This window comes from Vidua macroura, unplaced genomic scaffold, assembly GCF_024509145.1.
Source record: "Vidua macroura isolate BioBank_ID:100142 unplaced genomic scaffold, ASM2450914v1 whyUn_scaffold_127, whole genome shotgun sequence".
NCBI lineage: Eukaryota > Metazoa > Chordata > Aves > Passeriformes > Viduidae > Vidua > Vidua macroura.
The window spans coordinates 27,642-307,071 of record NW_026530548.1 but is presented as its reverse complement, the minus strand read 5'-3'; the positions used below and the strand labels follow the sequence as shown (position 1 = coordinate 307,071).

Genomic DNA, 279,430 nt, shown 5'->3' with positions numbered 1-279,430 from the left:
TCCAGGGGCCTGTGGCCCTGAAGTGGCCGGACACCTCCAAAAATCCAAACGATCGAAGATGTGTCGCAGACCCAAGCTGCCCCCACCTCAAACCTGTGCTGCCCTGACAGTCCCAAGGGAACCCTACAAACTGACATCAGGAACCTGGGCTGGCCACTTTTCTTTCCCAGGGAAAAGGACCAGTCTTTGTTTCCAGGGGCCTGTGGCCCTGAGTGGCCAGACACCTCCAAAAATCCAAACGATCAAAGATGTGTCGCAGACCCAAGCTGCCCCCACCTCAAACCTGTGCTGCCCTGACAGTCCCAAGGGAACCCTACAAACTGACATCAGGAACCTGGGCTAGCCACTTTTCTTTCCCAGGGAAAAAGGACCAGTCTTTGTCTCCAGGGGCCTGTGGCATTGAGTGGCCCGACACCTCCAAAAATCCAAACGATCGAAGATGTGTCGCAGACCCAAGCTGCCCCCACCTCAAACCTGTGCTGCCCTGACAGTCCCAAGGGAACCCTACAAACTGACATCAGGAACCTGGGCTGGCCACTTTTCTTTCCCAAGGAAAAAGCCTGATATTTGCCTCCAGGGGCCTGTGGCCCTGAAGTGGCCGGACACCTCCAAAAATCCAAACGATCGAAGATGTGTCGCAGACCCAAGCTGCCCCCACCTCAAACCTGTGCTGCCCTGACAGTCCCAAAGGAACCCTACAAACTGACATCAGGAACCTGGGCTGGCCACTTTTCTTTCCCAAGGAAAAAGGCTGATCTTTGCCTCTAGGGGCCTGTGGCCCTGAAGTGGCCGGACACCTCCAAAAATCCAAACGATCGAGGATGTGTCACAGACCCAAGCTGCCCCCACCTCAAACCTGTGCTGCCCTGACAGTCCCAAGGGAACCCTACAAACTGACATCAGGAACCTGGGCTGGCCACTTTTCTTTCCCAGGGAAAAGGACCAGTCTTTGTCTCCAGGGGCCTGTGGCCCTGAAGTGGCCAGACACCTCCAAAAATCCAAACGATCGAAGATGTGTCGCAGACCCAAGCTGCCCCCACCTCAAACCTGTGCTGCCCTGACAGTCCCAAGGGAACCCTACAAACTGACATCAGGAACCTGGGCTGGCCACTTTTCTTTCCCAGGGAAAAGGACCAGTCTTTGTCTCCAGGGGCCTGTGGCCCTGAAGTGGCCGGACACCTCCAAAAATCCAAACGATCGAAGATGTGTCGCAGACCCAAGCTGCCCCCACCTCAAACCTGTGCTGCCCTGACAGTCCCAAGGGAACCCTACAAACTGACATCAGGAACCTGGGCTGGCCACTTTTCTTTCCCAGGGAAAAGGACTGGTCTTTGTCTCCAGGGGCCTGTGGCCCTGAAGTGGCCGCACACCTCCAAAAATCCAAACGATCGAAGATGTGTCGCAGACCCAAGCTGCCCCCACCTCAAACCTGTGCTGCCCTGACAGTCCCAAGGGAACCCTACAAACTGACATCAGGAACCTGGGCTGGCCACTTTTCTTTCCCAAGGAAAAAGGCTGATCTTTGCCTCCAGGGGCTTGTGGCCCTGAGTGGCCAGACACCTCCAAAAATCCAAATGATCGAAGATGTGTCGCAGACTCAAGCTGCCCCTTCCTCAAACCTGTGCTGCCCTGACAGTCCCAAGGGAACCCTACAAACTGACATCAGGAACCTGGGCTGGCCACTTTTCTTTCCCAAGGAAAAAGGCTGATATTTGCCTCCAGGGGCCTGTGGCCCTGAAGTGGCCGGACACATCCAAAAATCCAAACGATCGAAGATGTGTCGCAGACCCAAGCTGCCCCCACCTCAAACCTGTGCTGCCCTAACAGTCCCAAGGGAACCCTACAAACTGACATCAGGAACCTGGGCTGGCCACTTTTCTTTCCCAGGGAAAAGGACCGGTCTTTGTCTCCAGGAGCCTGTGGCCCTGACTGGCCGGACACCTCTAAAAATCCAAACGATCGAGGATGTGTCGCAGACCCAAGCTGCCCCCACCTCAAACCTGTGCTGCCCTGACAGTCCCAAGGGAACCCTACAAACTGACATCAGGAACCTGGGCTGGCCACTTTTCTTTCTCAAGGAAAAAGCCTGATATTTGCCTCCAGGGGCCTGTGGCCCTCAGTGGCCGGACACCTCCAAAAATCCAAACGATCGAAGATGTGTCGCAGACCCAAGCTGCCCCCACCTCAAACCTGTGCTGCCCTGACAGTCCCAAGGGAACCCTACAAACTGACATCAGGAACCTGGGCTGGCCACTTTTCTTTCCCTGGGAAAAGGACCGGTCTGTGTCTCCAGGGGCCTGTGGCCCTGAGTGGCCGGACACCTCTAAAAATCCAAACGATCGAAGATGTGTCGCAGACCCAAGCTGCCCCCACCTCAAACCTCTGCTGCCCTGACAGTCCCAAGGGAACTCTACAAACTGATATCAGGAACCTGGGCTGGCCACTTTTCTTTCCCAAGGAAAAAGGCTGATCTTTGCCTCCAGGGGCCTGTGGCCCTGACTGGCCGGACACCTCCAAAAATTCCGAACGATCGAAGATGTGTCGCCGACCCAAGCTGCCCCCACCTCAAACCTGTGCTGCCCTGACAGTCCCAAAGGAACCCTACAAACTGACATCAGGAACCTGGGCTGGCCACTTTTCTTTCCCAGGGAAAAAGGCTGATCTTTGCCTCCAGGGGCCTGTGGCCCTGAAGTGGCCGGACACCTCCAAAAATCCAAACGATCGAAGATGTGTCGCAGACCCAAGCTGCCCCCACCTCAAACCTGTGCTGCCCTGACAGTCCCAAGGGAACCCTACAAACTGACATCAGGAACCTGGGCTGGCCACTTTTCTTTCCCATGGAAAAAGGACCGTTCTCTGTCTCCAGGGGCCTGTGGCATTGAGTGGCCCGACACCTCCAAAAATCCAAACGATCGAAGATGTGTCACAGACCCAAGCTGCCCCCACCTCAAACCTGTGCTGCCCTGACAGTCCCAAGGGAACCCTACAAACTGACATCGGGAACCTGGGCTGGCCACTTTTCTTTCCCTGGGAAAAGGACCGGTCTGGGTCTCCATGGGCCTGTGGCCCTGAGTGGCCGGACACCTCCAAAAATCCAAACCATCGAAGATGTGTCGCAGACCCAAGCTGCCCCCACGTCAAACCTGTGCTGCCCTGACAGTCCCAAGGGAACCCTACAAACTGACATCAGGAACCTGGGCTGGCCACTTTTCTTGCCCTGGGAAAAGGACCGGTCTGGGTCTCCATGGGCCTGTGGCCCTGAGTGGCTGGACACCTCCAAAAATCCAAACCATCGAAGATGTGTCGCAGACCCAAGCTGCCCCCACCTCAAACCTGTGCTGCCCTGACAGTCCCAAGGGAACCCTACAAACTGACATCAGGAACCTGGGCTGGCCACTTTTCTTTCCCAGGGAAAAAGGCTGATCTTTGCCTCCAGGGGCCTGTGGCCCTGAAGTGGCCGGACACCTCCAAAAATCCAAACGATCAAAGATGTGTCGCAGACCCAAGCTGCCCCCAGCTCAAACCTGTGCTGCCCTGACAGTCCCAAGGGAACCCTACAAACTGACATCAGGAACCTGGGCTGGCCACTTTTCTTTCCCAGGGAAAAAGGCTGATCTTTGCCTCCAGGGGCCTGTGGCCCTGAAGTGGCCGGACACCTCCAAAAATCCAAACGATCGAAGATGTGTCGCAGACCCAAGCTGCCCCCACCTCAAACCTCTGCTGCCCTGACAGTCCCAAGGGAACCCTACAAACTGACATCAGGAACCTGGGCTGGCCACTTTTCTTTCCCAGGGAAAAGGACCAGTCTTTGTTTCCAGGGGCCTGTGGCCCTGAGTGGCCAGACACCTCCAAAAATCCAAACGATCGAAGATGTGTCGCAGACCCAAGCTGCCCCCAGCTCAAACCTGTGCTGCCCTGACAGTCCCAAGGGAACCCTACAAACTGACATCAGGAACCTGGGCTGGCCACTTTTCTTTCCCTGGGAAAAGGACCGGTCTGTGTCTCCAGGGGCCTGTGGCCCTGAGTGGCCGTACACCTCCAAAAATCCAAACGATCGAAGATGTGTCGCAGACCCAAGCTGCCCCCACCTCAAACCTCTGCTGCCCTGACAGTCCCAAGGGAACCCTACAAACTGACATCAGGAACCTGGGCTGGCCACTTTTCTTTCTCAAGGAAAAAGCCTGATATTTGCCTCCAGGGGCCTGTGGCCCTGAGTGGCCGGACACCTCCAAAAATCCAAACGATCGAAGATGTGTCGCAGACCCAAGCTGCCCCCACCTCAAACCTGTGCTGCCCTGACAGTCCCAAGGGAACCCTACAAACTGACATCAGGAACCTGGGCTGGCCACTTTTCTTTCCCAAGGAAAAAGGACCGGTCTTTGTCTCCAGGGGCCTGTGACATTGAGTGGCCCGACACCTCCAAAAATCCAAACGATCGAAGATGTGTCGCAGACCCAAGCTGTCCCCACCTCAAACCTGTGCTGCCCTGACAGTCCCAAGGGAACCCTACAAACTGACATCAGGAACCTGGGCTGGCCACTTTTCTTTCCCAAGGAAAAAGGCTGATCTTTGCCTCCAGGGGCCTGTGGCCCTGAGTGGCCGGACACCTCCAAAAAATCCCAACAAGCCAGGATGTGCCCTCCACTGGCACCTTTCCAAAGCATTGCACTAGAGTCCAGTAATACTCTGCATTTCCAGTGGTTCAGCCTGTCTGACCCTCATCCTGACCCTTAAAATGCACTAAGGAATTCTAAAACAGCCCTTAGGAAGGTGTAACAATGCCCTAAAAGACACCAGACAAGTCCTAAGAAGCCTTCCAAAATCCCCTAAATATTCCTAATAGTCCTGCAAAAACACTCAAGGAAACCTGCTCAGCCTCCAAAGCCTTCCTGGTGCTCTCTAGCCCACAGATGTCATCCCTACCTTTCTCCAGGGGGTCCTGTTGTCCTCTGAGGGTTCTGTCGTTGTCCTGGTGTGAGGGTCACTGCCTTGTCCTAGCGGGAGCGTTCCGGTGTGCTCTCGCTGTTAGGGTTGCTGTGTGGTGCTGCTGCTGGCAGGGCTGAAAAGGGAAAAGGCTCTTGTTAGGGGGGCTGCTTAGGCTGAGGTTAGGGCTGGGGGGAGAGGTGGTGCTCCTGTACCCTAACTTGCCTCCTAAGCTGTACCCTGTAGCCCTGATCTCCACTGCACTGTCCAGCCCTCAAGCCCTCGCCCTTTACCCCTCAACCTCTCCCTCTGCCCCCCAGCCCTCAGGCTCTGTGTGTCACCCTCGAGCCCCCCCTTTGCCCCTCAAGCCCCCTCTCAGCTGCCCCTCAGCTCCTGTGCGTCACCCTTAATCCCTCTCCTTTGCCCCTCAGCCCCCAGCTTCTCTGTGTCATGCTCCAGCTGCCCCTGCCCCCCTCAGCATCTGTCACCCACTGTCCCCTTTCCCCGTGCCTCCCTCAGCTCCCAGCCTCTGTCACCCTCAAGCCCCCACAGTGCCCCTCAGCCTCTATGTGCTGTGCCATGAAAAAACATAAAATTTCCCTAAAAACCCCTCATCTTCAAAATGTTCTAAAAGCCCCACAAAAACATAAAAATAGCCTCAGAATACCCTTAAAATACAAGAAAAATACCCTACTTTTAAAAAAACCCTAAAACACACCTAAATATCCCTAAAAAACCTGTAAGAAATCCCTCAATATTCCTAAAAGAGCTCTAAAAATACCCCAAAATACTTAAAATGCCCTGATAAGACCCTAAAAAAACCTAAAAGTTCCCTCAAAAGACCTAAAAATACCCTAGTCCTAAGAGTCCTCCACATACCCTCAATAGACCTAAAAAAGCTCCAAGAACACCCCAAAAAAACCCCATAAACATTCTAATTAGTAGTAAGAAAGCCATGAAAATACCCTAAAAAAAATCTTTTAAAAGCCCTAAAAAAGCCCTAAAACTATCCTAAATAGTCACAGAAAATTCCTAAAAAGCTCCTGTGAAAAAAACCCTAAAATATCTTTTTAAAGCCCTAAAAAACCCCTAAAAAAGTGCTCAGTCCCCAACCTCTACCAGTCACTCTCTAGCCAGCAAACATCATCCCTACCTTTTCATTAGGGTCACTGCCTGCAGCTGCTGGGAGGGTTCTGGGGCTGTCCCAGCAGTAGGGTTGCTGCCTGCAGCTGCTGTTGAGGAACACTGGTGTTCTAGGGGTGTGTTTAGGGTGAGCTTAGGGTTGGGGTGAGGGCTGCTGCTGTACCCTAACCCTTCCTGGTACCCCGTGCCCTGTCCTTTGTACCCCTAACCCTCAGGGTCAGCTCTCCACCTGTCAAGTCCCCCCCTTTTTGCCCCTCAGCCCGCAATGTCTGTGTGTCACCCCAAGGCCCCCGACACTGTCCTGTGGCCCCCTAACCTCCACCGTGCACTTTCCACCCTTGTAGGGGTGGTTTTAAGGGTGAGGTTAAGGGTGCTGTGAGGGCTGGTTCACCTGTCACCCTCAGGCACCCCCCCACTTTGTCCCTCAGGACAGCCCCTGCCTCTCAGCCTCCTTGTGTCACCCTCAGGTTCCCACCGCAGCCTCTCAGCGTCTCTCTGCCACCCTGGAGCCCCCCTTTTTGACTCCTAAAGACCCCTTCTGCCTCTCAGCTGCCCCCATGTTCTGTGTCACCCTCCAGCCCCCTCCCCTCAGCCCCAGGTGCCTTTGTGACACCGCGCGGCCCACAGACGTCGTCCCTGCCTGTTTTCTTTGGGTGTTGTCCTGCTGCGAGGGCCGCACTATCCCCACGAGTCCGGGCTCCCATGTCCTGCTGCAGGGAGTCACACCTGGGGCATGGGAGGAGTGAGGGATGGGGCAGGGGCGGGATGGGGAGGGGTGAAGGGTGGAGAGAGACTGGGGAAGGGGTGGGCTGGAAGGACAAGTAGGGGTGAGGGGGGGAGACGGGGACAGAGCAGAACAGGGCAGAGGGAAGAGGGACATTTGGAGGGGGCACTCCACATATCCCAGACCAAAGCTGCAGCAAAATACAATTTTAGTGGACAGGGCAAAGCCAAACACCACCTGCAAACTGACACTAGGAACCAGGGCTGGCCACTTTTCTTTCCCAGGAAAAAGGGCATGTCAGGGCCACAGACCCCTGGAGACAAAGATCAGCCTTTTTCCTTGGGAAAGAAAAGTGGCCAGCCCAGGTTCCTGATGTCAGTTTATAGGGTTCCCTTGGGACTGTCGGGGCAGCACAGGTTTGAGGTGGGGGCAGCTTGGGTCTGCGACACATCCTCGATCGTTCGGAATTTTTGGAGGTGTCCGGCCACTGTGGGCCACAGGCCCCTGGAGACAAAGATCAGCTTTTTTCCTTTGGAAAGAAAAGTGGTCAGCCCAGGTTCTTAATGTCAGTTTGTAGGGTTCCCTTGGGACTGTCAGGGCAGCACAGGTTTGAGGTGGGGGCAGCTTGGGTCTGCGACACATCTTCGATCGTTTCGATTTTTGGAGGTGTCCAGCCACTCAGGGCCACAGGACCCTGGAGACAAAGACCGGCCCTTTTCCCTGGGAAAGAAAAGTGGCCAGCCCAGGTTCTTAATGTCAGTTTGTAGGGTTCCCTTGGGACTGTCAGGGCAGCACAGGTGTGAGGTGGGGGCAGCTTGGGTCTGTGACACATCCTCGATCGTTTGGATTTTTGGACGTAGCCGGCCACTGAGGACCACAGGCCCATGGAAACAAAGTTCAGCCTTTTTCCTTGGAAAGAAAAGTGGTCAGCCCTGGTTCCTGATGTCAGTTTGTAGGGGTCCCTTGGGACTGTCAGGGCAGCACAGGTTTGAGGTGGGAGCAGCTTGGGTCTGCGACACATGCTCGATCGTTCGGAATTTTTGGACGTAGCCCGCCACTGAGGGCCACAGGCCCCTGGAGACAAAGATCAGCTTTTTTCCTTTGGAAAGAAAAGTGGTCAGCCCAGGTTCTTAATGTCAGTTTGTAGGGTTCCCTTGGGACTGTCAGGGCAGCACAGGTTTGAGGTGGGGGCAGTTTGGGTCTGCGACACATCCTCGATCGTTTGGATTTTTGGAGGTGTCCAGCCACTCAGGGCCACAGGCCCCTGGAGACAAAGACCGGCCCTTTTCCCTGGGAAAGAAAAGTGGCCAGCCCAGGTTCCTGATGTCAGTTTGTAGGGTTCCCTTGGGACTGTCAGGTCAGCACAGGTTTGAGGTGGGGGCAGCTTAGGTCTGCGACACATCTTCGATCGTTCGGATTTTGGGACGCAGCCGGCCACTGAGGGCCTAACCCTAAACCCTAAACCCAAACCCTAACCCCTAACCCTACAAGATGGTGGCACCCCTGTGGTCACATGATGGGGAGTAAAATTGCAGCACCTGTGTGGTCATGTGACAGGGAGCAAGATGGTGGCGCCCATAGGGTCACGTGATGGGGAGCAAGGTGGCGGTGTCTACATGGTGGGGGTGATGTGGGTAGTGGGTATTGTAATGTGCCAGGTGGAGCACTAATTAGGGGTTGTATAGGTATATATAAAAAAGAAGAAAAACTATATGTCCGGTGCAGCAGTAGAAAGTTTCAGGCTCCTGGGGCGTAAATTCTTTTTTTTTTTTAATAATTATTTAAAGTTTGTTTTTTATTTTACTCCCAGGGAGCCTGAAAGTTTCTACTGCTGCTTTTTGAAAGCTAGAAAGGGAAACAAAGTTAGAAATTAAAAGATGGAAAGAAAGAAAAAGACAGACTTAAGAGAGGACTTAAGAGAGCACTTAAGAGAGGACTTAAGAGAGGACTTAAGAGAGCACTTAAGAGAGCACTTAAGAGAGGACTTAAGAGAGGACTTAAGAGAGCACTTAAGAGAGGACTTAAGAGAGCACTTAAGAGAGGACTTAAGAGAGGACTTAAGAGAGCACTTAAGAGAGGACTTAAGAGAGCACTTAAGAGAGGACTTAAGAGATGACTTAAGAGAGGACTTAAGAGAGGACTTAAGAGAGCACTTAAGAGAGCACTTAAGAGAGGACTTAAGAGACGACTTAAGAGACAAAAAGAAATAGGAAGAGAATGGCAAAGAGTAAAAAAATGAGAAGGGTTACAGTGAAAAAGAAAGAGGGTGAGAGAGAAAAAGAGGACAAAAGAATAGAGAAAAAAAAGAAGCTGGAGAGAAAAAGAAATAAAGAGTAAAAGCATCAACTAGAGAGACAAATAAATAGTTAGAAATAGTGAAACAGAGAAACAGAAGAAAATACATACAGGGAAATAGAGAAGCAGAGAGAGAGAGAGTTAGAAACAGTGAGAAACAGAAACAAAGTTAGGGACGGACAGAAATGACATGACAGAAAGAAAACTAAGAGAAGAAGCAAAGGAAGAAATACAGTGGGGAAAAAAAAAAATTACTAAACCACACCAAAAAAACAGAGGAGCCAAAGGGGGAAGGGGAGGGAGCATGGGGCATCATTATTAGGGTTGATTCAAATTTATTGAATATTTTTTTTTATTTACACTCCAGCAAAACACATGGAAACGATGTATAAAAATGGGAACCCTACAAACTGACATCAGGAACCTGGGCTGGCCACTTTTCTTTCCCAAGGAAAAAGGCTGATCTTTGTCTCCAGGGGCCTGTGGCCCTGACTGGCCGGACACCTCCAAAAATCCAAACGATCGAAGATGTGTCGCAGACCCAAGCTGCCCCCACCTCAAACCTGTGCTGCCCTAACAGTCCCAAGGGAACCCTACAAACTGACATCAGGAACCTGGGCTGGCCACTTTTCTTTCCCAGGGAAAAGGACCAGTCTTTGTCTCCAGGGGCCTGTGGCCCTGACTGGCCGGACACCTCTAAAAATCCAAACGATCGAGGATGTGTCGCAGACCCAAGCTGCCCCCAGCTCAAACCTGTGCTGCCCTGACAGTCCCAAGGGAACCCTACAAACTGACATCAGGAGCCTGGGCTGGCCACTTTTCTTTCCCAGGGAAAAGGACCAGTCTTTGTCTCCAGGGGCCTGTGGCCCTGAAGTGGCCGGACACCTCCAAAAATCCAAACGATCGAAGATGTGTCGCAGACCCAAGCTGCCCCCACCTCAAACCTGTGCTGCCCTGACAGTCCCAAGGGAACCCTACAAACTGACATCAGGAACCTGGGCTGGCCACTTTTCTTTCTCAAGGAAAAAGCCTGATATTTGCCTCCAGGGCCCTGTGGCCCTGAAGTGGCCGGACACCTCCAAAAATCCAAAGGATTGAAGATGTGTCGCAGACCCAAGCTGCCCCCACCTCAAACCTGTGCTGCCCTGACAGTCCCAAGGGAACCCTACAAACTGACATCAGGAACCTGGGCTGGCCACTTTTCTTTCCCAGGGAAAAGGACCGGTCTTTGTCTCCAGGGGCCTGTGGCCCTGAAGTGGCCGGACACCTCCAAAAATCCAAACGATCAAAGATGTGTCGCAGACCCAAGCTGCCCCCACCTCAAACCTGTGCTGCCCTGACAGTCCCAAGGGAACCCTACAAACTGACATCAGGAACCTGGGCTGGCCACTTTTCTTTCCCAGGGATAAGGACCGGTCTTTGTCTCCAGGGGCCTGTGGCCCTGAAGTGGCCGGACACCTCCAAAAATCCAAACGATCGAAGATGTGTCGCAGACTCAAGCTGCCCCCAACTCAAACCTATCCCACCCTGACAGTCCCAAGGGAACCCTACAAACTGACATCAGGAACCTGGGCTGGCCACTTTTCTTTCCCAGGCAAAAGGACCGGTCTGTGTCTCCAGGGGCCTGTGGCCCTGAAGTGGCCGGACACCTCCAAAAATCCAAACGATCGAAGATGTGTCGCAGACCCAAGCTGCCCCCAGCTCAAACCTGTGCTGCCCTGACAGTCCCAAGGGAACCCTACAAACTGACATCAGGAACCTGGGCTGGCCATTTTTCTTTCCCAGGAAAAAGAACCGGTCTGTGTCTCCAGGGGTCTGTGGCCCCGAAGTGGCCGGACACCTCCAAAAATCCAAACGATCAAAGATGTGTCGCAGACCCAAGCTGCCCCCACCTCAAACCTGTGCTGCCCTGACAGTCCCAAGGGAACCCTACAAACTGACATCAGGAACCTGGGCTGGCCACTTTTCTTTCCCAAGGAAAAAGACCAGTCTGTGTCTCCAGGGGCCTGTGGCCCTGAAGTGGCCGGACACCTCCAAAAATCCAAACGATCGAAGATGTGTCGCAGACCCAAGCTGCCCCCACCTCAAACCTGTGCTGCCCTGACAGTCCCAAGGGAACCCTACAAACTGACATCAGGAACCTGGGCTGGCCATTTTTCTTTCCCAGGGATAAGGACCGGTCTTTGTCTCCAGGGGCCTGTGGCCCTGAAGTGGCCGGACACCTCCAAAAATCCAAACGATCGAAGATGTGTCGCAGACCCAAGCTGCCCCCAGCTCAAACCTGTGCTGCCCTGACAGTCCCAAGGGAACCCTACAAACTGACATCAGGAACCTGGGCTGACCACTTTTCTTTCCAAGGAAAAATGCTGATCTTTGCCTCCAGGGCCCTGTGGCCCTGAAGTGGCCGGACACCTCCAAAAATCCAAACGATCGAAGATGTGTCGCAGACCCAAGCTGCCCCCACCTCAAACCTGTGCTGCCCTGACAGTCCCAAGGGAACCCTACAAACTGACATCAGGAACCTGGGCTGGCCACTTTTCTTTCCCAGGGAAAAGGACCGGTCTTTGACTCCAGGGGCCTGTGGCCCTGAAGTGGCCGGACACCTCCAAAAATCCAAACGATCAAAGATGTGTCGCAGACCCAAGCTGCCCCCACCTCAAACCTGTGCTGCCCTGACAGTCCCAAGGGAACCCTACAAACTGACATCAGGAACCTGGGCTGGCCACTTTTCTTTCCCATGGAAAAAGGACCGTTCTCTGTCTCCAGGGGCCTGTGGCATTGAGTGGCCCGACACCTCCAAAAATCCAAACGATCGAAGATGTGTCACAGACCCAAGCTGCCCCCACGTCAAACCTGTGCTGCCCTGACAGTCCCAAGGGAACCCTACAAACTGACATCGGGAACCGGGGCTGGCCACTTTTCTTTCCCTGGAAAAAGGACCGGTCTGGGTCTCCATGGGCCTGTGGCCCTGAGTGGCCGGACACCTCCAAAAATCCAAACGATCGAAGATGTGTCGCAGACCCAAGCTGCCCCCAGCTCAAACCTGTGCTGCCCTGACAGTCCCAAGGGAACCCTACAAACTGACATCAGGAACCTGGGCTGGCCACTTTTCTTTCCCAGGGAAAAAGGCTGATCTTTGCCTCCAGGGGCCTGTGGCCCTGAAGTGGCCGGACACCTCCAAAAATCCAAACGATCGAAGATGTGTCGCAGACCCAAGCTGCCCCCACCTCAAACCTGTGCTGCCCTGACAGTCCCAAGGGAACCCTACAAACTGACATCAGGAACCTGGGCTGGCCACTTTTCTTTCCCAGGGAAAAGGACCAGTCTTTGTTTCCAGGGGCCTGTGGCCCTGAGTGGCCGGACACCTCTAAAAATCCAAACGATCGAAGATGTGTCGCAGACCCAAGCTGCCCCCACCTCAAACCTGTGCTGCCCTGACAGTCCCAAGGGAACCCTACAAACTGACATCAGGAACCTGGGCTAGCCACTTTTCTTTCCCAGGGAAAAAGGACCAGTCTTTGTCTCCATGGGCCTGTGGCATTGAGTGGCCCGACACCTCCAAAAATCCAAACGATCGAAGATGTGTCGCAGACCCAAGCTGCCCCCACCTCAAACCTGTGCTGCCCTGACAGTCCCAAGGGAACCCTACAAACTGACATCAGGAACCTGGGCTGGCCACTTTTCTTTCCCAAGGAAAAAGGCAGATCTTTGCCTCCAGGGGCCTGTGGCCCTGAAGTGGCCGGACACCTCCAAAAATCCAAACGATCGAAGATGTGTCGCAGACCCAAGCTGCCCCCACCTCAAACCTGTGCTGCCCTGACAGTCCCAAGGGAACCCTACAAACTGACATCAGGAACCTGGGCTGGCCACTTTTCTTTCCCAGGGAAAAAGGACCAGTCTTTGTCTCCAGGGGCCTGTGACATTGAGTGGCCCGACACCTCCAAAAATCCAAACGATCAAAGATGTGTCGCAGACCCAAGCTGCCCCCACCTCAAACCTGTGCTGCCCTGACAGTCCCAAGGGAACCCTACAAACTGACATCAGGAACCTGGGCTGGCCACTTTTCTTTCCCAGGGAAAAGGACCAGTCTTTGTCTCCAGGGGCCTGTGGCCCTGAAGTGGCCAGACACCTCCAAAAATCCAAACGATCGAAGATGTGTCGCAGACCCAAGCTGCCCCCAGCTCAAACCTGTGCTGCCCTGACAGTCCCAAGGGAACCCTACAAATTGACATCAGGAACCTGGGCTGGCCACTTTTCTTTCCCAGGGAAAAGGACCAGTCTTTGTCTCCAGGGGCCTGTGGCCCTGAAGTGGCCGGACACCTCCAAAAATCCAAACGATCGAAGATGTGTCGCAGACCCAAGCTGCCCCCACCTCAAACCTGTGCTGCCCTGACAGTCCCAAGGGAACCCTACAAACTGACATCAGGAACCTGGGCTGGCCACTTTTCTTTCCCAGGGAAAAGGACCATTCTTTGTCTCCAGGGGCCTGTGGCCCTGAAGTGGCCGCACACCTCCAAAAATCCAAACGATCGAAGATGTGTCGCAGACCCAAGCTGCCCCCAGCTCAAACCTGTGCTGCCCTGACAGTCCCAAGGGAACCCTACAAACTGACATCAGGAACCTGGGCTGGCCACTTTTCTTTCCCAAGAAAAAAGGCTGATCTTTGCCTCCAGGGGCTTGTGGCCCTGAAGTGGCCAGACACCTCCAGAAATCCAAATGATCGAAGATGTGTCGCAGACTCAAGCTGCCCCTTCCTCAAACCTGTGCTGCCCTGACAGTCCCAAGGGAACCCTACAAACTGACATCAGGAACCTGGGCTGGCCACTTTTCTTTCCCAAGGAAAAAGGCTGATATTTGTCTCCAGGGGCCTGTGGCCCTGACTGGCCGGACACCTCCAAAAATCCAAACCATCGAAGATGTGTCGCAGACCCAAGCTGCCCCCACCTCAAACCTGTGCTGCCCTGACAGTCCCAAAGGAACCCTACAAACTGACATCAGGAACCTGGGCTGGCCACTTTTCTTTCCCAAGGAAAAAGGCTGATCTTTGCCTCCAGGGGCCTGTGGCCCTGAAGTGGCCGGACACATCCAAAAATCCAAACGATCGAAGATGTGTCGCAGACCCAAGCTGCCCCCACCTCAAACCTGTGCTGCCCTAACAGTCCCAAGGGAACCCTACAAACTGACATCAGGAATCTGGGCTGGCCACTTTTCTTTCCCAGGGAAAAGGACCGGTCTTTGTCTCCAGGGGCCTGTAGCCCTGACTGGCCGGACACCTCTAAAAATCCAAACGATCGAGGATGTGTCGCAGACCCAAGCTGCCCCCACCTCAAACCTGTGCTGCCCTGACAGTCCCAAGGGAACCCTACAAACTGACATCAGGAACCTGGGCTGGCCACTTTTCTTTCCCAGGGAAAAGGACCATTCTTTGTCTCCAGGGGCCTGTGGCCCTGAAGTGGCCGGACACCTCCAAAAATCCAAACGATTGAAGATGTGTCGCAGACCCAAGCTGCCCCCACCTCAAACCTCTGCTGCCCTGACAGTCCCAAGGGAACCCTACAAACTGACATCAGGAACCTGGGCTGGCCACTTTTCTTTCTCAAGGAAAAAGCCTGATATTTGCCTCCAGGGGCCTGTGGCCCTGAGTGGCCGGACACCTCCAAAAATCCAAACGATTGAAGATGTGTCGCAGACCCAAGCTGCCCCCACCTCAAACCTGTGCTGCCCTGACAGTCCCAAGGGAACCCTACAAACTGACATCAGGAACCTGGGCTGGCCACTTTTCTTTCCCAGGGAAAAAGGACCAGTCTTTGTCTCCAGGGGCCTGTGACATTGAGTGGCCCGACACCTCCAAAAATCCAAACGATCGAAGATGTGTCGCAGACCCAAGCTGCCCCCACCTCAAACCTGTGCTGCCCTGACAGTCCCAAGGGAACCCTACAAACTGACATCAGGAACCTGGGCTGGCCACTTTTCTTTCCCAAGGAAAAAGGCTGATCTTTGCTTCCAGGGGCCTGTGGCCCTGTAGTGGCCAGACACCTCCAAAAATCCAAACGATCGAAGATGTGTCGCAGACCCAAGCTGCCCCCACCTCAAACCTGTGCTGCCCTGACAGTTCCAAGGGACCCCTACAAATTGACATCAGGAACCTGGGCTGGCCACTTTTCTTTCCCAGGGAAAAGGACTGGCCTTTTTCTCCAGGGGCCTGTGGCCCTGAAGTGGCCGGACACCTCCAAAAATCCAAACGATCGAAGATGTGTCGCAGACCCAAGCTGCCCCCACCTCAAACCTGTGCTGCCCTGACAGTCCCAAGGGAACCCTACAAACTGACATCAGGAACCTGGGCTGGCCACTTTTCTTTCCCAAGGAAAAAGACCGGTCTGTGTCTCCAGGGGCCTGTGGCCCTGAAGTGGCCGGACACCTCCAAAAATCCAAACGATCGAAGATGTGTCGCAGACCCAAGCTGCCCCCACCTCAAACCTGTGCTGCCCTGACAGTCCCAAGGGAACCCTACAAACTGACATCAGGAACCTGGGCTGGCCATTTTTCTTTCCCAGGGATAAGGACCGGTCTTTGTCTCCAGGGGCCTGTGGCCCTGAAGTGGCCGGACACCTCCAAAAATCCAAACGATCGAAGATGTGTCGCAGACCCAAGCTGCCCCCACCTCAAACCTGTGCTGCCCTGACAGTCCCAAGGGAACCCTACAAACTGACATCAGGAACCTGGGCTGGCCACTTTTCTTTCTCAAGGAAAAAGCCTGATATTTGCCTCCAGGGCCCTGTGGCCCTGACTGGCCGGACACCTCCAAAAATCCAAATGATTGAAGATGTGTCGCAGACCCAAGCTGCCCCCACCTCAAACCTGTGCTGCCCTGACAGTCCCAAGGGAACCCTACAAACTGACATCAGGAACCTGGGCTGGCCACTTTTCTTTCCCAGGGAAAAGGACCGGTCTTTGTCTCCAGGGGCCTGTGGCCCTGAAGTGGCCGGACACCTCCAAAAATCCAAACGATCAAAGATGTGTCGCAGACCCAAGCTGCCCCCACCTCAAACCTGTGCTGCCCTGACAGTCCCAAGGGAACCCTACAAACTGACATCAGGAACCTGGGCTGGCCACTTTTCTTTCCCAGGGATAAGGACCGGTCTTTGTCTCCAGGGGCCTGTGGCCCTGAAGTGGCCGGACACCTCCAAAAATCCAAACGATCGAAGATGTGTCGCAGACTCAAGCTGCCCCCAACTCAAACCTATCCCACCCTGACAGTCCCAAGGGAACCCTACAAACTGACATCAGGAACCTGGGCTGGCCACTTTTCTTTCCCAGGCAAAAGGACCGGTCTGTGTCTCCAGGGGCCTGTGGCCCTGAAGTGGCCGGACACCTCCAAAAATCCAAACGATCGAAGATGTGTCGCAGACCCAAGCTGCCCCCAGCTCAAACCTGTGCTGCCCTGACAGTCCCAAGGGAACCCTACAAACTGACATCAGGAACCTGGGCTGGCCATTTTTCTTTCCCAGGAAAAAGAACCGGTCTGTGTCTCCAGGGGTCTGTGGCCCCGAAGTGGCCGGACACCTCCAAAAATCCAAACGATCAAAGATGTGTCGCAGACCCAAGCTGCCCCCACCTCAAACCTGTGCTGCCCTGACAGTCCCAAGGGAACCCTACAAACTGACATCAGGAACCTGGGCTGGCCACTTTTCTTTCCCAAGGAAAAAGACCGGTCTGTGTCTCCAGGGGCCTGTGGCCCTGAAGTGGCCGGACACCTCCAAAAATCCAAACGATCGAAGATGTGTCGCAGACCCAAGCTGCCCCCACCTCAAACCTCTGCTGCCCTGACAGTCCCAAGGGAACCCTACAAACTGACATCAGGAACCTGGGCTGGCCATTTTTCTTTCCCAGGGATAAGGACCGGTCTTTGTCTCCAGGGGCCTGTGGCCCTGAAGTGGCCGGACACCTCCAAAAATCCAAACGATCGAAGATGTGTCGCAGACCCAAGCTGCCCCCACCTCAAACCTGTGCTGCCCTGACAGTCCCAAGGGAACCCTACAAACTGACATCAGGAACCTGGGCTGACCACTTTTCTTTCCAAGGAAAAATGCTGATCTTTGCCTCCAGGGCCCTGTGGCCCTGAAGTGGCCGGACACCTCCAAAAATCCAAACGATCGAAGATGTGTCGCAGACCCAAGCTGCCCCCACCTCAAACCTGTGCTGCCCTGACAGTCCCAAGGGAACCCTACAAACTGACATCAGGAACCTGGGCTGGCCACTTTTCTTTCCCAGGGAAAAGGACCGGTCTTTGACTCCAGGGGCCTGTGGCCCTGAAGTGGCCGGACACCTCCAAAAATCCAAACGATCAAAGATGTGTCGCAGACCCAAGCTGCCCCCACCTCAAACCTGTGCTGCCCTGACAGTCCCAAGGGAACCCTACAAACTGACATCAGGAACCTGGGCTGGCCACTTTTCTTTCCCATGGAAAAAGGACCGTTCTCTGTCTCCAGGGGCCTGTGGCATTGAGTGGCCCGACACCTCCAAAAATCCAAACGATCGAAGATGTGTCACAGACCCAAGCTGCCCCCACGTCAAACCTGTGCTGCCCTGACAGTCCCAAGGGAACCCTACAAACTGACATCGGGAACCGGGGCTGGCCACTTTTCTTTCCCTGGAAAAAGGACCGGTCTGGGTCTCCATGGGCCTGTGGCCCTGAGTGGCCGGACACCTCCAAAAATCCAAACGATCGAAGATGTGTCGCAGACCCAAGCTGCCCCCAGCTCAAACCTGTGCTGCCCTGACAGTCCCAAGGGAACCCTACAAACTGACATCAGGAACCTGGGCTGGCCACTTTTCTTTCCCAGGGAAAAAGGCTGATCTTTGCCTCCAGGGGCCTGTGGCCCTGAAGTGGCCGGACACCTCCAAAAATCCAAACGATCGAAGATGTGTCGCAGACCCAAGCTGCCCCCACCTCAAACCTGTGCTGCCCTGACAGTCCCAAGGGAACCCTACAAACTGACATCAGGAACCTGGGCTGGCCACTTTTCTTTCCCAGGGAAAAGGACCAGTCTTTGTTTCCAGGGGCCTGTGGCCCTGAGTGGCCGGACACCTCTAAAAATCCAAACGATCGAAGATGTGTCGCAGACCCAAGCTGCCCCCACCTCAAACCTGTGCTGCCCTGACAGTCCCAAGGGAACCCTACAAACTGACATCAGGAACCTGGGCTAGCCACTTTTCTTTCCCAGGGAAAAAGGACCAGTCTTTGTCTCCATGGGCCTGTGGCATTGAGTGGCCCGACACCTCCAAAAATCCAAACGATCGAAGATGTGTCGCAGACCCAAGCTGCCCCCACCTCAAACCTGTGCTGCCCTGACAGTCCCAAGGGAACCCTACAAACTGACATCAGGAACCTGGGCTGGCCACTTTTCTTTCCCAAGGAAAAAGCCTGATATTTGCCTCCAGGGGCCTGTGGCCGTGAAGTGGCCGGACACCTCCAAAAATCCAAACGATCGAAGATGTGTCGCAGACCCAAGCTGCCCCCACCTCAAACCTGTGCTGCCCTGACAGTCCCAAAGGAACCCTACAAACTGACATCAGGAACCTGGGCTGGCCACTTTTCTTTCCCAAGGAAAAAGGCTGATCTTTGCCTCTAGGGGCCTGTGGCCCTGAAGTGGCCGGACACCTCCAAAAATCCAAACGATCGAGGATGTGTCACAGACCCAAGCTGCCCCCAGCTCAAACCTGTGCTGCCCTGACAGTCCCAAGGGAACCCTACAAACTGACATCAGGAACCTGGGCTGGCCACTTTTCTTTCCCAGGGAAAAGGACCAGTCTTTGTCTCCAGGGGCCTGTGGCCCTGATGTGGCCAGACACCTCCAAAAATCCAAACGATCGAAGATGTGTCGCAGACCCAAGCTGCCCCCAGCTCAAACCTGTGCTGCCCTGACAGTCCCAAGGGAACCCTACAAATTGACATCAGGAACCTGGGCTGGCCACTTTTCTTTCCCAGGGAAAAGGACCAGTCTTTGTCTCCAGGGGCCTGTGGCCCTGAAGTGGCCGCACACCTCCAAAAATCCAAACGATCGAAGATGTGTCGCAGACCCAAGCTGCCCCCAGCTCAAACCTGTGCTGCCCTGACAGTCCCAAGGGAACCCTACAAACTGACATCAGGAACCTGGGCTGGCCACTTTTCTTTCCCAAGAAAAAAGGCTGATCTTTGCCTCCAGGGGCTTGTGGCCCTGAAGTGGCCAGACACCTCCAGAAATCCAAATGATCGAAGATGTGTCGCAGACTCAAGCTGCCCCTTCCTCAAACCTGTGCTGCCCTGACAGTCCCAAGGGAACCCTACAAACTGACATCAGGAACCTGGGCTGGCCACTTTTCTTTCCCAAGGAAAAAGGCTGATATTTGTCTCCAGGGGCCTGTGGCCCTGACTGGCCGGACACCTCCAAAAATCCAAACCATCGAAGATGTGTCGCAGACCCAAGCTGCCCCCACCTCAAACCTGTGCTGCCCTGACAGTCCCAAAGGAACCCTACAAACTGACATCAGGAACCTGGGCTGGCCACTTTTCTTTCCCAAGGAAAAAGGCTGATCTTTGCCTCCAGGGGCCTGTGGCCCTGAAGTGGCCGGACACATCCAAAAATCCAAACGATCGAAGATGTGTCGCAGACCCAAGCTGCCCCCACCTCAAACCTGTGCTGCCCTAACAGTCCCAAGGGAACCCTACAAACTGACATCAGGAATCTGGGCTGGCCACTTTTCTTTCCCAGGGAAAAGGACCGGTCTTTGTCTCCAGGGGCCTGTAGCCCTGACTGGCCGGACACCTCTAAAAATCCAAACGATCGAGGATGTGTCGCAGACCCAAGCTGCCCCCACCTCAAACCTGTGCTGCCCTGACAGTCCCAAGGGAACCCTACAAACTGACATCAGGAACCTGGGCTGGCCACTTTTCTTTCCCAGGGAAAAGGACCATTCTTTGTCTCCAGGGGCCTGTGGCCCTGAAGTGGCCGGACACCTCCAAAAATCCAAACGATTGAAGATGTGTCGCAGACCCAAGCTGCCCCCACCTCAAACCTCTGCTGCCCTGACAGTCCCAAGGGAACCCTACAAACTGACATCAGGAACCTGGGCTGGCCACTTTTCTTTCTCAAGGAAAAAGCCTGATATTTGCCTCCAGGGGCCTGTGGCCCTGAGTGGCCGGACACCTCCAAAAATCCAAACGATTGAAGATGTGTCGCAGACCCAAGCTGCCCCCACCTCAAACCTGTGCTGCCCTGACAGTCCCAAGGGAACCCTACAAACTGACATCAGGAACCTGGGCTGGCCACTTTTCTTTCCCAGGGAAAAAGGACCAGTCTTTGTCTCCAGGGGCCTGTGACATTGAGTGGCCCGACACCTCCAAAAATCCAAACGATCGAAGATGTGTCGCAGACCCAAGCTGCCCCCACCTCAAACCTGTGCTGCCCTGACAGTCCCAAGGGAACCCTACAAACTGACATCAGGAACCTGGGCTGGCCACTTTTCTTTCCCAAGGAAAAAGGCTGATCTTTGCTTCCAGGGGCCTGTGGCCCTGTAGTGGCCAGACACCTCCAAAAATCCAAACGATCGAAGATGTGTCGCAGACCCAAGCTGCCCCCAGCTCAAACCTGTGCTGCCCTGACAGTTCCAAGGGACCCCTACAAATTGACATCAGGAACCTGGGCTGGCCACTTTTCTTTCCCAGGGAAAAGGACTGGCCTTTTTCTCCAGGGGCCTGTGGCCCTGAAGTGGCCGGACACCTCCAAAAATCCAAACGATCGAAGATGTGTCGCAGACCCAAGCTGCCCCCACCTCAAACCTGTGCTGCCCTGACAGTCCCAAGGGAACCCTACAAACTGACATCAGGAACCTGGGCTGGCCACTTTTCTTTCCCAAGGAAAAAGACCGGTCTGTGTCTCCAGGGGCCTGTGGCCCTGAAGTGGCCGGACACCTCCAAAAATCCAAACGATCGAAGATGTGTCGCAGACCCAAGCTGCCCCCACCTCAAACCTGTGCTGCCCTGACAGTCCCAAGGGAACCCTACAAACTGACATCAGGAACCTGGGCTGGCCATTTTTCTTTCCCAGGGATAAGGACCGGTCTTTGTCTCCAGGGGCCTGTGGCCCTGAAGTGGCCGGACACCTCCAAAAATCCAAACGATCGAAGATGTGTCGCAGACCCAAGCTGCCCCCACCTCAAACCTGTGCTGCCCTGACAGTCCCAAGGGAACCCTACAAACTGACATCAGGAACCTGGGCTGGCCACTTTTCTTTCTCAAGGAAAAAGCCTGATATTTGCCTCCAGGGCCCTGTGGCCCTGAGTGGCCGGACACCTCCAAAAATCCAAAGGATTGAAGATGTGTCGCAGACCCAAGCTGCCCCCACCTCAAACCTGTGCTGCCCTGACAGTCCCAAGGGAACCCTACAAACTGACATCAGGAACCTGGGCTGGCCACTTTTCTTTCCCAGGGAAAAGGACCGGTCTTTGTCTCCAGGGGCCTGTGGCCCTGAAGTGGCCGGACACCTCCAAAAATCCAAACGATCAAAGATGTGTCGCAGACCCAAGCTGCCCCCACCTCAAACCTGTGCTGCCCTGACAGTCCCAAGGGAACCCTACAAACTGACATCAGGAACCTGGGCTGGCCACTTTTCTTTCCCAGGGATAAGGACCGGTCTTTGTCTCCAGGGGCCTGTGGCCCTGAAGTGGCCGGACACCTCCAAAAATCCAAACGATCGAAGATGTGTCGCAGACTCAAGCTGCCCCCAACTCAAACCTATCCCACCCTGACAGTCCCAAGGGAACCCTACAAACTGACATCAGGAACCTGGGCTGGCCACTTTTCTTTCCCAGGCAAAAGGACCGGTCTGTGTCTCCAGGGGCCTGTGGCCCTGAAGTGGCCGGACACCTCCAAAAATCCAAACGATCGAAGATGTGTCGCAGACCCAAGCTGCCCCCAGCTCAAACCTGTGCTGCCCTGACAGTCCCAAGGGAACCCTACAAACTGACATCAGGAACCTGGGCTGGCCATTTTTCTTTCCCAGGAAAAAGAACCGGTCTGTGTCTCCAGGGGTCTGTGGCCCCGAAGTGGCCGGACACCTCCAAAAATCCAAACGATCAAAGATGTGTCGCAGACCCAAGCTGCCCCCACCTCAAACCTGTGCTGCCCTGACAGTCCCAAGGGAACCCTACAAACTGACATCAGGAACCTGGGCTGGCCACTTTTCTTTCCCAAGGAAAAAGACCGGTCTGTGTCTCCAGGGGCCTGTGGCCCTGAAGTGGCCGGACACCTCCAAAAATCCAAACGATCGAAGATGTGTCGCAGACCCAAGCTGCCCCCACCTCAAACCTCTGCTGCCCTGACAGTCCCAAGGGAACCCTACAAACTGACATCAGGAACCTGGGCTGGCCATTTTTCTTTCCCAGGGATAAGGACCGGTCTTTGTCTCCAGGGGCCTGTGGCCCTGAAGTGGCCGGACACCTCCAAAAATCCAAACGATCGAAGATGTGTCGCAGACCCAAGCTGCCCCCACCTCAAACCTGTGCTGCCCTGACAGTCCCAAGGGAACCCTACAAACTGACATCAGGAACCTGGGCTGACCACTTTTCTTTCCAAGGAAAAATGCTGATCTTTGCCTCCAGGGCCCTGTGGCCCTGAAGTGGCCGGACACCTCCAAAAATCCAAACGATCGAAGATGTGTCGCAGACCCAAGCTGCCCCCACCTCAAACCTGTGCTGCCCTGACAGTCCCAAGGGAACCCTACAAACTGACATCAGGAACCTGGGCTGGCCACTTTTCTTTCCCAGGGAAAAGGACCGGTCTTTGACTCCAGGGGCCTGTGGCCCTGAAGTGGCCGGACACCTCCAAAAATCCAAACGATCAAAGATGTGTCGCAGACCCAAGCTGCCCCCACCTCAAACCTGTGCTGCCCTGACAGTCCCAAGGGAACCCTACAAACTGACATCAGGAACCTGGGCTGGCCACTTTTCTTTCCCATGGAAAAAGGACCGTTCTCTGTCTCCAGGGGCCTGTGGCATTGAGTGGCCCGACACCTCCAAAAATCCAAACGATCGAAGATGTGTCACAGACCCAAGCTGCCCCCACGTCAAACCTGTGCTGCCCTGACAGTCCCAAGGGAACCCTACAAACTGACATCGGGAACCGGGGCTGGCCACTTTTCTTTCCCTGGAAAAAGGACCGGTCTGGGTCTCCATGGGCCTGTGGCCCTGAGTGGCCGGACACCTCCAAAAATCCAAACGATCGAAGATGTGTCGCAGACCCAAGCTGCCCCCAGCTCAAACCTGTGCTGCCCTGACAGTCCCAAGGGAACCCTACAAACTGACATCAGGAACCTGGGCTGGCCACTTTTCTTTCCCAGGGAAAAAGGCTGATCTTTGCCTCCAGGGGCCTGTGGCCCTGAAGTGGCCGGACACCTCCAAAAATCCAAACGATCGAAGATGTGTCGCAGACCCAAGCTGCCCCCACCTCAAACCTGTGCTGCCCTGACAGTCCCAAGGGAACCCTACAAACTGACATCAGGAACCTGGGCTGGCCACTTTTCTTTCCCAGGGAAAAGGACCAGTCTTTGTTTCCAGGGGCCTGTGGCCCTGAGTGGCCGGACACCTCTAAAAATCCAAACGATCGAAGATGTGTCGCAGACCCAAGCTGCCCCCACCTCAAACCTGTGCTGCCCTGACAGTCCCAAGGGAACCCTACAAACTGACATCAGGAACCTGGGCTAGCCACTTTTCTTTCCCAGGGAAAAAGGACCAGTCTTTGTCTCCATGGGCCTGTGGCATTGAGTGGCCCGACACCTCCAAAAATCCAAACGATCGAAGATGTGTCGCAGACCCAAGCTGCCCCCACCTCAAACCTGTGCTGCCCTGACAGTCCCAAGGGAACCCTACAAACTGACATCAGGAACCTGGGCTGGCCACTTTTCTTTCCCAAGGAAAAAGCCTGATATTTGCCTCCAGGGGCCTGTGGCCGTGAAGTGGCCGGACACCTCCAAAAATCCAAACGATCGAAGATGTGTCGCAGACCCAAGCTGCCCCCACCTCAAACCTGTGCTGCCCTGACAGTCCCAAAGGAACCCTACAAACTGACATCAGGAACCTGGGCTGGCCACTTTTCTTTCCCAAGGAAAAAGGCTGATCTTTGCCTCTAGGGGCCTGTGGCCCTGAAGTGGCCGGACACCTCCAAAAATCCAAATGATCGAAGATGTGTCGCAGACTCAAGCTGCCCCTTCCTCAAACCTGTGCTGCCCTGACAGTCCCAAGGGAACCCTACAAACTGACATCAGGAACCTGGGCTGGCCACTTTTCTTTCCCAAGGAAAAAGGCTGATATTTGTCTCCAGGGGCCTGTGGCCCTGACTGGCCGGACACCTCCAAAAATCCAAACCATCGAAGATGTGTCGCAGACCCAAGCTGCCCCCACCTCAAACCTGTGCTGCCCTGACAGTCCCAAAGGAACCCTACAAACTGACATCAGGAACCTGGGCTGGCCACTTTTCTTTCCCAAGGAAAAAGGCTGATCTTTGCCTCCAGGGGCCTGTGGCCCTGAAGTGGCCGGACACATCCAAAAAACCAAACGATCGAAGATGTGTCGCAGACCCAAGCTGCCCCCACCTCAAACCTGTGCTGCCCTAACAGTCCCAAGGGAACCCTACAAACTGACATCAGGAACCTGGGCTGGCCACTTTTCTTTCCCAGGGAAAAGGACCGGTCTTTGTCTCCAGGGGCCTGTAGCCCTGACTGGCCGGACACCTCTAAAAATCCAAACGATCGAGGATGTGTCGCAGACCCAAGCTGCCCCCACCTCAAACCTGTGCTGCCCTGACAGTCCCAAGGGAACCCTACAAACTGACATCAGGAACCTGGGCTGGCCACTTTTCTTTCCCAGGGAAAAGGACCAGTCTTTGTCTCCAGGGGCCTGTGGCCCTGAAGTGGCCGGACACCTCCAAAAATCCAAACGATTGAAGATGTGTCGCAGACCCAAGCTGCCCCCACCTCAAACCTCTGCTGCCCTGACAGTCCCAAGGGAACCCTACAAACTGACATCAGGAACCTGGGCTGGCCACTTTTCTTTCCCAGGGAAAAAGGACCAGTCTTTGTCTCCAGGGGCCTGTGACATTGAGTGGCCCGACACCTCCAAAAATCCAAACGATCGAAGATGTGTCGCAGACCCAAGCTGCCCCCACCTCAAACCTGTGCTGCCCTGACAGTCCCAAGGGAACCCTACAAACTGACATCAGGAACCTGGGCTGGCCACTTTTCTTTCCCAAGGAAAAAGGCTGATCTTTGCTTCCAGGGGCCTGTGGCCCTGTAGTGGCCAGACACCTCCAAAAATCCAAACGATCGAAGATGTGTCGCAGACCCAAGCTGCCCCCACCTCAAACCTGTGCTGCCCTGACAGTTCCAAGGGACCCCTACAAATTGACATCAGGAACCTGGGCTGGCCACTTTTCTTTCCCAGGGAAAAGGACTGGCCTTTTTCTCCAGGGGCCTGTGGCCCTGAAGTGGCCGGACACCTCCAAAAATCCAAACGATCGAAGATGTGTCGCAGACCCAAGCTGCCCCCACCTCAAACCTGTGCTGCCCTGACAGTCCCAAGGGAACCCTACAAACTGACATCAGGAACCTGGGCTGGCCACTTTTCTTTCCCAAGGAAAAAGACCGGTCTGTGTCTCCAGGGGCCTGTGGCCCTGAAGTGGCCGGACACCTCCAAAAATCCAAACGATCGAAGATGTGTCGCAGACCCAAGCTGCCCCCACCTCAAACCTGTGCTGCCCTGACAGTCCCAAGGGAACCCTACAAACTGACATCAGGAACCTGGGCTGGCCATTTTTCTTTCCCAGGGATAAGGACCGGTCTTTGTCTCCAGGGGCCTGTGGCCCTGAAGTGGCCGGACACCTCCAAAAATCCAAACGATCGAAGATGTGTCGCAGACCCAAGCTGCCCCCACCTCAAACCTGTGCTGCCCTGACAGTCCCAAGGGAACCCTACAAACTGACATCAGGAACCTGGGCTGACCACTTTTCTTTCCAAGGAAAAATGCTGATCTTTGCCTCCAGGGCCCTGTGGCCCTGAAGTGGCCGGACACCTCCAAAAATCCAAACGATCGAAGATGTGTCGCAGACCCAAGCTGCCCCCACCTCAAACCTGTGCTGCCCTGACAGTCCCAAGGGAACCCTACAAACTGACATCAGGAACCTGGGCTGGCCACTTTTCTTTCCCAGGGAAAAGGATCGGCTTGTGTCTCCAGGGGCCTGTGGCCCTGAAGTGGCCGGACACCTCCAAAAATCCAAACGATCGAAGATGTGTCGCAGACCCAAGCTGCCCCCACCTCAAACCTGTGCTGCCCTGACAGTCCCAAGGGAACCCTACAAACTGACATCAGGAACCTGGGCTGGCCACTTTTCTTTCCCAAGGAAAAAGGCTGATATTTGCCTCCAGGGGCCTGTGGCCCTGAAGTGGCCGGACACCTCCAAAAATCCAAACGATCGAAGATGTGTCGCAGACCCAAGCTGCCCCCACCTCAAACCTGTGCTGCCCTGACAGTCCCAAGGGAACCCTACAAACTGACATCAGGAACCTGGGCTGGCCACTTTTCTTTCCCATGGAAAAAGGACCGTTCTCTGTCTCCAGGGGCCTGTGGCATTGAGTGGCCCGACACCTCCAAAAATCCAAACGATCGAAGATGTGTCACAGACCCAAGCTGCCCCCACGTCAAACCTGTGCTGCCCTGACAGTCCCAAGGGAACCCTACAAACTGACATCGGGAACCGGGGCTGGCCACTTTTCTTTCCCTGGAAAAAGGACCGGTCTGGGTCTCCATGGGCCTGTGGCCCTGAGTGGCCGGACACCTCCAAAAATCCAAACGATCGAAGATGTGTCGCAGACCCAAGCTGCCCCCAGCTCAAACCTGTGCTGCCCTGACAGTCCCAAGGGAACCCTACAAACTGACATCAGGAACCTGGGCTGGCCACTTTTCTTTCCCAGGGAAAAAGTCTGATCTTTGCCTCCAGGGGCCTGTGGCCCTGAAGTGGCCGGACACCTCCAAAAATCCAAACGATCGAAGATGTGTCGCAGACCCAAGCTGCCCCCACCTCAAACCTGTGCTGCCCTGACAGTCCCAAGGGAACCCTACAAACTGACATCAGGAACCTGGGCTGGCCACTTTTCTTTCCCAGGGAAAAGGACCAGTCTTTGTCTCCAGGGGCCTGTGGCCCTGAAGTGGCCAGACACCTCCAAAAATCCAAACGATCGAAGATGTGTCGCAGACCCAAGCTGCCCCCAGCTCAAACCTGTGCTGCCCTGACAGTCCCAAGGGAACCCTACAAATTGACATCAGGAACCTGGGCTGGCCACTTTTCTTTCCCAGGGAAAAGGACCAGTCTTTGTCTCCAGGGGCCTGTGGCCCTGAAGTGGCCGGACACCTCCAAAAATCCAAACGATCGAAGATGTGTCGCAGACCCAAGCTGCCCCCACCTCAAACCTGTGCTGCCCTGACAGTCCCAAGGGAACCCTACAAACTGACATCAGGAACCTGGGCTGGCCACTTTTCTTTCCCAGGGAAAAGGACCAGTCTTTGTCTCCAGGGGCCTGTGGCCCTGAAGTGGCCGCACACCTCCAAAAATCCAAACGATCGAAGATGTGTCGCAGACCCAAGCTGCCCCCAGCTCAAACCTGTGCTGCCCTGACAGTCCCAAGGGAACCCTACAAACTGACATCAGGAACCTGGGCTGGCCACTTTTCTTTCCCAAGAAAAAAGGCTGATCTTTGCCTCCAGGGGCTTGTGGCCCTGAAGTGGCCAGACACCTCCAAAAATCCAAATGATCGAAGATGTGTCGCAGACTCAAGCTGCCCCTTCCTCAAACCTGTGCTGCCCTGACAGTCCCAAGGGAACCCTACAAACTGACATCAGGAACCTGGGCTGGCCACTTTTCTTTCCCAAGGAAAAAGGCTGATATTTGTCTCCAGGGGCCTGTGGCCCTGACTGGCCGGACACCTCCAAAAATCCAAACCATCGAAGATGTGTCGCAGACCCAAGCTGCCCCCACCTCAAACCTGTGCTGCCCTGACAGTCCCAAAGGAACCCTACAAACTGACATCAGGAACCTGGGCTGGCCACTTTTCTTTCCCAAGGAAAAAGGCTGATCTTTGCCTCCAGGGGCCTGTGGCCCTGAAGTGGCCGGACACATCCAAAAATCCAAACGATCGAAGATGTGTCGCAGACCCAAGCTGCCCCCACCTCAAACCTGTGCTGCCCTAACAGTCCCAAGGGAACCCTACAAACTGACATCAGGAACCTGGGCTGGCCACTTTTCTTTCCCAGGGAAAAGGACCGGTCTTTGTCTCCAGGGGCCTGTAGCCCTGACTGGCCGGACACCTCTAAAAATCCAAACGATCGAGGATGTGTCGCAGACCCAAGCTGCCCCCACCTCAAACCTGTGCTGCCCTGACAGTCCCAAGGGAACCCTACAAACTGACATCAGGAACCTGGGCTGGCCACTTTTCTTTCCCAGGGAAAAGGACCAGTCTTTGTCTCCAGGGGCCTGTGGCCCTGAAGTGGCCGGACACCTCCAAAAATCCAAACGATTGAAGATGTGTCGCAGACCCAAGCTGGCCCCACCTCAAACCTCTGCTGCCCTGACAGTCCCAAGGGAACCCTACAAACTGACATCAGGAACCTGGGCTGGCCACTTTTCTTTCCCAAGGAAAAAGGCTGATCTTTGCTTCCAGGGGCCTGTGGCCCTGTAGTGGCCAGACACCTCCAAAAATCCAAACGATCGAAGATGTGTCGCAGACCCAAGCTGCCCCCACCTCAAACCTGTGCTGCCCTGACAGTTCCAAGGGACCCCTACAAATTGACATCAGGAACCTGGGCTGGCCACTTTTCTTTCCCAGGGAAAAGGACTGGCCTTTTTCTCCAGGGGCCTGTGGCCCTGAAGTGGCCGGACACCTCCAAAAATCCAAACGATCGAAGATGTGTCGCAGACCCAAGCTGCCCCCACCTCAAACCTGTGCTGCCCTGACAGTCCCAAGGGAACCCTACAAACTGACATCAGGAACCTGGGCTGGCCACTTTTCTTTCCCAAGGAAAAAGGCTGATATTTGCCTCCAGGGGCCTGTGGCCCTGAAGTGGCCGGACACCTCCAAAAATCCAAACGATCGAAGATGTGTCGCAGACCCAAGCTGCCCCCACCTCAAACCTGTGCTGCCCTGACAGTCCCAAGGGAACCCTACAAACTGACATCAGGAACCTGGGCTGGCCACTTTTCTTTCCCATGGAAAAAGGACCGTTCTCTGTCTCCAGGGGCCTGTGGCATTGAGTGGCCCGACACCTCCAAAAATCCAAACGATCGAAGATGTGTCGCAGACCCAAGCTGCCCCCACCTCAAACCTGTGCTGCCCTGACAGTCCCAAGGGAACCCTACAAACTGACATCAGGAACCTGGGCTGGCCACTTTTCTTTCCCATGGAAAAAGGACCGTTCTCTGTCTCCAGGGGCCTGTGGCATTGAGTGGCCCGACACCTCCAAAAATCCAAACGATCGAAGATGTGTCGCAGACCCAAGCTGCCCCCAGCTCAAACCTGTGCTGCCCTGACAGTCCCAAGGGAACCCTACAAACTGACATCAGGAACCTGGGCTGGCCACTTTTCTTTCCCAGGGAAAAAGGCTGATCTTTGCCTCCAGGGGCCTGTGGCCCTGAAGTGGCCGGACACCTCCAAAAATCCAAACGATCGAAGATGTGTCGCAGACCCAAGCTGCCCCCACCTCAAACCTGTGCTGCCCTGACAGTCCCAAGGGAACCCTACAAACTGACATCAGGAACCTGGGCTGGCCACTTTTCTTTCCCAGGGAAAAGGACCAGTCTTTGTTTCCAGGGGCCTGTGGCCCTGAGTGGCCAGACACCTCCAAAATCCAAACGATCAAAGATGTGTCGCAGACCCAAGCTGCCCCCACCTCAAACCTGTGCTGCCCTGACAGTCCCAAGGGAACCCTACAAACTGACATCAGGAACCTGGGCTAGCCACTTTTCTTTCCCAGGGAAAAAGGACCAGTCTTTGTCTCCAGGGGCCTGTGGCATTGAGTGGCCCGACACCTCCAAAAATCCAAACGATCGAAGATGTGTCGCAGACCCAAGCTGCCCCCACCTCAAACCTGTGCTGCCCTGACAGTCCCAAGGGAACCCTACAAACTGACATCAGGAACCTGGGCTGGCCACTTTTCTTTCCCAAGGAAAAAGCCTGATATTTGCCTCCAGGGGCCTGTGGCCCTGAAGTGGCCGGACACCTCCAAAAATCCAAACGATCGAAGATGTGTCGCAGACCCAAGCTGCCCCCACCTCAAACCTGTGCTGCCCTGACAGTCCCAAAGGAACCCTACAAACTGACATCAGGAACCTGGGCTGGCCACTTTTCTTTCCCAAGGAAAAAGGCTGATCTTTGCCTCTAGGGGCCTGTGGCCCTGAAGTGGCCGGACACCTCCAAAAATCCAAACGATCGAGGATGTGTCACAGACCCAAGCTGCCCCCACCTCAAACCTGTGCTGCCCTGACAGTCCCAAGGGAACCCTACAAACTGACATCAGGAACCTGGGCTGGCCACTTTTCTTTCCCAGGGAAAAGGACCAGTCTTTGTTTCCAGGGGCCTGTGGCCCTGAAGTGGCCAGACACCTCCAAAAATCCAAACGATCGAAGATGTGTCGCAGACCCAAGCTGCCCCCACCTCAAACCTGTGCTGCCCTGACAGTCCCAAGGGAACCCTACAAACTGACATCAGGAACCTGGGCTGGCCACTTTTCTTTCCCAGGGAAAAGGACCAGTCTTTGTCTCCAGGGGCCTGTGGCCCTGAAGTGGCCGGACACCTCCAAAAATCCAAACGATCGAAGATGTGTCGCAGACCCAAGCTGCCCCCACCTCAAACCTGTGCTGCCCTGACAGTCCCAAGGGAACCCTACAAACTGACATCAGGAACCTGGGCTGGCCACTTTTCTTTCCCAGGGAAAAGGACTGGTCTTTGTCTCCAGGGGCCTGTGGCCCTGAAGTGGCCGCACACCTCCAAAAATCCAAACGATCGAAGATGTGTCGCAGACCCAAGCTGCCCCCACCTCAAACCTGTGCTGCCCTGACAGTCCCAAGGGAACCCTACAAACTGACATCAGGAACCTGGGCTGGCCACTTTTCTTTCCCAAGGAAAAAGGCTGATCTTTGCCTCCAGGGGCTTGTGGCCCTGAGTGGCCAGACACCTCCAAAAATCCAAATGATCGAAGATGTGTCGCAGACTCAAGCTGCCCCTTCCTCAAACCTGTGCTGCCCTGACAGTCCCAAGGGAACCCTACAAACTGACATCAGGAACCTGGGCTGGCCACTTTTCTTTCCCAAGGAAAAAGCCTGATATTTGTCTCCAGGGGCCTGTGGCCCTGAGTGGCTGGACACCTCCAAAAATCCAAACGATCGAAGATGTGTCGCAGACCCAAGCTGCCCCCACCTCAAACCTGTGCTGCCCTGACAGTCCCAAAGGAACCCTACAAACTGACATCAGGAACCTGGGCTGGCCACTTTTCTTTCCCAAGGAAAAAGGCTGATATTTGCCTCCAGGGGCCTGTGGCCCTGAAGTGGCCGGACACATCCAAAAATCCAAACGATCGAAGATGTGTCGCAGACCCAAGCTGCCCCCACCTCAAACCTGTGCTGCCCTAACAGTCCCAAGGGAACCCTACAAACTGACATCAGGAACCTGGGCTGGCCACTTTTCTTTCCCAGGGAAAAGGACCGGTCTTTGTCTCCAGGAGCCTGTGGCCCTGACTGGCCGGACACCTCTAAAAATCCAAACGATCGAGGATGTGTCGCAGACCCAAGCTGCCCCCACCTCAAACCTGTGCTGCCCTGACAGTCCCAAGGGAACCCTACAAACTGACATCAGGAACCTGGGCTGGCCACTTTTCTTTCTCAAGGAAAAAGCCTGATATTTGCCTCCAGGGGCCTGTGGCCCTCAGTGGCCGGACACCTCCAAAAATCCAAACGATCGAAGATGTGTCGCAGACCCAAGCTGCCCCCACCTCAAACCTGTGCTGCCCTGACAGTCCCAAGGGAACCCTACAAACTGACATCAGGAACCTGGGCTGGCCACTTTTCTTTCCCTGGGAAAAGGACCGGTCTGTGTCTCCAGGGGCCTGTGGCCCTGAGTGGCCGGACACCTCTAAAAATCCAAACGATCGAAGATGTGTCGCAGACCCAAGCTGCCCCCACCTCAAACCTCTGCTGCCCTGACAGTCCCAAGGGAACTCTACAAACTGATATCAGGAACCTGGGCTGGCCACTTTTCTTTCCCAAGGAAAAAGGCTGATCTTTGCCTCCAGGGGCCTGTGGCCCTGACTGGCCGGACACCTCCAAAAATTCCGAACGATCGAAGATGTGTCGCCGACCCAAGCTGCCCCCACCTCAAACCTGTGCTGCCCTGACAGTCCCAAAGGAACCCTACAAACTGACATCAGGAACCTGGGCTGGCCACTTTTCTTTCCCAGGGAAAAAGGCTGATCTTTGCCTCCAGGGGCCTGTGGCCCTGAAGTGGCCGGACACCTCCAAAAATCCAAACGATCGAAGATGTGTCGCAGACCCAAGCTGCCCCCACCTCAAACCTGTGCTGCCCTGACAGTCCCAAGGGAACCCTACAAACTGACATCAGGAACCTGGGCTGGCCACTTTTCTTTCCCATGGAAAAAGGACCGTTCTCTGTCTCCAGGGGCCTGTGGCATTGAGTGGCCCGACACCTCCAAAAATCCAAACGATCGAAGATGTGTCACAGACCCAAGCTGCCCCCACCTCAAACCTGTGCTGCCCTGACAGTCCCAAGGGAACCCTACAAACTGACATCGGGAACCTGGGCTGGCCACTTTTCTTTCCCTGGGAAAAGGACCGGTCTGGGTCTCCATGGGCCTGTGGCCCTGAGTGGCCGGACACCTCCAAAAATCCAAACCATCGAAGATGTGTCGCAGACCCAAGCTGCCCCCACGTCAAACCTGTGCTGCCCTGACAGTCCCAAGGGAACCCTACAAACTGACATCAGGAACCTGGGCTGGCCACTTTTCTTGCCCTGGGAAAAGGACCGGTCTGGGTCTCCATGGGCCTGTGGCCCTGAGTGGCTGGACACCTCCAAAAATCCAAACCATCGAAGATGTGTCGCAGACCCAAGCTGCCCCCACCTCAAACCTGTGCTGCCCTGACAGTCCCAAGGGAACCCTACAAACTGACATCAGGAACCTGGGCTGGCCACTTTTCTTTCCCAGGGAAAAAGGCTGATCTTTGCCTCCAGGGGCCTGTGGCCCTGAAGTGGCCGGACACCTCCAAAAATCCAAACGATCAAAGATGTGTCGCAGACCCAAGCTGCCCCCAGCTCAAACCTGTGCTGCCCTGACAGTCCCAAGGGAACCCTACAAACTGACATCAGGAACCTGGGCTGGCCACTTTTCTTTCCCAGGGAAAAAGGCTGATCTTTGCCTCTAGGGGCCTGTGGCCCTGAAGTGGCCGGACACCTCCAAAAATCCAAACGATCGAAGATGTGTCGCAGACCCAAGCTGCCCCCACCTCAAACCTCTGCTGCCCTGACAGTCCCAAGGGAACCCTACAAACTGACATCAGGAACCTGGGCTGGCCACTTTTCTTTCCCAGGGAAAAGGACCAGTCTTTGTTTCCAGGGGCCTGTGGCCCTGAGTGGCCAGACACCTCCAAAAATCCAAACGATCGAAGATGTGTCGCAGACCCAAGCTGCCCCCAGCTCAAACCTGTGCTGCCCTGACAGTCCCAAGGGAACCCTACAAACTGACATCAGGAACCTGGGCTGGCCACTTTTCTTTCCCTGGGAAAAGGACCGGTCTGTGTCTCCAGGGGCCTGTGGCCCTGAGTGGCCGTACACCTCCAAAAATCCAAACGATCGAAGATGTGTCGCAGACCCAAGCTGCCCCCACCTCAAACCTCTGCTGCCCTGACAGTCCCAAGGGAACCCTACAAACTGACATCAGGAACCTGGGCTGGCCACTTTTCTTTCTCAAGGAAAAAGCCTGATATTTGCCTCCAGGGGCCTGTGGCCCTGAGTGGCCGGACACCTCCAAAAATCCAAACGATCGAAGATGTGTCGCAGACCCAAGCTGCCCCCACCTCAAACCTGTGCTGCCCTGACAGTCCCAAGGGAACCCTACAAACTGACATCAGGAACCTGGGCTGGCCACTTTTCTTTCCCAAGGAAAAAGGACCGGTCTTTGTCTCCAGGGGCCTGTGACATTGAGTGGCCCGACACCTCCAAAAATCCAAACGATCGAAGATGTGTCGCAGACCCAAGCTGTCCCCACCTCAAACCTGTGCTGCCCTGACAGTCCCAAGGGAACCCTACAAACTGACATCAGGAACCTGGGCTGGCCACTTTTCTTTCCCAAGGAAAAAGGCTGATCTTTGCCTCCAGGGGCCTGTGGCCCTGAGTGGCCGGACACCTCCAAAAAATCCCAACAAGCCAGGATGTGCCCTCCACTGGCACCTTTCCAAAGCATTGCACTAGAGTCCAGTAATACTCTGCATTTCCAGTGGTTCAGCCTGTCTGACCCTCATCCTGACCCTTAAAATGCACTAAGGAATTCTAAAACAGCCCTTAGGAAGGTGTAACAATGCCCTAAAAGACACCAGACAAGTCCTAAGAAGCCTTCCAAAATCCCCTAAATATTCCTAATAGTCCTGCAAAAACACTCAAGGAAACCTGCTCAGCCTCCAAAGCCTTCCTGGTGCTCTCTAGCCCACAGATGTCATCCCTACCTTTCTCCAGGGGGTCCTGTTGTCCTCTGAGGGTTCTGTCGTTGTCCTGGTGTGAGGGTCACTGCCTTGTCCTAGCGGGAGCGTTCCGGTGTGCTCTCGCTGTTAGGGTTGCTGTGTGGTGCTGCTGCTGGCAGGGCTGAAAAGGGAAAAGGCTCTTGTTAGGGGGGCTGCTTAGGCTGAGGTTAGGGCTGGGGGGAGAGGTGGTGCTCCTGTACCCTAACTTGCCTCCTAAGCTGTACCCTGTAGCCCTGATCTCCACTGCACTGTCCAGCCCTCAAGCCCTCGCCCTTTACCCCTCAACCTCTCCCTCTGCCCCCCAGCCCTCAGGCTCTGTGTGTCACCCTCGAGCCCCCCCTTTGCCCCTCAAGCCCCCTCTCAGCTGCCCCTCAGCTCCTGTGCGTCACCCTTAATCCCTCTCCTTTGCCCCTCAGCCCCCAGCTTCTCTGTGTCATGCTCCAGCTGCCCCTGCCCCCCTCAGCATCTGTCACCCACTGTCCCCTTTCCCCGTGCCTCCCTCAGCTCCCAGCCTCTGTCACCCTCAAGCCCCCACAGTGCCCCTCAGCCTCTATGTGCTGTGCCATGAAAAAACATAAAATTTCCCTAAAAACCCCTCATCTTCAAAATGTTCTAAAAGCCCCACAAAAACATAAAAATAGCCTCAGAATACCCTTAAAATACAAGAAAAATACCCTACTTTTAAAAAAACCCTAAAACACACCTAAATATCCCTAAAAAACCTGTAAGAAATCCCTCAATATTCCTAAAAGAGCTCTAAAAATACCCCAAAATACTTAAAATGCCCTGATAAGACCCTAAAAAAACCTAAAAGTTCCCTCAAAAGACCTAAAAATACCCTAGTCCTAAGAGTCCTCCACATACCCTCAATAGACCTAAAAAAGCTCCAAGAACACCCCAAAAAAACCCCATAAACATTCTAATTAGTAGTAAGAAAGCCATGAAAATACCCTAAAAAAAATCTTTTAAAAGCCCTAAAAAAGCCCTAAAACTATCCTAAATAGTCACAGAAAATTCCTAAAAAGCTCCTGTGAAAAAAACCCTAAAATATCTTTTTAAAGCCCTAAAAAACCCCTAAAAAAGTGCTCAGTCCCCAACCTCTACCAGTCACTCTCTAGCCAGCAAACATCATCCCTACCTTTTCATTAGGGTCACTGCCTGCAGCTGCTGGGAGGGTTCTGGGGCTGTCCCAGCAGTAGGGTTGCTGCCTGCAGCTGCTGTTGAGGAACACTGGTGTTCTAGGGGTGTGTTTAGGGTGAGCTTAGGGTTGGGGTGAGGGCTGCTGCTGTACCCTAACCCTTCCTGGTACCCCGTGCCCTGTCCTTTGTACCCCTAACCCTCAGGGTCAGCTCTCCACCTGTCAAGTCCCCCCCTTTTTGCCCCTCAGCCCGCAATGTCTGTGTGTCACCCCAAGGCCCCCGACACTGTCCTGTGGCCCCCTAACCTCCACCGTGCACTTTCCACCCTTGTAGGGGTGGTTTTAAGGGTGAGGTTAAGGGTGCTGTGAGGGCTGGTTCACCTGTCACCCTCAGGCACCCCCCCACTTTGTCCCTCAGGACAGCCCCTGCCTCTCAGCCTCCTTGTGTCACCCTCAGGTTCCCACCGCAGCCTCTCAGCGTCTCTCTGCCACCCTGGAGCCCCCCTTTTTGACTCCTAAAGACCCCTTCTGCCTCTCAGCTGCCCCCATGTTCTGTGTCACCCTCCAGCCCCCTCCCCTCAGCCCCAGGTGCCTTTGTGACACCGCGCGGCCCACAGACGTCGTCCCTGCCTGTTTTCTTTGGGTGTTGTCCTGCTGCGAGGGCCGCACTATCCCCACGAGTCCGGGCTCCCATGTCCTGCTGCAGGGAGTCACACCTGGGGCATGGGAGGAGTGAGGGATGGGGCAGGGGCGGGATGGGGAGGGGTGAAGGGTGGAGAGAGACTGGGGAAGGGGTGGGCTGGAAGGACAAGTAGGGGTGAGGGGGGGAGACGGGGACAGAGCAGAACAGGGCAGAGGGAAGAGGGACATTTGGAGGGGGCACTCCACATATCCCAGACCAAAGCTGCAGCAAAATACAATTTTAGTGGACAGGGCAAAGCCAAACACCACCTGCAAACTGACACTAGGAACCAGGGCTGGCCACTTTTCTTTCCCAGGAAAAAGGGCATGTCAGGGCCACAGACCCCTGGAGACAAAGATCAGCCTTTTTCCTTGGGAAAGAAAAGTGGCCAGCCCAGGTTCCTGATGTCAGTTTATAGGGTTCCCTTGGGACTGTCGGGGCAGCACAGGTTTGAGGTGGGGGCAGCTTGGGTCTGCGACACATCCTCGATCGTTCGGAATTTTTGGAGGTGTCCGGCCACTGTGGGCCACAGGCCCCTGGAGACAAAGATCAGCTTTTTTCCTTTGGAAAGAAAAGTGGTCAGCCCAGGTTCTTAATGTCAGTTTGTAGGGTTCCCTTGGGACTGTCAGGGCAGCACAGGTTTGAGGTGGGGGCAGCTTGGGTCTGCGACACATCTTCGATCGTTTCGATTTTTGGAGGTGTCCAGCCACTCAGGGCCACAGGACCCTGGAGACAAAGACCGGCCCTTTTCCCTGGGAAAGAAAAGTGGCCAGCCCAGGTTCTTAATGTCAGTTTGTAGGGTTCCCTTGGGACTGTCAGGGCAGCACAGGTGTGAGGTGGGGGCAGCTTGGGTCTGTGACACATCCTCGATCGTTTGGATTTTTGGACGTAGCCGGCCACTGAGGACCACAGGCCCATGGAAACAAAGTTCAGCCTTTTTCCTTGGAAAGAAAAGTGGTCAGCCCTGGTTCCTGATGTCAGTTTGTAGGGGTCCCTTGGGACTGTCAGGGCAGCACAGGTTTGAGGTGGGAGCAGCTTGGGTCTGCGACACATGCTCGATCGTTCGGAATTTTTGGACGTAGCCCGCCACTGAGGGCCACAGGCCCCTGGAGACAAAGATCAGCTTTTTTCCTTTGGAAAGAAAAGTGGTCAGCCCAGGTTCTTAATGTCAGTTTGTAGGGTTCCCTTGGGACTGTCAGGGCAGCACAGGTTTGAGGTGGGGGCAGTTTGGGTCTGCGACACATCCTCGATCGTTTGGATTTTTGGAGGTGTCCAGCCACTCAGGGCCACAGGCCCCTGGAGACAAAGACCGGCCCTTTTCCCTGGGAAAGAAAAGTGGCCAGCCCAGGTTCCTGATGTCAGTTTGTAGGGTTCCCTTGGGACTGTCAGGTCAGCACAGGTTTGAGGTGGGGGCAGCTTAGGTCTGCGACACATCTTCGATCGTTCGGATTTTGGGACGCAGCCGGCCACTGAGGGCCTAACCCTAAACCCTAAACCCAAACCCTAACCCCTAACCCTACAAGATGGTGGCACCCCTGTGGTCACATGATGGGGAGTAAAATGGCAGCACCTGTGTGGTCATGTGACAGGGAGCAAGATGGTGGCGCCCATAGGGTCACGTGATGGGGAGCAAGGTGGCGGTGTCTACATGGTGGGGGTGATGTGGGTAGTGGGTATTGTAATGTGCCAGGTGGAGCACTAATTAGGGGTTGTATAGGTATATATAAAAAAGAAGAAAAACTATATGTCCGGTGCAGCAGTAGAAAGTTTCAGGCTCCTGGGGCGTAAATTCTTTTTTTTTTTTAATAATTATTTAAAGTTTGTTTTTTATTTTACTCCCAGGGAGCCTGAAAGTTTCTACTGCTGCTTTTTGAAAGCTAGAAAGGGAAACAAAGTTAGAAATTAAAAGATGGAAAGAAAGAAAAAGACAGACTTAAGAGAGGACTTAAGAGAGCACTTAAGAGAGGACTTAAGAGAGGACTTAAGAGAGCACTTAAGAGAGCACTTAAGAGAGGACTTAAGAGAGGACTTAAGAGAGCACTTAAGAGAGGACTTAAGAGAGCACTTAAGAGAGGACTTAAGAGAGGACTTAAGAGAGCACTTAAGAGAGGACTTAAGAGAGCACTTAAGAGAGCACTTAAGAGAGGACTTAAGAGATGACTTAAGAGAGGACTTAAGAGAGGACTTAAGAGAGCACTTAAGAGAGCACTTAAGAGAGGACTTAAGAGACGACTTAAGAGACAAAAAGAAATAGGAAGAGAATGGCAAAGAGTAAAAAAATGAGAAGGGTTACAGTGAAAAAGAAAGAGGGTGAGAGAGAAAAAGAGGACAAAAGAATAGAGAAAAAAAAGAAGCTGGAGAGAAAAAGAAATAAAGAGTAAAAGCATCAACTAGAGAGACAAATAAATAGTTAGAAATAGTGAAACAGAGAAACAGAAGAAAATACATACAGGGAAATAGAGAAGCAGAGAGAGAGAGAGTTAGAAACAGTGAGAAACAGAAACAAAGTTAGGGACGGACAGAAATGACATGACAGAAAGAAAACTAAGAGAAGAAGCAAAGGAAGAAATACAGTGGGGAAAAAAAAAAATTACTAAACCACACCAAAAAAACAGAGGAGCCAAAGGGGGAAGGGGAGGGAGCATGGGGCATCATTATTAGGGTTGATTCAAATTTATTGAATATTTTTTTTTATTTACACTCCAGCAAAACACATGGAAACGATGTATAAAAATGGGAACCCTACAAACTGACATCAGGAACCTGGGCTGGCCACTTTTCTTTCCCAAGGAAAAAGGCTGATCTTTGTCTCCAGGGGCCTGTGGCCCTGACTGGCCGGACACCTCCAAAAATCCAAACGATCGAAGATGTGTCGCAGACCCAAGCTGCCCCCACCTCAAACCTGTGCTGCCCTAACAGTCCCAAGGGAACCCTACAAACTGACATCAGGAACCTGGGCTGGCCATTTTTCTTTCCCAGGGAAAAGGACCAGTCTTTGTCTCCAGGGGCCTGTGGCCCTGAAGTGGCCGGACACCTCCAAAAATCCAAACGATCGAAGATGTGTCGCAGACCCAAGCTGCCCCCACCTCAAACCTGTGCTGCCCTGACAGTCCCAAGGGAACCCTACAAACTGACATCAGGAACCTGGGCTGGCCACTTTTCTTTCTCAAGGAAAAAGCCTGATATTTGCCTCCAGGGCCCTGTGGCCCTGAAGTGGCCGGACACCTCCAAAAATCCAAAGGATTGAAGATGTGTCGCAGACCCAAGCTGCCCCCACCTCAAACCTGTGCTGCCCTGACAGTCCCAAGGGAACCCTACAAACTGACATCAGGAACCTGGGCTGGCCACTTTTCTTTCCCAGGGAAAAGGACCGGTCTTTGTCTCCAGGGGCCTGTGGCCCTGAAGTGGCCGGACACCTCCAAAAATCCAAACGATCAAAGATGTGTCGCAGACCCAAGCTGCCCCCACCTCAAACCTGTGCTGCCCTGACAGTCCCAAGGGAACCCTACAAACTGACATCAGGAACCTGGGCTGGCCACTTTTCTTTCCCAGGGATAAGGACCGGTCTTTGTCTCCAGGGGCCTGTGGCCCTGAAGTGGCCGGACACCTCCAAAAATCCAAACGATCGAAGATGTGTCGCAGACTCAAGCTGCCCCCAACTCAAACCTATCCCACCCTGACAGTCCCAAGGGAACCCTACAAACTGACATCAGGAACCTGGGCTGGCCACTTTTCTTTCCCAGGCAAAAGGACCGGTCTGTGTCTCCAGGGGCCTGTGGCCCTGAAGTGGCCGGACACCTCCAAAAATCCAAACGATCGAAGATGTGTCGCAGACCCAAGCTGCCCCCAGCTCAAACCTGTGCTGCCCTGACAGTCCCAAGGGAACCCTACAAACTGACATCAGGAACCTGGGCTGGCCATTTTTCTTTCCCAGGAAAAAGAACCGGTCTGTGTCTCCAGGGGTCTGTGGCCCCGAAGTGGCCGGACACCTCCAAAAATCCAAACGATCAAAGATGTGTCGCAGACCCAAGCTGCCCCCACCTCAAACCTGTGCTGCCCTGACAGTCCCAAGGGAACCCTACAAACTGACATCAGGAACCTGGGCTGGCCACTTTTCTTTCCCAAGGAAAAAGACCAGTCTGTGTCTCCAGGGGCCTGTGGCCCTGAAGTGGCCGGACACCTCCAAAAATCCAAACGATCGAAGATGTGTCGCAGACCCAAGCTGCCCCCACCTCAAACCTGTGCTGCCCTGACAGTCCCAAGGGAACCCTACAAACTGACATCAGGAACCTGGGCTGGCCATTTTTCTTTCCCAGGGATAAGGACCGGTCTTTGTCTCCAGGGGCCTGTGGCCCTGAAGTGGCCGGACACCTCCAAAAATCCAAACGATCGAAGATGTGTCGCAGACCCAAGCTGCCCCCAGCTCAAACCTGTGCTGCCCTGACAGTCCCAAGGGAACCCTACAAACTGACATCAGGAACCTGGGCTGACCACTTTTCTTTCCAAGGAAAAATGCTGATCTTTGCCTCCAGGGCCCTGTGGCCCTGAAGTGGCCGGACACCTCCAAAAATCCAAACGATCGAAGATGTGTCGCAGACCCAAGCTGCCCCCACCTCAAACCTGTGCTGCCCTGACAGTCCCAAGGGAACCCTACAAACTGACATCAGGAACCTGGGCTGGCCACTTTTCTTTCCCAGGGAAAAGGACCGGTCTTTGACTCCAGGGGCCTGTGGCCCTGAAGTGGCCGGACACCTCCAAAAATCCAAACGATCAAAGATGTGTCGCAGACCCAAGCTGCCCCCACCTCAAACCTGTGCTGCCCTGACAGTCCCAAGGGAACCCTACAAACTGACATCAGGAACCTGGGCTGGCCACTTTTCTTTCCCATGGAAAAAGGACCGTTCTCTGTCTCCAGGGGCCTGTGGCATTGAGTGGCCCGACACCTCCAAAAATCCAAACGATCGAAGATGTGTCACAGACCCAAGCTGCCCCCACGTCAAACCTGTGCTGCCCTGACAGTCCCAAGGGAACCCTACAAACTGACATCGGGAACCGGGGCTGGCCACTTTTCTTTCCCTGGAAAAAGGACCGGTCTGGGTCTCCATGGGCCTGTGGCCCTGAGTGGCCGGACACCTCCAAAAATCCAAACGATCGAAGATGTGTCGCAGACCCAAGCTGCCCCCAGCTCAAACCTGTGCTGCCCTGACAGTCCCAAGGGAACCCTACAAACTGACATCAGGAACCTGGGCTGGCCACTTTTCTTTCCCAGGGAAAAAGGCTGATCTTTGCCTCCAGGGGCCTGTGGCCCTGAAGTGGCCGGACACCTCCAAAAATCCAAACGATCGAAGATGTGTCGCAGACCCAAGCTGCCCCCACCTCAAACCTGTGCTGCCCTGACAGTCCCAAGGGAACCCTACAAACTGACATCAGGAACCTGGGCTGGCCACTTTTCTTTCCCAGGGAAAAGGACCAGTCTTTGTTTCCAGGGGCCTGTGGCCCTGAGTGGCCGGACACCTCTAAAAATCCAAACGATCGAAGATGTGTCGCAGACCCAAGCTGCCCCCACCTCAAACCTGTGCTGCCCTGACAGTCCCAAGGGAACCCTACAAACTGACATCAGGAACCTGGGCTAGTCACTTTTCTTTCCCAGGGAAAAAGGACCAGTCTTTGTCTCCATGGGCCTGTGGCATTGAGTGGCCCGACACCTCCAAAAATCCAAACGATCGAAGATGTGTCGCAGACCCAAGCTGCCCCCACCTCAAACCTGTGCTGCCCTGACAGTCCCAAGGGAACCCTACAAACTGACATCAGGAACCTGGGCTGGCCACTTTTCTTTCCCAAGGAAAAAGGCAGATCTTTGCCTCCAGGGGCCTGTGGCCCTGAAGTGGCCGGACACCTCCAAAAATCCAAACGATCGAAGATGTGTCGCAGACCCAAGCTGCCCCCACCTCAAACCTGTGCTGCCCTGACAGTCCCAAGGGAACCCTACAAACTGACATCAGGAACCTGGGCTGGCCACTTTTCTTTCCCAGGGAAAAAGGACCAGTCTTTGTCTCCAGGGGCCTGTGACATTGAGTGGCCCGACACCTCCAAAAATCCAAACGATCAAAGATGTGTCGCAGACCCAAGCTGCCCCCACCTCAAACCTGTGCTGCCCTGACAGTCCCAAGGGAACCCTACAAACTGACATCAGGAACCTGGGCTGGCCACTTTTCTTTCCCAGGGAAAAGGACCAGTCTTTGTCTCCAGGGGCCTGTGGCCCTGAAGTGGCCAGACACCTCCAAAAATCCAAACGATCGAAGATGTGTCGCAGACCCAAGCTGCCCCCAGCTCAAACCTGTGCTGCCCTGACAGTCCCAAGGGAACCCTACAAATTGACATCAGGAACCTGGGCTGGCCACTTTTCTTTCCCAGGGAAAAGGACCAGTCTTTGTCTCCAGGGGCCTGTGGCCCTGAAGTGGCCGGACACCTCCAAAAATCCAAACGATCGAAGATGTGTCGCAGACCCAAGCTGCCCCCACCTCAAACCTGTGCTGCCCTGACAGTCCCAAGGGAACCCTACAAACTGACATCAGGAACCTGGGCTGGCCACTTTTCTTTCCCAGGGAAAAGGACCAGTCTTTGTCTCCAGGGGCCTGTGGCCCTGAAGTGGCCGCACACCTCCAAAAATCCAAACGATCGAAGATGTGTCGCAGACCCAAGCTGCCCCCAGCTCAAACCTGTGCTGCCCTGACAGTCCCAAGGGAACCCTACAAACTGACATCAGGAACCTGGGCTGGCCACTTTTCTTTCCCAAGAAAAAAGGCTGATCTTTGCCTCCAGGGGCTTGTGGCCCTGAAGTGGCCAGACACCTCCAGAAATCCAAATGATCGAAGATGTGTCGCAGACTCAAGCTGCCCCTTCCTCAAACCTGTGCTGCCCTGACAGTCCCAAGGGAACCCTACAAACTGACATCAGGAACCTGGGCTGGCCACTTTTCTTTCCCAAGGAAAAAGGCTGATATTTGTCTCCAGGGGCCTGTGGCCCTGACTGGCCGGACACCTCCAAAAATCCAAACCATCGAAGATGTGTCGCAGACCCAAGCTGCCCCCACCTCAAACCTGTGCTGCCCTGACAGTCCCAAAGGAACCCTACAAACTGACATCAGGAACCTGGGCTGGCCACTTTTCTTTCCCAAGGAAAAAGGCTGATCTTTGCCTCCAGGGGCCTGTGGCCCTGAAGTGGCCGGACACATCCAAAAATCCAAACGATCGAAGATGTGTCGCAGACCCAAGCTGCCCCCACCTCAAACCTGTGCTGCCCTAACAGTCCCAAGGGAACCCTACAAACTGACATCAGGAATCTGGGCTGGCCACTTTTCTTTCCCAGGGAAAAGGACCGGTCTTTGTCTCCAGGGGCCTGTAGCCCTGACTGGCCGGACACCTCTAAAAATCCAAACGATCGAGGATGTGTCGCAGACCCAAGCTGCCCCCACCTCAAACCTGTGCTGCCCTGACAGTCCCAAGGGAACCCTACAAACTGACATCAGGAACCTGGGCTGGCCACTTTTCTTTCCCAGGGAAAAGGACCATTCTTTGTCTCCAGGGGCCTGTGGCCCTGAAGTGGCCGGACACCTCCAAAAATCCAAACGATTGAAGATGTGTCGCAGACCCAAGCTGCCCCCACCTCAAACCTCTGCTGCCCTGACAGTCCCAAGGGAACCCTACAAACTGACATCAGGAACCTGGGCTGGCCACTTTTCTTTCTCAAGGAAAAAGCCTGATATTTGCCTCCAGGGGCCTGTGGCCCTGAGTGGCCGGACACCTCCAAAAATCCAAACGATTGAAGATGTGTCGCAGACCCAAGCTGCCCCCACCTCAAACCTGTGCTGCCCTGACAGTCCCAAGGGAACCCTACAAACTGACATCAGGAACCTGGGCTGGCCACTTTTCTTTCCCAGGGAAAAAGGACCAGTCTTTGTCTCCAGGGGCCTGTGACATTGAGTGGCCCGACACCTCCAAAAATCCAAACGATCGAAGATGTGTCGCAGACCCAAGCTGCCCCCACCTCAAACCTGTGCTGCCCTGACAGTCCCAAGGGAACCCTACAAACTGACATCAGGAACCTGGGCTGGCCACTTTTCTTTCCCAAGGAAAAAGGCTGATCTTTGCTTCCAGGGGCCTGTGGCCCTGTAGTGGCCAGACACCTCCAAAAATCCAAACGATCGAAGATGTGTCGCAGACCCAAGCTGCCCCCACCTCAAACCTGTGCTGCCCTGACAGTTCCAAGGGACCCCTACAAATTGACATCAGGAACCTGGGCTGGCCACTTTTCTTTCCCAGGGAAAAGGACTGGCCTTTTTCTCCAGGGGCCTGTGGCCCTGAAGTGGCCGGACACCTCCAAAAATCCAAACGATCGAAGATGTGTCGCAGACCCAAGCTGCCCCCACCTCAAACCTGTGCTGCCCTGACAGTCCCAAGGGAACCCTACAAACTGACATCAGGAACCTGGGCTGGCCACTTTTCTTTCCCAAGGAAAAAGACCGGTCTGTGTCTCCAGGGGCCTGTGGCCCTGAAGTGGCCGGACACCTCCAAAAATCCAAACGATCGAAGATGTGTCGCAGACCCAAGCTGCCCCCACCTCAAACCTGTGCTGCCCTGACAGTCCCAAGGGAACCCTACAAACTGACATCAGGAACCTGGGCTGGCCATTTTTCTTTCCCAGGGATAAGGACCGGTCTTTGTCTCCAGGGGCCTGTGGCCCTGAAGTGGCCGGACACCTCCAAAAATCCAAACGATCGAAGATGTGTCGCAGACCCAAGCTGCCCCCACCTCAAACCTGTGCTGCCCTGACAGTCCCAAGGGAACCCTACAAACTGACATCAGGAACCTGGGCTGGCCACTTTTCTTTCTCAAGGAAAAAGCCTGATATTTGCCTCCAGGGCCCTGTGGCCCTGACTGGCCGGACACCTCCAAAAATCCAAAGGATTGAAGATGTGTCGCAGACCCAAGCTGCCCCCACCTCAAACCTGTGCTGCCCTGACAGTCCCAAGGGAACCCTACAAACTGACATCAGGAACCTGGGCTGGCCACTTTTCTTTCCCAGGGAAAAGGACCGGTCTTTGTCTCCAGGGGCCTGTGGCCCTGAAGTGGCCGGACACCTCCAAAAATCCAAACGATCAAAGATGTGTCGCAGACCCAAGCTGCCCCCACCTCAAACCTGTGCTGCCCTGACAGTCCCAAGGGAACCCTACAAACTGACATCAGGAACCTGGGCTGGCCACTTTTCTTTCCCAGGGATAAGGACCGGTCTTTGTCTCCAGGGGCCTGTGGCCCTGAAGTGGCCGGACACCTCCAAAAATCCAAACGATCGAAGATGTGTCGCAGACTCAAGCTGCCCCCAACTCAAACCTATCCCACCCTGACAGTCCCAAGGGAACCCTACAAACTGACATCAGGAACCTGGGCTGGCCACTTTTCTTTCCCAGGCAAAAGGACCGGTCTGTGTCTCCAGGGGCCTGTGGCCCTGAAGTGGCCGGACACCTCCAAAAATCCAAACGATCGAAGATGTGTCGCAGACCCAAGCTGCCCCCAGCTCAAACCTGTGCTGCCCTGACAGTCCCAAGGGAACCCTACAAACTGACATCAGGAACCTGGGCTGGCCATTTTTCTTTCCCAGGAAAAAGAACCGGTCTGTGTCTCCAGGGGTCTGTGGCCCCGAAGTGGCCGGACACCTCCAAAAATCCAAACGATCAAAGATGTGTCGCAGACCCAAGCTGCCCCCACCTCAAACCTGTGCTGCCCTGACAGTCCCAAGGGAACCCTACAAACTGACATCAGGAACCTGGGCTGGCCACTTTTCTTTCCCAAGGAAAAAGACCGGTCTGTGTCTCCAGGGGCCTGTGGCCCTGAAGTGGCCGGACACCTCCAAAAATCCAAACGATCGAAGATGTGTCGCAGACCCAAGCTGCCCCCACCTCAAACCTGTGCTGCCCTGACAGTCCCAAGGGAACCCTACAAACTGACATCAGGAACCTGGGCTGGCCATTTTTCTTTCCCAGGGATAAGGACCGGTCTTTGTCTCCAGGGGCCTGTGGCCCTGAAGTGGCCGGACACCTCCAAAAATCCAAACGATCGAAGATGTGTCGCAGACCCAAGCTGCCCCCACCTCAAACCTGTGCTGCCCTGACAGTCCCAAGGGAACCCTACAAACTGACATCAGGAACCTGGGCTGACCACTTTTCTTTCCAAGGAAAAATGCTGATCTTTGCCTCCAGGGCCCTGTGGCCCTGAAGTGGCCGGACACCTCCAAAAATCCAAACGATCGAAGATGTGTCGCAGACCCAAGCTGCCCCCACCTCAAACCTGTGCTGCCCTGACAGTCCCAAGGGAACCCTACAAACTGACATCAGGAACCTGGGCTGGCCACTTTTCTTTCCCAGGGAAAAGGACCGGTCTTTGACTCCAGGGGCCTGTGGCCCTGAAGTGGCCGGACACCTCCAAAAATCCAAACGATCAAAGATGTGTCGCAGACCCAAGCTGCCCCCACCTCAAACCTGTGCTGCCCTGACAGTCCCAAGGGAACCCTACAAACTGACATCAGGAACCTGGGCTGGCCACTTTTCTTTCCCATGGAAAAAGGACCGTTCTCTGTCTCCAGGGGCCTGTGGCATTGAGTGGCCCGACACCTCCAAAAATCCAAACGATCGAAGATGTGTCACAGACCCAAGCTGCCCCCACGTCAAACCTGTGCTGCCCTGACAGTCCCAAGGGAACCCTACAAACTGACATCGGGAACCGGGGCTGGCCACTTTTCTTTCCCTGGAAAAAGGACCGGTCTGGGTCTCCATGGGCCTGTGGCCCTGAGTGGCCGGACACCTCCAAAAATCCAAACGATCGAAGATGTGTCGCAGACCCAAGCTGCCCCCAGCTCAAACCTGTGCTGCCCTGACAGTCCCAAGGGAACCCTACAAACTGACATCAGGAACCTGGGCTGGCCACTTTTCTTTCCCAGGGAAAAAGGCTGATCTTTGCCTCCAGGGGCCTGTGGCCCTGAAGTGGCCGGACACCTCCAAAAATCCAAACGATCGAAGATGTGTCGCAGACCCAAGCTGCCCCCACCTCAAACCTGTGCTGCCCTGACAGTCCCAAGGGAACCCTACAAACTGACATCAGGAACCTGGGCTGGCCACTTTTCTTTCCCAGGGAAAAGGACCAGTCTTTGTTTCCAGGGGCCTGTGGCCCTGAGTGGCCGGACACCTCTAAAAATCCAAACGATCGAAGATGTGTCGCAGACCCAAGCTGCCCCCACCTCAAACCTGTGCTGCCCTGACAGTCCCAAGGGAACCCTACAAACTGACATCAGGAACCTGGGCTAGCCACTTTTCTTTCCCAGGGAAAAAGGACCAGTCTTTGTCTCCATGGGCCTGTGGCATTGAGTGGCCCGACACCTCCAAAAATCCAAACGATCGAAGATGTGTCGCAGACCCAAGCTGCCCCCACCTCAAACCTGTGCTGCCCTGACAGTCCCAAGGGAACCCTACAAACTGACATCAGGAACCTGGGCTGGCCACTTTTCTTTCCCAAGGAAAAAGCCTGATATTTGCCTCCAGGGGCCTGTGGCCGTGAAGTGGCCGGACACCTCCAAAAATCCAAACGATCGAAGATGTGTCGCAGACCCAAGCTGCCCCCACCTCAAACCTGTGCTGCCCTGACAGTCCCAAAGGAACCCTACAAACTGACATCAGGAACCTGGGCTGGCCACTTTTCTTTCCCAAGGAAAAAGGCTGATCTTTGCCTCTAGGGGCCTGTGGCCCTGAAGTGGCCGGACACCTCCAAAAATCCAAACGATCGAGGATGTGTCACAGACCCAAGCTGCCCCCAGCTCAAACCTGTGCTGCCCTGACAGTCCCAAGGGAACCCTACAAACTGACATCAGGAACCTGGGCTGGCCACTTTTCTTTCCCAGGGAAAAGGACCAGTCTTTGTCTCCAGGGGCCTGTGGCCCTGAAGTGGCCAGACACCTCCAAAAATCCAAACGATCGAAGATGTGTCGCAGACCCAAGCTGCCCCCACCTCAAACCTGTGCTGCCCTGACAGTCCCAAGGGAACCCTACAAACTGACATCAGGAACCTGGGCTGGCCACTTTTCTTTCCCAGGGAAAAGAACCAGTCTTTGTCTCCAGGGGCCTGTGGCCCTGAAGTGGCCGGACACCTCCAAAAATCCAAACGATCGAAGATGTGTCGCAGACCCAAGCTGCCCCCACCTCAAACCTGTGCTGCCCTGACAGTCCCAAGGGAACCCTACAAACTGACATCAGGAACCTGGGCTGGCCACTTTTCTTTCCCAAGGAAAAAGGCTGATCTTTGCCTCCAGGGGCTTGTGGCCCTGAGTGGCCAGACACCTCCAAAAATCCAAATGATCGAAGATGTGTCGCAGACCCAAGCTGCCCCCACCTCAAACCTGTGCTGCCCTGACAGTCCCAAGGGAACCCTACAAACTGACATCAGGAACCTGGGCTGGCCACTTTTCTTTCCCAAGGAAAAAGGCTGATATTTGTCTCCAGGGGCCTGTGGCCCTGACTGGCTGGACAACTCCAAAAATCCAAACGATCGAAGATGTGTCGCAGACCCAAGCTGCCCCCACCTCAAACCTGTGCTGCCCTGACAGTCCCAAAGGAACCCTACAAACTGACATCAGGAACCTGGGCTGGCCACTTTTCTTTCCCAAGGAAAAAGGCTGATATTTGCCTCCAGGGGCCTGTGGCCCTGAAGTGGCCGGACACCTCCAAAAATCCAAACGATCGAAGATGTGTCGCAGACCCAAGCTGCCCCCACCTCAAACCTGTGCTGCCCTAACAGTCCCAAGGGAACCCTACAAACTGACATCAGGAACCTGGGCTGGCCACTTTTCTTTCCCAGGGAAAAGGACCGGTCTTTGTTTCCAGGGGCCTGTGGCCCTGACTGGCCGGACACCTCTAAAAATCCAAACGATCGAGGATGTGTCGCAGACCCAAGCTGCCCCCACCTCAAACCTGTGCTGCCCTGACAGTCCCAAGGGAACCCTACAAACTGACATCAGGAACCTGGGCTGGCCACTTTTCTTTCCCAGGGAAAAGGACCAGTCTTTGTCTCCAGGGGCCTGTGGCCCTGAAGTGGCCGGACACCTCCAAAAATCCAAACGATCGAAGATGTGTCGCAGACCCAAGCTGCCCCCACCTCAAACCTCTGCTGCCCTGACAGTCCCAAGTGAACCCTACAAACTGACATCAGGAACCTGGGCTGGCCACTTTTCTTTCCCAGGGAAAAAGGACCAGTCTTTGTCTCCAGGGGCCTGTGACATTGAGTGGCCCGACACCTCCAAAAATCCAAACGATCGAAGATGTGTCGCAGACCCAAGCTGCCCCCAGCTCAAACCTGTGCTGCCCTGACAGTCCCAAGGGAACCCTACAAACTGACATCAGGAACCTGGGCTGGCCACTTTTCTTTCCCAAGGAAAAAGGCTGATCTTTGCCTCCAGGGGACTGTGGCCCTGAAGTGGCCGGACACCTCCAAAAACCCAAACAATCGAAGATGTGTCGCAGACCCAAGCTGCCCCCAGCTCAAACCTGTGCTGCCCTGACAGTCCCAAAGGAACCCTACAAACTGACATCAGGAACCTGGGCTGGCCACTTTTCTTTCCCAGGGAAAAAGGCTGATCTTTGCTTCCAGGGGCCTGTGGCCCTGTAGTGGCCGGACAGCTCCAAAAATCCAAACGATCGAAGATGTGTCGCAGACCCAAGCTGCCCCCACCTCAAACCTGTGCTGCCCTGACAGTTCCAAGGGACCCCTACAAATTGACATCAGGAACTAGGGCTGGCCACTTTTCTTTCCCAGGGAAAAGGACTGGTCTTTGTCTCCAGGGGCCTGTGGCCCTGAAGTGGCCGGACACCTCCAAAAATCCAAACGATCGAAGATGTGTCGCAGACCCAAGCTGCCCCCACCTCAAACCTGTGCTGCCCTGACAGTCCCAAGGGAACCCTACAAACTGACATCAGGAACCTGGGCTGGCCACTTTTCTTTCCCAAGGAAAAAGACTGATATTTGCCTCCAGGGGCCTGTGGCCCTGAAGTGGCCGGACACCTCCAAAAATCCAAACGATCGAAGATGTGTTGCAGACCCAAGCTGCCCCCACCTCAAACCTGTGCTGCCCTGACAGTCCCAAGGGAACCCTACAAACTGACATCAGGAACCTGGGCTGCCCACTTTTCTTTCCCATGGAAAAAGGACCGTTCTCTGTCTCCAGGGGCCTGTGGCATTGAGTGGCCCGACACCTCCAAAAATCCAAACGATCGAAGATGTGTCACAGACCCAAGCTGCCCCCACCTCAAACCTGTGCTGCCCTGACAGTCCCAAGGGAACCCTACAAACTGACATCAGGAACCTGGGCTGGCCACTTTTCTTTCCCAGGGAAAAGGACCAGTCTTTGTCTCCAGGGGCCTGTGGCCCTGAAGTGGCCAGACACCTCCAAAAATCCAAACGATCGAAGATGTGTCGCAGACCCAAGCTGCCCCCAGCTCAAACCTGTGCTGCCCTGACAGTCCCAAGGGAACCCTACAAACTGACCTCAGGAACCTGGGCTGGCCACTTTTCTTTCCCAGGGAAAAGGACCAGTCTTTGTTTCCAGGGGCCTGTGGCCCTGAGTGGCCGGACACCTCTAAAAATCCAAACGATCGAAGATGTGTCGCAGACCCAAGCTGCCCCCACCTCAAACCTCTGCTGCCCTGACAGTCCCAAGGGAACCCTACAAACTGACATCAGGAACCTGGGCTGGCCACTTTTCTTTCTCAAGGAAAAAGCCTGATATTTGCCTCCAGGGGCCTGTGGCCCTGAGTGGCCGGACACCTCCAAAAATCCAAACGATCGAAGATGTGTCGCAGACCCAAGCTGCCCCCACCTCAAACCTGTGCTGCCCTGACAGTCCCAAGGGAACCCTACAAACTGACATCAGGAACCTGGGCTGGCCACTTTTCTTTCCCAGGGAAAAAGGACCAGTCTTTGTCTCCAGGGGCTGTGACATTGAGTGGCCCGACACCTCCAAAAATCCAAACGATCAAAGATGTGTCGCAGACCCAAGCTGCCCCCAGCTCAAACCTGTGCTGCCCTGACAGTCCCAAGGGAACCCTACAAACTGACATCAGGAACCTGGGCTGGCCACTTTTCTTTCCCAGGGAAAAAGGCTGATCTTTGCTTCCAGGGGCCTGTGGCCCTGAAGTGGCCGGACACCTCCAAAAATCCAAACGATCGAAGATGTGTCGCAGACCCAAGCTGCCCCCAGCTCAAACCTGTGCTGCCCTGACAGTCCCAAGGGAACCCTACAAACTGACATCAGGAACCTGGGCTGGCCATTTTTCTTTCCCAGGAAAAAGAACCGGTCTGTGTCTCCAGGGGTCTGTGGCCCCGAAGTGGCCGGACACCTCCAAAAATCCAAACGATCAAAGATGTGTCGCAGACCCAAGCTGCCCCCACCTCAAACCTGTGCTGCCCTGACAGTCCCAAGGGAACCCTACAAACTGACATCAGGAACCTGGGCTGGCCACTTTTCTTTCCCAAGGAAAAAGACCAGTCTGTGTCTCCAGGGGCCTGTGGCCCTGAAGTGGCCGGACACCTCCAAAAATCCAAACGATCGAAGATGTGTCGCAGACCCAAGCTGCCCCCACCTCAAACCTGTGCTGCCCTGACAGTCCCAAGGGAACCCTACAAACTGACATCAGGAACCTGGGCTGGCCATTTTTCTTTCCCAGGGATAAGGACCGGTCTTTGTCTCCAGGGGCCTGTGGCCCTGAAGTGGCCGGACACCTCCAAAAATCCAAACGATCGAAGATGTGTCGCAGACCCAAGCTGCCCCCAGCTCAAACCTGTGCTGCCCTGACAGTCCCAAGGGAACCCTACAAACTGACATCAGGAACCTGGGCTGACCACTTTTCTTTCCAAGGAAAAATGCTGATCTTTGCCTCCAGGGCCCTGTGGCCCTGAAGTGGCCGGACACCTCCAAAAATCCAAACGATCGAAGATGTGTCGCAGACCCAAGCTGCCCCCACCTCAAACCTGTGCTGCCCTGACAGTCCCAAGGGAACCCTACAAACTGACATCAGGAACCTGGGCTGGCCACTTTTCTTTCCCAGGGAAAAGGACCGGTCTTTGACTCCAGGGGCCTGTGGCCCTGAAGTGGCCGGACACCTCCAAAAATCCAAACGATCAAAGATGTGTCGCAGACCCAAGCTGCCCCCACCTCAAACCTGTGCTGCCCTGACAGTCCCAAGGGAACCCTACAAACTGACATCAGGAACCTGGGCTGGCCACTTTTCTTTCCCATGGAAAAAGGACCGTTCTCTGTCTCCAGGGGCCTGTGGCATTGAGTGGCCCGACACCTCCAAAAATCCAAACGATCGAAGATGTGTCACAGACCCAAGCTGCCCCCACGTCAAACCTGTGCTGCCCTGACAGTCCCAAGGGAACCCTACAAACTGACATCGGGAACCGGGGCTGGCCACTTTTCTTTCCCTGGAAAAAGGACCGGTCTGGGTCTCCATGGGCCTGTGGCCCTGAGTGGCCGGACACCTCCAAAAATCCAAACGATCGAAGATGTGTCGCAGACCCAAGCTGCCCCCAGCTCAAACCTGTGCTGCCCTGACAGTCCCAAGGGAACCCTACAAACTGACATCAGGAACCTGGGCTGGCCACTTTTCTTTCCCAGGGAAAAAGGCTGATCTTTGCCTCCAGGGGCCTGTGGCCCTGAAGTGGCCGGACACCTCCAAAAATCCAAACGATCGAAGATGTGTCGCAGACCCAAGCTGCCCCCACCTCAAACCTGTGCTGCCCTGACAGTCCCAAGGGAACCCTACAAACTGACATCAGGAACCTGGGCTGGCCACTTTTCTTTCCCAGGGAAAAGGACCAGTCTTTGTTTCCAGGGGCCTGTGGCCCTGAGTGGCCGGACACCTCTAAAAATCCAAACGATCGAAGATGTGTCGCAGACCCAAGCTGCCCCCACCTCAAACCTGTGCTGCCCTGACAGTCCCAAGGGAACCCTACAAACTGACATCAGGAACCTGGGCTGGCCACTTTTCTTTCCCAGGGAAAAAGGACCAGTCTTTGTCTCCATGGGCCTGTGGCATTGAGTGGCCCGACACCTCCAAAAATCCAAACGATCGAAGATGTGTCGCAGACCCAAGCTGCCCCCACCTCAAACCTGTGCTGCCCTGACAGTCCCAAGGGAACCCTACAAACTGACATCAGGAACCTGGGCTGGCCACTTTTCTTTCCCAAGGAAAAAGGCAGATCTTTGCCTCCAGGGGCCTGTGGCCCTGAAGTGGCCGGACACCTCCAAAAATCCAAACGATCGAAGATGTGTCGCAGACCCAAGCTGCCCCCACCTCAAACCTGTGCTGCCCTGACAGTCCCAAGGGAACCCTACAAACTGACATCAGGAACCTGGGCTGGCCACTTTTCTTTCCCAGGGAAAAAGGACCAGTCTTTGTCTCCAGGGGCCTGTGACATTGAGTGGCCCGACACCTCCAAAAATCCAAACGATCAAAGATGTGTCGCAGACCCAAGCTGCCCCCACCTCAAACCTGTGCTGCCCTGACAGTCCCAAGGGAACCCTACAAACTGACATCAGGAACCTGGGCTGGCCACTTTTCTTTCCCAGGGAAAAGGACCAGTCTTTGTCTCCAGGGGCCTGTGGCCCTGAAGTGGCCAGACACCTCCAAAAATCCAAACGATCGAAGATGTGTCGCAGACCCAAGCTGCCCCCAGCTCAAACCTGTGCTGCCCTGACAGTCCCAAGGGAACCCTACAAATTGACATCAGGAACCTGGGCTGGCCACTTTTCTTTCCCAGGGAAAAGGACCAGTCTTTGTCTCCAGGGGCCTGTGGCCCTGAAGTGGCCGGACACCTCCAAAAATCCAAACGATCGAAGATGTGTCGCAGACCCAAGCTGCCCCCACCTCAAACCTGTGCTGCCCTGACAGTCCCAAGGGAACCCTACAAACTGACATCAGGAACCTGGGCTGGCCACTTTTCTTTCCCAGGGAAAAGGACCAGTCTTTGTCTCCAGGGGCCTGTGGCCCTGAAGTGGCCGCACACCTCCAAAAATCCAAACGATCGAAGATGTGTCGCAGACCCAAGCTGCCCCCAGCTCAAACCTGTGCTGCCCTGACAGTCCCAAGGGAACCCTACAAACTGACATCAGGAACCTGGGCTGGCCACTTTTCTTTCCCAAGAAAAAAGGCTGATCTTTGCCTCCAGGGGCTTGTGGCCCTGAAGTGGCCAGACACCTCCAGAAATCCAAATGATCGAAGATGTGTCGCAGACTCAAGCTGCCCCTTCCTCAAACCTGTGCTGCCCTGACAGTCCCAAGGGAACCCTACAAACTGACATCAGGAACCTGGGCTGGCCACTTTTCTTTCCCAAGGAAAAAGGCTGATATTTGTCTCCAGGGGCCTGTGGCCCTGACTGGCCGGACACCTCCAAAAATCCAAACCATCGAAGATGTGTCGCAGACCCAAGCTGCCCCCACCTCAAACCTGTGCTGCCCTGACAGTCCCAAAGGAACCCTACAAACTGACATCAGGAACCTGGGCTGGCCACTTTTCTTTCCCAAGGAAAAAGGCTGATCTTTGCCTCCAGGGGCCTGTGGCCCTGAAGTGGCCGGACACATCCAAAAATCCAAACGATCGAAGATGTGTCGCAGACCCAAGCTGCCCCCACCTCAAACCTGTGCTGCCCTAACAGGCACAAGGGAACCCTACAAACTGACATCAGGAATCTGGGCTGGCCACTTTTCTTTCCCAGGGAAAAGGACCGGTCTTTGTCTCCAGGGGCCTGTAGCCCTGACTGGCCGGACACCTCTAAAAATCCAAACGATCGAGGATGTGTCGCAGACCCAAGCTGCCCCCACCTCAAACCTGTGCTGCCCTGACAGTCCCAAGGGAACCCTACAAACTGACATCAGGAACCTGGGCTGGCCACTTTTCTTTCCCAGGGAAAAGGACCATTCTTTGTCTCCAGGGGCCTGTGGCCCTGAAGTGGCCGGACACCTCCAAAAATCCAAACGATTGAAGATGTGTCGCAGACCCAAGCTGCCCCCACCTCAAACCTCTGCTGCCCTGACAGTCCCAAGGGAACCCTACAAACTGACATCAGGAACCTGGGCTGGCCACTTTTCTTTCTCAAGGAAAAAGCCTGATATTTGCCTCCAGGGGCCTGTGGCCCTGAGTGGCCGGACACCTCCAAAAATCCAAACGATTGAAGATGTGTCGCAGACCCAAGCTGCCCCCACCTCAAACCTGTGCTGCCCTGACAGTCCCAAGGGAACCCTACAAACTGACATCAGGAACCTGGGCTGGCCACTTTTCTTTCCCAGGGAAAAAGGACCAGTCTTTGTCTCCAGGGGCCTGTGACATTGAGTGGCCCGACACCTCCAAAAATCCAAACGATCGAAGATGTGTCGCAGACCCAAGCTGCCCCCACCTCAAACCTGTGCTGCCCTGACAGTCCCAAGGGAACCCTACAAACTGACATCAGGAACCTGGGCTGGCCACTTTTCTTTCCCAAGGAAAAAGGCTGATCTTTGCTTCCAGGGGCCTGTGGCCCTGTAGTGGCCAGACACCTCCAAAAATCCAAACGATCGAAGATGTGTCGCAGACCCAAGCTGCCCCCACCTCAAACCTGTGCTGCCCTGACAGTTCCAAGGGACCCCTACAAATTGACATCAGGAACCTGGGCTGGCCACTTTTCTTTCCCAGGGAAAAGGACTGGCCTTTTTCTCCAGGGGCCTGTGGCCCTGAAGTGGCCGGACACCTCCAAAAATCCAAACGATCGAAGATGTGTCGCAGACCCAAGCTGCCCCCACCTCAAACCTGTGCTGCCCTGACAGTCCCAAGGGAACCCTACAAACTGACATCAGGAACCTGGGCTGGCCACTTTTCTTTCCCAAGGAAAAAGACCGGTCTGTGTCTCCAGGGGCCTGTGGCCCTGAAGTGGCCGGACACCTCCAAAAATCCAAACGATCGAAGATGTGTCGCAGACCCAAGCTGCCCCCACCTCAAACCTGTGCTGCCCTGACAGTCCCAAGGGAACCCTACAAACTGACATCAGGAACCTGGGCTGGCCATTTTTCTTTCCCAGGGATAAGGACCGGTCTTTGTCTCCAGGGGCCTGTGGCCCTGAAGTGGCCGGACACCTCCAAAAATCCAAACGATCGAAGATGTGTCGCAGACCCAAGCTGCCCCCACCTCAAACCTGTGCTGCCCTGACAGTCCCAAGGGAACCCTACAAACTGACATCAGGAACCTGGGCTGGCCACTTTTCTTTCTCAAGGAAAAAGCCTGATATTTGCCTCCAGGGCCCTGTGGCCCTGACTGGCCGGACACCTCCAAAAATCCAAAGGATTGAAGATGTGTCGCAGACCCAAGCTGCCCCCACCTCAAACCTGTGCTGCCCTGACAGTCCCAAGGGAACCCTACAAACTGACATCAGGAACCTGGGCTGGCCACTTTTCTTTCCCAGGGAAAAGGACCGGTCTTTGTCTCCAGGGGCCTGTGGCCCTGAAGTGGCCGGACACCTCCAAAAATCCAAACGATCAAAGATGTGTCGCAGACCCAAGCTGCCCCCACCTCAAACCTGTGCTGCCCTGACAGTCCCAAGGGAACCCTACAAACTGACATCAGGAACCTGGGCTGGCCACTTTTCTTTCCCAGGGATAAGGACCGGTCTTTGTCTCCAGGGGCCTGTGGCCCTGAAGTGGCCGGACACCTCCAAAAATCCAAACGATCGAAGATGTGTCGCAGACTCAAGCTGCCCCCAACTCAAACCTATCCCACCCTGACAGTCCCAAGGGAACCCTACAAACTGACATCAGGAACCTGGGCTGGCCACTTTTCTTTCCCAGGCAAAAGGACCGGTCTGTGTCTCCAGGGGCCTGTGGCCCTGAAGTGGCCGGACACCTCCAAAAATCCAAACGATCGAAGATGTGTCGCAGACCCAAGCTGCCCCCAGCTCAAACCTGTGCTGCCCTGACAGTCCCAAGGGAACCCTACAAACTGACATCAGGAACCTGGGCTGGCCATTTTTCTTTCCCAGGAAAAAGAACCGGTCTGTGTCTCCAGGGGTCTGTGGCCCCGAAGTGGCCGGACACCTCCAAAAATCCAAACGATCAAAGATGTGTCGCAGACCCAAGCTGCCCCCACCTCAAACCTGTGCTGCCCTGACAGTCCCAAGGGAACCCTACAAACTGACATCAGGAACCTGGGCTGGCCACTTTTCTTTCCCAAGGAAAAAGACCGGTCTGTGTCTCCAGGGGCCTGTGGCCCTGAAGTGGCCGGACACCTCCAAAAATCCAAACGATCGAAGATGTGTCGCAGACCCAAGCTGCCCCCACCTCAAACCTCTGCTGCCCTGACAGTCCCAAGGGAACCCTACAAACTGACATCAGGAACCTGGGCTGGCCATTTTTCTTTCCCAGGGATAAGGACCGGTCTTTGTCTCCAGGGGCCTGTGGCCCTGAAGTGGCCGGACACCTCCAAAAATCCAAACGATCGAAGATGTGTCGCAGACCCAAGCTGCCCCCACCTCAAACCTGTGCTGCCCTGACAGTCCCAAGGGAACCCTACAAACTGACATCAGGAACCTGGGCTGACCACTTTTCTTTCCAAGGAAAAATGCTGTTCTTTGCCTCCAGGGCCCTGTGGCCCTGAAGTGGCCGGACACCTCCAAAAATCCAAACGATCGAAGATGTGTCGCAGACCCAAGCTGCCCCCACCTCAAACCTGTGCTGCCCTGACAGTCCCAAGGGAACCCTACAAACTGACATCAGGAACCTGGGCTGGCCACTTTTCTTTCCCAGGGAAAAGGACCGGTCTTTGACTCCAGGGGCCTGTGGCCCTGAAGTGGCCGGACACCTCCAAAAATCCAAACGATCAAAGATGTGTCGCAGACCCAAGCTGCCCCCACGTCAAACCTGTGCTGCCCTGACAGTCCCAAGGGAACCCTACAAACTGACATCGGGAACCGGGGCTGGCCACTTTTCTTTCCCTGGAAAAAGGACCGGTCTGAGTCTCCATGGGCCTGTGGCCCTGAGTGGCCGGACACCTCCAAAAATCCAAACGATCGAAGATGTGTCGCAGACCCAAGCTGCCCCCAGCTCAAACCTGTGCTGCCCTGACAGTCCCAAGGGAACCCTACAAACTGACATCAGGAACCTGGGCTGGCCACTTTTCTTTCCCAGGGAAAAAGGCTGATCTTTGCCTCCAGGGGCCTGTGGCCCTGAAGTGGCCGGACACCTCCAAAAATCCAAACGATCGAAGATGTGTCGCAGACCCAAGCTGCCCCCACCTCAAACCTGTGCTGCCCTGACAGTCCCAAGGGAACCCTACAAACTGACATCAGGAACCTGGGCTGGCCACTTTTCTTTCCCAGGGAAAAGGACCAGTCTTTGTTTCCAGGGGCCTGTGGCCCTGAGTGGCCGGACACCTCTAAAAATCCAAACGATCGAAGATGTGTCGCAGACCCAAGCTGCCCCCACCTCAAACCTGTGCTGCCCTGACAGTCCCAAGGGAACCCTACAAACTGACATCAGGAACCTGGGCTAGCCACTTTTCTTTCCCAGGGAAAAAGGACCAGTCTTTGTCTCCATGGGCCTGTGGCATTGAGTGGCCCGACACCTCCAAAAATCCAAACGATCGAAGATGTGTCGCAGACCCAAGCTGCCCCCACCTCAAACCTGTGCTGCCCTGACAGTCCCAAGGGAACCCTACAAACTGACATCAGGAACCTGGGCTGGCCACTTTTCTTTCCCAAGGAAAAAGCCTGATATTTGCCTCCAGGGGCCTGTGGCCGTGAAGTGGCCGGACACCTCCAAAAATCCAAACGATCGAAGATGTGTCGCAGACCCAAGCTGCCCCCACCTCAAACCTGTGCTGCCCTGACAGTCCCAAAGGAACCCTACAAACTGACATCAGGAACCTGGGCTGGCCACTTTTCTTTCCCAAGGAAAAAGGCTGATCTTTGCCTCTAGGGGCCTGTGGCCCTGAAGTGGCCGGACACCTCCAAAAATCCAAACGATCGAGGATGTGTCACAGACCCAAGCTGCCCCCAGCTCAAACCTGTGCTGCCCTGACAGTCCCAAGGGAACCCTACAAACTGACATCAGGAACCTGGGCTGGCCACTTTTCTTTCCCAGGGAAAAGGACCAGTCTTTGTCTCCAGGGGCCTGTGGCCCTGAAGTGGCCAGACACCTCCAAAAATCCAAACGATCGAAGATGTGTCGCAGACCCAAGCTGCCCCCACCTCAAACCTGTGCTGCCCTGACAGTCCCAAGGGAACCCTACAAACTGACATCAGGAACCTGGGCTGGCCACTTTTCTTTCCCAGGGAAAAGAACCAGTCTTTGTCTCCAGGGGCCTGTGGCCCTGAAGTGGCCGGACACCTCCAAAAATCCAAACGATCGAAGATGTGTCGCAGACCCAAGCTGCCCCCACCTCAAACCTGTGCTGCCCTGACAGTCCCAAGGGAACCCTACAAACTGACATCAGGAACCTGGGCTGGCCACTTTTCTTTCCCAAGGAAAAAGGCTGATCTTTGCCTCCAGGGGCTTGTGGCCCTGAGTGGCCAGACACCTCCAAAAATCCAAATGATCGAAGATGTGTCGCAGACCCAAGCTGCCCCCACCTCAAACCTGTGCTGCCCTGAGAGTCCCAAGGGAACCCTACAAACTGACATCAGGAACCTGGGCTGGCCACTTTTCTTTCCCAAGGAAAAAGGCTGATATTTGTCTCCAGGGGCCTGTGGCCCTGACTGGCTGGACAACTCCAAAAATCCAAACGATCGAAGATGTGTCGCAGACCCAAGCTGCCCCCACCTCAAACCTGTGCTGCCCTGACAGTCCCAAAGGAACCCTACAAACTGACATCAGGAACCTGGGCTGGCCACTTTTCTTTCCCAAGGAAAAAGGCTGATATTTGCCTCCAGGGGCCTGTGGCCCTGAAGTGGCCGGACACCTCCAAAAATCGAAACGATCGAAGATGTGTCGCAGACCCAAGCTGCCCCCACCTCAAACCTGTGCTGCCCTAACAGTCCCAAGGGAACCCTACAAACTGACATCAGGAACCTGGGCTGGCCACTTTTCTTTCCCAGGGAAAAGGACCGGTCTTTGTTTCCAGGGGCCTGTGGCCCTGACTGGCCGGACACCTCTAAAAATCCAAACGATCGAGGATGTGTCGCAGACCCAAGCTGCCCCCACCTCAAACCTGTGCTGCCCTGACAGTCCCAAGGGAACCCTACAAACTGACATCAGGAACCTGGGCTGGCCACTTTTCTTTCCCAGGGAAAAGGACCAGTCTTTGTCTCCAGGGGCCTGTGGCCCTGAAGTGGCCGGACACCTCCAAAAATCCAAACGATCGAAGATGTGTCGCAGACCCAAGCTGCCCCCACCTCAAACCTCTGCTGCCCTGACAGTCCCAAGTGAACCCTACAAACTGACATCAGGAACCTGGGCTGGCCACTTTTCTTTCCCAGGGAAAAAGGACCAGTCTTTGTCTCCAGGGGCCTGTGACATTGAGTGGCCCGACACCTCCAAAAATCCAAACGATCGAAGATGTGTCGCAGACCCAAGCTGCCCCCAGCTCAAACCTGTGCTGCCCTGACAGTCCCAAGGGAACCCTACAAACTGACATCAGGAACCTGGGCTGGCCACTTTTCTTTCCCAAGGAAAAAGGCTGATCTTTGCCTCCAGGGGACTGTGGCCCTGAAGTGGCCGGACACCTCCAAAAACCCAAACAATCGAAGATGTGTCGCAGACCCAAGCTGCCCCCAGCTCAAACCTGTGCTGCCCTGACAGTCCCAAAGGAACCCTACAAACTGACATCAGGAACCTGGGCTGGCCACTTTTCTTTCCCAGGGAAAAAGGCTGATCTTTGCTTCCAGGGGCCTGTGGCCCTGTAGTGGCCGGACAGCTCCAAAAATCCAAACGATCGAAGATGTGTCGCAGACCCAAGCTGCCCCCACCTCAAACCTGTGCTGCCCTGACAGTTCCAAGGGACCCCTACAAATTGACATCAGGAACTAGGGCTGGCCACTTTTCTTTCCCAGGGAAAAGGACTGGTCTTTGTCTCCAGGGGCCTGTGGCCCTGAAGTGGCCGGACACCTCCAAAAATCCAAACGATCGAAGATGTGTCGCAGACCCAAGCTGCCCCCACCTCAAACCTGTGCTGCCCTGACAGTCCCAAGGGAACCCTACAAACTGACATCAGGAACCTGGGCTGGCCACTTTTCTTTCCCAAGGAAAAAGACTGATATTTGCCTCCAGGGGCCTGTGGCCCTGAAGTGGCCGGACACCTCCAAAAATCCAAACGATCGAAGATGTGTTGCAGACCCAAGCTGCCCCCACCTCAAACCTGTGCTGCCCTGACAGTCCCAAGGGAACCCTACAAACTGACATCAGGAACCTGGGCTGCCCACTTTTCTTTCCCATGGAAAAAGGACCGTTCTCTGTCTCCAGGGGCCTGTGGCATTGAGTGGCCCGACACCTCCAAAAATCCAAACGATCGAAGATGTGTCACAGACCCAAGCTGCCCCCACCTCAAACCTGTGCTGCCCTGACAGTCCCAAGGGAACCCTACAAACTGACATCAGGAACCTGGGCTGGCCACTTTTCTTTCCCAGGGAAAAGGACCAGTCTTTGTCTCCAGGGGCCTGTGGCCCTGAAGTGGCCAGACACCTCCAAAAATCCAAACGATCGAAGATGTGTCGCAGACCCAAGCTGCCCCCAGCTCAAACCTGTGCTGCCCTGACAGTCCCAAGGGAACCCTACAAACTGACCTCAGGAACCTGGGCTGGCCACTTTTCTTTCCCAGGGAAAAGGACCAGTCTTTGTTTCCAGGGGCCTGTGGCCCTGAGTGGCCGGACACCTCTAAAAATCCAAACGATCGAAGATGTGTCGCAGACCCAAGCTGCCCCCACCTCAAACCTCTGCTGCCCTGACAGTCCCAAGGGAACCCTACAAACTGACATCAGGAACCTGGGCTGGCCACTTTTCTTTCTCAAGGAAAAAGCCTGATATTTGCCTCCAGGGGCCTGTGGCCCTGAGTGGCCGGACACCTCCAAAAATCCAAACGATCGAAGATGTGTCGCAGACCCAAGCTGCCCCCACCTCAAACCTGTGCTGCCCTGACAGTCCCAAGGGAACCCTACAAACTGACATCAGGAACCTGGGCTGGCCACTTTTCTTTCCCAGGGAAAAAGGACCAGTCTTTGTCTCCAGGGGCTGTGACATTGAGTGGCCCGACACCTCCAAAAATCCAAACGATCAAAGATGTGTCGCAGACCCAAGCTGCCCCCAGCTCAAACCTGTGCTGCCCTGACAGTCCCAAGGGAACCCTACAAACTGACATCAGGAACCTGGGCTGGCCACTTTTCTTTCCCAGGGAAAAAGGCTGATCTTTGCTTCCAGGGGCCTGTGGCCCTGAAGTGGCCGGACACCTCCAAAAATCCAAACGATCGAAGATGTGTCGCAGACCCAAGCTGCCCCCACCTCAAACCTGTGCTGCCCTGACAGTCCCAAGGGAACCCTACAAACTGACATCAGGAACCTGGGCTGGCCACTTTTCTTTCCCTGGGAAAAGGACCGGTCTGTGTCTCCAGGGGCCTGTGGCCCTGAGTGGCCAGACACCTCTAAAAATCCAAACGATCGAGGATGTGTCGCAGACCCAAGCTGCCCCCACCTCAAACCTGTGCTGCCCTGACAGTCCCAAGGGAACCCTACAAACTGACATCAGGAACCTGGGCTGGCCACTTTTCTTTCCCAAGGAAAAAGGCAGATCTTTGCCTCCAGGGGCCTGTGGCCCTGAAGTGGCCGGACACCTCCAAAAATCCAAACGATCGAAGATGTGTCGCAGACCCAAGCTGCCCCCACCTCAAACCTGTGCTGCCCTGACAGTCCCAAGGGAACCCTACAAACTGACATCAGGAACCTGGGCTGGCCACTTTTCTTTCCCAGGGAAAAAGGACCAGTCTTTGTCTCCAGGGGCCTGTGACATTGAGTGGCCCGACACCTCCAAAAATCCAAACGATCAAAGATGTGTCGCAGACCCAAGCTGCCCCCACCTCAAACCTGTGCTGCCCTGACAGTCCCAAGGGAACCCTACAAACTGACATCAGGAACCTGGGCTGGCCACTTTTCTTTCCCAGGGAAAAAGGCAGATCTTTGCCTCCAGGGGCCTGTGGCCCTGAAGTGGCCGGACACCTCCAAAAATCCAAACGATCGAAGATGTGTCGCAGACCCAAGCTGCCCCCACCTCAAACCTGTGCTGCCCTGACAGTCCCAAGGGAACCCTACAAACTGACATCAGGAACCTGGGCTGGCCACTTTTCTTTCCCAGGGAAAAAGGACCGGTCTTTGTCTCCACGGACCTGTGGCATTGAGTGGCCCGACACCTCCAAAAATCCAAACGATCGAAGATGTGTCGCAGACCCAAGCTGCCCCCACCTCAAACCTGTGCTGCCCTGACAGTCCCAAGGGAACCCTACAAACTGACATCAGGAACCTGGGCTGGCCACTTTTCTTTCCCAAGGAAAAAGGCTGATCTTTGCCTCCAGGGGCTTGTGGCCCTGAGTGGCCAGACACCTCCAAAAATCCAAATGATCGAAGATGTGTCGCAGACTCAAGCTGCCTCTTCCTCAAACCTGTGCTGCCCTGACAGTCCCAAGGGAACCCTACAAACTGACATCAGGAACCTGGGCTGGCCACTTTTCTTTCCCAAGGAAAAAGGCTGATCTTTGCCTCCAGGGGACTGTGGCCCTGAAGTGGCCGGACACCTCCAAAAACCCAAACAATCGAAGATGTGTCGCAGACCCAAGCTGCCCCCAGCTCAAACCTGTGCTGCCCTGACAGTCCCAAAGGAACCCTACAAACTGACATCAGGAACCTGGGCTGGCCACTTTTCTTTCCCAGGGAAAAAGGCTGATCTTTGCTTCCAGGGGCCTGTGGCCCTGTAGTGGCCGGACACCTCCAAAAATCCAAACGATCGAAGATGTGTCGCAGACCCAAGCTGCCCCCACCTCAAACCTGTGCTGCCCTGACAGTTCCAAGGGACCCCTACAAATTGACATCAGGAACTAGGGCTGGCCACTTTTCTTTCCCAGGGAAAAGGACTGGTCTTTGTCTCCAGGGGCCTGTGGCCCTGAAGTGGCCGGACACCTCCAAAAATCCAAACGATCGAAGATGTGTCGCAGACCCAAGCTGCCCCCACCTCAAACCTGTGCTGCCCTGACAGTCCCAAGGGAACCCTACAAACTGACATCAGGAACCTGGGCTGGCCACTTTTCTTTCCCAAGGAAAAAGACTGATATTTGCCTCCAGGGGCCTGTGGCCCTGAAGTGGCCGGACACCTCCAAAAATCCAAACGATCGAAGATGTGTTGCAGACCCAAGCTGCCCCCACCTCAAACCTGTGCTGCCCTGACAGTCCCAAGGGAACCCTACAAACTGACATCAGGAACCTGGGCTGGCCACTTTTCTTTCCCATGGAAAAAGGACCGTTCTCTGTCTCCAGGGGCCTGTGGCATTGAGTGGCCCGACACCTCCAAAAATCCAAACGATCGAAGATGTGTCGCAGACCCAAGCTGCCCCCACCTCAAACCTGTGCTGCCCTGACAGTCCCAAGGGAACCCTACAAACTGACATCGGGAACCTGGGCTGGCCACTTTTCTTTCCCAGGGAAAAGGACCAGTCTTTGTCTCCAGGGGCCTGTGGCCCTGAAGTGGCCCGACACCTCCAAAAATCCAAACGATCGAAGATGTGTCGCAGACCCAAGCTGCCCCCAGCTCAAACCTGTGCTGCCCTGACAGTCCCAAGGGAACCCTACAAACTGACCTCAGGAACCTGGGCTGGCCACTTTTCTTTCCCAGGGAAAAGGACCAGTCTTTGTTTCCAGGGGCCTGTGGCCCTGAGTGGCCGGACACCTCTAAAAATCCAAATGATCGAAGATGTGTCGCAGACCCAAGCTGCCCCCACCTCAAACCTCTGCTGCCCTGACAGTCCCAAGGGAACCCTACAAACTGACATCAGGAACCTGGGCTGGCCACTTTTCTTTCTCAAGGAAAAAGCCTGATATTTGCCTCCAGGGGCCTGTGGCCCTGAGTGGCCGGACACCTCTAAAAATCCAAACGATCGAGGATGTGTCGCAGACCCAAGCTGCCCCCACCTCAAACCTGTGCTGCCCTGACAGTCCCAAGGGAACCCTACAAACTGACATCAGGAACCTGGGCTGGCCACTTTTCTTTCCCAAGGAAAAAGGCAGATCTTTGCCTCCAGGGGCCTGTGGCCCTGAAGTGGCCGGACACCTCCAAAAATCCAAACGATCGAAGATGTGTCGCAGACCCAAGCTGCCCCCACCTCAAACCTGTGCTGCCCTGACAGTCCCAAGGGAACCCTACAAACTGACATCAGGAACCTGGGCTGGCCACTTTTCTTTCCCAGGGAAAAAGGACCAGTCTTTGTCTCCAGGGGCCTGTGACATTGAGTGGCCCGACACCTCCAAAAATCCAAACGATCAAAGATGTGTCGCAGACCCAAGCTGCCCCCACCTCAAACCTGTGCTGCCCTGACAGTCCCAAGGGAACCCTACAAACTGACATCAGGAACCTGGGCTGGCCACTTTTCTTTCCCAGGGAAAAAGGCAGATCTTTGCCTCCAGGGGCCTGTGGCCCTGAAGTGGCCGGACACCTCCAAAAATCCAAACGATCGAAGATGTGTCGCAGACCCAAGCTGCCCCCACCTCAAACCTGTGCTGCCCTGACAGTCCCAAGGGAACCCTACAAACTGACATCAGGAACCTGGGCTGGCCACTTTTCTTTCCCAGGGAAAAGGACCAGTCTTTGTTTCCAGAGCCCTGTGGCCCTGAGTGGCCAGACACCTCCAAAAATCCAAACGATCGAAGATGTGTCGCAGACCCAAGCTGCCCCCACCTCAAACCTGTGCTGCCCTGACAGTCCCAAGGGAACCCTACAAACTGACATCAGGAACCTGGGCTGGCCACTTTTCTTTCCCAGGGAAAAAGGACCAGTCTTTGTCTCCACGGGCCTGTGGCATTGAGTGGCCCGACACCTCCAAAAATCCAAACGATCGAAGATGTGTCGCAGACCCAAGCTGCCCCCACCTCAAACCTGTGCTGCCCTGAGAGTCCCAAGGGAACCCTACAAACTGACATCAGGAACCTGGGCTGGCCACTTTTCTTTCCCAAGGAAAAAGCCTGATATTTGCCTCCAGGGGCCTGTGGCCCTGAAGTGGCCGGACACCTCCAAAAATCCAAACGATCGAAGATGTGTCGCAGACCCAAGCTGCCCCCACCTCAAACCTGTGCTGCCCTGACAGTCCCAAAGGAACCCTACAAACTGACATCAGGAACCTGGGCTGGCCACTTTTCTTTCCCAAGGAAAAAGGCTGATCTTTGCCTCTAGGGGCCTGTGGCCCTGAAGTGGCCGGACACCTCCAAAAATCCAAACGATTGAAGATGTGTCGCAGACCCAAGCTGCCCCCACCTCAAACCTGTGCTGCCCTGACAGTCCCAAGGGAACCCTACAAACTGACATCAGGAACCTGGGCTGGCCACTTTTCTTTCCCAAGGAAAAAGGCTGATCTTTGCCTCCAGGGGCTTGTGGCCCTGAGTGGCCAGACACCTCCAAAAATCCAAATGATCGAAGATGTGTCGCAGACTCAAGCTGCCCCTTCCGTAAACCTGTGCTGCCCTGACAGTCCCAAGGGAACCCTACAAACTGACATCAGGAACCTGGGCTGGCCACTTTTCTTTCCCAAGGAAAAAGGCTGATATTTGTCTCCAGGGGCCTGTGGCCCTGACTGGCCGGACACCTCCAAAAATCCAAACGATCGAAGATGTGTCGCAGACCCAAGCTGCCCCCACCTCAAACCTGTGCTGCCCTGACAGTTCCAAGGGACCCCTACAAATTGACATCAGGAACCTGGGCTGGCCACTTTTCTTTCCCAGGGAAAAGGACTGGTCTTTGTCTCCAGGGGCCTGTGGCCCTGAAGTGGCCGGACACCTCCAAAAATCCAAACGATCGAAGATGTGTCGCAGACCCAAGCTGCCCCCACCTCAAACCTGTGCTGCCCTGACAGTCCCAAGGGAACCCTACAAACTGACATCAGGAACCTGGGCTGGCCACTTTTCTTTCCCAAGGAAAAAGGCTGATATTTGCCTCCAGGGGCCTGTGGCCCTGAAGTGGCCGGACACCTCCAAAAATCCAAACGATCGAAGATGTGTTGCAGACCCAAGCTGCCCCCACCTCAAACCTGTGCTGCCCTGACAGTCCCAAGGGAACCCTACAAACTGACATCAGGAACCTGGGCTGGCCACTTTGCTTTCCCAGGGAAAAGGACCAGTCTTTGTCTCCAGGGGCCTGTGGCCCTGAAGTGGCCAGACACCTCCAAAAATCCAAACGATTGAAGATGTGTCGCAGACCCAAGCTGCCCCCACCTCAAACCTGTGCTGCCCTGACAGTCCCAAGGGAACCCTACAAACTGACATCAGGAACCTGGGCTGGCCACTTTTCTTTCCCAGGGAAAAGGACCGGTCTTTGTCTCCAGGGGCCTGTGGCCCTGACTGGCCGGACACCTCCAAAAATCCAAACGATCGAGGATGTGTCGCAGACCCAAGCTGCCCCCACCTCAAACCTCTGCTGCCCTGACAGTCCCAAGGGAACCCTACAAACTGACATCAGGAACCTGGGCTGGCCACTTTTCTTTCCCAGGGAAAAGGACCAGTCTTTGTCTCCAGGGGCCTGTGGCCCTGAAGTGGCCAGACACCTCCAAAAATCCAAACGATTGAAGATGTGTTGCAGACCCAAGCTGCCCCCACCTCAAACCTGTGCTGCCCTGACAGTCCCAAGGGAACCCTACAAACTGACATCAGGAACCTGGGCTGGCCACTTTTCTTTCCCATGGAAAAAGGACCGTTCTCTGTCTCCAGGGGCCTGTGGCATTGAGTGGCCCGACACCTCCAAAAATCCAAACGATCGAAGATGTGTCGCAGACCCAAGCTGCCCCCACCTCAAACCTGTGCTGCCCTGACAGTCCCAAGGGAACCCTACAAACTGACATCGGGAACCTGGGCTGGCCACTTTTCTTTCCCAGGGAAAAGGACCAGTCTTTGTCTCCAGGGGCCTGTGGCCCTGAAGTGGCCAGACACCTCCAAAAATCCAAACGATCGAAGATGTGTCGCAGACCCAAGCTGCCCCCAGCTCAAACCTGTGCTGCCCTGACAGTCCCAAGGGAACCCTACAAACTGACCTCAGGAACCTGGGCTGGCCACTTTTCTTTCCCAGGGAAAAGGACCAGTCTTTGTTTCCAGCGGCCTGTGGCCCTGAGTGGCCGGACACCTCTAAAAATCCAAACGATCGAAGATGTGTCGCAGACCCAAGCTGCCCCCACCTCAAACCTCTGCTGCCCTGACAGTCCCAAGGGAACCCTACAAACTGACATCAGGAACCTGGGCTGGCCACTTTTCTTTCTCAAGGAAAAAGCCTGATATTTGCCTCCAGGGGCCTGTGGCCCTGAGTGGCGGGACACCTCCAAAAATCCAAACGATCGAAGATGTGTCGCAGACCCAAGCTGCCCCCACCTCAAACCTGTGCTGCCCTGACAGTCCCAAGGGAACCCTACAAACTGACATCAGGAACCTGGGCTGGCCACTTTTCTTTCCCAGGGAAAAAGGCTGATCTTTGCTTCCAGGGGCCTGTGGCCCTGAGTGGCCGGACACCTCTAAAAATCCAAACGATCGAGGATGTGTCGCAGACCCAAGCTGCCCCCACCTCAAACCTGTGCTGCCCTGACAGTCCCAAGGGAACCCTACAAACTGACATCAGGAACCTGGGCTGGCCACTTTTCTTTCCCAAGGAAAAAGGCAGATCTTTGCCTCCAGGGGCCTGTGGCCCTGAAGTGGCCGGACACCTCCAAAAATCCAAACGATCGAAGATGTGTCGCAGACCCAAGCTGCCCCCACCTCAAACCTGTGCTGCCCTGACAGTCCCAAGGGAACCCTACAAACTGACATCAGGAACCTGGGCTGGCCACTTTTCTTTCCCAGGGAAAAAGGACCAGTCTTTGTCTCCAGGGGCCTGTGACATTGAGTGGCCCGACACCTCCAAAAATCCAAACGATCAAAGATGTGTCGCAGACCCAAGCTGCCCCCACCTCAAACCTGTGCTGCCCTGACAGTCCCAAGGGAACCCTACAAACTGACATCGGGAACCTGGGCTGGCCACTTTTCTTTCCCAGGGAAAAGGACCAGTCTTTGTCTCCAGGGGCCTGTGGCCCTGAAGTGGCCAGACACCTCCAAAAATCCAAACGATCGAAGATGTGTCGCAGACCCAAGCTGCCCCCAGCTCAAACCTGTGCTGCCCTGACAGTCCCAAGGGAACCCTACAAACTGACCTCAGGAACCTGGGCTGGCCACTTTTCTTTCCCAGGGAAAAGGACCAGTCTTTGTTTCCAGGGGCCTGTGGCCCTGAGTGGCCGGACACCTCTAAAAATCCAAACGATCGAAGATGTGTCGCAGACCCAAGCTGCCCCCACCTCAAACCTCTGCTGCCCTGACAGTCCCAAGGGAACCCTACAAACTGACATCAGGAACCTGGGCTGGCCACTTTTCTTTCTCAAGGAAAAAGCCTGATATTTGCCTCCAGGGGCCTGTGGCCCTGAGTGGCCGGACACCTCTAAAAATCCAAACGATCGAGGATGTGTCGCAGACCCAAGCTGCCCCCACCTCAAACCTGTGCTGCCCTGACAGTCCCAAGGGAACCCTACAAACTGACATCAGGAACCTGGGCTGGCCACTTTTCTTTCCCAAGGAAAAAGGCAGATCTTTGCCTCCAGGGGCCTGTGGCCCTGAAGTGGCCGGACACCTCCAAAAATCCAAACGATAGAAGATGTGTCGCAGACCCAAGCTGCCCCCACCTCAAACCTGTGCTGCCCTGACAGTCCCAAGGGAACCCTACAAACTGACATCAGGAACCTGGGCTGGCCACTTTTCTTTCCCAGGGAAAAAGGACCAGTCTTTGTCTCCAGGGGCCTGTGACATTGAGTTGCCCGACACCTCCAAAAATCCAAACGATCAAAGATGTGTCGCAGACCCAAGCTGCCCCCACCTCAAACCTGTGCTGCCCTGACAGTCCCAAGGGAACCCTACAAACTGACATCAGGAACCTGGGCTGGCCACTTTTCTTTCCCAGGGAAAAAGGCAGATCTTTGCCTCCAGGGGCCTGTGGCCCTGAAGTGGCCGGACACCTCCAAAAATCCAAACGATCGAAGATGTGTCGCAGACCCAAGCTGCCCCCACCTCAAACCTGTGCTGCCCTGACAGTCCCAAGGGAACCCTACAAACTGACATCAGGAACCTGGGCTGGCCACTTTTCTTTCCCAGGGAAAAGGACCAGTCTTTGTTTCCAGAGCCCTGTGGCCCTGAGTGGCCAGACACCTCCAAAAATCCAAACGATCGAAGATGTGTCGCAGACCCAAGCTGCCCCCACCTCAAACCTGTGCTGCCCTGACAGTCCCAAGGGAACCCTACAAACTGACATCAGGAACCTGGGCTGGCCACTTTTCTTTCCCAGGGAAAAAGGACCAGTCTTTGTCTCCACGGGCCTGTGGCATTGAGTGGCCCGACACCTCCAAAAATCCAAACGATCGAAGATGTGTCGCAGACCCAAGCTGCCCCCACCTCAAACCTGTGCTGCCCTGAGAGTCCCAAGGGAACCCTACAAACTGACATCAGGAACCTGGGCTGGCCACTTTTCTTTCCCAAGGAAAAAGCCTGATATTTGCCTCCAGGGGCCTGTGGCCCTGAAGTGGCCGGACACCTCCAAAAATCCAAACGATCGAAGATGTGTCGCAGACCCAAGCTGCCCCCAGCTCAAACCTGTGCTGCCCTGACAGTCCCAAGGGAACCCTACAAACTGACATCAGGAACCTGGGCTGGCCACTTTTCTTTCCCAAGGAAAAAGGCTGATCTTTGCCTCTAGGGGCCTGTGGCCCTGAAGTGGCCGGACACCTCCAAAAATCCAAACGATTGAAGATGTGTCGCAGACCCAAGCTGCCCCCACCTCAAACCTGTGCTGCCCTGACAGTCCCAAGGGAACCCTACAAACTGACATCAGGAACCTGGGCTGGCCACTTTTCTTTCCCAGGGAAAAAGGACCAGTCTTTGTCTCCAGGGGCCTGTGACATTGAGTGGCCCGACACCTCCAAAAATCCAAACGATCAAAGATGTGTCGCAGACCCAAGCTGCCCCCACCTCAAACCTGTGCTGCCCTGACAGTCCCAAGGGAACCCTACAAACTGACATCGGGAACCTGGGCTGGCCACTTTTCTTTCCCAGGGAAAAGGACCAGTCTTTGTCTCCAGGGGCCTGTGGCCCTGAAGTGGCCAGACACCTCCAAAAATCCAAACGATCGAAGATGTGTCGCAGACCCAAGCTGCCCCCAGCTCAAACCTGTGCTGCCCTGACAGTCCCAAGGGAACCCTACAAACTGACCTCAGGAACCTGGGCTGGCCACTTTTCTTTCCCAGGGAAAAGGACCAGTCTTTGTTTCCAGGGGCCTGTGGCCCTGAGTGGCCGGACACCTCTAAAAATCCAAACGATCGAAGATGTGTCGCAGACCCAAGCTGCCCCCACCTCAAACCTGTGCTGCCCTGACAGTCCCAAGGGAACCCTACAAACTGACATCAGGAACCTGGGCTGGCCACTTTTCTTTCTCAAGGAAAAAGCCTGATATTTGCCTCCAGGGGCCTGTGGCCCTGAGTGGCCGGACACCTCTAAAAATCCAAACGATCGAGGATGTGTCGCAGACCCAAGCTGCCCCCACCTCAAACCTGTGCTGCCCTGACAGTCCCAAGGGAACCCTACAAACTGACATCAGGAACCTGGGCTGGCCACTTTTCTTTCCCAAGGAAAAAGGCAGATCTTTGCCTCCAGGGGCCTGTGGCCCTGAAGTGGCCGGACACCTCCAAAAATCCAAACGATCGAAGATGTGTCGCAGACCCAAGCTGCCCCCACCTCAAACCTGTGCTGCCCTGACAGTCCCAAGGGAACCCTACAAACTGACATCAGGAACCTGGGCTGGCCACTTTTCTTTCCCAGGGAAAAAGGACCAGTCTTTGTCTCCAGGGGCCTGTGACATTGAGTTGCCCGACACCTCCAAAAATCCAAACGATCAAAGATGTGTCGCAGACCCAAGCTGCCCCCACCTCAAACCTGTGCTGCCCTGACAGTCCCAAGGGAACCCTACAAACTGACATCAGGAACCTGGGCTGGCCACTTTTCTTTCCCAGGGAAAAAGGCAGATCTTTGCCTCCAGGGGCCTGTGGCCCTGAAGTGGCCGGACACCTCCAAAAATCCAAACGATCGAAGATGTGTCGCAGACCCAAGCTGCCCCCACCTCAAACCTGTGCTGCCCTGACAGTCCCAAGGGAACCCTACAAACTGACATCAGGAACCTGGGCTGGCCACTTTTCTTTCCCAGGGAAAAGGACCAGTCTTTGTTTCCAGAGCCCTGTGGCCCTGAGTGGCCAGACACCTCCAAAAATCCAAACGATCGAAGATGTGTCGCAGACCCAAGCTGCCCCCACCTCAAACCTGTGCTGCCCTGACAGTCCCAAGGGAACCCTACAAACTGACATCAGGAACCTGGGCTGGCCACTTTTCTTTCCCAGGGAAAAAGGACCAGTCTTTGTCTCCACGGGCCTGTGGCATTGAGTGGCCCGACACCTCCAAAAATCCAAACGATCGAAGATGTGTCGCAGACCCAAGCTGCCCCCACCTCAAACCTGTGCTGCCCTGAGAGTCCCAAGGGAACCCTACAAACTGACATCAGGAACCTGGGCTGGCCACTTTTCTTTCCCAAGGAAAAAGCCTGATATTTGCCTCCAGGGGCCTGTGGCCCTGAAGTGGCCGGACACCTCCAAAAATCCAAACGATCGAAGATGTGTCGCAGACCCAAGCTGTCCTCAGCTCAAACCTGTGCTGCCCTGACAGTCCCAAGGGAACCCTACAAACTGACATCAGGAACCTGGGCTGGCCACTTTTCTTTCCCAAGGAAAAAGGCTGATCTTTGCCTCTAGGGGCCTGTGGCCCTGAAGTGGCCGGACACCTCCAAAAATCCAAACGATTGAAGATGTGTCGCAGACCCAAGCTGCCCCCACCTCAAACCTGTGCTGCCCTGACAGTCCCAAGGGAACCCTACAAACTGACATCAGGAACCTGGGCTGGCCACTTTTCTTTCCCAAGGAAAAAGGCTGATCTTTGCCTCCAGGGGCTTGTGGCCCTGAGTGGCCAGACACCTCCAAAAATCCAAATGATCGAAGATGTGTCGCAGACTCAAGCTGCCCCTTCCGTAAACCTGTGCTGCCCTGACAGTCCCAAGGGAACCCTACAAACTGACATCAGGAACCTGGGCTGGCCACTTTTCTTTCCCAAGGAAAAAGGCTGATATTTGTCTCCAGGGGCCTGTGGCCCTGACTGGCCGGACACCTCCAAAAATCCAAACGATCGAAGATGTGTTGCAGACCCAAGCTGCCCCCACCTCAAACCTGTGCTGCCTTGACAGTCCCAAGGGAACCCTACAAACTGACATCAGGAACCTGGGCTGGCCACTTTGCTTTCCCAGGGAAAAGGACCAGTCTTTGTCTCCAGGGGCCTGTGGCCCTGAAGTGGCCAGACACCTCCAAAAATCCAAACGATTGAAGATGTGTCGCAGACCCAAGCTGCCCCCACCTCAAACCTGTGCTGCCCTGACAGTCCCAAGGGAACCCTACAAACTGACATCAGGAACCTGGGCTGGCCACTTTTCTTTCCCAGGGAAAAGGACCGGTCTTTGTCTCCAGGGGCCTGTGGCCCTGACTGGCCGGACACCTCCAAAAACCCAAACGATCGAGGATGTGTCGCAGACCCAAGCTGCCCCCACCTCAAACCTCTGCTGCCCTGACAGTCCCAAGGGAACCCTACAAACTGACATCAGGAACCTGGGCTGGCCACTTTTCTTTCCCAGGGAAAAGGACCAGTCTTTGTCTCCAGGGGCCTGTGGCCCTGAAGTGGCCAGACACCTCCAAAAATCCAAACGATTGAAGATGTGTTGCAGACCCAAGCTGCCCCCACCTCAAACCTGTGCTGCCCTGACAGTCCCAAGGGAACCCTACAAACTGACATCAGGAACCTGGGCTGGCCACTTTTCTTTCCCATGGAAAAAGGACCGTTCTCTGTCTCCAGGGGCCTGTGGCCCTGAAGTGGCCGGACACCTCCAAAAATCCAAACGATCGAAGATGTGTTGCAGACCCAAGCTGCCCCCACCTCAAACCTGTGCTGCCCTGACAGTCCCAAGGGAACCCTACAAACTGACATCAGGAACCTGGGCTGGCCACTTTTCTTTCCCATGGAAAAAGGACCGTTCTCTGTCTCCAGGGGCCTGTGGCATTGAGTGGCCCGACACCTCCAAAAATCCAAACGATCGAAGATGTGTCGCAGACCCAAGCTGCCCCCACCTCAAACCTGTGCTGCCCTGACAGTCCCAAGGGAACCCTACAAACTGACATCGGGAACCTGGGCTGGCCACTTTTCTTTCCCAGGGAAAAGGACCAGTCTTTGTCTCCAGGGGCCTGTGGCCCTGAAGTGGCCAGACACCTCCAAAAATCCAAACGATCGAAGATGTGTCGCAGACCCAAGCTGCCCCCAGCTCAAACCTGTGCTGCCCTGACAGTCCCAAGGGAACCCTACAAACTGACCTCAGGAACCTGGGCTGGCCACTTTTCTTTCCCAGGGAAAAGGACCAGTCTTTGTTTCCAGGGGCCTGTGGCCCTGAGTGGCCGGACACCTCTAAAAATCCAAACGATCGAAGATGTGTCGCAGACCCAAGCTGCCCCCACCTCAAACCTCTGCTGCCCTGACAGTCCCAAGGGAACCCTACAAACTGACATCAGGAACCTGGGCTGGCCACTTTTCTTTCTCAAGGAAAAAGCCTGATATTTGCCTCCAGGGGCCTGTGGCCCTGAGTGGCGGGACACCTCCAAAAATCCAAACGATCGAAGATGTGTCGCAGACCCAAGCTGCCCCCACCTCAAACCTGTGCTGCCCTGACAGTCCCAAGGGAACCCTACAAACTGACGTCAGGAACCTGGGCTGGCCACTTTTCTTTCCCAGGGAAAAAGGCTGATCTTTGCTTCCAGGGGCCTGTGGCCCTGAGTGGCCGGACACCTCTAAAAATCCAAACGATCGAGGATGTGTCGCAGACCCAAGCTGCCCCCACCTCAAACCTGTGCTGCCCTGACAGTCCCAAGGGAACCCTACAAACTGACATCAGGAACCTGGGCTGGCCACTTTTCTTTCCCAAGGAAAAAGGCAGATCTTTGCCTCCAGGGGCCTGTGGCCCTGAAGTGGCCGGACACCTCCAAAAATCCAAACGATCGAAGATGTGTCGCAGACCCAAGCTGCCCCCACCTCAAACCTGTGCTGCCCTGACAGTCCCAAGGGAACCCTACAAACTGACATCAGGAACCTGGGCTGGCCACTTTTCTTTCCCAGGGAAAAAGGACCAGTCTTTGTCTCCAGGGCCCTGTGACATTGAGTGGCCCGACACCTCCAAAAATCCAAACGATCAAAGATGTGTCGCAGACCCAAGCTGCCCCCACCTCAAACCTGTGCTGCCCTGACAGTCCCAAGGGAACCCTACAAACTGACATCGGGAACCTGGGCTGGCCACTTTTCTTTCCCAGGGAAAAGGACCAGTCTTTGTCTCCAGGGGCCTGTGGCCCTGAAGTGGCCAGACACCTCCAAAAATCCAAACGATCGAAGATGTGTCGCAGACCCAAGCTGCCCCCAGCTCAAACCTGTGCTGCCCTGACAGTCCCAAGGGAACCCTACAAACTGACCTCAGGAACCTGGGCTGGCCACTTTTCTTTCCCAGGGAAAAGGACCAGTCTTTGTTTCCAGGGGCCTGTGGCCCTGAGTGGCCGGACACCTCTAAAAATCCAAACGATCGAAGATGTGTCGCAGACCCAAGCTGCCCCCACCTCAAACCTGTGCTGCCCTGACAGTCCCAAGGGAACCCTACAAACTGACATCAGGAACCTGGGCTGGCCACTTTTCTTTCTCAAGGAAAAAGCCTGATATTTGCCTCCAGGGGCCTGTGGCCCTGAGTGGCCGGACACCTCTAAAAATCCAAACGATCGAGGATGTGTCGCAGACCCAAGCTGCCCCCACCTCAAACCTGTGCTGCCCTGACAGTCCCAAGGGAACCCTACAAACTGACATCAGGAACCTGGGCTGGCCACTTTTCTTTCCCAAGGAAAAAGGCAGATCTTTGCCTCCAGGGGCCTGTGGCCCTGAAGTGGCCGGACACCTCCAAAAATCCAAACGATCGAAGATGTGTCGCAGACCCAAGCTGCCCCCACCTCAAACCTGTGCTGCCCTGACAGTCCCAAGGGAACCCTACAAACTGACATCAGGAACCTGGGCTGGCCACTTTTCTTTCCCAGGGAAAAAGGACCAGTCTTTGTCTCCAGGGGCCTGTGACATTGAGTTGCCCGACACCTCCAAAAATCCAAACGATCAAAGATGTGTCGCAGACCCAAGCTGCCCCCACCTCAAACCTGTGCTGCCCTGACAGTCCCAAGGGAACCCTACAAACTGACATCAGGAACCTGGGCTGGCCACTTTTCTTTCCCAGGGAAAAAGGCAGATCTTTGCCTCCAGGGGCCTGTGGCCCTGAAGTGGCCGGACACCTCCAAAAATCCAAACGATCGAAGATGTGTCGCAGACCCAAGCTGCCCCCACCTCAAACCTGTGCTGCCCTGACAGTCCCAAGGGAACCCTACAAACTGACATCAGGAACCTGGGCTGGCCACTTTTCTTTCCCAGGGAAAAGGACCAGTCTTTGTTTCCAGAGCCCTGTGGCCCTGAGTGGCCAGACACCTCCAAAAATCCAAACGATCGAAGATGTGTCGCAGACCCAAGCTGCCCCCACCTCAAACCTGTGCTGCCCTGACAGTCCCAAGGGAACCCTACAAACTGACATCAGGAACCTGGGCTGGCCACTTTTCTTTCCCAGGGAAAAAGGACCAGTCTTTGTCTCCACGGGCCTGTGGCATTGAGTGGCCCGACACCTCCAAAAATCCAAACGATCGAAGATGTGTCGCAGACCCAAGCTGCCCCCACCTCAAACCTGTGCTGCCCTGAGAGTCCCAAGGGAACCCTACAAACTGACATCAGGAACCTGGGCTGGCCACTTTTCTTTCCCAAGGAAAAAGCCTGATATTTGCCTCCAGGGGCCTGTGGCCCTGAAGTGGCCGGACACCTCCAAAAATCCAAACGATCGAAGATGTGTCGCAGACCCAAGCTGCCCCCACCTCAAACCTGTGCTGCCCTGACAGTCCCAAAGGAACCCTACAAACTGACATCAGGAACCTGGGCTGGCCACTTTTCTTTCCCAAGGAAAAAGGCTGATCTTTGCCTCTAGGGGCCTGTGGCCCTGAAGTGGCCGGACACCTCCAAAAATCCAAACGATTGAAGATGTGTCGCAGACCCAAGCTGCCCCCACCTCAAACCTGTGCTGCCCTGACAGTCCCAAGGGAACCCTACAAACTGACATCAGGAACCTGGGCTGGCCACTTTTCTTTCCCAAGGAAAAAGGCTGATCTTTGCCTCCAGGGGCTTGTGGCCCTGAGTGGCCAGACACCTCCAAAAATCCAAATGATCGAAGATGTGTCGCAGACTCAAGCTGCCCCTTCCGTAAACCTGTGCTGCCCTGACAGTCCCAAGGGAACCCTACAAACTGACATCAGGAACCTGGGCTGGCCACTTTTCTTTCCCAAGGAAAAAGGCTGATATTTGTCTCCAGGGGCCTGTGGCCCTGACTGGCCGGACACCTCCAAAAATCCAAACGATCGAAGATGTGTCGCAGACCCAAGCTGCCCCCACCTCAAACCTGTGCTGCCCTGACAGTCCCAAAGGAACCCTACAAACTGACATCAGGAACCTGGGCTGGCCACTTTTCTTTCCCAAGGAAAAAGGCTGATCTTTGCCTCCAGGGGCCTGTGGCCCTGAAGTGGCCGGACACATCCAAAAATCCAAACGATCGAAGATGTGTCGCAGACCCAAGCTGCCCCCACCTCAAACCTGTGCTGCCCTGACAGTTCCAAGGGACCCCTACAAATTGACATCAGGAACCTGGGCTGGCCACTTTTCTTTCCCAGGGAAAAGGACTGGTCTTTGTCTCCAGGGGCCTGTGGCCCTGAAGTGGCCGGACACCTCCAAAAATCCAAACGATCGAAGATGTGTCGCAGACCCAAGCTGCCCCCACCTCAAACCTGTGCTGCCCTGACAGTCCCAAGGGAACCCTACAAACTGACATCAGGAACCTGGGCTGGCCACTTTTCTTTCCCAAGGAAAAAGCCTGATATTTGCCTCCAGGGGCCTGTGGCCCTGAAGTGGCCGGACACCTCCAAAAATCCAAACGATCGAAGATGTGTTGCAGACCCAAGCTGCCCCCACCTCAAACCTGTGCTGCCCTGACAGTCCCAAGGGAACCCTACAAACTGACATCAGGAACCTGGGCTGGCCACTTTGCTTTCCCAGGGAAAAGGACCAGTCTTTGTCTCCAGGGGCCTGTGGCCCTGAAGTGGCCAGACACCTCCAAAAATCCAAACGATTGAAGATGTGTCGCAGACCCAAGCTGCCCCCACCTCAAACCTGTGCTGCCCTGACAGTCCCAAGGGAACCCTACAAACTGACATCAGGAACCTGGGCTGGCCACTTTTCTTTCCCAAGGAAAAAGCCTGATATTTGCCTCCAGGGGCCTGTGGCCCTGAAGTGGCCGGACACCTCCAAAAATCCAAACGATCGAAGATGTGTCGCAGACCCAAGCTGCCCCCACCTCAAACCTGTGCTGCCCTGACAGTCCCAAAGGAACCCTACAAACTGACATCAGGAACCTGGGCTGGCCACTTTTCTTTCCCAAGGAAAAAGGCTGATCTTTGCCTCTAGGGGCCTGTGGCCCTGAAGTGGCCGGACACCTCCAAAAATCCAAACGATTGAAGATGTGTCGCAGACCCAAGCTGCCCCCACCTCAAACCTGTGCTGCCCTGACAGTCCCAAGGGAACCCTACAAACTGACATCAGGAACCTGGGCTGGCCACTTTTCTTTCCCAAGGAAAAAGGCTGATCTTTGCCTCCAGGGGCTTGTGGCCCTGAGTGGCCAGACACCTCCAAAAATCCAAATGATCGAAGATGTGTCGCAGACTCAAGCTGCCCCTTCCGTAAACCTGTGCTGCCCTGACAGTCCCAAGGGAACCCTACAAACTGACATCAGGAACCTGGGCTGGCCACTTTTCTTTCCCAAGGAAAAAGGCTGATATTTGTCTCCAGGGGCCTGTGGCCCTGACTGGCCGGACACCTCCAAAAATCCAAACGATCGAAGATGTGTCGCAGACCCAAGCTGCCCCCACCTCAAACCTGTGCTGCCCTGACAGTCCCAAAGGAACCCTACAAACTGACATCAGGAACCTGGGCTGGCCACTTTTCTTTCCCAAGGAAAAAGGCTGATCTTTGCCTCCAGGGGCCTGTGGCCCTGAAGTGGCCGGACACATCCAAAAATCCAAACGATCGAAGATGTGTCGCAGACCCAAGCTGCCCCCACCTCAAACCTGTGCTGCCCTGACAGTTCCAAGGGACCCCTACAAATTGACATCAGGAACCTGGGCTGGCCACTTTTCTTTCCCAGGGAAAAGGACTGGTCTTTGTCTCCAGGGGCCTGTGGCCCTGAAGTGGCCGGACACCTCCAAAAATCCAAACGATCGAAGATGTGTCGCAGACCCAAGCTGCCCCCACCTCAAACCTGTGCTGCCCTGACAGTCCCAAGGGAACCCTACAAACTGACATCAGGAACCTGGGCTGGCCACTTTTCTTTCCCAAGGAAAAAGCCTGATATTTGCCTCCAGGGGCCTGTGGCCCTGAAGTGGCCGGACACCTCCAAAAATCCAAACGATCGAAGATGTGTTGCAGACCCAAGCTGCCCCCACCTCAAACCTGTGCTGCCCTGACAGTCCCAAGGGAACCCTACAAACTGACATCAGGAACCTGGGCTGGCCACTTTGCTTTCCCAGGGAAAAGGACCAGTCTTTGTCTCCAGGGGCCTGTGGCCCTGAAGTGGCCAGACACCTCCAAAAATCCAAACGATTGAAGATGTGTCGCAGACCCAAGCTGCCCCCACCTCAAACCTGTGCTGCCCTGACAGTCCCAAGGGAACCCTACAAACTGACATCAGGAACCTGGGCTGGCCACTTTTCTTTCCCAGGGAAAAGGACCGGTCTTTGTCTCCAGGGGCCTGTGGCCCTGACTGGCCGGACACCTCCAAAAATCCAAACGATCGAGGATGTGTCGCAGACCCAAGCTGCCCCCACCTCAAACCTGTGCTGCCCTGACAGTCCCAAGGGAACCCTACAAACTGACATCAGGAACCTGGGCTGGCCACTTTTCTTTCCCAGGGAAAAGGACCAGTCTTTGTCTCCAGGGGCCTGTGGCCCTGAAGTGGCCAGACACCTCCAAAAATCCAAACGATTGAAGATGTGTTGCAGACCCAAGCTGCCCCCACCTCAAACCTGTGCTGCCCTGACAGTCCCAAGGGAACCCTACAAACTGACATCAGGAACCTGGGCTGGCCACTTTTCTTTCCCATGGAAAAAGGACCGTTCTCTGTCTCCAGGGGCCTGTGGCCCTGAAGTGGCCGGACACCTCCAAAAATCCAAACGATCGAAGATGTGTTGCAGACCCAAGCTGCCCCCACCTCAAACCTGTGCTGCCCTGACAGTCCCAAGGGAACCCTACAAACTGACATCAGGAACCTGGGCTGGCCACTTTTCTTTCCCATGGAAAAAGGACCGTTCTCTGTCTCCAGGGGCCTGTGGCATTGAGTGGCCCGACACCTCCAAAAATCCAAACGATCGAAGATGTGTCGCAGACCCAAGCTGCCCCCACCTCAAACCTGTGCTGCCCTGACAGTCCCAAGGGAACCCTACAAACTGACATCGGGAACCTGGGCTGGCCACTTTTCTTTCCCAGGGAAAAGGACCAGTCTTTGTCTCCAGGGGCCTGTGGCCCTGAAGTGGCCAGACACCTCCAAAAATCCAAACGATCGAAGATGTGTCGCAGACCCAAGCTGCCCCCAGCTCAAACCTGTGCTGCCCTGACAGTCCCAAGGGAACCCTACAAACTGACCTCAGGAACCTGGGCTGGCCACTTTTCTTTCCCAGGGAAAAGGACCAGTCTTTGTTTCCAGGGGCCTGTGGCCCTGAGTGGCCGGACACCTCTAAAAATCCAAACGATCGAAGATGTGTCGCAGACCCAAGCTGCCCCCACCTCAAACCTCTGCTGCCCTGACAGTCCCAAGGGAACCCTACAAACTGACATCAGGAACCTGGGCTGGCCACTTTTCTTTCTCAAGGAAAAAGCCTGATATTTGCCTCCAGGGGCCTGTGGCCCTGAGTGGCGGGACACCTCCAAAAATCCAAACGATCGAAGATGTGTCGCAGACCCAAGCTGCCCCCAGCTCAAACCTGTGCTGCCCTGACAGTCCCAAGGGAACCCTACAAACTGACATCAGGAACCTGGGCTGGCCACTTTTCTTTCCCAGGGAAAAAGGCTGATCTTTGCTTCCAGGGGCCTGTGGCCCTGAGTGGCCGGACACCTCTAAAAATCCAAACGATCGAGGCTGTGTCGCAGACCCAAGCTGCCCCCACCTCAAACCTGTGCTGCCCTGACAGTCCCAAGGGAACCCTACAAACTGACATCAGGAACCTGGGCTGGCCACTTTTCTTTCCCAAGGAAAAAGGCAGATCTTTGCCTCCAGGGGCCTGTGGCCCTGAAGTGGCCGGACACCTCCAAAAATCCAAACGATCGAAGATGTGTCGCAGACCCAAGCTGCCCCCACCTCAAACCTGTGCTGCCCTGACAGTCCCAAGGGAACCCTACAAACTGACATCAGGAACCTGGGCTGGCCACTTTTCTTTCCCAGGGAAAAAGGACCAGTCTTTGTCTCCAGGGGCCTGTGACATTGAGTGGCCCGACACCTCCAAAAATCCAAACGATCAAAGATGTGTCGCAGACCCAAGCTGCCCCCACCTCAAACCTGTGCTGCCCTGACAGTCCCAAGGGAACCCTACAAACTGACATCAGGAACCTGGGCTGGCCACTTTTCTTTCCCAGGGAAAAAGGCAGATCTTTGCCTCCAGGGGCCTGTGGCCCTGAAGTGGCCGGACACCTCCAAAAATCCAAACGATCGAAGATGTGTCGCAGACCCAAGCTGCCCCCACCTCAAACCTGTGCTGCCCTGACAGTCCCAAGGGAACCCTACAAACTGACATCAGGAACCTGGGCTGGCCACTTTTCTTTCCCAGGGAAAAGGACCAGTCTTTGTTTCCAGGGGCCTGTGGCCCTGAGTGGCCAGACACCTCCAAAAATCCAAACGATCGAAGATGTGTCGCAGACCCAAGCTGCCCCCACCTCAAACCTGTGCTGCCCTGACAGTCCCAAGGGAACCCTACAAACTGACATCAGGAACCTGGGCTGGCCACTTTTCTTTCCCAGGGAAAAAGGACCAGTCTTTGTCTCCACGGGCCTGTGGCATTGAGTGGCCCGACACCTCCAAAAATCCAAACGATCGAAGATGTGTCGCAGACCCAAGCTGCCCCCACCTCAAACCTGTGCTGCCCTGACAGTCCCAAGGGAACCCTACAAACTGACATCAGGAACCTGGGCTGGCCACTTTTCTTTCCCAAGGAAAAAGCCTGATATTTGCCTCCAGGGGCCTGTGGCCCTGAAGTGGCCGGACACCTCCAAAAATCCAAACGATCGAAGATGTGTCGCAGACCCAAGCTGCCCCCACCTCAAACCTGTGCTGCCCTGACAGTCCCAAAGGAACCCTACAAACTGACATCAGGAACCTGGGCTGGCCACTTTTCTTTCCCAAGGAAAAAGGCTGATCTTTGCCTCTAGGGGCCTGTGGCCCTGAAGTGGCCGGACACCTCCAAAAATCCAAACGATCGAGGATGTGTCACAGACCCAAGCTGCCCCCACCTCAAACCTGTGCTGCCCTGACAGTCCCAAGGGAACCCTACAAACTGACATCAGGAACCTGGGCTGGCCACTTTTCTTTCCCAGGGAAAAGGACCAGTCTTTGTCTCCAGGGGCCTGTGGCCCTGAAGTGGCCAGACACCTCCAAAAATCCAAACGATTGAAGATGTGTCGCAGACCCAAGCTGCCCCCACCTCAAACCTGTGCTGCCCTGACAGTCCCAAGGGAACCCTACAAACTGACATCAGGAACCTGGGCTGGCCACTTTTCTTTCCCAGGGAAAAGGACCAGTCTTTGTCTCCAGGGGCCTGTGGCCCTGAAGTGGCCGGACACCTCCAAAAATCCAAACGATCAAAGATGTGTCGCAGACCCAAGCTGCCCCCACCTCAAACCTGTGCTGCCCTGACAGTCCCAAGGGAACCCTACAAACTGACATCAGGAACCTGGGCTGGCCACTTTTCTTTCCCAAGGAAAAAGGCTGATCTTTGCCTCCAGGGGCTTGTGGCCCTGAGTGGCCAGACACCTCCAAAAATCCAAATGATCGAAGATGTGTCGCAGACTCAAGCTGCCCCTTCCGCAAACCTGTGCTGCCCTGACAGTCCCAAGGGAACCCTACAAACTGACATCAGGAACCTGGGCTGGCCACTTTTCTTTCTCAAGGAAAAAGCCTGATATTTGCCTCCAGGGGCCTGTGGCCCTGAGTGGCCGGACACCTCCAAAAATCCAAACGATCGAAGATGTGTCGCAGACCCAAGCTGCCCCCACCTCAAACCTGTGCTGCCCTGACAGTCCCAAGGGAACCCTACAAACTGACATCAGGAACCTGGGCTAGCCACTTTTCTTTCCCAGGGAAAAAGGACCAGTCTTTGTCTCCAGGGGCTGTGACATTGAGTGGCCCGACACCTCCAAAAATCCAAACGATCAAAGATGTGTCGCAGACCCAAGCTGCCCCCACCTCAAACCTGTGCTGCCCTGACAGTCCCAAGGGAACCCTACAAACTGACATCAGGAACCTGGGCTGGCCACTTTTCTTTCCCAGGGAAAAAGGCTGATCTTTGCTTCCAGGGGCCTGTGGCCCTGAAGTGGCCGGACACCTCCAAAAATCCAAACGATCGAAGATGTGTCGCAGACCCAAGCTGCCCCCACCTCAAACCTGTGCTGCCCTGACAGTCCCAAGGGAACCCTACAAACTGACATCAGGAACCTGGGCTGGCCACTTTTCTTTCCCTGGGAAAAGGACCGGTCTTTGTCTCCAGGGGCCTGTGGCCCTGAGTGGCCGGACACCTCTAAAAATCCAAACGATCGAGGATGTGTCGCAGACCCAAGCTGCCCCCACCTCAAACCTGTGCTGCCCTGACAGTCCCAAGGGAACCCTACAAACTGACATCAGGAACCTGGGCTGGCCACTTTTCTTTCCCAGGGAAAAAGGCTGATCTTTGCCTCCAGGGGACTGTGGCCCTGAAGTGGCCGGACACCTCCAAAAATCCAAACGATCGAAGATGTGTCGCAGACCCAAGCTGCCCCCACCTCAAACCTGTGCTGCCCTGACAGTTCCAAGGGACCCCTACAAACTGACATCAGGAACCTGGGCTGGCCACTTTTCTTTCCCAGGGAAAAGGACCAGTCTTTGTTTCCAGGGGCCTGTGGCCCTGAGTGGCCAGACACCTCCAAAAATCCAAACGATCGAAGATGTGTCGCAGACCCAAGCTGCCCCCACCTCAAACCTGTGCTGCCCTGACAGTCCCAAGGGAACCCTACAAACTGACATCAGGAACCTGGGCTGGCCACTTTTCTTTCCCAGGGAAAAAGGACCAGTCTTTGTCTCCACGGGCCTGTGGCATTGAGTGGCCCGACACCTCCAAAAATCCAAACGATCGAAGATGTGTCGCAGACCCAAGCTGCCCCCACCTCAAACCTGTGCTGCCCTGACAGTCCCAAGGGAACCCTACAAACTGACATCAGGAACCTGGGCTGGCCACTTTTCTTTCCCAAGGAAAAAGCCTGATATTTGCCTCCAGGGGCCTGTGGCCCTGAAGTGGCCGGACACCTCCAAAAATCCAAACGATCGAAGATGTGTCGCAGACCCAAGCTGCCCCCACCTCAAACCTGTGCTGCCCTGACAGTCCCAAAGGAACCCTACAAACTGACATCAGGAACCTGGGCTGGCCACTTTTCTTTCCCAAGGAAAAAGACTGATCTTTGCCTCTAGGGGCCTGTGGCCCTGAGTGGCCAGACACCTCCAAAAATCCAAATGATCGAAGATGTGTCGCAGACTCAAGCTGCCCCTTCCGCAAACCTGTGCTGCCCTGACAGTCCCAAGGGAACCCTACAAACTGACATCAGGAACCTGGGCTGGCCACTTTTCTTTCCCAAGGAAAAAGGCTGATATTTGTCTCCAGGGGCCTGTGGCCCTGACTGGCCGGACACCTCCAAAAATCCAAACGATCGAAGATGTGTCGCAGACCCAAGCTGCCCCCACCTCAAACCTGTGCTGCCCTGACAGTCCCAAGGGAACCCTACAAACTGACATCAGGAACCTGGGCTGGCCACTTTTCTTTCCCAAGGAAAAAGGCTGATATTTGCCTCCAGGGGCCTGTGGCCCTGAAGTGGCCGGACACCTCCAAAAATCCAAACGATCGAAGATGTGTTGCAGACCCAAGCTGCCCCCACCTCAAACCTGTGCTGCCCTGACAGTCCCAAGGGAACCCTACAAACTGACATCAGGAACCTGGGCTGGCCACTTTTCTTTCCCAGGGAAAAGGACCAGTCTTTGTCTCCAGGGGCCTGTGGCCCTGAAGTGGCCAGACACCTCCAAAAATCCAAACGATTGAAGATGTGTCGCAGACCCAAGCTGCCCCCACCTCAAACCTGTGCTGCCCTGACAGTCCCAAGGGAACCCTACAAACTGACATCAGGAACCTGGGCTGGCCACTTTTCTTTCTCAAGGAAAAAGCCTGATATTTGCCTCCAGGGGCCTGTGGCCCTGAGTGGCCGGACACCTCCAAAAATCCAAACGATCGAAGATGTGTCGCAGACCCAAGCTGCCCCCACCTCAAACCTGTGCTGCCCTGACAGTCCCAAGGGAACCCTACAAACTGACATCAGGAACCTGGGCTGGCCACTTTTCTTTCCCAGGGAAAAAGGACCAGTCTTTGTCTCCAGGGGCCTGTGACATTGAGTGGCCCGACACCTCCAAAAATCCAAACGATCGAAGATGTGTCGCAGACCCAAGCTGCCCCCAGCTCAAACCTGTGCTGCCCTGACAGTCCCAAGGGAACCCTACAAACTGACATCAGGAACCTGGGCTGGCCACTTTTCTTTCCCAAGGAAAAAGGCTGATCTTTGCCTCCAGGGGACTGTGGCCCTGAAGTGGCCGGACACCTCCAAAAACCCAAACAATCGAAGATGTGTCGCAGACCCAAGCTGCCCCCAGCTCAAACCTGTGCTGCCCTGACAGTCCCAAAGGAACCCTACAAACTGACATCAGGAACCTGGGCTGGCCACTTTTCTTTCCCAGGGAAAAAGGCTGATCTTTGCTTCCAGGGGCCTGTGGCCCTGAGTGGCCGGACACCTCTAAAAATCCAAACGATCGAGGATGTGTCGCAGACCCAAGCTGCCCCCACCTCAAACCTGTGCTGCCCTGACAGTCCCAAGGGAACCCTACAAACTGACATCAGGAACCTGGGCTGGCCACTTTTCTTTCCCAGGGAAAAAGGCTGATCTTTGCCTCCAGGGGACTGTGGCCCTGAAGTGGCCGGACACCTCCAAAAATCCAAACGATCGAAGATGTGTCGCAGACCCAAGCTGCCCCCACCTCAAACCTGTGCTGCCCTGACAGTTCCAAGGGACCCCTACAAACTGACATCAGGAACCTGGGCTGGCCACTTTTCTTTCCCAGGGAAAAGGACCAGTCTTTGTTTCCAGGGGCCTGTGGCCCTGAGTGGCCAGACACCTCCAAAAATCCAAACGATCGAAGATGTGTCGCAGACCCAAGCTGCCCCCACCTCAAACCTGTGCTGCCCTGACAGTCCCAAGGGAACCCTACAAACTGACATCAGGAACCTGGGCTGGCCACTTTTCTTTCCCAGGGAAAAAGGACCAGTCTTTGTCTCCACGGGCCTGTGGCATTGAGTGGCCCGACACCTCCAAAAATCCAAACGATCGAAGATGTGTCGCAGACCCAAGCTGCCCCCACCTCAAACCTGTGCTGCCCTGACAGTCCCAAGGGAACCCTACAAACTGACATCAGGAACCTGGGCTGGCCACTTTTCTTTCCCAAGGAAAAAGCCTGATATTTGCCTCCAGGGGCCTGTGGCCCTGAAGTGGCCGGACACCTCCAAAAATCCAAACGATCGAAGATGTGTCGCAGACCCAAGCTGCCCCCACCTCAAACCTGTGCTGCCCTGACAGTCCCAAAGGAACCCTACAAACTGACATCAGGAACCTGGGCTGGCCACTTTTCTTTCCCAAGGAAAAAGACTGATCTTTGCCTCTAGGGGCCTGTGGCCCTGAGTGGCCAGACACCTCCAAAAATCCAAATGATCGAAGATGTGTCGCAGACTCAAGCTGCCCCTTCCGCAAACCTGTGCTGCCCTGACAGTCCCAAGGGAACCCTACAAACTGACATCAGGAACCTGGGCTGGCCACTTTTCTTTCCCAAGGAAAAAGGCTGATATTTGTCTCCAGGGGCCTGTGGCCCTGACTGGCCGGACACCTCCAAAAATCCAAACGATCGAAGATGTGTCGCAGACCCAAGCTGCCCCCACCTCAAACCTGTGCTGCCCTGACAGTCCCAAGGGAACCCTACAAACTGACATCAGGAACCTGGGCTGGCCACTTTTCTTTCCCAAGGAAAAAGGCTGATATTTGCCTCCAGGGGCCTGTGGCCCTGAAGTGGCCGGACACCTCCAAAAATCCAAACGATCGAAGATGTGTTGCAGACCCAAGCTGCCCCCACCTCAAACCTGTGCTGCCCTGACAGTCCCAAGGGAACCCTACAAACTGACATCAGGAACCTGGGCTGGCCACTTTTCTTTCCCAGGGAAAAGGACCAGTCTTTGTCTCCAGGGGCCTGTGGCCCTGAAGTGGCCAGACACCTCCAAAAATCCAAACGATTGAAGATGTGTCGCAGACCCAAGCTGCCCCCACCTCAAACCTGTGCTGCCCTGACAGTCCCAAGGGAACCCTACAAACTGACATCAGGAACCTGGGCTGGCCACTTTTCTTTCTCAAGGAAAAAGCCTGATATTTGCCTCCAGGGGCCTGTGGCCCTGAGTGGCCGGACACCTCCAAAAATCCAAACGATCGAAGATGTGTCGCAGACCCAAGCTGCCCCCACCTCAAACCTGTGCTGCCCTGACAGTCCCAAGGGAACCCTACAAACTGACATCAGGAACCTGGGCTGGCCACTTTTCTTTCCCAGGGAAAAAGGACCAGTCTTTGTCTCCAGGGGCCTGTGACATTGAGTGGCCCGACACCTCCAAAAATCCAAACGATCGAAGATGTGTCGCAGACCCAAGCTGCCCCCAGCTCAAACCTGTGCTGCCCTGACAGTCCCAAGGGAACCCTACAAACTGACATCAGGAACCTGGGCTGGCCACTTTTCTTTCCCAAGGAAAAAGGCTGATCTTTGCCTCCAGGGGACTGTGGCCCTGAAGTGGCCGGACACCTCCAAAAACCCAAACAATCGAAGATGTGTCGCAGACCCAAGCTGCCCCCAGCTCAAACCTGTGCTGCCCTGACAGTCCCAAAGGAACCCTACAAACTGACATCAGGAACCTGGGCTGGCCACTTTTCTTTCCCAGGGAAAAAGGCTGATCTTTGCTTCCAGGGGCCTGTGGCCCTGTAGTGGCCGGACACCTCCAAAAATCCAAACGATCGAAGATGTGTCGCAGACCCAAGCTGCCCCCACCTCAAACCTGTGCTGCCCTGACAGTTCCAAGGGACCCCTACAAATTGACATCAGGAACCTGGGCTGGCCACTTTTCTTTCCCAGGGAAAAGGACTGGTCTTTGTCTCCAGGGGCCTGTGGCCCTGAAGTGGCCGGACACCTCCAAAAATCCAAACGATCGAAGATGTGTCGCAGACCCAAGCTGCCCCCACCTCAAACCTGTGCTGCCCTGACAGTCCCAAGGGAACCCTACAAACTGACATCAGGAACCTGGGCTGGCCACTTTTCTTTCCCAAGGAAAAAGGCTGATATTTGCCTCCAGGGGCCTGTGGCCCTGAAGTGGCCGGAAACCTCCAAAAATCCAAACGATCGAAGATGTGTTGCAGACCCAAGCTGCCCCCACCTCAAACCTGTGCTGCCCTAACATTCCCAAGGGAACCCTACAAACTGACATCAGGAACCTGGGCTGGCCACTTTTCTTTCCCAGGGAAAAAGGCTGATCTTTGCCTCCAGGGGCCTGTGGCCCTGAAGTGGCCGGACACCTCCAAAAATCCAAACGATCGAAGATGTGTCGCAGACCCAAGCTGCCCCCACCTCAAACCTCTGCTGCCCTGACAGTCCCAAGGGAACCCTACAAACTGACATCAGGAACCTGGGCTGGCCACTTTTCTTTCCCAGGGAAAAGGACCAGTCTTTGTTTCCAGGGGCCTGTGGCCCTGAGTGGCCAGACACCTCCAAAAATCCAAACGATCGAAGATGTGTCGCAGACCCAAGCTGCCCCCACCTCAAACCTGTGCTGCCCTGACAGTCCCAAGGGAACCCTACAAACTGACATCAGGAACCTGGGCTGGCCACTTTTCTTTCCCCGGGAAAAGGACCAGTCTTTGTTTCCAGGGGCCTGTGGCCCTGAGTGGCCAGACACCTCCAAAAATCCAAACGATCGAAGATGTGTCGCAGACCCAAGCTGCCCCCACCTCAAACCTGTGCTGCCCTGACAGTCCCAAGGGAACCCTACAAACTGACATCAGGAACCTGGGCTGGCCACTTTTCTTTCCCTGGGAAAAGGACCGGTCTGTGTCTCCAGGGGCCTGTGGCCCTGAGTGGCCGGACACCTCCAAAAATCCAAACGATCGAAGATGTGTCGCAGACCCAAGCTGCCCCCACCTCAAACCTGTGCTGCCCTGACAGTCCCAAGGGAACCCTACAAACTGACATCAGGAACCTGGGCTGGCCACTTTTCTTTCTCAAGGAAAAAGCCTGATATTTGCCTCCAGGGGCCTGTGGCCCTGAAGTGGCCGGACACCTCCAAAAATCCAAACGATCGAAGATGTGTCGCAGACCCAAGCTGCCCCCACCTCAAACCTGTGCTGCCCTGACAGTCCCAAGGGAACCCTACAAACTGACATCAGGAACCTGGGCTGGCCACTTTTCTTTCCCAAGGAAAAAGGACCGGTCTTTGTCTCCAGGGGCCTGTGACATTGAGTGGCCCGACACCTCCAAAAATCCAAACGATCGAAGATGTGTCGCAGATCCAAGCTGTCCCCACCTCAAACCTGTGCTGCCCTGACAGTCCCAAGGGAACCCTACAAACTGACATCAGGAACCTGGGCTGGCCACTTTTCTTTCCCAAGGAAAAAGGCTGATCTTTGCCTCCAGGGGCCTGTGGCCCTGAGTGGCCGGACACCTCCAAAAAATCCCAACAAGCCAGGATGTGCCCTCCACTGGCACCTTTCCAAAGCATTGCACTAGAGTCCAGTAATACTCTGCATTTCCAGTGGTTCAGCCTGTCTGACCCTCATCCTGACCCTTAAAATGCACTAAGGAATTCTAAAACAGCCCTTAGGAAGGTGTAACAATGCCCTAAAAGACACCAGACAAGTCCTAAGAAGCCTTCCAAAATCCCCTAAATATTCCTAATAGTCCTGCAAAAACACTCAAGGAAACCTGCTCAGCCTCCAAAGCCTTCCTGGTGCTCTCTAGCCCACAGATGTCATCCCTACCTTTCTCCAGGGGGTCCTGTTGTCCTCTGAGGGTTCTGTCGTTGTCCTGGTGTGAGGGTCACTGCCTTGTCCTAGCGGGAGCGTTCCGGTGTGCTCTCGCTGTTAGGGTTGCTGTGTGGTGCTGCTGCTGGCAGGGCTGAAAAGGGAAAAGGCTCTTGTTAGGGGGGCTGCTTAGGCTGAGGTTAGGGCTGGGGGGAGAGGTGGTGCTCCTGTACCCTAACTTGCCTCCTAAGCTGTACCCTGTAGCCCTGATCTCCACTGCACTGTCCAGCCCTCAAGCCCTCGCCCTTTACCCCTCAACCTCTCCCTCTGCCCCCCAGCCCTCAGGCTCTGTGTGTCACCCTCGAGCCCCCCCTTTGCCCCTCAAGCCCCCTCTCAGCTGCCCCTCAGCTCCTGTGCGTCACCCTTAATCCCTCTCCTTTGCCCCTCAGCCCCCAGCTTCTCTGTGTCATGCTCCAGCTGCCCCTGCCCCCCTCAGCATCTGTCACCCACTGTCCCCTTTCCCCGTGCCTCCCTCAGCTCCCAGCCTCTGTCACCCTCAAGCCCCCACAGTGCCCCTCAGCCTCTATGTGCTGTGCCATGAAAAAACATAAAATTTCCCTAAAAACCCCTCATCTTCAAAATGTTCTAAAAGCCCCACAAAAACATAAAAATAGCCTCAGAATACCCTTAAAATACAAGAAAAATACCCTACTTTTAAAAAAACCCTAAAACACACCTAAATATCCCTAAAAAACCTGTAAGAAATCCCTCAATATTCCTAAAAGAGCTCTAAAAATACCCCAAAATACTTAAAATGCCCTGATAAGACCCTAAAAAAACCTAAAAGTTCCCTCAAAAGACCTAAAAATACCCTAGTCCTAAGAGTCCTCCACATACCCTCAATAGACCTAAAAAAGCTCCAAGAACACCCCAAAAAAACCCCATAAACATTCTAATTAGTAGTAAGAAAGCCATGAAAATACCCTAAAAAAAATCTTTTAAAAGCCCTAAAAAAGCCCTAAAACTATCCTAAATAGTCACAGAAAATTCCTAAAAAGCTCCTGTGAAAAAAACCCTAAAATATCTTTTTAAAGCCCTAAAAAACCCCTAAAAAAGTGCTCAGTCCCCAACCTCTACCAGTCACTCTCTAGCCAGCAAACATCATCCCTACCTTTTCATTAGGGTCACTGCCTGCAGCTGCTGGGAGGGTTCTGGGGCTGTCCCAGCAGTAGGGTTGCTGCCTGCAGCTGCTGTTGAGGAACACTGGTGTTCTAGGGGTGTGTTTAGGGTGAGCTTAGGGTTGGGGTGAGGGCTGCTGCTGTACCCTAACCCTTCCTGGTACCCCGTGCCCTGTCCTTTGTACCCCTAACCCTCAGGGTCAGCTCTCCACCTGTCAAGTCCCCCCCTTTTTGCCCCTCAGCCCGCAATGTCTGTGTGTCACCCCAAGGCCCCCGACACTGTCCTGTGGCCCCCTAACCTCCACCGTGCACTTTCCACCCTTGTAGGGGTGGTTTTAAGGGTGAGGTTAAGGGTGCTGTGAGGGCTGGTTCACCTGTCACCCTCAGGCACCCCCCCACTTTGTCCCTCAGGACAGCCCCTGCCTCTCAGCCTCCTTGTGTCACCCTCAGGTTCCCACCGCAGCCTCTCAGCGTCTCTCTGCCACCCTGGAGCCCCCCTTTTTGACTCCTAAAGACCCCTTCTGCCTCTCAGCTGCCCCCATGTTCTGTGTCACCCTCCAGCCCCCTCCCCTCAGCCCCAGGTGCCTTTGTGACACCGCGCGGCCCACAGACGTCGTCCCTGCCTGTTTTCTTTGGGTGTTGTCCTGCTGCGAGGGCCGCACTATCCCCACGAGTCCGGGCTCCCATGTCCTGCTGCAGGGAGTCACACCTGGGGCATGGGAGGAGTGAGGGATGGGGCAGGGGCGGGATGGGGAGGGGTGAAGGGTGGAGAGAGACTGGGGAAGGGGTGGGCTGGAAGGACAAGTAGGGGTGAGGGGGGGAGACGGGGACAGAGCAGAACAGGGCAGAGGGAAGAGGGACATTTGGAGGGGGCACTCCACATATCCCAGACCAAAGCTGCAGCAAAATACAATTTTAGTGGACAGGGCAAAGCCAAACACCACCTGCAAACTGACACTAGGAACCAGGGCTGGCCACTTTTCTTTCCCAGGAAAAAGGGCATGTCAGGGCCACAGACCCCTGGAGACAAAGATCAGCCTTTTTCCTTGGGAAAGAAAAGTGGCCAGCCCAGGTTCCTGATGTCAGTTTATAGGGTTCCCTTGGGACTGTCGGGGCAGCACAGGTTTGAGGTGGGGGCAGCTTGGGTCTGCGACACATCCTCGATCGTTCGGAATTTTTGGAGGTGTCCGGCCACTGTGGGCCACAGGCCCCTGGAGACAAAGATCAGCTTTTTTCCTTTGGAAAGAAAAGTGGTCAGCCCAGGTTCTTAATGTCAGTTTGTAGGGTTCCCTTGGGACTGTCAGGGCAGCACAGGTTTGAGGTGGGGGCAGCTTGGGTCTGCGACACATCTTCGATCGTTTCGATTTTTGGAGGTGTCCAGCCACTCAGGGCCACAGGACCCTGGAGACAAAGACCGGCCCTTTTCCCTGGGAAAGAAAAGTGGCCAGCCCAGGTTCTTAATGTCAGTTTGTAGGGTTCCCTTGGGACTGTCAGGGCAGCACAGGTGTGAGGTGGGGGCAGCTTGGGTCTGTGACACATCCTCGATCGTTTGGATTTTTGGACGTAGCCGGCCACTGAGGACCACAGGCCCATGGAAACAAAGTTCAGCCTTTTTCCTTGGAAAGAAAAGTGGTCAGCCCTGGTTCCTGATGTCAGTTTGTAGGGGTCCCTTGGGACTGTCAGGGCAGCACAGGTTTGAGGTGGGAGCAGCTTGGGTCTGCGACACATGCTCGATCGTTCGGAATTTTTGGACGTAGCCCGCCACTGAGGGCCACAGGCCCCTGGAGACAAAGATCAGCTTTTTTCCTTTGGAAAGAAAAGTGGTCAGCCCAGGTTCTTAATGTCAGTTTGTAGGGTTCCCTTGGGACTGTCAGGGCAGCACAGGTTTGAGGTGGGGGCAGTTTGGGTCTGCGACACATCCTCGATCGTTTGGATTTTTGGAGGTGTCCAGCCACTCAGGGCCACAGGCCCCTGGAGACAAAGACCGGCCCTTTTCCCTGGGAAAGAAAAGTGGCCAGCCCAGGTTCCTGATGTCAGTTTGTAGGGTTCCCTTGGGACTGTCAGGTCAGCACAGGTTTGAGGTGGGGGCAGCTTAGGTCTGCGACACATCTTCGATCGTTCGGATTTTGGGACGCAGCCGGCCACTGAGGGCCTAACCCTAAACCCTAAACCCAAACCCTAACCCCTAACCCTACAAGATGGTGGCACCCCTGTGGTCACATGATGGGGAGTAAAATTGCAGCACCTGTGTGGTCATGTGACAGGGAGCAAGATGGTGGCGCCCATAGGGTCACGTGATGGGGAGCAAGGTGGCGGTGTCTACATGGTGGGGGTGATGTGGGTAGTGGGTATTGTAATGTGCCAGGTGGAGCACTAATTAGGGGTTGTATAGGTATATATAAAAAAGAAGAAAAACTATATGTCCGGTGCAGCAGTAGAAAGTTTCAGGCTCCTGGGGCGTAAATTCTTTTTTTTTTTTAATAATTATTTAAAGTTTGTTTTTTATTTTACTCCCAGGGAGCCTGAAAGTTTCTACTGCTGCTTTTTGAAAGCTAGAAAGGGAAACAAAGTTAGAAATTAAAAGATGGAAAGAAAGAAAAAGACAGACTTAAGAGAGGACTTAAGAGAGCACTTAAGAGAGGACTTAAGAGAGGACTTAAGAGAGCACTTAAGAGAGGACTTAAGAGAGCACTTAAGAGAGGACTTAAGAGAGGACTTAAGAGAGCACTTAAGAGAGGACTTAAGAGAGCACTTAAGAGAGCACTTAAGAGAGGACTTAAGAGATGACTTAAGAGAGGACTTAAGAGAGGACTTAAGAGAGCACTTAAGAGAGCACTTAAGAGAGGACTTAAGAGAGGACTTAAGAGAGCACTTAAGAGAGGACTTAAGAGAGCACTTAAGAGAGGACTTAAGAGAGGACTTAAGAGAGCACTTAAGAGAGGACTTAAGAGAGCACTTAAGAGAGCACTTAAGAGAGGACTTAAGAGATGACTTAAGAGAGGACTTAAGAGAGGACTTAAGAGAGCACTTAAGAGAGCACTTAAGAGAGGACTTAAGAGACGACTTAAGAGACAAAAAGAAATAGGAAGAGAATGGCAAAGAGTAAAAAAATGAGAAGGGTTACAGTGAAAAAGAAAGAGGGTGAGAGAGAAAAAGAGGACAAAAGAATAGAGAAAAAAAAGAAGCTGGAGAGAAAAAGAAATAAAGAGTAAAAGCATCAACTAGAGAGACAAATAAATAGTTAGAAATAGTGAAACAGAGAAACAGAAGAAAATACATACAGGGAAATAGAGAAGCAGAGAGAGAGAGAGTTAGAAACAGTGAGAAACAGAAACAAAGTTAGGGACGGACAGAAATGACATGACAGAAAGAAAACTAAGAGAAGAAGCAAAGGAAGAAATACAGTGGGGAAAAAAAAAAATTACTAAACCACACCAAAAAAACAGAGGAGCCAAAGGGGGAAGGGGAGGGAGCATGGGGCATCATTATTAGGGTTGATTCAAATTTATTGAATATTTTTTTTTATTTACACTCCAGCAAAACACATGGAAACGATGTATAAAAATGGGAACCCTACAAACTGACATCAGGAACCTGGGCTGGCCACTTTTCTTTCCCAAGGAAAAAGGCTGATCTTTGTCTCCAGGGGCCTGTGGCCCTGACTGGCCGGACACCTCCAAAAATCCAAACGATCGAAGATGTGTCGCAGACCCAAGCTGCCCCCACCTCAAACCTGTGCTGCCCTAACAGTCCCAAGGGAACCCTACAAACTGACATCAGGAACCTGGGCTGGCCACTTTTCTTTCCCAGGGAAAAGGACCAGTCTTTGTCTCCAGGGGCCTGTGGCCCTGAAGTGGCCGGACACCTCCAAAAATCCAAACGATCGAAGATGTGTCGCAGACCCAAGCTGCCCCCACCTCAAACCTGTGCTGCCCTGACAGTCCCAAGGGAACCCTACAAACTGACATCAGGAACCTGGGCTGGCCACTTTTCTTTCTCAAGGAAAAAGCCTGATATTTGCCTCCAGGGCCCTGTGGCCCTGAAGTGGCCGGACACCTCCAAAAATCCAAAGGATTGAAGATGTGTCGCAGACCCAAGCTGCCCCCACCTCAAACCTGTGCTGCCCTGACAGTCCCAAGGGAACCCTACAAACTGACATCAGGAACCTGGGCTGGCCACTTTTCTTTCCCAGGGAAAAGGACCGGTCTTTGTCTCCAGGGGCCTGTGGCCCTGAAGTGGCCGGACACCTCCAAAAATCCAAACGATCAAAGATGTGTCGCAGACCCAAGCTGCCCCCACCTCAAACCTGTGCTGCCCTGACAGTCCCAAGGGAACCCTACAAACTGACATCAGGAACCTGGGCTGGCCACTTTTCTTTCCCAGGGATAAGGACCGGTCTTTGTCTCCAGGGGCCTGTGGCCCTGAAGTGGCCGGACACCTCCAAAAATCCAAACGATCGAAGATGTGTCGCAGACTCAAGCTGCCCCCAACTCAAACCTATCCCACCCTGACAGTCCCAAGGGAACCCTACAAACTGACATCAGGAACCTGGGCTGGCCACTTTTCTTTCCCAGGCAAAAGGACCGGTCTGTGTCTCCAGGGGCCTGTGGCCCTGAAGTGGCCGGACACCTCCAAAAATCCAAACGATCGAAGATGTGTCGCAGACCCAAGCTGCCCCCAGCTCAAACCTGTGCTGCCCTGACAGTCCCAAGGGAACCCTACAAACTGACATCAGGAACCTGGGCTGGCCATTTTTCTTTCCCAGGAAAAAGAACCGGTCTGTGTCTCCAGGGGTCTGTGGCCCCGAAGTGGCCGGACACCTCCAAAAATCCAAACGATCAAAGATGTGTCGCAGACCCAAGCTGCCCCCACCTCAAACCTGTGCTGCCCTGACAGTCCCAAGGGAACCCTACAAACTGACATCAGGAACCTGGGCTGGCCACTTTTCTTTCCCAAGGAAAAAGACCAGTCTGTGTCTCCAGGGGCCTGTGGCCCTGAAGTGGCCGGACACCTCCAAAAATCCAAACGATCGAAGATGTGTCGCAGACCCAAGCTGCCCCCACCTCAAACCTGTGCTGCCCTGACAGTCCCAAGGGAACCCTACAAACTGACATCAGGAACCTGGGCTGGCCACTTTTCTTTGCCAAGGAAAAAGGACCGGTCTCTGTCGCCAGGGGCCCGTGGCCCTGAAGTGGCCGGACACCTCCAAAAATCCAAACGATCGAAGATGTGTCGCAGACCCAAGCTGCCCCCAGCTCAAACCTGTGCTGCCCTGACAGTCCCAAGGGAACCCTACAAACTGACATCAGGAACCTGGGCTGGCCACTTTTCTTTCCCAAGGAAAAAGGACCGGTCTGTGTCTCCAGGGGCCTGTGGCCCTGAGTGGCCGGACACCTCCAAAAATCCAAACGATCGAAGATGTGTCGCAGACCCAAGCTGCCCCCACCTCAAACCTGTGCTGCCCTGACAGTCCCAAGGGAACCCTACAAACTGACATCAGGAACCTGGGCTGGCCACTTTTCTTTCCCAGGGAAAAGGACCGGTCTGTGTCTCCAGGGGCCTGTGGCCCTGAGTGGCCGGACACCTCCAAAAATCCAAACGATCAAAGATGTGTCGCAGACCCAAGCTGCCCCCACCTCAAACCTGTGCTGCCCTGACAGTCCCAAGGGAACCCTACAAACTGACATCAGGAACCTGGGCTGGCCACTTTTCTTTCCCAGGGAAAAGGAGCAGTCTTTGTCTCCAGGGGCCTGTGGCCCTGAAGTGGCCGGACACCTCCAAAAATCCAAACGATCGAAGATGTGTCGCAGACCCAAGCTGCCCCCACCTCAAACCTGTGCTGCCCTGACAGTCCCAAGGGAACCCTACAAACTGACATCAGGAACCTGGGCTGGCCACTTTTCTTTCCCAGGGAAAAGGACCGATCTCTCTCTCCAGGGGCCTGTGGCCCTGAGTGGCCGGACACCTCCAAAAATTCAAACGATCAAAGACGTGTCACAGACCCAAGCTGCCCCCACCTCAAACCTGTGCTGCCCTGACAGTCCCAAGGGAACCCTACAAACTGACATCAGGAACCTGGGCTGGCCACTTTTCTTTCCCAAGGAAAAAGGCTGATATTTGCCTCCAGGGTCCTGTGGCCCTGAGTGGCCGGACACCTCCAAAAATCCAAACGATCGAAGATGTGTCGCAGACCCAAGCTGCCCCCACCTCAAACCTGTGCTGCCCTGACAGTCCCAAGGGAACCCTACAAACTGACATCAGGAACCTGGGCTGGCCACTTTTCTTTCCCAAGGACAAAGGACCGGTCTGTGTCTCCAGGGGCCTGTGGCCCTGAGTGGCCGGACACCTCCAAAAATCCAAACGATCGAAGATGTGTCGCAGACCCAAGCTGCCCCCACCTCAAACCTCTGCTGCCCTGACAGTCCCAAGGGAACCCTACAAACTGACATCAGGAACCTGGGCTGGCCTCTTTTCTTTCCCAGGGAAAACGACCGCTCTGTCTCTCCAGGGGCCCGTGGCACTGAAGTGGCCGGACACCTCCAAAAATCCAAACGATCGAAGATGTGTCGCAGACCCAAGCTGCCCCCACCTCAAACCTGTGCTGCCCTGACAGTCCCAAGGGAACCCTACAAACTGACATCAGGAACCTGGGCTGGCCACTTTTCTTTCCCAGGGAAAAGGACTGGTCTGTGCCTACATGGGCCTGTGGCCCTGAGTGGCCGGACACCTCCAAAAATCCAAACGATCGAGGATGTGTCGCAGACCCAAGCTGCCCCCACCTCAAACCTGTGCTGCCCTGACAGTCCCAAGGGAACCCTACAAACTGACATCAGGAACCTGGGCTGGCCACTTTTCTTTCCCAAGGAAAAAGGACCGGTCTTTGTCTCCAGGGGCCTGTGGCCCTGAGTGGCCGGACACCTCCAAAAATCCAAACGATCGAAGATGTGTCGCAGACCCAAGCTGCCCCCACCTCAAACCTGTGCTGCCCTGACAGTCCCAAGGGAACCCTACAAACTGACATCAGGAACCTGGGCTGGCCACTTTTCTTTCCCAAGGAAAAAGGACTGGTCTCTGCCTACAGGGGCCTGTGACCCTGAGTGGCCGGACACCTCCAAAAATCCAAACGATAGAGGATGTGTCGCAGACCCAAGCTGCCCCCACCTCAAACCTGTGCTGCCCTGACAGTCCCAAGGGAACCCTACAAACTGACATCAGGAACCTGGGCTGGCCACTTTTCTTTCCCAGGGAAAAGGACCGGTCTGTGTCTCCAGGGGCCCGTGGCCCTGAAGAGGCCGGACACCTCCAAAAATCCAAACGATCGAAGATGTGTCGCAGACCCAAGCTGCCCCCACTTCAAACCTGTGCTGCCCTGACAGTCCCAAGGGAACCCTACAAACTGACATCAGGAACCTGGGCTGGCCACTTTTCTTTCCCAAGAAAAATGCCTGATCTTTGCCTCCAGGGGCCTGTGGCCCTGAAGTGGCCGGACACCTCCAAAAATCCAAACGATCGAAGATGTGTCGCAGACCCAAGCTGCCCCCACCTCAAACCTGTGCTGCCCTGACAATCCCAAGGGAACCCTACAAACTGACATCAGGAACCTGGGCTGGCCACTTTTCTTTCCCAGGGAAAAGGACTGGTCTGTGCCTACAGGGGCCTGTGCCCCTGAGTGGCCGGACACCTCCAAAAATCCAAACGATCGAGGATGTGTCGCAGACCCAAGCTGCCCCCACCTCAAACCTGTGCTGCCCTGACAGTCCCAAGGGAACCCTACAAACTGACATCAGGAACCTGGGCTGGCCACTTTTCTTTCCCAAAGAAAATAGCTGATCTTTGCCTCCAGGGGCCTGTGGCCCTGAAGTGGCCGGACACCTCCAAAAATCCAAACGATCAAAGATGTGTCGCAGACCCAAGCTGCCCCCACCTCAAACCTGTGCTGCCCTGACAGTCCCAAGGGAACCCTACAAACTGACATCAGGAACCTGGGCTGGCCACTTTTCTTTCCCAGGGAAAAAGGACCGGTCTGTCTCTCCAGGGTCCTGTGGCCCTGAGTGGCCGGACACCTCCAAAAATCCAAACGATCGAGGATGTGTCGCAGACCCAAGCTGCCACCACCTCAAACCTGTGCTGCCCTGACAGTCCCAAGGGAACCCCACAAACTGACATCAGGAACCTGGGCTGGCCACTTTTCTTTCCCAGGGAAAAGGACCAGTCTGTGTCACCAGGGGCCTGTGGCCCTGAACTGGCCGGACACCTCCAAAAATCCAAACGATCGAGGATGTGTCGCAGACACAAGCTGCCACCACCTCAAACCTGTGCTGCCCTGACAGTCCCAAGGGAACCCTACAAACTGACATCAGAAACCTGGGCTGGCCACTTTTCTTTCCCAGGGAAAAGGACCGGTCTGTCTCTCCAGGGGCCTGTGGCCCTGAAGTGGCCGGACACCTCCAAAAATCCAAACGATCGAGGATGTGTCGCAGACCCAAGCTGCCACCACCTCAAACCTGTGCTGCCCTGACAGTCCCAAGGGAACCCTACAAACTGACATCAGGAACCTGGGCTGGCCACTTTTCTTTCCCAGGGAAAAAGGACCGGTCTCTGTCTCCAGGGGCCTGTGGCCCTGAAGTGGCCGGACACCTCCAAAAATCCAAACGATCGAGGATGTGTCGCAGACCCAAGCTGCCCCCACCTCAAACCTGTGCTGCCCTGACAGTCCCAAGGGAACCCTACAAACTGACATCAGGAACCTGGGCTGGCCACTTTTCTTTCCCAGGGAAAAGGACTGGTCTGTGCCTACAGGGGCCTGTGGCCCTGAGTGGCCACACACCTCCAAAAATCCAAACGATCAAAGATGTGTCGCAGACCCAAGCTGCCCCCAGCTCAAACCTGTGCTGCCCTGACAGTCCCAAGGGAACCCTACAAACTGACATCAGGAACCTAGGCTGGCCACTTTTCTTTCCCAGGGAAAAGGACCGGTCTGTGTCTCCAGAGGACTGTGACCCTGAACTGGCCGGACACCTCCAAAAATCCAAACGATCGAAGATGTGTCGCAGACCCAAGCTGCCCCCACCTCAAACCTGTGCTGCCCTGACAGTCCCAAGGGAACCCTACAAACTGACATCAGGAACCTGGGCTGGCCACTTTTCTTTCCCAGGGAAAAAAGGACCGGTCTGTGTCTCCAGGGGCCTGTGACCCTGAGTGGCCGGACACCTCCAAAAATCCAAACGATCGAAGATGTGTCGCAGACCCAAGCTGCCCCCACCTCAAACCTGTGCTGCCCTGACAGTCCCAAGGGAACCCTACAAACTGACATCAGGAACCTGGGCTGGCCACTTTTGTTTCCCAAGAAAAATGGCTGATCTTTGCCTCCAGGGGCCTGTGGCCCTGAAGTGGCCGGACACCTCCAAAAATCCAAACGATCGAAGATGTGTCGCAGACCCAAGCTGCCCCCAGCTCAAACCTGTGCTGCCCTGACAGTCCCAAGGGAACCCTACAAACTGACATCAGGAACCTGGGCTGGCCACTTTTCTTTCCCAGGGAAAAGGACTGGTCGGTGCCTACATGGGCCTGTGGCCCTGAGTGGCCGGACACCTCCAAAAATCCAAACGATCGAAGATGTGTCGCAGACCCAAGCCGCCCCCACCTCAATCCTGTGCTGCCCTGACAGTCCCAAGGGAACCCTACAAACTGACATCAGGAACCTGGGCTGGCCACTTTTCTTTCCCAGGGAAAAGGACCGGTCTGTCTCTCCAGGGGCCTGTGGCCCTGAAGTGGCCGGACACCTCCAAAAATCCAAACGATCGAGGATGTGTCACAGACCCAAGCTGCCACCACCTCAAACCTGTGCTGCCCTGACAGTCCCAAGGGAACCCTACAAACTGACATCAGGAACCTGGGCTGGCCACTTTTCTTTCCCAGGGAAAAAGGACCGGTCTCTGTCTCCAGGGGCCTGTGGCCCTGAAGTGGCCGGACACCTCCAAAAATCCAAACGATCGAAGATGTGTCGCAGACCCAAGCTGCTCCCAGCTCAAACCTGTGCTGCCCTGACAGTCCCAAGGGAACCCTACAAACTGACATCAGGAACCTGGGCTGGCCACTTTTCTTTCCCAGGGAAAAGGACTGGTCTGTGCCTACAGGGGCCTGTGGCCCTGAGTGGCCACACACCTCCAAAAATCCAAACGATCAAAGATGTGTCGCAGACCCAAGCTGCCCCCACCTCAAACCTGTGCTGCCCTGACAGTCCCAAGGGAACCCTACAAACTGACATCAGGAACCTGGGCTGGCCACTTTTCTTTCCCAGGGAAAAGGACCGGTCTGTGTCTCCAGAGGACTGTGACCCTGAACTGGCCGGACACCTCTAAAAATCCAAACGATCGAAGATGTGTCGCAGACCCAAGCTGCCCCCACCTCAAACCTGTGCTGCCCTGACAGTCCCAAGGGAACCCTACAAACTGACATCAGGAACCTGGGCTGGCCACTTTTCTTTCCCAAGAAAAATGGCTGATCTTTGCCTCCAGGGTCCTGTGGCCCTGAGTGGCCGGACACCTCCAAAAATCCAAACGATCGAAGATGTGTCGCAGACCCAAGCTGCCCCCACCTCAAACCTGTGCTGCCCTGACAGTCCCAAGGGAACCCTACAAACTGACATCAGGAACCTGGGCTGGCCACTTTTCTTTCCCAAGGAAAAGGACTGGTCTGTGCCTACAGGGGCCTGTGGCCCTGAGTGGCCGGACACCTCCAAAAATCCAAACGATCGAAGATGTGTCGCAGACCCAAGCTGCCCCCACCTCAAACCTGTGCTGCCTTGACAGTCCCAAGGGAACCCTACAAACTGACATCAGGAACCTGGGCTGGCCACTTTTCTTTCCCAGGGAAAAGGACTGGTCTGTGCCTCCAGGGGCCTGTGGCCCTGACTGGCCGGACACCTCCAAAAATCCAAACGATCGAGGATGTGTCGCAGACCCAAGCTGCCCCCACCTCAAACCTGTGCTGCCCTGACAGTCCCAAGGGAACCCTACAAACTGACATCAGGAACCTGGGCTGGCCACTTTTCTTTCCCAGGGAAAAGGACCGGTCTTTGTCTCCAGGGGCCTGTGGCCCTGAGTGGCCGGACACCTCCAAAAATCCAAACGATCGAAGATGTTTCGCAGACCCAAGCTGCCCCACCTCAAACCTGTGCTGCCCTGACAGTCCCAAGGGAACCCTACAAACTGACATCAGGAACCTGGGTTGGCCACTTTTCTTTCCCAAGGAAAAAGGCTGATCTTTGCCTCCAGGGGCCTGTGGCCCTGAGTGGCCGGACACCTCCAAAAAATCCCAACAAGCAAGGATGTGCCCTCCACTGGCACCTTTCCAAAGCATTTCACTAGAGTCCAGTAATACTCTGCATTTCCAGTGGTTCAGCCTGTCTGCCCCTCATCCTGACTCTTAAAATGCACTAAGGAATTCTAAAACAGCCCTTAGGAAGGTGTAACAATGCCCTAAAAGACACCAGACAAGTCCTAAGAAGCCTTCCAAAATCCCCTAAATATTCCTAATGGTCCTGCAAAAACACTCAAGGAAACCTGCTCAGCCTCCAAACCCTTCCTGGTGCTCTCTAGCCCACAGATGTCATCCCTACCTTTCTCCAGGGGGTCCTGTTGTCCTCTGAGGGTTCTGTCGTTGTCCTGGTGTGACGGTCACTGCCTTGTCCCAGCGGGAGCGTTCCGGTGTGCTCTCGCTGTTAGGGTTGCTGTGTGGTGCTGCTGCTGGCAGGGCTGAAAAGGGAAAAGGCTCTTGTTAGGGGGGCTGCTTAGGCTGAGGTTAGGGCTGGGGGGAGAGGTGGTGCTCCTGTACCCTAACTTGCCTCCTAAGCTGTACCCTGTAGCCCTGATCTCCACTGCACTGTCCAGCCCTCAAGCCCTCACCCTTTACCCCTCAACCTCTCCCTCTGCCCCCCAGCCCTCAGGCTCTGTGTGTCACCCTCGAGCCCCCCCTTTGCCCCTCAAGCCCCCTCTCAGCTGCCCCTCAGCTCCTGTGCGTCACCCTTAACCCCTCTCCTTTGCCCCTCAGCCCCCAGCTTCTCTGTGTCATGCTCCAGCTGCCCCTGCCCCCCTCAGCATCTGTCACCCACTGTCCCCTCTCCCTGTGCCTCCCTCAGCTCCCAGCCTCTGTCACCCTCAAGCCCCCACAGTGCCCCTCAGCCTCTATGTGCTGTGCCATGAAAAAACATAAAATTTCCCTAAAAACCCCTCATCTTCAAAATGTTCTAAAAGCCCCACAAAAACATAAAAATAGCCTCAGAATACCCTTAAAATACAAGAAAAATACCCTACTTTTAAAAAAACCCTAAAACACACCTAAATATCCATAAAAAACCTTTAAGAAATCCCTCAATATTCCTAAAAGAGCTCTAAAAATACCCCAAAAATACTTAAAATGCCCTGATGAGACCCTAAAAAAAACCTAAAAGTTCCCTCAAAAGACCTAAAAATACCCTAGTCCTAAGAGTCCTCCACATACCCTCAATAGACCTAAAAAAGCCCCAAGAACACCCCAAAAAAAACCCATAAAAATTCTAATTAGTAGTAAGAAAGCCATGAAAATACCCTAAAAAAATCTTTTAAAAGCCCTAAAAAAGCCCTAAAAGTATCCTAAATAGTCACAGAAAATTCCTAAAAAGCTCCTGTGAAAAAAAAAACCTAAAATATCTTTTTAAAGCCCTAAAAAAACCCTAAAAAAGTGCTCAGTCCCCAACCTCTACCAGTCACTCTCTAGCCAGCAAATATCATCCCTACCTTTTCATTAGGGTCACTGCCTGCAGCTGCTGGGAGGGTTCTGGGGCTGTCCCAGCATTAGGGTCACTGCCTGCAGCTGCTGTTGAGGAAAACTGGTGTTCTAGGGGTGTGTTTAGGGTGAGCTTAGGGTTGGGGTGAGGGCTGCTGCTGTACCCTAACCCTTCCTGGTACCCCGTGCCCTGTCCTTTGTACCCCTAACCCTCAGGGTCAGCTCTCCACCTGTCAAGTCCCCCCATTTTTGCCCCTCAGCCCGCAATGTCTGTGTGTCACCCCAAGCCCCCCGACACTGTCCTGTGGCCCCCTAACCTCCACCGTGCACTTTCCACCCTTGTAGGGGTGGTTTTAAGGGTGGGGTTAAGGGTACTGTGAGGGCTGGTTCACCTGTCACCCTCAGGCACCCCCCCACTTTGTCCCTCAGGACAGCCCCTGCCTCTCAGCCTCCTTGTGTCACCCTCAGGTTCCCACCGCAGCCTCTCAGCGTCTCTCTGCCACCCTGGAGCCCCCTTTTTACTCCTAAAGACCCCTTCTGCCTCTCAGCTGCCCCCATGTTCTGTGTCACCCCATGTTCTGTGTCACCCTCCAGCCCCCTCCCCTCAGCCCCAGGTGCCTTTGTGACACCGCGCGGCCCACAGACGTCGTCCCTGCCTGTTTTCTTTGGGTGTTGTCCTGCTGCGAGGGCCGCAGTATCCCCACGAGTCCGGGCTCCCATGTCCTGCTGCAGGGAGTCACACCTGGGCGGTGGGAGGAGTGAGGGATGGGGCAGGGGCGGGATGGGGAGGGGTGAAGGGTGGAGAGAGACTGGGGAAGGGGTGGGCTGGAAGGACAAGTAGGGGTGAGGGGTGGAGACGGGGACAGAGCAGAACAGGGCAGAGGGAAGAGGGACATTTGCAGGGGGCAGTCCACATATCCCAGACCAAAGGTGCAGCAAAATACAATTTTAGCAGACAGGGCAAAGCCAAACACCACCTGCAAACTGACATCAGGAACCAGGGCTGGCCACTTTTCTTTCCCAGGGAAAACGGCATGTCAGGGCCACAGACCCCTGGAGGCAAAGATCAGCCTTTTTCCTTGGGAAAGAAATGTGGCCAGCCCAGGTTCCTGAGGTCAGTTTGTAGGGTTCCCTTGGGACTGTCAGGGCAGCACAGGTTTGAGGTGGGGGCAGCTTGGGTCTGCGACACATCCTCGATCGTTTGGATTTTTGGAGGTGTCCAGCCACTGAGGGCCACAGGCCCCTGGAGACAAAGATCAGCCTTTTTCCTTGGGAAAGAAAAGTGGCCAGCCCAGGTTCTTAATGTCAGTTTGTAGGGTTCCCTTGGGACTGTCAGGGCAGCACAGGTTTGAGGTGGGGGCAGCTTGGGTCTGCGACACATCCTCGATCGTTCGGAATTTTTGGACGTAGCCAGCCACTGAGAGCTACAGGCCCATGGAAACAAAGATCAGCCTTTTTCCTTGGAAAGAAAAGTGGCCAGCCCAGGTTCCTGATGTCAGTTTGTAGGGTTCCCTTGGGACTGTCAGGGCAGCACAGGTTTGAGCTGGGGGCAGCTTAGGTCTGCGACACATCCTCGATCGTTTGGATTTCGGACGCAGCCGGCCACTGAGGGCCTAACCCTAAACCCTAAACCCAAACCCTAACCCCTAACCCTACAAGATGGTGGCACCCCTGTGGTCACATGATGGGGAGTAAAATGGCAGCACATGTGTGGTCATGTGACAGGGAGCAAGATGGTGGCGCCCATCGGGTCACATGATGGGGAGCAAGATGGCGGTGTCTACATGGTGGGGGTGATGTGGGTAGTGGGTATTGTAATGTGCCAGGTGGAGCACTAATTAGGGGTTGTATAGGTATATATAAAAAAGAAGAAAAACTATATGTCCGGTGCAGCAGTAGAAAGTTTCAGGCTCCCGGGGAGTAAATTCTTTTTTTTTAAAATAATTATTAAAAGTTTGTTTTTTATTTTACTCCCAGGGAGCCTGAAACTTTCTACTGCTGCTTTTTGAAAGCTAGAAAGGGAAACAAAGTTAGAAAGGAAAAGATGGAAAGAAAGAAAAAGACAGACTTAAGAGCCCACTTAAGAGAGCACTTAAGAGCCCACTTAAGAGCCCACTTAAGAGCCCACTTAAGAGCCCACTTAAGAGCCCACTTAAGAGCCCACTTAAGAGACCACTTAAGAGACCACTTAAGAGACGAAAAGAAATAGGAAAAGAATGGCAAAGAGTAAAAAATGAGAAGGGTTACAGTGAAAAAGAAAGAGGATGAGAGTGAAAAAGAGGACAAAAGAATAGAGAAAAAAAAGAAGAGAAGCTGGAGAGAAAAAGAAATAAAGAGTAAAAGCATCAACTAGAGAGACAAATAAATAGTTAGAAATAGTGAAACAGAGAAACAGAAGAAAAGACATACAGGGAAATAGAGAAGAAGAGAGAGAGAGAGTTAGAAACAGTGAGAAACAGAAACAAAGTTAGGGACGGACAGAAATGACGTGTCAGAAAGAAAACGAAGAGAAGAAGCAAAGGAAGAAATACAGTGGGGGAAAAAAAAATGACTAAACCACACCAAAAAACACAGAAGCCAAAGGGGGAGGGGGAGGGAGCGGGGGGCATCATTATTAGGGTTGATTCAACTTTATTGAATATTTTTTTTTTAATTACATTCCAGCAAAACACATGGAAACGATGTATACAAATGGGAACCCTGCAAACTGACATCAGGAACCTGGGCTGGCCACTTTTCTTTCCCAAGGAAAAAGGACCGGTCTGTGTCTCCAGGGACCTGTGGCTCTGAGTGGCCGGACACCTCCAAAAATTAAAACGATAGAGGATGTGTTGCAGACCCAAGCTGCCCCCACCTCAAACCTGTGCTGCCCTGACAGTCCCAAGGGAACCCTACAAACTGACATCAGGAACCTGGGCTGGCCACTTTTCTTTGCCAAGGAAAAAGGCTGATCTTTGCCTCCAGGGTCCTGTGGCCCTGAGTGGCCGGACACCTCCAAAAATCCAAACGATCGAAGATGTGTCGCAGACCCAAGCTGCCCCCACCTCAAACCTGTGCTGCCCTGACAGTCCCAAGGGAACCCTACAAACTGACCTCAGGAACCTGGGCTGGCCACTTTTCTTTCCCAAGGAAAAAGGACCGGTCTGTGTCTCCAGGGGCCTGTGGCCCTGAAGTGGCCGGACACCTCCAAAAATCCAAACGATCGAAGATGTGTCGCAGACCCAAGCTGCCCCCACCTCAATCCTGTGCTGCCCTGACAGTCCCAAGGGAACCCTACAAACTGACATCAGGAACCTGGGCTGGCCACTTTTCTTTCCCAGGGAAAAGGACTGGTCTGTGTCTCCAGGGGCCTGTGGCCCTGAGTGGCCGGACACCTCCAAAAATCCAAACGATCGAAGATGTGTCGCAGACCCAAGCTGCCCCCACCTCAAACCTGTGCTGCCCTGACAGTCCCAAGGGAACCCTACAAACTGACATCAGGAACCTTGGCTGGCCACTTTTCTTTCCCAGGGAAAAGGACCGGTCTGTGTCTCCAGGGGCCTGTGGCCCTGAGTGGCCAGACACCTCCAAAAATCCAAACGATCGCAGATGTGTCGCAGACCCAAGCTGCCCCCACCTCAAACCTGTGCTGCCCTGACAGTCCCAAGGGAACCCTACAAACTGACATCAGGAACCTGGGCTGGCCACTTTTCTTTCAAAAGGAAAAAGGCGGATCTTTGCCTCCAGGGGCCTGTACCCCTGAAGTGGCCGTACGCCTCCAAAAATCCAAACGATCGAAGATGTGTCGCAGACCCAAGCTGCCCCCACCTCAAACCTGTGCTGCCCTGACAGTCCCAAGGGAACCCTACAAACTGACATCAGGAACCTGGGCTGGCCACTTTTCTTTCCCAGGGAAAAGGACCGGACTGTATCTCCAGGGGCCTGTGGCCCTGAAGTGGCCTTACGCCTTCAAAAATCCAAACGATCGAAGATGTGTCGCAGACCCAAGCTGCCCCCACCTCAAACCTGTGCTGCCCTGACAGTCCCAAGGGAACCCTACAAACTGACATCAGGAACCTGGGCTGGCCACTTTTCTTTCCCAGGGAAAAGGAGCAGTCTTTGTCTCCAGGGGCCTGTGGCCCTGAAGTGGCCGACAGCCTCCAAAAATCCAAACGATCGAAGATGTGTCGCAGACCCAAGCTGCCCCTACCTCAAACCTGTGCTGCCCTGACAGTCCCAAGGGAACCCTACAAACTGACATCAGGAACCTGGGCTGGCCACTTTTCTTTCCCAGGGAAAAGGACCGGTCTGTATCTCCAGGGGCCTGTGGCCCTGAGTGGCCGGACACCTCCAAAAATCCAAACGATCGAAGATGTGTCGCAGACCCAAGCTGCCCCCACCTCAAACCTGTGCTGCCCTGACAGTCCCAAGGGAACCCTACAAACTGACATCAGGAACCTGGGCTGGCCACTTTTCTTTCCCAAGGAAAAAGGACCGGTCTGTGTCTCCAGGGGCCTGTGGCCCTGAGTGGCCGGACACCTCCAAAAATCCAAACGATCGAAGATGTGTCGCAGACCCAAGCTGCCCCCAGCTCAAACCTGTGCTGCCCTGACAGTCCCAAGGGAACCCTACAAACTGACATCAGGAACCTGGGCTGGCCACTTTTCTTTCAAAAGGAAAAAGGTGGATCTTTGCCTCCAGGGGCCTGTACCCCTGAAGTGGCCGTACGCCTCCAAAAATCCAAACGATCGAAGATGTGTCGCAGACCCAAGCTGCCCCCACCTCAAACCTGTGCTGCCCTGACAGTCCCAAGGGAACCCTACAAACTGACATCAGGAACCTGGGCTGGCCACTTTTCTTTCCCAGGGAAAAGGACCGGACTGTATCTCCAGGGGCCTGTGGCCCTGAAGTGGCCTTACGCCTTCAAAAATCCAAACGATCGAAGATGTGTCGCAGACCCAAGCTGCCCCCACCTCAAACCTGTGCTGCCCTGACAGTCCCAAGGGAACCCTACAAACTGACATCAGGAACCTGGGCTGGCCACTTTTCTTTCCCAGGGAAAAGGAGCAGTCTTTGTCTCCAGGGGCCTGTGGCCCTGAAGTGGCCGACAGCCTCCAAAAATCCAAACGATCGAAGATGTGTCGCAGACCCAAGCTGCCCCTACCTCAAACCTGTGCTGCCCTGACAGTCCCAAGGGAACCCTACAAACTGACATCAGGAACCTGGGCTGGCCACTTTTCTTTCCCAGGGAAAAGGACCGGTCTGTATCTCCAGGGGCCTGTGGCCCTGAGTGGCCGGACACCTCCAAAAATCCAAACGATCGAAGATGTGTCGCAGACCCAAGCTGCCCCCACCTCAAACCTGTGCTGCCCTGACAGTCCCAAGGGAACCCTACAAACTGACATCAGGAACCTGGGCTGGCCACTTTTCTTTCAAAAGGAAAAAGGCGGATCTTTGCCTCCAGGGGCCTGTGGCCCTGAAGTGGCCGTACGCCTCCAAAAATCCAAACAATCGAAGATGTCTCGCAGACCCAAGCTGCCCCCACCTCAAACCTGTGCTGCCCTGACAGTCCCAAGGGAACCCTACAAACTGACATCAGGAACCTGGGCTGGCCACTTTTCTTTCCCAGGGAAAAGGACCGGACTGTATCTCCAGGGGCCTGTGGCCCTGAAGTGGCCTTACGCCTTCAAAAATCCAAACGATCGAAGATGTGTCGCAGACCCAAGCTGCCCCCACCTCAAACCTGTGCTGCCCTGACAGTCCCAAGGGAACCCTACAAACTGACATCAGGAACCTGGGCTGGCCACTTTTCTTTCCCAGGGAAAAGGAGCAGTCTTTGTCTCCAGGGGCCTGTGGCCCTGAAGTGGCCGACAGCCTCCAAAAATCCAAACGATCGAAGATGTGTCGCAGACCCAAGCTGCCCCTACCTCAAACCTGTGCTGCCCTGACAGTCCCAAGGGAACCCTACAAACTGACATCAGGAACCTGGGCTGGCCACTTTTCTTTCCCAGGGAAAAGGACCGGTCTGTATCTCCAGGGGCCTGTGGCCCTGAGTGGCCGGACACCTCCAAAAATCCAAACGATCGAAGATGTGTCGCAGACCCAAGCTGCCCCCAGCTCAAACCTGTGCTGCCCTGACAGTCCCAAGGGAACCCTACAAACTGACATCAGGAACCTGGGCTGGCCACTTTTCTTTCCCAAGGAAAAAGGACCGGTCTGTGTCTCCAGGGGCCCGTGGCCCTGAGTGGCCGGACACCTCCAAAAATCCAAACGATCGAAGATGTGTCGCAGACCCAAGCTGCCCCCAGCTCAAACCTGTGCTGCCCTGACAGTCCCAAGGGAACCCTACAAACTGACATCAGGAACCTGGGCTGGCCACTTTTCTTTCCCAGGGAAAAGGACCGGTCTGTGCCTCCAGGGGCCTGTGACCCTGAAGTGGCCGGACACCTCCAAAAATCCAAACGATCGAAGATGTGTCGCAGACCGAAACTGCCCCCACCTCAAACCTGTGCTGCCCTGACAGTCCCAAGGGAACCCTACAAACTGACATCAGGAACCTGGGCTGGCCACTTTTCTTTCCCAGGGAAAAGGACCGGTCTGTATCTCCAGGGGCCTGTGGCCCTGAGTGGCCGGACACCTCCAAAAATCCAAACGATCGAAGATGTGTCGCAGACCCAAGCTGCCCCCACCTCAAACCTGTGCTGCCCTGACAGTCCCAAGGGAACCCTACAAACTGACATCAGGAACCTGGGCTGGCCACTTTTCTTTCAAAAGGAAAAAGGCTGATCTTTGCCTCCAGGGGTCTGTGGCCCTGAGTGGCCGGACACCTCCAAAAATCCAAACGATCGAAGATGTGTCGCAGACCCAAGCTGCCCCCAGCTCAAACCTGTGCTGCCCTGACAGTCCCAAGGGAACCCTACAAACTGACATCAGGAACCTGGGCTGGCCACTTTGATTTCCCAAGGAAAAGGACCGGTCTGTGTCTCCAGGGGCCTGTGGCCCTGAAGTGGCCGGACACCTCCAAAAATCCAAACGATCGAAGATGTGTCGCAGACCCAAGCTGCCCCCAGCTCAAACCTGTGCTGCCCTGACAGTCCCAAGGGAACCCTACAAACTGACATCAGGAACCTGGGCTGGCCACTTTTCTTTCCCAAGGAAAAAGGCTGATATTTGCCCCCAGGGGCCTGTGGCCCTGAGTGGCCGGACACCTCCAAAAATCCAAACGATCGAAGATGTGTCGCAGACCCAAGCTGCCCCCAGCTCAAACCTGTGCTGCCCTGACAGTCCCAAGGGAACCCTACAAACTGACATCAGGAACCTGGGCTGGCCACTTTTCTTTCCCAAGGAAAAAGGCTGATCTTTGCCTCCGGGGTCCTGTGGCCCTGAATGGGTGGACACCTCCAAAAATCCAAACGATCGAAGATGTGTCGCAGACCCAAGCTGCCCCCAGCTCAAACCTGTGCTGCCCTGACAGTCCCAAGGGAACCCTACAACCTGACCTCAGGAACCTGGGCTGGCCACTTTTCTTTGCCAAGGAAAAAGGACCGGTCTGTGTCTCCAGGGGCCTGTGGCCCTGAAGTGGCCGGACACCTCCAAAAATCCAAACGATCGAAGATGTGTCGCAGACCCAAGCTGCCCCCAGCTCAAACCTGTGCTGCCCTGACAGTCCCAAGGGAACCCTACAAACTGACATCAGGAACCTGGGCTGGCCACTTTTCTTTCCCAGGGAAAAGGACCGGTCTGTGTCTCCAGGGGCCTGTGGCCCTGAAGTGGCCGGACACCTCCAAAAATCCAAACGATCGAAGATGTGTCGCAGACCCAAGCTGCCCCCAGCTCAAACCTGTGCTGCCCTGACAGTCCCAAGGGAACCCTACAAACTGACATCAGGAACCTGGGCTGGCCACTTTTCTTTCCCAGGGAAAAGGAGCAGTCTTTGTCTCCAGGGGCCTGTGGCCCTGAAGTGGCCGACAGCCTCCAAAATCCAAACGATCGAAGATGTGTCGCAGACCCAAGCTGCCCCCACCTCAAACCTGTGCTGCCCTGACAGTCCCAAGGGAACCCTACAAACTGACATCAGGAACCTGGGCTGGCCACTTTTCTTTCCCAAGGAAAACGGCTGATTTTTGCCTCCGGGGTCCTGTGGCCCTGAGTGGCCGGACACCTCCAAAAATCCAAACGATCGAAGATGTGTCGCAGACCCAAGCTGCCCCCACCTCAAACCTCTACTGTCCTGACAGTCCCAAGAGAACCCTACAAACTGACATCAGGAACCTGGGCTGGCCACTTTTCTTTCCCAGGGAAAAGGACCGGTCTGCATCTCCAGGGGCCTGTGGCCCTGAAGTGGCCAGACACCTCCAAAAATCCAAACGATCGAAGATGTGTCGCAGACCCAAGCTGCCCCCACCTCAAACCTGTGCTGCCCTGACAGTCCCAAGGGAACCCTACAAACTGACATCAGGAACCTGGGCTGGCCACTTTTCTTTCCCAAGGAAAAAGGCTGATCTTTGCCTACAGGGTCCTGTGGCCCTGAAGTGGCCGGACACCTCCAAAAATCCAAACGATCGAAGATGTGTCGCAGACCCAAGCTGCCCCCACCTCAAACCTGTGCTGCCCTGACAGTCCCAAGGGAACCCTACAAACTGACATCAGGAACCTGGGCTGGCCACTTTTCTTTCCCAAGGAAAAGGACCGGTCTGTGTCTCCAGGGGCCCGTGGCCCTGAAGTGGCCGGACACCTCCAAAAATCCAAACGATCGAAGATGTGTCGCAGACCCAAGCTGCCCCCAGCTCAAACCTGTGCTGCCCTGACAGTCCCAAGGGAACCCTACAAACTGACATCAGGAACCTGGGCTGGCCACTTTTCTTTCCCAAGGAAAAAGGCTGATCTTTGCCTCCAGGGACCTGTGGCCCTGAATGGCTGGACACCTCCAAAAATCCAAACGATCGAAGATGTGTCGCAGACCCAAGCTGCCCCCAGCTCAAACCTGTGCTGCCCTGACAGTCCCAAGGGAACCCTACAAACTGACATCAGGAACCTTGGCTGGCCACTTTTCTTTGCCAGGGAAAAGGACCGGTCTGTGTCTCCAGGGGCCTGTGGCCCTGAGTGGCCGGACACCTCCAAAAATCCAAACGATCGCAGATGTGTCGCAGACCCAAGCTGCCCCCACCTCAAACCTGTGCTGCCCTGACAGTCCCAAGGGAACCCTACAAACTGACATCAGGAACCTGGGCTGGCCACTTTGATTTCCCAAGGAAAAGGACCGGTCTGTGTCTCCAGGGGCCCGTGGCCCTGAAGTGGCCGGACACCTCCAAAAATCCAAACGATCGAAGATGTGTCGCAGACCCAAGCTGCCCCCACCTCAAACCTGTGCTGCCCTGACAGTCCCAAGGGAACCCTACAAACTGACATCAGGAACCTGGGCTGGCCACTTTTCTTTCCCAAGGAAAAAGGCTGATATTTGCCCCCAGGGGCCTGTGGCCCTGAAGTGGCCGGACACCTCCAAAAATCCAAACGATCGAAGATGTGTCGCAGACCCAAGCTGCCCCCAGCTCAAACCTGTGCTGCCCTGACAGTCCCAAGGGAACCCTACAAACTGACATCAGGAACCTGGGCTGGCCACTTTTCTTTGCCAGGGAAAAGGAGCAGTCTTTGTCTCCAGGGGCCTGTGGCCCTGAAGTGGCCGGACACCTCCAAAAATCCAAACGATCGAAGATGTGTCGCAGACCCAAGCTGCCCCCACCTCAAACCTGTGCTGCCCTGACAGTCCCAAGGGAACCCTACAAACTGACATCAGGAACCTGGGCTGGCCACTTTTCTTTCCCAAGGAAAAAGGACCGATCTCTGTCTCCAGGGGCCTATGGCCCTGAGTGGCCGGACACCTCCAAAAATCCAAACGATCGAAGATGTGTCGCAGACCCAAGCTGCCCCCACCTCAAACCTGTGCTGCCCTGACAGTCCCAAGGGAACCCTACAAACTGACCTCAGGAACCTGGGCTGGCCACTTTTCTTTGCCAGGGAAAAGGACCGGTCTGTATCTCCAGGGGCCTGTGGCCCTGAGTGGCCGGACACCTCCAAAAATCCAAACGATCGAAGATGTGTCGCAGACCCAAGCTGCCCCCACCTCAAAACTCTGCTGCCCTGACAGTCCCAAGGGAACCCTACAAACTGACATCAGGAACCTGGGCTGGCCACTTTTCTTTCCCAAGGAAAAAGGACCGGTCTGTGTCTCCAGGGGCCTGTGGCCCTGAGTGGCCGGACACCTCCAAAAATCCAAACGATCGAAGATGTGTCGCAGACCGAAACTGCCCCCACCTCAAACCTGTGCTGCCCTGACAGTCCCAAGGGAACCCTACAAACTGACCTCAGGAACCTGGGCTGGCCACTTTTCTTTCCCAGGGAAAAGAAGCAGTCTTTGTCTCCAGGGGCCTGTGGCCCTGAAGTGGCCGACAGCCTCCAAAAATCCAAACGATCGAAGATGTGTCGCAGACCCAAGCTGCCCCCACCTCAAACCTGTGCTGCCCTGACAGTCCCAAGGGAACCCTACAAACTGACATCAGGAACCTGGGCTGGCCACTTTTCTTTCCCAAGGAAAAAGGCTGATCTTTGCCTCCGGGGTCCTGTGGCCCTGAATGGGTGGACACCTCCAAAAATCCAAACGATCGCAGATGTGTCGCAGACCCAAGCTGCCCCCAGCTCAAACCTGTGCTGCCCTGACAGTCCCAAGGGAACCCTACAAACTGACATCAGGAACCTGGGCTGGCCACTTTTCTTTCCCAAGGAAAAAGGACCGGTCTGTGTCTCCAGGGGCCTGTGGCCCTGAGTGGCCGGACACCTCCAAAAATCCAAACGATCGAAGATATGTCGCAGACCCAAGCTGCCCCCAGCTCAAACCTGTGCTGCCCTGACAGTCCCAAGGGAACCCTACAACCTGACCTCAGGAACCTGGGCTGGCCACTTTTCTTTGCCAAGGAAAAAGGACCGGTCTGTGTCTCCAGGGGCCTGTGGCCCTGAAGTGGCCGGACACCTCCAAAAATCCAAACGATCGAAGATGTGTCGCAGACCCAAGCTGCCCCCACCTCAAACCTGTGCTGCCCTGACAGTCCCAAGGGAACCCTACAAACTGACCTCAGGAACCTGGGCTGGCCACTTTTCTTTCCCAAGGAAAAAGGCTGATTTTTGCCTCCGGGGTCCTGTGGCCCTGACTGGCCGGACACCTCCAAAAATCCAAACGATCGAAGATGTGTCGCAGACCCAAGCTGCCCCCACCTCAAACCTGTGCTGCCCTGCCAGTCCCAAGGGAACCCTACAACCTGACCTCAGGAACCTGGGCTGGACACTTTTCTTTGCCAAGGAAAAAGGACCGGTCTGTGTCTCCAGGGGCCTGTGGCCCTGAAGTGGCCGGACACCTCCAAAAATCCAAACGATTGAAGATGTGTCGCAGACCCAAGCTGCCCCCAGCTCAAACCTGTGCTGCCCTGACAGTCCCAAGGGAACCCTACAAACTGACATCAGGAACCTGGGCTGGCCACTTTTCTTTCCCAAGGAAAAGGACCGGTCTGTGTCTCCAGGGGCCCGTGGCCCTGAAGTGGCCGGACACCTCCAAAAATCCAAACGATCGAAGATGTGTCGCAGACCCAAGCTGCCCCCACCTCAAACCTGTGCTGCCCTGACAGTCCCAAGGGAACCCTACAAACTGACATCAGGAACCTGGGCTGGCCACTTTTCTTTCCCAAGGAAAAAGGCTGATCTTTGCCTACAGGGTCCTGTGGCCCTGAAGTGGCTGGACACCTCCAAAAATCCAAACGATCGAAGATGTGTCGCAGACCCAAGCTGCCCCCACCTCAAACCTGTGCTGCCCTGACAGTCCCAAGGGAACCCTACAAACTGACATCAGGAACCTGGGCTGGCCACTTTTCTTTCCCAAGGAAAAAGGACCGGTCTGTGTCTCCAGGGGCCTGTGGCCCTGAGTGGCCGGACACCTCCAAAAATCCAAACGATCGAAGATGTGTCGCAGACCGAAACTGCCCCCACCTCAAACCTGTGCTGCCCTGACAGTCCCAAGGGAACCCTACAAACTGACATCAGGAACCTGGGCTGGCCACTTTTCTTTCCCAGGGAAAAGGACCGGTCTGTGTCTCCAGGGGCCTGTGGCCCTAAAGTGGCCGACAGCCTCCAAAAATCCAAACGATCGAAGATGTGTCGCAGACCCAAGCTGCCCCCACCTCAAACCTGTGCTGCCCTGACAGTCCCAAGGGAACCCTACAAACTGACATCAGGAACCTGGGCTGGCCACTTTTCTTTCCCAGGGAAAAGGACCGGTCTGTGTCGCCAGGGGCCCGTGGCCCTGAAGTGGCCGGACACCTCCAAAAATCCAAACGATCGAAGATGTGTCGCAGACCCAAGCTGCCCCCACCTCAAACCTGTGCTGCCCTGACAGTCCCAAGGGAACCCTACAAACTGACATCAGGAACCTGGGCTGGCCACTTTTCTTTCCCAAGGAAAAGGACCGGTCTGTGTCGCCAGGGGCCCGTGGCCCTGAAGTGGCCGGACACCTCCAAAAATCCAAACGATCGAAGATGTGTCGCAGACCCAAGCTGCCCCCACCTCAAACCTGTGCTGCCCTGACAGTCCCAAGGGAACCCTACAAACTGACATCAGGAACCTGGGCTGGCCACTTTTCTTTCCCAAGGAAAAAGGCTGATCTTTGCCTCCAGGGACCTGTGGCCCTGAGTGGCCAGACACCTCCAAAAATCCAAACGATCGAAGATGTGTCGCAGACCCAAGCTGCCCCCACCTCAAACCTGTGCTGCCCTGACAGTCCCAAGGGAACCCTACAAACTGACATCAGGAACCTGGGATGGCCACTTTTCTTTCAAAAGGAAAAAGGCGGATCTTTGCCTCCAGGGGCCTGTGGCCCTGAAGTGGCTGTACGCCTCCAAAAATCCAAACGATCGAAGATGTGTCGCAGACCCAAGCTGCCCCCACCTCAAACCTGTGCTGCCCTGACAGTCCCAAGGGAACCCTACAAACTGACATCAGGAACCTGGGCTGGCCACTTTTCTTTCCCAAGGAAAAAGGCTGATATTTGCCTCCAGGGGCCTGTGGCCCTGAGTGGCAGGACACCTCCAAAAATCCAAACGACCGAAGATGTGTCGCACACCCAAGCTGCCCCCAGCTCAAACCTGTGCTGCCCTGACAGTCCCAAGGGAACCCTACAAACTGACATCAGGAACCTGGGCTGGCCACTTTGATTTCCCAAGGAAAAGGACCGGTCTGGGTCTCCAGGGGCCTGTGACCCTGAACTGGCCGGACACCTCCAAAAATCCAAACGATCGAAGATGTGTCGCAGACCGAAACTGCCCCCACCTCAAACCTGTGCTGCCCTGACAGTCCCAAGGGAACCCTACAAACTGACATCAGGAACCTGGGCTGGCCACTTTTCTTTCCCAGGGAAAAGAAGCAGTCTTTGTCTCCAGGGGCCTGTGGCCCTGAAGTGGCCGGACACCTCCAAAAATCCAAACGATCGAAGATGTGTCGCAGAACCAAGCTGCCCCCAGCTCAAACCTGTGCTGCCCTGACAGTCCCAAGGGAACCCTACAAACTGACATCAGGAACCTGGGCTGGCCACTTTTATTTCCCAGGGAAAAGGACCGGTCTGTGTCTCCAGGGGACTGTGGCCCTGAGTGGCCGGACACCTCCAAAAATCCAAACGATCAAAGATGTGTCGCAGACCCAAGCTGCCCCCACCTCAAACCTGTGCTGCCCTGACAGTCCCAAGGGAACCCTACAAACTGACATCAGGAACCTGGGCTGGCCACTTTTCTTTGCCAGGGAAAAGGAGCAATCTTTTTCTCCAGGGGCCTGTGGCCCTGAAGTGGTCGGACACCTCCAAAAATCCAAACGATCAAAGATGTGTCGCAGACCGAAGCTGCCCCCAGCTCAAACCTGTGCTGCCCTGACAGTCCCAAGGGAACCCTACAAACTGACATCAGGAACCTGGGCTGGCCACTTTTCTTTCCCAAGGAAAAAGGCTGATCTTTGCCTCCAGGGGCCTGTGGCCCTGAAGTGGCCGGACACCTCCAAAAATCCAAACGATCGAAGATGTGTCGCAGACCCAAGCTGCCCCCAGCTCAAACCTGTGCTGCCCTGACAGTCCCAAGGGAACCCTACAAACTGACATCAGGAACCTGGGCTGGCCACTTTTCTTTGCCAAGGAAAAAGGACCGGTCTGTGTCTCCAGGGGCCTGTGGCCCTGAAGTGGCCGGACACCTCCAAAAATCCAAACGATCGAAGATGTGTCGCAGACCCAAGCTGCCCCCACCTCAAACCTGTGCTGCCCTGACAGTCCCAAGGGAACCCTACAAACTGACATCAGGAACCTGGGCTGGCCACTTTTCTTTCCCAGGGAAAAGGACCGGTCTGTATCTCCAAGGGCCTGTGGCCCTGAGTGGCCAGACACCTCCAAAAATCCAAACGATCGAAGATGTGTCGCAGACCCAAGCTGCCCCCACCTCAAACCTGTGCTGCCCTGACAGTCCCAAGGGAACCCTACAAACTGACATCAGGAACCTGGGATGGCCACTTTTCTTTCAAAAGGAAAAAGGCGGATCTTTGCCTCCAGGGGCCTGTGGCCCTGAAGTGGCTGTACGCCTCCAAAAATCCAAACGATCGAAGATGTGTCGCAGACCCAAGCTGCCCCCACCTCAAACCTGTGCTGCCCTGACAGTCCCAAGGGAACCCTACAAACTGACATCAGGAACCTGGGCTGGCCACTTTTCTTTCCCAGGGAAAAGGACCGGTCTGTGTCTCCAGGGGCCCGTGGCCCTGAAGTGGCCGGACACCTCCAAAAATCCAAACGATCGAAGATGTGTCGCAGACCCAAGCTGCCCCCACCTCAAACCTCTGCTGCCCTGACAGTCCCAAGGGAACCCTACAAACTGACATCAGGAACCTGGGCTGGCCACTTTTCTTTCCCAAGGAAAAAGGCTGATCTTTGCCTCCAGGGACCTGTGGCCCTGAATGGCTGGACACCTCCAAAAATCCAAACGATCGAAGATGTGTCGCAGACCCAAGCTGCCCCCAGCTCAAACCTGTGCTGCCCTGACAGTCCCAAGGGAACCCTACAAACTGACATCAGGAACCTTGGCTGGCCACTTTTCTTTGCCAGGGAAAAGGACCGGTCTGTGTCTCCAGGGGCCTGTGGCCCTGAGTGGCCGGACACCTCCAAAAATCCAAACGATCGCAGATGTGTCGCAGACCCAAGCTGCCCCCACCTCAAACCTGTGCTGCCCTGACAGTCCCAAGGGAACCCTACAAACTGACATCAGGAACCTGGGCTGGCCACTTTGATTTCCCAAGGAAAAGGACCGGTCTGTGTCTCCAGGGGCCTGTGGCCCTGAAGTGGCCGGACACCTCCAAAAATCCAAACGATCGAAGATGTGTCGCAGACCCAAGGTGCCCCCACCTCAAACCTGTGCTGCCCTGACAGTCCCAAGGGAACCCTACAAACTGACATCAGGAACCTGGGCTGGCCACTTTTCTTTCCCAAGGAAAAAGGCTGATATTTGCCCCCAGGGGCCTGTGGCCCTGAAGTGGCCGGACACCTCCAAAAATCCAAACGATCGAAGATGTGTCGCAGACCCAAGCTGCCCCCAGCTCAAACCTGTGCTGCCCTGACAGTCCCAAGGGAACCCTACAAACTGACATCAGGAACCTGGGCTGGCCACTTTTCTTTGCCAGGGAAAAGGAGCAGTCTTTGTCTCCAGGGGCCTGTGGCCCTGAAGTGGCCGGACACCTCCAAAAATCCAAACGATCGAAGATGTGTCGCAGACCCAAGCTGCCCCCACCTCAAACCTGTGCTGCCCTGACAGTCCCAAGGGAACCCTACAAACTGACATCAGGAACCTGGGCTGGCCACTTTTCTTTCCCAAGGAAAAAGGACCGATCTCTGTCTCCAGGGGCCTATGGCCCTGAGTGGCCGGACACCTCCAAAAATCCAAACGATCGAAGATGTGTCGCAGACCCAAGCTGCCCCCACCTCAAACCTGTGCTGCCCTGACAGTCCCAAGGGAACCCTACAAACTGACCTCAGGAACCTGGGCTGGCCACTTTTCTTTGCCAGGGAAAAGGACCGGTCTGTATCTCCAGGGGCCTGTGGCCCTGAGTGGCCGGACACCTCCAAAAATCCAAACGATCGAAGATGTGTCGCAGACCCAAGCTGCCCCCACCTCAAAACTCTGCTGCCCTGACAGTCCCAAGGGAACCCTACAAACTGACATCAGGAACCTGGGCTGGCCACTTTTCTTTCCCAAGGAAAAAGGACCGGTCTGTGTCTCCAGGGGCCTGTGGCCCTGAGTGGCCGGACACCTCCAAAAATCCAAACGATCGAAGATGTGTCGCAGACCGAAACTGCCCCCACCTCAAACCTGTGCTGCCCTGACAGTCCCAAGGGAACCCTACAAACTGACCTCAGGAACCTGGGCTGGCCACTTTTCTTTCCCAGGGAAAAGAAGCAGTCTTTGTCTCCAGGGGCCTGTGGCCCTGAAGTGGCCGACAGCCTCCAAAAATCCAAACGATCGAAGATGTGTCGCAGACCCAAGCTGCCCCCACCTCAAACCTGTGCTGCCCTGACAGTCCCAAGGGAACCCTACAAACTGACATCAGGAACCTGGGCTGGCCACTTTTCTTTCCCAAGGAAAAAGGCTGATCTTTGCCTCCGGGGTCCTGTGGCCCTGAATGGGTGGACACCTCCAAAAATCCAAACGATCGCAGATGTGTCGCAGACCCAAGCTGCCCCCAGCTCAAACCTGTGCTGCCCTGACAGTCCCAAGGGAACCCTACAAACTGACATCAGGAACCTGGGCTGGCCACTTTTCTTTCCCAAGGAAAAAGGACCGGTCTGTGTCTCCAGGGGCCTGTGGCCCTGAGTGGCCGGACACCTCCAAAAATCCAAACGATCGAAGATATGTCGCAGACCCAAGCTGCCCCCAGCTCAAACCTGTGCTGCCCTGACAGTCCCAAGGGAACCCTACAACCTGACCTCAGGAACCTGGGCTGGCCACTTTTCTTTGCCAAGGAAAAAGGACCGGTCTGTGTCTCCAGGGGCCTGTGGCCCTGAAGTGGCCGGACACCTCCAAAAATCCAAACGATCGAAGATGTGTCGCAGACCCAAGCTGCCCCCACCTCAAACCTGTGCTGCCCTGACAGTCCCAAGGGAACCCTACAAACTGACCTCAGGAACCTGGGCTGGCCACTTTTCTTTCCCAAGGAAAAAGGCTGATTTTTGCCTCCGGGGTCCTGTGGCCCTGACTGGCCGGACACCTCCAAAAATCCAAACGATCGAAGATGTGTCGCAGACCCAAGCTGCCCCCACCTCAAACCTGTGCTGCCCTGCCAGTCCCAAGGGAACCCTACAACCTGACCTCAGGAACCTGGGCTGGACACTTTTCTTTGCCAAGGAAAAAGGACCGGTCTGTGTCTCCAGGGGCCTGTGGCCCTGAAGTGGCCGGACACCTCCAAAAATCCAAACGATTGAAGATGTGTCGCAGACCCAAGCTGCCCCCAGCTCAAACCTGTGCTGCCCTGACAGTCCCAAGGGAACCCTACAAACTGACATCAGGAACCTGGGCTGGCCACTTTTCTTTCCCAAGGAAAAGGACCGGTCTGTGTCTCCAGGGGCCCGTGGCCCTGAAGTGGCCGGACACCTCCAAAAATCCAAACGATCGAAGATGTGTCGCAGACCCAAGCTGCCCCCACCTCAAACCTGTGCTGCCCTGACAGTCCCAAGGGAACCCTACAAACTGACATCAGGAACCTGGGCTGGCCACTTTTCTTTCCCAAGGAAAAAGGCTGATCTTTGCCTACAGGGTCCTGTGGCCCTGAAGTGGCTGGACACCTCCAAAAATCCAAACGATCGAAGATATGTCGCAGACCCAAGCTGCCCCCACCTCAAACCTGTGCTGCCCTGACAGTCCCAAGGGAACCCTACAAACTGACATCAGGAACCTGGGCTGGCCACTTTTCTTTCCCAAGGAAAAAGGACCGGTCTGTGTCTCCAGGGGCCTGTGGCCCTGAGTGGCCAGACACCTCCAAAAATCCAAACGATCGAAGATGTGTCGCAGACCGAAACTGCCCCCACCTCAAACCTGTGCTGCCCTGACAGTCCCAAGGGAACCCTACAAACTGACATCAGGAACCTGGGCTGGCCACTTTTCTTTCCCAGGGAAAAGGACCGGTCTGTGTCTCCAGGGGCCTGTGGCCCTAAAGTGGCCGACAGCCTCCAAAAATCCAAACGATCGAAGATGTGTCGCAGACCCAAGCTGCCCCCACCTCAAACCTGTGCTGCCCTGACAGTCCCAAGGGAACCCTACAAACTGACATCAGGAACCTGGGCTGGCCACTTTTCTTTCCCAGGGAAAAGGACCGGTCTGTGTCGCCAGGGGCCCGTGGCCCTGAAGTGGCCGGACACCTCCAAAAATCCAAACGATCGAAGATGTGTCGCAGACCCAAGCTGCCCCCACCTCAAACCTGTGCTGCCCTGACAGTCCCAAGGGAACCCTACAAACTGACATCAGGAACCTGGGCTGGCCACTTTTCTTTCCCAAGGAAAAGGACCGGTCTGTGTCGCCAGGGGCCCGTGGCCCTGAAGTGGCCGGACACCTCCAAAAATCCAAACGATCGAAGATGTGTCGCAGACCCAAGCTGCCCCCACCTCAAACCTGTGCTGCCCTGACAGTCCCAAGGGAACCCTACAAACTGACATCAGGAACCTGGGCTGGCCACTTTTCTTTCCCAAGGAAAAAGGCTGATCTTTGCCTCCAGGGACCTGTGGCCCTGAGTGGCCAGACACCTCCAAAAATCCAAACGATCGAAGATGTGTCGCAGACCCAAGCTGCCCCCACCTCAAACCTGTGCTGCCCTGACAGTCCCAAGGGAACCCTACAAACTGACATCAGGAACCTGGGATGGCCACTTTTCTTTCAAAAGGAAAAAGGCGGATCTTTGCCTCCAGGGGCCTGTGGCCCTGAAGTGGCTGTACGCCTCCAAAAATCCAAACGATCGAAGATGTGTCGCAGACCCAAGCTGCCCCCACCTCAAACCTGTGCTGCCCTGACAGTCCCAAGGGAACCCTACAAACTGACATCAGGAACCTGGGCTGGCCACTTTTCTTTCCCAAGGAAAAAGGCTGATATTTGCCTCCAGGGGCCTGTGGCCCTGAGTGGCAGGACACCTCCAAAAATCCAAACGACCGAAGATGTGTCGCACACCCAAGCTGCCCCCAGCTCAAACCTGTGCTGCCCTGACAGTCCCAAGGGAACCCTACAAACTGACATCAGGAACCTGGGCTGGCCACTTTGATTTCCCAAGGAAAAGGACCGGTCTGGGTCTCCAGGGGCCTGTGACCCTGAACTGGCCGGACACCTCCAAAAATCCAAACGATCGAAGATGTGTCGCAGACCGAAACTGCCCCCACCTCAAACCTGTGCTGCCCTGACAGTCCCAAGGGAACCCTACAAACTGACATCAGGAACCTGGGCTGGCCACTTTTCTTTCCCAGGGAAAAGAAGCAGTCTTTGTCTCCAGGGGCCTGTGGCCCTGAAGTGGCCGGACACCTCCAAAAATCCAAACGATCGAAGATGTGTCGCAGAACCAAGCTGCCCCCAGCTCAAACCTGTGCTGCCCTGACAGTCCCAAGGGAACCCTACAAACTGACATCAGGAACCTGGGCTGGCCACTTTTATTTCCCAGGGAAAAGGACCGGTCTGTGTCTCCAGGGGACTGTGGCCCTGAGTGGCCGGACACCTCCAAAAATCCAAACGATCAAAGATGTGTCGCAGACCCAAGCTGCCCCCACCTCAAACCTGTGCTGCCCTGACAGTCCCAAGGGAACCCTACAAACTGACATCAGGAACCTGGGCTGGCCACTTTTCTTTGCCAGGGAAAAGGAGCAATCTTTTTCTCCAGGGGCCTGTGGCCCTGAAGTGGTCGGACACCTCCAAAAATCCAAACGATCAAAGATGTGTCGCAGACCGAAGCTGCCCCCAGCTCAAACCTGTGCTGCCCTGACAGTCCCAAGGGAACCCTACAAACTGACATCAGGAACCTGGGCTGGCCACTTTTCTTTCCCAAGGAAAAAGGCTGATCTTTGCCTCCAGGGGCCTGTGGCCCTGAAGTGGCCGGACACCTCCAAAAATCCAAACGATCGAAGATGTGTCGCAGACCCAAGCTGCCCCCAGCTCAAACCTGTGCTGCCCTGACAGTCCCAAGGGAACCCTACAAACTGACATCAGGAACCTGGGCTGGCCACTTTTCTTTGCCAAGGAAAAAGGACCGGTCTGTGTCTCCAGGGGCCTGTGGCCCTGAAGTGGCCGGACACCTCCAAAAATCCAAACGATCGAAGATGTGTCGCAGACCCAAGCTGCCCCCACCTCAAACCTGTGCTGCCCTGACAGTCCCAAGGGAACCCTACAAACTGACATCAGGAACCTGGGCTGGCCACTTTTCTTTCCCAGGGAAAAGGACCGGTCTGTATCTCCAGGGGCCTGTGGCCCTGAGTGGCCAGACACCTCCAAAAATCCAAACGATCGAAGATGTGTCGCAGACCCAAGCTGCCCCCACCTCAAACCTGTGCTGCCCTGACAGTCCCAAGGGAACCCTACAAACTGACATCAGGAACCTGGGATGGCCACTTTTCTTTCAAAAGGAAAAAGGCGGATCTTTGCCTCCAGGGGCCTGTGGCCCTGAAGTGGCTGTACGCCTCCAAAAATCCAAACGATCGAAGATGTGTCGCAGACCCAAGCTGCCCCCACCTCAAACCTGTGCTGCCCTGACAGTCCCAAGGGAACCCTACAAACTGACATCAGGAACCTGGGCTGGCCACTTTTCTTTCCCAGGGAAAAGGACCGGTCTGTGTCTCCAGGGGCCCGTGGCCCTGAAGTGGCCGGACACCTCCAAAAATCCAAACGATCGAAGATGTGTCGCAGACCCAAGCTGCCCCCACCTCAAACCTGTGCTGCCCTGACAGTCCCAAGGGAACCCTACAAACTGACATCAGGAACCTGGGCTGGCCACTTTTCTTTCCCAAGGAAAAGGACCGGTCTGTGTCTCCAGGGGCCTGTGACCCTGAACTGGCCGGACACCTCCAAAAATCCAGACGATCGAAGATGTGTCGCAGACCCAAGCTGCCCCCACCTCAAACCTGTGCTGCCCTGACAGTCCCAAGGGAACCCTACAAACTGACATCAGGAACCTGGGCTGGCCACTTTTCTTTGCCAGGGAAAAGGACCGGTCTGTGTCTCCAGGGGCCTGTGGCCCTGAGTGGCCGGACACCTCCAAAAATCCAAACGATCGAAGATGTGTCGCAGACCCAAGCTGCCCCCACCTCAAACCTGTGCTGCCCTGACAGTCCCAAGGGAACCCTACAAACTGACATCAGGAACCTGGGCTGGCCACTTTTCTTTCCCAGGGAAAAGGAGCAGTCTTTGTCTCCAGGGGCATGTGGCCCTGAAGTGGCCGACAGCCTCCAAAATCCAAACGATCGAAGATGTGTCGCAGACCCAAGCTGCCCCCACCTCAAACCTGTGCTGCCCTGACAGTCCCAAGGGAACCCTACAAACTGACATCAGGAACCTGGGCTGGCCACTTTTCTTTCCCAGGGAAAAGGACCGGTCTGTGTCTCCAGGGGCCCGTGGCCCTGAAGTGGCCGGACACCTCCAAAAATCCAAACGATCGAAGATGTGTCGCAGACCCAAGCTGCCCCCACCTCAAACCTGTGCTGCCCTGACAGTCCCAAGGGAACCCTACAAACTGACATCAGGAACCTGGGCTGGCCACTTTTCTTTCCCAAGGAAAAAGGCTGATCTTTGCCTCCAGGGGCCTGTGGCCCTGAAGTGGCCGGACACCTCCAAAAATCCAAACGATCGAAGATGTGTCGCAGACCCAAGCTGCCCCCACCTCAAACCTGTGCTGCCCTGACAGTCCCAAGGGAACCCTACAAACTGACATCAGGAACCTGGGCTGGCCACTTTTCTTTCCCAGGGAAAAGGACCGGTCTGTGTCTCCAGGGGCCCGTGGCCCTGAAGTGGCCGGACACCTCCAAAAATCCAAACGATCGAAGATGTGTCGCAGACCCAAGCTGCCCCCACCTCAAACCTGTGCTGCCCTGACAGTCCCAAGGGAACCCTACAAACTGACATCAGGAACCTGGGCTGGCCACTTTTCTTTCCCAAGGAAAAAGGCTGATCTTTGCCTCCAGGGGCCTGTGGCCCTAAAGTGGCCGGACACCTCCAAAAATCCAAACGATCGAAGATGTGTCGCAGACCCAAGCTGCCCCCACCTCAAACCTGTGCTGCCCTGACAGTCCCAAGGGAACCCTACAAACTGACATCAGGAACCTGGGCTGGCCACTTTTCTTTGCCAAGGAAAAAGGACCGGTCGGTGTCTCCAGGGGCCTGTGGCCCTGAAGTGGCCGGACACCTCCAAAAATCCAAACGATCGAAGATGTGTCGCAGACCCAAGCTGCCCCCACCTCAAACCTGTGCTGCCCTGACAGTCCCAAGGGAACCCTACAAACTGACATCAGGAACCTGGGCTGGCCACTTTCCTTTCCCAGGGAAAAGGAGCAGTTCATGTCTCCAGGGGCCTGTGGCCCTGAAGTGGCCGACAGCCTCCAAAAATCCAAACGATCGAAGATGTGTCGCAGACCCAAGCTGCCCCCAGCTCAAACCTGTGCTGCCCTGACAGTCCCAAGGGAACCCTACAAACTGACATCAGGAACCTGGGCTGGCCACTTTTCTTTGCCAGGGAAAAGGAGCAGTCTTTGTCTCCAGGGGCCTGTGGCCCTGAAGTGGTTGGACACCTCCAAAAATCCAAACGATCAAAGATGTGTCGCAGACCGAAGCTGCCCCCACCTCAAACCTGTGCTGCCCTGACAGTCCCAAGGGAACCCTACAAACTGACATCAGGAACCTGGGCTGGCCACTTTTCTTTCCCAAGGAAAAAGGCTGATCTTTGCCTCCAGGGGCCTGTGGCCCTGAGTGGCCGGACACCTCCAAAAATCCAAACGATCGAAGATGTGTCGCAGACCCAAGCTGCCCCCACCTCAAACCTGTGCTGCCCTGACAGTCCCAAGGGAACCCTACAAACTGGCATCAGGAACCTGGGCTGGCCACTTTTCTTTGCCAAGGAAAAAGGACCGGTCTGTGTCTCCAGGGGCCTGTGGCCCTGAAGTGGCCGGACACCTCCAAAAATCCAAACGATCGAAGATGTGTCGCAGACCCAAGCTGCCCCCACCTCAAACCTGTGCTGCCCTGACAGTCCCAAGGGAACCCTACAAACTGACATCAGGAACCTGGGCTGGCCACTTTTCTTTCCCAGGGAAAAAGGACCGGTCTGTATCTCCAGGGGCCTGTGGCCCTGAGTGGCCGGACACCTCCAAAAATCCAAACGATCGAAGATGTGTCGCAGACCGAAACTGCCCCCACCTCAAACCTGTGCTGCCCTGACAGTCCCAAGGGAACCCTACAAACTGACATCAGGAACCTGGGCTGGCCACTTTTCTTTCAAAAGGAAAAAGGCGGATCTTTGCCTCCAGGGGCCTGTGGCCCTGAAGTGGCCGTACGCCTCCAAAAATCCAAACGATCGAAGATGTGTCGCAGACCCAAGCTGCCCCCACCTCAAACCTGTGCTGCCCTGACAGTCCCAAGGGAACCCTACAAACTGACATCAGGAACCTGGGCTGGCCACTTTTCTTTCCTTGGGAAAAAGGACCGGTCTGTGTCTCCAAGGGCCTGTGGCCCTGAAGTGGCCGGACACCTCCAAAAATCCAAACAATCGAAGATGTGTCGCAGACCCAAGCTGCCCCCACCTCAAACCTGTGCTGCCCTGACAGTCCCAAGGGAACCCTACAAACTGACATCAGGAACCTGGGCTGGCCACTTTTCTTTCCCAGGGAAAAAGGACCGGTCTCTGTCTCCAGGGGCCTGTGGCCCTGAGTGGCCGGACACCTCCAAAAATCCAAACGATCGAAGATGAGTCGCAGACCCAAGCTGCCCCCACCTCAAACCTGTGCTGCCCTGACAGTCCCAAGGGAACCCTACAAACTGACATCAGGAACCTGGGCTGGCCACTTTTCTTTCCGAATGAAAAGGACCGGTCTGTATCTCCAGGGGCCCGTGGCCCTGAAGTGGCCGGACACCTCCAAAAATCCAAACGATTGAAGATGTGTCGCAGACCCAAGCTGCCCCCACCTCAAACCTGTGCTGCCCTGACAGTCCCAAGGGAACCCTACAAACTGACATCAGGAACCTGGGCTGGCCCCTTTTCTTTCCCAAGGAAAAAGGCTGATCTTTGCCTCCAGGGTCCTGTGGCCCTGATTGGCCGGACACCTCCAAAAATCCAAACGATCGAAGATGTGTCGCAGACCCAAGCTGCCCCCACCTCAAACCTGTGCTGCCCTGACAGTCCCAAGGGAACCCTACAAACTGACATCAGGAACCTGGGCTGGCCACTTTTCTTTCCCAAGGAAAAAGGACCGGTCTGTGTCTCCAGGGGCCTGTGGCCCTGAGTGGCCGGACACCTCCAAAAATCCAAACGATCGAAGATGTGTCGCAGACCGAAACTGCCCCCACCTCAAACCTGTGCTGCCCTGACAGTCCCAAGGGAACCCTACAAACTGACATCAGGAACCTGGGCTGGCCACTTTTCTTTCCCAGGGAAAAGGACCGGTCTGTCTCCAGGGGCCTGTGGCCCTGAAGTGGCCGGACACCTCCAAAAATCCAAACGATCGAAGATGTGTCGCAGAACCAAGCTGCCCCCAGCTCAAACCTGTGCTGCCCTGACAGTCCCAAGGGAACCCTACAAACTGACATCAGGAACCTGGGCTGGCCACTTTTCTTTCCCAGGGAAAAGGAGCAGTCTTTGTCTCCAGGGGCATGTGGCCCTGAAGTGGCCGACAGCCTCCAAAATCCAAACGATCGAAGATGTGTCGCAGACCCAAGCTGCCCCCAGCTCAAACCTGTGCTGCCCTGACAGTCCCAAGGGAACCCTACAAACTGACATCAGGAACCTGGGCTGGCCACTTTTCTTTCCCAGGGAAAAGGACCGGTCTGTATCTCCAGGGGCCTGTGGCCCTGAGTGGCCAGACACCTCCAAAAATCCAAACGATCGAAGATGTGTCGCAGACCCAAGCTGCCCCCAGCTCAAACCTGTGCTGCCCTGACAGTCCCAAGGGAACCCTACAAACTGACATCAGGAACCTGGGCTGGCCACTTTTCTTTCCCAAGGAAAAAGGCTGATCTTTGCCTCCAGGGGCCTGTGGCCCTGAGTGGCAGGACACCTCCAAAAATCCAAACGATCGAAGATGTGTCGCAGACCCAAGCTGCCCCCAGCTCAAACCTGTGCTGCCCTGACAGTCCCAAGGGAACCCTACAAACTGACATCAGGAACCTGGGCTGGCCACTTTGATTTCCCAAGGAAAAGGACCGGTCTGTGTCTCCAGGGGCCTGTGACCCTGAACTGGCCGGACACCTCCAAAAATCCAAACGATCGAAGATGTGTCGCAGACCGAAACTGCCCCCACCTCAAACCTGTGCTGCCCTGACAGTCCCAAGGGAACCCTACAAACTGACATCAGGAACCTGGGCTGGCCACTTTTCTTTCCCAGGGAAAAGAAGCAGTCTTTGTCTCCAGGGGCCTGTGGCCCTGAAGTGGCCGGACACCTCCAAAAATCCAAACGATCGAAGATGTGTCGCAGAACCAAGCTGCCCCCAGCTCAAACCTGTGCTGCCCTGACAGTCCCAAGGGAACCCTACAAACTGACATCAGGAACCTGGGCTGGCCACTTTTCTTTCCCAGGGAAAAGGACCGGTCTGTGTCTCCAGGGGACTGTGGCCCTGAGTGGCCGGACACCTCCAAAAATCCAAACGATCAAAGATGTGTCGCAGACCCAAGCTGCCCCCACCTCAAACCTGTGCTGCCCTGACAGTCCCAAGGGAACCCTACAAACTGACATCAGGAACCTGGGCTGGCCACTTTTCTTTCCCAAGGAAAAAGGACCGGTCTGTGTCTCCAGGGGCCCGTGGCCCTGAAGTGGCCGGACACCTCCAAAAATCCAAACGATCGAAGATGTGTCGCAGACCCAAGCTGCCCCCACCTCAAACCTGTGCTGCCCTGACAGTCCCAAGGGAACCCTACAAACTGACATCAGGAACCTGGGCTGGCCACTTTGATTTCCCAAGGAAAAGGACCGGTCTGTGTCTCCAGGGGCCTGTGACCCTGAACTGGCCGGACACCTCCAAAAATCCAACCGATCAAAGATGTGTCGCAGACCGAAACTGCCCCCACCTCAAACCTGTGCTGCCCTGACAGTCCCAAGGGAACCCTACAAACTGACATCAGGAACCTGGGCTGGCCACTTTTCTTTGCCAGGGAAAAGGAGCAGTCTTTGTCTCCAGGGGCCTGTGGCCCTGAAGTGGCCGACAGCCTCCAAAATCCAAACGATCGAAGATGTGTCGCAGACCCAAGCTGCCCCCACCTCAAACCTGTGCTGCCCTGACAGTCCCAAGGGAACCCTACAAACTGACATCAGGAACCTGGGCTGGCCACTTTGATTTCCCAAGGAAAAGGACCGGTCTGTGTCTCCAGGGGCCTGTGGCCCTGAAGTGGCCGGACACCTCCAAAAATCCAAACGATCGAAGATGTGTCGCAGACCCAAGCAGCCCCCACCTCAAACCTGTGCTGCCCTGACAGTCCCAAGGGAACCCTACAAACTGACATCAGGAACCTGGGCTGGCCACTTTTCTTTCAAAAGGAAAATGGCGGATCTTTGCCTCCAGGGGCCTGTGGCCCTGAAGTGGCCGGACACCTCCAAAAATCCAAACGATCGAAGATGTGTCGCAGACCCAAGCTGCCCCCACCTCAAACCTGTGCTGCCCTGACAGTCCCAAGGGAACCCTACAAACTGACATCAGGAACCTGGGCTGGCCACTTTTCTTTCCCAGGGAAAAGGACCGGTCTGTGTCTCCAGGGGCCCGTGGCCCTGAAGTGGCCGGACACCTCCAAAAATCCAAACGATCGAAGATGTGTCGCAGACCCAAGCTGCCCCCACCTCAAACCTGTGCTGCCCTGACAGTCCCAAGGGAACCCTACAAACTGACATCAGGAACCTGGGCTGGCCACTTTTCTTTCCCAAGGAAAAAGGACCGGTCTGTGTCTCCAGGGGCCTGTGGCCCTGAAGTGGCCGGACACCTCCAAAAATCCAAACGATCGAAGATGTGTCGCAGACCCAAGCTGCCCCCAGCTCAAACCTGTGCTGCCCTGACAGTCCCAAGGGAACCCTACAAACTGACATCAGGAAACTGGGCTGGCCACTTTTCTTTGCCAGGGAAAAGGAGCAGTCTTTGTCTCCAGGGGCCTGTGGCCCTGAAGTGGCCGGACACCTCCAAAAATCCAAACGATCAAAGATGTGTCGCAGACCCAAGCTGCCCCCAGCTCAAACCTGTGCTGCCCTGACAGTCCCAAGGGAACCCTACAAACTGACATCAGGAACCTGGGCTGGCCACTTTTCTTTGCCAAGGAAAAAGGACCGGTCGGTGTCTCCAGGGGCCTGTGGCCCTGAAGTGGCCGGACACCTCCAAAAATCCAAACGATCGAAGATGTGTCGCAGACCCAAGCTGCCCCCACCTCAAACCTGTGCTGCCCTGACAGTCCCAAGGGAACCCTACAAACTGACATCAGGAACCTGGGCTGGCCACTTTCCTTTCCCAGGGAAAAGGAGCAGTTCATGTCTCCAGGGGCCTGTGGCCCTGAAGTGGCCGACAGCCTCCAAAAATCCAAACGATCGAAGATGCGTCGCAGACCCAAGCTGCCCCCACCTCAAACCTGTGCTGCCCTGACAGTCCCAAGGGAACCCTACAAACTGACATCAGGAACCTGGGCTGGCCACTTTGATTTCCCAAGGAAAAGGACCGGTCTGTGTCTTCAGGGGCCTGTGACCCTGAACTGGCCGGACACCTCCAAAAATCCAAACGATCGAAGATGTGTCGCAGACCGAAACTGCCCCCACCTCAAACCTGTGCTGCCCTGACAGTCCCAAGGGAACCCTACAAACTGACATCAGGAACCTGGGCTGGCCACTTTTCTTTCCCAGGGAAAAGAAGCAGTCTTTGTCTCCAGGGGCCTGTGGCCCTGAAGTGGCCGGACACCTCCAAAAATCCAAACGATCGAAGATGTGTCGCAGACCCAAGCTGCCCCCAGCTCAAACCTGTGCTGCCCTGACAGTCCCAAGGGAACCCTACAAACTGACATCAGGAACCTGGGCTGGCCACTTTTCTTTGCCAGGGAAAAGGACCGGTCTGTGTCTCCAGGGGCCTGTGACCCTGAACTGGCCGGACACCTCCAAAAATCCAAACGATCGAAGATGTGTCGCAGACCGAAACTGCCCCCACCTCAAACTTGTGCTGCCCTGACAGTCCCAAGGGAACCCTACAAACTGACATCAGGAACCTGGGCTGGCCACTTTTCTTTCCCAGGGAAAAGGAGCAGTCTTTGTCTCCAGGGGCATGTGGCCCTGAAGTGGCCGACAGCCTCCAAAATCCAAACGATCGAAGATGTGTCGCAGACCCAAGCTGCCCCCACCTCAAACCTGTGCTGCCCTGACAGTCCCAAGGGAACCCTACAAACTGACATCAGGAACCTGGGCTGGCCACTTTTCTTTCCCAGGGAAAAGGACCGGTCTGTGTCTCCAGGGGCCTGTGACCCTGAAGTGGCCGGACACCTCCAAAAATCCAAACGATCGAAGATGTGTCGCAGAACCAAGCTGCCCCCAGCTCAAACCTGTGCTGCCCTGACAGTCCCAAGGGAACCCTACAAACTGACATCAGGAACCTGGGATGGCCACTTTTCTTTCAAAAGGAAAAAGGCGGATCTTTGCCTCCAGGGGCCTGTGGCCCTGAAGTGGCCGACAGCCTCCAAAAATCCAAACGATCGAAGATGTGTCGCAGACCGAAACTGCCCCCACCTCAAACCTGTGCTGCCCTGACAGTCCCAAGGGAACCCTACAAACTGACATCAGGAACCTGGGCTGGCCACTTTTCTTTCCCAGGGAAAAGAAGCAGTCTTTGTCTCCAGGGGCCTGTGGCCCTGAAGTGGCCGGACACCTCCAAAAATCCAAACGATCGAAGATGTGTCGCAGACCCAAGCTGCCCCCACCTCAATCCTGTGCTGCCCTGACAGTCCCAAGGGAACCCTACAAACTGACATCAGGAACCTGGGCTGGCCACTTTTCTTTCCCAGGGAAAAGGACCGGTCTGTCTCCAGGGGCCTGTGGCCCTGAAGTGGCCGACAGCCTCCAAAAATCCAAACGATCGAAGATGTGTCGCAGAACCAAGCTGCCCCCAGCTCAAACCTGTGCTGCCCTGACAGTCCCAAGGGAACCCTACAAACTGACATCAGGAACCTGGGCTGGCCACTTTTCTTTCCCAGGGAAAAGGACCGGTCTGTGTCTCCAGGGGCCCGTGGCCCTGAAGTGGCCGGACACCTCCAAAAATCCAAACGATCGAAGATGTGTCGCATACCCAAGCTGCCCCCACCTCAAACCTGTGCTGCCCTGACAGTCCCAAGGGAACCCTACAAACTGACATCAGGAACCTGGGCTGGCCACTTTGATTTCCCAAGGAAAAGGACCGGTCTGTGTCTCCAGGGGCCTGTGACCCTGACTGGACGGACACCTCCAAAAATCCAAACGATCGAAGATGTGTCGCAGACCGAAACTGCCCCCACCTCAAACCTGTGCTGCCCTGACAGTCCCAAGGGAACCCTACAAACTGACATCAGGAACCTGGGCTGGCCACTTTTCTTTCCCAGGGAAAAGGACCGGTCTGTGTCTCCAGGGGCCTGTGGCCCTGAAGTGGCCGGACACCTCCAAAAATCCAAACGATCGAAGATGTGTCGCAGATCCAAGCTGCCCCCACCTCAAACCTGTGCTGCCCTGACAGTCCCAAGGGAACCCTACAAACTGACATCAGGAACCTGGGCTGGCCACTTTTCTTTCAAAAGGAAAAAGGACCGGTCTGTGTCTCCAGGGGCCCGTGGCCCTGAAGTGGCCGGACACCTCCAAAAATCCAAACGATCGAAGATGTGTCGCAGACCCAAGCTGCCCCCACCTCAAACCTGTGCTGCCCTGACAGTCCCAAGGGAACCCTACAAACTGACATCAGGAACCTGGGCTGGCCACTTTTCTTTCCCAGGGAAAAGGACCGGTCTGTCTCCAGGGGCCTGTGGCCCTGAAGTGGCCGACAGCCTCCAAAAACCCAAACGATCGAAGATGTGTCGCAGACCCAAGCTGCCCCCAGCTCAAACCTGTGCTGCCCTGACAGTCCCAAGGGAACCCTACAAACTGACATCAGGAACCTGGGCTGGCCACTTTTCTTTCAAAAGGAAAAAGGCTGATCTTTGCCTCCAGGGGCCTGTGGCCCTGAAGTGGCCGGACACCTCCAAAAATCCAAACGATCGAAGATGTGTCGCAGACCCAAGCTGCCCCCACCTCAAACCTGTGCTGCCCTGACAGTCCCAAGGGAACCCTACAAACTGACATCAGGAACCTGGGCTGGCCACTTTTCTTTCCCAGGGAAAAGAAGCAGTCTTTGTCTCCAGGGGCCTGTGGCCCTGAAGTGGCCGGACACCTCCAAAAATCCAAACGATCGAAGATGTGTCGCAGACCCAAGCTGCCCCCACCTCAAACCTGTGCTGCCCTGACAGTCCCAAGGGAACCCTACAAACTGACATCAGGAACCTGGGCTGGCCACTTTTCTTTCCCAAGGAAAAAGGCTGATATTTGCCTCCAGGGGCCTGTGGCCCTGAGTGGCCGGACACCTCCAAAAATCCAAACGATCGAAGATGTGTCGCAGACCCAAGCTGCCCCCAGCTCAAACCTGTGCTGCCCTGACAGTCCCAAGGGAACCCTACAAACTGACATCAGGAACCTGGGCTGGCCACTTTTCTTTGCCACGGAAAAAGGACCAGTCTGTGTCTCCAGGGGCCTGTGGCCCTGAGTGGCCGGACACCTCCAAAAATCCAAACGATCGAAGATGTATCGCAGACCGAAACTGCCCCCAGCTCAAACCTGTGCTGCCCTGACAGTCCCAAGGGAACCCTACAAACTGACATCAGGAACCTGGGCTGGCCACTTTTCTTTCCCAAGGAAAAAGGCTGATCTTTGCCTCCAGGGGCCTGTGGCCCTGAGTGGCCGGACACCTCCAAAAATCCAAACGATCGAAGATGTGTCGCACACCCAAGCTGCCCCCACCTCAAACCTGTGCTGCCCTGACAGTCCCAAGGGAACCCTACAAACTGACATCAGGAACCTGGGCTGGCCACTTTGATTTCCCAAGGAAAAGGACCGGTCTGTGTCTCCAGGGGCCTGTGACCCTGAACTGGCCGGACACCTCCAAAAATCCAAACGATCGAAGATGTGTCGCAGACCGAAACTGCCCCCACCTCAAACCTGTGCTGCCCTGACAGTCCCAAGGGAACCCTACAAACTGACATCAGGAACCTGGGCTGGCCACTTTTCTTTCCCAGGGAAAAGGACCGGTCTGTCTCCAGGGGCCTGTGGCCCTGAAGTGGCCAACAGCCTCCAAAAACCCAAACGATCGAAGATGTGTCGCAGACCCAAGCTGCCCCCAGCTCAAACCTGTGCTGCCCTGACAATCCCAAGGGAACCCTACAAACTGACATCAGGAACCTGGGCTGGCCACTTTTCTTTCCCAGGGAAAAGGACCGGTCTCTGTCTCCAGGGGCCCGTGGCCCTGAAGTGGCCGGACACCTCCAAAAATCCAAACGATCGAAGATGTGTCGCAGACCCAAGCTGCCCCCACCTCAAACCTGTGCTGCCCTGACAGTCCCAAGGGAACCCTACAAACTGACATCAGGAACCTGGGCTGGCCACTTTTCTTTCCCAAGGAAAAAAGGACCGGTCTGTGTCTCCAGGGGCCTGTGGCCCTGAGTGGCCGGACACCTCCAAAAATCCAAACGATCGAAGATGTGTCGCAGACCGAAACTGCCCCCACCTCAAACCTGTGCTGCCCTGACAGTCCCAAGGGAACCCTACAAACTGACATCAGGAACCTGGGCTGGCCACTTTTCTTTCCCAAGGGAAAAGGACCGGTCTGTCTCCAGGGGCCTGTGGCCCTGAAGTGGCCGACAGCCTCCAAAAACCCAAACGATCGAAGATGTGTCGCAGACCCAAGCTGCCCCCACCTCAAACCTGTGCTGCCCTGACAGTCCCAAGGGAACCCTACAAACTGACATCAGGAACCTGGGCTGGCCACTTTTCTTTCAAAAGGAAAAAGGCTGATCTTTGCCTCCAGGGGCCTGTGGCCCTGAAGTGGCCGGACACCTCCAAAAATCCAAACGATCGCGGATGTGTCGCAGACCCAAGCTGCCCCCACCTCAAACCTGTGCTGCCCTGACAGTCCCAAGGGAACCCTACAAACTGACATCAGGAACCTGGGCTGGCCACTTTTCTTTGCCATGGAAAAAGGACCGGTCTGTGTCTCCAGGGGCCTGTGGCCCTGAAGTGGCCGGACACCTCCAAAAATCCAAACGATCGAAGATGTGTCGCAGACCGAAACTGCCCCCACCTCAAACCTGTGCTGCCCTGACAGTCCCAAGGGAACCCTACAAACTGACATCAGGAACCTGGGCTAGCCACTTTTCTTTCCCAAGGAAAAAGGCTGATTTTTGCCTCCAGGGGCCTGTGGCCCTGAGTGGCCGGACACCTCCAAAAATCCAAACGATCGAAGATGTGTCGCAGACCCAAGCTGCCCCCACCTCAAACCTGTGCTGCCCTGACAGTCCCAAGGGAACCCTACAAACTGACATCAGGAACCTGGGCTGGCCACTTTTCTTTCCCAGGGAAAAGGGCCGCTCGTTTTCTGCAGGGGCCTGTGGCCCCGAGCACCTCAGTACTGTGATGCTTTTTCTTTATGTCGCTTAACGGGCCACCCCCATCTTGAAAGCTGCCTCAAAAAGCCCTCCCATTGCCTCGCTTCCATCCTCTCTCAGGGTCCTAGCCCTCGACTTATCTCTCGGACGTCCGGGGACGAGAATCCACGTCCGGTGCCGAGGAAGGCCGCCTCACCCCCTGGCAGTTTCCTAGCGTCACCGACTGTGGCCCCTTGCTCAGCTACAATCACGAACACCAAACATCACTGCAGGATCTTAGCTGCACAGCAGCCAATGACCAATAACAATTCTGCTACTCACCATTCTCCTAAGAACGTCCGCCTCATCTGGCCGCGCCCGGAGGCCGATGCCCTCGCGGCAGGGTCTGCCTGGGTGAAGAGGAGACGAGGTGACGTGGCATTGCTGAAACTCGAGTGGACCCCGGCTCCTCCTCCCTAGCTCCCCGACTTACAGCAACTCCTCGGCCGCTCCTGAAGGCTCCCCGGGTGACACCTTCAAATGACAAAGATCAAGGCTTCATCACAGATCCGTGCGCTGCTTCCCAAATTCCCACGAGAGTGACGAAGCGGGTCTGCAGCCCCGTTGCTGAGGGGGGTCTCGGCGTAATACGAGCGGACCGCCTAGAGCACGCAAACAAGAACGGAGCCTAAGAGCTGCACCGGGAATTGAGACCGGAGCAAGAACAACTGCTGCCTGCCACCGCTCACTGCTCACCTTACCCACTTACCTTGACCGCTAGTATCTGGCTTTAGTTCCTAAAAATAAAGACAAAGAACAATGCTGTGACACAGAGGCACCATTTACGCTTCCCCTGCAAAGACAAACGGTGACTGACCTTCTCGGGGGACCCCCCCTCACCCGGGACGGGGCCCTCTGCCACGGATTCCATCTGACTGCATCTGAAAGAACGTTAGGACAAAAGTCAGAGCACTGCAGGATAACTTAATAGCTCCAGATAGCCTTCATCAATCTACAGATCCCACCTAGAGTCCAAATACACCCCACATTACAAATTTCCAGGCCCCAGGACACGCCCCATTCTAGACCTACACCAGGCTATGCAGCAGGGCAGAGCAGCTCCAGGCCAAATACCCAGACACCCGTGACACAGAACAAGACAAGGGGACACAACAGGGGGAGAAAGCTCTGGGCAAGAAGAATGCCCTCAGGGAGCCAGAGACTGCAGAATGAGATGACCTAGCTGAGACTGATGGCGAGCCTCTAAGGCTCAGAGAACCCTGCAGGAACAAGATGCTAACTGAATGACCTATTCCAAGCAAGGCAGGGATGGATGCCCGAGAATCCTAGCGTCAGAATGCTCTACGGATCTCCGCATTGCTACGAGTCCTAATCTGCTAGAACACATCCTTGCCGTCACTATTGTCACAAATCACAGCTGTCGAGAACAGCCCAGAACAAGACCTCAAAAGACATCTGACCGGATGCTACTCCAAGGCCTGTCCGGGCTCCCGAGCCAAAGGTAAGAAGGAATCAGCACGGGGCCGAGGAACACAGAGATGAGAGATGCTAAGATGGACGCCCGGGCTTCCGATAAGCCCCTCAAAGGACTAAGGCAAAAGACACAGAAGGCACGACAGACAAGTGACACACCGTGCACCGGCACTGCTCTGCCCTGAGCACTTCAGCACTGTGAGGCTTTTCTTTTATGTGGCCTAAAGGGCCACCCCCATCTCCAAAGCTGCCTCAAAAAGCCCTCCCAGCGCCTCTCTTCCATCCCCTCTCAGGGTCCCAGCCCTCGACTTATCTCTATGATCCCAGTTGCACTCAGTCACCCCTAGCACAGTCCCACACACTGCCAGTATGATCTCAGTGGCCCCCAGTATAGACACAGTCACTCCCAGTTGCCTCCAGTTGCTCCCAACATGGTTCCAGCTGTTCCCAGCGTTGTTTCCTCCAGTATGGTGCCAGACACTCCCAGTATATCCCAGTTGCCCCCAGCATGCTCATTCCCAGTTGCCCCAGAGTCACCAGTATGGTTCCAGTTGCCCCCAGGATGAACTCACTCATTCCCAGTATATCCCAGTTACCTCCAGCAGGCTCCCAAACGCCCTCCCAGCAGCACAAATGGCCCCAAGAGCCACAAAAGCCTCTCTCAGTCCCACCAGAAGTTCCTAAAACCCATCCCAGCCCTCCATGGAGCTGACCAGGAGAGTTCGGTGGACAGGAACATTTACAGCCCGGAGCAGCTCAGGCACTTTAGCAGCAATTTGGGAACTTTGTGGGGGACACCCTGGATGGGCAGACCCAGGCCAGGGACTAGGACAGACAACTGGAATTCCAGGAGAACAGATGGGCTCAGATGGACGCGTTCTGCTGGAACAACTACAAGAGCATGGCCGTGTCTCCTGGCTTGGATGGTCCCAGAACACCCAAATCCTCCTGAACCTTCCCGTGAACCCCAAATTCACACTCAAAGCCCAGTAAAATGATTCCGCTTTAGATCTCTTTGCTTAATTTCTTTATTTTTACCCCAATTCGAGTGTTTTGATGGCATAAACATGGAAATTATTCAGGTAAGAAAAGATCTCCAAGATCAGAAGAAAAAATGACACAGCAGGTAAGACTTTTTGGGCTCTAAAGTCAAAGAAACAGCTCTTCCCAATTAATTTCCAATGTTGATCAGAGTCCTGATGGATATTCCTGCCCTGAGTTCACCAGGTGTCTATGGGGATCCAGAAGGACGTGGAGACCACCAGCCAGGTGTCTTCTCAGCAGAGATCACTGGGAATGTGGGTCACCAGGGCTCTGACCAATGTGGATCCTCCCGTGGGGGATGGAGTTGGAACAGGGCATCAAGTTCTTCCTGCGGTCAGGGCACTCGCAGGGCTTCCTTTAGTGGTGCCTCCATTGGTGTCGGGTCAAGGCAGAGCTCTGGCTGAAGCTCTTCGCACACTGGGGACACTCGTAGGGCCTCTCCCCGGTGTGGATGCGCCGGTGGGTGATGAGGACGGAGTTGTGCTTGAAGCCCTTCCCACAGTCAGGGCAGCGGAAGGGCCTCTCATCCGTGTGAATCCGCTCATGCAGGAGGAGACTGGAGCTGGTGTGAAACCTCTTCTGACACTCGGGACACTCGTAGGGCTTCTCCCCAGTGTGGATGCGTTGGTGCCTGATGAGTTCTGAGCTGCAGCTGAAGCCCTTCCCACACTCCCCACACTCGTAGGGCCATTCCCCGGTGTGGATCATCTGGTGGCGGATCAGGCGGGAGCTCTGCCTGAAGCTCTTCCCACACTCCAGGCACTTGTAAGGCTTCTCCCCATCATGAACCTGCTCATGGACCACCAGCTCCGAGCTCTGCCTGAAGTTCTGCCCACTTTCCTGGCACAGGGTGGGTCTTTCCTCCTCAGAGCACCCTGGGCTGGCTTTGCAGCCCCTCCTCCTGTGGAATCTCCGGGGCTTTTCCTCTCCGTTGGATTCCTGCGCCATGGAGCTGCTCAAAACAGCCTCTGCCATGAGGTTCTGCCGTGGGGATTTGTCCTTGCAGGTCTCCATCCTCAGCTCCTGCTCTGGGGGAGGAAGGACAAGGGAGAGGATGGGATTTGCCTCCGTGCCAGAGGGAAGGGGAAGGAGATCCCCCCAGTGTGTCCCCGGCAGGACGGCGTCATCGGGGGGGTTGTCCTGCATCCAGGGGCCGTGCTGGGCTGGGAGATGGAGCAGGAAAGAGGGGGAAAGGGGCACTGACTTCCTCCTCACCTGCCTGGGTGTCCCGGGGCATCTTCCTCTTCCATGCAGCCTCTTCCTCCATGCAGCCAAGGTTTGGGAATGGGAAATCCTGGTTTGGGGAAAAACAAGGGATGAGCACATTGACTTTGAAGGTCCCTTTGCCCAAGTCCATCTCTAGAAGTCACCGGCCATCTGGGGTCCATAAAAACCTCCCAAACACCAAGATTCAGCCCTGAAAATGCCTCCCAGGAGATCCCTGTCTCTGGTCTCTCCCCTTTGGTGTTCAGGGGCTCCCCCTGTCTCAGCTGCTGGGGGTCAGCAACTGGAGCAACTGGAACCACACTGGATGGTAATGGAGTCATACTGGGCTCCTACTGGAACTGGCTAGGATCATACTGGGAGTGACTGGAAAGGTGCAGGCTGTGACTGGAACCATGCTGGAGGTGACTGGAAGCAACTGGGCCCACACTGAGAGTGACAGGGAGTCATTCTGGGCATGACTGGAATCATACTGGGAGTGACTGGGAGTGACTGGGGTCATACTGGGGGTGACTGGGTGCGACTGGGATCATCCTGGGAGCCACTGGGATTACAACAGGTGTGAATGGATCCTGACTGGGGGTTACTGGGAGCTACTGGGCCCATGGTGGGAGGAAAATGTGGATATATTGGGAGCAACTGGGATCAACTGGAAGGTTCTAGAACCATGCTGAGGAGACTGAGGCCACAACTGGGATCATACTGGGATCAACTGGGACCACACTTTGGGCAACAGACAGAAACTGGGATTATGCAGGAGGCAACTGGGAGTAACTGGGAAAGACTGGGAGCATTCTGATGCCACCAGAACCTTACTGGGCCAACTGGGATATACTGGGAGTGTCTGTGACCATACTGGGGGGACTGGAACCACACTGGGAACAGCTGGGACCACGCTGGGGACAACTGGGACTGAGTGGGACCATGCTGAGAGGAACTGGGACTATTCTATGGACAACTGGGATCATACTGGGATCCCAGTAGGAGCAGCTGGGTCCATGCTGGGTGAGATTGGGATCACACAGAGGATGACTTGAATCATACTGGGATTGACTGGGAGTGATTGGGAGCATGCTGGGGATGACTGGGATATACTGGGAAAGACTGGGAGTCACAGGGATCATACTGGAGGCTACTGGGGTCATGCTGGCATTGACAGGGAGCAACTGGGATCACACTGGGGGCTACTGGCATCATACTGGGAGTGACTGGGAGTGACTGGGATTAGAATCTAAGTGACTGGGATCATACTGGGAATATAGTGGGTGTCAAAGGACCCTGACTGGGGGTTACTGGGAGCTGCCAGGCCCATGCTGGGAACTCCCTGTGCACACACTGGGAGGAACTGGGAGGAACTGGGAATGACAGGATGCATGCTGGTGACAGCTGGGATGTCCTGGCAGTGACTGGGATAAAACTGGGGGCAGCTGAACCGTGCTGAGGTAACTGGGAGTGCCTGGCAATGACTACGAGAATGTTCAGGACCCCATTGCCGGGGTGCCGGCACTGCCAGGAGTTCCCCCCTCTCGGGGTCCCCGCTGGGGCTTCTGGGGCTCTCCTCTCTCTGGGCTCCCGCTCAGGGAAGCCGCGGCTCACCCCAAAACCACTGTCCCCCCGCCGGGGCTCTGCCGCCACCGCCGCCCACCGGGAACCCCCCAAAACACCTCCCGGGGACCCCCCGATGTCCCCTCGAGGGCCAGCTGCGGCTCGGCTTTGGAGCCCTGCCAGCTCCAAACATCCCCCCCAGAACACCCCAAACCCAGGGAGCCCCGGGATATTTGGGGCGAGCTCCCCCTCCCCGGGCACCTGCGGGATGGGGGCGATGCTCCCGGGGTGCTGCGAGTTCAGGCAGCGCCGGAGCCCCGCGGCTCCCCGGCCTCTCCTCCTGCTGCTTCCTGCTGCCGCTCCGCCTCTTCCTCCCTCCCTCCTCCTCCTCCCCCAGGAGCAGTGACACCCTCGGTGCCCCGTTCCCGCAGCCCTCGCAGCCCGCGGCAGGAGCGGGGATGGAGCCGGGCCAGGTCGGGATGGGCAGCGCGGGGCTCTCGGCTGCTCCCACCCGCTGTTCCAGGGGAGAACCCGGCCCGGGTAAAAGGAGAGGCAAACTGGGAAAACTGGGGGCTGCACATCCCAACTGGGCCTTGCTGGGGACCCTGCCTGGGCACTGCCAGCCTTTGGGGCTGATGCCCAAAAGACAGGCTGGAAATAAATCCCCGCAGAGCGGTGTCTATAGAGGAGATATTTGTTCATTGCCGCGCTGGAGGTGAGGGGGGTTTCTCCGCCTCACCCACCCCCTTTGTCCCGTGCTGTGGTGTATTTATACAGTCAGTGTGGCTCAGTGTCACTGTGTCACTCCAACATCATCACATACCGCTGGGACTCATTTACATGGTATCAGCTCGTGGTTATTAGATAATTCTTGTGCACTTCTTGCGCCTCCCCAATTTGGGGGCTGTCGGGGGTCAGTGATGAAGGTTTCCAAGATCATCTTCGTATCTGAACTTTTCAGCTTTGTCTTTGGATCACGCACAGTTACGGTGTTCCTTGATCTGCTTGGTCTTAACCAGATAATCAAAATTCTTTGTTTTGTGGCTAACTGGCTTTCCACTTGACATTTTCTCATTAGTACTATGCTCACTTATCTCTAAAGCTATCCACCTGGCGAGTTTTTTTCTTCTTTTTTTGTCTACTCAGCGTTAAGCAACTAGTTAACCATATACTAGCCATTACATTGTAAATAAAGTTATTTAGATCAGGTTATATAGGTATAGAAGTTGTATTTCAGGATATATAGATATAAAAAACTATGATTCAGGTAACCTAGGTATCAGGTTATACTGATATATAAAAAGTCATTACTTAGGTTATATTGATGCCAGGATATATAGATATATCAGGTTATATTGATATCTTATAACTCAAGCTATATCAGCACCTTGATCGAAGGTGACTTTGACTGAAGTTCTGTCGGCACCAGGGCTCTTCCCAGAGGCCTGGAGATGTTGGAGTGGGGACTGCAGAGAGGGGTGAGGGATCCCAAGCATGGGATTTTAGGGGTAGGATCCGTGGGGATGGGAATGTCCCGCTCCCTTGCCGGGGCAAGGTCACACCTGAGCCAGGTGTGCAGGGCAGGACCTTGCCCTGAGCCCCAGCACTGCCCCAGCTGCAGGATCTGCTTCCCACCGGCCTCTTCCTCCTGCGGCCCCGAGCCCAGCTTGGTGCTGAACAAAGGGGCTGGGCCGGGGTCATCCCCTGGCGGGGGCTGCGCACCCCCTCTACCCCCTCCCCAAATTCCCTCTGGGGGAGCAGGAGCTGGGGCAGAAGCCCTGTGGGGAGGGACAAGGGGGTGACACCGGCTTGGGGGGGGGGGGTCACACACGCCCCGGGATCCTCCCTCACTCCCACGGTGCCAGGAAGACAAACCCCTACATGGAATCCCTGTCCCCCAGCAGCACCTTGTGGGCAGGGCCTGGTGGAAGCTCTGGGGGCTTTGGGGGAGTCAGGGCCTGGTGGTAGTTCTGGGGGCTCTGGGGGGGTCACGACCGCCCTAAAACCCCTCACAGCCCCACAACCACTCCCAGCTCCCAACCCCACAGATCCCAGCTGTCCACCCCTCCAAACCACTTCATGCAATAGAAATGGCCCCAAGATCCATCAATCCATCCTCCTGGCAGTCCCAGAGGTTCCCCTTCTCTGGGCTCCCCAGGTGGGTGCCAGAGGGGCTCCAGGGGTACTGCCTGCTATTGATACATATTATAATATTGGCTTTTCGTAAATGTTAAAATGGATTCTATATGTGTGATGTTAAAGTAACTTTGTTATAAAGATACAGGTTTTATTTCTTTTAAGATGTACTTGTAGTTTTCTTGTTATGTCTAGGCTCTGAAGTAGGGTTTGTCATTGTCATTGTGAAACCAAGATTAATCAAGGATTAATACAGAAATAGATGTTCTAATCTATCCTTACACTTCTGCTGGTCCCTAGGAAGGCTGGTGGGTGATTTCTGTCTGTGTTCAAATATTTAAAGTAACAACATCTAGTACCACACTTTATATTTCAGCTAAACAATTTAATGGCATCTTAACATTGTTTTCACGATCTTATAACGTGCATATTTTATTCCTTATGAAGCTGAAATCTTTTAAAATACAAGTAATTCTACTGAAATTTTAGAAGTTTCAAAACCGTTTCAACATACTGAAAACAAAACAGTCTAAAAAGACAAGTCTAACAGCCATTAAAGTGCAGGGAAAAGCAAGAGGACTTCAGGTAAAAGTACATACATTTAACAGCTACATTTCTTCCACTAAGTATTTATGTGTTAAGAAAAACAGAGTAAATTTAAAAGAACAGAAGTTCTTTAAAACCAGAATCTCTAATGCCAGAAACAGCTTCGAAACAACTTTCTATGTAGTTATATTTATTTCAAAATTTAAAATTGGCTAATTTGTGTCCCAACATTTTGAAGCACAAGGGAGGAAAGGTGGAAAATGCTCTGCAGGGGGACGTAGTTATAGATCTATAAAGTTTATAGTGTAAAGGAATGAACATAGTATTAAACACACTGAGTGTGACAGAAAAATGCAACAAAGTACTAATTCTGAGAGAAAAACAACCCTGTGGTGGCACCAGTAAGCAGTGGATATTTCTGCATTTTAAGCAAAGAACTTTACAACATCTTTAATTTTTCTTTTCCTGTCCATTTTGGAAACCGCAATCCACCCCGCCTCGCGCATTCTCCTCATGGTTTTGAGTTTCAGGGCAGAGCCTGGAGATTTCACATTGGATGGAGCTGGTGTCTAGGAAGGAAAATAAAGCCATCCATTAGTTTCTGTAAACAATCTGATTAACTGTTTGCTTTAATCTTATGAAAGGCTAACATACCTTTTTTGGTGCTGTGGAATGTAACTGTGAAGCTTGTGGATAATCGTTGTACAATTTTTTAAACATTTCTTCTTCTGAGACTATGCTCTAATAAATTTAAAAGGTACTTAGTTACACTATATTAAAAAATACTTTTTCTTTCCCCCTAAAGATATTAAACTATGAAAAAAAAAAGTTTATATGTCATTATGAGGCATAACAGTTCAATAAAAAGAATGTTGATTATGTACATACAACTACAATTCAAGAAAGAACCAATAAAATAAAAATATACATGTAAATATTGGCTTGAATGTGGAAGTCCAAACTCTTTATCTTCATTCTTAGACACAGCAGTGAGCACAAAGGACTGTTCAGCACATGATTTGTTCTCTGACTCTTACCAGGAGGTCAGCGTGCTCAGAACTGTCTGACTGGGTATCCAGCTGGAGAAGCACTTTCTGCTTTTTCCTTGTGCTTTGCTCTGAAGGCAGGTTTGTGCTTCTTCCACTTTGCATTTTATCTGTTGGAGGAGTCTTTATAATATATGTCTGGGAAAGAAAACATTTATATTTTTAGATTGTATTTTATGGGGTAAGTAGAGAATCTAAATGCACACTCATGACCCAGTTTACAGTCTGAGTGTCCAAGAAGACACCTGAGAGACATGGTGGAACTATTATCCTTCCATCCAAACATGAAGCAAAAACTCAAACAAAGTGGGATGGGGTGGAAATATATTTTTTTGGTCACCAAACAAGGAGAACGAAGAGGAAGCTATGGAAGAGCTGAGTTTCATGGCACATTTATTTAAGTTCTTCATGCTTATCTGCAGAAATTCAGGTTATTCTGAACTGTAGCCACTACATGTGGACTATATCGAACATCTAAGAAAATGGAAACAAACAAAACTTCAGGAAAAGACTTTCAGAGAAATATAGATAGCTATGTCAAGATTGGTGTTACTTAAAATAGTCTTTTCACTAGAAGTTAAACTGAGAAGCATTGCAATGGTCCAGTGCAGTCTTTTTTTTGAAAGATAACATCAAAATGGTGCTGGACTCTATTGTTCCAGTATGAAAACCACAAGTGAACTTCTGACAGGGAAGAAGGGTAAGTTCTGCAGTCAGGACTACTTTGATACTTTGTCAATTTTTACAGCTATATAAGCTTTTTTCTCTTCCACAGAGAAAAAGTGCCTTTACAAATGGACACTTTTAAGACTAAGTAAAACAATTCTAGAGATACAAAGCAACAACTGAGCAAGAAGAATTACACACTGGGAGCTCTTCCAGAAACTGCTGTCTGATATCCCCATGGAATGGCATGACCCTTTAAAATCCCTTCTTATCCCAGGGAAAAAAGAAAAAAAAAAATCTACAGAGAAGTAAGAAATACAGGCAGAAAAATGCAACAAGAAAAATTCACTGTTAGGAGTTACAAAACTTCAGTGTTGGACTGCCCAAGGGGCTTCCTGTGCAGGTACAAAAGGAGACTTTTTTTTCTTTTCCACCATGTTGACTTCTGTAGGAATATAATTTGGAGACTTTCTATTTTTGATATGAATAGATTCACTGTATAGATCTAAACAAGGTTTAGGAGTCTCAGGAACATAAATTTGTATTTTCTATAATTTAAGAAGTTTTGAGTTAAAAGCATTCCAATGTCTTTTGTTGAATGCAAATAAATTATCATGGCACTTCAATTGATTCTACATATACAAATACTACCAAATTCTAAAATCAATTAAAAAGTTAAAGTTACCTTGTGTTTCTTTTCACTTTCAAGAATCATATTGCGAGACTGCTGTTTTACAAGATTCTCCTAAAAAAGAGTTATGTGACAGGAAGTAAATATTTATTTGAATTCAGTTGTTAAAAATCTTCTTGGTGTTATTACAGAACACAGTCTATAATCACAGACCTACAAAGTTCACACAAATATATGACCAGATTTAGTACAACCTCAGCATTCAAAAGTCATTGTTTTTCTATTCAGTTTCATTTCTTATATAATTTCTCTTACAGCACAGGCCCAGGCCACACTGAGAGGTTGTCATCTCTCACCCACACTGCTCAGTTAGTAAAAGACTCCACCTTTTCTTCAATTTCTGCTTTCAGTTGTTCTTTAAGGGATGACAGTTCACTTTTCAAACGTGACATCTCATTTTCCTAAAAACAATTAAATAAAGGGTTAAGGTAAAAGAACATGGTGTCACTAAATTCAGTGAGGGGAAGGAAGGAAAGAAGTGCTCCAAACGTCAGAACTGAGATTCTTTTGCAAGCTGTAGTGAGGACTATAATACAACAAACTGTCTCCCTGTAATTCACAAAGCGCATGGGGGAATGCAGAGATCCACTCCCAGCCCATGAGAAAAGGTGCTGGAGTGAGTGGATGCTAAAAAGCTGCAGTCTAGCGGGAAATTCAAAGAGAGAAGACAGAGAAACAGGACCCCTGCTTCCAAACTAGAACAGCTCCTCCTGAAAAGACTACACCCCATGAACTAATAACTCATGCAAAACAGTTGTGGGAAGACTGTTTGCCTGTGAGAGGGACTCACGTTGCAGCAGGTTGGGCGGGACTGCTACTCGTAAAAATTAAAACCACACTGGAAAAGTTCACAGAGAACTGTCTCTGGTGGGAAAGACCCCACAGCACAGCAAGAAAAAGAAACTCTCTAAGCAAACTGAAAAACAATTTTTAGAAGTCACAAACTGACTAAAGATTACATGTTTTGTCTCTCTGTGCAGTCGGTGGGTAAGAGGGAGGGATTAGGAAAAAAGGTATATTAAAGGTTTATTTTAATTCTCATTACTCACTTTAAATTCTATTAATAATAAATTTTCTTGATACTATTTAAGTTTGAACCTGTTTTACCCTTGAAGTGTTTTTCTCCTAATCCTTATCTCAACTCAGGAGCCCTTGAACTTTTCTTTCCCCTCCTCTGTTCAACTATAGCAGAGAAAAATGAGTGAATATTCTTTTGTGTGCCTGGCACTTAGCCAGTATAAAACCACTACACAAGGACATCAGCCCCTTCACTGAATTATTTAACATTGGAAAGTGCTCCTTACCATTGCTCTTTCTGATGATAACTGCTTTTGCTGTTTAATTTTATATACTTTTAACTCTGCATCTTTTTCTTCGACCATTTTATCATATTCGTTCTGTGTTTAAAAAAACAAACCAACAACAAACTCAACACATGTCACTAAATGTTACAATTATAGAGCTATCCAGTCTTAAAACATCAGTAATTTTTTCACACCAGGCTCTTAAGATCCACAAAGTACCATGAAGAAACGCTGATCCTTCTGCAGAAACTGTAAAACAGAAAATGCTCGATGCAAGTATTATTCTGTGGACTGGCAGAGAGTGCTTTATTTCTATGCAGCAATACGTGTTCAGCACCTAAGAGCCAGCTGTGCTATTTTTATTAATGGTATCTGCTAAATATATTGCAAAAGAGAGTAATAGAAAGGTAAACTAAAATGTGTCAAGCTAAACTGCTGACAGTACATAATGTCCTCAGAGAAAGAGGCCAAACTGATACTGAAAAATACTGCATTCAAAGGGTATCAAAGAAGCCTGAATTAAAAAAAAAAATCTAAAAATCCTAGAAGTTTGTATAAATTGAATTTATCTGCCCATAGGAATCTTCTCAAAATCTTCAAATTAATTTGATTTTAGCTGATGCAAAGTCAAGCATGTGTTCATCTTCCTTTTCCCAGATTCAGGCCTTTTTCTGGTTTTGAAAGGTTATTAACATGGTATCACACATTACAAGTCCCAGCAATCAGTAAAATCTCTTACCTTGTGCTTTTCCATAAGTGCCACCATTTCAGTTATCTTATGCTGACATCGAACATCAGTTTCTCTCTGTATCATTGCTGTTTCATCATAAAGCAACCTCAACTTTTCTATCTGTTAGTAACAAATTGCATTTCATTCATAAATGTAACAATGTATTTTTTTGACATCTACATTTAATTTCCTCTTCCCCCCCCCCCCCCCCCCCCCCCGTGGGTGCAAAGTATGTAGTCCCACTTGGGCTTCATTTGCTTTTAAGGTCTGTTTCAAATCCCACATCTTTTATGCAGATTGTTAAAATGGGCAAGAACAAAGGTACATCCATAGCAGGCAAGTTCGCTTCAAACCAAAAGGCCATTTCAAGCACTCTGCCCTAACATTTCTTAGCATTACCATCAAAAAATGTGTGGGCAGAAAAATACTAACATGGGATAAGTTATAATCTAATTTAACTATGCTGACTTTATACCAAGGGTAGAATTTCTTTGAACTGCATCTTGAAAGAAAGAATTTTTAACAGAGTTCTTATTTTCAAAGACATATTCAAATACTTCAACTTAAGCATCTAATGCACTAAAGCTTTGCTCACAGGTATACACAAGAAGTTCCATTTATGTTGATAAGACTGAAATGTAAGAGCAAGGACTCCGGCCAATAAAGTTTCATATAAGCATATTAAATTTTTAAAAATTTAATTGCAGTAAAAATTAACACCTCTCACCTCTTCGCGAAGTTTATTTTCATTTACTTTTCTTGTTTCTATGTCTTTTTGATAGATGTCAACTGCTTCCTTATGTTGCTTGTTCATATTTTCCATCTCTAATTGCAAGTTATTCACCTTTTGAGAATGCAGAATTGCTAATGTTTGTTTAGGAATTACTACATTAATAATTTTTTCTTACCTCTTATTTTTGAGCAGAAACTCAAAAATACAGTTACTTTTCAGGTATATGATTAAAATGTTTCCTATTTAAAAGATCAGCTTTTTTTTAAATAAAGAACTGAACTTTGGCCTGAAGTGAGTTAGAAAATACTGAAAGAAACAATGGTAACAGCACAATGGGGAAGACTGCCCTAAGCAGTCACCCTAAATGCTGTGAATGCCTCAGAAAAAAACAAATACAGATGGAGATTTTATTCCCTCTCTTGTAAATCTATATAAAATTTTCACAGGTTTTATGGTACATTTTCCTCCCAGCTGTGCATTTTCATTACAGTTCTTCCTTGTAAGTTTATCACATGAATATCCTCAAAAAAGTCCACTTTTCTTCAAGTGCAGTACCCAGAGCTGGACACAATATTCCCATCAGAGGGATTGCTACAGCAGAACACATTTAAAGAACAGCCTAAAGTGAATTATATATATATACATATATATATATATATATATATATATATATATATATACACTGAATTTTTATATATATATATGAATTATATATATATATATATATATATATATATATATATCTTTTAAATGCTTTTCTGTTACAATGAGATTGCTGAACCCTGTTCAGTCCACTATCAACAAAAGAAAAAAAAAAAGAAAAAAAAAAAAAAAAAAAAAAAAAAAAAAAGAAAGGAACAGTTTAGAAACATAATTAATTACAATGTGAAGTCCATCCCTTTTAAATGTGCAATACTCAGTGCCCAATGATTAAAAATGGAAGCATCTTCTAAAAACTATGAGCTCATTCCTGCAAAATCTATATCCCAGATCCATAAACCAGTTCAGAATGTATTTAACAAGTATTATCATTAGTTACACTGGGACTTAAAAACACTCACCTCATCTTCTATGTGATGTTCTTTAAACCTACCTTCCCTTCATAAATATTGTTTTTCTTGCTTTCTGCAGTAATTTTCTTTTTCAGCACCTTATTCTGTTGAAATAAAACAGACACTGTACCTTAATAAGTTAATAGAATTATGTAATGGTTTAACTGCATCAAAAATGTCAGAATCTTCAAAATTCCATCTTTCATCAGGCAAATAACTGTCTGTTGTGCAGCTCAGGTTCCAGACCAATTCTTCAAACAAAAGAATGCTCAACTAATTTCTGTGATAATTACTGTTTCTTCATGACCTTAAGAAAGGCTCCTCCTCAGCAACAGCAGGGAATAACAAATGAGGTGCAGAATCGGAATTAAAACTAAGATGCTGCTGACAGAAGATGTGAAGATGTCATGACAAAAAATACAAGTTATCTATTTTTACAGTGAAGTTACTACAATTTGTGCTAGTGCAGAATTCTTTTCTACTAGTGGTAACTGAGGTACTTATTACAAGTACATAAACAATACTATGTACTAAATGAAAAAAAGTAGAGGTTTATTAAAGATATTATTTTTGTAATTGCTTTTTTTCAAATTAAGGCTCATTTAACAAATCAAGTGATTCCAAAGATGACTCCTTAATTTGCTCAGGGTTAGGATAAGAAAGGAAAATTTTTAAATTACATAGGTGTATCTAAAGATATCACTGCAGACACAAACCTCCTGAAAAGTCAACCCAAAATACCACGTGTTTATGTATTTGTGACATTTAAAATCTCTACACACCTCCTGCTGCAACTCTTCAATGCATTTGGTTTTATTTTCCACCTGTTTCTTTAAATTATTCATCTGAAAGAGATATTTCAAACATTGATTAGTAAGTTCTAAAAATGACTCCCTATATTAGCAATTCCTGTAAGTGTTCTCAAACATGCACTTGCACCAGTCTGGTTTATTCCAATGGGACTGAAACAAGCTGATGTGTTAGAATGATCAGAGTTTTAGCCATAATGTACTACAAGATGTTAATTAATAGCAGTGAACCAGTTCCTTAGTGGTTATAGAGTTAAGAAAGAAGAAGAAAAAACCCTCAGTATCTTCACAATTTAAAAAAATACAATTGTATGTAGTTCCCTACAAACCATGAAAAAAATAATTTCCCCAATTATTTTCTAGAATCTTCAACTGCTTTTCCTCTCTTGAAATTTCATTTTCAATACTCTTAATCTGAAATTATAATTGCAAATCTTTGACTTTTACAAGGAAATTTTGAAATCCATTCTAATGCTAAAAACCCCAGGTTGCTTTGAAACAATAGAAAGAAAGTAAAAATATTTGAATCTATTTAAGCTAAAACTCATATTACATATAAAAAGCTAATCCAGAGCCCATCCATCACTGAGTGGGTATAAGAAATAACAGAAAAGCAGGGCCTCTGTTTGCCTGAAAACAAACAAATCTTTAATATTAAACTTCCCAACAAAGAGTAAGCATCCCAGTGACTGTGCTTGTCTTTTGAAACAACAGGGCTCAGCATGTGGACACACAATGTCACAGCTGGCAGCAGCTGTGAAAGAAGAAAGCCTCTGGCAGAAATCACATCCCCCCAGGCAGAGTTTTGCAGAAAAAATCCCAACAAAGATTTTACATTTAGATTCTGTCCTACAGGTTATGTAACATATTTTCATGACACACATCGTGACGTACGTTTTCTTCTCTTTCATCCAGTGTACTTTTAACCTCTTCACCTGTCTTTGCCATTTTCTCCTTCAAAGACTCCAGTTCATTTCTAAGTGCCAAATTAACAAGCATAAGTAAATATTTACTTATTGCCTTTAACTTATTTTCAGTACTTCTAATAAACCTGTATTTTATTTTCTAAAAAGAGCTGCTAATGTTGATAGGAACTGCATAAGCTGCTTAATGAAAATGTTCTTAAAATGAAGCAACATGCCTAATAAGTCAATATGTGAACTGTCTATACTTTTTTAAGTAGAAAAAGATGTTCCAGCTAACCTAAGGAAAATACATCCTAACCTGGAATATTGTAATGCAGCTGTGAAACATGGGAGGTTGCCTGTCTATTGAACTGATGATACAGAGACTTCTGCAGAGAGTAACACGAATCGTTTTGCCTTGTCACATTTAATCCATAACCTTGAACTTCCATTTTAATTTCCTTCACCCCTAAGATATCTAATGCAAAACAAGATAGCTCTTTCTATGTAATACAAAATGATGGCAAACGTTCCTGTAGCAATGGGTATTTCTAATCTGAGAGAATTTCTACTTGGCCAAGAGCAATTCTGAATAGTTTCTGTTTAGCTATATAATGTAGAAAAACATTCACCAAAAAACCCCAGAAAGCAGCATATGAACACAACTAACTATTTGAGTCTACTTCCTTTAACAATATCAGATACTAATATTTGTTTTTACTTGCCTTAGCTGGCCATTTGCCTCTTCTAGGTTTTCAACTAACTGCTTTGTATTTTCTTCTTTTTTCTTACTATCCTAAATAAAGACCCGTGTCAGCAAAGAAATGAAATTCAAAGCGACTTCTTAAAAAATTCAAAGACATCCAAAGCGCACTGACCTGCCTTACTCACAAGTGTAAATACACTTCCTTTCCAATTCAAACACAAAAAATGGTTCAGGTACTCTACAGAACCATGTCACGTTGCAGCTCATCATCTGATTTGTCAAACTGAGCACTTTGTAAAATTGAGCATTATCCTTTAAAAAAAGCTGGAAGTTTATAACTTGCCTCTTGCTGTTCTTGCAGTTTCTTAAGTTCTGCAGCCACAACATTTTTCTCTTGTGCTATTTGTTCTTTCTCTAGTGAAAGCTTATTGAGATACACTGCTAGTTGTTCGTTCTTTAACCTAATTTAAAACAAATGGCCAAGAGGAGTAAGAACATATAATTTGAAATCTCCTCTTAAATTAAACATACCCATTATCAAGTGTTATTCCATGCTGAAAAAAGTCCAGGCCTTTATCTACAAAGCTTTGCAGCAAAGTCATGGGGGGGATATAAAAAGGTGACAGAAGAGGGAAAGAAAACCAGAGTCAACTTTTACATAAATATAATGGTTAGTGAAGATGATGTAGTTCAAAGCAAGATTTAACAATGAATTCAGAAACTTTCTCTTCTTGTTAAACAAGTCAAAGATACATGGAACAACTACAGATGTCATAGAATACATACAAATAGACAAAGTGTAATTTAGAAATGTAAGTATATAATCAATGTCATACTATGTGGTTCAAAACTTTCATTAGAAAACAATCATAGCTCATTTCACTGTGTATTAAAGCAACTTCTACGTAACATAAAAAAAAATTAAATACTATATTTTCAAAATTGTCATACGCCTCTTGTTCAAGATCTGTTTTCAGAGTCACAAGCTGGTTTAAATAATTCTGTTCCTTTTCAGCTGTACTAGTCAGCTGTGCTTTCAAATCAGGGATTTCTTTCTGCAAAATGAAAAGGAAGACTTTTGAGTATACATGTGTAAACTACAACTCATGGAGGTTATCAGACATGAACTAAGAGCACAAGGCTTTCAGAAGAACCAAATAACATCCATGTCACAGATTATCCAGACTGTATCTCTACATATCTCTGGTGGGATATGGAAGTGGTGTGAGACAGTGAATTCTGACACCAATGCTGTTTATGTCCCCTGCTGTGAGTTTAACTACCCAGTCTACTAAAAACTACTAAATTAGATTCCTTGGACATGATTTTAAAGAAAGACATCAGAGACAAGAAAAGCCAAAACACAGGAGACAAGAAAAACAGTAGCAATAAAGAAGTTCTTCAAATAAAACACTGAGATTTTGTGTGAAAAGGTTTAGCAGAAATGTTAAGGTAGACTAGACGGTGTTTATTTATGGCATTTAAGATACTTACAAAGCAAGAGGAATTTCAATACCATGAGATTAATAAAATGAACATTTACCAGAGTTTCTGACAGCTCTTCAAGTTGCACTTCTTTATCACATTTTACTTTAGTCATCTCTTCTACAGCACATGCAATGTAAAATTAATGGAACAGAAATATTTTTTCATATTTAGTAGGCAGTATAAAACATTTACCCTTTTGCAATACCCAGTTCTCAAAACTTGTTGGATTAAGTTAAGAAATTGTAAAGCTAATTTATGACTTAAACTAAATGTGGACTTGAAAAATAATTAAGAAAGACATTAGCAAACCCGTATCTGAAGAAAAACTAATTATTTATCTTAAATGAAATTGAGAGCCTATTATGTTTTCCACAATTATGGTTTCAAATGAACCATGGACTGTAGGACTAGAATATTCTCCAAGTATTGATGCATCTGCACTGTTCCACAAAAAAAAAAAAAATCTGAACTGCTGAAGGTATCACATGGATATGCTGAAAAAGGAAACCAGCCGTTACTAACTTCCAAATGTTTTCTATGTGCACATTCCCAATGCTGGTATTTTTTGCAAGTACACAACACCAAGGTCGTGTTTGGTGTGGAACTCTCACAGGTCTCATCTTGCCCTGTTCTAGACAAGCATTAGCAGATCCCTCTTGAGCACCTCTCCATAGATGCCCTCAACGTAGACAGAGACATCCAACTGCATTTCTCATCTGCCAGATGAGATCTGGGGCCATGTGCTGCACCCCAGGAAAACCACCCTGAAGGCAGATCTCTTACTCTGGGGACTAAGGAGCACATCCCTAGAAACCACATGCTATCAAAGCAGTGTTTAAAGACAGCCCCTGCCAGCATCATTCCACATCCAGCATGGGGAGGGTCTACAGAAACCTTAATTAGGAGGGTTTTATCTCTGCTACAAGCTACAGAAGTCACTTCTGGCACCTGCAGTGCTACTGGTCTTAGCTGGAAACCAAAATTACTTCCATGAGAATTCATGCATGGATGGTCTTACTATTGGAGCTCTGCACAGCACTGCCTTTGGCTGTTGCCAGTACCAATGACTGCCAAAGAAAAGGGAGTCAGCTGAGTAAAAATAAATTTAAGCATTCCTGACAGGTACAGGTATTGTAGAATCATTTCTCCAGCTAATAGAGACAGTCCATTTCCAGAAAACAGCAGAAAACATTTTTATTACTGCCTAGCTCATTTTCTGCCTTTCTACAAGCCTTACCCAGTTCAGCAGATTTATTTTGCAGCTCCAAGGTAAGCAGCTTTGAATCATCTTCATATTTCTTTAATCTAAGAAAATGGCAATTAAAAAACCCCAAATGTATAGTACAAAGCACTGCATTTGAAATTTAAAGGACAGTAAGACAAAGTCTTACCACAAGCACTTTTAAGAACATTTACCTTTCAACAGGCAGATGATATATCTGCCTGCAACTCATATCAAATTTCACTTTTACAACTTCAGAACAGTAGACATAAAAGTAAACAAATATATAGTTACAAAAATCTGTATTTCTTAAAGACAGAATTATGAAAGTTGGAGGAGGTAAAAATTTACTTTTTATAGACCAGTATCAACTATCACAAATAAAAAAAAATACATTGAATTCTCTGCATTTAGACCACTGTGTCAAAAAACCTCCAAATTTCAGCTTCATTTCCAGCTGTTCTTGGTTTTGTCATAGACTGCAACGCGTAAGATCACTCTTCCAATTTAAACTCTTTAATTTACCTATTTTGCTCTTTTTGCAGCAAGCTTTTCAAATTGGCAGTAGAAGTCTCAAACTCCTCTGTCAGGGCTGCCAGCAAAGCCTTCATTTTTTTACATTCTTCCTCCTTTTCTTCCTTTTCTCTAGTAACCTGAATTAATGTTTTCACTGTAGTCTGGAATTCGGTTTCTAAGTTCTTTTGAGTAACCTTCAAAACATTATATAATTTCTAAACATGTTTTGCAACAAATAGTACAGCTACTTCATATCTAAAGTATCTATAATTATTTATGCAAATACTCATCTAGTCTATTTATGCTGTAAAACTATAAGCAAGGTGTACCTCTGCCTTTTGCAATGAAATTTTAGCCTCTTCCAGCTCCGCCCTCAAATGTTCTTGACTGACCTGGGATTCCTTTAACATTTCTTCTTCATGTACTAAACAAAAAAAGATGTATGTTTATGTTTTTTTTAAATAGAATATTTACTAAAAAAATGCTGCTAAAATGGAAAATTACATACATTTGAAGAATTTAATTTAGACCAATGGTACTGACATCATATACTATAAAATACTTTGAAAATAGATGGCTTAAAAATATTGAAAATCAAGTTTTGAAAAGTAAATTTCCTCAGTGACACCTGTATGACTGTAAATTTGCAAAACTGAAGCAATGTATTTTCCCCTTGCAACTTTCAAAAGCTCTCACTGCTTGACTTGCCCTAAAAACTACTCTGCCAGTCCTGATCCCACATGAGCAGCTTCTGTTCCAAACAAAAATAAGGCCTTCAAGACCCCAAAATTCTGCTGCCAACCAGCAACAGAATAAGACTATCATGACCCTGTTTCCTATGCTTCTATAAACAATTACATTTAAACATAGCAGACAGAACTCTTACATTTTGCTTCTATTAAGTCAGCAATCTTATTTTGTGATGTCTGCAGCTGAGCCTTGATGTCTTTTATTACACCATCTTTTTCATCTCTCTGTATGATAAGAGCTGAAATCTAGCAAAATGCAAGAAATATCACAATGAAGTCTGGAAAAGGGACAGATACTAATTTCATTTGTAGCCCAGGTATGACAAGCAGACATTTTGCTGTCATTCAAGTTAGATTAGATAGATAAGAAAGAAAGAAAGAAAGAAAGAAAGAAAGAAAGAAAGAAAGAAAGAAAGAAAGAAAGAAAGAAAGAAAGAAAGAAAGAAAGAAAGAAAGAAAGAAAGAAAGAAAGAAAGAAAGAAAGAAAGAAAGAATGAATTTGGCTAGATATAATCTTAGCCAAATATTGATCAAGTCACATTACTCTAAACAAAAAAGCTCTCCAATTCAAATCTAAACCATGAATTCCAGTAGACTAAAGGTACTTTAACATCACTAAACTTAGCAGAATCTGACTTAAATGAAGCTTCAGATGTTATATTTTGTCTTTTTTACTAATACCCAGAAACACTACTTGGCTCTTGCATTGCCCCTTTAGTCACAAATAAAGCTCTACCTATTAGATGGTAAAACTGAGCAAACCTGCTTTTCCTTTTGACTGACTTCCAGTTTGTATTCTTTTTCAAACTTGTCCACTTTTTCTGCTTCTTCTTTTACTTTCGAGACACAGTAATATCCATAGTTAACTTTCTAGCTGAAATATACTCCAAGTTCAATACAACTTCCAGTTTAAGATTGCTTGCAATTGTACAGCTGTACAATTTGTTTCCCAAGAGTAATTGTTGAGGCAATGTTTGATTTTATTATCAAAATATCTTTTTTTGCCAGCTTTCCACAGAATTAGTCCATTACTCCATGTTTGTTGGAAGAAACAAACAGACAAGAGCATGTGAAAATGAAACAGGAACATAGTAGCCTATACATATATAGAGTGAGCATTCAGCTAAAGCTTCTGTAGCTAAACACTAGTGCATTATCATTTAAATAAACAAACTACATTAAATAAGTACTGATCTCTAGACTGTACTTCACAGACAAAACTTGGACTTTGAGTGACTATTTGAAAAATAAAGTTCCAAGTTTGGCCCAGTGGAACAACAATAGAAAAGGTCAGGCAGTGAACACAGGCAGCATGAGTAAAAGAAGGGTCCCAGTGTCTCAGGGTGACCTGCTCACTATTCAAACACTTGTCTGCCCTGAGACTGCACGTGTAATAAAAGCTATGAAGTACAAAATTGTTGAGCCAGTAGCTCAATAAACAAAATTCTCACATTTGAAACTCATTTCCATTCTGTCGTTCTCTGCTTGCACACGAAGCTCTTCAAATGCCACTGTCATTCTCTAAAAACAAAATTTAATATTTGAAGTTCAATATTGGAAAACCTGGAAACTTCTCCAGGGGCTGCTGCCAACCTCAGCCATTCTGAGAAACCACCAGGTAGGTGAAACAGAGTCCAAAAAGAAGACAGAAGGTCTGGCAGTCACCCAGCACTAAGCACATATCACACGGATCACATGGATCTACACCCCACGCGCCGCTGCGCTTTCTCCAGTGAATGTGCTTTATATAATACAAAAATAATTCTTGAAAAGGGATTGAAAACCCGGCTCCCTGCATCACACATGACATGATACACACACACGATGGACACAAATAACATCTTAACGTGTTACATAAACATGTAACTCAGCTCAGCAAATGCACACAACTCACATTCCTTTTATGAAGCTTGGTCACTTACTTCTATGTTGAGATGAAGTTGCTCATACAATTGCATTGTTTCTTCTTTTTCCTGTTCATCTGTCAAAGCAAGAATGTACAAGAAAAGGAATACCAGCTGTCCAAGTCAATATACGTAATCAGCATAATGAATTAAAAAAGGAATTATCAGCGCCATTCATATTAAATAAGTCATTATGAAACATGGTGCTAAAAGTTACAGAATGTAGGGAAAATGTGTATTTCATTGACACATTAAGCAAGCTCAGCTTTTAAATTTCCTTCCCAATATATTTTTTTCTGTGAAAAGTGTAATTCTGGATTCTTTTCTGTAACCATATTAATTATTATAGTATTAATGTTGTTGATAGTATTTGATAAACTGTAATCTAGGGTTTAGCACTGAATTTCTTCCTATCAGCAGAACTGTCATTATAAAATTGCAACAACACTCCATGTCCATATTTTCCTTCTTTCCTTTCACTTTTGTACATGACACTATTTTTCCCTATGAAAACAATTAAAAAGAGAACAGTAAGAAACACAGCTATCAAAAAAACCAGTACATCTATACACAAGTGTTTCTAGAATTAAGGCTAAAAAGAAATAGACACTTCTTAAGTACCAAGGATCAAGTTAGTAAAATTCTAATTATTATAATAACAATTCTAAATTTGGATATAAAGTAAAATTCCCAATCAAGACCATGTTTTAAAACCTCAAGAATTTAAACTTCATTAAGTTGTCCAACTGTCTTGGTTTGTTCAGTTTCACGAGAAGAATTCTAGTTACTCATTATATTTTGAGGTTAAGACCTTTTTTCCCCACAAATGTGTGATGGCTGAAAACAGGAACTGCCAGCTCTGGAAATTTGTTCCAGAGTGCTTCGAATTTAGAGTAAATTCTACTGCCTAAAAACAGGCATGAAGTGTCACTTCATATGTCTTAATATATTCACAGTACCCGGATGGGACTGAAAACCTTCAATGAGCTGACCAGACCTGAGGAGACCTGCCTGGCTCTGGAGTGGCTGTCAGTGGCTAATCAGGGGTGTTGGCACTGCCTCAAACCTGTATCACTGTTTAGGCACCCAAACAGCTCCCAGGCTGGCAACCTTTCAGCAAACAATTTTACTAGCTTCAAAAGTCCTCTGGATTTAGCACTACAAACCATACCTCTGTTAGACCTGCGGCTTCACTTCTAATTTTGTGAGCCACTTAAAATTCACTTCTCATTTTAAGAGCCACATCCAGTCGATCTCAACTGGAGAACTCATCTGAACAGAACAAGAGCTTTATTCTCTTTGTGAATTTAGAGCAAGCTAGAAGTATATTTACTCTCATAAATAAAAAATAAAAAAGCATTTACATTTGCTGGTCTTCTCTGTGAAGTGAGTGCAGGTTTCCTTGAGCAGATTACACAGATGCCTCGAAGCAGCAGCTCTAAAGGAGGGAAAAATACCATTTGTTTTCACGGGAGTGCACAGTACTTTGTGTACCTAAGGAGTAGCAATGTAAATGACCTTCAAAATTTAACAGCTATATAAAACTGCCTACATGAAAACTGATTATTTTCACCACAAAAGTATATCCTTGGTTCTACTACTTACTCTTTCAAGAGATCTTTATTTTCACATCTCTCATCTTCCAGTTCCAAATGGAGTTTTTCATTTTCAAACTAATTTCATAGGGAACAAATGCAAAAAGACATTGTTATTGAAAACTATATTAGAAATGCACTTCGACTTCTCAAATCCCTCATGAAAAAGTAATTTTGGGCATCAGTAGGCAGAAGTCTGTTTTATCTGGTGTTACATGCTGAGTCATCTTTTGCATTAAAGATGTAATAATTAATGAACAATAATTTACCAGCAACTGAGACACTTACAGGTATATTCTTCATACACACACTCACAGAGAAGAAGTGCATGCACCTTCTCAAAATAATCATTTTCTCAAGGCACAAACCAAACTGCAACAATCTTTACTATTTAATTGTATCAATTATATTGTCATACTAAATCAGGAAGCACTTAACTTCATCTATTCAATGTATACTATACAATACTGGCCTGCAGTTCTTGAATGTTTTTTTTCTGTGCCTCAATAATCTTTGTATATTCTTGGAGTTTTCTTTCTTTCTGGTTTAGTTCTGATTCCACAGACAGTTTCCACTGCTTGATCTTCTCAGCCTCTTTGTAGAGTTTTGAGAACAATTCATTCATTGTTTCTGTGTTCTATTAAAACGGGTTCCACAATTTAATCTCAAATACTATCTAATTAATATTGTTGTAGATAACATATTTATCTCCTAGAAACATCACAAGAGTAATATTTTTCCACAGATGGTGATATAAGCTTATATATGATCAGGAGCCAAAGTTTAAATCTTTGTGCATCTTCTCTGTATATATCAAAACGCATCACAGAGCACATAGGAGAAACAAACACAATGAAATATCCCAAACCACCTTCAGACATCACCATCAATAGATGGTCTTAAAGACATGGATAACTGCAGTCCACCAAAACCAATAAAACTTTTGCTAGAATTGTCAATGAACCCGAAATTCCTTCTAGTAGGTTCTTCACACCATTTCTTTCCTCTCCTTCTGACAGACACCGCTGAGTTAAGTAAAAGCAGCGTCAGAGACTTTGCCCAAGAGTACCTGTGATATTGCCATTAATGCACACACAGAGCAGGAAGAAAAACCACCACACTCATGCCCTTAGGACACTTTGAAAGTGTCCTACAAGCAGCGCTGGGCCAGTGGTCGAGGCAGGAAAGAGCAACGCACGAGCCCAAAGGGCCGTGGGGTTCATGTGCAACACCCCCGAACACCGTCCTTGCTTTGGCTGCGTCACAATATTGTTACAGTCCTGATGGTACTTTAAAAGCTGCTAGAATTAAAAACGTCTAGTCCTCAGGGATATGAAAATCAGCAGGGAGAGCGCAAGAAATGTGGTTTATTTTGTGGTAGCAAACAGTGTTTTGTAGCTGAAAGTACAGAAGCTATTGCAAAAGAATGAGCTTTACTGAGTTGTGCTAAAGCAGAAATATGCTGGTAAATACGCTGTGAAAATAATCCAGTGCTTGAAGAAACCACTAAATTCATTGTTTTCCAGATAAAATAAAGCCAGACAAGGCAATTGGGATAATCTACTTCAGTTTTCCAAAGAATACTCTGACTTCAACCTTTCTGCCCCTCAACAGAATATTCAGAACCAGTTCCACAAGGATACTTAAGGGTTTAAATCTTACTCTAATTAAAGCTCACAGACTTCATAGGCACTTCAAACAAAGAAAAAACCAACAACAACATTGCAGTCACCTTAATTTTTAAAGATCTGTCTCCAGGCATGTTCACTAAATCACAAATATCTCCTCTAAGTGATTAAGCTTTAAACAGGAGACAGAAAACATTATTCCCTTTTGACTGCTTCCTTTAGTCCTGAAATACCTACTGAATAATGCTTTAGGCACTGATTGGGAACAAATTCAAAATACCCCAAGGAATTAGATATGCAGAGTTGATACTTAGCTGACCTCTTCATCTACTTCAGAGCAAAGTTTTACTTGCTGTGAAATTGTATCTGAAACATGAAGAGATTTTGATCAATATATTTCTAAAAAAAGAAACAGTGAAACTGTACTTAACAGTTACAGATATGAAACTGTGAGACTACTCATGAAAATTAAAACTTGGCAATATATAAAAATCTAAAGAATGTACATGGCAAATATTTTAATTGTACCTGAATCAGTGATTTCGCCACGGTTCGACATGTTGAATGGCAACTTAAAATCATCATCTGAGCATTTGTTAAAACCCTGCACAAATTTAAAAATTAGTTTCTTATGGGTAGATTTGTAAAGAAGAATTATAAAATCCAGAAAAAAATCACTACAGATGATAGAAAATAGAATATTAATGAAAACAGAATTTTTATATTAATGAAAATAGAATTTTTCATTAATAAAACAGCTGCCTACAATTTTCAAAGCCCAAGGAATTGGTAATGGCTTTGGAACTCGCTTGCTTCTTACTTCACAGTGGTTTACCAAACTGTTGGTCTCCTGCAGTTTGCTTTATAGACTGTGGCCAAAGGGGAAGCTTTCAATGCAAGGAACTCAGCGGCTCCTGCCTGTCTGGGCACAGGCGCATGGTAAAGGACTCAAGGAGACAAATTACTTTTTTGAAGACCAGTAGTTGATATTTCTTTTTTGTTTTACTTCCAAGGGCAGTTCTAAACCATATCTGATTATGTTTCAGCATGAAAATACCCTTTTACAAGGTTTTTAAGTCACAGAAGTTCATCCTGTAAACGGCTAGCTCATCTGCTGTCATAATATCCCGTTTGAATCTCAACATATTTCATAAGGAGCTTCGACATGAAAAAAATAACTTGTTGAATTCCCATAACTCAGTGTGGGGACAGAACATTTTCACTGCACACTTGATGTGGTGAGACCAAGACATCAATGCCAGTGCGAGCATCTGAGTGGGGCACTGCTCGCTCTCTGTGCTGAATTACCCATACCAAATGCGGATTTACAACACAGAGCAGATGCTCGAGAAGATGATTCCCTTCAGTTTTGACAGAAAGTAACAACAGAAATCTGTGGAATTCAAACCGAAGATGTTCCCCGGGCACCAGTCTAGACATATGCACTGTAGTAAGTCCAGCGCAGGAGCCGTCCTGCCGCATGCAGGGCAGGTGTGTGTGTGCTCCAGCTCGTGGCTCTGCCGCAGCACTGTCCCCGTGTCCCCGGGGAAAGGCCCCTCCGCTTTCCCCCCCGGCCCCCTCCTCAGCCACGGCCTCCAGAGCAGCACAGCCCGAGGGGACGGCCGGGGCGGGGGGGTAGGTGTGGGCCGCCCTCAGCGACCCCGCGGCCGAGCGCTCACCTGGGATCTGCCCGCAGACACCTGCCCAGCACTCAGGCGCGGCGGCATGAACAATTTAAACCGGTTTTCCTTTTCCATGGCCCCGATACAAGGGCGGGCCGCAGCGCCGGCAGCTGTCGGCGGGCGCTGAGGGCAGGCGCGAAGGGCGGGAAGCGGCAGCGGCCCCTCAGCGCGGCGGGCGGGGGCGCCGCCTAGCGGAGCTCGCGGGGCGCAGGGCGCTGTCCGGCCCGGCCCGGCCGGACAGAGCGGCGGCCGCGGGGCCATCGGGGCCATCGGGGCCATCGGCGAGGCTTCCTCGTCGCCCGTGGACACCAAAGAGGTCCAGGAGCTGCCCGAGGGGTAGGTGGGGATGTTGCCGTGGTCGCCGGCCGGGGGGACCCAGCGGGACCTTCGCCGTCGCGGGGAAAGCGGGAGAGGTCTGAGGGGAACTGGGGGTCCCGGCGGGGAAGGGGGGGGGGGTCCCGCCTGCACAGGGAATAACTGGGGGGAGCCCAGTCCTCCTGTGACCCCCCATGTTGTAAATGGCTCCCCCAGAAAGGTCGGTGGATGGGATGTTGCGTGCTGGGCGCTGGAGCGTTGGGAGCTCCGGAAGGAGCCGCAGCAGAGAAAGGCAAGGCCCGGAGAGCTCCGGGGAGTGTTGTGTTGTGTTGCGTTATTTAAATTGTTCTGTTCTGTTAAGTGGTTTAACCCCTATGTAAGTGGTCCTGCCCTCCCTTGCCTCCTTCGGTCCCAATGTCAATCCTTTCCTTCCTCCACCCCTCTTCCCTAGAACCTGCTGAGTTATTCCTGTAACCCCACCCCGGGGTCTGTCTGTCCCTCGGCAGCCCTTCCCCTCCACCTAGGAGGTTCCATCGGGGGCGTCGAGTGATAGGTCAGACACCGGTGGTCCCCTCCTATCAATTTCCCAATTGGTGCCAGTCCAATTCCCTGGTTTCCACTCCCCGCTGTCACTCCACTGGTCCATGGAAAGACCATCCCCTTGTTTACACCCCCTGTTAAATACTGTTGCACAACCTGCTTCGGGGCTTCTGCAGGCTGTTCGTCCCTGGGATCGGGAAGCTCCTTGGAGTCCCCTAATAAATCTGGACTGAGACCCCCTAACAGAAGTCGACTCCTTCTTCTGTTACCGCCGTTCAAGTCTTGCCTACGGCTACGGGCCGGACCCAAAGCCGCCCTCCTAATCTCCCGGGGAACTGGAAGGTGGCCCTCGCTGCTTGCTGTGTCTAGGCAAGCCGGGCAAACGCTGAGCAATCGGTGGGGAAGACACCGCAGCACGGGAGGACGAACCTCTGCAGCGTGGAACGCGGTGAGTCTGTGGGTGCGGGGCAGTGCAGGGGCAGGCCCTGGAGGCATCTCCTAAAGCTTGGCACAGCCCCAGGCAATGGGATCAGTGAGGACCGGGCTGCTGGGGGGGCAGCTTGGAACAACTGTGCAGCCAGGGGTGCTCAGGAGTGTTCTGAAGGGTAGGATTGTCATACTGTGACGTGAAAGAACTTACGCACTTAAAATAAGGGCTATAGCATAATATTAAAATAGAAAGTATGTGATGTGAGATACTTTTTGTAACTAGCTCACGGAATGAGTAAGATACGCAAGAAATTCTTCACATACAGATAACAGCAACAAGACACCAAAAATTGCAAGAGAAAAATTATTGCCTCTGTATCGGGACTGTTCAGACTTCTTCCAGACTTCTAGGAGCCAAGAAATTGACTTACAAGATGAAGGAGAGGGGCAGAAGTTAAGCAGAGCACATCTTTGTTTGAAAAGAATGTTTGAATCATGTATGAGGTGTATGAATATGCAACAGGCTATTGCTTTTAAGGGTTAATCCTTTGCTAGCAAGGTGTGTTTTGGGGCATAGCAAAGCACCCAGACGTCCATAATTCTTTGCTTTTTATTGTCCTAACTTTGATTGTCCAAATTGTTATTGCTCGAATTTTTATTACTATTTTTATAACTATTTTATTGCTATTAAACGTTTAAAATTTTAAAAACAGTGATTGGAGGTGTTAAAGGAACAACTGGATGTGGGATTTGGTGGCAAGGAAGAGTGAGTAACTGGTTGAACTTATGGTCTTTGAGGGATTTTCCAATCTCAGGGACTCCATGATTCTGTGAAGTGGAGGTGTGATCGCTCAGTGGGAGGGCTGGGGGGTAACTGGAAGATGTGGGGGGACAACTGAGATGTTTAGTGTTGAAAAATTTTCCCAGTCCCCACACCCTTCCCAACTCAGTTTGGGGGGGTCCCACTCACCCTCCTGAGGGTCTCAGCTTCCTCTTTTCCCTCTTCGACCAGCCCTTTGCCATCATTCACCCCATCCACAGCCCCCTTGCCCCTCTCAATTTAGGGTCCCACCTCACCCGCAGTCGGGGAGGCTCTCAGCCAATAAGAGCGCGCCACTTGAGGAGTCATCAGTTGCTAGGTAGGCTCGCAGACCTGGCGTACCGCAAGGGCCTCCACAGACCACCCTACTGCAGCGCTCAGCCAATCAGAGCGCGTCCTGGGATGACTCATCAGTTGCCGGGCGCATCCGCATCTCCCGGTGCCGCCCACGTGGAGCACATCTGCGTCCCTGGGAACGGAATTTGGGGAGGCGGGAGGTGGGGCGCGCTCAGGCCGGGCCCCCCGGCTCTGTCCCGGCTGGGGCGGGTGCCTAGTGCGGGCGGGAGTCCCCGGGCCCGGCCCTATCCGGGCACAGCTGATGCCGCCCGCCCGAGCTCTGCACTGGTCCGGACTGGTGCTGCTGGGGCCGTACTGGTGGTGCTGGGAGCCCCTCCGGCTGCGGGCGAGGGGCTCTTGGGTGAGCGGGGAGGGTGGGGAGAGAACCCCAAACTGAGCTCGGGGAGGAGCTGAGATCCAGAGGATGTGGGGATAAGGGATTCACAGGGCACTGTGACTGGGGACACCAGGAGCTGGTTGGGGACACAAATACCAGGAATGGGGACACTGGGGCTAATTCCCCTTTACTCCCTGCCAGATGCAGCCTCCTTCTCACTGCCCATCCCGGGGGCCTCGGGCTGCCCAGTGCTGCTTCGTCCAAGGAGCAGGCGGCTGTAGGCCCCGCAGCGTTCCCGCAGCTCCGCCGGCGTTCCTGTCTCCACCACGGCTCCGCGCTCCAGCACCACGAGGCGATCGGCCGCATCCAGCACCCGCGGCCGGTGGGACACAACCAGCACGGTCTGGGCCAGCCCAGTGCGCACCCAGCGCTGTGCCTGGAGCCAGAGGACTCTCATCCCATCCCATCCCATCCCATCCCATCCCATCCCATCCCATCCCATCCCATCCCACTCAGTCCTACCCAGTCCCACCTGATCCCACCCAATCCCAACCAACCAACCCCACCCCACTGTCCCATTTCTCTCAGTCCCACTCTAACCCCATCATCCTGATCTTATCATCCCACCTCCCTGTTCCCCATCCCATCCCATCCCATCCCATCCCCTTGCCCACTATGCCATCCTGTCCACACCATCCCCATCCCGACTGTCCCATTCTATCCTACTCCCACTGCCCCAACCCTTCCCATTGCACTCCATCTCTCTGTCCTCATCCCAGCATTCCTATCCCTTCCATTCCCACCCCATCTCATCCCACCCCACCCTACCCTATCACATCTCCTTGTCTTCATCCCTTGATTCTACTTTCCTGCCATCCCACACCCCTGGTCTCTATCCCATCCTCACCATTCCCAGCCTACTATCCTGTCCTGTTTCTCCACCTTGTTGACCCATCCAATCCCTGTCTTCATCACATCATTCCCACTCCATGCCAGTCATTATCCCTTACTCCCACCACCCCATCTCTCCAGTCCCCCTCCCACCATCCCATCCCTGCCATCCCACCCTTCCACTCCCATACCATCAACACCCCATTTTCACCAACTGCACCCCTATCCAGACCAAACCCCTCCATCCCACCCCACTCACCGCTCCCTCGTCTCCGTCATCCAGTGCCTCGTCGAGGATGAGGACAGCCGGACGCCGGAGCAGAGCCCGGGCCAGGGCCACACGGCGCCGCTCCCCTGCCGCCAGCCGCCCCCCATGCTCCCCCACCTCTGTGGGAGCAATCGCATGGGATCAGTGGGACCCAGCCCTGGAGTTCCCTCTCTTCTCCCCACCCCCTGTGCTCCCCCACCTCTAGGGGGGATCCTGGGATCAGTGGGATCCCAGCCCGAGAGGTCCCCCCACTTTCCCCTACCCCCCACACTCCCTCACCACTGCGGGAGCAATCCCACAGGATCAGTGGGATCTGACCTCACACCACACCATCTGCCACCCACCACACTCTCCCATCTCTGCCAAGGATCCTGGGATCAGGGGGATGTGCCCTAGGGGTGCCCCATCCCCCCAGCTCTCACCAGTGTCCCAGCCCCACTCCAACCCCAGGATGAAGTCCCAGGCCCCAGGATTCCCTTGGTATCCCCCTGGCTCTCACCAGTGTCCCAGCTCTGCTCCAGTCCCTGGATGAAGTCCATGGCTCCAGCAGCAGTGGCGGCCTCCTGCAGCTCTGACTCTTTGCAGTGCTCCAGCCCCAGCACGACGTTTTCACGGATCGTTCCAGAAAACAGGAGGGGATCCTGCTCCACAAGCACCACCTGCCCCAGCCCCAAGTCCTGTGATGCTGTCTTGGCTCCTGGTGTCCCCATCCCTGTTCCATGACCCCATCCCACCCTGGTGTCCTCATAGTCTCTATCCCTGATCCCATTGTTCCCATCTGTGCCCCCACTGTTCCCACCCCTGACTTCCCAGTTTTCCATCCCCATCCCTGTCATCCGCATCCCATTTCTCAATGTTCCTATCCCATTTCCTGTTGTCCCCATCCTCTTCCTGGTGTCCCCATCCCTCTTCCCAGTGTCCCCATTCCTGTTCCTGATGGCCCCACCCATGCCTCCGTGGTCCCAGTTCCATTTCAGTGTCCCCACCCCTGTCCCCATTTTCCCCACTCTACTCCCAGTGTTCCCAGTGTCTCTGCTGTCCCCACCTTGCGGTGCAGGTACTGGTGTTCGTATTCTGGCAGCGGGATCCCATCCAGCAGCACCGTCCCACTCCCAGGATCCCGCAGCCGCTCCAGCAGCGCTACGGCCGTGCTCTTCCCGCTTCCGTTGGGCCCCGCCAGTGCTGTCACCTCCCCGGAACGCACCTCGAAGGTCACGTCCTGTGGGATGCGGACAGGTGATGCCAGAATTCTGACCCCTGGGAAACCCCACCTCCCCCCAGACCCACCTTCAGCACAGGATGCTCTGGATTCCCAGGATATGCGAAGGAGACCTTCTGAAAAGTGACGTGGCCCTGAAGCTTGGGGGGCTCCCGTGTCCCCCCAAGATTCCCTGTGGGTTCCCGATCCAGGTATTCCCAGATCTTCTGTCCAGCAGCCGCATTGGTGAAGAATTCATTGAAGCCGTAGAGCAGCACCTGGGGAGAAGGAAGGGGGTGGCACCAGGATGGACAGAAGCATAGACGGATGGACAGACACACGGATTCCATGGGATCACCTGGACGTGGCTGCCAATTCTGTCCTGGTACAGCAGGAAGGTGACAAGGGCCCCAGGAGTGATGTATCTGTCACGCAGCTGCTGGTGGCTCCGGAAGAGCACCAGGACCCGGATGGACAGTTCGAGCACCTGTGGGTGGGAACAGGGATACTGGTGCCCCCAACCCACTGGTGTCCCCATTCTGCCTGTCCCCATCCCACCCCTGGTGTCTTTTATCTCTGTTCCTGGTGTCCTCATCCCTGCTCCTGGTGTCCTCATTCCAGTCCTGACGTCCCCATCTCACTCTCGATGTCCCTATTCCTGATCCTGATGTTCCCAACCTTTGTCCCAGTGTCCTCATCCTGTTTCTAATGTCACCATTCCCATTCCTGGCGTGCCCGTTCCTGATCCCAATGTCCCTGTTCTGGTGTCCCCATTCTGCTCTCAACGCTTCCATCACAGCTGCTGGTTTCCTATTCCTGGTCCCAGTGTCCTCATTCCTAGTATCCCCATTCCCAGTGTCTTCATTCCTGATCCTGGCATCCCCCATTCTCTGGTGTTCTCACTCCCAGTCCCCCCTGACCCTATGGACAAGGGTGAAGAATGCCAGTTCCAGGTCCATCTGCTCCTTCAGCCTCAGCTCCTTGGCCAGGTTCCACCTGTGCTGCTCCTCCTCCTCCTTCTCCGCTGAAAATATACGGATTGTCTCGATGGCGGCAACAGATTCCTGCACCCCTGAGGCTGTCCGGGCGGATGCTTCCATCATGGATCTCTGAAGTGCCTGTGGCAGCAACGCGGGATCTCCAACTTTCCCAGGTCACCTTCCTGGCCCACCATCCTCACCCCCATCGCCAGTGTTCCCATCCCACCACACCCACTGCATCCTCACTATTGCATTCCCACCATCCCATGCCCCTCTCTCTCACCCTCACAATTCCCATCCATTTTACCAGTCCTAATCCACCCATGCCCATCCTCATCCCATCCCCACCCTGTCTCTTCCCCACCAGCCCACCTTATCCCATCCTTCTCTTCCCATCCACACCATTCCATTCTATCCCCATGTCAGAACTCCCACCATCCCACTCCCCTGGTCTTTATCCCCTTTCATCCCACCATTTCCATCTCCACTATCTTCCTTTCCATTCTCCATCCCATCCCCACCATCCCATTCCCGTAGCCTCCATCCCAGCTCCACCATTCCCACCCCCTTATCCCACCTCTGTGTCTCCCTCCCACTCTTTCCCTCCTGTATTCCTGACCCGTTTCCGAGCACTCTGGATACGGTGGGTGGCGATTCCAAAGGGCACCTCCAGAAATGCCAGCAGCGCCAGCCCTGGTGCCAGCCCCACCATGAACGTCCCCACCACCAGGGCCATAACCAGGCTTCGGAGCAGCTGGTTGGCTCCCATCGGTACTGCCATGCACACCCGTGGCACTTCCAGGGAAAACTGAGCCAAGAGCTCAGCTGCAGGGTGGGAAAAGAGGTTGGGATCATGGCAGGTGAGACAGGATGGGAATGATGTGATGGGGATTGCTGGGATGGCATGACGGGAATGGGTATGAAGATGGTCAGGGTAGAATGGGATGGGACAGTGGAGATGGGATGGTGGGAATGATGGGATCGTGGGATGGGGTGATGGGATGGTGGGAGGAAGCTGGGGATATGCAATAGGATAGAGACGTGGGAACAAGAATAATGGGAGAGAACAGTGGATAGAATGGGAAAGTGGGATGGGGACAGGATGGGACATTAAGAGTAGAATAAAGCCAGGAAGGTGGGATAGGATGGAATGGGATGGGATGGTGGGAACGGAATGATGGGGATGGAGTGGTGGGACAGGATTAACAGAAAGATGGGATAGGATGGGATGGGAACTAGGGGCTGGGATGGTGGGGATGGGACTGAATGCTGGGATGGGGACTGGGGTGACAGGATAGCTGGGATGGGATGGGACAGGTGGGATGGGGCTGGGCCGTGCCCAATTACCTGCTGGCGTTTGCTGGAAGAAGTCCAGGTCTTGGTGGACCAGGTGGGAAAAGAGCCGGAGGCTCAGGCTCTGACAGAGACGCGCTTTCAACAGCATGAAGAAAGACCCACGGCACCCGGAAAACAGCACGCTGTGGGGACACAGGGGCACAGTGACATCAGGGACGCTGGGGACACTGGGACAGGCCCTGGGAATGCTGCAACCCACCTTGTGGCTCCAGCAGCCGCCACCATCCCGACAGCTCCGGCGGTGAGTTCATCCCCACTCCCGATGGCATCCAGCACCATCCCAGTGACGTATGGTCCCGACATCTCCCCTGGGGGTCACCGAGACTGTGTCACCATGGGTGTGACCGCTGACACGGGGACCCTGATTTGTGAGGGGCAGGACCCAGTCTGGGGAGTGGGGATCTAATTTTGGAAAGGTGGGACACGATTTGGGCAGGAGACAATTTAGAGGGGTCAGGAACCAATTTTGGGGGTTTAGTGCCAAATTTAGGGATTTTACACCCAATTTAGGGTGTCAGTACCAATTCTGGGGGGTTCAGCGCACAATTTTATGGGTCAGAATCTAAACATAGGAGATCAGAACCTTAAGATCTCAGGTCTTAGAGGTCAACATCCATTTTTGGGCAACAGGCCCTAAGTTTGAGGGTCAGCATCCAATTTTGGGGGACCAACAGTCAAGTTTGCAGGGTCAGAACCCAATTTGGAAAGTCAGCATCCCATTTCGGCAGGGTCAGCACCCAACTGAAGGGGTCAACTCACAATTTAGAGGGGTCACCACTCAATTTTAGGGTGGTCATCGCCTATTTAGGGGCTAAGCACTCAATTTTTAGGAGACAGCATCCAATTTGGGGCAATTGGGAATCCCCCCACTTTGGGACTGCAGAAGCCAAATTTGGGGTGTCAGCGCCTGTCACCACGTCACCCACCAACGATCGCCAGCACGAGGCAGAGGAGAGCAGCTCCAAGGACTTTCCGCTCCTCCCAGGTCAGTGCCAGAGTGCGCCAGATGGTGCCAGGAGCCTTGGGAACGTTGCCGGGGGTCTCAGGGACACCGCCGGGGGCCGGGGGCGCGGCCCAGGCCAGCAGGGCCAGTGCAGCAGCGGCGTGGGTGACCCCGAGCCAGGCGGGCGCGGCGACCACCAAGAGCCCCGGCCCAGCCCCGGGCGGCCCCAGGAGGTGCTGGAATGTTCCGAAGACCGCGGGGGTGGCGGCGACCGTGACGGCGGCCGCGGTGGCTCCGGAGGGACGGCGAGGGCCCAGCAGCCACGTGGCCGCGGCCAGGACGGGCAAGCGCAGGGCGGCCTCGAGCCACACACCCGCCGCGCCCAGCGCCACCAGCACCGGCATCAGCGGCATCAGTAACACCAGTGCCAGGGCATCGGCCACCAGCAGAACACCGGGCAGGAGACCAGCGGACGGCAGCGCCATGGCAGGACCAGTACAGACCAGTGCTCCCTGTGCGGCTCCTGCGGAACGACCAACAGCCTGTGAACTCACCAGTTAAAACCAGTTAGGACTGGGGCGCTCCCCTGTCCACACCAGTGCTCCCAGTCTAGACTACAGTGCTACCAGTCCAGCCCCCTGAGCTGAGCAGCCCACACCAGTGCTCCCAGTTCAGCCAGAGGCACTCCCCAGTCCGGAAAAGGCAATTCCCAGTCCAGACAGGACGTTCCTTAGTCCACATCAGTGCTCCCAGTCCAGCCCTCTCAGCTCCCCAGTCCACATCAATGTTTCCAGTCCAGCTTGGGGCACTCACCGGTCCACACCAGTGCTCCCGGTCCACACCAGTGCTCCCAGTTCAGCCCCCCAGTAGCTCCCAGAAAAGCCCATTCAGGTTTCGCTTTCAAGACCCCGCCCGTCCTGCTCTGCCCCGCCCTCACCCCGCCCTCTCCCCGCCCACACCCCGCCCAGACCCCGCCCAGACCCCGCCCCCTCCTGGCATCGCCTCCTCCGTCTCACAACCTGCTCCGGCTCCCTCCACCTGGCAACCGATGATGTCACCCCCACCGCGACCAATCACAGGCGTTACTCCAGGCCGGGATTTCGGGGGAATTCCCGCCGTGCCCGCCCAGCCCCTCGCGCGCGCTGTCGGCTTTCCGGGAAAAGGCGGCGGCTGCTGGGAAGGGACCGAGCCGGCGTCGGTCGCACCTCCAAGCCTCCGGACTGGGACACACTGGGAGCAGTACCGGGAGCCGCACGGACCCCCTGGGACTCCCCGGCAGCGACGGCGAGAAGAACCGGGAGCAACCGGGCGCGGCACCGGGACCCACCAGGACCAAAGCAAGACCCACCAGGACCCAGCGGTCCCCATGTCCCCGATGTTGTCCCCCCCCATACGCCGGCTCCTGACCCTGCTGGGCCCCGAGCGCGGGCGCTGGACGCTGGTGGGAGGGCTGATGTCGGCTTCTGCTCTCGGTACGGGGAGACCCCGACCAGGGGGGCAGGACCCCTTCGAGGGGCTTTGGGATCCCATTTGGAGGGTTTGGACATAACTGGGGGGTGGGGGGGGGGGGGCCGGACCCGATGGGGGTTGCAAGGCCAATTTGAGGGGTCAGAACCCAATTTTGGGGAGGCAGAATCTGATTTGAGGGAGGTCAGAAACCAATTTGTGGGTCAGGACCCGATTTAGAGGTAGTAAGCACCCAGTTTGGGGAATCAGGATCCAATTTTCGGGCCTCTGCCCCCAATTCAGGGCTCACCACCCTGATGCCGTGTCCCCACAGGTGAGGTGGCTGCCCCCTACTTCACGGGCCGTGTCACCGACCGGGTGGCGCAGGAGGACGCAACAGCGGCCGTGTGGCCCCTTGTGCTGGTGGGGCTCGGCAGGTGGGTAACACCCATGCCCCGGGGACACCCCGAGGTGCCAGTGACCCCACGCCCCCCCTGACCCCGCTGTCCCCACAGTGCCATCACCGAACTGGCCTGTGACAGCATGGCAGCTGTGGCGCTGACACGGGCGCGGGACCGGCTCCAGCGCGGTGCGGTGGCCGCGGTGCTCCGCGGGGACGTGCCCGGGCCGGGGGGCAGCCTGGGGGACACGCCAGGCGCGGTGGCCGCGCGGGTGACAGGGGACGCCGAGGCGGCGCACTCAGCACTGGGCGATGTGCTGGTGCCGGGGCTGTGGGCATTGGCTCGGGCTGTGTCACTGCTGGCCGTGGTGGCCTGGCTGTCCCCAGTGCTGGGCCTGCTCACCCTCCTGGCGCTGCCCCTCTTCCTGCTGCTGCCACGCGCCGTCGGGCGCATCCAACAGGTACTGAGGGGACATGGGGTGTGAGGGGCCCTTGTCACCTCCCTGTTCCCAGTGTCACCTCCCTGGGTCCCTTGTCATCTCCCTGCACCTTAAGTACACTCCAAGTCCCCTTCCTGTGCCTGTTGTCACTTCCCCACACCCTCTCTCACCTCTTCCTGTCCCACGTTTCCTCCCTGTCCCCCACCCCCCCATCCCCAAGGTGACCCCGAGGTGACTTCCCTGTCCCCTCATGATCCCATGGTGACCATGATGTAACCCCCCCTGTTCCCTCCGTGACCCTGTGGTATTCCCTTGTCCCACTCCATCCACCCCGTGCCCCCCCATCCTTTTGGTGGCCCCTCTGTGACCTCCTTGTCTCCACTGTGACCCCAGGGTGACCCCCCCCCCCCCCGTCCCCTGTGTCCCCAGGACCTGGCACGGCAGGTGCGGGCAGCGCAGGCCAGCACCACGGCGGTGGCCCTGGAGTCCCTGGGGGCCATGGGGACCGTCCGGGCCTTTGGGCACGAGGCCGGTGTCACCAAGCGTGTCCAGCAGTGCCTCGCCCAGGGACACCAGCTGGAGCAGAAGGAGGCGCTGGCTTACGCGGCCGGGCTCTGGGCCAGCGGGGTATGGGGATACTGGGGGCACAGGGGGATGAGGAGCAGTGGCATAGGAATGGGGGATGTGTTGGCACAGGGCTGGGGGCAAGGGCACACGGTGGCAGGGGGCTGGGAGACATGGGAATGCGGTGGCATTGGAATAGGGGATGTGGAGACGTGGCAGCAGGAGGTCACATTGGATGTGGTGGCAAGGGGATGAAGACATGGGTACAGGGGCATGGCATGGGGATACAGGGGTGGTGGCACAGGGATGGGAGATGTGACAGGGGCTGGGGAAAGGGGACATGGGGACATGGTGGTGTGGGGGTGGCAGGACATGGGGAGCAGCAGTGTGGGGCCAGGAGACATGGAAACATGGTGGCCTAGGGTGAGGAGCATGGGGATGGATCGCCTGGGGAAGGGGACAGGGTGGCATGGGGCTTGGGGACACAGTGACATGAGGCTGGGCTAACACCCTGTGTCCCTGTGTCCCCAGTTTCCTGCACTGGTCCTGAAGCTGGTGCTGCTCTTCCTGGGGGGACGCTTGGTGTCTGCGGGGACTGTCACCCGTGGGGAGCTGGTCACCATCCTCATGTGCCAGCTGCACTTCACCAAGGCTGTGGAGGTGACAAGTGTGTCCTGTACATATCCTCCGTCTTGTCCCTAGCCTGTCCCCAACCCCATTCCCTGTGTCCCATGTCCCCCCACCATGTCCCCATATCCTCACATTGATGTCCCCAGGTTCTCCTGGCTGTGTTCCTGTCCCTGTCTCCTGTGTCCCCAGCCCCACCCTGTTGTGTTCCCTCACTTATGTCCCAGTGTGCCCCTGCCATGTGCCCACCAGCTCCGCATGTCCCCATCCATGTCCCCATGTCTGTTCTCCATGTCCGTAACCTGTCCCAGACATGTTTTTCCCCCCTCAGTGTCCAACATAACCCTGCTGTGTCCCCTCCATGCCCTCAAGCCCCATTCCCACCTTGTTATGCCTCTCCCTGTCCCCATGTTCCCCCATGCTCCCCTGTGTCCCTAGGCTTTGCCATGTCCCCATCACCCCCCATATCCCCCTGTCTCCTGTATCCCCAATGTCCCTTGTTTCCCCCAAGTCCTCCCATGCCCCCAAACCGTGCCATAGCTTCTCCATATCACCTCATGTCTCCGTGTGTCCTCCTCATGTCACCATTGTGCCCATGTCCCCAGGCCATGCTCCATTATGTCCCGATCCTGGCCAAGGCCATTGGCTCCTCTGAGACACTCCTGGAACTGCTGGAGCAGGCCAGGACAGTGACACTCGCAGGGCCACCGTCACCTGTTACCCCCCGGGGCCATGAGACCACATGGACTCAAGGCCTGTGCCTCAAGGATGTCTGGATGTCATACCCGGGGCGGCCCGAGCCAGTCCTCAAGGTGATGGGTGACACAGGGACATGGGGAGACATGGGGGTATTGGGGACATGGGACAACATGGGACATAGGGGCACAAGGGGATACTGGGGACATGGGGAGGACGTGGGGAAACGTGGGACTTGGGGGGGTATGGGACAGGGGTACAAGGGGATATTGTGGACATGGGGGGACAAGGGGACACTGGGGACATGGGAGGACATGGGACATGGGGGGAAAAGGGGATATTGGGGACATCGGTATACATGGGGGACAAGGAGATATTGGAAACATGGGGGCACATGGGACATGGAGGGACAAGGGGATATTGGGGATGTAGGGGGACAAGGGGATATTGGGACGCAGGGGGACACATGGGGCATCGGGGGACAAGGGGATATTGTGGACATGGGGGGACAAGGGGATATTGGGGACACGGGGGGACACATGGGACATGGGGGGACAAGGGGATATTGTGGACATGGGGGGACATGTGGGATATTGGGGACACGGGGGGACACATGGGACATGGGACAAGGGGATATTGTGGACATGGGGGGACACGTGGGATATTGGGGACACGGGGGGACGCATGGGACACGAAAGGGTGCGATCCCTGTTCCTGCCACCAGGGGGTGTCGCTGTCGCTGCGCCCGGGGGAGGTTGTGGCGGTGCTGGCGCCCCCTGGCGGCGGGAAGAGCTCCCTGGTGGCGGCCGCGCTGGGGCTGCGCCCCCTGGCGGGCGGGGCGGTGCTGCTCAACGGGATTCCCCTGACCCCTCGCTCGGACCCTGCTCTGCGGGAACAGGTGACACACACGGGCCACCCCCGGGCCGCCACGGCCACCCCTAGGTCACCATCCGTCCCCTGCTGCTGTCCCCCTGTCACCAAACCTCTCCATTGTGTTCCCATGGCCACCCTGGGTGGCCTGTTGTCCCCGGTAGGTCCCCACAGCCACCCCTGGGTTCACACTGGTGCTCAACAGGTCCCCAGTGCTACCCTCAGGTCACTCTTGTGTCCCAAATGGGTCCCTACTGCCACCCCAAAATCACCAGTGTGTGCCTCAGTGCCACCCCCTGGGTCCCCAGTTCCACCTCTGTGTCACGCGGGTCCCCAGTTCCACCCCTGTGTCACCAGTGGGTTACCATGGCTACCCCCAGGTCAACCATTGTCCCAACAGCCATGGCTACCATGTCACCCTATGTCCTCAACACATCCCCACTGCCATCCCCAGGTCATTTCTGTTCCCAGCAGTTCTTCACAGCCATCCCTGTGTCATCAGCCAGCTTCACCATGACCCTGCCACCACTCCATGTCTCCACATGTGCCCTCCTTGTCCCTGCCAAATCCCTGTGTGGTCCTGTCCTTGCCAAATCCCCCCTGTTCCCCCGTGTCCCCTGTCCCCGCAGGTGGCTGGTGTCCTGCAGTGCCCGTCGCTCTTGTCTCGCTCCCTCAGCGCCAACATCACGCTGGGCTGGGGACACAAGGAGGGGACACAGGTGATGGCAGCGACGCGGCGGGTGGGGGTGCACGCTTGGGCCAAGCAGCTGCCGCACGGCTACGACACAGGTACAGCAAGCGTTCCCATGGTCCCCCTGTGGGGTCTCCAGTGTGTTCCAAAGATGTCCTAAAAGTGTCCCAATAATGCGTCCAAGGTGTCCCCTTGGTCTCCCCAGTTTCCCCAATGTGTCCCCATTGTGACGCCATTATGTTCCCACAGTGTCTCCATAGTGTCCCCTGCTGTTCCCATGATGTCCCTTCACCATCCCCAAGGCGTCTGTAATGTCCCCACAGTCTCCCTATGATGTTCTTTCTGTCCCCTCACTGTTCCCTCACTGTTCCCTCGCTGTCCCATCTCTGTTCTCCCTGTGTGCCCCAGAGCAGGGGGTGCAGGGCGTGTCCTTCCTAACATGTCCCCAGTGTCTCCCCTTGGTGTCCCAAATGTGTCTCCATGGTGGCCCCTCAGTGTCCCCATGCTGTCAGCACAATGTCCCGTTGTTGTCCCCTCACTGTCCACTCCCTGCCTGCTCCCAATTCTCCATGTCCCTAACCTGTCCCAGCCGTGTTTTTTCTCCCAGTGTCCAGCATAACCCTGTGTCCCCTCAGTGTCCCCTCTGCCTCCTCCCTGTCCCCTCACTGTCCCTGGAGCAGCAGGTGGGTGCAGCTCCCCAGTGTGTCCACGCAATGTCCCCATGGTGTCCCCAGAGTGTCCTTGTGGTGTTCCCATGGTGTCGCCTCTGTTCCCAGAGGTGGGCCCACGGGGGATGCAGCTTTCAGGGGGACAGGCACAAGGGGTGGCGCTGGCCAGGGCCCTGCTTAGGAACCCTCAAGTGCTGGTGCTGGATGAGCCCACGCGGGCACTCGACCCCATGACCCGGCGCCAGGTAGGTCACAGCCCTGTCCCTGTGTCCCGTGGCCCCATCCTCCAGGTCCCCTGGGTCCCCATGTCCTCTGGGTCCTCACTCACTGTGGCCCCTGGGTCCCCAGTCCTCATGTCCCCCATATGCCCTTGTGTCCCCTGGGTTGCCACTCCCCATGTCCCCTTGGTTGCTGCCCCCCATGTCCCCTGGGGTCTCCTAAGTGACCAAATTCCCTGTGTCCCTGCCCCTGTGTCCCTTTGGATTCTATGTATCCCCTAGGTCCCTTCCTTGTCCCCATGTTCTCTTGGCTCCTGTTCCCCATGTCCTTTGGGAGCCCAATCCTTGTGTCCCCCATGTGTCCTGTGTCCCCAAGGTCCCCGAGTGCCCTCTATCCCTTCTGTTCCCACTCCCTTTGTCCCCTTGGTTGCTGCCCCCCATATCCCCTGGGGTCTCCTGTGCCAGGTCCCCTGGGTCCCCTGGGCCACCAAATCCCCCAGGACCCCGCCCCTGCGTCCCCTCGGTCCCAATGTCCCCACCTACCCTGGCTCCCCACATCCTCATATCACCTGGGTCCTTGTCCCACAGGACCCCAATCCTCGAGTCCCCTTGGTCCCGATGTCCTCTGGGTCCACATGTCCCCACTCCGCAGGTCCCTCACTGTGCTCTCCACCCGGGGCCCCCTGACACCCCCACGTCCCCCGTGTCCTCACGTGCCCTGACCCTGCCGTGTCCCCGCAGGTGGAGCAGGAGCTGCTGTGTCCCGGGACAGGGGAGGGGCCGGCAGTGCTGCTGGTGACAGGGCGGGTGGCCCTGGCCCAGCAGGCGCCGAGGGTGGCCCTGCTGGAGGGGGGACGGCTGCGGGAGCTGGGGACCCCCGGGGAGCTAAGGACCCTCCGGTGGGGGACAGCGGGGGACACTGAGGATGGGGAGGGGGATGACTAGGGCTGGGAGGGGGATGCTGGGGATGGAGCCTGTGACAACAGAGATGAGGACGCTGCAGGAGGAGGGGCAGTGGCGACATGGGGAACAAGGGATGGGGACATGGTGGGGAGAGGGTGACGTCGGGGCGAGGGCTGTGACAGTGACCGAGCGTGAAATCAATCAACGACTCTGCAAATCTATGCAGCAACAAATCAATAAATCACGCAATAAACGCGTCGGGAGTGGGGCTGGGGCCGGGACACCCCCGGCGAGGCCCCGCCGCCCCTCCCCCGCCCATGAGCTCATCGTGTTGATGGAGAAAATTCCTTGGTGGGGGCGGGGGGGACACGCGGTGGGGGAAACACGGGGGGGAGAGGAGGGTGAGGACCAGGGGAGGACATCGGGTGGACACGGGGTGCTCCCCCCGCTCTGCTCCCGCCCATGTCTGCTGCCCCCCCCTTCCCCCGCGGCCTTTTGGGGGGCCCCGGGAGCCCCCCCCCGCTGTTGTTGTTGCTGCCGGGGCAGTGAGTCACGGCCACGCCCGGACTGGGAGCACTGGGAAGGGTTGCGCTGGGGCACTGGGAGCACTGGGATGAGCCACACTGGTGTTACTGGGAGCCCTGGGTCGGGCTGTGCCACACTACTGGTGATACTGAGGGCATTTGGACAGACTATACTGGTGTAACTGGGAGGACTGGGGTGGATTGTGCCGTGTTACTGGTGTCACTGGGAGCATCAGGATGTGTTACCGGGAGTCATGAGTTAGGCTTACTGGGGTTTTTGGGGTTACTGGTGTCACTGGAATGGGCCATACTGGTGTTACTGGGAGGACTGGGGTGCGCTGCGCCACATTACTTATGTCACTGGGAGCACTGAGGCAGGCTATACTGGTGTTACTGGGAGCACTGGGACCGACTGCACTGGGGTTGCTGGGAGCACTGGGATGGGCTTTCCCGTGGTACTGGTGTCACTGGGATGGGCCATGCTAGTGGTACTGGGAGTGATGGGTCATGCTGTGCCATATTACTGGTGTTACTGGGAGCACTGGGGGCTGGAGGGCAGGTGGCACTGGGGTTACTGGTGCTCCTGGGAGCACTGGGATGAGGTGTCCTGTGTTCCTGATGTTACTGGCAGGACTGGGATGAGGTGTAGGACAGGTCCTATGCTACTGGGAGCACTGGGATGGACTGCACTGGGGTTCTTGTGAGGCGGGGGTCACTCTGAGGCCCGTTACTGGTGTCACTGGGAGCACTGGGATGGACTACACTGGGGTTCTCGTGAGCTGGGGGTCAGTCTGAGGCCCGTTACTGGTGTTACTGGGAGCACTGGGAGCACTGGGATGGACTGCACTGGGGTTCTTGTGAGGCGGGGGTCACTCTGAGGCCCGTTACTGGTGTTACTGGGAGCACTGGGATGGACTGCACTGGGGTTCTCGTGAGCCGGGAGTCAGTCTGAGGCCCGTTACTGGTGTCACTGGGAGCACTGGGAGCCCTTCCCGCTCGGTTGTTTGGTTTCCATGGCGACTCCCCAAACACGGGCGGGGGCGGCTCCCCTGGGGGGGGCGGGGAGGGAGTGGCCCAGGCCCCGCCCCCGGCCCCGCCCCCCACGGGCCACCCCGCCCGACCCAGAGCGAGAACGCAGCGGGACCGGCCGGAGGTGCTGGGGCAGCTGGGGGGACTGGGGGGTCGCTGGGGGGCACAGGAGGGTCTGGGGGAACTGGGGTCACTGGGGGGTGACTGGGCGGAGCTTGGGAGAACTGGGCAGGACTGGGGGGCACTGGGAGAACTGGGGGAAACTGGGGGGGAATTGGGGGCACTGGGAGGGACTGGGGAGCATTGGGAGAGCTGAGAGGGACTGGGAGGGATGGGGGGGAACTGGAGGCACTGTGGGAACAGGGGGGACTGGGGGGGACTGGGAACGTACTGGGGGGAATTAGGGGGCACTGTAGGAGACTGGAGGAATTGGGTTGCACCGGGGGGAACGGGGGGCACCAGGCAGCTCTGGGGGGACTGTGGGGACTGGGGGACTGGGGGGGACTGGGAATCACTGGGAGTTACTGAGCGGGTCACTGGGGGTGACTGAAGAGTCACTAGGTGTTACTGGGAGGTGCTGTGGTTTGGGGTGTCTGTGTGTCTCCAGGAATTGTCCCCCAGGTGTCCCCCACAACTGTGCCTGTGTTGCCATGGGTCTCCCTGTGCCCCCCTCGTGTGTGTCCCTGTGTCTCTCAGGTGTCTCCAGAGATGTTCCTGTGTCCCTTACTGGTGTGCGTGTATCCCTGAGGATGTCCCCAGTGGTGTCCCCACTGTGTCTGGGGGGTGTCACCCTACAGGTGTCTCTCTTCCTCCTCTGTGTCACTGGGGTGTCCTCCGAGATGTCCTTGTCCCCCTGCATCCCCCCACGGGTGTTCCCTGTGCTTCATGTGTGTCCCTTGTGTGACACCGGGGTGTCTCCACATCCTCCCCGTGGGTTATTTCCCTTGGACGTCCCCATAGCCGTGTCCCTGTGTCCTTTACTGGTGCCTGTGTGTCCCCGTGGATGTCCCTGCATCCTCATGCCTGTGCCCGTGTGCCCTCGCTGCCCCCACAGGTGTCCCTGTGTCCCCCCACATGTGCCTGTGTCCCCCCATGGGTGTCCCCACGGTTGTTCCTGCGTCTCTCCACGATGTCCGCGTTCCCTCGTGGTTGCCTCTGGGTGTCCCCATGTCCCCCTGCTTTCCCCCAGGACGATGCCGGTGACCCTGGAACTGCGGCTCCTCCTGCTGGCACTGGCGCTGCGGGGGGAGGCAGTGTCCCCCTCAGTGTCCCCTGCCACGTCCCCCACCGAGTCCCCCTCCGAGACGTGCGGGGCAGCGCTGGCCGATGTGCTGAGGCGGCTGCGGGAGCTCGAGGGACACGTGCAGGCACTGAGGGGACACTGCGGGGACACGGGGGGACCCCAGGCCGGGACAGGTAACACGGGACAAGGGGGGAGAACACGGGGGAGCCCCAGGCTGGGACAGGGGAACACAGGGAGGGCAGGGGGACATAGGGGACATGGGGGAACACGGGGCTCACAGGGACAGTGAGGGGACGTGGCAGAACCCTAGGCTGGACAGGTAACAGAGATTAGGGACATGGAGGGGACACAGGGGGCAGGGGAGAATGAAGGACAGGGGGGACAAAGCGGGTCATTGGGAGGGTCACTGGGGAGTCATTGGGGGGGGTCATTGGGGAGTCACTGAGGCGGTTATTTGTGGGGACATTGGGGTCATGATGGTTCTTGTGGTCATTGGGGGCATCAGTGGGGGGGGTCACTGGGGTGTCGGGGGGGTCACTGGGGTGTCAGTGGGGGGGGTCACTGGGGTGTCAGTGGGGGGGAGGTCACTGGGGTGTCAGTGGGGGGGTCACTGGGGGTGTCAGTGGGGGGGAGGTCACTGGGGTGTCAGTGGGGGGGAGGTCACTGGGGTGTCAGTGGGGGGGGGTCACTGGGGGGGGTCAGTGGGAGGTCACTGGGGGGATAAGTGGGGGCATCAGTGGGGGTCCAGCTGGGGATCAGTGGGGAGGGGGTCACTGCCGGGATCAGTGGGAGGTCACTGGGGCGTCAGTGGGGGGCCACTGCCAGAGTCAGCGGGGGTCAGTGGGAGGTTATTGGGGGGGTCGGTGGGGGGAGGGGGTCACTGCCAGGGTCAGTGGGGGTCAGTGGGAGGTTATTGGGGGGATCGGTGGGGGGGGGTCACTGCCAGGGTCAGTGGGGGTCAGTGGGAGGTTATTGGGGGGGTCAGTGGGGGGAGGGGGTCACTGCCAGGGTCAGTGGGGGGGGGTTAGTGGAGGGTCACTAGGGGGGTAAAAGGGGGCCAGTGCGAGTCACTGGCAGTCATCGGGGTCACTGAGCGGGGGGTCACTGGGGGTCGGTGGGGGGGTCACGCCTGTGCCCGTGTCCCCCCCCAGGCCGGTCGGTGCAGCTCTGCGCGCCCCCTGCCGGCGGCGGCTGCGCCTGCCCCGCCCCCTCGGCCGAGGCCCCGCCCCCGGCACCGCCCCCCGCGTGCCCGCGCGGCTGCAGCGACCAGGGCCGGTGCGAGCGCGGGCGCTGCCGCTGCTTCCCGGGCTTCGGCGGCCCCGACTGCGCCACCCCCGCCTGCGCGCCGGGCTGGGGCGGGGCCCGCTGCGACATCGGTGCGTCCCAGTGCCCCCCGCCCCCGTGCTCCCGCTACCCCCTCAGCGACCTCCCATCTTCCCCACCGCGGTGCTCCCGCTGGGTGGGAGGGGAACCTGCTGCGACGTCGGTGTCTCCCCAGTGCTCGCGGTGCCCCCCGCAGTGTTCCTCCAGTGACTTCCCAGTGACGCCACCTCAGCGCTCCTAATGCTGGGGGGAGCCCTACTGTGACACCAGTGCACACCCGGCTGTTCCCCAGTGCCCTCCAGTGCTCCCATCCCAGTGCTCCCAGTACACCCCCACTTCTCTCCCCATCCATGGGGGGGGGTTCTCATGCCACCTCACTGTGTCCCCAAGTGTCCCTCTGTGCCACTCCTAGTGCCCCTCAGTGCCTCCCAGTGCCCCATCCCTGCGTGTCCCCATCCCATTGTGTCCCCAGCATGTGTCCATCCTCCTGATGCCCCATCCCAGGGTGTCCCTGTGGTGTCCCCAGGGTGTCCCCATCCCACGGGTGTCCCCTGGTGTCCCCATGGTGTCCCTGCACTGTCCCCTCAGAGGTGCCCTGGGTAACACCACGGTTGGCCTCCCGCACCCCAACGTCCCTGCGCATCACCTGGCCCCAGCCCCTCGTTCCTCCTGATGGCTACCGGGTGACACTTGTCCCCCTGGTGAGTGGGGACACAAGGAGACACAGGGGTGGGGGCATGGGGACTGGACAGGGGCAGGAGGGGACACAGAGGGGAAGAGGGACATGGAAGGGGCCAGACCCCAGTGCCACCCATGTGGCCACAATGGGAAGACCCCAATATGTCCCCAAATCATCTCCATGTGTCCCCACGGTGTCCTCAATGGTATCCCCTACATGTTCCAAGCATGTATAAGCCCCCCCAATGTGTCCCAAACATGTGCCCAGTGCATCCCCCCAGCATGTCCCCAACGTGGCCCCAGTAAGTCCCATGGTGTCCTCAGCCTGTGTCCAGTGTGTCCCCAATGTTCCCTGTTGTGTCTCCACCATATTCCTGGTGTGTTCCCATGGTGTCCCCAGTGTATGCCCCAACACACCCCCAAGGAATCGCCACACTGTCCTCAATATGTCCCCAACATGTCTCCAATGTGTCCCTGAAGTTCCCAACATGTTCCTAAGGTGTCCCCAGTGTGTCCTCAGTGTGTCCCCAGTGCCTCCCCGTGGCGTCCCCATGGTTTCCCCCCCACCCCCTCACCCTGTCCCCATCCCCAGGATGACCCTGTGGCCATGACAACGCACGAACTGCCCAGCTCTGCTGTCGCCTTCTCGGTGACAGGGCTGTCTCCAGGCCACCCCTTCGAGCTGCTGGTCCAAGCCCGGCGGGGGCCGCATCTGGGGGCGCCCGGGGTCCTGCGACTGCGCACAGGTGGGGACACTTGGGGACACCACAGGGAACAGGGAAGGGGGCGGGGCAACAGGAACAGGGGTGAGGGTGGGAATGGCATGGGGATGAGGATGGAGAGGGCCTGGGGTCCTGCACCTGGGCACTGTTGGGGACACCTGGAAACAAGGCAGGGGGCACAGAGATGGAGTTAGGGACACAGCAGGGACAGGAATGGGAGTGGGGATGGAAGGAAAGGAGTGGGGACAGTGGGTGGCATGGGGACAGGTATACAGATGGCAGTGGGAACAGGGATGGCACAGGGATGGGGACAGTGATGGCATGGGGTCACCATGGGGGCAGGGATAGCAGGAGGACAAGGATGGGGCTGGCATGGGCATGGGGATAGGGATGAGAGGCATGGGGACAGCGATAGCGCAGTGTCACCATTAAGGGGACAGCCCAGATGTGTGGTCAGGAATGGCACAGGGATGGCGACAGCATGGAGAGAGTGTGGCATGGAACAGAGATGGGATGGCACAAGGATGGGGCTGGGGACAGCGATGGCATAGCCAAGGGAGTGGGGACAAGGATGGGAACAGGGATGCCAGGGCAACAGGGATAGGAGTAGCATGGGCATGGATACAGGGGGTAACATGGACATGGAGACAGGGGTGGGGATGGCCCAGGGATGTCCTCCAGGGACTCTCTGTGACAGATTGGTGACATGAGTCCCCTTTGCTCCACAGCACTCATCCCGTCTGTGCCCCACTATGAGGGGTCCCCGGGGTCGCCACAGGGCTCCCTGGGGTCCCCAGCAGTGGCACCATCAGCCCGAGGGCCTCCAGAGTCCCCAGGATCCCCAGGGTCACTGGGGTCCCCAGGGTCACCGGTGTCACCCATATCACCAGACTTGCCCTTGGGGTCACCTGGGTCTTTGGGGTCGCCAGCACCCCCCAAGGTTCCAGCATCTCCAGTAGCTCGAGGGTCCCTGGGATCCCCAGCACCCTCAAGGTCATCAGTGTCACCAGAATCCCCAGAGTCACCAGCATCACCAGAATTCCCAGGGTCATCAGTGTCATCAGATTTCTCAGCGTCCCCAGAGTCCCCATTGTCCCCAGAGTTCCCAGAGCTGCCAGGGTCCCCAGAGTCCCCAGTGTTTCCAGGGTCCCCTCCACCCCCATGGTCCCCAGTGTCCCCGTGGCCCCCACTGTCCCCAGGCATCCCCTCCCTGCAGGACCTGGTGGCCCGGCTGTCCACATACAGTGGAACCCTGCTCCAGCGACTCGAGAGCCACCTTCGGGCCACCAACTTCCCCCTCCGTGGCAACCAGACAGTGCCAGGGGTGGCCCGTGCCATCCTGGCCTACATCCTGCGCCGGCACCCAACCCTTGGGAGAGGACAGGGACCCACAGGTGGATGTCACGGCGGGGATTGAACCAGGAGGGGGTGGGGACATTGGGGAGGGGAAGTGGGGAAAAGGATGCCTCAGGGATGGGGGGTACAAGGGAAGGGACATCCTGGAGAGCGGAACAGGGGGGATGGGGAAAAAAGAACATCACGGTGGGGGGAGTGCAGGGCGGTGGTTGGGGGATGGTGGGAGTGGGGAGTAGGGCGGGACAGGGAAGGGTGGGATGGAGGGGATGGGGGAAGGGGAACAGGGAGGATGGGGAGGATGGGTGGAAGGGACATCCTGAGAAGGAGGAGGATAACGGGGATCAGGGGGAGGGGCATCCAGGAAATGAGACAGATGGGGTGACAGGGATATCCTGTAACACATTCTCTGGGGGCAGGAGAGGGTGGAAAACAGGAGGCAGTGCTGGAATGGGGGGACATGGATGAGATGAAGCTGACGGAGCCATGGACGGACGTGGGGAAAACAGGTACTGATGTGGGGGCTGATGGATGGGATGAGCTCAGGTATTGGACTTGATGACCCTTGTGGGTCCCATCCAATTCAGAAGATTCCGTGACTGTGTGATATCTGGGATGGATGGATGGATGGATGGATGGATGGATGGATGGCACATGCATTAGAGGGATGGAGAGACTGATGAATGGAGACATGAATGGAGGAGGGGATGGATGGAGAGGTGGAGGGATAAGGGAGGGATAGATGGAGGGAGGGCTGGAGACATGGATGACCATGTGAATGGACAGAAAGATGCCTTTGCCCACACTGTTCCCACTCCATTGCAGTCAAAGCTGAGCCACAGGAGCTGCGTCCATTCCGGCCAGTCCTGGGTGACCTCAGTGTCACCAGCATCACCCCCAGCTCCATGCAGCTGCAGTGGAGTGTCCCCGAGGACTCCTTTGACTCCTTCGTGCTGCAGTACCGGGATGCCCAGGGCCAGCCCCAGACCCTGCCCGTCGATGGCGGGTCCCGCTCGGTGACAGTGCCAGGGCTGTCCCCATCCCAGCGGTACCGCTTCCATCTCTACGGGTTGAGGGGTGAGAAGAGGATCGACCGTGTTTCCATTGATGTCATCACAGGTGAGGGTGGATGGATGAGTAGATGATGGATGGAGGGATCAACATAATCCATCTCATCCCATCTCACCCCATCCTCACCTGCTATCAAGCACCCACTGACATCATCATCATCATTGTTGCCGTCGTCATCCATCACCCATCATCCATCCCCCATCCTTCCACCCAAGCTGTCCCCATTTTCCCTCAATCCCAAGCGCGCCAGCTCGGGGGTGGAGGACAGGTAACAGCACGGTAGGGTGGATGGATGGGTGGATGGATTGGTGGATGGATGGATGGATGGATGGATGGATGGATGGATGGATGGTGACTGTGATGGGTAATGATGGAGGGTGATGATGATGATGATCAATGGTGAGTGGATGATGGGTGTTGGCAATAGAAAATACATCAATTTGCTGGAGGTTTAATGTATCAAATCAGTGCGTAGGTGGCTGGATGATCCAAATGAGGGAGAAGTTAAAGAATCGGTTGAAGGGAAAGGTGCATGCAAAAAACCGTGCTTGAATGGATGAGTTGATGATGAAAGCCAGAATGAATGATCCAGGAGATGAAAGCGTGAATGGATGTTCAGATGGACACATCCATCACCATCCCCTCTCCATCACAGCTGCAGCAGAGCCAGAGGAGCAGTCCTTGCCCTCAGAGGAGCCCCAACATGAGAAATCCCAAACTGAGGTCCCCGCATCTAATGCCTCCCCATCACGGGCAGTACTTGGGGAGCTGAGGGTCACCAGCATCACCCCCAGCTCTGTGCAGCTGCAGTGGAGTGTCCCTGAGGGCTCCTTCGACTCCTTCATGCTGCAGTACCGGGATGTCCAGGGCCAGCCCCAGGCCCTGCCCATCGATGGCAGGTCAGACTCGGTGACAGTGCCGGGGCTGTCCCCTTCCCACCGATATCGCTTCCACCTCTACGGGTTGCGGGGCAGGAAGAAGATCGACCATGTCTCCACTGAGGCTGTGACAGGTGAGGGGAATGGTCAGAGTGGGGAGGGTGGGTAGATGGGTGGATGAAGGATGATGGGTAGGTGGGAAGATGGAGGGATCAAGGGATGGAGGAATGGGTGGGTTGAGGAAGGCGTGGAGGAGGTGCAGAGTAGATGGATGGATGGATGGGTGGATGGATGGGTGGATGGATGGATGGATGGATGGATGGATGGATGGATGGATGGATGGATGGATGATGGATGATGCATGATTGTTGTTTGGGGGCATTTTGTTGGTGGTTTGACATATCAGAGCAGTGGCTGGGTGGTTGGATGACCCAGTGCAAGGTGAGATTAAAGAAGGAGTTGAATGAAAAGGTGTATGGTATGCTCCAAGAATGAATGGATGGGTTGGTTGGTGGGTGGTGGGGTGGATGTTTGGTTGGACACTGGCATTCCCACACCCATCACTCTCCACTCTCTACCACAGCTGCAGCAGACCCAGAGGAGCTGCCTCTGCCCTCAGATAAGCCCCAACATAAAAAACCTCAAACTGACTCCCCTGCATCTGAGGCCCCCCTTGTGCGGGCAGAGCTGGGGGAGCTGAAGGTCTCCAGTGTCACCCCCAGCTCTGTGCAGCTGCAGTGGAGTGTTCCCGAGGGCTCCTTTGACTCCTTCTTGCTGCAGTACCGGGATGCCCAGGGCCAGCCCCAGGCCCTGCCCATCGATGGCAGGTCCCGCTCGGTGACAGTGCCAGGCTTGTCCCCTTCCCACCGATACCGCTTCCACTTCTACGGGCTGCGGGGCAGGAAGAAGATCGACCATGTCTCCACTGAAGCTGTGACAGGTAAGGGAGAAGATCAGGGGGGTGAGTGTGCATAGAGGGATGGAGAGATGGAGAGATTTAGGGATGGGGGAATGGGTGGGTGAAGGAAGGGATAGAGAGATGCAGGAGTGGAAAGATTCAGGAGTGGAAAGATGGAGGATGGATGGATGGATGGATGGATGGATGGATGGATGGATGGATGGATGATGTTTGGAGGATTGCATGAATAGATGCACAGTTAAGGTGAGATATGGATGCATTGATGGATGGATCGATGAATGAACAGAGGAAGAAATGAGGAATGGTTGGATGATTTAAATGAATGGTAGCTCCTGGGTGAGTTAGTTGGCTGGGTAGGTTGAAGGATAGGGGGATGGTGGGGAATGCATGGATGGTGGTGGATGTTATATCGATGGAGAGGGGCCTCCTGGGTGGATTGGATGGATGAATGCTGAATGGACACATGGCTGCACAGGTGCACATGTGGCTGAGTCCATGGCTGGTTTTTGCTCTGAGTGAGGGGGGGAGTGTAGGGGAATAGGGATGTAGGATTGTATTCAAATCAGATTCAAATAGGATTGTATTAAAGGACTGACTGAAGGAATCGGGATGGATGGATGAATGAATGGATGAAGATGGATAATGGATGATAGCTGTTGGGGCAGTCTGTCAGTGGTTTGACATGTCAGATCAGTGGGTGGGTGGCTGGATGACCCAATGCTTGGTGAGATTAAAGGAGTTGAAGGAAAATGTGCATGGTATGACCTGTAGTTAGATGGATGCATAGGTGATGGGCGCTGGAATGAATAGTCCTGCAGATAAAAGTGTAAATGGAAGGATGTATGCATTGATTGGTGGGTGGTGGGATGGATGATTGGATGGAGACACGGATTGCCATGCCATCATCCATTGCAGGCACAGAAGAGCCAGAGGAGATGCCCCTGCCCTCAGAGGAGCAAAAACATGAGAAAATTCAAACTGAGACACCCCCATCTGCAGCCCCCGTGTTGCGGGCAGTGCTGGGGGAGCTGAGAGTCTCCAGTGTCAGACCCAACTCTGTGCAGCTGCAGTGGAGTGCCCCTGAGGGCTCCTTTGACTCCTTCTTGCTGCAGTACCGGGATGTCCAGGGCCAGCCCCAGGCCCTGCCCATCGATGGCGAGTCCCGCTTGGTGACAGTGCCGGGGCTCTCCCCATCCCGCCGGTACCGCTTCCACCTCTATGGCTTGCAGGGCAGGAAGAAGACTGACCGTGTCTCTACTGACATTATCACAGGTGAGATGGAAGGTCAGCAGGAGGGATGATGAGGGATGGATGGATGGATGGATGGATGGATGGATGGATAGGTGGATGGATCAAGAGATCCCACCCCCATTCCATCCCCATCTGTCAGTGGGTACTCACTGACTTGGGCACCATCCAATCAACCATTGACTCTTCCACTGGCCTGGTGACCAACATTTGTCATCCACTGTCACCATCACCCATTATCCATCATTATCATCCATAATATTCATCTACCATGGATCACCAGCACTATCATCATCATCATCATTCATCAATCATCATCATCATTCATCAATCATCTTCCATCCATCCATTCTTCCATCTACCCATCCGTCATTCTTCATCCATCAGCAATGGATAGATGGATGAACGAATAGAAGATTGTCCATGGGAAATGGGGTCGGGAGGGACAGAGGCCTTGAGGGATGTGGGAAGAAAGAATGAGTGCTGAATATGGAATTAGGTGGGGGTTGGGATGGAAGGATGGACAGATGGATGGATGGATGATAGATGGATGATGTATGATTGTTGTTTGGGGTGTAATGTTGGTGGTTTGACATGTCAAATCAGTGGGTGAATAGTTTGATGACCCAATACAGTGTGAGATTAAAGAAGGAGTTGAAGAAAAAGTTGCATGGTTACAGGGACAGGGAGATAATAAGTGCCGGAATTAATGTTCCAGGAGATGAAAGGACAGATGGATGGTTGGATGGCTGGATTTGTTAGTGAGTGGTGGGAGGGCATTTGGAGGGACACAGGCATTTCCACAGCCATCCCCATCCCCTCTCCATAGGAGCTGTAGAAGAGCGAGAAGAACTGCCCCAGCCCACAGAGGAACCGCAGCATGAGAAACCACAAACTGAGGCCCCCACATCTGAGACCACTCCAGCAAAGGCAGTGCTGGAAGAACTGAGGGTCTCAAGCATCACCCCCAGCTCTGTGGGGCTGGAGTGGACTGTCCCCAAGGGCTCCTTTGACTCCTTCATGCTGCAGTACCGGGATGCCCAGGGCCAGCCCCAAGCCCTGACTGTTGATGGCGGGTCCCGATCGGTCACGGTGCCGGGCTTGTCCCCATCCCAGCGCTACCGCTTCCACCTCTATGGGCTGCGGGGAGGCAAAAGGATTGACCGTGTCTCTACTGACACTGTCACAGGTGAGGCTGAAGGACAAAGGGGTGGAGGGATCACTAAATGGAGGCATCAAGGAATCCCATGCCCATCACATGCCCACCAGCGAGCAGCCATTGACTCCGCACCATCTGATCGAGCATCAAGCCTTCCACCAACATGTTGACAAGCACCTTCCATCATCCACCATCCACCATCAGTAGCAGCAACCATCAATTATCCACTGTCATCCATCATCTTCATCTACCATGTATCGCCATCACCATCATCCATCAATTATCATGCATCCATCTATCCTTCCATGCTTCCCTCATCCTCTATCCATCAAGGATGGATTCAGTGATGGACGAATGGATGATTGTCCATGGGAAATGGGGGTGGGAGGGGTGAAGGCGTGGATAGGTGTGATAAGAAAGAGACAGAGATTGATGTGGAACTGTCTAGGATGTTGTGTTGTATGTTGGGTGTGTGATGGGAAGAATGGACCGATCGAAGGATGGATGGATGGATGGATGGATGGATGGATGGATGGATGGATGGATGAACTGGTTGCTGGGTGGTGGGATGGACATTTGTAGTGACATATGGATGTCCTTGCCCTTTACCATCACCTCTCAACTGCAGCCAGCGAAGAACCCTTGCCCTCAGAGGAGCCCCAACAGGAGAAGCCCAAAACTGAGTCCCCGATACCTGAGGCACTCCCAGCACGAGCGGTGCTGGAGGAGTTGAGAGTCTCCAGTGTCACACCCAACTCTGTGCAGCTGCAGTGGAGTGTCCCTGAGGGCCCCTTTGACTCCTTCATGCTGCAGTACCGGGATGTCCAGGGCCAGCCCCAGGCCCTGCCCATTGATGGCAGGTCCCGCTCAGTGATGGTGCCGGGGCTGTCCCCATCCCACCGATACCGCTTCCACCTCTACGGGCTGCGGGGCAGGAAGAAGATCGACCATGTCTCCACTGAGGTCATGACAGGTAAGGGGGAGGAAGGGTGGGTGGATGTATGGATAAAGAATAATGGATAAATAGAGAGATGGATGGATGGATGGATGGATGGATGGATGGATGGATGGATGGATGGGCAGTTGCCAGAATGACTGGTCCAGAATATGGAAGTGCGGATGAATGAGTAGGTTGGTAAGTGGTGGATGGATATTTGGATGTAAGCAGCCATCACCATCCGCTCTCCATAGGAGCTGTAGAAGAGCAAGAAGAACTGCCCCAGCCCACAGTGGAACCGCAGCATGGGAAACCACAAACTGAGGCCCCCACATCTGAGACCACGCCAGCAAAGGCAGTGCTGGAAGAGCTGAGGGTCTCGAGCGTCACCCCCAGCTCCGTAGGGCTGGAGTGGACTGTCCCCAAGGGCTCCTTTGACTCCTTCATGCTGCAGTACCGGGATGTCCAGGGCCAGCCCCAGGCCCTGCCCATCGATGGCAGGTCTCGCTCAGTGACGGTGCCGGGCTTGTCCCCATCCCAGCGCTACCGCTTCCACCTCTACGGGTTGCGGGGCAGGAAGAAGATCGACCATGTCTCCACCGAGGTCATGACAGGTAAGGGGCAGGAACATTGGGTGGATGTATGGATCAAGAATAATTGATAAACAGAGAGATGGAGGGATGGAGGGATGAAGGAATGGGTTATTGGAGGATAGGATGCAGTGGTGGAGGAATGGATGGATGGATGGATGGAGGGAGGGATGGATGGATGGATGGATGGATGGATGGATGGATGGATGGATACATGGTTAAATGGATGGATTGGTTGCTGCGTGGTGGGATGGACATTTGTAGTGACATGTGGATGTCCTTCCCCTTTACCACCTCCTCTCAACTGCAGCCAGCGAAGAACCCTTGCCCTCAGAGGAGCCCCAACAGGAGAAGCCCAAAACTGAGTCCCCGATACCTGAGGCACTCCCAGCACGAGCGGTGCTGGAGGAGTTGAGAATCTCCAGTGTCACACCCAACTCTGTGCAGCTGCAGTGGAGTGTCCCTGAGGGCCCCTTTGACTCCTTCATGCTGCAGTACCGGGATGCCCAGGGCCAGCCCCAAGCCCTGCCCATCGATGGCAGGTCCCGCTCAGTGACTGTGCCGGGGCTGTCCCCATCCCAGCGCTACCGCTTCCACCTCTACGGGCTGCGGGGCAGGAAGAAGATCGACCATGTCTCCACTGAGGTCATGACAGGTAAGGGGGAGGAAGGGGGGGTGGATGTATGGATAAAGAATAATGGATAAATAGAGAGATGGATGGATGGATGGATGGATGGATGGATGGATGGATGGATGGGCAGTTGCCAGAATGACTGGTCCAGAATATGGAAGTGCGGATGAATGAGTAGGTTGGTAAGTGGTGGATGGATATCTGGATGTAAGCAGCCATCACCATCCGCTCTCCATAGGAGCTGTAGAAGAGCCAGAGGAACTGCCCCAGCCCACAGAGGAACCACAGCATGAGAAACCACAAACTGAGGCCCCCACATCTGAGACCACGCCAGCAAAGGCAGTGCTGGAAGAGCTGAGGGTCTCGAGCGTCACCCCCAGCTCCGTAGGGCTGGAGTGGACTGTCCCCAAGGGCTCCTTTGACTCCTTCATGCTGCAGTACCGGGATGTCCAGGGCCAGCCCCAGGCTCTGCCCATAGATGGTGGGTCCCGATCGGTCACGGTGCCGGGCTTATCCCCATCCCAGCGCTACCGCTTCCACCTCTATGGCCTACGGGGCAGGAAGAAGATCGACCATGTCTCCACTGAGGTCATGACAGGTAAGGGGGGAAGAAAGGGTGGGTGGATGTATGAATGAAGAATAATGGATAAACAGAGAGATGGAGGGATGGAGGGATGGAGGAATGGGTGATTGGAGGATAAGATGCAGTGGTGGAGGAATCGAGGAATATAGGAAGTCGTGGATGGGTGGATGGATGGATGGATGGATGGGCAGTTGCCAGAATGACTGGTCCAGAATATGGTAGTGCGGATGAATGAGTAGGTTGGTAAGTGGTGGATGGATATTTGGATGTAAGCAGCCATCACCATCCGCTCTCCATAGGAGCTGTAGAAGAGCCAGAGGACCTGCACCAGCCCACAGAGGAACCGCAGCATGAGAAACCACAAACTGAGGCCCCCACATCTGAGACCAGGCCAGCAAAGGCAGTGCTGGAAGAGCTGAGGGTCTCGAGCGTCACCCCCAGCTCCGTGGAGCTGGAGTGGACTGTCCCCAAGGGCTCCTTTGACTCCTTCATGCTGCAGTACCGGGATGCCCAGGGCCAGCCCCAAGCCCTGACTGTTGATGGCAGGTCCCGATCGGTGACGGTGCCGGGCTTGTCCCCATCCCGTCGGTACCGCTTCCACCTCTATGGGCTGCGGGGAGGCAAAAGGATTGACCGTGTCTCTACTGACACTGTCACAGGTGAGGCTGAAGGACAAAGGGGTGCAGGGATCACTAAATGGAGGCATGAAGGAATCCCATGCCCATCACATGCCCACCAGCGAGCAGCCATTGACTCCGCACCATCTGATCAAACACCGACCATTCCATCTACATGTTGACAAGCACCTTCCATCATCTATCATCCACCATCAGTAGCAGCAACCATCAATTATCCATTGTCATCCATCATCTTCATCTTCATTCATGGTATCGCCATCACCATCATCCATCAATTATCATGCATCCGTCTATCCTTCCATGCTTCCCTCATCCTCTATCCATCAAGGATGGATTCAAGTGATGGATGAATGGATGATTGTCCATGGGAAATGGGGGTGGGAGGGGTGAAGGCGTGGATAGGTGTGATAAGAAAGAGACAGAGATTGATGTGGAACTGTCTAGGATGTTGTGTTGTATGTTGGGTGTGTGATGGGAAAATGCATGGATGGATGGACGGACAGACGGACGGACGGATGGATGGATGGGTGGATGGGTGGATGATGGTGAATACTGGATGAATCAAGATGATGAATGATGTTGATTATGACAATGATGAAGATGGTGGATGATGGCAGATGCTATTCAGTGAATCCATGGAAGAGTCAGTGATTGATGGAATGGGGCTGGGGTCAATGGGTGCTCAGTGATGTGTGAGGAGGGAATGGTGAGAAGGGACTGGGAGGAAATGGTGCATGATGGATAATGGATAGTTGGGTGGATGATGGATGGACATATGGATGAACCATACCGATGCCTACACCCATCATTGTCTCCTCTCTGTTGTTGCTGCAGCCGACCCAGAGGATCTGTCCCCACCCTCAATGATCTCCACAAATGAGGCCTCCACAACTGAGGCCCCCACCCCTGAACACCCACAAACTGAGGCCCCCTCAGCACAGGCAGTGTTGGGAGAGCTGAAGGTCTCCAGTGTCACACCTGACTCTGTGGGGCTGCAGTGGAGCGTCCCTGAGGGCTCCTTTGACTCCTTCTTGCTGCAGTACCGAGATGCCCAAGGCCAGCCGCAGGCCCTGCCCATCGATGGTGGGTCACGCTTGGTGACAGTGCCAGGGCTGTCCCCATCCCACCGGTACCACTTCCACCTCTATGGGATTCACAGAGAGAAAAGGATTGACCACGTTTCCATCGACACCATCACAGGTGAGCAGGAAAGTCAGAGGAAAGATGGGATGAAAGATAGATGGAGGGTAGAGATGTAGAGATATCAAGGGATGGATGAATCAAGGGTTTCCATTCCCCTACCCATCCCACATCAAGCACTTTTCTAGTCTGGCATCATCCAGTCCACCATCAACCCTTCCACTGACCTGTTGAACAACACCTGCCATCATCCATCATTATCATCGTCATCCATCATCATGATTCATCATCATCATCAGCTATCAACAATGCATGACCATCAGTAATATCCATTATCACCATCCATCATGATTTTCTATCCATGAAGGGTGAACAACTGAAGGGTTTTACAGATTCTGGTCTGGATCTGGGGTGGGTTCCTGTCCAAATTGAAGGAAGTAGGTGGATGGCTTGATGGGTGGTTGGAAAGTGGGATGGATGGATGGATGGATGGATGGATGGATGGATGGAGGGTTCCTGCTGTCCAGACACGTGTCTTGATGGACAGAAGATTGTCCATGGGAAGTGGAGGTTGCGAGGGGTGGAGCTAATGGGGGAATGTGGAGGGAAAGCAAAAGAGAGATGAATGTGGTATTGGGTGGGGAGTTGGGTGTTGGATGAGAGGTGGGATGGATGGATGATGTATGCATGGCAGTGATGGACAGTGGGTGGCGGGATGGTTGAGTAGATGATGGATGAACATATAGATTAGCACATGGACAGCCACACCTACCACTGTCCCCTCTGCATAGCAGCCACAGACAAGCAAGAGGAATCACCCTCCCCATCAGAGGAGCCCCAAACTGAAGCCCCACCAACTGAGGACAACCAACCTGAGCACCCCAAAACTGAGGTCCCCCCAGTGCAGGCAGTGCTGGGAGAGCTGAAGGTCTCCAGTGTCACCTCCAACTCCGTGCAGCTACAGTGGAGCGTCCCTGAAGGCTCCTTTGATTCCTTCATGCTGCAGTACCGGGATGCCCAGGGCCAGCCCCAGTCCCTGCCTATTGATGGTGGCTCCCACTCGGTGATGGTGCCAGGGCTGTCTCCATCCCACCGGTACCGCTTCCACCTCTATGGCCTGCGGGGCAGGAAGAGGACCGACCGTGTCTCTACTGACATTGTCACAGGTGAGGGGGAAGGTCAGAAAGTGAAAGGGTTGGAGAGGTGGCAGTAAGGATGGAGAGATGGAGAGATCAAAGGATCCCATCCCAATGTCATCCCTACCTGCCATTCGGTACCCACTGACACCAGCATCACCCAATCAACCACTGACCCTTCCACTGGCCTATTAGCCAACACCCATCATCATCATCATCATTTAATTGGATAGGTCCATTATGTGTCCATCACCAATCACCGATCCCTCCATTCCTAGGTGGCTCCACTTCTCCCCAGTTTCCCAGCTTGGTAGTGGAGGATGTGTGGGAATGTTAGCAAGGTAGAGGGATGGATGAATAGACAAATCATTATGTTGATGATTATGATGCTTGTCATGGAGGATGGATGATGATGATGGGTGATGGAAGACGGATGAGCAATGGATGGTGCATGGACAATGAAATGGCAATTGATGTACAGTGGATGGATGGATGGGTGGATGATGGATGGATGGATGGATGATGGATGGATGGATGGATGGATGGATGGATGGATGGATGGATGTGTGGATGATGGATGGATGGATGGATGGATGGATGGATGGATGGATGGATGGATGTGTGGATGATGGATGGATGGATGGATGGAAGTGATGGATGATGGATGGATGGATGGATGGATGGATGGATGGATGGTTGGGTGGATGATAGATGAACTTGTTGATCAACAAGCAGATGCCCCGGCCCATCACTATCTCCTCTCCATCCCAGCTGCAGCCAAGCCCAAGGAGCTGCCCCTGCCCTCAGAGGAGCCCGAACCTGAAGCTGTCTCATCTGATGCCCTGCCAGCACGGGCAGTGCTGGGGGAGCTGAAGGTCTCCAGTGTCACACCCAACTCTGTGCAGCTGCAGTGGAGCGTCCCCGAGAGCCCTTTTGACTCCTTCACACTGCAGTACCGGGATGCCCAAGGCCAGCCCCAGGCCCTGCCCATCAGTGGCGGGTCCCGTTCAGTGACAGTGCCAGGGCTGTCCCCATCCCACCGGTACCGCTTCCACCTCTATGGGTTGCAAGGTGGGAAAAGGATTGACCACGTGTCCACCGATGTCATCACAGGTGAGGGGGGCTCAGGCCCCATCCACATCCATGGTACATAAAAGACCTCACGTGTTCCTTCAAGCCTGGGGAGTCTCAGAAGTGCTTCTGGGGCTTGAGATGGGAGTGGGAATGTGGAGGCCAGAGGGATGGAGAGTAGAGGGATGTGTGGACCCATGGATGGATGATGGGGGATGAATGATGGATGATGGGTTATAGATGATGGTGGGTTGTTGGTCAGTAGGTAGGTGGAAGGATCAATCACTGAACAGATGCTTCTGGGACCACTGGGATCCACCCACCCATCCACCCATCCATCCATCCAAGGGAGGAAGGGAGGAAGGAAGGGGTATCCAAATATGTACCAGAAGGAGATGGTTGCTTTGGGTGATGGTTGAACACTTGAAAGGGTGATGAATGGATGGACAGAGCAATATTTGGGGAGAAAAAATAAATGGATGGATGGATGGGTGGATGGGTGGATGGATGGGTGGATGGGTGGATGGATGGATGGATGGATGGAGTGATGGTGTGATGGATGGTTCAATGAACATGTCGATTCCCATGCCTATCATCATTCCCTCTCCATCACAGATGCAGCAGTGCCAGAGCAGCTGCCCCTACCTTCGCAGGAGCCCCAGCCTGAAGACCACAGCCCTGAGCAGCCCCAGACTGAGCAGCCCCAAACTCAGGCTAACCAGGGACAGGTGGTGCTGGGGAAGTTGAGGGTCTCCAGTGTCACACCCAACTCTGTGCAGCTGCAGTGGAGCGTCCCCGAGGGCTCCTTCGACTCTTTCACGCTGCAGTACCGGGATGCCCAGGGCCAGCCCCAGGCCCTGGCTGTTGATGGCGGGTCCCGATCGGTGACAGTTCCAGGGCTGTCCCCATCCCGCCGGTACCCGCTTCCACCTCTATGGGCTGCGGGACAGGAGGAGGACTGACCGCGTCTCCACCGATGTTGTCACAGGTGAGGAGGAAGGTCAGAGGGTGGAAGGACTGGGGAGATGGAAGTAGGGATGGAGAGATTAATGGAAAGATGGAGAAAAAGGTGGATAATGGATGGATGCCTGGAGGGTTGGATGGACTCAAGAGTAGAAGGATAGGCATGAACATCATTGGATGCCTGCAGAAATGGATAGTGAAAGGGTGGATGGAGAGCTGGGTATATGGGTGACGGATGATGGAGGTTGTTTGTCTGTAGGCAGGCGGGATTTAGTATCAATCATTGAGTGGATGTTTTTTGGGACTTGTGACTGCTTGACGGTGGATGGTGATGTGAAGGGGAAGGAGCAATGGGTGGAACTGGACAGGGAAACTAGGGACAGCTTGGAGATGGAGACATGGCTGGGACCATGGGAGGGTGGTGTGATGAAGGGATTGATGTTTGGATGGATGGATGGATGGATGGATGGATGGATGGATGGATGGATGATGGTGAATACTGGATGAATCAAGATGATGAATGATGTTGATTATGACAATGATGAAGATGGTGGATGATGGCAGATGCTAGTCAGTGAGTCCATGGAAGAGTCAGTGATTAATGGAATGGGGTTGGGGTCAATGGGTGCTCAGTGATGTGTGAGGAGGGAATGGTGAGAAGGGACTGGGAGGAAATGGTGCATGATGGATAATGGATAGTTGGGTGGATGATGGATGGACATATGGATGAACCATACCGATGCCTACACCCATCATTGTCTCCTCTCTGTTGTTGCTGCAGCCGACCCAGAGGATCTGTCCCCACCCTCAATTGACACTCCCACTGGGGGCCCCCCAGCCGAGGATCACGAAACTGCACATCCCCAAGCTGAGGCCCCTCCATCTGCAGCCCCCTTGGCAGCAGCAGTGTTGGGAGAGCTGAAGGTCTCCAGTGTCACACCCAACTCTGTGGGGCTGCAGTGGGCTGTCCCAGAGGGCCACTTTGACTCCTTCTTGCTGCAGTACCGGGATGCCCAGGGCCAGCCCCAAGCCCTGCCCATTGATGGCGGGTCACGCTTGGTGACAGTGCCAGGGCTGTCCCCATCCCACCGGTACCGCTTCCACCTCTACGGATTGCAGGGTGGGAAGAAGACTGACCATGCCTCCACTGACGTTATCACAGCTGATGGGGAAGGTCAGAGGATTGAGGGTGGATGGATGAATGGATGGATGGATGGATGGATGGATGGATGGATGGATGATCTTTGGATGCCCATGTCCATCATCATCCTATCTCCATCGCAGCTGCAGCTGTGCCGGAGGAGCTGCCCCTGCCCTCAGAGGAGCCCCACGATGAGCAACGCCAAACTAAGGCCCCCCCATCTGCAACAACCCCAGCGCAGGCAGTGCTGAAGGAGCTGAGAGTCTCCAGTGTCACCCCTGACTCTGTGCAGCTGCAGTGGAGTGTCCCTGAGGCGCCCTTTGACTCCTTCACGCTGCAGTACCGGGATGCCCAGGGCCAGCCCCAGGCCCTGCCCATCGATGGCAGGTCCCGCTCGGTGACAGTGCCAGGGCTGTCCCCATCCCAGCGCTACCGCTTCCACCTCTATGGGCTGCGGGACGGGAAGAGGGTCTACCATACCTCCACTGAAGCTGTTACAGGTAAGGGGGATGGTCAGAGGACCAGATGGATCACAGTATGAATGGATTGAGGGATCACAGCCATCTCATCTCACCTGCCATCTATTCCCCACAGACCCCAGCACAAGCCAATCAATCATCAACCCTTCTACCAACATACTGACCAGCACCTGCCATCATCCACCATCATTGTCATCATCCTCTTTATCTATCATCCATCATCATCACCATCATTATTATCTTCTATCATGATCATGATCCATCCATGATGGTTGAAGAACTTAATGGTTGAATGGATTCTGGACTGGATTGTGAGTGGATTTCCTTCCCAGGTTGATGGAAGAAGGTGAAGAGATGGATGAGTGGTTTGGATGGAATTGGGAAGTAGAGACGGATGGTGCATTCTTGGTGGGTGGTTGGATGTCCTGAAGGATGGAAGATTGTCCATGGGAAATGGGGGGTGGAGGAGGTGAAAGCTTGAGTGGATGTAGAGAGAAAGAGCTGGAGAGATGGTTGAGGGATTGGTTAGGGCATTGGGTTGAATGTTGGATGAGATGGATGGAGACACAGATGGATGAGTAGATGGATGGATGCTGGATGATGGCTCATTTTGTGGATGATGAATGCACATTTGGATGGACATGTGGATATCCATCACCATCCCCTCTTCATTGCAGCTGCGGCCAACTTTGATGAGCAACCCATGCCTTTAGAGAAGCTCCAACCTGAAGATCCCCAATCTAAAGATCCCCCAGTTGAGTCCCCCTCAACTGACAACCACTTGGCAAAGGCAGTGCTGGGGGAGCTGAGAGCCTCCAGTGTCACCCCCAGCTCTGTGCAGCTGCAGTGGAGTGTCCCCAAGGGCCCCTTTGACTCCTTCTTGCTGCAGTACCGGGATGCCCAGGGCCAGCCCCAGGCCCTGCCCATCGATGGCAGGTCCCGCTCGGTGACAGTGCCGGGGCTGTCCCCTTCCCGCCGGTACCGCTTCCACCTCTACGGGCTGCGGGGAGGGAAAAGGATTGACCGTGCCTCTGCCGACATCGTCACAGGTGTGGGGGAAGGTCTGAGGGGTGAGGGTGGGTGAATGAAGGGATGAAGGATGATGGATAGAGGGAGAGATGGAGGGATCAAGTGATGGAGGAACATGTTGGTGAATTAAGGGTATAGAGAGGTACAGGAGTGAGTGGATGGAGGGTGGATCAATTGATGGATGGAGGGCTCCTGAATTGGATGGATGGATGGATGGATGGATGGATGGATGGATGGATGGATGAGCCCATGGCTGGTTTGTGCCCTGGGTGAAGAAGGGGGTAAGTGGAGGGGGGAAGGGATAGATGGAGGAATGGATTCAAGGACTTACTGAAGTTACAAAGATGGATGATGGATGGATGTTAGATTGATGATGGATAATGGCCAGATAAAGATGGATGATGCATGATGAGTGTTGGGGCAATTTATTGGCGGTTTGATGTATCAGGTCAGTAGTTGGGTGATTGGATGATCCAGTGGAGGAAGAGGTTAAAGAACCAGTTGATGTCAAAAGTGCATGGAAAAAAACATGATTGGATGGATGGATGGATGGATGGATGGATGGATGGATGGATGGACGGACATTTGAAAAGACACAAGGATTCTCACACACATCATCATCCTGTCTCCATTGCAGCCACAGCCAAGACAGAGGAGCTGCCCCTGCCCTCAGAGGAGCCCCAGCTTGAGGACCCCAAAGGAAAAGACCCCCCAGTTGAGGCCACCCCATCTGCAGCCCCCCTGGCACGGGCAGAGCTGGGGGAGCTGAAGGTCTCCAGTGTCACCCCCAGCTCTGTGGGGCTGCAGTGGAGCGTCCCTGAGGGCTCCTTTGACTCCTTCACGCTGCAGTACCGGGATGCCCAGGGCCAGCCCCAGGCCCTGCCCATCGATGGCGGGTCCCGATCGGTGACAGTGCCGGGGCTGTCCCCATCCCAGCGCTACCGCTTCCACCTCTACGGGCTGCGGGGAGGGAAAAGGATTGACCATGTCTCCACTGAGGCCATCACTGGTAAGGAGCTGCAGGGACTCCCCCAGAGCCCCTCGGGGAATGGAGCTGGAGTGGGGACAGGGCTGGGAGTGGGGCCCAGGGGGAGCTGGGAGGAACTGGGGAATCGGGCTGTACTGGGGGAGCCAGAGAAATGAGGGGGACTGGGGAGCTCGGGGGGCACTGAGGACTGGGGAATTTAGGGGAAAGTGGGAACTGGAAGCAACCAGGGCTTGGAGGGGAGTGGAGATTTGGGGGAGTGCAGCACCTGGAGGGACTCTGATCAGCTGGGGACTGAGGAACTGGGGACAGCTACGGGGACTGGCTAGAACTGGGGCCTGGGGCAATCGGGGGCCTGGGTGAAACTGTGTGGAACTGGGCAATGGGGGCAACTGGGGCTGGGATGGAGCTGAGGATTGGCAAAGACTGGGGGAAATGGCACTGGGGAGAATTTGGGGGGTACTGGGTAGCTGTGGGCATCTGTGAACTGGGAGGGACTGGGGACTTGGGGAACTGGAGGAATGTGGGGGATTAGTTACTGGGGTGACTGGGGGCAATTTGGGTGGATTGGGACAGCTCAGGGAGAACAGTGGGGAACTGGGACTAGAGGGGGATTGGGAGCAACTGGGTCTGAGGGTACTTGGGAGAACTGGGGAAAACTGGGAGCTGGGAAGAACTCAGGGGACTAGGGGAAACTGGGGGGATCTGGGGGGACTGGGAGGTACTGAAGGACACAGGTCTGGCAGGCACTGGGGGAAACTGGGGCCTGAGGGTGACTGGGGGAGGACTGGGTCTTAGGAGTCTGGGAAAAATGAGGAGGAACTGGGGCACTTCCATTGGGCACAGTGTGTGGGCAGGGCTGGGGGCTCGTGGGAGGCTTTGGGGTATCAGCACATGGGGGGGGGGGGAGGGTTGGGGTGGCAACAGTGGTTTTTGGGGTGAGATTTTGGCATGTCAGCTGGGCCTTCTGAGGTGGCAGCATTGTGTCCTTCGCCAGGCACCCCAGGGACCCTCTGGGTGGGCTCTGTGTGGCCCCGCAGTGCATGGCTGCACTGGAACCCCCTGCACGCCCCCCCTGATGGCTATGAGCTGGAGTATGGCCCCCCCGCCGGACCCCAGCAGGTAACGGGCCCCCCCAAAGGATCCCAAAAACCCCGCAACACCCAGGGTGCCCCCCCAATATCTCCTTGGGGGACCCCAGTAACCCCCTGGATACCTTCAGGTATCCTAGTAACACCCCTGGGGACCCCAATAACACCTCCGGGTATCCCATTACCCTCCTTTGGTAATGGCACCCCAATGCACCTCCGGGGGACCCCAATAATGCCTTTGGGCATGCCAGTACCTCCCCGGGGACTCCACTATCGCCCTGGGATACCCCAATACCCCTCGTGCCCCCAGACCCTGTGGCTGCCTCCCGAGGCTACGTCGCAGCAGCTGTGGGGGCTAGAGCCGGCAGAACGCTATGGGGTGCGCTTGTGGGGCCGAGGGGGAGACCCCCAAACAGCCCCCCTCGAGGCCACCTTTGACACTCGTGAGTGGGGGGAGCCAAGGGGGGCGGAGGGATCATTAGGGGGACCCCCGGGTCCTTTTGTGGGGGGTGGGGATATTGGTGGGGGAAGCTGTGTCCCTTGGAGGGAGGGCTGGAACTTTGGGGGGCATCCGGAGCCCCGGGTGCTTTTGGGGGGGTGGGTGGGTCCATGGGAGGGGGACACGCGGGGGAGGGGTTGGTTTATGGTGGGGGGGCACCCAAACACCTGAGTCCTTTTGGAAGAAGGGGGTTATTTGGGGGGTGTGGGGGGGGCACACAGCCAGACACTTGGGTCTTTTGGGTGAGGGGGGGTCCCGGGTATCTGTGTCCTTTTTGGGGGGTTACCTGGGAGGGTACCCGAGTCCTTTGGGGAGGGGGTTGGGCTGATGGGCAAGGGTGGGTCCTTGAGAGAGGCACCTGGTTACCTAGGCCCGTTTGGGGGGGTGGGTCCTTGGGGAAGGGGGTGTCGTTTTGGGGGGCTGGGACAAGGACAGCTGGGTCACTGGAGAGGGGAAAACCCATTGTGGGGACGCCTGTACCCCTGGGTCCTTTTTTTGGGGGGGGAACCGTGTCCTTTGGATCACCTGGGGGCTCCTGGGGGTGGCACCAAGGCACCTGAGTTCCTAAGGGAGGCACTGGGGGGTGGCCTGTGTCCTTTTGGAGGGTTGGGTCCTTTGTGGGGGTGAATTCCGGGGGTGCGGGCTGGCTCCTGGGGGGGGCGGTTTTTGGGTGGGGAACACCCGACCCCCTGGGTCCTTGGATAGGGGTGGGGCACTTGTTGAGTCGGGGATCCTGTGTCCTTCTGGGGAGGGGGCACCGGCACCCCTGAGTCCCCAGAAGCCCCTGGGGTGTCTGAGGGGACCCCCGTGCCCCCCCCCCCCAGCCCCCCTCCCGCACCCGCACCCCCGGGACTGCGCCGAGGAGCAGCTGAACGGGCCGGGCCCCTCGCGGGAGACCCTCATCTTCCTCCGCGGGGACCCGGCCCGGCCCCTCAGGGTCTTCTGTGACATGGAGACGGACGGCGGCGGCTGGCTGGTGGGACTGGGAGCACTGGGGGCACTGGAGGGGGGAGCTTCTACAGGGAGGAGGCTATATGGAGTTCTGGGGGGGAAAAGAGGGGCTTTGGGGGCAATAGGGGGTCCTGCAGGAGAAGCAGGGGGTGTTGGGGGGCATTGGGGGCGGGGAAGAGGGGCTTTGGGGGCAATAGGGGGTCCTGCAGGAGAAGCAGGGGGTGTTGGGGGGCATTGGGGGCGGGGAAGAGGGGCTTTGGGGGGAATAGGGGGTCCTGCAAGAGAAGCAGGGGGTGTTGGGGGGCATTGGGGGTGGGGAAGAGGGGCTTTGGGGGCAATAGGGGGTCCTGCAGGAGAAGCAGGGGGTGTTGGGGGGCATTGGGGGCGGGGAAGAGGGGCTTTGGGGGGAATAGGGGGTCCTGCAGGAGAAGCAGGGGGTGTAGGGGGGCACTGGGGGGGGGAAAGAGGGGCTTTGGGGGGAATAGGGGGTCCTGCAGGAGAAGCAGGGGGTGTAGGGGGGCATTGGGGAGGTGGAGGGGTGATGGGGAGGCACTGGAAGGGGAACTGAGGGGCACTGGGAGGGGCTGGGAGCCTTCTGTAGGGTTTATGGGAGGGAAATAGGGGTACGGGGAGTCAGGGGGGTTTTGGGGTGCCCCTAACTTCCCCCCTCCCCCAGGTGTTCCAGCGCCGTCAGGACGGGAGCACCGACTTTTGGCGGGGGTGGGAGTCCTACGCCCGCGGCTTCGGCAACGTCAGCGGCGAATTCTGGCTCGGTGAGGGGGGCACTGGGGGGCTGGGGGGACCCCGGGGCTGGGGGAGACGCGTAAAAAAAATTTGAGGGGGACGTGGGGCCAACGGAGGCACTCCGGGGGTTTGGGGACAGCGGGAACTTTGAGGAGAGGCAGCTGCTGGGGCGGCAGCAGGGAGCACTCGGGGACTTGGGGGCTCCCCGGGGGCCGGGGGGGGACTCGTCGGATGCAGGGGAGGTCCAGGCAATTGGGAGGCAGGTTTTGGGGTGCAGGGAACGAGGCGCTGACTAAGGAGTCCGGGGGGGGTTCGCCCAAAGGTCTGGAGGGACTCGGGGGCTCCGCAGACATTCAGGTCTGGTTTTGGGGCCCCAGGGCTCCGGGAAGGACTTGGTGGGGGGGGGGGGGGTCTCCAGGAGTTTCGTGGGGGAGCATCCAGGAGTTCAGGGCAGGGTCCTGGGAGCACTTGAGGGGTCCCCAGGCGTTTGGGGGTTCCCCAGTGTTTATGGGGACATGCAGGACTGGGGAGGGACGGGGGAACTCGGGGGGGGGGGGGCCCGCGGGATTTCTGGGGGGGTGCCGGACGATTTTGGGGCGCAGGCAACGAGGCGCTGCACGAGCTGACGACCGCGACCCCCACGGAGCTGCGCGTTGACCTGCGGACCGCCCGCGACTCCGCATTCGCGCTCTATCGCGACTTCGCTGTCGGCGGCGCCGAGGAGCGATATCGGCTCCGAGTGGGAGCGTTCAGCGGCACCGCCGGTGCGCGGAGCGGGGCTCGGGGGTTCCCGGGGACGTCGGGGAATTCTGTGGGTCCTGGCGGGATTTTGGGTCCCTGGGGGTTTTGGGGCCCGCTGGCTGGCAGGGGTCTGTGGAGTCCCTGGAGGATTTGGAGGTCCCTGGTGGGTTTTGGGGTCCTTGGGGTGTTCTGGGAATCTTTGGTGCGTTTTTGGGACCCCTTGGTGGTTTCTGGTGGGCTTTCGTGGTTCCTGGTGGGTTTGGGGGTTCCTGGTGGGTTTTGGGGTGGGGTTTTTGGGGTGTTTTGGGACCCCTGGGGGTACTGGAGTTACTGGTGGGTTTGGGGGTCCCTGGAGGCGCTGACAGCGCCCCCCGCAGGGGACGCCCTCTCCTACCACTCGGGCAGCCCCTTCTCGACACGGGACCGGGACTTCCGAGACCCTCGGGACCGCCGGGACCCCTCGGGGCGGCCCCGGCCCCCGCCCTGCGCCGTGGCCTACGGGGGGGCCTGGTGGTACCGCAACTGCCACTACGCCAACCTGAACGGGCGCTACGGGACCCCCCGAGACCACCAGGTACCAGGGCGAGGGGGGGGCTGTGGAGTAGGGGACTGGGGGGGGGGGGTATGGAGGGGCTATGAGGGAATTTGGGAGGTCTGAGGTGCTTTGCAAGGGGCTGTTGGGCGTTTTTAGGGGGCTGTAGGAGGCTTGGGGGGGGCTATGGGAGTGAATAGGGAGGTCTAGCAGGCCTTTGGGTGGACTATAGGACTATGGGGGGGTTGGGGGGTATATGAGGGAACCTGTGGGGGGGGGTCTATGGGGGTCTCTAAGGGTCCATAGGGGTCTCTGGGAGTCTGTAGGGTTTCATAGGGCTCTGTGGAAAACAGGGTCTATGTGATTCTATAGGGCCTGTGGGGATCTGTATGGTTTCTGGGGGTCTGTCTGTGGAGATCTGTGAGGGTCCATGAGTGGCAACAGGAATCTATGAAGGTCTAGAGGGATCCATAGGGTCTGCAGGGGTCTCTGTGGTCTGCAGAGGTCTGTGGGGGTCTATGGGGACTTACAGGGGGGTCTCTGGAAGTCTACAAGGGTTCTGACCCCCCTTCCCCACAGGGCATCCACTGGTTCCCCTGGAAAGGCTTCAACGTCTCCATCCCCTTCACCGAGATGAAGCTGCGGCCGCAGCGCGGCTGAGGGGGCTGGGGGGGTCCCCTGAGTGCTGGGGCTAGGGGATCCCAGAGTCTGGGGGACCCCTGGGTGCTGGGGGGGTCCCCGATGGGACCTGGGGAGGCTCAAAGGTGAGACTTTTATTGGGGGGTAATAAAAGCTGATGGTGACTCCCCTGTCCTGTGGTGAAGCAGGAAACGGGGCAGGACAGAGCACGAGGCAGACTGAGGTCAAGGTCATCCCAGAGTCAAGGTCATCCCCTTGGTGAGGAGGGCAGCTCCAAATGGTCCCTGCAGTTCTGGTCCCACTGTCGCTTCAAGTGCTGGACCTGATCCTCCACTGGCCCTGGAGATGCTGAGATGTCCCAGCCTGGGCAACATGAACACGTGGACAGGGACGGGGTAGGATGGGATGAACCATCCAGTGAAGCCAAAAACAGTGGGGTCAGTGAAACCAACTCCCTGGAACACCCTGGGTGTCCTCCTGAGACTCAGAGATGGATTTGGGTTGTGGTCATGCCATGGTCACATCATGGTTGTCTCCTGGTCATGGTCATGCCATGGTCATCTCATTGTCACATGGTTGTGTCATAGTCATCTTGTGTCACAATGGTCATGGTCATCTCAAGGTCACTCAGCTCCTGACCTGGAGTGGGAATTCAATCCCTGACCTAGGTGTGAGGGTCCAGGCCCTGATCTGGGATGGAGGTTCTGTCCCTGCACAGCCACTTTCTGTGCCTGAGTCATGGATCCCTTCCAGCACCTCAGGATTCCTGGGGTCCTTTATCCCACAACTCTTGTGGCATTAGGAAAGGCTCCAGCATTTGGAGCTCCATGAGCAGCTAAATCTCACTGGAGTGCATGGCCTGGGGTCCCACCAGAACTGCTCCAGAGGCAGGGATGGGATCTGCACAGAAAGCTGCTGCAACAGGTCACAGGCAGCCACAGCTGCATCTGTGCCCAACCCTTGTGGGGACCCCATGTCCTCAGGGGTTCCTGCTCCAGAAGGGATCCTGAACTGGGCCCCAGCCTGAGGGGCAAACCCTGCTCAGGGCCAGCGCTGGGCCCAGGGCTGGGCAGGGCCATCCTGTGGGAGCTGTGTCCCAGTGCCAGCCCAGTCTGGGGCCACAGCCCTGCTGCTGTCCCAGTGCCACCATTCCGGACACTGTGGCCACCCCAGCACTGCCCCGAGCCCAGCCCTGCTGCTGTCCCAGTGCCACCATTCCCCAGTGCTCCCCAGAGCCTCCAGAGCCTGGAGATCCTTGTCATGAGCTGTTCCCATGGCCTGTGACCCCGCTGTCCTCCCACCTCCCTGTTTTCCCTGATTTGGGGTCCTGGTGTCCCAGGAAGAGGGGCCAGTCCAGCCCCCAGCTCAGCCGAGGGATTTGACAGGAGTAAGGGGTGACACGTGGAGATGTCGGGTTTGAGGCTGGGGTCAGCTCCAGGGGAATTCCGGATGGAAAGGCTGCGCTGGGAGCTGCAGATGGGGGGATCTGCCTCTGGGAGCTGCTGGTGGGTGGCTTCACATTCCAGCTGTGGGCTCACCAGCGCAGCATGGCCAGTGCTCAGGGCTGGTCTCCTCAACCCCAGCCACGCCCAGAGCCTCAGCCCTTCCAGGGAATGCTGCTCCATGCAGGAAGCTGGATGTTTGGAAGGGTCCATGGGGGTCCTGCCTGGTGGTGTCAGCACCTCTGAAAGGATCCGCTGCTCCCGGCAGTACAGGGAACACATGGTACCTCGGCTAGCATATGGAAATGGTAATATTTTGGATCTAGAGGCTCAGGATCCCATATTTTGCCTCCCTGTAGATGCACACAACTATCACAACACATAGAAAACCATAAGACAGGGTCCAGCTTGTGATCTGACACTGGATGGATGAGAGGTACCCAGCAGAGCTGCTTTATGCCTGCTCTTCTCAGCAGAAAGGGGAGAGAAAATACAAGGAAAGGCTCCTGCCTTGAGATAAGGACAGGGAGAAATCTCTCACTGATCACTGGGAAAACAGACTCGAATAGGAAAAATAAGCTGAAGTTATTGCCAAAAACATCAGAGGATACTGAGAAGTAAAACAGGCCTTACAAGCACCTCGCCCACATCCTTCCTCCTTCCTGAGCTCTCCCTCCTCCCCATACGACGATCATTGTCTCTCCAAGGACACAAAAATGAAACAAAAAATAGTTTTAATAAAATCAAAGGAACGCTAAAATTCCTGCAGAAAATACAGCACGAAAAGCACAACCTGGATTTCAAAAACACAAAAGGACCTGAACTAACAAGAGGCCCTGGCCCCTTTCCTTCCCCTCCCCACAAATCAATGCCTCGGGAGCTGACAGGAGCCCAGGACAGCGGCAGGGAGCTGCGTGTCCCTGAGCACACCCCCAGAAAACCTTCCCAGGGGCTGCACATCTGACTGTGCATCCAAAGCCCCGGGAGCCCCAGGACCTCGAGAGCACCTGAGTCACCCCAAACCTCACCTGACACACCTCACCAGGACTTGCAGCCATGCAGACTCTCAAAAATGCTGGATCACACATCTGGGCTGGCCAGAACAGCCCAGGCTCAGCCGGACACCTGCAAGAAGCACAAAACATTCCAGGTTTAGGGCCGGGCTGACCACAGGTGCCACTTCCCTCCTGCACACTCCCACCTGCAGCTGCACCAGCCCAGCTGCACACGCAGGACCTGCACAGCTCTGCCAGCACACGGGGGCTCAGGGACACCCCGAGACAACATTCCCACACGCACCTCAGCACAAACTGCCAAACCATGGAATTCGGGCCACGAGAGAGCCCCGCATGGGCACAAACCCACGGCTCAGCCCAGACCTGCACCTGCCCCACCTGGCAAAGGGGCAGATGCCAAGCGGGACCCCTCTCCTCAAGCTGCCTCCAAGGCTGGCACCAGGACTCGATCCCACAAGCGGCAAAAGCTCCACTGCCGGAGGGATCGGGGGCTTGCCGGGCCTCAGAGTAATTCTAGAGCTAAAGCGGTGAGAGACATCAGCTCCGCTCAGATAATACATGCCAGCGCTCATCCCGGGCCCGACAAGCGCCGCCGCCTCCTCCTCCTCCTCCTCCTCCTCCTCCTCCTCCTCCTCCTCCTCCTCGCCCGGCCCGGCCCTCCCAGCCCGGAGCCGCCGTTCCCAGCTCGGGCCGCTCCCTGCGACTGCAGCCGGGCCCCGGCAGCGCAGCCCTTGGCCCGGGCCGGGAAAACCGCCCCGGGAAAACCGCCGGGAAAACCGCCCCGGCCGGAGCCGCCCCGGCACGGGCCTTGCCGCGGCCCCGGCCCGGCGCCGCCGCCTTCGGCCCGAGCGTCCTCCCGCCGCCGCCTCGCCCGGCCCGGCCGCTCCGCCCTGGGCCGCGCCGCTCCGGCAGCGCCGCGCTCGGCCCCTGCACAGCCCCGGGCCCGGCCCCGCCATCCCCACCGACCCCGGGCCCTTGCACAGCCCCGCCATCCCCACCTGCCCCGGGCCCTTCCAGCCCCGCCATCCCCACCTGCCCCGGGCCCTTCCAGCCCCGCCATCCCCACCTGCCCCGGGCCCGGCCCGCACCACGCGGCCGCTGCCGCGCTCCGTCCCGCCGCAAGGGACATCCGGCCGCGCCGGGGCGGGACGAGCCGCCGCCGGGATCCGCCCTCGCCCGCCTCCATCTCCCGCTTCCCCTCCCCGTCCCGTCCCGCCTCTCTTCGCCTCCCCCGATGCAGCGGCCGCGCCTTCCCCAGCCCCGCATGAGCACCCAGCGGCGGCCGTGCCCTGGGAGTCAATGCCCGGGCACTCCGCAACATCTTTGATTTTCATCTTTCGCTCTACCCTGCAGCTCTCCAGGCTCCTGAAAGGATCCCCTGTGAGCACGGAAGTTTTCCACGTGCCTCCCTCACTTGGCCGTGGTCTCCCTGTTCCTCAGCACTGCTGTGACCAAACCATTGGGAAAAGCTTTCTAACACTCCAATTCCTATGTTAAAAGAAGGCGTAGCTCTTTTTTTTTCTGGCGCTGAGATCACACAGCCGCACCTATCTCACACCAGTTGGTATCTTTATCACAGGTGAGATGATCCTGCCCCACAGGAGCTGGGTCCCAGCGCTCTCAGCCGCCTCCATCTCCCTCATCCCCTCATCCCCAGCGTGGACTCCATCCACGCTGCCTCTATCCCCATCCCAACCGCTTTCCTCCAGATGGGAAGAGTGGTGCTAATGTCTTCATAAAAAAACTCGACGTGGAAAGAATGGGCGTGGGGTTCTTCACTACTGTCGCAGGTGTGCAGGAACTGTACAAGTAAGGGATAAATAATCCATGGACAGAAGTTGGGCTGCTCAGGAGTTGAACTCCCAGCTGGAGTCAGGAATGTGACCTGTGGAGCAGAACCTGCAGTGCTGGACAGGGAATGTTTAACAGCCCCAAACCCCACACATCCTGTGGGCTTGAGACTGGATTTAAAAACAGGAAGAACACAGGAAAATCTTAATAAAACATTGGAAAGACACAAAGTTACACATTATCTTTTATTTAACTACAGGGAGAAAAAGTCTTAGAGTCTTGAAATCCCTAAGGTTGGAAAAGACTCCAAGATCAGCGAGCCCAACCTTTGACCAAACACTACGTCTTCACTCAGCCAGAGCACTGAGTCCCATGTCCAGTCATTCCTTGAACCCCGCCAGGGACGGGGACTCCAGCACCTCTCTGGGCAGCCTCTTCCGAGGCCTCACAGCCCTTTCCATGAAGGAATTCTTCCTGATGTCCAACCTAAAACTCCCCTGACACAGCTTGAGGACGTTTCCCCTTGTTCTCTGGCAGCAGAGCCCGATCACTTCCTGGCTGCCCCCTCCTGTCAGGAGTTGTGTGGAGCCAGAAGGTCCCCCCTAAGCCTCCTTTTCTCCAGGCTGAGCCCCCTTCCAGCTCCCCCAGCCGCTCCCGGTGCGCCAGCCCCTGCCCCAGCTCCGGTCCCATCTCTGGCCACGCCGTTCCACCGATACCGGAGTCAAAGCCAGGCGCGGTCGGAGCAAAGCCTTTGTGAGACCACGGTCACTTTTTTTAACCTTCTGGTTTAACCCGAGAAGTGCCTGCCCGAGGCAGGGACCCGTTTCTGCCGCATTAACCCAAACCCTCCGTGGGAGACCCGCGAGCAATTTCACACGGCGAACCCACGGCGAGGCAATTTCACACGGCGAAAGGAAAACCAAAGCAGACGATTCTCCGTCACCCCGGCAAAACGGGGCAGAGGAGGGTAAAGGGGCGCGGAGGAGACCTCGGACCGCTCTTTTCGGGGGGCACCGCCTCGTTGGGGGGGCGTGGGGCGCTGCGACCGCCCCGCTCCGCTCCGCCCCGCGCCCAGCAGCGCTGGAACCGCCGCAGCGATGTCCGCGCTCAGCGCCGGCCGGGTGAGCGGGGCACGGGGGACACGGGGGGCACGGGGGGGAATCAGGGCAGGAGGGACGGGGCCGGGGTCGTGCTGGGGCTGGGGCGGCGCTGCCAGCCTCAGTCCCGGGGGTCCCGAACCGGGGTCGCTGCGCGCTGCCCGTCCTGCGCCGCTCCGTTCCTCCCTCGGGGATCGCTGCCCGCTGCTCCCCCGGGGGTCGGTGCCCGTCCCGTTGGAAATTGGGAACATTGCTTTTATCGGGATCTATCGCCCGCCCCGGGAGCTGCGTCGGCACTTCCAGTTCTCCCCGTCATTCCTGAAGTAGGGGAAAGGTGAAGGGCGCCGGCTCTGCCGTGTTCATCCAGTGTCCCTCCAGTGCCCCAGCGCTGGGACGTGGCCACCTGCCTCAAGTGACAGCGGGAGCGGCGGGGGCAACTGTCCCCGAGGGCACGGGATCTAATGGGTGATATTCCTGGCACCGGGATTTGAGGTTCAGTGGGGGCAGAGCAGGTGGAGGGCATGAGGAGCTGGGTCTGAGCGTGGAGTGGACAGCGAGGCTGGTGGAGTGAGCAGATCCTTGCCCAAACCCTTATACAGAATCCCAGACTGGTTTGGGTGGGAAGGGACCTCAGAGACCACCAGTCCCACCCCACTTGGAGCAGCTGGACCAGTTCTATCCCACCTGACTGGGAATATTCCCAGCGTGGGGCACCCCCACTGCTCCAGTGCCTCATCCCTGTGAGAGGACTTGGGTCTCTTGCCACTCTGTGTTTCCCCTGGGGAGATCCCCCTGCCCAACCCTCACCTTCAGCTCTGCAGGGGTGTTTGGCAACTCCTTTGGGGGGTATGTCACTTTCAGCTTTGTTGAGAATTCTGGGCTTTTCCTAGTTTTGTGTAAACCTTTTGGTGGAGATGCTGTGTAGAACTGGATCATGCTTAAGAAAAAAACCCAGCAAAACCAAACCCAAACCAAAGCCCAAACAAATAAACCCCCATGATTACAATACCCTGTCTTTTTTTCTAACACACCTTTTTGTCAGTTGTACTTCAAACAATGTCTAAAACACTTGGGAGGGCTGTTTCCTGGTGTGGTGTTGTTTTGTTTTCCCTACACATCTGTGGCAGCAGTTTGGTAAGAAAACTGAGGCAAAAAGGGAAAGCATGGGTGAGAAAGGACAGTTTTGCAACACTTGTGTCTTGTGAAAACCCCACAGGTAAAACTTCACCTTGTGGACACCCCCAAGCTGTGCACACACGCTGACTCAATAGCTCAGCATTCCATGCTCGATCCCAGCTCTCCCCACAGTTCACTTTTGGGCTTTACAGATATTTCCAGTGTTCTCTGACAATACCCTTTTTTCCCCCGTGTGCCACCTGTCACAGCCTGCGTCCCTTGCTGTGCTGTGAGGCCGCACTGGCACCTTTAGGACAGGCCCCTCATTCTGGTCTGGGGTATTCCCTCATGCTCATGGTCCTTTCCTGCTGCAGCTGCTCCGGACCCTGCTTTGGCCCGGCTGGAGGTCGCGCTCCAGCAAACCTGCCCAAAACGTGCAGCCGGGCAAACCTGGGAACGGCTTCAGCTTTGGTGAGCGCGGCAGGGCTGGGAAGGGAGGGAACAGGGAGGGACAGATGGCAGTGCAGGGGCGGGGAGAGCAAACAAAGAACCAAAAGAAACAGACCGAAAAACCCCCACCACAAACCCCAACAAAACAACCCACCGAAAAACCCAAGCAACAGCACTGCAGTTCAGGAGGAATTTCCAAGACAAGTGTTTATTTGGAATAGATTTCTATTCTTTTTATAAAAACTATTTGAAAACAAAAAGCCCTTTTTCTCTCCAGCTCAGGACAGCCAGGGCAGGGGGTGATATTTCAGAGACTTTCTTCTTTTTTATAACTGTCTTGAGCATTTTTTATGGCACAAATGGCCTGAGCATTGAGCAAATATCCCCCATTGGCTTTTAAACCATTAGAATTACCGTGAGCAGCACCAGGGGAACATTGTGGGTCTAGGGATGCGACACAAATTTCTGCACACCTGAGCTATTACAGCAAATGCTCTGTGGCAGCAGCAGATGCTTGACAGATGTTTTTGGTAAAAGCATTTTATTACCTGGCACTTTCTGCTCCATTTCCAGTAATTTTTGAATAATTTTATAACTAATACTGTTGTGGGCATTGCTCAGAGCTCAGGGGGGTTCAGAGGGAAGGAGGAAGTTGAGCTTCTTTATGACTATGTTACCTTATTTTTTCCACAGAACTGACAGATGAACAGAAAGAATTCCAAGCTACTGCCCGGAAATTTGCTCTGGAGGAGATTATTCCTGTTGCTGCAGAGTATGACAGGACTGGGGAGGTAAATCCACCCCACAAGAGGAAAAACCAGATTCTTCTCTTAACCCAAAATTTGAAATTTTACCTGTGATAATCAGCTGTGATTTTCTGTTTCAGTATCCAGTGCCACTCATTAAACGGGCCTGGGAGCTTGGGCTGATGAATTCACACATCCCAGAGAGCTGTGGTGAGTGTGATCCCTTTTAATCCCTAAAATAAACCAAAGAAAAGGCCTTGGAGGAGATTGTGGTGTGAAATTGTGGATTACATGTAAAATTACCTGTTGCACACGGGAGCAATCCCAAAGCAATCTGTGGGCAGGTTGGCACACGTGGCTGTGGCGAGGCTGGATGGGATCAGGCGAGGCATCAGATTCTAATGTGGCAACTTACGGCCAGATTTTCTCCCAAGATCCCAATTGTTATGATCCCCATGTCAGGAATTCAAGGGTTTGCTTTGATCCTTCCTGTGGATGGAAGAATTGAAGGGCTCATTCCTGAGAATCAGTTACGCCGAGGTGCAGCCAGCGCGTAACCACGGATTAAAACATTACGTTTCAGATTCCCTGAAAGTGGACTTGGGAAGTGTCCAGAGCAGGTCCTGTTGGGTCTTTCTGGCTGATTTGGTGAATCTGGTATCAAAAACTGAGTTTCTGCAGCAGAGCCTGAGAATCATGGGAAGGTCTGAATCAAGAGCGGCCTTTAGAGGTCCCCTTGTCTGACCCCCAGCAGTGAGAGGGAGGGGCTGTGTGGGTGGAAAACACTTGAAATTCAGGAATGAATTTGAAAAACCATCAGGTTTCATAGTGGGAAATCATCAGCACAGTTTGGCTGGACATCCATAGATAGCCTGGAAAAGGAGGTATTGATGAGACTGATGGTGGGGGTGGAAAAGTTGAGGCTGGTGTGAAGAGTTGTGGGAGAAGATCATGGAAATGAGTGTTCAAATGAAAATCAAAATGGGAAAAGAGATGGGAAAGGGAAGAAGTGATTAAAATTTCTCAGGTAAAATGGTGTCTGCTGCACTAATCCCTGCCTCTGGAAAAAGGGATTTCAGGGATATAATGGATGGTTTTGAGAGACATCAGAGCTCACGTAGCCCTTTTCCACCTCCCAAGAGCTCCCCAGGGAATGCTCAGATGTAAAGCAGTGACACACCCTGGTGGCACCTTCTGGCCATTTTGTGCCTCTTGTCCCACCTTGAGCACAAAATTAATCCCCCTGAGAATGGTGAAATGGGATTGTTAAATCATCTGATTTCAATGAAAAGAAACAAATAACAAAAATATCAATCTGGCAGCGCGCTATTTCCCAAGGCGTTCCCAAGGGAGATCATCTGATGGAACTCGGTGCCCATGGGAGATGTTTGGGATAATAAATGCTTGTAAATCATTAATATTCTGTACTTGAGACCCCCCTGAGTCCCCTCCTGTCCCCCCACAGGTGGGCTGGGGCTGGGCACCTTCGAGGCATGTCTGATCACAGAGGAGCTGGCATACGGATGCACTGGGGTGCAGACGGCCATCGAGGCCAATTCCCTGGGGGTGAGTCCTGCACCCACCTGGAACTGGGAATGGGGCCCTCAGACTGGGCTCTGGGTTCTCCACACTGGCCTCTGGGTCCCCCAGACTGGGCTCTGGGCCCTTGGGGTGATAGGTTAATGCTCTGAACATTCTCTTCCAGCAAATGCCCGTCATCATCGCTGGGAATGAGCAGCAGAAGAAAAAATACTTGGGCAGGATGACAGAGGAGCCCCTGATGTGTGTGAGTGTGACCAGAGAATCCTATTGATTAATTAATTAATGACAGAGGAGCCCCTGATGTGCGTTTGATCGGGGAATCCCATTACTTCAGTAATTAATTAATGACAGATGAGCCTCTGATGTCTGTGTGACCTGGGTCGGTCACGGCCCACATTCCACAGTGAATTTGTGGTTTCCCAAGCCCAGAATGTGCATCCCTTGGGATCTGGGGGCTGTTCTTCCAGGCTTACTGTGTGACGGAGCCAGGGGCGGGCTCGGATGTGGCCGGGATCAGAACCCGGGCGGAGCGGAAGGGGGACGAGTACGTCATCAACGGGCAGAAGATGTGGATCACCAACGGCGGGAAGGCCAACTGGTGCGTTCCTTTTGGGGGCAGACTGGTCTCTGCTGGGGTTTCTTTAGGGGTGTGCCACAAACCAGAGTGTTCGGTGTGCCGCCAGTTCATCGGGAAGCGGCACCAGCAGCCCCAGTGCTGTGGGTGCCCAGAGAGGGAACGGGCTAGTGACGCCAGACTCGAGGGTGCCACAGCTCCGCTCAGAATGCCGCTCAGCTGGGCTGAAACCAGAGGCATACTGTAAAATGCAGGCGAACCCAACGGGAAGAATGCTGATGTCTGACTCAGCTCAGATGGCTGAATGTTTTCTTTATTATAACTGTGCTATAATACATTAATATACTATGTAAAGGAGGATACTAAAACTACAAACCTACTTTTTCTAACCGTCACATCTAACTCACTCACAACTCGTGACCCTGTTCTCAAAAGTCCAGACACAGGTCGATCGGATTGGCCACCAGGCCCAAACAATCCTCACCAGAATCCAACCAAGCAATCACCCCAGGTAAACAATTCTCCGAGCACATTCCACATGAGAAAAGCAAGGAGCAGAAATAGAAATCGTTTTCTCTTTCTTTCTCTCTGTGCACTGCTATGAAAAATCCTGAGAGAGAGAGAGAGAGAAATGTGCTGCCGCAGACGCAGCTCCCTCTGCTTTCCCTTTGGAACAGACTCAGAGCCAACTCCAAAATGCTCAGGTTACAGAGCCCTGACCTGGCTCCTAGACAGGGATCAGCTGCTTCTGACTCAGCTGGGCACGCCTCCCACTCACGGGGAAAACAGAAAAACTCTGAGATTTAACTGACTTAAGGTAATACATTTCCAAGGAGTCCCAGAGCCCAGGCTGTGCTGCAGGGTCCGGGGAGGGCAGCACAGACCCTTCCTCGGGCTTACACTCGCCCCACCCCGACACACAAACACTTCTCAGTTCAAGAGGAAAAACTTTATACATTTATCTATGAAAGTTGGGATTTCTCACTGTTTAACTTCTTGCCCGAGGCAGAACCTTCACAGAGACTCTCCCAGCACGTTCCTGACCCCCCCTAAATGGGATTTACAGCAATTGCTGACACGAAAACCTCATTTACAAATGATACTGGGAAGAGTAAAATGGAAATATTTTCAATTGAGAGGAAAAGGCCTTACACACAATGCTGCATTCCCAGTACAATAATCGTTAGAGATGTGCTGGGAATTGGCTTATTTTGGGCTATTTGGGAGGCAGAGTGGTATACTGAGACAATACATGGGAAAGGTGGAGAAGCTTTGCAGGTTTACCTGAGGAAATTTCATTAAACCTTGATTTTGCAGGAAGAGATGCCCAGACATCACCGACATTCCTCGTGCTCCTGCCCCCTCGTTTGTTTTCTTTTTTTTTTTTTTTTTTTTGAAGGTCCAGTTAAAAAGGGCTGTTAGCTTACCGCTCTATTTCTTGTACAGTGCAACAAACACGGGCAAAACCACTCAGCATTTTTGGCACGAAGTGTCTGATGTTGGGGACGAGCTGAACCCCCACCTCTGTGCTCCCCAGGTACTTCCTGCTCGCCCGCACTGATCCTGACCCCCGGGCCCCGGCCAGCAAAGCCTTCACGGGCTTCATCGTGGAGGCCAACAGCCCTGGGATCCAGGTTGGCAGGAAGGTAACCATCAGGAATTCTTGCTCCTTCCTGAACCAGTAACACGATGAGTTGCCATGAGAGGGAAATGGCTGAGCCTTGTCAGGGCTCATAGACAGGTATATTGGAACTCTCACAGTGCCCTGTTCATCAGATAGTTAATAATTATATTTACATCTACATATATTTATGGAATTATAGATGCATATAATATTACATATAATAATATGTAATTATATGTAATGTACATAATCAGATATAATGACAATAGAATTATAACTGTATGAATTCAGATAAAGAATTACTCAGAAGGGCCTAAAGCAGACAATTTTGCCCAGCTGCAAAAGAACCTTTGAGAACATGGAATTGCCAAGGCTGTCCAGGGGGAGTGAAGTTGGCAGAACTTTCCCCAAAACCACCTGGTTTGCTGCAATTTCAGCTGCTCCTGCCCAAGTAAGGCACCATGGAGGCCCTGGTTTTCTCTCTCTTTGCTTATATTTGGAACCTGAAAACCTGATTTATTTATGAATCTGTCTTTTGGCAGCACAGCTGGGTCTCGCAGCTGTTGCAAGTGGGTTCTTGACTGTTTTCTCTCCCGTGTGAGAGGATAGAAGTGAATTATATGTAGAATTGAATCCTCCAGAGGATAAATTGAACCAGAAAGGGCCAAAGGAAGGATTCCAGCCTCAGAATTGATCTCCCACATGGAGGCAGTGACCTGCTCAGGTGTGACAGGTCAGGGGCTTACTGGGCTGGGGAGGCCAAACTGGTAATTTCGTGTTTCTCTGGTGCGTTTTAGCTAAAACCGAAGTGTTTTCTTTAAGGTAAAAAAAGCTTCCTTTATTCTTTAAGTGAACTAAAGGATGGAATTGGTTGTACCTGGGAAGAATCTGATTCCGTGGCACCTCCCTCTTCCAGGAGCTGAACATGGGCCAGCGCTGCTCGGACACGCGCGGGATCGTCTTTGAGGACGTGCGAGTCCCCAAGGAGAACGTGCTGATCGCGGAGGGCGCTGGCTTCAAGATCGCCATGGGCGCCTTTGACAAGACCAGGCCCCCGGTGAGTGCCAGGAGTGGGCTGCTCACAAAGCAGGCAGGGATTTCTGCTGCTCACCCCGCACTGTGCCCACCCAGGTGGCAGCGGGGGCTGTGGGGCTGGCGAGGCGAGCGCTCGACGAGGCCACCAGGTACGCGCTGGAGAGGAAAACCTTCGGGAAACCCATCGTGGAGGTGCGTTAATGTCGTAGTTGAGACGGTCACAGCACCCAGCAAACACTCCGTTTTCAGAAGGCTTCAAACCCGTTTTCATTATAGCATGCGTGCTTTTTATACATTCTTACAAAACTCCTGAGTTTACACTTTACTTACGGGTCAGGAAAGACAAACAAAGTGCTCATTGGAATAGGCAGTTGCAGGTTTCTCTTATTTAATCCTTCTTTCTTTTGTGGTTTCTATGTCAACAGCCTTGGTAGAAAATCCTTTCAGGGGTAAACATGGATCCTCTTATCAAATGTCCCTCTGGCTCACAGAAGTTGCTGTAAAACGTCTTCCACACATTTAGAGTTACACGTGGGAACGTCTGATCCAACACAGACCCCAATTCCATAGAACTCCTCAAACACAACTTCCCAAGGGCACTGAATTTGCAAATTAAGAATTGAAGATAAAATTATAGATTAGGGAAGATTTATTCCCAGAAGGGCCTGGCTCTGGTCGAGTCCCCGTCCTTGTGGCACTTGGGGACACAGTTTAGTGATGACCGTGATGGTGCCTGGGCGAGGCTTGGCCTTGATGATCTTAACGGTCTTGTCCAACCCCGACGATTCCACGATCCTAAGCGGAAGGCTCCTTCCCCTGCAGCCCTCTGAGGCTCACCCCGTGGTCCTCCACTCTCCCAGCACCAGGCCGTGGCATTCCTGCTGGCGGAGATGGCCATGAAGGTGGAGCTGGCCCGGCTGGGGTACCAGCGAGCCGCCTGGGAGGTGGACGCCGGCCGCCGCAACACCTTCTACGCCTCCATCGCCAAGGCCTTCGCCGGGGACGTCGCCAACCAGGTGGCCACTGATGCTGTGCAGATCTTCGGGGGCAATGGCTTCAACACAGAATATCCTGTGGAGAAGCTCATGAGGGACGCCAAAATCTATCAGGTGAGTGGGACGGAGCACTCAATACAAAGTAATTGATTGCTGATCAATTGCAGTCAGGATGGACGCAGGCTAAAAAGATTTGGAGACTGAAAGACATTAAATCAGGGGGGTTCTCAACTTACCACTCACTGGGCAGGTGCTTTGGTTGAGATGTCACCAGCACTGAGGCCCATGGACTAATTAATTAGCATTAATTACCCTCTGCGTGCTGCAGAAATGGCCGTGGGGCACAGCCCATGGTGATTCACTTCTTCAGATATTTATGTATTGGTTTCTTTTCCAAAAGAACAAAACATGGTCATATTTCCTCGTTTTCAGCCCACAGACACCCGTAATCCCCATTGCTTTTTCTGCAGTGTTATTGCCAAGAAATTATCCCATGCCAGAATTCCTCTGCTGGTTCAAGTTTGTTATTCAGCAGGAATGAATTAATTTCCTTAGGAAACCCAGCGACCTTCACCTTTTCCCTCTTTCCAACATTAACCACGACTGCCTGGAACTGCTCCAAACAGGTCTCAGGGAGCACACATGGGCCCTGACCTGTCAGCAAGTGACCACAGCTGCTGCAGCTTCAGGTGGTTGACATTCCTTTTACAGCTGACTTTAAAATTCCAACTGTTCTCACCAGCCAGGAATGTTTCCCTCCCCAAGGACAGAAAGCAGATGTTTGGAACTAAAAAGTTCTCAGTCCTGATTTCAGTCCTCAGAGAGGAGCTGAACAAGCTATGAGACTGTCAGAATCGGGCTCTTTTCCCATTTTAGGGTGTTTTTCCACCAAGATCCTCCATCACACAGCTCCATCGTCAATGCATGGCCAGGCCTGCTGAGGTTTTGAAATTGTTCAAATTACTCTGATATAGTGTGAAATTTTGGGCTGTTTTTCCTGTTCCCCTCCATCCCTGCAAGAACTTGGGAAAGGGGTTGGACCTTACAATTCCAGCAGCTTTACTTGGAGAAACTTTGTGCAGTTTGGGGAATATTATCCTGATTTTGTGACTGCAAAGAAAGTGGATTTGCAGGTATGGGAATGATTTGCCAAAGCAACTTCAGGCAGGCTTCAGGGAGCTGAAACACTGAAATCCCCAAATTCTGCTGTCCTGGAGGTGGCCTGGGCTCTGCCTGGGGGATCCCTGGATCTCTCCTGTGCCAGGCACACACAGGTGTTTGGATACCTGGGGAATCCCTGGATCCCTCCTGCACTGAACACACACCTGTATGGGTTATTGCCTCTTACGGGTCACTGTCACTCATTTTTCCAAGTTCTCCCTCTTCCTGCCCCCTGGCCTGGCACAGGGAGGGGTCACAGGTGTGCAGGCTCTGGTCAAGCACCTTTCCCAGCTGCTGGCTCACCTGTCTCTGGTTTTCCCTGCAGATCTACGAGGGCACTGCACAGATCCAGCGAGTGATCATTGCCCGTGAGCACCTGGGCAGATACAAGGCCTGAGGGATGCGGCAGCTCCGGGCCTGGTATTCCAGGGAAAGGGATTGTGCTGCATTGCTCCATTAGAAAAACATGGGAAAAGCCCTTTTCCATCAAACTCCTGTTCTTGTGCCTGATCCAGCACAGGTTCTGGGACCCCATCCATCCCCTGAGCCCATCCCACTGACTGACCGTCCCAAACATCCTGAAATCCCACAGGGATCACATCGCTCTTCCCAAATCTCCCTTTGCCTTTCAGCAGCAAAGGAGACAAAACCCTTCCCCAGCAAACCTGGATGAGCAAAGAGTGAACCAAATTCTCATGTTTTAACATTTATTTTTGCCAGTGAAAGCAAAAATCCAGCACATCCCAGGAGTCGGATTTGGGATGTTTCCGTGTTTTTAATGGCACCGATCTGTTCCCTTTGTTTATTCCTGGGGCTTGGGTGATGGCAACTGGATCAGCCTCAGGGAACTTAACAAACCTGACTTTTCCTCCTGTGGAAGGGCCCAGCTGGCTCTGGCACTTAGCTCCAGGGCCCCAGTTCCCAAGATCCATAGGAAACACCGTAGGTTTGGAGCCTTTCAACAGCCAGATCTAAAGAAAAACTAAAGTGAATCCATGTTTCTCGTGCCTTGAAGCAGAATTCCGTGTGACGGGTGAGTGGTAATGATGGTGTGTGAGAGGGGCTACATATGTCCCGGGAGGAAGGGAGAAGGATGGGGCAAGGGGAACGTGAATTTACTCATGCTGTGGAAAAGTGTGCAGGAAATGAGCTGGGTTTGGGCAAGGCAGTGTGGGCTGAGCTGGGCCTTGCCCTGACAGCCTGATACAGGCCAGGAATGAGACTCGTGTGGCACAGAGGATTTCCCTGGAAAAAAAGGCTGTTCTGGAGTCACTGCCAGGTCCCAAAAACGCTGTTGGTGTTGGTGGGGCAGGAGCGGCTGATCCCACACTCCTCACACACCTTGGTGGGATCCACTGCCATGTGCTGGTCCCAGCACGGGATGGGCTTGTGGGGGGAATGGGGTGGGCTGGGAATGCACAGGGGAGGATGGAATGGGGATGGAAGTGGATGAGGACTGTGGAGAGAAGCCACGCTACGAAAAGCCAAAGGAACAGAGGAGTCCTGCAACTTTATTTGAACAAAGGGAGAGAGTCCACTGGGGCAAAGACCCGTGGGGGTCTCTCTCTCTTGGTTTTGGAGAGTGCAGCCTCTTTTTATTCTAAACTCCCAGTCGTGTTGCTCTCTTCCTTTCCCCACTGGCTGAGGTACCAGGCAGGTACAGCTTTCCCAAACCACCGACCACACGTCCCCCCTTGAACACGTGTCACCATTTCCCCCCGAAGTTCAGAAGTTCAGGCTGTTCTGGGTTCTGCAGCTCCACCAGAAGTTCGGCCCGTTTGCAATACACTTCAGTTTGTCCTGTTACCCTACATTTCAGGAGCTCAAACTTTCTGGGTCAGGCTGCCTGGGTTCTGTTACAAACTTGCCCGGGTGGACAGGCACTGATACCCATTTAGAAGACATTAACACCCATTTCTGCGACAGTAGTGAAGAACCCCACGCCCATTCTTTCCACGTCGAGTTTTTTATGAAGACATTAGCACCACTTTTCCCGTCTGGACGAAAGCGGTTGGGATGGGGATAGAGGCAGCGTGGATGGAGTCCACACTGGGGATGAGGGGATGAGGGAGATGGAGGCGGCTGAGAGCGCTGGGACCCAGCTCCTGTGGGGCAGGATCATCTCACCTGTGATAAAGATACCAACTGGTGTGAGATAGGTGCGGCTGTGTGATCTCAGCGCCAGAAAAAAAAAGAGCTACGCCTGCTTTTAACATAGGAATTGGAGTGTTAGAAAGCTTTTCCCAATGGTTTGGTCACAGCAGCGCTGAGGAACAGGGAGACCACGGCCAAGTGAGGGAGGCACGTGGAAAACTTCCGTGCTCACAGGGGATCCTTTCAGGAGCCTGGAGAGCTGCAGGGTAGAGCGAAAGATGAAAATCAAAGATGTTGCGGAGTGCCCGGGCATTGACTCCCAGGGCACGGCCGCCGCTGGGTGCTCATGCGGGGCTGGGGAAGGCGCGGCCGCTGCATCGGGGGAGGCGAAGAGAGGCGGGACGGGACGGGGAGGGGAAGCGGGAGATGGAGGCGGGCGAGGGCGGATCCCGGCGGCGGCTCGTCCCGCCCCGGCGCGGCCGGATGTCCCTTGCGGCGGGACGGAGCGCGGCAGCGGCCGCGTGGTGCGGGCCGGGCCCGGGGCAGGTGGGGATGGCGGGGCTGGAAGGGCCCGGGGCAGGTGGGGATGGCGGGGCTGTGCAAGGGCCGGGGGATGGCGGGGCTGGAAGGGCCCGGGGCCGGTGGGGATGGCGGGGCTGTGCAAGGGCCGGGGGTCGGTGGGGATGGCGGGGCTGTGCAAGGGCCCGGGGTCGGTGGGGATGGCGGGGCCGGGCCCGGGGCTGTGCAGGGGCCGAGCGCGGCGCTGCCGGAGCGGCGCGGCCCAGGGCGGAGCGGCCGGGCCGGGCGAGGCGGCGGCGGGAGGACGCTCGGGCCGAAGGCGGCGGCGCCGGGCCGGGGCCGCGGCAAGGCCCGTGCCGGGGCGGCTCCGGCCGGGGCGGTTTTCCCGGGGCGGTTTTCCCGGCCCGGGCCAAGGGCTGCGCTGCCGGGGCCCGGCTGCAGCCGCAGGGAGCGGCCCGAGCTGGGAACGGCGGCTCCGGGCTGGGAGGGCCGGGCCGGGCGAGGAGGAGGAGGAGGAGGAGGAGGAGGAGGAGGCGCTTGTCGGGCCCGGGATGAGCGCTGGCATGTATTATCTGAGCGGAGCTGATGTCTCTCACCGCTTTAGCTCTAGAATTACTCTGAGGCCCGGCAAGCCCCCGATCCCTCCGGCAGTGGAGCTTTTGCCGCTTGTGGGATCGAGTCCTGGTGCCAGCCTTGGAGGCAGCTTGAGGAGAGGGGTCCCGCTTGGCATCTGCCCCTTTGCCAGGTGGGGCAGGTGCAGGTCTGGGCTGAGGCGTGGGTTTGTGCCCATGCGGGGCTCTCTCGTGGCCCGAATTCCATGGTTTGGCAGTTTGTGCTGAGGTGCGTGTGGGAATGTTGTCTCGGGGTGTCCCTGAGCCCCCGTGTGCTGGCAGAGCTGTGCAGGTCCTGCGTGTGCAGCTGGGCTGGTGCAGCTGCAGGTGGGAGTGTGCAGGAGGGAAGTGGCACCTGTGGTCAGCCCGGCCCTAAACCTGGAATGTTTTGTGCTTCTTGCAGGTCTCCAGTTAAACCCAGGACATTCCAGCCAGCCCAGAGCTGTGATCCAGGCACCTGATCCTGTCTGGGGCTGGGGTTGGATCCAGCTGCTCCCAGGCTCCTCTCAGGCTTCTGGAAAGGCATCCCTCCTGCACCCTGTGACACAACAGAAGGGGCTTCCCTCTAAACCTTGTCCGCAGCTTTCTGGGGAGCTGGGAATGCACAGCACGGGGTGTCAACCATTTCTGGGGAGCTGGGAATGAACAGCACGGGGTGTCACCCACTCCTGGGGAGCTGGGAATGCACAGCACAGGGTGTCACCCAGTCCTGGGGAGTTGGGAGTGCACAGCACAGGGTGTCAACCATTTCTGGGGAGCTGGGAATGCACAGCACGGGGTGTCACCCACTCCTGGGGAGCTGGGAATGCACAGCACGGGCTGTCAGGCACTCCTGGGGAGCTGGGAATGCCCAGCACAGGGTGTCACCCAGTCCTGGGGAGCTGGGAATGCACAGCACAGGGTGTCACCCAGTCCTGGGGAGCTGGGAATGCACAGCACGGGGTGTCAGGCACTCCTGGGGAGCTGGGAATGCACAGCACAGAGTATCACCCAGTCCTGGGGAGCTGCCAGTTGGGTCCCTGGGGCATTACTCCTGCTCCAGGGACAAGCTGTGGGATGGCTCAAATCCCACTGGTTCTGGGAGCTCTTGGATCCACCCTGCACCCCTGGGAAGTTTTCCCTTGCAGTCGGCCCCGCTTCATTTTGGGTGTTTGTGCTTGATGTGCACTCCACCCACACCTTGAGGTGCCTTGGATCCACCTACAGCAGGGGGCTCTGGGGTGCCCTGGCTTGTTCTGGGCACCCCAGGGGTGCAAGGAAGGCAGAGCCTACTTGGGGAAGGTGCCCCCAGCGAGAATTGGGGAACAGGAGCTTGTGTGGCTGGGCCCAGACAGCTGGGAGCCGTGAGCCCAAGAGTGCTGATCCTTGGGCAGGGAAGCGCTGTTGCTCCCAGACGGAGCAGAGGAGCCAGGGCTGCAGGCTCCTGTCCATGATCCACTCCTGCCCTGAGCCCAGGCTGTGCTCCCTGGGGGTGCCCCAGAGCCCTGGGCAGAACCCTCTGTGCCCCAAACCCTGGGGGTTCCAGAGGCGGCTCTGGGTGCCCCTTGTCCCTCCAACTGTGGGGGGACATTCCAGGGTGTCCCAGCCTGCCCTGGGTACCAGGCAGGGGGGAAGGGAGAGGGACCCCTGGGAGCCCCCAGAGTCGCTCTGTTCATGGTGGGGGAAGAAATCGGAGGTGGGGGAGAAATTCCAGGGCTGAGAGAGGGGACACAGAACACACAGGGACATGGGAACACACACAGGGACATGGGAACGGGACACTGAACACACACAGGGACAGGGAACACAGGCAGGGACATGGGAACACACACACAGGGACATGGGAACGGGACACAGAACACACACGGGGACAGGGAACACAGGCAGGGACACAGAACACACACATGGATATGAGAAAAGCACACATGGATACACAGAGCTGCTTTGCTGAAGGGGTTTATTGATTATTCCAGGGAAATTCCCAGGGCTCCCAGGGAATCAGGGGGGTTCTCCAGGGATGATCATCTCTTCATGCTGCTGGAGAGGGACAGGACGCCAGTGTCACCACCAGTTCCAGGCCTGAAAGGCAGAGCCCAAGCTGTGACCTGCCGTGTGCACAGGGACACGAGAGGGCCCTTGTTCCCATCCCTCCCTCTGCAGGGACCTGTGGCAGGAGAAGGGATTTGGAGCCCCGGATATACCTGGGACAGGACTTGGCTCCTGAGATCCCGGAGCCCCTCAGCCTGGAATATCCCAAAGCCTCCCAGAGCCCTCCCTGCTGCCGCAGGGACACTGGGTGTCCCCGGTGCAAGGAAAGCCTTGGGGACAGCTCTGTCCACCTCAGCCCAGGACACGGATCAGGGACAGCCCCCTCCATGTGCCTCTGCCATCCCCAAGCTCTGCCCACCCCAGAGGGCTCAAGGGTTCACCCTGGCCCCTGAGGATCTCTTGTGGGGCTGGAGGCCCCCCAGGATTTCTCACCGGGGCATCCGGAGGGGCAGCCGGGCATCACTCCCGCAGAAGCTTCACCTGCTCAGCCACGGGGGGCTGGGGAGAAAGGCAGGGTTAGAGACACACCGGAGGATACTGGGGCGTGTTGGGGTGTACTGGGGCACAGTGGGGTGCCCTGGGATGCCCTGCAGTGTCATGACCATGACAGGGGAGTCTCTGGGCCAGCAGAACTCCAGGTACCCACCTCAGACCTCTTCACTCGTGGAGGGAATTTTGGTTTCTGTAGAGAGATGGGGAGATGTCACTGGTCACTGGGGTGTCCCCAGTCCCAGCAAGGCATGGGGGCACCCAACTGGCCCCCAGTTCCCACACTGGTGCCCCAATTCCAGGACTTACGTCAATGCATCCACCTATACCTGCTACAACGCCTGACTGCAGAAGGAGAGCAAAGCTTTAGTCCGGGTTGGCCCTTGTGGGGCTTAGGGGCTCACAGGTGTCCCCAGGCCCCACGGCTGCCCCTGGCCTGAGGGGGAAAATCCCTTCTGCTCCCCCCAGTGCCACTGGGGCCAGTTTCACCTGACCCCTGTTCCTGCAGGGAGCAGGTGGGGATGGAGACAAGGAGAGCGAGGGGAATTCGGGGCCTCCAAGGAGGAGGGGACGGAGTGGGATGGGGGGGGGCCCAAAGACAGAGAACTGGGGGGAGCTGGGGGCCCCAAGGGATGGGGCTGGGGGTGTTGAAGGGATGGGAGATGGGGAATGCAGGTGGGGAGGCAGCAACTGCAGTGGGGGGGCCATGGGGGGTGGGTGGGGGCAGGAGCAAGCGGGGGCAGAGGACCGAAATGGATGGGTTTGGGAGGGGATTTGGGAGGGCATTTGGGGACACCACTGTCATGGGGAATGAGAAAGGGAAAGGACTGGGGGGGGAGAGGGGACAGGAACTGCACCGGGCACGATGCTCTTTGGGGTTGACTGGGGTGCACTGGGAAGGGTGGCAACACAGGGGGCACCCGGGGAAGGTGCAGCCTTGGGAAGCTCTGGGGTGTGCTGGGGTGCACTGGAGGGTCTTGGCCATGGGAGGGGAGGGTCCGGGCCCAGCAGAAGAACTCAGGGTACCCACCTTGCCATCAGTAATGCCACCAACTTGCTGTGGAGAGACCATGAGATGTCAGCAGTCACTGGGGTGTCCCCAGTCCCAGTAAAGGCTGGGGGTGACCAAACTGCCCCCCAGTTCCCACACTGGTGCAGCCAGCTCCAGGACTTACCCCAGCACATATGGTTTCACCACTGCCATATATGAGTGCCTGGGGAAGGAGAGCAAAAGGCTGGTCAGGGTTGGGGCTGGGGGGGACACAGGTGTCCCCAGCCCCACCTGGCCCACGGCTGTCCCCTGCTCTGAGCAGGGGCTGCCAGCGGATTTGGGGACAGCACTGCCGGGTGAAAGGCAATGGACTGAGGGGAAAGTCTGGAAAGAAGACCCTGGGAATCACCGGGGGGTGGGGGAGCATTTCCCAGTTTGTGCCAGTTCAGCCAGGCCTGGGACTGGACCAGTTCAGCCCAGTTTGGCCAAGTCCAGCCTAGCCTGCGCTTTAGTTGGTTTGGACCTCTAGGTCCCGCTTCAGCCTAGTTTGGGATTGGCCTTTTGTCCTTGGGTGGCAAACAGGAGATGCTGCGGAGGTGGCCGAGGGGAGCAAGAGGATGGGATGGGATGGGGAGGCCCAAAGGGGGGGGGATTTGGGGGGAGCAGGACAGGAAAGCGCTGGGGCCCTCCCAGGGAGGAGCTGGGTGCGACCATGCCCTGGGGAAGCCGGGCTCTGGCAGCGGGAGTTGAATTGAGGGAAGGGGAAGGACAGAGCCAGTGGTGGCAAGGAGAAAGCGGCAGCGCCCGGGGCAGGGGAGCCCGGGGCAGCCCCTGGACTGGGGAAGAGCCCCCAGCCCTGAGCCCACCCCGTGGCCTTGGAGCCTCACCTCGCCCTGTCCTGGGAGGCACAGCAGGATGGAGAAGAGCAGGGCCACGCCGAGCACAGCCACCTTCATCTTCCTCTTGGAGTGAGGAGCGCTGGGTGAGGCTGCGGCAGGTGAGGAGCACCTTTATCCCTGCCGGGACTCCTCCCTGCACCCTCCCTGCCAGCCCCCGGGCCAAAGCCCGGCTTGGCACAGCCCCCAGCCCTGGCCACAAGCCCGGCCCTGGCCCAGAGTCCACCCCACCCCAGCTGTGGCACGGCTCCGGCCCCCTTGCCCGGCATCCCTCCAGCTTCCTGCACGGGGCAGCTGCCCCTGGAGGGGCCCGGGCACCTGGGGGGCCAGGGGGGGCAGGCAGGGAGCCAAAGGCACCTGGGCACCCTGTGGGGACAGCCCCCAGTGCAACACAGGCCATCCTCCACCAGCCCCCAGAGCCAGATCCCCCATCTCCTGCTGCCCCTTCCCTCCCAGAGCTTTCCCTGTGGGGCAGCCCAGGGCTGAGCCCGGCCCCAAACCCAGCGTGCCTGAGCAGAATTGTCCCTGTTCCCACTCCAGCCCCTCGGCTGAACTGGGGGCTGGACTGGCCCCTCTTCCTGGGACACCAGGACCCCAAATCAGGGAAAACAGGGAGGTGGGAGGACAGCGGGGTCACAGGCCATGGGAACAGCTCATGACAAGGATCTCCAGGCTCTGGAGGCTCTGGGGAGCACTGGGGAATGGTGGCACTGGGACAGCAGCGCTGGGCTCGGGGCAGTGCTGGGGTGGCCACAGTGTCTGGAATGGTGGCACTGGGACAGCAGCAGGGCTGTGGCCCCAGACTGGGCTGGCACTGGGACACAGCTCCCACAGAGCCCCTGGCCCCAGCGCTGGCCCTGAGCAGGGCTCACCTTCCTGCCCGAGGCTCCCGTGCTCCTGCCCCAGCTCAGAGCCCCTGTCCGGGTGACCCCCGAGGGCACAGATCAGGGACAGTCCCTGGCAGGGCCTCCCGGGAGCTGCCAGCGCCTCCATTGTCCGCTGACATTCCGTGACATTTCCAGGAGATGTTCCCTCCTCACGGGACACTGACCACGCAGAAGGGACCTGTTGTGGCACAGCTGGGGAAACCCTTCAGGCCCCTGACTTGGCTGTTTGTGTTGGATTTTCCCGAGGAGCCAGCAGTGACCTGGAAGATTTCCCCTTTGCCTCTTGGTGCTTTGTGCCTGCTTTGCTGGAGAATTGAGGAGCGCTGGCCCAGGAGGGGCCCAGGGGAGGTGAAGCTGCTCAGCAGAGGAATTTACAGCCCCTGGACACCTGAGGGGCCGTTCCAAATGATCCCACCATGGGATCCTCATGGAAAAGGGATGCAATTGTGGGTGCAGGAATGCTGCACCCCCTGGGGCTGGAGCTGCAAGGGTCTGCAGGAGCCCCAGCACAGGGAAGGGAGAGGCCAAGCCAAGGGCCCATCCTCGTGGCCACATTCTCATGCTGCAGCAGAGCTGCTCTGCACACCAGAACCATCCCCAGCCTGGAGCCCGTGCCTGGAGCACTGGGGACTCACCTGAGCACCTGCTGGGCTGTCTTGCACAAGCCCAGATTGCTCCAAGCCCCATCCAACCTGGCCTTGAACACTTCCAGGAGTGTGGCAGCTCACTGCACCCGACCAACCTGTGCCAGGGCCTCACCTCCCCATCATCCAAAAGCTCCACCTTAGGTCAGACCTAAATCCAAGCTGTTGCAGTGTAAGGCCTCCCCCCTTTGTCCTCTCACTGCAGGCCAGGTTCCAACTCTCTCTCCATCTTCCTTCGAGCCCCTGTTCCATATTTCTCATGGTTTAACCCCAGTGGGCAGCTGAGGCCACACAGCCCTTCAGTCATGGCCCCTCTGGTGGGATTATGGAGAGACTTGGGGGGGTAAATTGAGAAAACTCATGGGTTTGGGTTAAGGCAGTTTGATAGGGAAAGTGAAAGCCGCTCACACAACCAAAGCAAAACTCGGATTTCATTCCCTGCTTCCCAAGGGCAGGGGTTCCCACGAGGGCAGGGCTCCACCACACAAAATATCTGCTTGGGGAGACAGATGCCAGGACTCTGAAGCTGCCTCCATTTCCAGTTCTTGCCCCAGCTGTTTGGCCGAGCACGATGTCCTGTGATCCGCACTCTTCCCTGGCTCAGCTGGGGTCAGCTGTCCCAGCCCTGTGCCCTCCCACATTCCCGGGCACCCCCAGCCCACTCTCTGCTGGCTGGCAGGAGCAGACCAGGCCTCAGGGCTGTTCTTGTGCTCATCTGCAGCTCCTGATCATCTCTGTGCCCCCAGCTCTGTTCCCACTGCATGCCCAAAGCAGCCCCTCCGAGCAGCTCTGTAAGAATCTGTCCCTGGCTCGTTCTCCCAGTCCAGTCCTTCTTTCCGGCTGCCATCCACTTCCAAACCCCTCCAGCAGCCCTTGGGACAGGAAAAGAGTGCTCTGGATTTGTGTTCTGCCTGTGACAGTGTGTGGAGAAGCATTTGCATCAGACCCAAAGCTGGGGGTCACAGGCTGGCGGTGAAAACTTGATTTGGGTTCTGAAGCCAGCGGGAGGTTTTGCCTGAGCCACCGTGAATCCCAGGGGTCCCTGGTTTTGTTTCCAGGATGATCCTGCCCCAGCTCAGAGCCCCTGTCCGGGTGACCCCCGAGGGCACAGATCAGGGACAGTCCCTGGCAGGGCCTCCCGGGAGCTGCCAGCGCCTCCATTGTCCGCTGACATTCCGTGACATTTCCAGGAGATGTTCCCTCCTCACGGGACACTGACCACGCAGAAGGGACCTGTTGTGGCACAGCAGGGGAAACCCTTCAGGCCCCTGACTTGGCTGTTTGTGTTGGGTTTTCCCGAGGAGCCAGCAGTGACCTGGAAGATTTCCCCTTTGCCTCTTGGTGCTTTGTGCCTGCTCTGCTGGAGAATTGAGGAGCGTTGGCCCAGGGGAGCTGCACCCACAGCTGCATCCCTTTTCCATGAGGTGTTCCAGGAACCCATGGTGGGATCATTTGGAACGGCCCCTCAGCTGTCCAGGGGCTGTGAATTCCTCTGCGGAGCGGCTTCACCTCCCCTGCCCTCTGCTCGTGGGTCTCCTCTGTGGTGACCTTCATGGTCCATGGTCACCTCCAGCTCCTCCCTGTCCCTTCCTGTGTCCCTTTGACCATCTCCAGGTGGTCTTGACCATCTCCCTGTCCCCTTCTCGTGTCCCACCACCATGTCCTGTTCACCTTGAACATCTCCACACCCTCCCTCATGTCCTGCCCACGTCCCAGCCACCCCTTCCACGTGTTACTGCCCATCTCCGTGTTCCCAGTCCCATCTTCCTGTCTCCTCCACCTCCTCCCCGTCCTCTCCACGTGTGCCACCACCATGTCCTGGTCACCTCCATGATCTCCAGGTGTCCTTGACACCTGGTGGGGAGAGGTGTCTCCTCCCTCCCTGCTCCCCCCACCACCTCCTGGTCACCTCAACCATCCCATCCCTCTTCCCACCACCATCCCCACGTCCCCACCATCATCTCCGGGTGACACTGACCATCTCTGTGTCACCTCCACAGTCTGCTGTCACCTTGACCATCTCCTCCCGGCTACCACCGGGACCCTGCCACCATGGCCCTGTCCCGACTCCGTGTCTGCGTCCCATCTCGTCCCTGTCCCCACTGTCATCTCCATGTCCCCTCCACCATGGCCTGGTCCCCTCTGCCCCCATCTCCATCTTCTCCCCTCAGCCCGACCTCGTCCCGGCCCTCGGGGACACCTCTGGCACTGTCACCAGGGGTGCCTGGCACTGTCACCAGGGGTGCCTGGCGCTGTCACCAGCGGTGCCTGGCGCTGTCACCAGCGGCGCCTGGCACTGTCACCAGGGGTGCCTGGCACTGTCACCAGCGGCGCCTGGCACTGTCACCAGCGGTGCCTGGCGCTGTCACCAGCGGCGCCTGGCACTGTCACCAGCGGTGCCTGGCACTGTCACCAGCGGCGCCTGGCACTGTCACCAGCGGTGCCTGGCGCTGTCACCAGCGGTGCCTGGCGCTGTCACCAGCGGTGCCTGGCGCTGTCACCTCCCCCCTCGGCCGCCCGCTTGCCCTATCACATCCCAGCGCTCCCAGCCCTGCGGGAACGCCCCTGCCACTGTCACCTCCTGTCACCCCACGTGTCAGTCACCCCCCGATGCCACTGACCCCCCCGCCACGTCACACTGATGGCGTGGGGCAGGGTCTCAGTTGGGGGGGGGGGGGATCACCCGCTGTCCTCTGCTGCCACCCCAAGTGTCCCCCCCCGGCCATGGGGCGCCCACCCAGGTGTCCCCCAATCCCCCCCCCCCGCCCCTGCTCATTTATTGTCAATAAAGGGATTTTCCCCTCCCCCACCCCAAACCGCCTGGGCTTTTTTTTTTGTTTGTTTTTTTTTGGGGGGGGGGGCAGCCAATCACAGCCCGGGGTTGGGCGTTGGGGCGAGGCCAGCCACGCCCCCCCCCCAGGTAAGAACCCCCCCCGACCCCCAATTCGGGCTGCAGTCGCCTCCAACTCTCGCCAGGTCAGTGGGGCGCCCCCCCCCCCCCCCCACCTTGGGAGTCCCGGGAAGGGTGGGGGAGGGGCGGGTGATGTGGCCAACCCGGACCGGACTTTGGACCCCCCGAGCCGGGGGGAGGGGGCAGAGGGACCCACATTTGGGGTGCCCATAGGGGAGCGGGACCAACATTTGATCCCCTTCCTGGACACCCCCCCAAATCCACCTCGGGACCCCAATAACCCCCCCCAAATCCCCCCCCCCCCCCGCCCCCCACACCCAAAAATCTCCAAAATCCCCATCGGAGCCCAATATCCCCTCCAGGACCCTCCTAGGACCCCCAGCCTCCCCCCAGGACCCGTCCAAAATCCCCTTCCCGGGACCAAATAACCTCCCAAAGACCCCAGTATCCCTCCCCAGGCCCCCCAATATCTCCTCGAAACCCCTGGAGACCCCACAAAAATCCTCCCGAGGAGCCACCGGGCCCCCCTCCCAAAATTCCCCCAGGGATCCCAATATCCCCCAAACCCCCTCAAGACCGCCCCAAATTTCCCCTTCAGCGCCTCAGTAACACCCCAAATCCCCTCCAGACCCAAATATCTCCCTGAAATTCCTCCTTAGACCCCAATATCCCCTCCTGGGACCCTCAATCCCCCCAGAATCCCCTCAAAACTCCTCCAAGGACCCCCGTATCTCCCAAAGACGAACCCAAATTTCCCCTTCAACACCTCAATGACGCCCAGATCATCTCTCGACGCAAATACCTCCCCGAAAATCCTCCTTAGACCCCAATATCCCCTCAAGGACCCTCAATCCCCCCAGAATCCCCTCAAAACTCCCCCAAGGACCCCCGTATCCCCCAAAGACGAACCCAAATTTCTCCTGCAGCACCTCAATAACGCCCAGATCATCTCTAGACCCAAATATCTCCCCGAAAATCCCAGCGCGGAGCCCAGTATCCCCTCAGGGACCCTCAATCCCCCCAGAATCCCCTCAAAACTCCCCCAAGGACCCCCGTATCCCCCAAACCCCCCAAAGACCAACCCAAATTTCCTCTTCAGCACCTCAATAACGCCCAGATCATCTCTAGACCCAAGTACCTCCCCGAAAATCCCAGCGCGGAGCCCAGTACCCCCTCAGGGACCCTCCCGGCACCCCAGCAGCCCCCTCCCCATGAGCCCAGATCCTGCCCCCGCAGACCCCGAGTGACGCCGCCGTCTCTCCGCCCAGGCCCCCCGGATGACGGCCCGCTCGCCCCCGGGCCCGGCGCCCCCCGGCCGGGGCTGGGCCCCCGCGCCGCCCCCGCACCGGCTGCGCGCCCTGGCCCGCGCCTGGCTGGACGAGGACGCGCCCTGGCCGGACGCGGCGGGGGCGGTGGCGGGGGTCGCCGCGACCCGCGCGGAGCTGCTCAGCAAGGCCGGGGGGGCCCCGGGGGGCGTCCTGGCGGGGGCCCCCTTCGCCGAGGCCGTTTTCGGGGTGTCGGGGTGCCGGGTCACCTGGAGGGTGCCCGAGGGGGCGGCGCTGCCCCCCGGGCGGGCGGTGGTGGCCGAGGTGGAGGGTCCGGCCGCGGGGGTGCTGGCGGGGGAGAGGGTGGCCCTCAATATTTTGGGGCGCTGCAGCGGGGTGGCCTCGATGGCCGCCAGGGCCGTGGGGGTGGCCCGGGCGCAGGGCTGGGCGGGGGTCGTGGCGGGCACCCGAAAAACCACGCCCGGCTTCCGCTTGGCGGAGAAATACGCGCTGGGGGTGGGGGGCGCCGACCCCCACCGGGGAGGTTTGGGGGGGCTCATTCTGCTCAAAGACAATCACCGAGCGCTGGCGGCGGCAGCGGGGGGGCTCGAGCAGGTGGGGACGCCGAACTTTGGGGGGGATAATGGAGGGGGGGGGGCTTGAATTGGGGGCGGTTCTGGTTGCGGGGGGTCTCCAGAATTTGGGCGGTAGAGGCGGCAGGAGCCCTGGATTGGGGAGATTGGGGGGGTCAGGACCCCAGTTTGGGGGGGGGGAGATTGGTGGGGGGACCCTTGAATTGGCAGGTTCTGCGTGGTAGGCGTGGCAGCCCCAATTTCGGGGGTGTGGGATGGGGGGAACGTGAGGTTTGGAGGAAATGGGGGTTTCGGCGGGGGAGACTCGATTTTGTGGGGAGTGATGGTTTGGGGAACCCCGAATTTCGAGGGTGGCGGGGAAGCACCAAAATTCGAAGGGGGCGCAAATTTTGGGACAAACTCCTGGATTAGGGTGATCTGGGTGTGGACTGATGGGGGAGGACCCCTGGATTGGGGGGGGGATGTGGGGGGGGGGGTGGTCCCAGTTTGGGAGGGAAATAAGGGGGTAACCCCTGAATTGGGGGGGATCGGGTAACTAAATTTGGGTGCTTGTAGGTGGGTCAACCCCAATTTTGGGGTCTGGGGGACACCCTTGAATTGGGAGGATCACGGGGGAGGACCCCAATTTGTGCGGATCAGTGTGGGGGCGCCCCAGTTTTGAGTCATCCACTGGGGGGACCCCCCATTTTACCCCACCCCGTATTGGGTCTGAGGGATTGGGCGTTGCTCTGGGGTTCCCCCTGACCCCCCCCCCCCTCTTCCCCAGATGATTTTGGGGGCGCGGCGGGCCGGGGGCTTCACCCGCCGGTTGGAGGTGGAGTGCTCGAGCGCGGAGGAGGCGCTGGCGGCTGCGGGGGCTGGGGCTGACATCGTCCTGCTGGACAACCTGGCCCCACAGGTGAGCCCCCAAAATCAGAGCGGGGCCAATCATCGTGGGACCCCAAAAATGGGGGGGGGGGGGGGTTGGACTTTCAAAATGGGGGACAAACCCCAAAAACGGGGCACAGATCTCCCAAAAAGTGAGGTGGTAATGCCACAGTAATGCCAGAGATTTGACATCTGCCCCCACCAGGTGAGTTCCCAGAATCTGGCAGGGGCCCCCAAAACCTGGGAGGACCCTCCAGGTGCGAGGCTGGACCCCAAAAATCGGGGTCTGGACCCTTCAAAAGGGGGGGCAGACCAGTGAAATGGGCTGAAGACCTCAAAAAGTGGGGGGGTAACCACACAGATCCAGACTCTGCTCTCCCCAGCTGAGCCCCCAAAATCGAGGGGAGCAGCAAAAGTGGGGGACACCCCGGGCTGAGGCTGCACCAGTAAAACGGGAATTTGCTGTAAATGCGGGGCAGCCCCAAAGACACGAGGGGGAATCCCAAATTTGGGGGGTCAGAGGGTTGGGTAATCCCAGTTTTGGGGGGGGTTCTGGGTGGAGGGACCCTTAACTTGGGGATTTTAGATGGGGGGACCACAATTTGGGGCTCAGTGGGTGGGCAAATGCCTGGATTGGAGGGGTTGGGTAGGGCCCCACAATTTTGGGGGGTTCTGCGTGGGGGGACCCCAATTTGGGTGGTCGGTGGATTGGAGAGCCCAAATTTCGGGTTGTTCTGGAGGTCAGTGGTGGGTGGGGCCCCCGGTTGGGCAGATGTTGGGTGGGAAACCCCTGTTTTGGGGGGGGGGGCGGGGTGGGTTCTGGTCTATGATTCGGAGGATTTGGGGGTGGACACCCCAATTTTGCAGCTCCGTGGCTGGAGCAATCCCTGGATCGGTGGCTTCTTGTTGGGGGGGGGGGGGGACACAAACGGGACAGATTTGGGCGGCGAGACCCCCCCATTCTGGGGGAGAATCCTGCACCACCCCGATGCGTTGCACATCCAGATGTCCAGGGCACCCCCAAATTTCGGGGAGGGAGCGTTCCCTGCTAACGGGGCGTCCCCCCCCCCAGGAGCTGCACGCGGCGGCGGCGCGGCTCAAGGCCGCGCACCCCGGGGTGACGGTGGAGGCCAGCGGGGGCATCGTTTTGGAGACCCTCCCCCAGTTCTTGGGGCCCCACGTCGACGTGGTGTCCATGGGGTGTCTGACCCACAGCGCCCCCGCCCTGGACTTCGCGCTGCGGGTGCTGGAGCCCTGAAATCCGGCCCGGGGTCCCCCGAAAACCCAGCCTAGAACTCCCAAAACGCGACCTGGGGCCCACAGAAAAACCTGCTCCAGAGCCCCCGAACCCAACCTGAGATGCACAAATCAACCCCGGGGAGAGCGAAACTCAGCGTGAAAATCCAAAATCCCCCCCCGGGAATGCTCAAACCCCAAAGGCCCCCCCGGTAAGGGGCTGTAAAATCTGGCACTGACCCCTCCCATCTGCCAGGGGCGCCAATGCCCGAGACCTCCCCACCTCCTGGGACTCCAAAATCCATCTTGGGACCCACAAAATCCATCTTGGACCCCAAAAATCCATCTTGATTTACCCCTAAATCAACTCTGGGACCCCAGAAATCCACCCTGGGGCCCTCCAAAACCCACCCCGGGACCCCCAAATCTCCCCTGACACCCCACAAAGCCCACCCTGAGGATCCCAAATCTCCATCCTGAGGTTTCCCCCTTCTCCCTTTTCTCTTTGTACCCCCTTGATTATCTTCTCCTTTTCTAAAAAAAAAACTCACACACATAGTTTCTATTTTAACTACTAATGCTTAATTTTGATTACAAAACGACATTTGCTATATTATTAAAATGTTAATACAGCATAACTTTCAGCATGATACATATAGTAAATATCTGTGTAGAGCCATATAACATGCATTTTTCACAAGGTCGCAGCCATTGCCAAATAACTCCTTGCAACTCTTCATTGTATTTGATTGTATGGAGTTGGACATTTGGGACCCCATTCGTAAGAGTGATCACACAAAGCCCGAGTGCCCCAATGAGTTTTTTCATGCGTGTCTTCTAATATTTTCCTAGTAAGTGGCTTATTGAGAAAGTGCCTCCCATCAGGAAGTTTCCATTTCCCGACCGGTCTCGCTTTCCCCCTATCTCACTTAATTCCTTTTCTCCTACTTCACTGAACTTCGGCGTTTCCAATTCTTTCTTGTCAGGGGTCAGAATTAACATAATTTTTGGTGCCATTTTCTGCTGCATCTCTAGCCTTTTATCTGCCAAATTATCCCCTCTGTTGCCGAGATCCTTCCCCTCTGATGTCCTTGAACGCGCACTGCCGCAATTTCTGCAGGCACCCCCAGTGAGTCCCTCACGTACCAGTCCCGTTCCTTTTCAACTTAATAACTCCGTTAATTCCCAAAAAAAAAAACGTTCCAGTCGTGTGTACTACCCAAAAAAAGCACACTTTGAACCGCGAGCCCACGGCTGGGGGGGGCTCACGGGGCTTTCTCGCCCTGCCCAGAGCCGTGGGGCAGAGGGGGGGCGAAAGGCGGCTCCGGGAGCGGAGGAGGAGGAGCGGGAGGAAGGGCGGCGGGAGAGAGGAAGAGGAGGAGCGCGGAGAGGAGCGGCACGAGGAGGAGGAGGAGGAGCAGCGGCAGGAGGGTCGCAGGGCGAGCCCGCAGCTCGGCCGGCCCCGGCAGCACCGCATTGCCCCGCATCCCGCAGGTGAGCGGGCAGGGGAGGCTCGGCCCGCGGCCATCGCGGCAGCTCCGCCAGGGGGTTTTTTTTTTGGGGGGGGGCTGGATGGGGGGGTTTAGGGGAGGGTTTGGACCCCGCCGATTCCGGCGTCACGGCCCAGATGCATTTCGGCGTGGCTGGGAGAGGTAATTTTTAATTTCAGTTTGGCTGATCCAAAGTGCGGAGTGCGGAGCTGAGCCGTAAATGGCCCCGGGGGGATTTTGGGGGGCCCACGTGGCGATGGGGCGGCAGCGGCGGCGGCGCGGGCCGTGGGTTTTGGGGCTGGCCGGGAGAGGCGGGGGATTGTCGGGGAGCGGGGAAGCCCCGAGTGCGTGGAGTGGGGGGATGCTGGAGAAGGGGGACCCTGGCACAGCTGGGGGCCGCGTTCGGATCAGGGCAGGGTGAGCCCTGGGACCCCCAAAACCCCCTCAGCCCAAAACCTCTCAGCATGCCCGAGCAGGAGCCGGGAGAGGGGGGATGCCCAGGAGCCACGGGCCCCCCAGCAGCTGTGAGGAGAGAGACCCCCATAATCCCAAAGTAAGGACACTGGAAACAGGGAACTCCTGGGAGAGGTCTTTGGACTCCTCCTTGGTTTTTGGAGGTTTTTCTGGCTACCAGACACCCGGTGAGTTGTGGGGATGGACTTGGCCAGTGGGACCTTCAAAGGCAATGCACTCACATCTTGTTTTTCCCCCAAACCAGGATTTCCCTTTCCCAAGCCTTATCTGGATGGAGGAGGAGGCTGCGAGGAAGAGGAAGATGCCCCGGGACAGCCAGGCAGGTGAGGAGGAAGTCAGTGCCCCTTTCCCCCTCTCTCCTGCTCCATCTCCCAGCCCAGCACGGCCCCTGGATGCAGGACAGCCCCCCCGATGACGCCATCCTGCCAGGGACACACTGGGGGGATCTCCTTCCCCTTCCCTCTGGCACGGAGGCAAATCCCATCCTCTCCCTTGTCCTTCCTCCCCCAGAGCAGGAGCTGAGGATGGAGAGCAGGGAGGACAAATCCCCACGGCAGAACCTCGGGGCAGAGGCTGTTTTGAGCAGCTCCACAGCACAGGAATCCAACGGGGAGGAAAATCCCCGGAGATCCCACAGGAGGAGGGGCTGCAAAGCCAGCCCGGGGTGCTCTGAGGAGGAAAGACCCACCCTGGGCCAGGAAGGTGGGCAGAGATCTGGCCAGGGCTCCCAGGTGGTGGCCCATAAGGAGCCCCACGATGGCAAGAAGCCCCACCAGTGCTTGGAGTGCGGGAAGAGCTTCAAGATCAGCTCCCACCTGCACCGCCACCAGATGATCCACACCGGGGAACGGCCCTACGAGTGTGGGGAGTGTGGGAAGGGCTTCAGGGACACCTCTGACCTGATCCGCCACCAGACCGTCCACACCGGGGAACGGCCCTACGAGTGTGGGGAGTGTGGGCAGAGCTTCAGCGTCAGCTCCCACCTGATCGTGCACCAGAGGACCCACACCGGGGAGAGGCCCTACGAGTGCGGGGAGTGTGGGAAGAGCTTCACGCTGAGCTCCAGTTTGATCCGCCACCAGAGGATCCACACGGGTGAGCGGCCCTATAAATGTGCAGAGTGTGGGAAAGGCTTCACAAAGAGCTCCCACCTGAGCCGCCACCAGGTGACCCACAGCGGGATACGACCCTACGTGTGCGGGGAGTGCGGGAAGGGCTTCCGTGACAGCTCTGACCTGATCATCCACCAGGCAATGCACACTGGGGATAGCCCCTACACCTGCTCAGAATGCGGGAAGAGCTTCAGCCAGCGCTCCAGCCTGATCGTCCACCAGAGGAGCCACACTGGGGAGAGGCCCTACAAGTGTGGGGAATGTGGGAAAAGCTTCTGCCAGAGAGCCAGCCTGACGGTCCACCAGAGGAGCCACACTGGGGAGAGGCACCATGAGTGTTCTGAGTGTGGCGAGAGGTTTCAGAGCAGATACCGCCTCCTCAAGCATCAGCAGGTTCACTCAGCATAGAGGCCCTGCCGCTGCCCCCACTGCAGGAAGGGCTTCAAGACAAACTCCACTCTCGCCACCCACCAGTGACCCACGCTGGGGAGAGCCCCTAACAGAGTCCCAGGGGTGGGAAGAGCGTCTCCCAGAACTCTGCAGCGACCCAACAGCAAGGGGGGCAGCAGTAAGGGAAGCCCTGCCAGTGCCCCGTGTGCGGGAGGAGCTTTGTGCGCTGCTCCAGCTCCATCCCACATGGGGATGACCCACAGTGGCCCTCGCTGGGCACAGACTTGGTGTTCCCTGCTGCTGGTGATCCACTGGCTGCTGGTCTCCACATCTTCCCGGCTCCCCTTTGGGCACCTGGATGCAAGAGGAGCTCAAGGGGACACGGCCGTGCACGGTGCCGTGGGGGCCGTGGAGATGGAAGGAGACGTGGGCGACACGGGCACGGCTGGGTGTTGGGGTGTGTGATTTTGATTGTCATTGGGTCCTAGTTGCCAGTTTCATAAACCACCCCCCCAGTCTGTGTTGTTATAGCATATTTTATTGCCTATGGGTTGTTCCTTTCTCTCCTGTGTTGTTGGTTTTGCCCTCGCTGTCCCTCTCCCCCAAAGACCTGCCCTCTTGTTCCCTGCTCCTCCTCCCACTGAATGTCGCTCCCTTCCCCTGCCTGCCCCTTTCTCTAGAAACTTCCCTCTCAGTTTTGTATCCTCGGAGGCCCCATGGCTTGGTTTCAGCTGTTCTCCTGCCCTGTAATCCCCTCCTGGTTTAATCCCCGCCTTGTTTTCCTCCCCAGGTTCCTCCCAAGGGGTTAAAGCTTGTCCCTGCCCCAAGGGCTCCCCTGTCTGTCACCTGGTGTGTGCCTTTGTTCAGTGCCTTTCTGTCCCTGACCCTCCCGGGAATAAGCACCTTTGGGAAACACACAGGAGACCTCTCCCTGTTCCTTGTGCCCCCCTGGCCGCAGTCCCCCCCCTGCCCTAGAGCGTCTGAGCCCCACAGGTGCAGCCCAGACTCAGCAGCTTTCGGGGGGCAGCCCGCCCTCGCCGGCGGTGCCGGGAGTGAACCGGGCTGGGGAAATGGGCACCGCAGCAGGCGGGGAGGTGCAGAGCCAAGAATGGGGGTACGGTTTGATCCGGGCGTGGACGGGGACATCGGGGGACACGGACATGGCTGGGGACATCGGGGGACACGGACATGGCTGGGGACATCGGGGGACACGGACACGGCTGGGGACGTGTGGGGGACACGGACATGGCTGGGGACATTGGGGGACATGGACACGGCTGGGGACATTGGGGGACACGGACACGGCTGGGGACATTGGGGGACACGGACATGGGTGGGGACATTGGGGGACACGGACACGGCTGGGGACATTGGGGGACACGGACATGGGTGGGGATGTGTGGGGGACACGGACATGGCTGGGGACGTGTGGGGGACACGGACATGGCTGGGGACATTGGGGGACACGGACACGGCTGGGGACGTGTGGGGGACACGGACATGGCTGGGGACGTGTGGGGGACACGGACACGGCTGGGGACATCGGGGGACACGGACATGGCTGGGGACATCGGGGGACACGGACATGGCTGGGGACATTGGGGGACACGGACATGGCTGGGGACGTGTGGGGGACACGGACACGGCTGGGGACGTGTGGGGGACATGGACACGGCTGGGGACATCGGGGGACACGGACACGGCTGGGGACATCAGGGGACACGGACACGGCTGGGGACATTGGGGGACACGGACACGGCTGGGGACGTGTGGGGGACACGGACACGGCTGGGGACATGGGGTGAACTCCCAGGAAATTCGGGTTCGAGCCAGTTGAGGGTTCTTGGGAGGGAGGTGGGCTGCCGTGCCGTGGAAACTGAAATTCCAGGTCCTTTGGGCGTGTGCCGTGGATCCAAGAGGGGAATTCCCAAAGGCTCCCAGGGGCCGCTTCTGCCCTGCTTCCCAAGGGAGCTGTGCAGGGGCAGGTGACAAGGTCCAGAAGCTGTCTAGTAGGCTACCAGAGCAGACAGCAAAGGTGGCTTTGCTGGACATTTCCCAGCCCATTCCCAGCTCAAAGCAGTGGGGAGACGAAAAGGAAAGTGAGTCCCTGAGAGAATCCCAGAACGACTGCGGGGAGAAGGTGTGGAAGCCCCTCCTGAGGCTCCCCTGATGGGGAGACCCCTAAATCTCGTAGATTCCAATTCATCCCAAAATCTTAGAAGCTTTCCACATAAACGAAGATTAAAAGCAGTGTTCTCCTAAGGATCAAAACTTCCCAAAAGAAACAAAGTAATATTCCATGTACACTAATTACGAACAAGTAGTGACCCTGGCCATGGGCTGCAGCCCCAGGAGGGAGAGACACCTCTACCCCAGGGAAGGGCAAATGCGACCACAGGACCAGACCCCACGGATTTTATTGAGCACGGATTTTACTGAAGATAGTGTTGACCAAGAATTGCGAGGCAGAGAAATAGGAAAGAGGTCTCAGGGACATAAAGAAGTAGGAAAGACCTCTGGCTGGGGCTCGGCAGCTGCCGGGGAGCGCAGCGCCTTTCCCGGTTCCTGCCAGAGGACGCACTGACCAAGCTCCTGTGAGAAACACGCCCAGTCTCCTGTGAAAATTTCAAAGTTTAATAAAGGACAATAGGAGACAAAGACCATGGAGCAAAGATGTGATAGCCCCGGGTGTGTCTTGGCGCTCAGCCAGGAGCACCCCTGCTATTTTGGAAACATCCTTGAGATGCCATTTCCAATGCACCAGCCTGTTCCGTACTCATAAACAATTATGCATAGTAAACTTTTCCCAAATCCAGTTTACATATTCCAAGAACTGTTTAGCATAGCCCCTCCTCGGGTCTGCCTTTTTAGGGCATGTGGCTGCCTTGGTTGTGCTTTTAGTCCATTTTTCTCAGAACGTTCGGTTCCGGGCCTTGGTCCACGTTCTCTTCAGACGGCGAGCGCTGATCGTTGGCAGATCTGTAGCAGGTGAGCTCATCCCGTGTGCACGGGATGTGATCCCATGCAAGCAGGCATTGTAACACAAGCGCACTGTATCAGCTATTCCACTAAGCTTCATCAGCAACAGAAATAAAAACTATCTTTTTTATAACAGAGTTACGCTGACACTACCCATATAGAATCCCTTTTAATATTTGCGAAAAGCCAATATTATAATACGTATTCTCCAGCACCGCTCAGCGGTGACTCCGCAGCTCCTGGGCAGAGGCGCAGCGCCCAGCGCTCCCCACTTCCACCTCACCTGCGCCGCCCCCTCGCACCCAGCGAGCCCCGGGAGCGGAATTTTGGCAGGGCGGGAGGGGGACGGCACGGACGGGTCTGCACCGGGGGGCCCCGAGCCCCCTGCCCACGGCTGGGGGGGGCTCACGGGGCTTTCTCGCCCTGCCCGAGAGCCGTGGGGCAGAGGGGGGGGCGAAAGGCGGCTCCGGGAGCGGAGGAGGAGCGGGAGGAAGGGCGGCGGGAGAGAGGAAGAGGAGGAGCGCGGAGAGGAGCGGCACGAGGAGGAGGAGGAGGAGGAGCAGCGGCAGGAGGGTCGCAGGGCGAGCCCGCAGCTCGGCCGGCCCCGGCAGCACCGCATTGCCCCGCATCCCGCAGGTGAGCGGGCAGGGGAGGCTCGGCCCGCGGCCATCGCGGCAGCTCCGCCAGGGGTTTTTTTTTTTGGGGGGCTGGATGGGGGGGTTTAGGGGAAGGTTTAGACCCGCCGATTCCGGCGTCATGGCTCAAAAGTATTTCGGCGTGGCTGGGAGAGGTAATTTTTAATTTCAGTTTGGCTGATCCAAAGTGCGGAGTGCGGAGCTGAGCCGTAAATGGCCCCGGGGGGATTTTGGGGGGCCCACGTGGCGATGGGGCGGCAGCAGCGGCGGCGCGGGCCGTGGGTTTTGGGGCTGGCCGGGAGAGGCGGGGGATTGTCGGGGAGCGGGGAAGCCCCGAGTGCGTGGAGTGGGGGGATGCTGGAGAAGGGGGACCCTGGCACAGCTGGGGGCCGCGTTCGGATCAGGGCAGGGTGAGCCCTGGGACCCCCAAAACCCCCTCAGCCCAAAACCTCTCAGCATGCCCGAGCAGGAGCCGGGAGAGGGGGGATGCCCAGGAGCCACGGGCCCCCCAGCAGCTGTGAGAAGAGACACCCCCATAATCCCAAAGTAAGGACACTGGAAACAGGGAACTCCTGGGAGAGGTCTTTGGACTCCTCCTTGGTTTTTGGAGCTTTTTCTGGCTACCAGACACGCGGTGACTTGTGGGGATGGACTTGGCCAGTGGGACCTTCAAAGGCAATGCACTCACATCTTGTTTTTCCCCCAAACCAGGATTTCCCTTTCCCAAGCCTTATCTGGATGGAGGAGGAGGCTGCGAGGAAGAGGAAGATGCCCCGGGACAGCCAGGCAGGTGAGGAGGAAGTCAGTGCCCCTTTCCCCCTCTCTCCTGCTCCATCTCCCAGCCCAGCACGGCCCCTGGATGCAGGACAACCCCCCCGATGACGCCATCCTGCCGGGGACACACTGGGGGGATCTCCTTCCCCTTCCCTCTGGCACGGAGGCAAATCCCATCCTCTCCCTTGTCCTTCCTCCCCCAGAGCAGGAGCTGAGGATGGAGCCCAGGGAGGACAAATCCCCACGGCAGAACCTCGGGGCAGAGGCTGTTTTGAGCAGCTCCACAGCGCAGGAACCCAACGGGGAGGAAAATCCCCGGAGATCCCGCAGGAGGAGGGGCTGCAAAGCCAGCCCGGGGTGCTCTGAGGAGGAAAGACCCACCCTGTGCCAGGAAGGTGGGCAGAGATCTGGCCAGGGCTCCGAGGTGGTGGCCCATAAGGAGCCCCACGATGGCAAGAAGCCCCACCAGTGTTTGGAGTGCGGGAAGAGCTTCAAGATCAGCTCCCACCTGCACCGCCACCAGATGATCCACACCGGGGAACGGCCCTACGAGTGTGGGGAGTGTGGGAAGGGCTTCAGGGACACCTCTGACCTGATCCGCCACCAGACCGTCCACACCGGGGAACGGCCCTACGAGTGTGGGGAGTGTGGGCAGAGCTTCAGCGTCAGCTCCCACCTGATCGTGCACCAGAGGACCCACACCGGGGAGAGGCCCTACGAGTGCGGGGAGTGTGGGAAGAGCTTCACGCTGAGCTCCAGTTTGATCCGCCACCAGAGGATCCACACGGGTGAGCGGCCCTATAAATGTGCAGAATGTGGGAAAGGCTTCACAAAGAGCTCCCACCTGAGCCGCCACCAGGTGACCCACAGCGGGATACGACCCTATGTGTGTGGGGAGTGTGGGAAGGGCTTCCGTGACAGCTCTGACCTGATCATCCACCAGGCAATGCACACTGGGGATAGCCCCTACACCTGCTCAGAATGCGGGAAGAGCTTCTGCCAGAGAGCCAGCCTGACGGTCCACCAGAGGAGCCACACTGGGGAGAGGCCCTACAAGTGTGGGGAATGTGGGAAAAGCTTCTGCCAGAGAGCCAGCCTGACGGTCCACCAGAGGAGCCACACTGGGGAGAGGCACCATGAGTGTTCTGAGTGTGGCGAGAGGTTTCAGAGCAGATACCGCCTCCTCAAGCATCAGCAGGTTCACTCAGCATAGAGGCCCTGCCGCTGCCCCCACTGCAGGAAGGGCTTCAAGAAAAACTCCACTCTCGCCACCCACCAGTGACCCACGCTGGGGAGAGCCCCTAACAGAGTCCCAGGGGTGGGAAGAGCGTCTCCCAGAGCTCTGCAGCGACCCAACAGCAAGGGGGGCAGCAGTAAGGGAAGCCCTGCCAGTGCCCCGTGTGCGGGAGGAGCTTTGTGCGCTGCTCCAGCTCCATCCCACATGGGATGACCCACAGTGGCCCTCGCTGGGCACAGACTTGGTGTTCCCTGGTGCTGGTGATCCACTGGCTGCTGGTCTCCACATCTTCCCGGCTCCCCTTTGGGCATCTGGATGCAAGAGGAGCTCAAGGGGACACGGCCGTGCACGGTGCCGTGGGGGCCGTGGAGATGGAAGGAGACGTGGGCGACACGGGCATGGCTGGGTGTTGGGGTGTGTGATTTTGATTGTCATTGGGTCCTAGTTGTCAGTTTCATAAACCACCCCCCCAGTCTGTGTTGTTATATTTTATTGCCTATGGGTTGTTCCTTTCTCTCCTGTGTTGTTGGTTTTGCCCTCGCTGTCCCTCTCCCCCAAAGACCTGCCCTCTTGTTCCCTGCTCCTCCTCCCACTGAATGTCGCTCCCTTCCCCTGCCTGCCCCTTTCTCTAGAAACTTCCCTCTCAGTTTTGTATCCTCGGAGGCCCCATGGCTTGGTTTCAGCTGTTCTCCTGCCCTGTAATCCCCTCCTGGTTTAATCCCCGCCTTGTGTTCCTCCCCAGGTTCCTCCCAAGGGGTTAAAGCTTGTCCCCGCGCCAAGGGCTCCCGTGTCTGTCACCTGTTGTGTGACTTTGTTCAGTGCCTTTCTGTCCCTGACCCTCCCGGGAATAAGCACCTTTGGGAAACACACAGGAGACCTCTCCCTGTTCCTTGTGCCCCCCTGGCCGCAGTCCCCCCCCTGCCCTAGGGCTTCTGAGCCCCACAGGTGCAGCCCAGACTCAGCAGCTTTCGGGGGGCAGCCGCCCTCGCCGGCGGTGCCGGGAGTGAACCGGGCTGGGGAAATGGGCACCGCAGCAGGCGGGGAGGTGCAGAGCCAAGAATGGGGGTACGGTTTGATCCGGGCGTGGACGGGGACATCGGGGGACACGGACATGGCTGGGGACATTGGGGGACACGGACACGGCTGGGGACATCGGGGGACACAGACATGGCTGGGGACATCGGGGGACACGGACACGGCTGGGGACGTGTGGGGGACATGGACATGGCTGGGGACGTGTGGGGACATGGACACGGCTGGGGACATCGGGGGACACGGACACGGCTGGGGACGTGTGGGGGACACGGACACGGCTGGGGACGTGTGGGGGACACGGACACGGCTGGGGACATGGGGTGAACTCCCAGGAAATTCGGGTTCGAGCCAGTTGAGGGTTCTTGGGAGGGAGGTGGGCTGCCGTGCCGTGGAAACTGAAATTCCAGATCCTTTGGGCGTGTGCCGTGGATCCAAGAGGGGAATTCCCAAGGCTCCCAGGGGCCGCTTCTGCCCTGCTTCCCAAGGGAGCTGTGCAGGGGCAGGTGACAAGGTCCAGAAGCTGTCTAGTAGGCTACCAGAGCAGACAGCAAAGGTGGCTTTGCTGGACATTTCCCAGCCCATTCCCAGCTCAAAGCAGTGGGGAGACGAAAAGGAAAGTGAGTCCCTGAGAGAATCCCAGAACGACTGCGGGGAGAAGGTGTGGAAGCCCCTCCTGAGGCTCCCCTGATGGGGAGACCCCTAAATCTCGTAGATTCCAATTCATCCCAAAATCTTAGAAGCTTTCCACATAAACGAAGATTAAAAGCAGTGTTCTCCTAAGGATCAAAACTTCCCAAAAGAAACAAAGTAATATTCCATGTACACTAATTACGAGCAAGTAGGGACCCTGGCCATGGGCTGCAGCCCCAGGAGGGAGAGACACCTCTACCCCAGGGAAGGGCAAATGCGACCACAGGACCAGAACCCACGGATTTCATCGAGCACGGATTTTACTGAAGATAGTGTTGACCAAGAATTGTGAGGCAGAGAAATAGGAAAGAGGTCTCAGGGACATAAAGAAGTAGGAAAGACCTCTGGCTGGGGCTCGGCAGCTGCCGGGGAGACCCCAGAGCGCAGCGCCAGAGGACACACTGACCAAGCTCCTGTGAGAAACACGCCCAGTCTCCTGTGAAAATTTCAAAGTTTAATAAAGGACAATAGGAGACAAAGACCATGGAGCAAAGATGTGATAGCCCCGGGTGTGTCTTGGCGCTCAGCCAGGAGCACCCCTGCTATTTTGGAAACATCCTTGAGATGCCATTTCCAATGCACCAGCCTGTTCCGTACTCATAAACAATTATGCATAGTAAACTTTTCCCAAATCCAGTTTACATATTCCAAGAACTGTTTAGCATAGCCCCTCCTCGGGTCTGCCTTTTTAGGGCATGTGGCTGCCTTGGTTGTGCTTTTAGTCCATTTTTCTCAGAACGTTCGGTTCCGGGCCTTGGTCCACGTTCTCTTCAGACGGCGAGCGCTGATGGTTGGCAGATCTGTAGCAGGTGAGCTCATCCCGTGTGCACGGGATGTGATCCCATGCAAGCAGGCATTGTAACACAAGCGCACTGTATCAGCTATTCCACTAAGCTTCATCAGCAACAGAAATAAAAACTATCTTTTTATAACAGAGTTACGCTGACACTACCCATATAGAATCCCTTTTAATATTTGCGAAAAGCCAATATTATAATACGTATTCTCCAACACCGCTCAGCGGTGACTCCGCAGCTCCTGGGCAGAGGCGCAGCGCCCAGCGCTCCCCACTTCCACCTCACCTGCGCCGCCCCCTCGCACCCAGCGAGCCCCGGGAGCGGAATTTTGGCAGGGCGGGAGGGGGACGGCACGGACGGGTCGGCACCGGGGGGCCCCGAGCCCCCTGCCCACGGCTGGGGGGGGCTCACGGGGCTTTCTCGCCCTGCCCCAGAGCCGTGGGGCAGAGGGGGGGGCGAAAGGCGGCTCCGGGAGCGGAGGAGGAGCGGGAGGAAGGGCGGCGGGAGAGAGGAAGAGGAGGAGCGCGGAGAGGAGCGGCACGAGGAGGAGGAGGAGGAGCAGCGGCAGGAGGGTCGCAGGGCGAGCCCGCAGCTCGGCCGGCCCCGGCAGCACCGCATTGCCCCGCATCCCGCAGGTGAGCGGGCAGGGGAGGCTCGGCCCGCGGCCATCGCGGCAGCTCCGCCAGGGGGTTTTTTTTTGGGGGGGGCTGGATGGGGGGGTTTAGGGGAAGGTTTAGACCCCGCCGATTCCGGCGTCATGGCCCAAAAGTATTTCGGCGTGGCTGGGAGAGGTAATTTTTAATTTCAGTTTGGCTGATCCAAAGTGCGGAGTGCGGAGCTGAGCCGTAAATGGCCCCGGGGGGATTTTGGGGGGCCCACGTGGCGATGGGGCGGCAGCGGCGGCGGCGCGGGCCGTGGGTTTTGGGGCTGGCCGGGAGAGGCGGGGGATTGTCGGGGAGCGGGGAAGCCCCGAGTGCGTGGAGTGGGGGGATGCTGGAGAAGGGGGACCCTGGCACAGCTGGGGGCCGCGTTCGGATCAGGGCAGGGTGAGCCCTGGGACCCCCAAAACCCCCTCAGCCCAAAACCTCTCAGCATGCCCGAGCAGGAGCCGGGAGAGGGGGGATGCCCAGGAGCCACGGGCCCCCCAGCAGCTGTGAGGAGAGAGACCCCCATAATCCCAAAGTAAGGACACTGGAAACAGGGAACTCCTGGGAGAGGTCTTTGGACTCCTCCTTGGTTTTTGGAGCTTTTTCTGGCTACCAGACACGCGGTGTTTTGTGGGGATGGACGTGGCCAGTGGGACCTTCAAAGGCAATGCACTCACATCTTGTTTTTCCCCCAAACCAGGAATTCCCTTTCCCAAGCCTTATCTGGATGGAGGAGGAGGCTGCGAGGAAGAGGAAGATGCCCCGGGACAGCCAGGCAGGTGAGGAGGAAGTCAGTGCCCCTTTCCCCCTCTCTCCTGCTCCATCTCCCAGCCCAGCACGGCCCCTGGATGCAGGACAACCCCCCCGATGACGCCGTCCTGCCAGGGACACACTGGGGGGATCTCCTTCCCCTTCCCTCTGGCACGGAGGTAAATCCCATCCTCTCCCTTGTCCTTCCTCCCCCAGAGCAGGAGCTGAGGATGGAGCCCAGGGAGGACAAATCCCCACGGCAGAACCTCATGGCTGAGGCCGTTTTGAGCAGCTCCACAGCGCAGGAATCCAATGGGGAGGAAAATCCCCGGAGATCCCGCAGGAGGAGGGGCTGCAAAGCCAGCCCAGGGTGCTCTGAGGAGGAAAGACCCACCCTGTGCCAGGAAGGTGGGCAGAGATCTGGCCAGGGCTCTGGAGCGGTGGCCCATGAGGAGCTTGATGGTGGCAAGAAGCCCCACGAGTGCTTGGAGTGTGGGAAGAGTTTCCTCAAGCGCTCCCTCCTGGTCCGCCACCGGCGGATCCACACCGGGGAACGGCCCCACAAGTGTGGGGAGTGTGGGAAGAGCTTCAGGATCAGCTCCCGCCTGCTCCAGCACCAGCGGATCCACACGGGCGAGCGGCCCTACGAGTGCGGGGAGTGCGGGAGGAGGTTCCGCGTCAGCTCCCACCTGATCGTGCACCAGAGGACCCACACCGGGGAGAGGCCCTACGAGTGCGGGGAGTGCGGGATGAGCTTCTGCATCAGCTCCCAGCTGGTCAACCACCAGAGGACCCACACCGATGAGCGGCCCTATGCGTGCGGGGAGTGTGGGAAGAGCTTCAGGAGGAGCTCCCACCTGAGCCGCCACCGGATGATCCACAGCGGGATACGACCCTATGTGTGTGGGGAGTGCGGGAAGGGCTTCCGCGAGAGCTCCGACCTGATCATCCACCAGACAATGCACACTGGGGAATGCCCCTACACCTGCTCAGAATGCGGGAAGAGCTTCATCGCCAGCTTCAGTCTGATGGTCCACCAGAGGACCCACACCGGGGAGCGGCCCTACGAGTGCGGGGAGTGTGGGAAGAGGTTCAGCCAGAGCGCCAACCTCCTTGCCCACCAGAGGATCCACACCGGGGAGAAGCCCTACGAGTGCGGGGAGTGTGGGAAGAGCTTCGGCCACAGCTTCAGCCTGATCGCCCACCAGAGGACCCACACCGGGGAGAGGCCCTACGAGTGCGGGGAGTGTGGGAAGAGCTTCAGCCAGCGCTCCAGCCTGATCGTCCACCAGAGGCTCCACACTGGGGAGAGGCCCTACAAGTGCTCAGAATGCGGGAAAAGCTTCTGCCAGAGAGCCAGCCTGACGGTCCACCAGAGGAACCACACTGGGGAGAGGCACCATGAGTGTTCCGAGTGTGGCGAGAGGTTTCAGAGCAGATACCGCCTCCTCAAGCATCAGCAGGTTCACTCAGCATAGAGGCCCTGCCGCTGCCCCCACTGCAGGAAGGGCTTCAAGAAAAACTCCACTCTCGCCACCCACCAGTGACCCACGCTGGGGAGAGCCCCTAACAGAGTCCCAGGGGTGGGAAGAGCGTCTCCCAGAACTCTGCAGCGACCCAACAGCGAGGGGGGCAGCAGTAAGGGAAGCCCTGCCAGTGCCCCGTGTGCGGGAGGAGCTTTGTGCGCTGCTCCAGCTCCATCCCACATGGGGATGACCCACAGTGGCCCTCGCTGGGCACAGACTTGGTGATCCATGTTGGCAAGACACCTCTGGCTGGTGGTCCTCCACGTCTTCCCGGCTCCCCTTTGGGCACTTGGTCACAGCAGAGAGAAAATTCCATCGGGATGCAAACCGACGTCAGGAATTTATTGGGGACGGCACAGTTTTTTTACTTTCGACCCCAAAAGATCTCACCTTTTGCATCCAATCATTTCTTCTGGTGGCATCATGGAATACTGGATGGTGTTGGAGGTCTTTTCCAACCTAAATTATTCCATGATTCCAATTGTCTCTGGCCCACAGGCATCTTCCACAGCCAAATGGTGACGGGCTGGGACAAAATATCAAGATTTTGGAGGCAATGGAGTGGAAATTCCTCTAGGTCCTTTCTACTGACCCAAGGGCATGGAAACTCGGCCAGCATGGACGCGTAAATCCTTTTATTTTGGCTTTGATTTTCTTTCATTTTTCTTCATCCCTTCACCCAAACATTGGGGTAAAAATACAGACATTCAACTAAGACGGGCGTGGTGATGTTGTGGGACATGGGTGGGGACAAGGACATGGGTGACACGACTGTGGATGGTGATACTGGGCAGGCAGGGGGTCACAGATTTAGATGGTGACATGGGGGTGCATGACCATGGATGAGGACATGGGGGACGTGGCCATGGATGGTGACAAGGGGACAAGTCCAAGGGTTGACATGTCCATGCCATGAGGTGTCCCATGACCTGATTTTTAAAAGTGTTAAGTTCTCTTTTTATAGTTCTTTTGAAAGTTTTAAAGTTCTCATAAAACTTCTTTAGCCTTCTGGTAACGTTTACATATTTGAGAGTCAGAGCTCCCACACAATTTCATGTATAAATAGAATAGTTCACATATTTCTCTGTGGGTGGAGAGAAATGATTGATTGATTGATTGATTGATCGATTGATTGATGATCTTTGAACCAGTGTGGTTGGAGAGGTGGCAATTCCATCCTCCAATCCACGGTCGCCTTTGGCATTTTATAAATACCGGATGTTTTGAATAAAACTGGGTCTTTTTCTCTTTTGAACAAAACTGGGTCTTTTTCTCTTTTGAACAAAACTGGGTCTTTTTTCTCTTTTGAACAAAACTGGGTCTTTTTTCTCTTTTGAACAAAACTGGGTCTTTTTTCTCTTTTGAACAAAACTGGGTCTTTTTTTCTCTTTTGAACTTACCAAGCTTCTGTGTGCTCATTTCTTGTCCAACCAAGGACAACACATCCTCAGCGCCACCACGATACTGTCCCCTTCACACTACCATTCATTTCCTGCTCCTCCCCTGGCCGTGACGCCCGCCCACGGGATGTCCCCGTGTCCTGGTGGCCCTCAGGCCGCTCCCCCCAGTGGCTCCAGCAGCAGCCAGAGCCCGTCCTCGGCGCGCAGGATCAGCTCAGGCTTGCGGCGCGGGGGCGGCCTCGCCGCGTCCCTCCGCAGCGCGAACCGGGACAGCGTCAGCGCCGCCGCCACCTTCATCTCGGCCATGGCAAAGCTCTGCCCGATGCAGTTCCTGCCACCACAGCCCCACTGTCACCGTCGCCCCACTGGTGAACCCGGCCGGCGACAGGGGCGGCACCTGGGGACGCTCCTGTCCCCACTCCAGCACATACCTGGGGCCAGCAGAGAAGGGGATGAAGGACGACGGGGACCGTCCCTTGCTGTTCTCCGGGCTGAACCTCAGGGGGTTGAACACCTGGGGTGACACCGACACAGTCACGCCGAGGGGACGCGGCTGTCGCCACCAGGGTGACAGGCACGCCTCAGAGGGTGGCCCTACCTCAGGCTCGGGCCAGAGCTCTGGGTTGTGGTGGGTCCCGTAGATGCTCATCAGGCAGATGACCCCTGGTGGGATGGGAAGGGCCCCTTTAGGGACAGCAGGTGAGGGTGGCTGGTGACACCGGGGACACCCTGGCCATGCCATACCCTTGGGGAGGACGCGGCCATCACGCAGGGGGATGTCCTCGGTGCAGCGCCGGGACACAGCAGTGACAGGAGGGTGCAGCCGCAGGCTCTCCTTGATGCACATGGTGGTGAAGGGCAGCTGGGACAGGTCCTCCCTGGGGACAAATGGGGCTGGCACCGTGTCCCCGAGCCACATGGCTGGGGGTGGCCCTGGGGACATCTCACCATTCGATGTCTGCAGGGTCCCGGCCAGCCAGGAGCTCCTGAACCTCCTGGCGGCATCGCTCCTGGTGCTCAGGGTGGCCGGCCAGGTTGTAGAAGAGCCATGCCAGGCCACTGGCCGTGGTGTCGTGGCCTATGGGGACACTGGGTGAGTGAGGGGACACTGGAGTGGCTCCTGCCCAGCGGCGCCTGGCAGCTCGTGCCCACCCTCAAACATGAAGGTGTCAGCCTCAGCCGCGATGTCCTCGTCCGACAGCGTGTGGCCGTTCTCGTCCTGCGGGGTGAGATGAGCCATGGGCCACCTGGGGCCACCTGGGGCCACGGCCAGATCCCACCCATGGCCACCACTCTTCCCCCGTGGCCACCACCCCACAGGCACCACCGTCCCACTGGCCATCAGCTCTATGGTCAGTGCTGGCCACGACCACCACTGTTCCCCTGTGGCCACCAGTGTATGCCCAGCGCCCCCGTGGCCACCAGCATCCTACTGGCCTCTATGGCCAGCCCTTCCATGGCCACCACCATCCCCCCATGGCCGCCACCCTATGGTCACCATCATCTCCCCGTGGCCACGACCACCCTCATGACCCCATGGCCACCACCCCAGCCCCACCTTGGTGAGCAGCAGGAGGTCGATGAAGTCCATGCTGCGTCCCCGGTGGCCATCCAGCCAGGCCTGGTGGCCCAGGCAGGCGAGTGCGCGGCGCCGGCGCTGCACCACGTCGGCAGTGAAGGCGTGGACGGCGGCGCAGGCACGGGCGAAGCGCCGGCCATCAGAGGAGAGGCTGTAGAGCCACCACGGGTGGAGAAGTGGCCGGAACTGGCGCCGGACCACCAACGAGCTCAGCTCCAGGATGGCCTGGATGTACTCGCTGGGCCGCCTGCGGAAACCGGGGACAGCGGGGGGGACGCTGCGGCCACCAGCACGGATGATAGCGGGGCCACTGGGGCCACCAGGATGGCCAGCACGGACAATGGTGGCACCAAGATGGCCAGTGGGGACTATGGTGGGACCCATGCAGCCACCAGGATGGCCAGCAGGGACCACGGCAGGGCCAGCACAGCCACCAGGATGGCCAGCAGGGACAATGGTGGCACCAGGATGGCCAGCAGGGACCACGGCAGGGCCAGCACAGCCACCAGGATGGCCAGCAGGGACAATGGTGGCACCAGGATGGCCAGCAGGGACCATGGCAGGGCCAGCACAGCCACCAGGATGGCCAGCAGGGACAATGGGGGCGGGGGGGGTCACCAGGGCCAGCAGGATGGTCAGCGGGGACAGGTGACACTCACTCCTGGCAGTGGCTCTCGTGGCTGAAGATGCACTTCTGGAGCGTGTCCAGGGTGAGGAGGCTCAGGGGCTGCAGCACCTCCAACTCCACCGGGCCCCCGCCAGCTGCCGCTGCTGCTGCCCCCCACTTGGCCTGTGGGGATGGATGGGTTGGGGAGGGGACAGGGACAGGGACGGGGACAGGGACGGGGACAGGGACAGGGACAGGGACGGGGACAGGGACAGGGCATGAACTGGGGAGTGGGACAGGGGGAAGAGTTGGGGTGGGGGTGTGGAACAGGGATGTGGTGATGAATGAGGGGGTGGGGCTGGGGTTTGGGGGCAGGTTTGGGTTTGGGGGCAGGTTTGGTTTTGGGGGCAGGTTTGGGTTTGGGGGCAGGTTTGGGTTTGGGGGCAGATTTGGTTTTGGGGGCAGGTTTGGGTTTGGGGGCAGGTTTGGTTTTGGGGGCAGATTTAGGTTTGGGGGCACGTTTGGGGGCAGGTTTGGGTTTGGGGGCACGTTTGGGTTTGGGGTATGGGACAGTGCAGGATTTGGGTGCAGGACGGGACTCGGGGTGCAGCAGAGGGCTCAGGACAGAATTTTGGGTGTGGGACTCAGGGTTTGGGATGCAGCTCAGAGTTTGGGGTGCAGCGCTCATGATCTGGGGCGCAGATGGGGGACTGGTGCGCGCCTCGGGTCTCTCACGAGCAGCACGCGGGTGCTCTGGTTGAAGATCCCCAGGTAATTCCGCAGCACGTCCCCGTGGAAGGCGGGCGCCAGGAGCCGCCGGTGCCGCGCCCAGCGCTCCCCGCCGCTCAGCAGCAGCCCCTCCCCTGGGCAGGGGACACCGGGGTCCGCCGAGGGCACGCGGGGACTGTCCCTGTCCCCCACCGCCCCGCCCCCGGTGACAGACCCGGATCTGTCACAGGGACACCCAGGGGTGCTGTCCCTGTCCCCTGTGACACACCCGGATCTGTCCCTGGGGACACCCATGGGTGCTGTCCCTTTCCCCCACTGCCCCATCCGCTGTGACACACCCGGATCTGCCCTGGGGGCACCCATGGGTGATGTCCCTGTCCCCTGTGACACACCCGGATCTGTCCTGGGGGCACCCATGGGTGCTGTCCCTTTCCCCCACTGCCCCAGTGACACACACAGATCCATCACAGGGACACCCATGGGTGCTGTCCCTGTCCCCGGTGACACACCCGGATCTGTCCCTGGGGCACCCATGGGTGATGTCCCCGTCCCCTGTGACACACCCGGATCTGTCCTGGGGACACCCAGGGGTGCTGTCCCCATCCCCCACTGCCCCCGTGACACACACAGATCCATCCTGGGGACACCCGTGGGTGCTGTCCCTGTCCCCTGTGACACACCCGGATCTGTCCTGGGGACACCCATGGGTGCTGTCCCTGTCCCCTACCGCCCTGTCCCCTGTGACACACCCAGATCCATCTGGGGGGGCCACCCCGGGGTGATGTCCCCACCCCTGTGACACCCAGCTCCATTCACGGGGCACCCCGGGGTGCTGTCCCCCACCCCTGTGACACCCAGTTCCATTCACGGGGCACCCCGGGGTGCTGTCCCCCACCCCTGTGACACCCAGCTCCATTCACGGGGCACCCCGGGGTGCTGTCCCCCACCCCTGTGACACCCAGCTCCATTCACGGGGCACCCCTGGGTGCTGTCCCCCACCCCTGTGACACCCAGCTCCATTCACGGGGCACCCCGGGGTGCTGTCCCCACCCCTGTGACACCCAGCTCCATTCACGGGGCACCCCGGGGTGCTGCCCCCACCCTAACCCCCCCCACTCACCCAGCCAGGGCTTGAGGAAGCCGTAGAAAATTTTGTCCTTGGGGGCCACGAAAGCTGCGGGGTGCAAGGACGGGGTGGGCAGGGATTCACTGGGGTGGCATCAGGTCCCCTGGGTGGGGACACTGGGGGTGGCACCGCCCTGTCTGCACCCATTGACCCTCAGGTGGGGGCCCCGCAGTGGGGACCCCCTCCCAGCACCCATGGCCACCAAAGGGTGCGGGCTGGGGGACAACCAGAGGCCGGACATGGTGACGCCTTTGGGTGGCCTTGGGGAACCTCACGGACGGGTTGGTGGCCATTATGGGATGGCATTCGGCCTGGCCGTGGTGGCACCTCTGGGGACCTGCGGGGTTGGGCCGGTGGCCACTGCCTGGGCACTGCCAGGCCTCTGTGCCAGGTGCGGGGACACCTGTGGGCGGCCCTGGGGACGCTTCTGATGTCCCGTGTCCTACCTGAGGCGCTGAGGAGTGGCCGGAGGGTGCTGGGGTGGAAGAGGCGCAGGACAGGCAGCCAGGGAAGTCCCCACCAGAGGAAGCCATGACGGTACCGGGCCACCAAGGAATCCACCTGCTGTAAGCCTTCCTCCGTGCTCTGGGCCTGGGGACAACAGGGGACAAGTGTGTCACGGGGGGCACGGGCGGGCTCGGGGACACGTGTGTTATCCCCACCGTCCCCTCGCAGGTGCCACCACCCTGTCCTCACCGTCCCCCCTCCCAAGTGCCACCAGCCCATTCCTTCGGTGCCCTCACAGGTGCCACCACCCAATTGTTCCTTTGCAGGTGCCGCCACCCCTGTCCCCGCTGTCCCCGCAGGTGCCACCCGCTGTGCCCTCACCATGCCGGTGTGTCCCAGCAACCAACTGCGCCAGGGCGGGATGGGGAAGTTGTTCAGCTGGCGACAAGTGGCCCGGAATCGGGTGACAGCCACCAGCGCATGCCAGAGCCACTGCAGCAGCAGGGCCACCACGAAGGTGCCCAGGGCCACCGCGCCCAGGGAACCGAGCGCCGCGGCCAGCGCCATGGAGCCGCTCCTGGGGGCAGGCTGGGGACAGGGCAAGGGTCGGGCGTGGGCGGTGTCACCCGCGGGGTGACGTGGCGCCGCGCTGGGTGTCGCCGGAGCGGCCCTTTGGCCGCTGGTGGCGGCGCCCTCTGGCGCGTCCCGGTGGCTCCTCGCGCTGACGAGTCCTGGTGGCAGCGTCCCCAGCTGTGTGTCCTGGTGGCAGCGCGTCCCCCCTTCCCCCTGTGTGTGTGTGTGTGTCCCTGTGTCCCCATGTGTCCCTGTGCCCCCTTCCGTGCCCCTCTCCGTGTGTCCCTGTCTCTATCCCTGTCCACTGTCGTGTGTCCCCGTTCCCTTCCGTGTGTCCCTGTCCTCTCTGAGTGTCCCCGTCCTCTCTGAGTGTCCCCGTCCCCGTCTCCCCCGTGTGTCCCCGTTCCCTTCCTTGTGTCCCTGTCCTCTCTGAGTGTCCCCGTCCTCTCTGAGTGTCCCCGTCCCCGTCTCCCCCGTGTGTCCCCGTTCCCTTCCGTCTGTCCCTGTCCCCTCTGAGTGTCCCCGTCCTCTCTGAGTGTCCCCGTCCCCTCTGAGTGTCCCCGTCCTCTCTGAGTGTCCCCGTCCTCTCTGAGTGTCCCCGTCCCCGTCTCCCCTGTGTGACCCTGCTCCCTTCCGTCTGTCCCTGTCCCTCTCCGTATGTCCCCTGCCCCCCCGCCCGCCCCCGGCGGGACCGAAGTCCCCGAGGTCCCGGGGCCGTGTCCTGCGGAATTCCCGTGTCCCGCAGGGTGTCCCCGTGTCGGTCAGGGTGTCCCCGTGTCCCTCAGGGTGTCCCCGTGTCGCTCAGGGTGTCCCCGTGTCCCGCAGGGTGTTCCCGTGGCTGTTCCTTGCCCGTCCCGGCACAGATAGGGACACCCCACGACACCCCACGACACCCCACAGCACCCCACGACACTTTGACCGCTGCTTTTGTGTCTTTTCTCCTTGGTTTGGGTCCTTTCCCCCTCTTTCACGTCCTTTCCCCCCGCCCCTTTGGGTCCTTTAACCCTGTTTTGGGTCCTTTAACCCTGTTTTGGTTTCTTTCCCCTTCTTTTGGGTCTTTCCCCCCCCCGTTTCGGGTCCTTTCCCCAGTTTTAGGTGCGTTGTCCAGATTTTGGTCCTTTCCCTTAATTTTGGCTGCCCTTCCCCTGGCTTTGATGCATTTTTGGGTGTCTGCCCCCCCTCAACCCTGTCCCCACCCTTCCCCCCACACACCCCTGCCCACCCCTGTCCCCCCAGGCGTCCCCAGGGATGTCCCCAGGTGTCCCCAGGGATGTCCCCAGGTGTCCCCAGGGATGTCCCACATGCCATGTGGACTCCGTGACTGACATGGACACCCTCGACTCCTGTGACACCGGACCACGCTGGCCCCCCTTGGTGGCCCCCGTTCCCCTCTCTGCCAGCACTGAGCTGGGGCTGAGGTCTGGAGGATTTGGGCGACCCCTCCCCAGCCTCAAGCCCCTGATGATCCTCTCATCGCTGAGGTTTTGGGGACATCTTTCCTGGTGACAACTGTCCCTGGCAGCTGCTGGCACAAGGTGGAGAACCCCTAGAATTGCACCTCGCAGGGCCTCCTGTCCCCTACCCCCGATGCTGTGGTCATCAGGGCCATGGACGGGGTGGCCCCGCGGGTGCAACTGGCCCGGCAGCCTCTCCTGCTGGCCAAACTGCTCCAGGGCTACTGGAGGACCGGCAGTGGCTTGGAAATGGGCCAGCGGTTACAGCACTGGGATTTTGGGGCGGCTGGAGAAGGAGGAGACAGCAGGAGGTTTTGGGGGTGCTGTGGGTGCTGTCACACACCTGGCAGCTCTTGAGGGATGTGGAGGTCTTGGCTTGTCGGGTGTCACAGCAGGGAAATGCCCCTGGCTATGGGCAGGGGATGTCACCCCCTAAACGGGGTTGTCACCCCCAAACAGGGCCTGTCACCCCCTAAACAGGAGTTCAGGGGAGCAACAGGAGTTGCCATTTTGTAGCTTATTAGAAAAATGTTACGAAACTCACAGCTTGTAGGACTGTAATATAGATTAAAAAAAAAAAAAATAAACATCTAAGTCAAAACACAAAATATTGTCTCAAGCACTATCAATCACCCCAGGTGCCCAGCAGGTTCTGCCAGCTGTGCCACAACAGGTCCCTTCTGCGTGGTCAGTGTCCCGTGAGGAGGGAACATCTCCTGGAAATGTCACGGAATGTCAGCGGACAATGGAGGCGCTGGCAGCTCCCGGGAGGCCCTGCCAGGGACTGTCCCTGATCTGTGCCCTCGGGGGTCACCCGGACAGGGGCTCTGAGCTGGGGCAGGAGCGCGGGAGCCTCGGGCAGGAAGGTGAGCCCTGCTCAGGGCCAGCGCTGGGGCCAGGGGCTCTGTGGGAGCTGTGTCCCAGTGCCAGCCCAGTCTGGGGCCACAGCCCTGCTGCTGTCCCAGTGCCACCATTCCAGACACTGTGGCCACCCCAGCACTGCCCCGAGCCCAGCCCTGCTGCTGTCCCAGTGCCACCATTCCCCAGTGCTCCCCAGAGCCTCCAGAGCCTGGAGATCCTTGTCATGAGCTGTTCCCATGGCCTGTGACCCCGCTGTCCTCACACCTCCCTGTTTTCCCTGATTTGGGGTCCTGGTGTCCCAGGAAGAGGGGCCAGTCCAGCCCCCAGTTCAGCCGAGGGGCTGGAGTGGGAACAGGGACAATTCTGCTCAGGCACGCCGGGTTTGGGGCCGGGCTCAGCCCTGGGCTGCCCCACAGGGAAAGCTCTGGGAGGGAAGGGGCAGCAGGAGATGGGGGATCTGGCTCTGGGGGCTGGTGGAGGATGGCCTGTGTTGCACTGGGGGCTGTCCCCACAGGGTGCCCAGGTGCCTTTGGCTCCCTGCCTGCCCCCCCTGGCCCCCCAGGTGCCCGGGCCCCTCCAGGGGCAGCTGCCCCGTGCAGGAAGCTGGAGGGATGCCGGGCAAGGGGGCCGGAGCCGTGCCACAGCTGGGGTGGGGTGGACTCTGGGCCAGGGCCGGGCTTGTGGCCAGGGCTGGGGGCTGTGCCAAGCCGGGCTTTGGCCCGGGGGCTGGCAGGGAGGGTGCAGGGAGGAGTCCCGGCGGGGATAAAGGTGCTCCTCACCTGCCGCAGCCTCACCCAGCGCTGCCCAGAGCGAGAGGAAGATGAAGGTGGCTGTGCTCGGCGTGGCCCTGCTCTTCTCCATCCTGCTGTGCCTCCCAGAAGGTGCCTGGGGTCAGAGACGATGTTTCCTGAACCTGAAGCGGGGCTGGATTTGCCCCTATGACCAGGAGCTCAGCTCCGGTGCAGGGCCCCGTCACCACGGTGAGCGGGAGGTCCTTTGGGTTGGGATCTCTGGGATTTTCCTTTGGGTTGGAATCTTTTGGACTTTCCTTTCTGGGATTTTCCTTTGGGTCGGAATCTTTTGGACTTTCCTTTCTGGGTTTTTCCTTTGGGTCGGAACCTCTGGGATTTTCCTTTCTGGGATTTTCCTTTGGGTTGGAACCTCTGGGATTTTCCTTTGGGTTGGAATCTCTGGGATTTTCCTTTGGGTTGGAACCTCTGGGATTTTCCTTTTGGTTGGAACCTCTGGGATTTTCCTTTGGGTTGGAACCTCTGGGATTTTCTTTTCTGGGATTTTCCTTTGGGTCGGAGCCTCTGGGATTTTCCTTTGGGTTGGAATCTCTGGGATTTTCCTTTGGGTCGGAACCTCTGGGATTTTCCTTCCTGGGATTTTCCAGCCATGGGATGGGGGCTCTGGGGACCTCTTCAGCCCCGCATGGTCCAGCCCTGAGGTCCCTCTGCTCCCCTTCCCCAGGCCACCTCGGATATGGGCTCGGCAAGTTGTTCCTTTCTCCTGGTAAGTTCTGGAGTTTTGGGGCAAAACTGGGAACCAGTTTTTGGGGGAACTGTGGCAACTGGGAACCAGTTTGCCTAGCCCATCCCTTACTGGGGCCGGGGACACGCTGGTGATGTGTCACCATCTCTCTGCAGAGGAGAGCCACAGTCAGGAAGAGCAAGGTGAGAACTGGGAATTGTGGGGCCAGACCTCCCCCCTGAGGGCTACCACCCATCCCAGTACACCCCAGTAAATCCCAGTGCACCCCAGTAAATCCCAGTGCTTCCCAGAGTCCCCCCCACTGTATTCCCACCCATCCCAGTGCACCCAGTAAATCCCAGTGCACCCCAGTAAATCCCAGTGCTTCCCGGAGTCCCCCCCACTGTATTCCCACCCATCCCAGTGCACCCAGTAAATCCCAGTACACCCCAGTAAATCCCAGTACACCCCAGTAAATCCCAGTGCTTCCCGGAGTCCCCCCCACTGTATTCCCACCCATCCCAGTGCACCCAGTAAATCCCAGTGCACCCAGTAAATCCCAGTGCACCCCAGTAAATCCCAGTGCTTCCTATAATCCCCCCATTGTATTCTCACCCATCCCAGTGCCCCCCAGTTGTTCCCAGTGAGACCCTCATTCTATTCCCAGTTATACCAGTGCCCACCAGTAACCCCCACAGTGCATCGTTCCCTGTCCATTCCTTGCCCTCTTTCCCCCCTTGCCCATTCCTATTGCCCACCTGTAGGATGTCCCCAAATCCCAAACCCAAACCCAAATCCCAAATCCCAAATCTCCCCCTCCTCCTCCTCCTCCTCCCCCCCAGCGCCAGGCCTTCATCACCCCGTCCCAGTCCCTTGGGGTCCCCAATTCCCCATTTGCCCATCTCTGAGGGCCCCCCCTCACCCCTTACTGGGACTGGGGACACCTTACTGGGACTGGGGACACCTCACTGGGACTGGGGACATCTCGGGCTCTCTCCGCAGGGGACAGTGAGAGCCTCTCAAGCAAGGAGATCTGAGGTGAGCACCCCGAGTCCTACGGGGCCCGGACCCTCCCCTGGCATGGCCACCACCCTTGGGGTCACCCCAGTGTGCCCCAGTACACCCCAGTGCCTCCCAGTCTCCCCCAGTACCACCCTGACCTTCCGGGAGCCTCGGGAGCCTCCATGGGGTCAGGAACTGCTCCAGGTCCATCCATGGGGTCAGAAACTGTCCCAGGTCCTTCCATGGGGTCAGGAACTGCTCCAGGTCCTTCCATGGGGTCAGGAACCTCTCCAGGTCCATCCATGGGGTCAGGAACTGCTCCAGGTCCATCCATGGGCTCAGGAACTGCTCCATGTCCTTCCATGGGCTCAGGAACTGTCCCAGGTCCTTCCATGGGGTCAGGAACTGTCCCAGGTCCTTCCATGGGCTCAGGAACTGCTCCAGGTCCATCCATGGGGTCAGGAATTGTCCCAGATCCTTCCATGGGGTCAGGAACTGTCCCAGCTCCCTCCATGGGGTCAGGAACTGCCCCAGGTCCATCCATGGGGTCAGGAACTGTCCCAGGTCCATCCATGGGCTCAGGAACCTCTCCAGGTCCTTCCATGGGGTCAGGAACTGCTCCAGGTCCTTCCATGGGGTCAGAAACTGCTCCAGGTCCTTCCATGGGGTCAGGAACTGCTCCAGGTCCTTCCATGGGCTCAGGAACCTCTCCAGGTCACAGTTTGGGCTCTGGCTTCAGGATCAGGACCGTTGGTGACACGCGAGTGCCGACCCCTCCAGCGGCAGGAGGAGATCGCCGTCCCTGGAGGACCCCACCCCAAACCCCTGGGAACTCCCCCGGAATGATCAATAAACCCTCAGCAGAGCTTGGTGTCTGTGTGTGGGAACAGGACTCCAGGTCCATTCATCGGTCAGGAACTGTCCCAGGTCCTTCCATGAAGTCAGGAATTCTCCCAGCTCCATCCATGGGGTCAGGAACTGTCCCAGATCCTTCCATGGGGTCAGGAACTGTCCCAGCTCCATCCATGGGGTCAGGAATCCTCCCAGCTCCAATCCATGGGGTCAGGAACTGTCCCAGGTCCTTCCATGGGGTCAGGAACTGTCCCAGCTCCATCCATGGGGTCAGGAACTGTCCCAGGTCCTTCCATGGGGTCAGGAACTGTCCCAGCTCCATCCATGGGGTCAGGAACTGTCCCAGCTCCATCCATGGGGTCAGGAACTGTCCCAGCTCCATCCATGGGGTCAGGAATTCTCCCAGCTCCATCCATGGAGTCAGGAACTGCTCCAGGTCCATCCATGGGGTCAGGAACTGTCCCAGCTCCATCCATGGGGTCAGGAATTCTCCCAGCTCCATCCAGAGGGTCAGGAATTCCCCCAGCTCCATCTGATACCTTGTGAAAGCTGACCTAGAACAGAGACCGGACGGAGCTAAAGAATAAAGTAGGGATTTATTGAGAGGCCTCAATGGACCCACCTTGGGCAGCACAACCCAAAACGGCCCCAAAAAGGACAACAGGTCACGGGGCCTCGCACTTTTATAAGTTTTGGTCCATTTGCCCTTTGGAGCTAATTGTCCAGTTACAGCTTCAGCCCATGAAGTCCCGTCCTTCCTGTTTTCTCTCTCTGGTCCACACTGTTGATGCTCTTGGGCCTGAGATCTGGATCAGCTGTCCTTGGTGCCCAGCTGGAGCAGGAATTGTTTTGTCTCCCTGCTCTGTGAAGAGAGCTCAGCATCCCCTCACACGGAGCCCAGACTTACACACTAAAGCAGAACAGAATCTGAAAAATATGAAAGCCAAAACCTGAGGCATCATTTCCCCGCCCTTCGCAAGGCCTTTACCTTGTCGAGCCTCTACTCTAAATATTTACTAATAATAGGTGTTTAATAACAGATGAGTATCTAACAATAATAAACACCTATCAACACAAACACCTAATCATAAACATCAAATAACAGGTAAATATCTAACAGGAAATGCCCAACAACAGTAGTGTTTTGCACGGTTGGGTATCCTGCAAAGAAGAAGTTCTTTGGGCACGGAAGAGGAATCATTCAAAACATGTTTTCATCTGCATTGGTCTCTGTTTTTAGAGCTGTTTCAGCAGCAGAAGCTTTCTTGGCTCTGGAGTAGTGACCCCAGGGTCCTTTGCCAGCGACTTGGAGCGCGGTGAGGGTGCTCAGCAGAACCTGGGGTGCTCCTCTCCCCTGGGCTTGTAGAGGATCGCCGTCCCACCACTTGACACAGACCCAGTCTCCAGGTCTTACAGATCTGGACAGCACAGCGCAGTTCTGGAGCTTCTGCAGAGCAGAACCCAAATCCGTCAGGTATCTCTGCAAATCAAGTTTCCCCTCCGTGTGAATTTCACCCGGACCGCGTGGAATCTGACATGGCCTGCCAGGGGACTTTTCAGTCCTTTCTGGGACTGCCAGTCCTTTCACAGGGACTGATGTGTGGGTATTCTCAGCTCAGTCAGAGAGAAAGAGAAAGGTTTTCTAACCAGGCAAGAGCCTGGGAAACAGCTGGAAAAGAATGTAAATAATTCTCTAATCTATCTTGTTATTCACATTGTTTATAGATATGCTCTGCCACTGTGTGCCATTCACTGCACACCAATGGTGTGGGATGTTTTTACTCTAAGACCAATGAAATCAGTCTTCTCGGTGTCCTCTATATATAGAGCGGTATATTTGAAATAAATCAGAGCTCATTTTCTTTGCCTTCTGATCTGGAGTTCTCTGTTCCCGTCCTGCTCGACAGCGACACTGATGTTGTCCCTTCTCCTCAGAAAAATCCCAGTAAAGCTACAGGCAAGGCCTGAGCCCATGGCACGGATGCTTCCCGACAGATCTTGCTGATTTGTGTTTTGAGAGTCCCATCCACACCTTCAGCTTTGCCACCCTCTTGGGGTCTATAAGGTGTGTGCGGACCCCAAGAAATTCCCAAAATCCGTCTCACATCCTTAACCGCTGCTGCAACACAGCTCGGTCCCCTGCTTGGTGACATCCCCAAGGGAACCCCGAACCCCGGGATTTTATGACTGAGCAAAGCTTTCAGCACTCCCTTGGCTGTGTCAGCGCGACAGGGGCAAGCGTCCAGCCGCCCACTGAAGGTGTCAGCTAACACCAGTGTGGACCAGTATCCCTCTCTGCATGGTAACTCTGCAAAATCCATCTGCCACTAACCTCCGGGAAGGCCCCCTGCTTTTGTTGCTCCTAACACAACTCTTTTCCTTGCGTCAGGGCTGTTCTCACAACAGATCTCACACCTTGCTCACTACTGATTGTGCGATGTCAGTCATTCCCTTTCCTATTACTACCTTTTTTAGGTGTTTTGGAATATTTTCAACCCCAAAATGTGCATTTTCATGCTGCCTCTGGGCAAGCTCCCGAAGGATCAGGGGTGGGACCACCGCCCGATGTGCTGGTGTGACAGTCCATCCACTTTCTGTGAGCTTTAGGGAACTTAATTCGTTTGTGCTCCGCCGGGTCATATTTTGGGCTGAACCCTGACAAATCAACTTCTTTTTGTGGAATGACTGCGAGAACTGGAGACAGACCCAGCAGCCCCACCCCGCCAGGGAAACACATTTCAAGACCAATAAATAATTGCAACTTGCTTTCGACATATTCGGATTTCTTCGAACCATTAAATCCTTTGGAGTGAATAAAGAATTTTGGGAGGAAAGGGTTTTAAAAGACACCTTGTTTCGAATTTGATTTTTTTCCTTTTTTAACCCAAGCCACTGCTACCTCACTGATGGGGAACTGCAGCCTTTCTCACCACCTGCACTCCCACCCACCCACTCAACCCACTCCCCCTGGAGCCCGCACGGCTCCCAGCACACAATTTGTCCGGGAGAGAGCACGGGCTGAGCCAAGGCAGCAGAGCCCGGAGCTGGCCTGACTTCCCTGGAGCACTGGAAAGGAGGAACTGCAGAGCCACGGACACACAGGGACACAGAGCAAAGCTGTGCTGAGAGGGTTTATTGATTATTGATGAGTGATGACTGAGGGGAAACGGCCCAGGGCTCCAAGGGGTCGGGGGGCTCCTCCGGGGGCGATCATCTCCTCACGGCCCCGGGGAGGAAAAGGACACGGCTCCTGCTCGCCCTGCAAGACAGAAGCCCAGCAGGTGACCTCGGGTGCCCACGGGGCCACGGCTGGGCTCTGTCCCCAGCCCTGTCCCCGCGGGCACGGCTCACCTAGACCTTCAGAGCGGCAGCCACGCGCTTCGCCCGCAGAAGGCGCTCCGTGAACTCATCCAGAGTGGGCTGGGGACAAAGGCAGCCTCAGAGACAGCCGGGGGGCAGCGGGCCGGGCCGGGGGGCAGGGGAGGGCAGGGGGGGCCTCGGGGAAGGGGCTGCGGCAGCAGCGGGCTGCAGGAGCCGCCGTGCTCCTGCCCAGAGGCACCGGGCTCCTGGCCAAGGGCCACGGCCGGGCCAGGGGCCGCGTCCTGCCTCCTCCAGGGGCTCCTGGGCTGGCGGGGATGGGCATGCAACAGGGGCCCCGGGCAAAGGCTGCCCTGGGCAGGAGCCGTGGGGCGGGCTGGCGGCTGGGGGGACACGAGGGGGGCACCGGGCTGTGCTGGGACAAACTGGGATGGGCTGGGCTCCGGTGGCCGGGCGAGGGGAGGCTGTGAGCGCGGCAGAACTCGTGGTACCCACCAGAGGCGACTCCAGGTGCGCGACATTGTCCAAATCCAGCTGCAGAGAGAGCGGGAGACCTCGCTGGTCACCGGGATGCCCCCGGGGCCGGCAGGGCATGGGGGCACCCAAGTGCCCCCCAGTTCCCTGAGGGGCCGCCCTCCCACGCCAGCACCCCACTCACCTCCCGCAGATCATCTCGGGTTCCTTCCAGGAGTGCCTGGCAAGGAGAACAAAGGCTGGGCCTGTGCTGGGCCTGCCGGGGCTGCGGGGGGACACGGGGGCAGGGAGCAGGGGGGAGGCAGAGCGATGGGAATTCAGGGAATTCAGGGCCTCCCAGGAGATCTGAGTGAGCCGGGCCAGACCCAGAGACCCCGAGCTGGGCTGGGCGCAGGGCCCCGGGGACGCGGCCGGCGCCTGGAAGGAGCAGGGCGCGAGGCACGGGGCAGGAGAGAGGAATTGGGGTGCAGGGCCACGGCAGAGCAGCGGAGGGCCTCGGTGGGGACAGGAGAGCGAGGGCGGCAGGGGACAAAACCCGCGGGGCCGGGAGATGCTGTGGGAGTGGGGGGTGAGCCGGGGAACTGTCCAGGGGGACCCCTCTGCCCAGGGCAGGAGGAAAGGCAGAGCACGGAGGGGGGACATGGAAGGAAAGGCCTCGGGAATGGGCAGCGGGAGGGCGGCCGGGGACCCGGCGTGGGACACGGCGGAGGAGGGAGCAGAAGGGCGGGGGGCAGGCCGGGAAGGGCAGGATGTGGGGACAGCGTTTGGCGGGTGCCTCACCCTGGCCCGTGCCGGGGGGCACAGCAGGATGGAGAAGAGCAGGGCCACGCCGAGCACAGCCACCTTCATCTTCCTCTCGCTCTGGGCAGCGCTGGGTGAGGCTGCGGCAGGTGAGGAGCACCTTTATCCCTGCCGGGACTCCTCCCTGCACCCTCCCTGCCAGCCCCCGGGCCAAAGCCCGGCTTGGCACAGCCCCCAGCCCTGGCCACAAGCCCGGCCCTGGCCCAGAGTCCACCCCACCCCAGCTGTGGCACGGCTCCGGCCCCCTTGCCCGGCATCCCTCCAGCTTCCTGCACGGGGCAGCTGCCCCTGGAGGGGCCCGGGCACCTGGGGGGCCAGGGGGGGCAGGCAGGGAGCCAAAGGCACCTGGGCACCCTGTGGGGACAGCCCCCAGTGCAACACAGGCCATCCTCCACCAGCCCCCAGAGCCAGATCCCCCATCTCCTGCTGCCCCTTCCCTCCCAGAGCTTTCCCTGTGGGACAGCCCAGGGCTGAGCCCGGCCCCAAACCCGGCGTGTGGGGCAACCAGGGCAACAAGGGCCACGGCGTCGGGGGGGGACCGGCATCTCCGGCCCCGGGGGGCACTGGGGAGCGCTGGGCCCTGCTGGGCACCTGCAGGCAGGGCTGGGGCCGGGCAGGGGCTCAGCAGTGACAATTCCCACGCCCACGCGGCCCCGTATCCCTTTCCCCGCAGGTGCCCGAGCCGTCCCAGCTCCATCCCCAGAGCGGCGTCCGGAGGGGAACGTGCCCTGCCCTGCCCCTGGGCCTGTCACACCTGCAGCCCCTGAGCCCTCCCGGAGCACCTGGGCCGTGGCCCTGGCCCTGGGCCGAGGCCAGCGCTGGCCCTGAGCAGGGTGGGCCCATGCCAGGGCACGTGGGCAAGTGGCCAGCCGCCCCCAGGCAGCTAACTGGAGCTAACTGGGGTGACGGGGGTGCCCCGTGAGGAGGGGGGCTGCCGGTGCCCTGCCAGCACCTCTGACCAGCCCTGTTCAGCCAGGCCCTGGGGCACCGGGGGGACGCTGTCGACCTTGGCCTTCCAGGAAGGAAAATCCGCGGTGCCGTGCTTCCCCAGGGCCGCCCACGGCTGCGGTTCCTGTTTGACATTCCGGGGCGTCAGTGAAGGGCTCTGCACCTCTCTTGCCCCAGGCACGGCGTGGATCCAGCAGGGAAGTGCGGGCCAGCTGGGAAAACATTCCAGGCCGCTGCCCGGGCTGTTTGCTCTGGACTCACCCACGGAGCCGCAGGGCCCCCGGGGGAAGATTTTCCTGGGCAGTTTTGCTGCTTTGTGCCCACGCAGGAGAGAGCAGAGGGTCCCCGCGGGGGATTCCTGAGCAGAGGGACACGAGCTGTGAGGCCTTTGGTGTGCTGAGGCCGCCTTGGAGGGGCATTGAGGACGTGTCTGCGGGGCCCTGGGCAGGGCATGGACGGATGGACGAGGCTCTCGCTGTCCCAGCTCCTGCAGTGCAATGTGGTGAGCCCCGGATCTGGGAAGAAATGGCGATGCCTGCTTCTAGAGCAGGAGGCTGAAGGGTAGCTTTGTTAAAACGATGCTATATTACATTGATATTTTATTTAAAGAGATGCTAAACTGTGGATTTCTTCTCCCTCTCGGGGTTCCTGGAGGTCAGGGTGACCCCAAGAGAGATCCAAAAAGAGTCTTTGCTTCCTTAGCCCGAACGTTGCCAAAGAAAAGTCTTGGAATGCTTCCAGTTGCTTTTCCAAGGTTGTTTATAATTTCTTTTCTACAATGTTTTCTCTCTGACCTGCCGAGATCCTCTCGGCAAGGCAGCCGTGGCATTCTCCTCTCCCTCTCGGGCGGTGTTTACTTTTGATATCAACAGTTACTTACGCTATGTTTGCAGTTTATTACCAATAGCAAACATTTACGTTGGACAGTGTGTCCCTACCTCAAACCAATGGAAAAGTGTCACCATCACAGCGAGACACGGAGGGCAAGAAGAACAAGAGGAAGTCAGGACACGCCAAATCCCTCCATCTTGTCCCCTGAACCCCTTTTCTTAAAATCCCAAAATTCTACTTTTCCACCCTGTGTTAGTTCAACAATCACAATACTGAAAGCCTTGTGGCTTGTAATTCCTCACACAGAGCTGGCAGCTTTTTCCACGGGCTGGAATCGAAGCCACAGGTGGTTTTGACTTCGTGCCAAGGTCTCCGAGCCCCCTGCCAGGGTCTGGAGACAGCCAGGGCAGCCAGAGGGGTGTCCTGGACTCCGACACGATACTATTCTACATCCTTACTTCTTACTTACTTATCTAACTAATTAATAAACTCGTGACTCTCGGTTGAGGGTCCAAGACACAGCTGGATCTGATTGGTTTCTGACCCCAAACAACTTTCACTAGAATCTAATTGAGTAATTACTTGAGGTAAATAATCTCTAGACGTCATTCCACATGGGGAAAACAAAGGAATGGAGGTAAAGATTGTTTCCTCTTCTTCGCTTTGTGCTTTTCTAACCCCGAGAGGGAGAAGAAATCCACAGTTTAGCATCTCTTTAAATAAAATATCAATGTAATATAGCATCGCTTTAACAAAGCAATCCTTCAGCCTCCTGCTCTAGAAGCAGGCATCGCCATTTCTTCCCAGATCCGGGGCTCACCACATTGCACTGCAGGAGCTGGGACAGCGAGAGCCTCGTCCATCCGTCCATGCCCTGCCCAGGGCCCCGCAGACACGTCCTCAATGCCCCTCCAAGGCGGCCTCAGCACACCAAAGGCCTCACAGCTCGTGTCCCTCTGCTCAGGAATCCCCCGCGGGGACCCTCTGCTCTCTCCTGCGTGGGCACAAAGCAGCAAAACTGCCCAGGAAAATCTTCCCCCGGGGGCCCTGCGGCTCCGTGGGTGAGTCCAGAGCAAACAGCCCGGGCAGCGGCCTGGAATGTTTTCCCAGCTGGCCCGCACTTCCCTGCTGGATCCACGCCGTGCCTGGGGCAAGAGAGGTGCAGAGCCCTTCACTGACGCCCCGGAATGTCAAACAGGAACCGCAGCCGTGGGCGGCCCTGGGGAAGCACGGCACCGCGGATTTTCCTTCCTGGAAGGCCAAGGTCGACAGCGTCCCCCCGGTGCCCCAGGGCCTGGCTGAACAGGGCTGGTCAGAGGTGCTGGCAGGGCACCGGCAGCCCCCCTCCTCACGGGGCACCCCCGTCACCCCAGTTAGCTCCAGTTAGCTGCCTGGGGGCGGCTGGCCACTTGCCCACGTGCCCTGGCATGGGCCCACCCTGCTCAGGGCCAGCGCTGGCCTCGGCCCAGGGCCAGGGCCACGGCCCAGGTGCTCCGGGAGGGCTCAGGGGCTGCAGGTGTGACAGGCCCAGGGGCAGGGCAGGGCCCGTTCCCCTCCGGACGCCGCTCTGGGGATGGAGCCGGGACGGCTCGGGCACCTGCGGGGAAAGGGATACGGGGCCGCGTGGGCGTGGGAATTGTCACTGCTGAGCCCCTGCCCGGCCCCAGCCCTGCCTGCAGGTGCCCAGCAGGGCCCAGCGCTCCCCAGTGCCCCCCGGGGCCGGAGATGCCGGTCCCCCCCCGACGCCGTGGCCCTTGTTGCCCTGGTTGCCCCACACGCCGGGTTTGGGGCCGGGCTCAGCCCTGGGCTGTCCCACAGGGAAAGCTCTGGGAGGGAAGGGGCAGCAGGAGATGGGGGATCTGGCTCTGGGGGCTGGTGGAGGATGGCCTGTGTTGCACTGGGGGCTGTCCCCACAGGCTGCCCAGGTGCCTTTGGCTCCCTGCCTGCCCCCCCTGGCCCCCCAGGTGCCCGGGCCCCTCCAGGGGCAGCTGCCCCGTGCAGGAAGCTGGAGGGATGCCGGGCAAGGGGGCCGGAGCCGTGCCACAGCTGGGGTGGGGTGGACTCTGGGCCAGGGCCGGGCTTGTGGCCAGGGCTGGGGGCTGTGCCAAGCCGGGCTTTGGCCCGGGGGCTGGCAGGGAGGGTGCAGGGAGGAGTCCCGGCAGGGATAAAGGTGCTCCTCACCTGCCGCAGCCTCACCCAGCGCTGCCCAGAGCGAGAGGAAGATGAAGGTGGCTGTGCTCGGCGTGGCCCTGCTCTTCTCCATCCTGCTGTGCCCCCCGGCACGGGCCAGGGTGAGGCACCCGCCAAACGCTGTCCCCACATCCTGCCCTTCCCGGCCTGCCCCCCGCCCTTCTGCTCCCTCCTCCGCCGTGTCCCACGCCGGGTCCCCGGCCGCCCTCCCGCTGCCCATTCCCGAGGCCTTTCCTTCCATGTCCCCCCTCCGTGCTCTGCCTTTCCTCCTGCCCTGGGCAGAGGGGTCCCCCTGGACAGTTCCCCGGCTCACCCCCCACTCCCACAGCATCTCCCGGCCCCGTGGGTTTTGTCCCCTGCCGCCCTGGCTCTCCTGTCCCCACCGAGGCCCTCCGCTGCTCTGCCGTGGCCCTGCACCCCAATTCCTCTCTCCTGCCCCGTGCCTCGCGCCCTGCTCCTTCCAGGCGCCGGCCGCGTCCCCGGGGCCCTGCGCCCAGCCCAGCTCGGGGTCTCTGGGCCTGGCCCGGCTCACTCAGATCTCCTGGGAGGCCCTGAATTCCCTGAATTCCCATCGCTCTGCCTCCCCCCTGCTCCCTGCCCCCGTGTCCCCCCGCAGCCCCGGCAGGCCCAGCACAGGCCCAGCCTTTGTTCTCCCTCCCTGGAAGGAACCCGAGATGATCTGGTGAAGGTGAGTGGGGTGCTGGCGTGGGAGGGCGGCCCCTCAGGGAACTGGGGGGCACTTGGGTGCCCCCATGCCCTGCCGGCCCCGGGGGCATCCCGGTGACCAGCGAGGTCTCCCGCTCTCTCTGCAGCTGGATTTGGACAATGTCGCGCACCTGGAGTCGCCTCTGGTGGGTACCATGAGTTCTGCCGCGCTCACAGCCTCCCCTCGCCCGGCCACCGGAGCCCAGCCCATCCCAGTTTGTCCCAGCACAGCCCGGTGCCCCCCTCGTGTCCCCCCAGCCGCCAGCCCGCCCCACGGCTCCTGCCCAGGGCAGCCTTTGCCCGGGGCCCCTGTTGCATGCCCATCCCCGCCAGCCCAGGAGCCCCTGGAGGAGGCAGGACGCGGCCCCTGGCCCGGCCGTGGCCCTTGGCCAGGAGCCCGGTGCCTCTGGGCAGGAGCACGGCGGCTCCTGCAGCCCGCTGCTGCCGCAGCCCCTTCCCCGAGGCCCCCCCTGCCCTCCCCTGCCCCCCGGCCCGGCCCGCTGCCCCCCGGCTGTCTCTGAGGCTGCCTTTGTCCCCAGCCCACTCTGGATGAGTTCACGGAGCGCCTTCTGCGGGCGAAGCGCGTGGCTGCCGCTCTGAAGGTCTAGGTGAGCCGTGCCCGCGGGGACAGGGCTGGGGACAGAGCCCAGCCGTGGCCCCGTGGGCACCCGAGGTCACCTGCTGGGCTTCTGTCTTGCAGGGCGAGCAGGAGCCGTGTCCTTTTCCTCCCCGGGGCCGTGAGGAGATGATCGCCCCCGGAGGAGCCCCCCGACCCCTTGGAGCCCTGGGCCGTTTCCCCTCAGTCATCACTCATCAATAATCAATAAACCCTCTCAGCACAGCTTTGCTCTGTGTCCCTGTGTGTCCGTGGCTCTGCAGTTCCTCCTTTCCAGTGCTCCAGGGAAGTCAGGCCAGCTCCGGGCTCTGCTGCCTTGGCTCAGCCCGTGCTCTCTCCCGGACAAATTGTGTGCTGGGAGCCGTGCGGGCTCCGGGGGGAGTGGGTTGAGTGGGTGGGTGGGAGTGCAGGTGGTGAGAAAAGCTGCAGTTCCCCATCAGTGAGGTAGCAGTGGCTTGGGTTAAAAAAGGAAAAAAATCAAATTCGAAACAAGGTTTCTTTTAAAACCCTTTCCTCCCAAAATTCTTTATTCACTCCAGAGGATTTAATGGTTCGAAGAAATCCGAATATGTCGAAAGCAAGTTGCAATTATTTATTGGTCTTGAAACGTGTTTCCCTGGCGGGATGGGGCTGTCTCCAGGGCTCTGCGGGGTTTCCTCGGACACGGTCGCCTGTCATGCCCGGCCACGGTGGGCTGCAGCCGCGGTGGCGTCCCGGAGAAGGGCCAGTGGCTCTCCCTGGCTCTGGGGTCACTCTTGGCTCCACGGGCTGCGGCAGGAGCTGGGTGGATTTCGGGCTGGGAAGAATGATGATGTCTATTCCAGAAGGCCGAATGATTTCTTTATTGTAATTATGTTATAATACATTAATGTGCTATATAAAAGAGGACACTAAATACTACATGCTGCTTTCTCTCACTATCATATCTCACCCTCACAACTCATGACCCTTCCCAGGCACTCCTGGAAGGAACCCGAGTCCTTCCAGTTCTCCAGAGCCCAGACACACTGGATTGGATTGGATTGGATTGGATTGGATTGGATTGGATTGGATTGGATTGGACTGGACTGGATTGGATTGGATTGGATTGGATTGGATTGGATTGGATTGGATTGGCCACCAGGCCCAAGCAATCCACCGCGGTCCAAGCAAGCGCTCACTCTGGGTAAACAATTCCCCAAACGCATTCCACAAGGGAAAAGCAAGGAGCAGAAACAGAAATTGTTTTCCCTTTCATTTCTCTCTGTGCACCTCGATAAAAGATCTTGAGAGAGAGAGAAATGTGCTGGCCACAAGCAGCTTCCCCTGGAGCGGGGAGAGCTGAAGCTCGGAGCCGCCCGGAGCCCGAGGAGCCCCGGGCACCGCCGGGGTTTTATGGAGCACGTGTAGGAGGAGGGCTTGGGGAAGGCAGTCTAGGGTTGCCGTGGGAAACAGCAGTTGTATGATCCCCCCACCCCTTTGTAAGAGAATTGCACCCTCCCCCTGTCCTGTCAGTTATTGTTCAAGTCTGCCCCTTAGCCTAGAATCTTCTCTGTTCCACGTTTTCCCTTTGGTTCTTCCACCAAGAACACTCCTTTCCCTTTTCCCCACTGGTTAATGTTATATTTCCCCTCCCTTTAGCCTTCTCCCGATTGTACCCTCGAATGCTAAACCTTCCTACCCCTACGCAGTGAAAGAATCCTCACCCCGCCCTT

The 279,430-nt window shown here is 55.6% G+C and overlaps 10 protein-coding genes, 2 long non-coding RNA genes and 2 other non-coding genes across 24 annotated transcripts; 9 read left to right on the top strand and 5 right to left on the bottom strand.

Moving 5' to 3' along the window:
* Positions 1–141,080: 141,080 nt before the first annotated feature.
* On the bottom strand, positions 141,081–144,227 carry LOC128802631 (zinc finger protein 239-like). The gene is made up of 3 exons (XM_053969195.1): positions 144,145–144,227; positions 142,330–142,408; positions 141,081–142,142 (listed from the first exon to the last, which is right to left on the bottom strand). The coding sequence occupies exons 2-3, from the start codon at positions 142,379–142,381 to the stop codon at positions 141,472–141,474; spliced, it is 723 nt and encodes a 240-aa protein (XP_053825170.1). The 5' UTR covers positions 142,382–142,408; positions 144,145–144,227; the 3' UTR covers positions 141,081–141,471.
* Positions 144,228–146,383: 2,156 nt separating this feature from the next.
* Positions 146,384–166,123, bottom strand: SYCP1 (synaptonemal complex protein 1). 5 transcript variants are annotated; one of them, XM_053969190.1, is made up of 28 exons: positions 165,989–166,123; positions 164,838–164,913; positions 164,629–164,675; positions 163,154–163,318; positions 162,692–162,759; positions 162,451–162,524; positions 161,105–161,163; positions 160,634–160,703; positions 159,945–160,018; positions 159,320–159,428; positions 158,763–158,857; positions 158,443–158,627; positions 157,933–158,000; positions 156,751–156,812; positions 156,159–156,262; positions 155,551–155,668; positions 155,227–155,297; positions 154,491–154,572; positions 153,570–153,632; positions 152,829–152,891; positions 151,730–151,846; positions 151,012–151,122; positions 150,273–150,365; positions 149,295–149,369; positions 148,963–149,022; positions 147,603–147,749; positions 147,220–147,306; positions 146,384–147,134 (listed from the first exon to the last, which is right to left on the bottom strand). In XM_053969190.1, the coding sequence occupies exons 1-28, from the start codon at positions 166,064–166,066 to the stop codon at positions 146,991–146,993; spliced, it is 2,565 nt and encodes an 854-aa protein (XP_053825165.1). In that variant the 5' UTR covers positions 166,067–166,123; the 3' UTR covers positions 146,384–146,990. The 5 variants fall into 5 exon arrangements, with proteins under 5 accessions (XP_053825165.1, XP_053825166.1, XP_053825167.1 ...); XM_053969191.1 differs by having other exon boundaries at positions 156,751–156,809; XM_053969192.1 differs by having other exon boundaries at positions 158,443–158,570.
* Positions 166,124–166,252: 129 nt separating this feature from the next.
* On the top strand, positions 166,253–167,988 carry LOC128802624 (uncharacterized). Of its 2 annotated transcripts, none has more exons than XR_008435513.1 (3): positions 166,253–166,327; positions 167,023–167,294; positions 167,602–167,988. It is a non-coding gene; the product is annotated as an uncharacterized LOC128802624 (long non-coding RNA). The 2 variants fall into 2 exon arrangements; XR_008435514.1 differs by having other exon boundaries at positions 167,559–167,988.
* A 950-nt stretch (positions 167,989–168,938) lies between these two features.
* LOC128802620 (antigen peptide transporter 2-like) lies at positions 168,939–214,206 on the bottom strand. Of its 5 annotated transcripts, none has more exons than XM_053969177.1 (13): positions 214,119–214,206; positions 213,065–213,161; positions 174,388–174,927; positions 173,661–173,769; positions 173,453–173,583; positions 172,725–172,930; positions 172,046–172,243; positions 171,484–171,612; positions 171,215–171,403; positions 170,973–171,146; positions 170,427–170,586; positions 169,919–170,046; positions 168,939–169,204 (listed from the first exon to the last, which is right to left on the bottom strand). In XM_053969177.1, exons 3-13 carry the CDS (start codon positions 174,887–174,889, stop codon positions 168,956–168,958), a joined length of 2,175 nt encoding a protein of 724 aa, XP_053825152.1. In that variant the 5' UTR covers positions 174,890–174,927; positions 213,065–213,161; positions 214,119–214,206; the 3' UTR covers positions 168,939–168,955. The 5 variants fall into 5 exon arrangements, with proteins under 5 accessions (XP_053825152.1, XP_053825151.1, XP_053825155.1 ...); XM_053969176.1 differs by having other exon boundaries at positions 213,065–213,571; positions 214,119–214,198; XM_053969180.1 differs by lacking the exon at positions 172,046–172,243 and having other exon boundaries at positions 213,065–213,571; positions 214,119–214,198.
* Positions 175,446–181,969, top strand: LOC128802621 (antigen peptide transporter 1-like). 2 transcript variants are annotated; one of them, XM_053969182.1, is made up of 10 exons: positions 175,446–175,876; positions 176,185–176,287; positions 176,366–176,711; positions 177,120–177,317; positions 177,786–177,914; positions 178,487–178,693; positions 179,302–179,475; positions 180,077–180,236; positions 180,915–181,051; positions 181,766–181,969. In XM_053969182.1, the coding sequence occupies exons 1-10, from the start codon at positions 175,453–175,455 to the stop codon at positions 181,967–181,969; spliced, it is 2,082 nt and encodes a 693-aa protein (XP_053825157.1). In that variant the 5' UTR covers positions 175,446–175,452. The 2 variants fall into 2 exon arrangements, with proteins under 2 accessions (XP_053825157.1, XP_053825156.1); XM_053969181.1 differs by having other exon boundaries at positions 180,915–181,836.
* LOC128802628 (tenascin-X-like) lies at positions 184,674–210,954 on the top strand. The gene is given in 33 exon segments (XM_053969188.1): positions 184,674–184,896; positions 185,875–186,252; positions 186,635–186,747; positions 187,317–187,470; positions 188,175–188,840; positions 189,219–189,308; positions 189,625–189,918; positions 190,526–190,882; positions 191,332–191,688; positions 192,583–192,939; positions 193,745–194,104; positions 194,703–195,047; positions 195,266–195,270; positions 195,337–195,625; positions 195,912–196,256; positions 196,471–196,830; positions 197,115–197,474; positions 198,288–198,653; positions 199,388–199,759; positions 200,501–200,842; positions 201,416–201,720; positions 201,722–201,788; positions 202,632–202,937; positions 203,048–203,404; positions 204,061–204,432; positions 205,050–205,421; positions 206,395–206,519; positions 206,799–206,931; positions 207,812–207,963; positions 208,615–208,711; positions 209,285–209,446; positions 209,801–209,997; positions 210,535–210,954. Coding segments are annotated over 33 exon segments (8,859 nt in total). The 3' UTR covers positions 210,616–210,954.
* LOC128802637 (small nucleolar RNA SNORD45) lies at positions 213,549–213,632 on the bottom strand. The gene has a single exon (XR_008435517.1). It is a non-coding gene; the product is annotated as a small nucleolar RNA SNORD45 (small nucleolar RNA).
* Positions 214,207–215,873: 1,667 nt separating the features above from the next.
* Positions 215,874–226,190, top strand: LOC128802622 (medium-chain specific acyl-CoA dehydrogenase, mitochondrial-like). The gene is made up of 12 exons (XM_053969183.1): positions 215,874–215,964; positions 217,431–217,527; positions 218,200–218,297; positions 218,393–218,462; positions 219,718–219,818; positions 219,958–220,038; positions 220,262–220,392; positions 221,906–222,014; positions 222,909–223,049; positions 223,124–223,219; positions 223,888–224,136; positions 225,509–226,190. The coding sequence occupies exons 1-12, from the start codon at positions 215,941–215,943 to the stop codon at positions 225,578–225,580; spliced, it is 1,269 nt and encodes a 422-aa protein (XP_053825158.1). The 5' UTR covers positions 215,874–215,940; the 3' UTR covers positions 225,581–226,190.
* A 1,553-nt stretch (positions 226,191–227,743) lies between these two features.
* Positions 227,744–228,977, top strand: LOC128802623 (uncharacterized). Its single transcript, XR_008435512.1, has 3 exons — positions 227,744–227,823; positions 228,401–228,541; positions 228,811–228,977. It is a non-coding gene; the product is annotated as an uncharacterized LOC128802623 (long non-coding RNA).
* On the top strand, positions 228,340–228,423 carry LOC128802636 (small nucleolar RNA SNORD45). Its single transcript, XR_008435516.1, has one exon. It is a non-coding gene; the product is annotated as a small nucleolar RNA SNORD45 (small nucleolar RNA).
* An 8,310-nt stretch (positions 228,978–237,287) lies between the features above and the next one.
* QPRT (quinolinate phosphoribosyltransferase) lies at positions 237,288–241,730 on the top strand. The gene is made up of 4 exons (XM_053969198.1): positions 237,288–237,318; positions 238,522–239,133; positions 239,878–240,009; positions 241,051–241,730. The coding sequence occupies exons 2-4, from the start codon at positions 238,531–238,533 to the stop codon at positions 241,234–241,236; spliced, it is 921 nt and encodes a 306-aa protein (XP_053825173.1). The 5' UTR covers positions 237,288–237,318; positions 238,522–238,530; the 3' UTR covers positions 241,237–241,730.
* An 897-nt stretch (positions 241,731–242,627) lies between these two features.
* Positions 242,628–250,603, top strand: LOC128802627 (zinc finger protein 883-like). Its single transcript, XM_053969187.1, is given in 4 exon segments — positions 242,628–242,708; positions 243,423–243,501; positions 243,689–244,636; positions 249,464–250,603. Coding segments are annotated over 3 exon segments (1,887 nt in total). The 5' UTR covers positions 242,628–242,708; positions 243,423–243,449; the 3' UTR covers positions 250,351–250,603.
* A 3,582-nt stretch (positions 250,604–254,185) lies between these two features.
* LOC128802625 (zinc finger protein 3 homolog) lies at positions 254,186–255,840 on the top strand. The gene is made up of 2 exons (XM_053969185.1): positions 254,186–254,253; positions 254,441–255,840. Exons 1-2 carry the CDS (start codon positions 254,202–254,204, stop codon positions 255,700–255,702), a joined length of 1,314 nt encoding a protein of 437 aa, XP_053825160.1. The 5' UTR covers positions 254,186–254,201; the 3' UTR covers positions 255,703–255,840.
* A 530-nt stretch (positions 255,841–256,370) lies between these two features.
* On the bottom strand, positions 256,371–262,248 carry LOC128802626 (cytochrome P450 4F3-like). The gene is made up of 13 exons (XM_053969186.1): positions 262,020–262,248; positions 261,638–261,782; positions 261,186–261,239; positions 260,072–260,199; positions 259,389–259,519; positions 258,709–258,976; positions 258,303–258,369; positions 258,099–258,228; positions 257,895–258,028; positions 257,749–257,813; positions 257,582–257,664; positions 257,123–257,481; positions 256,371–257,010 (listed from the first exon to the last, which is right to left on the bottom strand). The coding sequence occupies exons 1-12, from the start codon at positions 262,203–262,205 to the stop codon at positions 257,301–257,303; spliced, it is 1,572 nt and encodes a 523-aa protein (XP_053825161.1). The 5' UTR covers positions 262,206–262,248; the 3' UTR covers positions 256,371–257,010; positions 257,123–257,300.
* Positions 262,249–279,430: the final 17,182 nt, after the last annotated feature.

Coding starts and splice junctions, on each gene's coding strand:
- LOC128802631 (XM_053969195.1), bottom strand. CDS start 142,381: ATGGAGGAAGAGGCTGCATGGAAGAGGAAGATGCCCCGGGACACCCAG. Junction 142,143..142,329: donor GCCCCGGGACACCCAGGCAG/GTGAGGAGGAAG, acceptor TTCCTCCCCCAG/AGCAGGAGCTGAGGATGGAG.
- SYCP1 (XM_053969190.1), bottom strand. CDS start 166,066: ATGGAAAAGGAAAACCGGTTTAAATTGTTCATGCCGCCGCGCCTGAGT. Junction 158,628..158,762: donor TTTCATTGCAAAAGGCAGAG/GTACACCTTGCT, acceptor AATGTTTTGAAG/GTTACTCAAAAGAACTTAGA. Junction 147,135..147,219: donor ATTCCACAGCACCAAAAAAG/GTATGTTAGCCT, acceptor TTTCCTTCCTAG/ACACCAGCTCCATCCAATGT.
- LOC128802620 (XM_053969177.1), bottom strand. CDS start 174,889: ATGGCGCTGCCGTCCGCTGGTCTCCTGCCCGGTGTTCTGCTGGTGGCC. Junction 173,584..173,660: donor GCGGCTGCTGGAGCCACAAG/GTGGGTTGCAGC, acceptor GTGTCCCCACAG/CGTGCTGTTTTCCGGGTGCC. Junction 172,244..172,724: donor TCCAGAGTGCTCGGAAACGG/GTCAGGAATACA, acceptor TTGCTGCCACAG/GCACTTCAGAGATCCATGAT.
- LOC128802621 (XM_053969181.1), top strand. CDS start 175,453: ATGATGTCACCCCCACCGCGACCAATCACAGGCGTTACTCCAGGCCGG. Junction 176,288..176,365: donor GTGCTGGTGGGGCTCGGCAG/GTGGGTAACACC, acceptor CTGTCCCCACAG/TGCCATCACCGAACTGGCCT. Junction 178,694..179,301: donor GGCCCGAGCCAGTCCTCAAG/GTGATGGGTGAC, acceptor TCCTGCCACCAG/GGGGTGTCGCTGTCGCTGCG.
- LOC128802622 (XM_053969183.1), top strand. CDS start 215,941: ATGTCCGCGCTCAGCGCCGGCCGG. Junction 217,528..218,199: donor TGGGAACGGCTTCAGCTTTG/GTGAGCGCGGCA, acceptor TTTTTTCCACAG/AACTGACAGATGAACAGAAA. Junction 223,050..223,123: donor TTGACAAGACCAGGCCCCCG/GTGAGTGCCAGG, acceptor GTGCCCACCCAG/GTGGCAGCGGGGGCTGTGGG.
- QPRT (XM_053969198.1), top strand. CDS start 238,531: ATGACGGCCCGCTCGCCCCCGGGCCCGGCGCCCCCCGGCCGGGGCTGG. Junction 239,134..239,877: donor CAGCGGGGGGGCTCGAGCAG/GTGGGGACGCCG, acceptor CCTCTTCCCCAG/ATGATTTTGGGGGCGCGGCG. Junction 240,010..241,050: donor TGGACAACCTGGCCCCACAG/GTGAGCCCCCAA, acceptor CCCCCCCCCCAG/GAGCTGCACGCGGCGGCGGC.
- LOC128802625 (XM_053969185.1), top strand. CDS start 254,202: ATGGAGGAGGAGGCTGCGAGGAAGAGGAAGATGCCCCGGGACAGCCAG. Junction 254,254..254,440: donor GCCCCGGGACAGCCAGGCAG/GTGAGGAGGAAG, acceptor TTCCTCCCCCAG/AGCAGGAGCTGAGGATGGAG.
- LOC128802626 (XM_053969186.1), bottom strand. CDS start 262,205: ATGGCGCTGGCCGCGGCGCTCGGTTCCCTGGGCGCGGTGGCCCTGGGC. Junction 261,783..262,019: donor TGCTGGGACACACCGGCATG/GTGAGGGCACAG, acceptor TGTTGTCCCCAG/GCCCAGAGCACGGAGGAAGG. Junction 257,665..257,748: donor AGCTCTGGCCCGAGCCTGAG/GTAGGGCCACCC, acceptor GTGTCACCCCAG/GTGTTCAACCCCCTGAGGTT.